This window comes from Aethina tumida, chromosome 5 (genome assembly GCF_024364675.1).
Source record: "Aethina tumida isolate Nest 87 chromosome 5, icAetTumi1.1, whole genome shotgun sequence".
Classification (NCBI taxonomy): Eukaryota; Metazoa; Arthropoda; class Insecta; order Coleoptera; family Nitidulidae; genus Aethina; species Aethina tumida.
The window spans coordinates 25,771,863-26,060,220 of NC_065439.1; the positions used below are offsets into that span (position 1 = coordinate 25,771,863).

The 288,358-nt window shown below is 28.1% G+C and overlaps 5 protein-coding genes across 6 annotated transcripts; 1 reads left to right on the forward strand and 4 right to left on the reverse strand.

Annotated features, from left to right (window-relative positions):
* Positions 1-118,733: 118,733 nt before the first annotated feature.
* Positions 118,734-121,001, reverse strand: LOC109601718 (uncharacterized). Its single transcript, XM_020017989.2, has 3 exons — positions 120,850-121,001; positions 119,705-119,889; positions 118,734-119,647 (listed from the first exon to the last, which is right to left on the reverse strand). The coding sequence occupies exons 1-3, from the start codon at positions 120,890-120,892 to the stop codon at positions 119,132-119,134; spliced, it is 744 nt and encodes a 247-aa protein (XP_019873548.2). The 5' UTR covers positions 120,893-121,001; the 3' UTR covers positions 118,734-119,131.
* Positions 121,002-121,546: 545 nt separating this feature from the next.
* Positions 121,547-125,199, reverse strand: LOC109601715 (cilia- and flagella-associated protein 206-like). The gene is made up of 10 exons (XM_049967972.1): positions 125,098-125,199; positions 124,705-125,046; positions 124,478-124,655; positions 124,174-124,414; positions 123,996-124,122; positions 123,670-123,945; positions 123,462-123,613; positions 123,311-123,409; positions 123,144-123,264; positions 121,547-121,668 (listed from the first exon to the last, which is right to left on the reverse strand). Exons 1-10 carry the CDS (start codon positions 125,197-125,199, stop codon positions 121,579-121,581), a joined length of 1,728 nt encoding a protein of 575 aa, XP_049823929.1. The 3' UTR covers positions 121,547-121,578.
* Positions 125,200-125,539: 340 nt separating this feature from the next.
* On the forward strand, positions 125,540-170,197 carry LOC109601716 (disintegrin and metalloproteinase domain-containing protein 12). The gene is made up of 14 exons (XM_049967487.1): positions 125,540-125,853; positions 158,111-158,214; positions 162,427-162,582; positions 162,643-162,915; positions 164,536-164,709; positions 164,773-164,942; positions 165,002-165,150; positions 165,287-165,612; positions 165,669-165,804; positions 165,863-166,040; positions 166,094-166,295; positions 166,353-166,548; positions 166,606-166,738; positions 167,780-170,197. Exons 1-14 carry the CDS (start codon positions 125,766-125,768, stop codon positions 169,941-169,943), a joined length of 4,449 nt encoding a protein of 1,482 aa, XP_049823444.1. The 5' UTR covers positions 125,540-125,765; the 3' UTR covers positions 169,944-170,197.
* Positions 170,198-171,626: 1,429 nt separating this feature from the next.
* Positions 171,627-240,619, reverse strand: LOC109601719 (probable G-protein coupled receptor Mth-like 1). Its single transcript, XM_020017990.2, has 6 exons — positions 239,795-240,619; positions 225,688-225,981; positions 208,971-209,049; positions 182,353-182,537; positions 173,279-173,411; positions 171,627-172,264 (listed from the first exon to the last, which is right to left on the reverse strand). The coding sequence occupies exons 1-6, from the start codon at positions 240,462-240,464 to the stop codon at positions 171,919-171,921; spliced, it is 1,707 nt and encodes a 568-aa protein (XP_019873549.2). The 5' UTR covers positions 240,465-240,619; the 3' UTR covers positions 171,627-171,918.
* Positions 240,620-248,518: 7,899 nt separating this feature from the next.
* LOC109601717 (band 4.1-like protein 4) lies at positions 248,519-268,859 on the reverse strand. 2 transcript variants are annotated; one of them, XM_049967716.1, is made up of 3 exons: positions 268,672-268,859; positions 251,924-252,891; positions 248,519-250,249 (listed from the first exon to the last, which is right to left on the reverse strand). In XM_049967716.1, the coding sequence occupies exons 2-3, from the start codon at positions 252,852-252,854 to the stop codon at positions 248,997-248,999; spliced, it is 2,184 nt and encodes a 727-aa protein (XP_049823673.1). In that variant the 5' UTR covers positions 252,855-252,891; positions 268,672-268,859; the 3' UTR covers positions 248,519-248,996. The 2 variants fall into 2 exon arrangements, with proteins under 2 accessions (XP_049823673.1, XP_019873547.2); XM_020017988.2 differs by having other exon boundaries at positions 248,519-250,258.
* Between the last annotated feature and the right edge of the window lie 19,499 nt (positions 268,860-288,358).

Genomic DNA, 288,358 nt, shown 5'->3' on the forward strand with positions numbered 1-288,358 from the left:
AGGAGAAGATGTTTGCCATGAAGGTACTTAGTGAGTGTTAAACGAATAATTCATGGAATTAAGCACTCAACAGGTGATGCGTCGGTACTTTTTCTTAAACAAATGGAAGAACTGGAATCTGTAACGTTTGCTTTAATGTGCTTATTAAGTAAGATAAAGTGTTAAATTTTATCGGGGTTTATGATGAAGGATTTCCTTATCAAAATGCCTTCGTATTGGTGTTGATGGTCCGGTAATTGTGTTATTTTAACTCACAGATGTGCCTTCATCGTCCAAAACATTTACCACAATTATATTTATTGAATGTATTATTCAAAACAAATCAATGATTCAGTTTATTGATTAGACTGACAGGCGTCCATTAAGAAAATAGAATCGTTGAACGGCTAGAAATCCGCCACTGGCTGAATCACGGAGTTTCTAATTATCTTATGAAATGGCATGCATGCCGTTTAATTTAGAATGTTATTGTGTTCAAAACATAACTCGACTTCGGTTTTTTTCGACCTTTCAGTTAGTCAACCACACATTGTGGCAACCATCATTCGTCTTCTTGCATGCATCCCGATCCGTGGTCGCCTTGAAAATCGGCCAGCCTCTCTCTTTCGTCTTTGAATCCATCTAAGCCGTTTACTCGATTTCGTAATTCATTAAATGTGTGTTTGTTTGTCGGTTTGTTTATTTGTTTCGACGATCGTAAAATTCGTAGTAGTCACCAGATGAAAAATAACACTGACACAAACCGGCGATTTCGTCAGCTGACGAATCACATCTTTTACCATCGTGGAACCTTGGCGAAGAATGGAATTTTAATTGAACGTTGCGTTTCCTTGTTCTCCGTTTTATTAGATAATGCAAATAAATTTCGCCTTAAAGACGCGATGAGGAAATTCATTGAGCACCGATTGTAAATTATGCCAATACCGTTTCGATTCGGACCTCCGGAAATTGGGCCGCGGCTCCTGCAGAAGTTGTCGCACTTGGTGCATCGATTTTTAAGTTGGCCAGCGATTGTTCCCGCTTCGGATGGCGTTCCGAGTCGACGGAGGGCAATAAATAATACAAAGTGTTACAGTTTAGCGATGCGGCCGGCTCGTTACGTTCCTCCCGGGCTGAATTATGGCAAAAAGTGTCTAGGAAAAATGTGTGCCATTAAGCAGTTTTACGGATGCGTTCGGACAGTGTCAGACATCGGGATTGGTGGGGTCGACGACCCAGAGCCCGTCGATCTAGGCAACCTGGATTAATATTCGCACGATGCTCGAATAATGCCGTCATTATGTCCTTAATTCTTTCTTAAGTTAATCCGTTTATTATATTTCGTCCCGATTGGAATTGATAAGGGAACGCTCTCCTGCGCTACTTGGCCACATCACGAGGTCACGTCGGCCATTAGACAATGCCTTTGATTCGCATTGTGTTCAGACAATAAACCAGGTGCATGTATATCACACCACGAAAAAAATTAACCATTTAGAAAAATATGCAATTAATAATACACTTGGCACAATGCAAGTCAGTTTTGTGAAACGCATTATTATTGAAAGTTAATGTAATTTACAGATTTTGCTCCAGTATCCCACTCCGAACAATATCGTGGATTAATTGTAGAAAACGATGGTTTTGTAGAACGATCCTTTAATTTGTAAATTAGTTCTAGATTTCCGTCATTTTAACAAGTTTCCGTTTATTTTTATTCCTTTGGATTGTCGTTTCCTTCCAATAATTGAAAGTTATGAATAATTTTTTAACAATTAATTAAATGGCGAGTCAATAAACAATCAATTTAAAACTGCGTATTCCCAAAAAACTCAACGCATTAAGAAGGATTTCCCTGCAGGAAAATGTAGGAACGAGTAAATTTTACAATTGTTAAAATTATTCATTGCTTCATTGCAGTACTGTTGTAAAACTATATTGTTTACTTATTGATACAGAATTATCTATGATTCGTTTTCATTTTTATTCAATAATCAATTTGGAATGTCTCCATTATCTTGTTTACTTTTATGTTTTATTAAATAATTGATGTTGTACTAGAAGCTATAAAATACCCTTTTAATAATATAATAATATAATTATATTATCAAAATAAGTATTAACAAACAATGTAATTTCTTGCACAAATATTGTATCAATAACAGAACTTCTAAACTAGTGATAAAACAAATACAGTCAAACTTCGAGTTACCAAGACTTCGAGTTATTAAATAAAATATATACATAAAAAGTTATAAATGTGTATTTAGTGAAACATCAAGATTAATTCAAAATAGAAGCTTTTTAAATTATTTTCTGGTTCTTCAAATTTTGCTGTAAATGTAAGAAGATTTTCAAAATCTGTTAGAAAAAGTTAAATTATTTTTTGGTTCTGCTAATTTTGCTGCAAATATCAGGAGAATTCTATTAAGATAAATAAAGACTTACTCACATGCATCTTAAATATTGTGCTACATCTGAAGAATAGAGAGAAACTGTTTAAAATATTTTCTGGTTCTTCAAATTTTGTTATAAATGAAGATTTTCAATAAACTGTTAGAAAAAGTTTTCAGTGGTAAAAAAATGAAATAATTATAAGCTTCTAAATTATATATTTGATTTGAAAAATAAAAAATATATGAGAAAGATTTTCTCCTGTTTAAAATTATGAACTAAATATGACATAGAATCTAAGGAACCTAGAAAGATATTAATAATGTTTATTAGAACGTTAGAAAGTAAGTAAGTATAGTTATATTTTCTTAGAAACATCATGGATAGAGGAATACAAATTATTTATTTATTTTTTGTTTCTTTAAATTTTACTGTAAATATATGGAGATTTCCAATAAATATTTACATGAAGTTTGAAGTGGTAAAAGGAATGTACCAACCATAAACAACTAAATTTTATATTGGATTTGAAGAATAAAAAAATCATGAGAAAGATTTTCTCCTGTTTAAAATTATGGCTTAAATATGACATAGAATTTAAAGGAATTAAGGAACCTAGAAAGGTATGAATAATGTTTATTGGAACGTTGGAAAGTAAGTATAGATAATACTATTTCAAAGAAGAAATAGTTATGTTTTTTTTGAAACATCAAGTTCAGAGAAAGTTTTTGAATTATATTCTGGTTCTTCAAATGCTGCTGTAAATATCTGCATATTTCTAATAAATAGTTAGATGAAGTTTGAAATGGTAAAAGAAATATATTAACCATAAGCATCTAAATCTTATTTTGGATTTGAAGCATAAAATAAATATGAGAATGATTTTCTTGCGTTTAAAATTATGTTCTAAGTAAATAAACAATAGATAAATAGAATCTAAAGAAATTAAGGAACCTAGGAAGATATGAATAATGTTTATTAGAAAGAAGAAATAGTTATATTTTTTTTGAAACATCAATACCAGAAAAATAGAAGTTTTTGAATTATAATCTGGTTTTTCAAATTTTGCTGTTAATATCTGGAGATTTCTAATAAATAGTTAGATGAAGTTTGAAGTGGTAAAAGATGAACATCTAAATTTTATATTGGATTTGAAGAATAAATAAATATGAAATCATTTGTTGGTGTTTAAAATTAAACCTCTTTTGGTAGTAAGACCAGCTTCATAAAACCTTCTTCTGGTGATAGACAGACTTACAGTGGTTCCAACGTGGCACCTCAGCTGGATGTAGGTACTGCGATTTCGTTTAGTAGAAATAGGAAGAAAACTTTCCAGTCTTCTAATCGTAGCTTGTTGTTGGCTACCACCATGTTATATATTGAAATTATGACCCAACTTACTCCATTTTGTGTGAAATTAAACATTGGGGCTACTTGTGGACTCAAAAAGCCATGTTCCAAAATTATATTTGAGGGTACTAAAGATAATTATAAAGATAAATAAGATAAATTAAGAATGAACCGAATATAATGTATTCAAATCCACAAAATATATTTTTGGAAATAAAAATTTTATAAGTACTACCATGAAATAAATAAATTTAATATCCCGACCGTCAACAGCTGCAAATATTCAAGTAATAACACTGGTCAAAATAAAACGCAGTAGCACAGTTTTAATTACTAGAGTTGGTTAGTGACAGACATTTTTAGAGATTCTATTGCCCACACCTAAGATGGCTACCCATTCATCGAAAGTTTTTGGGTAGGGATGGGTACTACCTGCTCTCCGACTGCCTAAATTTAGTAAATTGGTGGGAGGGACTAGAACGCTCCTAAATAAAAATGAGGGCAATACTAATCTATTTGACTAGACACGCAATAGAAACCATTATAATACTAGTTTTGGGCATGCGTATTTATTGCCCAAACTTGTACGTTTGATTGGGTGGAGCCCGTCAGGAATGCGTGTTGTTTTTGTCAGCGGATTTTTTTAATTGGTCCGTATTAATTTATTCACGAAGACATGCATGTTAATGTATTAATTAATATTTGTTGTTTAACTAATTATACATTCCAGGAATAACGTTTTAATAATTCATCATAAAAATTAATGCGAGTGTTTTTAATATTAACAAGTTCTTATGGAAGATTATAATCGATTTTCCCGATAATCTTGACATTTGAAAAAAATCTGAAAGTTTTACATGCATGTTTCTCAACTTGAAGAAAAACTGAATTTGCATAATTTAAAACTCGTAATTATTAATTTTTATTGGTGTACGATTATTGCATGTAATTGGTTCTTTTGCACAAACCTCCTTCATTATCTTATTATTCTATTAATGTAATGTGCATTTGGAAATTGGTGCTATTTATTCGGTTTGGAGTGTGACTAACTGAACCTTGAAATGCTGATACACGATAACCGAAACCGCAAAAATTAAAAACAACGATTTTACAAATAAATTCGTTGTTTATTTGTTTCGCAACTGAAAGTGGCGTCCTGGATACAATTTAGTTGAAAAAAATCGGGGCCAAGATAGTTTTATCGAAATAACAAGCATAGTTTGGTTATACCCAATATTCCACACTTCGTAATCGCTATCTAAATATTACTGAAATGTGGAACGAAAAATTGTGAATAAAAACGCTTTGTGTAAATATCTTTGTATTCTAAATAGCACGTCTAAAACTTGTTGTACAAATACATTAACTAATTTGAATATAATATAACAACAACAACATAGTGTACCACTGATAATTTAGTATTTAGTAATGGGAGTTGATTGAAACATGTATTATTGGACGTTGTATCGTTAGTCCCCCGTATTGATTGGCCGTAAATCGAGTTGCTGCAAGAAAGCAGGAAATGTGTTTGGGAGACCAATACCAGTTTTGGCTAACCTTGAGGCTTTAATTTATTTATAAGTTACCTAGCCCATTATTATTGTACGCTATTATGTATTCCGACAAGTGGCCTTTCCTTTGGACTAGTTCGGTTCTAATGTCGGCTTTTTCGATTGCGTAACCGCTTACTGTATTTTGTTGTTTCGTTTCCAAGGTACACGGTTACTTTTTTTTTTCATTTTGTTACTAATTTGTTCGAGTAATAATAGACGAAAGGTACCCCTCCTATTCTTACTATAATGGGAACAAACATGGTACGACAGTTAGTTAATTTTATTGTTTATGACCTCACTTGTTTTGTATATAGGTCTGCAGGATGAGGAGCAAATTGATTATTAAACACTTTAGAAATATTGTTAATAATTTTACGCTATGGTCATCCATAGCATAACTTTTTTATTGAATGGTAAACTGTTAAGATAATATTAATTTACTATTATTGTTTTATATAAAAACTATACAGGGTGTCCCTAAATTGAGTGAGGCTTTCAGAGGTTCTTTCAGTTGCTGTAACGCTCTTAGTAAGTGATCTCACAAAATCCTGAATCAATTTTGATTTTTTAATATTTGTATACAGGGTGTTTCAATTGTTTATTATTATACTAGAATTTATATATAAATTAGCCAATATATTTATTTTAAAACCTATATTTTTATTTAACAGGGTATTCCTAAATTGAGTGAACAAAAATTAACCACATATTTTTGACCTAATTCCATTTAATTTACATATATTCCAAAATGTTTCCTAAGAGAGATACCTTCAGAGGTTCTTTCAGTTGCTGTAATGCTCTTAGTAATTGATCTCACAAAATCCTGAATCAATTTTAAATTTTTAATATTTGTATACAGGGTGTTTCAATTAGACTTGCTTATTATTGTACTAGAATTTATAAGGTGAAACTTCAAAATTGATTTTTCTTGGAAACGGTGCAAGTTCAACAAGGGGACCAATTTTAGGTAAAAGTCTTTAAAATATATATTGTGAAGTCAAAGTTTAAATAAATTTATACACAAAAAGAAGCAATTTTAAGCTCACAGTCCTCCTAATTTCAGCAAGTCCCATTATTGTGTCCAATGCTTTTATCAAGTCTTTTTTAAATTCATTATGATGCCAATAAGGTAAAACTAATCGTATTTATAAATTTGCCAATATAATTATTTTAAAACCTATATTTTTATTTAACAGGGTCTTCCTAAATTGAGTGAACAAAAATTAACCACATATTTTTGACCTAATTCCATTTATTTATCTATATTCCAAAATTTTTCCTAAGAGAGATACTTTCAGAGGTTTTTTCAGTTGCTGTAATGCTCTCAGTAACTGATCTCGCAAAATTCTGAATCAATTTTGAGTTTTTAATATTTGTATACAGGGTGTTTCAATTAAACTTGTTTATGAGGTGAAACTTCAAAATTGATTTTTCTTGGAAATGGTGCATTCTATCGAAATTCAACAAGGGGACCATTTTTAGGCAAAAATCTTTAAAATGTATATTGTGAGGTCAAAATTTAAATAAATTTTTATACAAAAAAGAGGGAATTTTAAACTCACAGTCCTCCTAATTTGAGCAAGTCCCATTGTTGTGTCCAATGCTTTTATCAAGTCTTTTTTAAATTCTTTATGATGCCAACAAGGTAAATCTAATTGTATTTATACGAGTGGCTACATCTTAACATTCAACCAAACAGACTAACTTAACATATTCTTATTCCTAAACACTTCTCTTGGTTACAGTAGTTTTTATGGAATTATTTAAAAATGTAAAGGAGTAGACAATTACATTAACATAAATATTTCCTATATACGTTGGAGTGCACCTTCTCTGGCAACAAGTAAAATTGCTTTTGTCACAAATATTTTTAAGTCTAGTATTTCATTGTACCTAATTAATTAATTCTCTTTCAAGCCACTATTATTGATATCTCCAGGAACAAGTACGTCGTATAATTTCAAAAATAACCCACGACATGTTCAAAAGTAGGAAGGGTGATTTGGACATGCGGGATGGAATTAATATAGTTAGAAATGTGTGACATGTGACACGGAAATTATAAAATCCTTAGTAAACAATATCATGAATAAAATTCAATTATATTCGTAAAACGTCTCTCAAATTTAGAACCTCCGCTTAAATTTTCATTAACATTAAAGGTAAATTAACGACGCAGTTATTAATTATTATTGTAAGCAACTAAAATTATTAACATAGATTATCAATAAGGAGAAGCTTTTACTTAAGGTTAAGATGTTTATTTTAACTAACAACTAACTCACTTTCATGACGAGCAAATTGATTATTAAACATTTTAGTAGTATTGTTAATAATTTTACACACTTGGTGTAATTATTTAGGAACAAAACAAAGTAAAGTCATAAACAATAAAATTAACTATTGTTCTCTGCTTACTTCTAGCAAGAATAAAGTTTCTTACAGAATAAAGATAATTTCCATATCGTCTTAGAAACTGTTCATAATGAACAAAATTTGCAAAATTTTTAAATTATATAATTTGATTATTTTGTTTCAGATTAAAGGCGTACCCCACAATTTAATTATGACAGGTAAGTTATCATTTTATATATATATTTTAAACACAATTGTTTATTTTAAAATTCGACTAGTTTTTCCTAGTTTTGACTCATAAAGAATTTACGTTCAATATATGTTTATAAATAAGAATAGATAACAATAGAGGAAACTGAACAAATAGAGAGAGGAACTGATAAATATATAAATGGCAACATAATTCAGTAATATATTAAAATACAATAAAATGGTTTATTTATTTATACAGAATACATTTAATATAAAACAATTAATAATTAAAATCTAATTTATTAAGTTAAAAAAAAACTTTCCCTTCTAATTTTGTTTAATGATCATTAATTTTTTTATTTTAAACCAAAATTATATTTATAAAAACTATTAAATAATTACATCTAAGCGTATAAAAATAATTTTAACAATTAATTATAATAATAATACTTCAAATTTGTTTTATAATTAATTTTCTTGTCAACAAAGTGAGTTAGTTATTAGTTAAAATATACATTTTAACCTCAAGTAAAAGCTTCACCTTACTAATAACCCTTTAACCTCAGTCGCTTACAAAAATAATTAATAATTGCGTTGTTAGTTCGCCTGTAATGTTAACGTTATTAAAAATTGATACGGCAGTTCTAAATTTGACAACCGTTTTACGAATATAATTTATGTAATTTTGCTCGTGAAATTGTCAGCTAATGATCTTATAATTTCCATATCACATGTCACGCATTTCCAGCTGTATTAATTCTATCCTGCATATCCAAATCGCCCTTCCTACTTTTGAACATGTCGAAGTTGAAATGATACGATGCACTTGTTCCTGGAGACATCAATAATAGTAGTTTAGAAACTATGTTGGGGTTAAAAATATTTATGGCAAAGGTAATTTTATCCATTGTCAGACAATTAATAATAGAAAGATTGGAACACTTTTAGAATAATTGGACAAGCAAAGTTAAGGCATCTAAACCTTTAAAAGAAGTGATGCATCATCATACAATACTAACAGTTGTCCATGTACTGATAGATAGCCCAAACTATGAAACCTTAAAGTCCTTGGTGTTAATTCAAACTTCTCTCACGTGGTAACTCCCCAAAGAAACAAAGCTATACAACCTACTATAGATGTCCATATTATAAACTCTGGTAATAACCCCGAGAGGTTGAGACGAAGTCCTTAAATATACAATACATACGTCTTTTATTCCATTCAGACAAAGCTAAAGATATGCATGCACAGTTTAAATGACAATTGAAATTTATTATATTAATTAAACTTTATTTAGTTCAATGAAATTACACATACAAACGTTCCTGAGTGGTTTCGATTGGTCGAGTTTGTAATTAAATTTCGATTGGTAAAAAAGTATCACGCGAAACCATTTACTAAATCCCGTTGAATTCCTCCAGATACCCCGCCCATGTAATGTACGTTTTAATATTTAATAAAGGCAGTTTATTATTTTATGAAATTAATATTCCCCGCTTGCAAAAGCCGTTTTTAATTATATTGTAGTGTTAATTGTATCAAAGTTCATTTCGGTCTAATAATATTCGCGTTTCACAGTCTATTAATTAAAGGTGGGATAACGAGAGATGCTTATCGGACAAAATAATTAACTAAATCATTTCTTTATACTTTATTTATTCCTATTGAGTAAATTAGAGACCGTGCTTAAATGTCGCAGTTATTAATCTTGCGGTTGATCATATTAATATGACATGGTTATGCCTTTATTTATGACTCCTTTTATTACGATTTTTCCTTCGTACACCTGACTTTTATTGGTCGCATAAACGGTAACTTACAATTGTTTTGTAACAATCTTAGAAATATTCAGGAATGGGCCATAAAATTTAATGGAATTTGAACTACTAGGCAACGGTTACTCGGAAATCGAACGTTATTATATTTAATGAAATTTAAAACTTATATATACATTTACAAATGCAAACGATAAATCTAAATACACCTTGGAACACAAAACAGATAAATCCAGCCCTGTAATTTATGCCTGGCCTATCCTATCTTTGCAAATATGTGGGATCACCTTGAGATCTAGCATTTGTGTTTAGAACTGGCCAATAAAATTATTACTTTAGGCAGTTATTATTATTCACTTGCATAGAACCAGTTTTTTTTCGATCTGTCTTTGTACGGCAACACGAATTTTTCCACTTGACATAGTAATTAGCATTCCATCGCAGCAAACAAATGCTTTGTATACAGGGGGACACAGGAAGTTCAGATACATACATATGATTATTTCAATATTAATGAACCAATCTAATATTTTAAAATGTGACAAATTGATTATTTCCTTTGGTATTTTTAAGAAATTTGTTTGTTAAAAACATTTTTTCACCCACAATCTAAGCTAATTGAGTGCTTCGTTAGATTTAAGTAATTATTAATTTAAAATTACATTATCATTGGTTTAAATTTACTTCTAATCTAACAATAATGAAAATATATTGAATAAAAAACTGGATAAAGAGAAAAGATTTATATAAATACCTTTCAAAAGTGTCATCATTTTTCTCCAATTTTTTATGAATACTTCAAAGATCAGCTTCCTGAAAAATAATAAAGAAAAATTAATTACTGCATTTTGTATGGAAAAAGATATTGAGAAAGAATAATTTTATTCTTGAAATACTTAAATATTTTTTCAAATTATTAAATTTAACCACTGAATGCACTGAAAGTTTGAAAGACAAAAAATATATTTGTTGTCAAAAATATGAAAAATTTTTATTTTTAAATTTTTATTATTTCATAGTTTTGAGAATAAGTAAGTAAATTATATTATTTAATCGTGAAATAAATATAATATTTTATTTCTTTTTAATACACATTAAATATATTAATTTTAAATAAAATATTTTATTTTAGTTTAAATTCAATTAAAATATTTTAATATATTAATTTAATTTTAAATTAAATATTTTATTATATATTTTTTTTTAATTTAAATTAAATATTTTTTTCAATTTATTAAATTAAATACTTTAAATTTTACTTTTGAAATATATTAAAATTTATTCAAATTATTATATTTTACCTCTAAAAGGAAGTTTTATATATTTTTTGTAGTCAAAAAATTAGAAAATTTATTTAAAGCAATTTTATAAAAAAAATTAAGAAACAATAATTTTATTTTAGAAATAATTTAAAATTTATTTAAATTATTTTATTTAACCGATGAAATTAATAAATATATAATTTTAAATAAAATCTTTTATTTATTTGCTTTATTTAAATTAAATATTTTATTATTATTATTATAATTATTATTACTTTAAATTAAACACTTTATTTTATTTTTTTTTTTAATTTATTTTTTTATTTTATTTAAAATATTTTATTTTTTAATTTAATTAATTTTATTTTCAATTTAAATTAAATATTTCAAATTTTATTCCTAACATATTTTAAAATTTATTCAAAATATTATATTATATTTCTTATTTAAAATTAAATATATTAATTTTTAATATTCCAACTAATTTTTTTAATTTTAAATTATACATTTAATATTTTGATTTAAATTAAATATTTTATTTTTTTTATTTAATTATGTGTTAAATACACATTTTTTTTTAATTGTACACTTAACATATTTTAAAATTTATTCAAATTTAACCACTGAATGAAACTTTATATATTTATTGACATCAAAAAAATTAGAAAATTTATTTAAGGCAATTTTATGATATGAATTTTATTTTTTTTTAATTTTAATATTTTAATTTTTTTATTTAAAATTAAATATATTAATTTTATATTTCAATTAAATTTTTTATTTTTAATATAATGTAAATATTACATAATATTATTAATATTATAAATTATTTTTTTTTATTTTCAATGTAAATTAAATATTTTAAATTTTATTCTTAACGTATTTTAAAATTTATTCAAAATATTATATTATATTTTTTTATTTAAAATAATTTATAAAATTTTAAATATATTAATTTTTAATATTCCAACTACATTTTTTAATTTTAATTTATATATTTAATTTTTTTATTTAAATTAAAAATTTTATTTTTTTTATTTAATTATATGTTATATATACATTTTTTTTTAATTTTACTCTTAAAATATTTTAAAATTTATTCAAATTATTATATTTAACCACTGAAATATTTTAGAAATATTTTAATATTTATTCAAATTATTTTATTTAACCGATGAAATAAATAAATATATATTTTTTTGATTTAAATTATTTATTTTTTTTAATTTTAATATTTAATTTAAAATATTTTAATTTGTTTATTTAAAATTAAATATTTTATTTTTAAATTTAAATTGTATATTTCAATTTTTTTAATATAGATATTTTATTTTTAATTATTTTTTAATTTAAATTAAATATTTTATTTTTTTAATTTATTTTTTTTTTCAATTTAAATTAAATATTATTTTTTAAATATTTTAAAATTTATTCAAAATATTATATTTTTTATTTAAAATTAAATATAGTAATTTTTTAATATTTCAACTAAATTTTTTAATTAATATTTTGTAACTTTGAATTGTATATTTATATGATATAATATAATGTAAATATTTAATTATTAATTATTTTTTTTAAGTAAAATTAAATATATAATTTTTTTATTTAATTTTAAATATACATATATTTTATACTTTTACTCTTAAAATATTTTAAAATTTATTTTCTATGTTTTGAATTATAATTCATTGAAATCAAATTGCTAATTAGAACGTCCAGGGATGAAGGATTAAATGAATGAATAAGGTTCATGGATTTGTATTTTTTCCCTTCTCGCTCCTTTTAAACGTAGACTTACTTTATAAAAATCGTAAATTCTACATAAAAATTAAAAACTACACAATAAACTTCGTAAATGTTATGGTTATTAAATTTTATGTATTTAATACTTGGAAAGGGTTGAGTGAAAAAATTTGCAATAACGACGTGCTGTTGATGCTACACTGAATAAAGTACAGCTTAGAAATCCTTATCTGGCAATTTTCCACAATTTCCATAATTACTATTTACACCTTAATAACGATCCGGTTTTTCTTCTGGTGATAACATTATACGGGGATGCAGTTTTCAATCGGCGGCACCAGCCTAAATTATCACATCACCTGAACCGTTTTAAATTGCTTCGAAGAATAATACGAAATAATTCACGAACAAAATGATCAAGTCAATCAAAACGAAAACAAAGAAATATGAGGCGGATAATTACTCTATTAAGCAAAAGGAGTAACTGGCCGAGGAACATTTAATTGTTTGAGTGCATGACGGTGTTTGGTACACATTTATTGTTCTGGATATACCCAAGTGATCGTGTGTTTCGTACAAGCATCCAAACAGCCACCACCACTAATTACCCCATTATAATATATTAATAAATATATGTAGTGTAATTCAATTAGGTGAATGAAGAATTAGACAATCAGGATACAGGTCTGATGTGAACCTACCATTAACGTGGAAGAAAAAGTCGACGGAGACACGAATGTGTAATAAAAAAGGCGCAAAAAGCGGGTGCCTTAGACAAGTTGTGAGCGCAGGAAGGAAGTCGGTGTATATTATTTTAATTATTATTGTATATAACCGAGGCCGGTGGCGGTGGGGCGCGGTGTGCCGAAGAAGAGCGTGTAGAAAACAATTTGAGATAGGCCATCGACCATCGGGCTCGGTGGCTTTCTGCAGCCAACGAGCAGGTTTCCTTTTAATTTTATACAAGTGCAATGGAATGATCCGATCAAAATGGGCGATAAAATACGAGCACCGTCGGCCCCATTATACGGGAGTCACTCTCCTACCATCTTTCAATTTTATTAACGGATGAATAGACGAGACAAGAGATTTAAGTGCCCTCGAAATGTTACTGCCTTCATTAATCAAAACTTTTAATGTGGATTAAGTATGATTTATTTTATAATTGTTGTTATTAATTTACAATGGTGTAAGTCATTCGTACGGTTAATCGTCGTATCCTGTGCAACGCGTAATTGAAAACTTAATTTGGCAATTTTATTGATTACAATAATAGAAAATGCCAATTTAAACGTATGAACGAAAATGATTTATGAACTTGAAGATTATATCTGAAATGGGAAAATTAAAAAGTTATAAATAACTACAGCAAATGTGGCTATGAATTTGATTACCTATTATCAAAAATTTGACTATTTTATCTAAAATATAAAATACAACAATTTTATTATTACTAAATATTGTTTGAAAAGTTTTCATAATTATTCTATAAATTAATAACTACTTGACGACTATTTAAAATATAAAACTATCATAAAAAATAAAATCTCATAAAAATTTCAAAAATTAGTAACCATCTGCCAACTCTCAATAAGTTAAGTAATTTAACTAATATGTAAAATATAATAATATTCTTGACTACAAAATAGTATACAAAAAGTTGAATTGAAGATCTCATAAAAATTCTAGAAATTAGTAACCATTTCACAACCACCAAAAAGTTGAGTATTTCAACTAAAATATAACAATATCATTATTGATTGTTAAATATTATTTCAAAAATTGACTTGATCTTTTCATAAGAATTCTAAAAATTAGTAACTATTTCACGATCATCAAAATTTGAGTATTTTCCTAAAATATAATACATAGTAATATTATTATTGATTATACAATATTGTTGTAAGTTGACTAAATGTTTTCATAAGAATTCTAGAAATTAGTAACCATTTCACAACCATAAAAAAATTGAAATTTTTAACTAAAATATAAAATATATGTCAACAATAACATTATTGATTACGAAATGTTATTTAAAAAGTTGACTTAATGTTTTCATAAGAATTCTAAAAATTAGTAACCATTTCACAACGATCAAAAAGTTGAGTATTTTAACTAAAATATATATTACATGGTAATAATAACATTATTGATTACAAAATCTTATTTAAAAAGTTGGCTTAATATTTTCGTAAGAATTCTAGAAATTAGTAACAATTCCACAACCATCGAAAAAGTCGAGTATTTTAACTAAAATATAAAATATATGGTAACAATAACAATATTGATTACAAAATCTTATTTAAAAAGTTGACTTAATTTTTTCATAAGAATTCTAGAAATTAGTAACCATTTCACAACGATCAAAAAGTTGAGTATTTTAACTAAAATATATATTATATGGTAATAATAACATTATTGATTACAAAATCTTATTTAAAAAGTTGACTTAAATATTTTCATAAGAAATCTAGAAATTAGTAACCATTCCACAACCATCTAAAAAGATGAATATTTTAACTAAAATATAAAATATATGGTAACAATAGCAATTTTGATTAGAAAATCTTATTTAAAAAGTTGACTTAATATTTTCATAAGAATTCTAGAAATTAGTAACCATTCCACAACCATCTAAAAAGTTGAGTATTTTAACTAAATTATAAAATATATGGAAACAATAACATTATTGATTACAAAATCTTATTTAAAAAGTTGACTTAAATGTTTTCATAAAAATTCTAGAAATTAATAACCATTCCACAACCATCGAAAAAGTTGAGTATTTTGACTAAAATATAAAATATGTGGCAACAATAACAAATATTGATTACAAAATCTTATTTAAAAAGTTTACTTAATGTTTTCATAAGAATTCTAGAAATTAGTAACCATTTCACAACCATCAAAATATTGAATATTTAACTTAAATATAAAATATATGGCAACAATAACATTATTGATTACAAAATCTTATTTAAAAAGTTGACTTAAATATTTTCATAAGAATTCTAGAAATTAGTAACCATTCCACAACCATCAAAATATTGAATATTTAACTAAAATATAAAATATATGGCAACAATAACATCATTGATAACAAAATCTTATTTAAAAAGTTGACTTAAATGTTTTCATAAGAATTCTAGAAATTAGTAACCATTCCACAACTATCTAAAAAGATGAGTATTTTAACTAAAATATAAAATATATGGTAACAATAACAATATTGATTACAAAATCTTATTTAAAAAGTTTACTTAATGTTTTCATAAGAATTCTAGAAATTAGTAACAATTTCACAACCATCAAAAAGTTGAGTATTTTCACTAAAATATTAATTATATGGTAACAATAACATTATTGATTACAAAATCTTATTTAAAAAGTTGACTTAAATATTTTCATAAGAATTCTAGAAATTAGTAACCATTCCACAACCATCTAAAAAGATGAATATTTTAACTAAAACATAAAATATATGGTAACAATAACAATATTGATTAGAAAATCTTATTTAAAAAGTTGACTTAATATTTTCATAAGAATTCTAGAAATTAGTAACAATTCCACAACCATCCAAAAAGTTGAGTATTTTAACTAAATCATAAAATATATGGAAACAATAACATTATTGATTACATTATTAACAAAGTTAACTTAAATGTTTTCATAAGAATTCCAGAAATTAGTAACCATTTAACAACCACCAAAAGTTGAATATTTTATCTAAACTACAAAATACAGCAGTATCATTATTGGTAACAAATTATTTAGAAACTTGTCTTGTTTTCATATGAATTTTAGAAATTGGTATCCATCATGTCATTATTGATTACAGAAGTTGAAGTTTTTGTAGAAGTGATTACAGTATTATTCAAGACAATATAGTTTAAATTAGTAATTTTGTAAAAAATACAATTGCAATATTAAATCTAAAACAGAAAATAATAATTTGATCATTTTAAAATTGAAAAGTGTTTTTAGTAAACTGCACAAGGCGTGTCAAATTGTAAACGCAATTGTTCCCCTTTGGCACCCCACGCCAGCATAAAACTTCCGGCTTTGTCTTTATAGTATATTTTTTTCTAATGAGAATTTCATAAAAATGCAAACCCCGATGTGCACGGCCTTTGGTGCGATGATTCGCGAGCGTCGTTCAGAAGTCGGCGCGTATCGAGTTTGGGTGCCTTGCCCTATCCCAAGCCGTTTCTGTGTGCAGTAGGTCGTCGACCCCGTCGTCCGGAGCCCCTACATACGATCGTATGTGGATGGATACGACCAACAAACGTGCACACGCACTCTGCACGCGATGTTTCCAACTGGCGGGAAAAAATCCACGTACGTATGACCACCTTGTGGCTGGTGTGCCGACACACACACACACAAACACAACTCACCTCCCTCGGGGCCCTGCCTTTGCATTCGTTCGTATTTCTTATTTATCCGCCACGTCCGGACACATTCGTCAGGGCCCCGGGCAACCCGTACCCCGTCACTGCGAATTTCCATTAAAAAACACATTCGGGGAGATGATAATGTGCGCGGCGATATTGGCCACAAAGACAAACGACACAATTAGGTTCAATGTTCCCGACAATGGCCAAAGTAACGCGAAACCCTTTATGCTTTTAGTTTAAAGAGAACACACTTGGAAAATGAAAAACCGACTCAATCGATACGTTCTCCAAATTGCCACTGTATCCTACATAAGGAAAATGATGAAACTGAAGCCCGTATCACTGTGGGCGATAAGAAACATGAAACGTCAAGGAGTGTACGTACAAATCTTGAAATTAGTTTTTAGAAAACATTCAAATAACAGATACACTTCACAACTTTAAAGGAGCTTATCATCTCTTGTGTCGACAAACTTCATAAATACAACTGACTTGTTTGGTCAAGGACTATAAATATCTTGAAATTAGTTTTAAGAAGTCATTAAAATAACAGATTCTCCCTCGAAACACTTTGACTCTTCTTCTGTCAGATGTAATTCTGGATCGAATAGGTTTCTGCTGAAATTTTTTGAAGGGAAAAGGAAGTGAATCTTTCTACAGATGCAGATACAAATATTCGTTGAAACAAATGTTGTTTTCAGCAAATGTCAATGAACTAATACATATTTGGTTTAATTTTATTAATTTGTTTGGTCAAGAACTGTACAACTCTTGAAATTAAGTTTAAGAAGTCATTAAAATAACAGATTCCCCCTCGAAACACTTTGACTCTTCTTTTGTCAGACGTAATCCTGGATTGAGTAGGTTTCTGCTGAAATTTTTTGAAGGGGAAAGGAAGTATATCTTTCTACAGATGCAGATACAAATATTCGTTGAAACAAATGTTGTTTTCAGCAAATTTCAATGAACTAATACATATTTGGTTTAATTTTATTAATTTGTTTGGTCAAGAACTGTACAACTCTTGAAATTAGTTTTAAGAAGTCATTAAAATAACAGATTCTCCCTCGAAACACTTTGACTCTTCTTCTGTCAGATGTAATCCTGGATCGAATAGGTTTCTGCTGAAATTTTTTGAAGGGAGAAGGAAGTGAATCTTTCTACAGATGCAGATACAAATATTCGTTGAAACAAATGTTGTTTTCAGCAAATTTCAATGAACTAATACATATTTGGTTTAATTTTATTAATTTGTTTGGTCAAGAACTGTACAACTCTTGAAATTAAGTTTAAGAAGTCATTAAAATAACAGATTCCCCCTCGAAACACTTTGACTCTTCTTTTGTCAGACGTAATCCTGGATTGAATAGGTTTCTGTTGAAATTTTTTGAAGGGGAAAGGAAGTATATCTTTCTACAGATGCAGATACAAATATTCGTTGAAACAAATGTTGTTTTCAGCAAATGTCAATGAACTAATACATATTTGGTTTAATTTTATTAATTTGTTTGGTCAAGAACTGTACAACTCTTGAAATTAGGTTTAAGAAGTCACTAAAAAAACAGATGCTCCCTCGAAGTACTTTAACTCTTCTTGTGTCAGATGTAATCCTGGATTGAATAGGTTTCTGTTGAAATTTTTTGAAGGGGAAAGGAAGTATATCTTTCTACAGATGCAGATACAAATATTCGTTGAAACAAATGTTGTTTTCAGCAAATGTCGATGAACTAGGACATATTTGGTTTAGTTTTATTAATTTGTTTGGTCACGAACTGTACAACTCTTGAAATTAAGTTTAAGAAGTCATTAAAATAACAGATTCCCCCTCGAAACACTTTGACTCTTCTTCTGTCAGATGTAATCCTGGATTGAATAGGTTTATGTTGAAATTTTTTGAAGGGGAAAGGAAGTTAATCTTTCTACAGATGTTGTTTTCAGCAAATGTCGATGTACTAGGACATATTTGGTTTAGTTTTATTAATTTGTTTGGTCAAGAACTGTACAACTCTTGAAATTAATTATAAGAAATCATTAAAACAACAGATTCTCCCACAAAACACTTTGACTTTTCTTCTATCAGACTTAAACCTTGATTAAATTTGATTTATGTCTAAATTTTTTGAAGGCAAATGAAATAACTATTTGTAGAAACGCAGATACAAAGGTGTCATGAGGGATTATTCGAATATCCATTGAAACAAACGGTGTTTTCAGCAAACTATTACATCCGTGGTTTAATTTTATTAACCTGTTTGATTTATTATAGTGGCTAGGTAAATTTCCCAGCGGATTATTAAAACTTACAGTCGGTTGAGCCGCATATGGAAAAGTTTTAAATTTTCGAACGAGCACAAAGGCTTCCCCGGCATAAAGCAAAAGGAAGTTCGCATTATCTTCGAATATATCATAAAAGCAAATATTTATAAATCTAACGCAAGTATTGCGTAAAGAGCTCTCCTGGCAGTTTAATTTGCTATCCCTCCACATCCGGTTGCGCTGTTTAATTCAACATAAAGCATGTCAGTGTACATTTCAGCAATTACGACGAGCTTAGCGAAATATCAATACTTAAAAGTCTCTCAGGCTCAAAACCATCAGCGGCATTTTAAAAAGCACACACACTCGTACGTGCACACGTACGTAACAGAGGGAGACGGACGGTGTGTGTGTGTGTGTGTGGAAGAGGAGAGGCAGCGTAATGCAACGTACTCTAACGATCATCGCATTGTTCGGGCTAACTAACTCCCTGTGCGTATGATGAGTTGGTTTGGTTTTCTTTCTGCCGCCGATGTTTTGCCGAAGAGGCGAATGAGGTTCGGCCTGGCGGCCTGGCGGACTGGCGGCCGGGGGAGCGGGAGCGGCAGCGGCAGCGGTCCGTGAACCGACAAAACCCGCTGGAAAAAGACGGACTCATTTCCTATCGTGGAGACGGAACATTTCGGCGAACGCGTAGCCTCCTAGATATCGCACTTTGTACAAGGCCTGATTTTCTAACGCTTGGGCTATATCAATGTCAAAATTTATGTGTCGCTATAAAATTACATATTACACATATTAAATATATTTATGACATCTTATATACATATGTCATAAATATACAATTTATTCAATCCATAAATATTTTTAAAGGGAATATATAAAATTTTTTTCACAAACTTATGTTTAAAAGTCTAATTATGTATTTATTTATTTTAACAAAAATTATATATAAAAATTGAGAATTATAATTTATTACTCTTCTCATAAATTATAAATTTTGTACTTACATTAACTTTTATAAATTTTCACATTAAATATTAACATTAAAATTATAAGAAATTAAAATAGAATAAATTGTATTTAAAATTTTTTGCTTAGATTATTATAAACAATAAAAAACATTAATTACTACAATAATTATTGAACATTAAAATAATAATATGATATGATTTTAAGACAAAAATGATTATTTTTAATTTTTGTTGAAAAGTAATAACTATAAAAATAATAATAATAATAAATATTATAGTTACAATAATTATTGAAATTTTTGAAGTAAAATAAAAAATAATTTAAGAGAAGCAAAAAAATAATATATACATACTTTGCAACTTGTATAACAGTAAATTATTATTAATGAAATTAAGAAAAAAGTATATCAGTTATATATATTCAAATAATAAATTTAAATTAATAAAATAAAATAAATAGTAGATTATTATGTTAATAAAATATAATTTTGACTTTTTATATTTATTATATATTTATTTATTAAAATATATATTATTTATTATATATTATATTTAAACAAATCATTAATTAAATAATCACATTAATTACAGATATTTCATTATTACAAAAAATTTAATGAAAATAAATAAAAATTTATAAATTATAATTTATATGTAATATTAGACATATTTTAAAAATTTAGAAAAATGTACATTAATTATTAAAATTTGTTATTTAATATTAAAAATTTATTTTGATTTGCTTCATATTTATGAAAATAGAGAAAAATTTATATTAATTATAGAAATTTTTATCTTAGGAAAAAATAAATAATTTAATGTGAATAAAGAAAAATAATTTAAAATTTTATATATATATATACAAATTTTAAAAATGTTTCCATAAAATAAATAAAAAATAACGAATTAAAAAAAATCTAAAAAAATGACATTAATTATCAAAAATTTTTATTAACTGACGATTACTATTTTAAATTTGTACTAAATTATAATTTTTACTTTTGAATTTATTGAAATAAAGAAAATAACTAATATTCTATTTTAATAAAAATATTAATAATTGAAAAATTTCCATACTTTTAGAAATTTATTTTTATATATTATATATTTATTATATTCACTTAAAAATTTAAGTGCAGTATTATACATATTTAAATAAAACAATTGATTTATTATTAAAATTTATTAATAATTGATTGATGAAACATTTAATAATTCAATATTGTTTTATGATAAATATATAAATTTTAAAATTATAGTAAATAAAATAATTAAATAAATAAACAAAAATAAAATAAAAATACAATTAATTATTAAAATTTATTAATTAAAATTGTAATATATATATATATATATATACATATATATATATTTATATATATTATAAAAAATAATGAATTATAAAAAAATAATTAATATAAGTAAAGAAACATTTAATAATTCAATATTTTTTACGATACATATATAAATTTTAAAAATTAAATAAATAAAAAAACTAATGAAATAAATAAACAAAAACAAATTAAAATATATTTATTAAGATTATTTTTTTAAATTTAAAAATTATATTTTTCTTAATGTATTTTTGTTTATTTATTACATTATTTTTTATAAAAATTTTTGTTTTAAATTTAACAATTAATTATATTTTTCTTAATTTATTTTTGTATATATTTTTTTAACTTTTCTTTTATTTATTTCATATTTAAAATTAATATATATTTATGAAAATATTGGAAAAATTATATAAATTTTGAACATTTCTTAATTTCAATTGTACAATTTAAATAAAATTTAATGTATTCAAAGAAAATTTTAATACTTCAATTTTACATATATAAATTAACAAAAAAAAATTAAAATATATTTATTAAGATTATTTTTTTAAATTTAATAATTATATTTTTCCTAATTTATTTTTATACATTTTTTATTATTATTTTTTATTTATTTCATTTTTAAAATTAATACATATTTATGAAAATAAAGGAAAAATTATATAAATATTAAACATTTCCTAATTTAAATTGTAAAAATTAAATAAAGTTTAATGTTTTAAAAGAAAATTTAAATATTTCAATTTTACATACTTAAATTTTAAAAATAATTTAATAAGCAGAAATAAATACAAATTAAAATTTATTAATTGGTTAATATTTTGAATTCAATATTAGACTAGTCTCGTATTGGGAGAAAATAAAATAAAAATTTAATCTGACAAAAAATAAAAATTAAAAATTCAAAAATTTAATATAATACATACAAAAAGTTTAAAAATATATATAAAAAATGATAATAAAAATTAAATATACTATTTATTAATTTTTATTAATTAATTGAAGATTATTATTTAAATTTTTGTACTAAAATTTTATTTACATTTCGAAATATAATATAAATAATAATAAAAATAATGAAATTAAGAAAGATATACATTAATTATTAATATTTATCAATTAATTGAAGATAATTATTTTAAATGTAATACTAAAATTTTATTTAGTATGTCTTGTATTTATAAAAATTGAGAATAAGACATTAATTTGTATTTAATAATTTAAAAAAGGAAAAATTATATAAATATTAAACATTTCCTAATTTAAATTGTAAAAATTAAATAAAGTTTAATGTTTTAAAAGAAAATTTAAATATTTCAATTTTACATACTTAAATTTTAAAAAATAATTTAATAAGCAGCAATAAATACAAATTAAAATTTATTAATTGGTTAATATTTTGAATTCAATATTAGACTAGTCTCGTATTGGGAGAAAATAAAATAAAAATTTAATCTGACAAAAAATAAAAATTAAAAATTCAAAAATTTAATATAATACATACAAAAAGTTTAAAAATATATATAAAAAATGATAATAAAAATTAAATATACTATTTATTAATTTTTATTAATTAATTGAAGATTATTATTTAAATTTTTGTACTAAAATTTTATTTACATTTCGAAATATAATATAAATAATAATAAAAATAATGAAATTAAGAAAGATATACATTAATTATTAATATTTATCAATTAATTGAAGATAATTATTTTAAATGTAATACTAAAATTTTATATTGTATTTATAAAAATTGAGAATAAGACATTAATTTGTATTTAATTATTTAAAAAAATAAATAAAAAAATTTTTATTCAATATAAATTTTAAAATCGTTTTCATAAAACAAATAAATAAGAGAAGTAAATTAAAAAGAAAAACATATGAATTATTGAAATTTATTAATTGATTATTTTAAATTATGTAAAAAATTAGAGAAAAAATATATTACATTTTGTGTAGAAAAAATAATGTTTTTTAAATTTTGTATTACAATTATGTTAAATTTTATACAATATCTGTTACAGTTTCCAATTAAGTGAACAAACAAAGTGAAAAAGGAGGATTTGTCAACGTAAGCCCCGATCTTAAATTTAAGAAACAGGCGATAATGGCTCCCGCAGAAACACAATCGATAACGTAATATATTGTCGCATGAAATGTAACAATTGAAGCTGCACAGCGTCGATATCTGGCTGAACGTAAATGAGGAATGAAATTTATGACAGCGATTCTCACAATTTCACCGTGGATTTATGTATTTTGCATATCCAATAATATTTAGTTATCCTTTTTGTATAATAAGCAGATAGTGGTGGGCAATTTCTGAGTATCGCGCTCGTTTTGTGATTCACGACGCGCATTGTTCCTTCCTTTCATTCATAAGGTTTGACAGTGTTTTTGTATTCGATCTACGGATGCCATTATTATTTCCCTCTTTTCTCACCTAAACGCACAGTGGTCACATACTTAAGTAATTTACATATGATTTATTGCCCGCAATCAATTAGGTACCACAATAATGTCGGCCGTTGTAATTCAACGACCGCCTTAAATGGGGAAAAATTACGAGGATTGGGACCCAAAATTATTAATTACTTGTGCGTTACTTATTGGCAATTAAGATCATGTTCCGGCTGTAATAATTTATTTTTACATGTCTCGGCACACGATTAAACTAATAAAAACGTCCTACGAAAGGATTAATAATAATTACCCGGCATTCGTGTTTTGATTGTAATTAACATAAGGTTTTTTGTGTGGAGTTGTTACACCGTGCGTCGTCGCCGTTTTCCTGCCACGCTCTGCCTATCGTCGATTCCCTTTTAAGCCAAATGTGACGGTTATATCTTTGAAATTTTGTACGTTTCAACTTAAGTAAAACGCTGGCTTGGCGTTATTTAAAATGAAGCCTTTTGTTGGCCGGCGCAAATACTATTTATACACCTATTCACGTTTAAGCTCATTATGTTGAGATTAGCCAGTTTGTGTCATCGAAATGAGCAGGAAAATCGGACGATTTCGTTTCTAGCAGTATTGATTGGAAACAATATCCTTTTGAAAACACGCTGGCACAATCGAAATGTTACTTCAACGTTAGATAAAACGTTAGTAATTTAAATTGCGACGCACTTTTTTTTATTCGTTCTGCAGTACGACGTGTTTTAATCCCTTAAATGCGGCTTTTTAAAACTTCTTTTGCATAAATTGTCGGAAATGCATTATTCACATACACATTCCGGTATAAATTACAATGATAATAAATTTAATACCCCCTTGCATCCAACAATGGACAGGATATAATGCAACATTTTCGAATAACTTTTGAATTATTTCGTATTAATAACCGCTTATCTATCTAATTGGATAAATTTAGCATAAATAATAAGCGTATGATTTAGGTGTGGTTTATTCTTGACATTAAAATCCATTATAATTATATTGTTCTTGATTTTTCATACATTGTTAGTTACATACGTTCAATAGCTCGTTAAATAGCACTTACTGTTAAGTACAAGATCGAGTACAAGTTTATTTCCATCGATTCTATTGAACGGAACATGCAAATGTCGGTTTTAACATTTTATAGGACATATTTATTGTTATATTATGCGAATTTCTGACAAGTTATTTGTGATAATTTTCATCTATGTTATGAAATTATAGAAATGAAGAAAGCAATCGAAAATTAAAGGCTGAAAATAACTATTTAACTGAAAATATATCTTCTATATTAAAATATATACAAAAAATATAATTAACATTAATTAATTGATTGATTACTTTAAATATAAAAATTTTAAATTTTATTTAGATTTGTTTAATTTTATTTATGAAAATTGAGAGAAATATACAAAAATAACTTATACATTACAATAAATACAACATGAAAATTAATCTAAGCAAAAAAAAAAAAATAATTTAAAATTTTCATACAACAATTTTTAATAATGTAACAACCGAAAATAGATGTAAATTCTGTAAATTATTAAAGTTTATTAATTATTTATTATTTTTATTATTATTTATATTATTAATTTAAATTTAATACTAAAATTTTATTTTAAATTGTTTAATTTAGTATTTATTTAAATGAAAAAAAGTATATAATAGAAATTTTTTATTATTAATAATATTACACAAAATATAATAAAATAAAAAAAAAAATTAAGTTTATAATAATTTTTAAAATTCTCATAACAGACAATTTTTAAAAATATTTTAATTGTTAATGTTTATTAATTAAATGAAAATTATTATTTTAAATTTAATATTAAAATTGTATTTTAACTTAATTGTACAATAAAAAAAATTAAAATAAAATTACATTAATTATAGAAATTTTTATGAATACATTTATGTATAATTAAAAATAATTAAAAAAAAAAATTAATAATTTACCAAGTAATTTTTAAAAATGTTTTATTAAGATAATAATAAAATAAAAATCTTAAAATGAACAAAAATAATTGAATTCAAAAAAATATACATTATCTATAGAAATGTTTATCTGAAATATTATAAAAAAATAATAAAACAATTTAAGGTAAGTTTAAAAAAATAACAATTTAAAATTTTCTGAGATGACAGATAATTATTAAAAATATTCTAATAAGTTAATAAAATTAAAAATAATAAAATAAACGATAAAAATATACATTAATGTTATAATAAAAAATAAATAAGAAATTTAATGCAAATGAAGGGAAATATAACAATTTAAAATTTTCATATATAAAAAAAAACAAAGATAAATGTAATTATTCACAAAAAGTACATTAATTATTAATATTTATTGATTGATTTGAGATCATTCTTTTAAATTTAATACATAATTAAATTGTATTCAAAATTAAAATAAAACTGCATGTTGTATTTAATTGTTTCATTTATGTTGCTTTATTTATACTGCTCAGAGAAACTAATAAATAAAATTGTTTAAATATAAAAGTAAAATATACTTTTTATTATTTATTCGAATATCGTGAAAAATATAAAAAATATTTACTCAATGTAATTTTATATTTAAAAACGTTGTAATAACTATTTGAAAATTTTTAAAAATTAATATTTAATATTTCAATAAAGCAAAACTATGTTATTATTTTATTGAGAGCAATTTTAGGAAAAAATTAAAGTTAAAAATATATATTTAAATTATTTATATTATTTTTATATACTCGCAAAAATCTTGGATATTTTCTTGTAAAAAATGTAAATAATGATCAATAAAATTATTTTTTTTTAATTTCTGCACATAGTCATAAACTTTCTGCTAAAAATTTAAGTTTTTTTGTTTATTTAATATTTTTCATCAAGCCTAACCAGACAACAGAAATAATCAACAAAAAATTTAAATTTATTATTGAATATTGTGAAAATATTGTTGTGCTTTATTAACTTTTTACCATATATTCTAAACCCTTTTTACAAAAACGTCGTCCCGTAATTTTAAATTGTATTTTAAAACAGTAATTAAATTAATCTGTAATATTGCAATACAAATATTGAATTATACTGTCGTTTTAAAGCTCCAATTAAAAGCTAAAAATATCAAAATAAACTCTGGTTGTTCTATGAATATGTAATTATTCAATTAAATTAATTTCAAAAATAAACCGAAAGTTTAAATTTATTTACTAAGTTTTAAATTAGTGATGGACTAAACAAACTGAAGTTGCCAACCGCTTAATACATATAAAAAGAAGTGCACGTCTTGTCTATTTTTCTTCAATTTGATTCAACGAATACAAATACTATCAACTACTTCAACGAACTGAAACAAAACGTATAAACAAACATTTATTAAAGAGTTTCTTAAAAGCAATTTTAATTGTATGTCATTAATATTTCCTGGATATGAATTTTTGTGCTTTATACTTAATTGAAATAGCAAAATATTGCGTACATTAATTAAACAAAAAAATTGTTTATTAAAGTTTAAAACCAATAATAGACATTGTACCAACAACTGATGTAATAAGTTGTTGTTAATACGAACTTGTCAATACGAAACACCGTCTTGGGCAATTTATTGCCAGTTTGGCACGACTCCAGTTATATTTACTTAATTTTCATTAAAGCACCGAAACAAATATTATCTAATTCAGCGAACTGAATACGACGCTTAATAAATGTGTTTAAAAGTGTTTCTTAAAAGCAATTTTAACCATATGTCATTAGTGCTTCCTGAGTTTGAAAATTTCCTCAAACAGTCATTACACTTTTGATATATCGCATTTGCAATTTATATTAGTAAAAAGTCGACAATCTAAATTGAGCCGCTAAGTATGATTTATTGTTACTAAGCGTATGGTTTCTTCGGTGGCGACAAATCTCAAGATAACATGTTCGATGGGCCATTGAATTAGAGTCCTGTTATTTGTATGCGGTCGTTAATTGGCATGTCACTGAATCTCAACACACCATTAGCAAACTTTGTTAGTGAACACTGTTTACCAACCAGCCTTTAATAATATTCTCTGTGTCTCCTCTTCAACATCCACTAATTTGTATTTTTCGTGTATACATACACATATCCATTTAAAGTGGATATACATTTTTTGTTTAATTTGAACTCAAACTCTATTTTTTCCATAATCTTCATTTAAGAAGTACCTAATAAACTTTTGTGAATTTTTATTACTAAAAATGTTATAGTTAATATTAATCCGAAAATTTATAAAAAAATAAGGTACACATATAAAATTCACTATTTTTTATTTTTTGAGCTACTATATGTTAAAAATTAAATGCCCTGTACAACTAAGTGGTGTCAATATTTAATGTTTTCAGATATTCTTTATGTTTATCCAACGATTTTCTTGATCAGAAGAAATAAGAAGAATTTTATTTTTAGTTTTACTGTAGATTTTATTAATAATCAATATTTTTTGTGAAAAATGGTAAGAACTCAGTTTGATGAATATAAACTTCAGCAGTAAAGTTCATTTAAGAAGTACCTAATCAACTTTTGCCAATTTTTTACTACTAAAAATGTTATATTAAATATTAATCATATGATCTAGAAAAAAAAGGTAAACATATATAATTCACTATTTTCTAATCAATTTCTATTTTTTCTGTTGAAAATTAAGTACCCTGTTTAACTAAGTGGTGTCAATAATTTATGTTTTGAGATATTTTTTGTTTATCCAACGATTTTCTTGATCAGAAGAAACAAGAAGAATTTTATTTTTAGTTTTACTGTAAATTTTATTAATAATCAATATTTTTTGTGAAAAATGGTAAGAACTCAGTTTGATGAATATAAACTTCAGCAGTAAAGTTCATTTAAGAAGTACCTAATCAACTTTTGTCAATTTTTTACTAATAAAAATGTTATATTAAATATTAATCATATGATCTAGGAAAAAAATAAGGTAAACATATAAAATTCACTATTTTCTGATCAATTTCTATTTTTTTCTGTTGAAAATTAAGTATCCTGTTTAACTAAGTGGTGTCAATAATTTATGTTTTGGGATATTTTTTGTTTATCCAACGATTTTCTTGATCAGAAGAAACAAGAAGAATTTTATTTTTAGTTTTACTGTAGAGTTTATAAATAATCAATATTTTTTGTGAAAAATGGTAAGAACTCAGTTTGTGAATGTAAAATTCAACAGTAAAGTTCATTTAAGATGTACCTAATCAACTTTTGTCAATTTTTTACTAATAAAAATGTTATATTAAATATTAATCATATGATCTAGGAAAAAAATAAGGTAAACATATAAAATTCACTATTTTCTAATCAATTTCTATTTTTTCTGTTGAAAATTAAGTATCCTGTTTAACTAAGTGGTGTCAATAATTTATGTTTTGAGATATTTTTTGTTTATCCAACGATTTTCTTGATCAGAAGAAACAAGAAGAATTTTATTTTTAGTTTTACTGTAGAGTTTATAAATAATCAATATTTTTTGTGAAAAATGGTAAGAACTCAGTTTGATGAATGTAAACTTCAACAGTAAAGTTCATTTAAGAAGTACATAATCAACTTTTGTCAATTTTTTAGTACCAAAAATGTTATAGTGAATCTTAATCAAATGATCCAGGAAAAAAATTATGGAACACATATTTTATAAAGTTCACTATTTTCTAACTATTTTCTATTTTTTTAAGGCACAATATTGTTTCCATGTTGAAAATTAACTATCCTGTATAACTAAGTGATATCAAATTTTACGTTTTCAGATATTTTTTAAGTTTATCCAACGATTTTCTTGATCAGAAAAAAAGAAGAAAAATGTTTAGTTTTACTGATAGATTTTTTTAGTAATTAATTCAATTATTACATAAAAAAAGTTATAGTAGATCTGAGACGTTTTAGAAATAAATTGAGATATGCATTTAGAATTCATTATTTTTTGATTATTCATTAAAATTGAGTTATAATCTAAAAAGAGAATATTACTCACATATTTTAGTAAGAAAACTTTTATTAACAACACTTTCATATTTTAATAATTACGTGTTTATTATTTACTTATATATTCATCAGAACTGTAAATAAAATTTGAGGTTACCCACATATTTTAATACGTGTAAAAAATATTTTGATTAAGAAGAGAGTAATTAAGAACTTTAGTTATTGCTGTGAATACCTAATGAGCCACTTTAATCTGCAGTCTTCTTATTATGCGCCAACTTTTTCAGTCTCTTTAGCGTTTTTATCTGCAGAAAACACTCGTTACGATGTCCAAAAAACCTGAAAATTTACAGTCTTCACAAAATATGCATTGTCGCCGACAAATTACAAACACGATGCAGACTAACCCAGTTCATACAATTGTAAAGATTTTCATTGGGAACACCACAATCCACACAAGCGATGTGTGTTAATGACAAAAAAAAAAATATTTCAGTCTTCACTAATGACCATCCTTATTACGTGGAAGGTTGAACAACCGATTGTGGCTAAAATCCACCTTAATTTAGCCGGTCGTGCGCACATCGAATGCACAATTAAGCATTTAAGCTCATTACAAGTCGAGGTCCAAATTCCCGACGAGACCGAACAATAAAGAACGGGTTGACCGAGGTTATGGCCAAACAAAACGAAAACGCCGAACGGCCGCACTAAATATAGATTCGTGCGGGCACAACGAATTTCGATGCGGACGCCTGTTCGTCGGGGCCCCGGCCGTAATTGCGGGCAGATGCCGCATCGAAAATTTTGCATAATGCCCTTATAACACACAAACGCACTTATTAAATTTTAGGCTATCGACCGATCTGAATTACGTGCCACGGCATTATAAAGTGGAAGTGGGAAAAGGTGTGCCACATATGGCAGATTTTTATTATTTCCTTCTTCAGAACGCTGCCCCGTATAAATTAATCATTAATCTTACATGTTAATTGACTTATTTGACACGGCGGTGATGAATACTTTTCGCACCTACCGGCCGCGGATTATTAACACCATTTTTTTGTACTGTTATGAAAACACACGGTCCATTTGGTGCACGTTTTTATTTGTGCTCCGTAGGATTAACATTTGCCTTTTGTGCGTCCGTTGCGATGGTAAATCTTTTAGCTGTACGGACAAAAAGTTAAAGACAGGTGGGTTATTTGCAGCAACAAACTACGCCATATTGTGTTCAGTTAATAAATGTATTACAAATAATAATTTCGCGAGAACGTTTAAATTTCACCTGCCGCAGAATTAATTTGATGCTTTTTTAGATTCCTGCCAGAAATAGAAACTGTATTAATTGTTTAAAAGCGGGAAGTTTGTCACGCATTCATGAAATAAAATGTGTAAAATTTTTTGAAAATTTACTTCGTTTTAATGTAAATTAGATTAAATTAGCATTTTTATAATGTGCAATTTTGTGGTGCATCAATTTAACATTATAAACATTGGCTACGTTGTACGTAAAATTAATAAAACTTTCCTTGAATACTTCATAAATAGTTTTTTAGCTTTTTTATTTTACTTTCCAACACTAAACACACCTCACAAGTAATTTTGATGTAAAAACTAGAAACAAATTTGGAGAATTCTCATAATATTTATTTTAATTTAATACTTTTATAAATTACAACAGTCAAATATTTTAATAAAATTAAAAATTATTTCTTCTTCAGAACATTCACATTTTTGTAACCGATAAACAAAGTAAATTTATATTTTTTAAAATTTAAGAAATAGTTACAAACCATAAAACCTGTAAATAAAATAATAAAATATCTATTTTCAAAGCAAATTAAGTTTTTTAATTTTTATAATTTGCTTTTTTATGTATGACATGTATGGTATTGAAATAAGAAACTCATTATAAGTAAAATATTGTGGGAACATCATTATTATACTTTTCTTCAAATCAAATTATTTTATTATATGTAAGTTTACAAATATTTCACATAATATCTTAATTTGAATTAAATTAATTGCATTTAGACATTGAATTAATTTCCTATTATCAAATGAAGGGACAAAGTTTTAAAACAAATTACAGATATAGTTCATTATTAAATTATTTAAATGTCATTAAAAATTGTTGATTATTTACACGGTATATTATATTCAGTAAAAATATTGGAAATGAGACATCAATAATCATTTTAATAGAAATGCATCCTATTTTACATAAGAAATAAATTATAATTTAAAAAACCATTTCATTGAGAGAATTCAGGTTTAAATCTTGACCAAACAGTTTTTCTTAGATTTTAAATTTATTTCAAATACAATTACGACCTACAAAATAAATTTAAATTGATTGAATTAATTTTTAATACACTCTTAAATAATTTTTTATCTTAAATATAAATTTTACTTGAATTACTTACTATATCAGTGGCAGCCATTATAAAGTCACTGCCAACACTAAAATATTCCTCAAACGGTGAATAAATTTGTAAATCCATCAAAATCAGCTTAAAATTTAATTTAATCGTCATTGACCAATCCGAATTCAAAATACTGATTGTAGTGATTCTAAGAAACGTCACATTCGAATTTGAACTACAATAGTTAGTTCAAATTAATTTGATATATTATTAAATTAAATATTAAAGTTGGTATGCCGCCATTACAAATTCATAGCCAACTACATATACGTTTTTAAACTTATTAATTAATTAATTTATCCTTATTGTTTAATTATAATTATAATTGGATGATCGATTTAAATAATAAAAATATGACTGTGGTTTATGACAATACTAATAATATCGCCGAGTATTAAAATGAAATCAATTCATGAACCAACCTAACAAACAATCTCATTAAAACTTACCCCAAATTTCTTCAAATTTCCATTCAATCCTTTGTTCAAATTGAAACTAGTAAATCGAAGGAACAATTACAAAGTTACGGCGATAGACAAATTCGTTAAGTTTGTCGAAAAACCGAGACAAAACATCGGACGCGTCTTCCGTTAAAACTGCAGTAATCATGCTCGCGTCGAATACACCGGTTCTTGTGATTCCTGGAAATGATACACATACATTTGACCTATTTAATTTGTTTGAGTTTAAAGTATATTTATATAGTGAAACACAAAATTACATTTAACTACATGATTAGACGCTTTTAGTTTTAAACATTTCTTACTTAAATCATACTATTAAATTAAATATAATTTTGGCTTACTCGGTTGCCGCCATAACAAAGTCAAAGCCAACTACTGTTCAAATAATGAAGGTCTCAAAACTAATTTAACTCCCAAAATAATTTAATAAAGATCTCGAATTAAAATTACCTGTGTTTTTGATAAATATTATTTAACAACCCTCATTATAATCACTCAAATCATTCAGAGCAAACAACACCACACTCGACAACTACAATTACATTAAAATTAATTCCTAAATCGTCCGCCAATCACAATGCGGCCATTTATGTGATTCCTAGAAAAGCCACGCGGTGCACTTGTTGATTTTGGCACAGCCAACTATAAAAATGAGTGATTTTAGCCTGCAATTGTTTTACTTATTTGAATTCAAATTAGACATCGATATTAAGAAAATGAAATTATAGCGTAAGTGAGTAATTGTTTTTGTTGTTGTAGTAGTGCAGCAGTAATAATATCGGTGCGTTTTAAAATGAACCTAACCTTACCTAACCTAAAATTTTGACTGTAATCCTGCGTTGAAAATTACACACGTCTGCGTAAGAACCACACGACATATTAAGAAAATCAACTCAATAAATAAATTGGTATAAACTGCCTAAAAACTACATTAAACAATGGGCACTTCTTGTTCCTATTCATTAATTCACTTAATCACCACCGACCGGTAGAAATGTTATGATTCCTGAAAAGCATAGACGGGACATAACCTATTTATTTTATTTATATCATTATTTTTTAATATACTTTTGAATATGTTTTGGAACTTAAAATTACAGTACATTAACTAGTATAATGATCTTATTAATTTTTATCTAATAAAATAATTATTTGTATGTTTGTTAGTAAAATTAATACAATATTCAATTTTCTAATTAGGTTGTATCAACTTCAAAAAATTCCTGCAGTTAAGGTAAGTGAATCATATTTTGCAGAATAACGAGCCTTTGCCTTAATTTGTTAGTTAAAGGAACCTCTAATATCAAATCAAACTTTTTAGAATAATATTAAACAAAAATTAATGTGTTCTCTAATTTTGTTGTTAAAGCAACCTCCAATATTATAGTAAACCATTTGGAATAAAATTTGACAAAATTTAAACTAAAATGTAATATTTTTTGTTGAGCAACCTCTAACATTTTGATTTAATGTTTTTGAAATATCATTAGAGAAAATTTAAAATAAATGATTTAATTTCGTTGTTAAAGCTAACCTTAATTTTAAAGCAAATCAATTGGATTAACCTTTAGAATAGTATTTAGACAAAATTTAAAGGAAATATTTTAATTATTTTGTTAAAGGAACCCCTAATATTAAATTATCTTGTCTTTTGGAATAGCATTTGACAAAATTTAAGAGAAAAAGCATTAAATTCTTTATTAAAGCAATCTGAAATATTAAAGCAAACTTTTTAGAATAATATTCAGTAAACATTTAAGTAAATGCTCTTATTTCCTTGATAAAGCCACCTCTAATATTAAAGTAAACAATTTGGAATAGCATGTGACATATTTTAAACTATTTCTTATAGAAGCAAACTCTATTATTAAATCAAACCTTTTTGAATATCATTAAAGAACTTTTAAAATAAATGCTTTAAATTTATTACCAAAGTAACTTCTAATTTTAAAGTAAATCAATTGGATTAATGTTTAGAATAGTATTTAGACAAAACTTAAAGGAATTATTTTAATTATTTTGTTAAAACAACCCCTAATATTAAATTATGTCTTTTGGAATAGCATTTGACAAAATTTAAAGGAAAAACAATAAATTCTTTACTAAAGCAATCTGAAATATTAAAGCAAACTTTTTGGAATAATATTCAGTAAACATTTAAGTAAATGCTCTTATTTCCTTGATAAAGTCACCTCTAATATTAAAGTAAACAATTTGGAATAGCATGTGACATATTTTAAACTATTTCTTATAGAAGCAAAATCTATTATTAAATCAAACCTTTTTGAATATCATTAAAGAACTTTTAAAATAAATGCTTTAAATTTATTACCAAAGTAACCTCTAATTTTAAAGTAAATCAATTGGATTAATGTTTAGATTAGTATTTAGAAAAAACTTAAAGGAATTATTTTAATTATTTTGTTAAAACAACCCCTAATATTAAATTATGTCTTTTGGAATAGAATTTGACAAAATTTAAAGGAAAAAAGTATTCTGAAATATTAAAGCAAACTTTTTGGAATAACATTCAGTAAAAATTAAAGTAAATGATCTAATTTCATTGTTAAATCACCTTTAATATAAAAATAAAACTTTTTAAATATTATTAGGGAACATTTAAAATAAATTATTTAATTTGGTTATTAAAGTAACCTCTAATTTTAAATCAAATCAAATGGAACAACTTTTGGAATGGTATTAGACAAAATTTGAAGCAAATATTTTAATTTTCTTGTTAAAACAACCTCTAATATTAAATCAAACTTTTTGGAATATTATTATACAAAATTTAAACTAAATACTTAATTTCTTTCCTGAACGAACCTCTAATTTTGATACAAATATTTTGAAATAGCATTAGACAAAAATTAAAGTAAAAGCAACCTCTAATATTAATACAAACTATAGAAAACCAATCAACAAATATTTAAATTAATATTTAAAATTTAATAAACAGAAGAGGCAATGTAAGTTGCAAGATCAATTTCATTGTCAAGGCCGCAGCCGCATTTTCGTGTCGACGAGACGCCGCTGGCCGCAAAACAAACAGGACCTTCCCCAAGCCCGGGTGCATTGCCAAAACTGCTTGCACATCCTGTTTTCTGGGGCAGACACGCATAATTCGGCGCGGGCCCCCCCGGCCCCCCACCTCGGCCGGTAACCGTTCCACGCCAGATGCACATGCACCGCATACCACAATGCACTTTCGGTTTCGACCGGTTCGGCGCGCTTCAAAAATATCGGGCGGCAGACGGGCACCGCGGCCGCGGCCCCCAAAATAATCGGGCAATGAACAATCGGCGGAGCGTTGGGCAAGGTTAGGGCCGGATGCGTGTCACAGCCGAATTCACGTTTTTGGGGCGACGCTCTCGCCGAAATTGACGGCGTGGCCGTGGTCAGGGTTTTTCGCATACGTTGCACCCGTCCCGGCACTTTCGCGTGGAACCTGAAATGCACGCCGCGTCCGTGTGCACGTACGTACTTACTTGCCATTGTGTATATTTACATGTTTTGTTTGGTAAATGAAACGCAGTTCTTGCACAAAACCTACACGCATCTGCGGTGTTTTCACAATGAATGGGCGACTTTAAGATGTCTCCTTTGTGTCTGGATGTCTTGTAATCCCATTGATGGGAGATGGTGTTGGGACGTTAATAAACAAGCCTGTTATGACATGTTTTTATTAAACTAAACATATTAAATTGCTAATTAAAAAACTAAATTCGATTCACTGAAAAGTATATATTTTTTTAATTATCAAGAATAAAATATTATTTTTAATAAACTTAATAAAATTATAAAGTTAAGTTAAAAGAAATTAAATCTTGTATTAAAAAGATAATTACTACCTTTTGTTTAATATTTAGTAAAATTATTTAAAATAGAATTATTAAAATACAATTATTTTTTGAAATCCTAAATTTTTGACTATTATTTGATTTTAAAAATTATGATAAATGTTCAATAGAGATTTTATTTCATATAAACTGTGGACATATTAAATTCATTTGATTTATTAAGAATTAAAAGAATTATTTTTAATAAATTTAGTGAGGTTTTAATTAAGAAAAATAAGCAAATATACAATATAAAAAAATGTAAAATAAATTTATTTTATTATACATAATACAATTATTTTTTGAAATCCAATATTGTTTGTCTATTATTTTGTATTAATTGCCCATAGTTTCTATGAAATTAATATTTTTTAATATTAATTTCATTGAAACTATGGTCATATTAAATTTATTTGAATTATTAAGAAGGAAATTATCTCTTCTTTATTAAAAACTTAATAAAAACTTTTTTTTATACTATTAGTAAGCAAATTCTTATTCTTTCAAGAAGTCATTTGATGTATTAATAATTAAAAGAATTATTTTTAATAAACATAATGAAGTTTTAATTAAGAAAAATATTAAACAAATATACAATATATAGATGTACAATTATTTTTTTAAATCCAATATCGTTTGACTATTATTTTGTATTAAAAATTAATATTGTTCAACAGAGATTTTGTTTCATATAAACTATAGACATATCAAATAAATTTGAATTATTAAGAATTAAAAGAACTATTTTTAATAAAAATTAATGAAGTCACTTCACTAAAAATTTATTAAAATTTTTTTAAGGAAATATACTATATAAACAAATATAAAATTAATTCATTTTATTATAATACATTTATTTTTTAAAATTATATATTTTTTGACTATATTGTAAAAAAATATTGTTCGATATGACATTTTATTTCATAAATATTAAATATATTTGAATTATTATTATCAATAAAGAAATTAATGTTTTTTATTAATAAATATTTTAAAATTTTATATAAAGGAATGTGCAAATATATAATAAAACGAAATACAAAATAATTTCACTTTATTAAATAACAATTATTTTTTAAAATTAAATATTTTTGATTTTCTCTTTGAAATTTTATTTCATAAAAACCATGGGCATATTAAATTTATTTGATTTATTAAGAAAAGTATTATTTTTAAGAAAACTTAATGAACAAGAAAAAAGAATTGTCTTTTCCGTATTAAAAATTATTTAAAAACTTTTTTTTAAGTAATAAGCAGATATGTATACATACAATAAAACAAAATATAAATTAAATTCTATTTATTAGTTTTTAGTAAACTCTTGAATCAGTGGTAAATTATTCTTAAAGTTTTATTAAATTTGGAATATTATTATATGAAGTATAAAAAACATATTACATATATCAGTTAAATATGCTAAATAAATATAATTATACTGGATCAATAAAATTTATTTAAATATCATATTATTAAAAATAAATTTGTTTATAAATATTTGACGTTGCTTTTTTGAGTTCATAGCAATTTTATATAATATAAATAAAAAAATATGTATTTTTATGCAATAATATATTTCGAATGCATATTCGTTAGATTTATATGAATAATTTATATTCAAAATTGTAAAATTACTTTTTTAACTAAATATTAAATTATTAATAAAGCAGTTTGTTTTTCCAAATTGTTTTCTGTCGACATTTTATAGCGGTTTAGCATGATACAAATATTTTACATATTATATAAAAACCAATTTAGGATGATTTATTTTCGTACAAAGGAATGTATTTATTTCCAATACAAAATCATTTTTATTATCTCTTGTAATATCTGAATTTTCAAAGTATTATTTTGTCATTTGAAATAAATATTATAATAAATATATTCCATACATCTAAAAATAAAAAATCGCTACCAATTATCCTAATTGAAATATATTAGATACATAAAGGTGAATGTATATATTTTAACAAATTAAATATTTACAACATTAATAAAATTAAAAGCAAACCTTGTGCATTTATTTAAATTATGGTGGATGCGCCAGGTACTTAAATTTGAATAGCTGGTAATTAAAACTTATTCTATTAATAAAACTTAACGATATGAAGATACAAAGTCTCCCTAAAACATATTCCTTAATTAACAGCACAGGTCTTAGAAGTCAATTTAAATGTAGAACTGGTTAATAACTTCAATGGTGTCGTTGTAATTTAAATTATTCGATTCCCAACTTACCTACCGCTGATTTTAGTGTTGCGTTTCATGCGTGGCAGACATTGCAATAAATTTGTTATTTGAGATTGAGCAAAATAAACACATTGAATTTATATATGCGGTACGTACTATACATGTATTTTTAATAGTTTTCGTAGGGGATACCACTTTCTCAAACATATGTCTAATTATGTAGCAGCTACTTATATATAAATAAATGTTTTTCATTAATATAAATATTCTTTTATTTAAAATGTATAAAATCATTAGTTATCAAACATATAACATCTCTATATTTTACTGTAATTCTTTTAATATACTATTTTATTTAAAGATTTTTAATCTAATCATTTATCACATATTATATACGTTTAATAGTTTAATATCTTTGGGATATTTTAAAGGCAATTCAATTAGAAGAAAAATTTATAGATAGATAAATATCTTAACATACGTTATGACTATATATCTGGTAAATTTGGAAATAATTAATATTGTTGTCCATCTCAAAAATTATCTCTAAATTTTAAGGTTATATTTTCTTTTTGAGACAAATATTTTTAAATAAGTTATTACTATATTTTTGATTTAAAGATAATTATTTTTGGAACTTTTTATATCTTTTTGACATTTATGAATATTATTCAATTTTAGAGATAAATATGTTAACATAGTTTATATACAAATATTATCTCTAAAATTTAAGATTATTTTTCGATTTTGAGACAAATATGTTTAGATATGATATGATTATATCTCTGGTTTTAAAGATAATTAATTTAGTTGTCCATCACAAAATGTATATTTTTGTAAATTTTGATATCTTTTTGACATTTAAAAGGCAAATTCAATTAAGTTTATAATATAAATTTGTGTATATAATCTCTAAATTTTAAAGATAAATTTGTTTTAGAGATATATATCTTAACATAGGTTATGTATATATGTGGGCAAATTTTGAAATAATTAATATTGTTACCCATTACAAATATTGTCTCCAAATTATCAGGAGATATTTCCTTTTTGAGATAAACATCTTTAGATAAGATATGACTATATTTCTGGTTTTAAAGTCCACCACAAATTATATATTTTTGTAAATTTTGATATCTTTTTGACACTCAAAAGGCAAATTCAATTAGGTTTTCATTTGAAATAAAAATTTGTATATATAATCTCTATATTTTAAAGATAAATTTGTTTTAGAGATAAATATCTTAACACGGGTTATGCATATATTTGGCAAATTTTGAAATAATTAATATTGTTCTCCATCACAAATATTATCTCCAAATTTTAAGAAGAGAGATATTTCCTTTTTGAGACAAATATCTTTAGATAAGATTAGACTATATTTTTAGTTTTAAGGATAATTATTATAGTTGTCTGTTACAAATTATATATTTTTTGAAATTTTGATATATTTCGGACATTTTAAAGGCAAATTCAATTATGGTTTCCATTTTAAAATCAAAATTTTTATATATTATCTCTAAATTTTGAAAGGAAATTTATTTTACAGATAAATCTTAATATAGCGTATGATTTAGTAAATTTTGTAAATAATTAATAATGTTATCACAAATATTATCTTTAAATTGTAAAGAGGTATTTAATTCTTGAGATAAATATCTTTAGATAAGAAATGACTAACAGAATTAATATAGTTGACAAATTATATATTTTTGGCAATTTTGATATCTTTCTGACATTATACAGACAAATTAAATTATGGTTTCCATTAGAAATACAAATTTGTATATATGTTATAATCTCTAAATATTAAACAGAAGTTTGTTTTAGAGATAAATATCTTAACATAGGTTATGACTATATGTTTGAGATAATTAATATTATTGTCCATTTCAAACATTATCTCTAAATTTTAAGCACATATTTTCTTTTTGAGATAAATATTCTTAGATAAGAAATAACTATAGATTAATATTTCTGTGACATTTTGTAAACAAAATAAATTAAGGTTTCCTTTTAAAATAAAAAGTATATATTACCTCAAAATTTTCTTTTTACATAAATATCTTGAAATTAGATATTACTACTATATTTTTGGTAAATTTTGAGATAGTTAATAGATTTTTCTTTAATCTTTATGTGTGAAATGCAAAATTGGCACAAGTTATCTTTTGTTATTTTGTTTTTGAGATAAGATATAATGATATTTTTGATAAATTTTGAGATAATTAATATTATTTAAATTTACTTTGAGATAAGTAAAGTATTAAACAAAAGTTTGAACGTGAAATATTGAGAACGGTGATATTTAAACGTTATCAATTTATTTTTGGAACAATTCGAATGCCTAATCGACGTGTAACAAGTAAACGACCATCCAATTTCGTTAATGGTTACACATGGGGTCTTAACGGGGGCCCCAAGAACGCAGAGCATTACGAAATTTCGCGTGGACATTTGTAAACCCCCGAACGCTCCATAAATCCCAATTGAGTCGCGGCTCCGCACGGGGCATTAGACGCAAAGTTCATTTCCATTTTATATAATTCGACCACCTCGGCCATTAATCCAATTAAGGTTAGTGCAAGGTGGTCGGTTTCACATGCCCCCCAGTCGTTTTCAGTCGTTTTCAGTCGTTTTCAGTTCCACGGAGTCTAAAACATAAATGCAAATAAAGGTGGAAGCCGAAACGGGGCAACGAAACGAAATGAAACGAAAAGGTCGGGAAAAAAGCAATGCAGACAGAGAGTCGCGTTTTTAAAAAAATGGCGGCACGCAAGCCGCCATTACAAATATTGTCTCCAAATTATCAGGAGATATTTCCTTTTTGAGATAAACATCTTTAGATAAGATATGACTATATTTCTGGTTTTAAAGTCCACCACAAATTATATATTTTTGTAAATTTTGATATCTTTTTGACACTCAAAAGGCAAATTCAATTAGGTTTTCATTTGAAATAAAAATTTGTATATATAATCTCTATATTTTAAAGATAAATTTGTTTTAGAGATAAATATCTTAACACGGGTTATGCATATATTTGGCAAATTTTGAAATAATTAATATTGTTCTCCATCACAAATATTATCTCCAAATTTTAAGAAGAGAGATATTTCCTTTTTGAGACAAATATCTTTAGATAAGATTAGACTATATTTTTAGTTTTAAGGATAATTATTATAGTTGTCTGTTACAAATTATATATTTTTTGAAATTTTGATATATTTCGGACATTTTAAAGGCAAATTCAATTATGGTTTCCATTTTAAAATCAAAATTTTTATATATTATCTCTAAATTTTGAAAGGAAATTTATTTTACAGATAAATCTTAATATAGCGTATGATTTAGTAAATTTTGTAAATAATTAATAATGTTATCACAAATATTATCTTTAAATTGTAAAGAGGTATTTAATTCTTGAGATAAATATCTTTAGATAAGAAATGACTAACAGAATTAATATAGTTGACAAATTATATATTTTTGGCAATTTTGATATCTTTCTGACATTATACAGACAAATTAAATTATGGTTTCCATTAGAAATACAAATTTGTATATATGTTATAATCTCTAAATATTAAACAGAAGTTTGTTTTAGAGATAAATATCTTAACATAGGTTATGACTATATGTTTGAGATAATTAATATTATTGTCCATTTCAAACATTATCTCTAAATTTTAAGCACATATTTTCTTTTTGAGATAAATATTCTTAGATAAGAAATAACTATAGATTAATATTTCTGTGACATTTTGTAAACAAAATAAATTAAGGTTTCCTTTTAAAATAAAAAGTATATATTACCTCAAAATTTTCTTTTTACATAAATATCTTGAAATTAGATATTACTACTATATTTTTGGTAAATTTTGAGATAGTTAATAGATTTTTCTTTAATCTTTATGTGTGAAATGCAAAATTGGCACAAGTTATCTTTTGTTATTTTGTTTTTGAGATAAGATATAATGATATTTTTGATAAATTTTGAGATAATTAATATTATTTAAATTTACTTTGAGATAAGTAAAGTATTAAACAAAAGTTTGAACGTGAAATATTGAGAACGGTGATATTTAAACGTTATCAATTTATTTTTGGAACAATTCGAATGCCTAATCGACGTGTAACAAGTAAACGACCATCCAATTTCGTTAATGGTTACACATGGGGTCTTAACGGGGGCCCCAAGAACGCAGAGCATTACGAAATTTCGCGTGGACATTTGTAAACCCCCGAACGCTCCATAAATCCCAATTGAGTCGCGGCTCCGCACGGGGCATTAGACGCAAAGTTCATTTCCATTTTATATAATTCGACCACCTCGGCCATTAATCCAATTAAGGTTAGTGCAAGGTGGTCGGTTTCACATGCCCCCCAGTCGTTTTCAGTCGTTTTCAGTCGTTTTCAGTTCCACGGAGTCTAAAACATAAATGCAAATAAAGGTGGAAGCCGAAACGGGGCAACGAAACGAAATGAAACGAAAAGGTCGGGAAAAAAGCAATGCAGACAGAGAGTCGCGTTTTTAAAAAAATGGCGGCACGCAAGCCGGCCATTTGTTTTGCGAGGCGGTGTGTGTGTGTGTGTGTGCCACGGTTCCGCGCGCCCGACCTGCCTTAATGCCGTTTTGCGTTGCCGAAACTGCCGACGACTTCGGCCACCGCCACGGTTTCGTTCGTTCCGCGGCGGCTCGACGCGGACGCATTTGTTATTAGTTAATTTGTCGGAGGTCAGTGTCGTGCTCAATTAGCCGCCATTAAAGGTCGTTGACGCCGAATTGGTCGGCGATTTTAGGCACGAATCCTACTGTGCCATGACGCACAACAATGTAATTTTTACGGCGAGATATAAATTTATGTATATGCGGCACTGGCACAAAATTTATAATGACTAAAATACATTAATATATTTTCCATTCAAATAGATTTTTATATTATGTAACTATATATTATATTATGTAACTCTATATATAATATATATATATATATATATATATATATATATATTTTATATATATATATATATATATATATATATATATATATATATATATATATAAAATTTTCTTAGTTTTCTCAGATTCCTCAAATTTTTCTTCAGATCCTTTATATTATTCAGATTCTTCATATTCTTTAGAATCTTCGGATTTTTTAGAGTCTCCATATCTTTCATATTCTTCAGATTCTTCTTATTTTTCGGAGTCTTTAAATTATTTAATGTGTTTAGTTAGATTCTTTAAATTCTTTAATTTCTATATTGATTTTGATCATTTAAATTCTCCAGTTCTTCAGATTCTTCAGATTCTTCTGACTCTTCTGCCTCTTCAAATTTTTCGAGGTACTTCATGTTGTTTAAATTCTTCAGAATCTTATAAATTCTTCATTTTTTTCCATTTTTTTACGATTACATTTAAAATTGTACTTCAGACCCTTTAGATTATTTAAGTGTTTAATTAGATTCTTTAAATTCTTTAATTTCTGTATAGAGCCTTTTAATTTTCAATTCTTCAAAAATTAAAAATATATTTATTTTCTATAAATTTTATTAATTAGTTCTATTAATTGAATTCACAAAATAACTCTGAGTCCTTTAAATTCTTTAACATTACAGTTTCTTTAGATTTTTATTTTCTTTAACTTCCTAAGAATTCTAAATTCTTCAATTCTTCATTCCTTGTGACTCTTCGGTCTCTTCAGATTTTTTTTATTATTGGGATACTTCACGTTCAGGTTGTTTAAATTCTTCATTTTTCATTTTTTTTTATTATTATATTTATATTTTTTAAATTTTTCAGATCCTTTAGATTCTTTAAATTCTTTAACTCCTGTACAAAGTTTTCTAATTTTAATTTCTTCAAAAATTAAAAAAAATTGGATTTTCTATAAATTTTATTAATTAGTTCTATTATTTGGATTCATAAAATTCCTTTGAACTCTCTAAATTTTTAATTTACAGTTTCTTTAGATTTTTAGTTTGTTTTCTAGATTCTTCAGTTACTCATATTCAGATTCTTCTTATTCTTCTGCCTCTTCAAATTCTTTATATTATTAGTATACATCAGGTTGTTTAAATTTTTCAGAATTTTTATATTCTTCATCATTTTCCAATTTTTGTATTATTATATTTATATTTTGTAAATTTTTCAGATTTTTTAGATTATTCCAATTATTCAAATTTTTCGTATTCTTCATATTATTCAGATTCTTCACATTCTCTAAATTCTTTGATTCCTTTAGATTCTTCAGACTCTTTTGAGCTCTCATATCTTTTAAATTCTTTAGATTCTTCATATCTTTCAAATTCTTCATATTCCGTAGGTTCTTCAGATTATTCAAATTGTTCATATCCTTTAGATTCTTCAAATTAATCAGATTCTTCGTTTTCTTCAGATTTTTCAAATTCCTCAGTTTCTTTAGATTCTTTAGATTTTTCAGATTCTTCAGATTCTTAAGATTTGTAGAGCCTTTAAATTCTTTCGATTTTTTAGATCCTTTTGATTCTTTAGATTTTTTAGATTCTTTAGATTCTTTAGATTCTTTAGATTCTTTAGATTCTTTAGATTCTTTAGATTCTTTAGATTCTTTAGATTCTTTAGATTCTTTGGATTCTTTCGATTCTTTGGATTCTTTGGATTCTTTCGATTCTTTGGATTCTTTGGATTCTTTAGATTCTTTAGATTCTTTAGATTCTTTAGATTCTTTAGATTCTTTAGATTCTTTAGATTCTTTAGATTCTTTAGATTCTTTAGATTCTTTAGATTCTTTAGATTCTTTAGATTCTTTAGATTCTTTAGATTCTTTAGATTCTTTAGATTCTTTAGATTCTTTAGATTCTTTAGATTCTTTAAATTCTTTAGATTCTTTAGATTCTTTAGATTGTTTAGATTCTTTAAATTCTTTAGATTTTTTAAGTTCTTTAGTTTCTTTAAATTCTTTAGATTATTTAGTTTCTTCATGTTCTTCACATTCTTCAAATTCTTCAATTCTTCAGATTCTTCAGAATCCTCAGATTCTTCAGATTCTTCAGATTCTTCAGATTTTTCAGATTCTTCAGATCCTTTACATTCGTTAGATACTTTAGAAGAATCTGAATTTAAAGAATATGAATAACCTAAAGAATTTGAAAAAAGAATCTGAAGAATATAAAGAATGTACTTTTAGTTTTTTAAAATTCATATTCTGTAAATTCTTCAGATTTATAATATTTATTCTTCAGACTCTTTCGATTTTTCAGATTATTTATTTTCTTTCCTTCTTTCTTATATTATTAACATAATAATATTAAAAATATAAGAAATCTATTCTTCGGTTTTTTCAGATTTTACAGATTATTCATATTCTTCAGATTGTTGATATTCTAGAGATTGTAGTTTATTTAATTTATTTAGATCTCAAGTTTCTTCATATTCTTTAGATTAATTACAGTTTTCAAATTCCTCAGAATAGGATGTCTTACTTTTTTTAGATTCTTGTGTTCGTCAATTTATTCATATTCTTTTGTTTCTTAACATTCTTTAGATTCTTCAGACTTCAAATTATTGATTTAATTTTGTACATTCTCCAAATTCTTCCAATTCTTTCTAGTCTGTAGATTTATTTAATCCTTTAGATTTTAAGATATTTGACATTATTTTGATTCAACGAATTGTTTAGATATATTTCAGTTTCAAATTCTTCAGATCTTTTATAGGCAGACTGAATACTTTTAATTTATAATGTTCTTTAATCTTCTATAGATGTCAGAGTTCTTTAGATTCCTTTTTTGTATTTTTTTATATTACTATAGTTAATAGGCATAGTTTATATATAAAGTAAGAGACTTATAATCTTAAAAGTCATAAAATCTAGGCAGGTTTTCTAAAATAAATTAACTGTATGACGGAACGAATAATATTTTATCAGACATATGATCTCCTGATTACAATTTAATTCAATGGGGAGTTTACCTTACACCACTCGCTAAGGAAAATCACCTCATGTAAAGATTTTACGCTCTATTGTAACATCAACCAGTTAAGATAATTATAGTATTTAACCTGTCATCTTATAAAAGTCGGTCTTTGAACGATCTAGTTTAAACTAGATTGGCAGCGAGGAAGAGCTTTACCGTTGGCACAGACCTCGCCATCTCCGCCACCACATCTAATAAACCAAAGTATCATAAAGTTTAAGATAAGATAAGCGTCTGATTGAAAAGGTTTCATTTCCCGCAAAGCATTTTCGGCTCGTGGCGTGGATAAGTTAGTTGTTCGTAACACGGTGAGCGACCGTCGAAAGACGGATCGAAGAAAATTGAAGCAACGAAAGAAGTCGGACGGAGCCGGGCAGGTTGCGGCAGCATCGCAAGCGGATTTTTATTGTGTCTGCCAGGCCTCGGTAGCCTTCTTCTTGGCCGGTGTCTCGCTCTATCGCGAAAACCACTTGACGTTCTTAAAATTTCCGCCGCGATACGCTCCCCCTCCGCGTATCGGCTAAAAATGCGCTGCACCGCGATACGGGTTTTTTGTGCACCCAAGCAACTTAACCATTAGGCCGTTGCGACCCATACATCGTCGGTGCATTTTCTGGGATCGTTGACCCAACGTAAAAATACCAACTCTTATCCGGTCGTCGGGCGGGACGCGGGGGCACACCGCGGGGAGGGCAACGCCGAGGGGGGACCGACGCAGGGGGGCGGAAGGGGGGCGCAACATCGCAAACACTAGACACAATCAAAAGTGTGTTGTGGTAGGTTAGGGCCGGTTCGGGTTTTCATATCGGACCGGCATCGGGTTCGTGACGAAATTCACTCGTGCACGTCAACCTGGCAGTTTTTTTTTTACTCTATTTTATTTATTCATTAGTGAACATTTGGATTCGTTGCATTTAATGCTCCGTTGACACCCAAAACCACGTACACTGAAATCCAACTACAATAAAATGCATTCAGCACTTTTACTCTACTATGATTTTAGATTTTTTTTTTTGATGTTCACTTTTTTATATTAACCCCCTGAAGGAGTAGAGTAATTCAGTCTCCAAGATTCTTTAAATTTTTTAAATTTTTTAAGTTCTTGATGTTTTAAAAATTTTTTTGTGTTATTGTATTATTTAGATTCTTCATTTTTTGAATATTTTAAACCTGCAGATTCCTAAGATTCTTTTCTTACATTTTTTTAGATTTATTAGATAATTTCTTTAAAATCTTCAAATTATTTAGATTCTTTATATTCTTCACATTCTTTACATTTTTTTCCATATTTTACATTTCTTACATTTTTAAAATTCTTCATTTTTTCAATATTTAGATTATTTACATTATTTACAGTATTTACATTATTTACATTATTTACATTATTTACATTATTTACATTATTTACATTATTTACATTATTTACATTATTTACATTATTTACATTATTTACATTATTTACATTACTTACATTATTTACATTATTTACATTATTTACATTATTTACATTATTTACATTATTTACATTATTTACATTATTTACATTATTTACATTATTTACATTATTTACATTATTTACATTATTTACATTATTTACATTATTTACATTATTTACATTATTTACATTATTTACATTATTTGCATTATTCACATTATTTACATTATTCACATTATTTACATTATTCACATTATTTACATTATTCACATTATTTACATTATTTACATTATTTACATTATTTACATTATTTACATTATTTATATTATTTACATTATTTAAATTATTTACGTTATTTGCATTATTTACATTATTTAAACTACTTAAATTATTTACATTATTTAAATTATTTACAGTATTTGAATTATTTACATTATTTTTATTACATTACTTAGAATACATTCTTTAAATTCTTTAGATTTTTTCTTCAGTTTCTTTCTTTAAATTCATTCTTTACATTCTTTCTTTAGATTTTCTTTAGATTGTTTCTTTAGATTCCTTCGTTACATTCTTTCTTTAGATTCTTTACTTAGATTATTTCTTTAGATTCTTTGGATACTTTGGATTCTTTGGATACTTTGGATTCTTGGGCTTCTTTGTGAATTTGGGTTCTTTGGATTCTTTGAATTCTTTGCATTCTTTGGATACTTTGGATACTTTGGATTCTTTGGATTTTTTGGATTCTTTGGATTTTTTGGATTCTTTGGATTCTTTGGATTCTTTGAATTCTTCGGATTCTTTGGATTTTTTTTGATTCTTTGAATTCTTTGGATACTTTGGATCCTTTGAATTCTTTGGATTCTTTGGCTTATTTGTGTTTTTTTGGGCTGTTTGGTTTCTTTGGATTCTGTGGATTCTTTGGATTATTTGGATTCCTTGGATTTTTTTGATTCTTTGGATTCTTTGGCTTATTTGTGTCTTTTTGGGCTGTTTGGTTTCTTATGATTCTTCAGAATCTTTAGATTCTTTTATGATTCTTTTCTTTAGTTTGATTTTTTAGATACATTCTTTACATTCTTTACGTCCTTTACATTCTTTACATTCTTTACATTCTTTACATTCTTTACATTCTTTACATTCTTTACATTCTTTACATTCTTTACATTCTTTACATTCTTTACATTCTTTACATTCTTTACATTCTTTACATTCTTTACATTTACATTCTTTACATTCTTTACATTCTTTACATTCTTTACATTCTTTACATTCTTTACATTCTTTACATTCTTTACATTCTTTACATTCTTTACATTCTTTACATTCTTTACATTCTTTACATTCTTTGAATTAAAAATTCCAGAGAATATAGAAAATCTAAAGAATTCTAAAAATTTAGGCAATCCAAAGTATCTAAAAAGTAAAATATCTGAGGAATTTAAAACATCAATAGAGAATTTATAATGTCTAGAGTATCTAGAAATTCTAGAAAATCTCGAACATCTAAAGAAACTAAAAAATCTAAATAATTAAAAACTTCTAAAGAAGATTCTACAAATTCTAGTGAATCTATAATATCTAAAATATGAAGATTTTATAGGACATTTAATACAAAAATTAAGTCGCAACATTTTATAATGTTTGATACGAACGTCGAGTAATTAATTCGTTTTATTGCAAATGTTCCTTGTTTCACTTCGTATTCTTATTGTCGATGTTCACAAACGAAATGTGTTAATTAAGACCATTAAATTTGTGTCGCGATCATTTGTATACCCGAGCGTCGAATCCTTGAAAGGGGTGATTCGTCATGGTTTGGGTGAATTTGCGGTGATTCGTACGGTGCATGTGCGACGCTGGTCTCGCGAACGTTTTAAGGTGTTAAAAACAATATACAGGAGTCATGCCGGCGAATTTAAACGATCCCTAATGAATAAATAAATGTAAAAAAGAGGCGAACGGTCGTGGCGTGTTTGTGTGTAAATATAGGCATGAGCAATTTCGGAGCCGGCACGTCACGAATTTGATGGCGGACCGATATAACGCAGACCGGCGGAGTCTTCTAGAAAAACCGACAGGATAAACGTTCCGATGAATTAATAACGTCTTGTTCAAATAAAATTCTCTATTTGGGAGTTTCATGAGACATGACATTCGTCTTTTCTATGTCTCTTTAAATGATAAACAGTTTTCAATATACATAATTATTCAAAAATGAATCAATAAGTCACAGACATTATAGATCAAGTTTATGATGTTTTGTGATTGAATAAACTGAAGTTATTTTAATGCATTTTGTAATTGAACTATCTAAAGTTTTAAGAAGTATAAAACTGTTGACAATCTAAAAATCATATAGAATATATAGAATGCAGAGTATTTAAAGAAATAGGAAAAAAACAGAAGAGAGAGTTTTGACGAATCTGAAGAAACAGAAATATACAGAATTTAAAAGATTCTAATGAATCAAAAATTTAAAAAAGATTTGAATCTTCAAATTATCTAAATTCTTTAAATTCTTTCTTTAGATTTTTCATAATCTTCAGATTCCTTAGATTCTTCAGATTATTCAGATTTATTAGATTCTTCAGATTCTTCAGATTCTTCAGATTCTTCAGATTCTTCAGATTCTTCAGATTCTTCAGATTCTTCAGATTCTTCAGATTCTTCAGATTCTTCAGATTCTTCAGATTCTTCAGATTCTTCAGATTCTTCAGATTCTTCAGATTCTTCAGATTCTTCAGATTCTTCAGATTCTTCAGATTCTTCAGATTCTTCAGATTCTTCAGATTCTTCAGATTCTTCAGATTTGACAGATTCTTTAGATCCTTTAGATTGATTCTTCAGATTTTTCAGACTCTTCAGATTCTTTAGATTCTTCATATTCTTCAGATTCTTTAGATTCTTCAGATTCTTCATATTCTTCAGATTCCTCAGATTATTCAGATTCTTCAGATTCTTCAGATTCTTCAGATTCTTCAGATTCTTCAGATTCTTCAGATTCTTCAGATTCTTCAGATTCTTCAGATTCTTCAGATTCTTCAGATTCTTCAGATTCTTCAGATTCTTCAGATTCTTCAGATTCTTCAGATTCTTTCTTTAGATTCTTTGGAGTCTTTAGAACTCTTTAGATTCATTAGATTTTATAATATTTTAGATTTTAATTCACTAAGCTATGATGAATGCTCCTTCAAAGATTCGACCACCAACTGGAAGTGTTCACGCCGTAAAATTACAATACGTCAACGTTCTTTAAAACATCAACAATTTAACAGTCATAATTATCCCATCTCGCTTGTAAACATCAACAATAAAAGGCAAAAAGTGAAACAAGAAACGGGACACTTGCAATAAAATGAATTAATTACTCGACGTTCTTATCAACATTATGAAACGTCGCGAAATAATTTCAGAATTATCCTCGGCATTACGCAAACGGATACTTTTGCCCAACTTCGGCCATAATTTAACGAGACACTCGTCGTAAATTAAAATTATGTTTGCGGAAGGAAAAAAAAAGATGGCCAAGACATGAAATTTTCTGAAAGATGAGATTCTTGCATAAATTTATTGTTGGTAGTTATGAATTTATTGCTAATTTGTTTAAAACGTTCATGTTTTCACTCTCACATTACGCGTTTACTGTTAACAAATTGCACCACCATAACGTTCAAGGATACATATATACATTTTTTTTTAATATTGACCATTTATAAACACGACACCGTTTAATAAAATGAGCAATTTAAAAATGAGTTGATGACTTTCGTGTACGACAAACACACACATTAGTAAGTTTTAAAAAGTGTCAGTTTAATGGTACACTAATGATAAGTACTCATTATCTTCATTACCCTATAACAAATATTAAACAGTCCTGATTCTACCGCAAGGCGTACGTAATTGTGTAACTAATCCGACTGTTAAGTTTATGATACCTGAAATTAAACCATATTTATTGATGCTAAATTGAGTTTATGAATCTGTGCAATATATAAATTATTTTCTATTTTTTTTACTGTTTGTTTTTTCACAATTTTTCATTGTACTGATAATGCTCGTTAAATTAATTCGTTTGTTAATTAAAAAAGGTTTAATAGTTGCTTTTAGATAATCATTTCGAGTTGATGTTGATGTAAAATTCATTTTTTACTGCAATTTTACTCTTTAATAATACAAATTAAACACAAATTCCCTTTTATATATTTTTACATGTGATTATTAGTTAGAAATAAAACACATTTTGTATAAGTTAATATTGTATTTTATTGAAAATTGTATTTATCTTTTATCGAAGCCTCTGATTCCTTAAGATTTAAATTTTTTTTTTAAGATTTTGTGGGTTCTAAAATGAACTAGAGAATCCAGAATGTAGAAAATACACAAAAATTAAATAATCTAGAGAATCTAGATAATTTAAAGAATCTAGAGTAACTAAAATATCTAAAAATTGTAACGAATTAAGAGAGTATGGAAAATGTAGAGGATCTAGAGAATTTAGGGCATCTAGAATAAAATCCAAACTAGAACAGTGTCAAAGAAACAAAGATATCTAAACATTTCTAAAGAACCTAAAGAATCTAAAGAATCTAAAGAATCTAAAGAATCTAAAGAATCTAAAGAATCTAAAGAATCTAAAGAATCTAAAGAATCTAAAGAATCTAAAGAATCTAAAGAATCTAAAGAATCTAAAGAATCTAAAGAATCTAAAGAATCTAAAGAATCTAAAGAATCTAAAGAATCTAAAGAATCTAAAGAATCTAAAGAATCTAAAGAATCTAAAGAATCTAAAGAATCTAAAGAATCTAAAGAATCTAAAGAATCTAAAGAATCTAAAGAATCTAAAGAATCTAAAGAATCTAAAGAATCTAAAGAATCTAAAGAATCTAAAGAATCTAAAGAATCTAAAGAATCTAAAGAATCTAAAGAATCTAAAGAATCTAAAGAATCTAAAGAATCTAAAGAATCTAAAGAATCTAAAGAATCTAAAGAATCTAAAGAATCTAAAGAATCTAAAGAATCTAAAGAATCTAAAGAATCTAAAGAATCTAAAGAATCTAAAGAATCTAAAGAATCTAAAGAATCTAAAGAATCTAAAGAATCTAAAGAATCTAAAGAATCTAAAGAATCTAAAGAATCTAAAGAATCTAAAGAATCTAAAGAATCTAAAGAATCTAAAGAATCTAAAGAATCTAAAGAATCTAAAGAATCTAAAGAATCTAAAGAATCTAAAGAATCTAAAGAATCTAAAGAATCTAAAGAATCTAAAGAATCTAAAGAATCTAAAGAATCTAAAGAATCTAAAGAATCTAAAGAATCTAAAGAATCTAAAGAATCTAAAGAATCTAAAGAATCTAAAGAATCTAAAGAATCTAAAGAATCTAAAGAATCTAAAGAATCTAAAGAATCTAAAGAATCTAAAGAATCTAAAGAATCTAAAGAATCTAAAGAATCTAAAGAATCTAAAGAATCTAAAGAATCTAAAGAATCTAAAGAATCTAAAGAATCTAAAGAATCTAAAGAATCTAAAGAATCTAAAGAATCTAAAGAATCTAAAGAATCTAAAGAATCTAAAGAATCTAAAGAATCTAAAGAATCTAAAGAATCTAAAGAATCTAAAGAATCTAAAGAATCTAAAGAATCTAAAGAATCTAAAGAATCTAAAGAATCTAAAGAATCTAAAGAATCTAAAGAATCTAAAGAATCTAAAGAATCTAAAGAATCTAAAGAATCTAAAGAATCTAAAGAATCTAAAGAATCTAAAGAATCTAAAGAATCTAAAGAATCTAAAGAATCTAAAGAATCTAAAGAATCTAAAGAATCTAAAGAATCTAAAGAATCTAAAGAATCTAAAGAATCTAAAGAATCTAAAGAATCTAAAGAATCTAAAGAATCTAAAGAATCTAAAGAATCTAAAGAATCTAAAGAATCTAAAGAATCTAAAGAATCTAAAGAATCTAAAGAATCTAAAGAATCTAAAGAATCTAAAGAATCTACAGAATCTAAAGAATCTAAAGAATTTAAAATCTAAAGAACATAAGAAATCTAAAGAATTTGGAGAATCTGAAGAGTCTAAAGAATCTAAGGTATTTAAGGAATCTAAGGAATCTAAGAAATCTAAGGAATCTAAAGAATATAAAGAATCTAAGGAATCTAAAGAATCTAATGAATCTAAAGGATATAAAGAATCTGATAAGTCTAATGAATCTAAAAAATCAAAAGAATCTAGAGCATCTAATAAATCCAAAGAATTTATTAAGTTAAAGAATGTTAACAGTATGGATAATTGAGAGAATGTGGAATGTGGAGGTTTTAGATTTATCAGTTTCCTTTGATTCCTAAGATTTTTGAAATTTTTTAGATAAAAAATTGTCTTTTTAAGTAACTTTTAAATGAATGTCTTTTGTCAAATAGCCTTCCATCTTCGTATCTCACTTAATTCCAAACGACTGGCCAATGTCAAGCCGCGTGCTAATGACAAGGCCGAAAGTGTACGTGGAGCAAAAGGAGGAAACATTTGGAGGGCCGCCAAATAAGCAAAAGTGTCGATGAATTCGGTATTTTGTTCATCGTGTGGCGGTGGCAGTGCGCGACGTTGGTGAGAGAGAGGCCTTGAATCTTGTCGGGTTCAGCGGTGGGCAATTGTGTGTTGAGGACGCACGAAACGAGCCAACAACGGACGGACCGACAGAACGACGTACGAAACTAACCTATCATAATTTAAACTCGTGTAACCTCTTGCCGAATCGATCCAGGGCCGTATCGGGACCTATGCAGGCCAACGGTGCCAACAACCCGATGATCAAACCAGTTTCGGGGACCGCAACAACAGAACGAATACTGTGGTGAGCCAGTGGCTCTCGTGCGACTTTTATTTATACGGTGTTACAATTTTACGACCGCCGTAAAATTACGGTTCGACTTCAGGATGTATACCTACTTCAAAAAAAAAAAAAAAATTATGAGCCTTTCGATTTCGAATGCATATACACATTTTTCTAATTTCTGTTGACTTTCTATTATTGTTACCATGTTAATTTTAATTATTTTATTAAAAATTCAGTATTTTTTATTTTGTTCTTATTTTTTATAAATAAAAATTATTCGAAAGCGTAATAAAAAGTTATACAAAACTTATATACTTAAGAAGAATGTCAAAGATAACTTTGAATAAACTTCCAATTTGATTATATGCAGTTACATCGACATAGTAACACGATTTATATTTTACATCTTGTGTAATTTTTGTATTAAATAATTATAAATAATCTTATCTTTAGATGGTGTGAATTAAGTAAAATTTCTTTCCTTTTTCTATTAATTTAATTACTTAAATATTTTGACCTGTTGTTTGTTTAACTTCTTCAATTTTTTTAGATCCTTTAGATTCTCTAGGTTCTTCAAATACTTTACATTCTTTACATTCTTTAGATTTTTTAGATTCTTTAGGTTCTTTACATTCTTCAGATTCTTTAGGTTCTTCAGGTTCTTCAGGTTCTTCAGGTTCTTCAGGTTCTTTAGGTTCTTTAGATTTTTCAGATACTTGAGATTCTTTAGATTCTTTAGACCCTTTAGATTCTTTAGATTCTTCAGATTCTTTAGATTCTTTAGATTCTTTAGATTCTTTAGATTATTTAGATTCTTTAGATTCTTTAGATTCTTTAGATTCTTTAGATTCTTTAGATTCTTTAGATTCTTTAGATTCTTTAGATTCTTTAGATTCTTTAGATTCTTTAGATTCTTTAGATTCTTTAGATTCTTTAGATTCTTTAGATTCTTTAGATTCTTTAGATTCTTTAGATTCTTTAGATTCTTTAGATTCTTTAGATTCTTTCTATTATTGTTACCAAATTAATTTTAATTATTTTATTAAAAATTCAGTATTTATTATTTTGTTCTTATTTTTTATAAATAAAAAATATTCGAAAGCGTAATAAAAAGTTATACAAAACGGATTTACTTAAGAAGAATGCCAAGATAAATTTGAATAAACTTCCAATTTGATTATATGCAGTTACATCGACATAGTAACACGATTTATATTTTACATCTTGTGTAATTTTTGTATTAAATAATTATAAATAATCTTATCTTTAGATGGTGTGAATTAAGTAAAATTTCTTTCCTTCTTCTATTAATTTAATTACTTAAATATTTTGACCTGTTGTTTGTTTAACTTCTTCAATTTTTTTAGATCCTTTAGATTCTCTAGGTTCTTCAAATACTTTACATTCTTTACATTCTTTAGATTTTTTAGATTCTTTAGGTTCTTTAGGTTCTTTACATTCTTCAGATTCTTAGGTTCTTCAGGTTCTTCAGGTTCTTCAGGTTCTTCAGGTTCTTTAGGTTCTTTGGATTTTTCAGATACTTGAGATTCTTTAGATTCTTTAGACCCTTTAGATTCTTTAGATTCTTCAGATTCTTTAGATTCTTTAGATTCTTTAGATTCTTTAGATTCTTTAGATTCTTTAGATTCTTTAGATTCTTTAGATTCTTTAGATTCTTTAGATTCTTTAGATTCTTTAGATTCTTTAGATTCTTTAGATTCTTTAGATTCTTTAGATTCTTTAGATTCTTTAGATTCTTTAGATTCTTTAGATTCTTTAGATTCTTTAGATTCTTTAGATTCTTTAGATTCTTTAGATTCTTTAGATTCTTTGGATTCTTTAGATTCTTTAGATTCTTTAGATTCTTTAGATTCTTTAGATTCTTTAGATTCTTTAGATTCTTTAGATTCTTTAGATTCTTTAGATTCTTTAGATTCTTTAGATTCTTTAGATTCTTTAGATTCTTTAGATTCTTTAGATTCTTTAGATTCTTTAGATTCTTTAGATTCTTTAGATTCTTTAGATTCTTTAGATTCTTTAGATTCTTTAGATTCTTTAGATTCTTTAGATTCTTTAGATTCTTTAGATTCTTTAGATTCTTTAGATTCTTTAGATTCTTTAGATTCTTTAGATTCTTTAGATTCTTTAGATTCTTTAGATTCTTTAGATTCTTTAGATTCTTTAGATTCTTTAGATTCTTTAGATTCTTTAGATTCTTTAGATTCTTTAGATTCTTTAGATTCTTTAGATTCTTTAGATTCTTTAGATTCTTTAGATTCTTTAGATTCTTTAGATTCTTTAGATTCTTTAGATTCTTTAGATTCTTTAGATTCTTTAGATTATTTAGATTCTTTAGATTTCTTAGATTCCTTAAAATCTTCAGATTTCTTAGATTCCTTAGATTCTTTAGACTCTATTAATTTTTTAGCCTTTAAATTCTTTAACATTTTCTGTTATTTTAGATTTTATAAATATCTTACAATCATAAAATTTATATTTATTCAATAAATTTAAATCATTTTTAAGAATAATAATATAATTAATAATAAATAAAGAAATAAATAATATTCTCTGCTTTAAAAAATAAAGTCGGGTTAAGTCTCTACGTCTTATAATTTATTGAATAAAAAAACACCAAAAATATTGATAAAAAATACATAATAACTTCAAATAATTTAAAAAATATTCAATCTATAGTTTAACTAATATTATTACAAGTATAACTACTGTAATTAATTCCTTTTATAAATATAAAAACGGCATAGGTGAAATACAATTATTTAACTTACAACATACAAAATATTAATGTAAATAAAAAAAATGTTTAATATAAATACTAATAAAACGATATTGAAATAAATATTAATAAAATAAAAACGAAATATTCTCTTTTTAAATTAAATTTACTGACAAATACGAATCGTAATTTTCCAAATAGGAATCGAAATACATTTTTATTTAATTTATAATTATAAAATATTTCATTTTTGTTTATATGAATTAATTTAACTTTGTATTTTATGGTACATTTTATTTTTCTGTGCTAACATTGAAATATTTAAGGCAAAAATATTTTCTATTGGTTACATTTAAATTATTAATTAACTCATTCTTAATGGCGCATCCACCATTTTTGGAATTAGTCAGTTTTGCTCAAATCTATTTTAAACTAATAATTAAGGATTATTAAAAATATATAGAAAATGTAATTGTAATTATTACAATCTGCACGGGCAGTAAATTATTTTCGTATTAAACGCCTATCCACGACCTAACGACGTGCAATTTGGCGTCGTTATGCAAGAAACGAGGAACGAAGCGGAGGCAGCAAGTCGAAAACACCTCCGCCAGTTTCGGGCTCCGGATTTCAGCACCGTATCGGCGAAAAAGTGTCCTCCTCACCGTCAACCTTGGACGAGGCGTGCCCCGGCGAAAGAAGAAGCGGCGGCAGCGGGAGCGAGGCAGCAGGCAGAAGGCAGCTATAGGTGCTGCAGGAGCCCCACCGCGGGGTGGTTGACCGTCCGATGCAGTTTGCCAAACCGTCGGTCGGTCGGTCGCTCCGTCCAAACGTCCAAAAACAAAAAGGAACAGCAGTTCGCTGGCGGTGGAAAGCAATGCACTCGTTCAAGGACAACTATTCGGCGAACACACACACACACACACACACGAGTACCGTGGCGCGGCGCGGGGGGCGGCGGCGGCCGTGGTACCCGGGGGGCACGGACTGCGAGGGGGGCGAGGCGGGGACGCACAAGGGGGGCAATGCCGTGAAACAATTGAACCGAGACTGGCCGCCTGTGACTGGAATTCTGAATTGACGTTCGCTTTTTTAGGCATTAATTGAAACTGCAGTGACGGACGGCGGGATTCGAGATCCAATGCGGTGGCTGACTCCGCACTGGACGCCGAACGCTAAGAATAAATCGCGGCCGGTGCATGTGTGCCGGGGCCGAGGCTTTCAATTAAAAACGCGTTCGTTCCGATCGTACGTTCTTTTCCTCTGTTTTTGACAACAAACGCACGGGCACACGACGACTGCGACACAAACGGCCGGACCCGACGTTGTTGCTGGTCGCCAGTTGATTTTCTGTGCCCGGGGCTATTTCGATTTTATCAACGGCAAAAAGTTTTCCAAAGCAAATCGACGTTTCGCGTTGCTAAACTAAATTGATACAAAAGATAAATAAAAAATTAAATGGAAACATGTTACCATTGAAATTGTAAACTGTCAAAAGTTTATGTTTATAAAATTGCGCCAGAAATTTTATAGATACTTTTTTTTAATTTCTTATTCAATAGCTGGATAAATTAGTTTCTTATCAAAAAAGTAAATAATAATAATAATAATAATAATAATAATAATACTAGTAAACGATAATTTTATGTAAAAAAAATAATATATTACAAAAAAATGTTATAATTAATTGGCTATTTTATTTATCTATAAAAAAGTAAAATATCAACAATAAAATTAATAAATAATTAAAAAACTAACAAATCACACACAATTTGAAATATAATATATTCCAAAAAATTAAATATATATTCCAAAAAATTAAATAATTTTATTAATTGACATTTTGTATTTATAAAACATTTGAACAAAGTGCATAAAATTACATTCAATAAATTATAAAAAATAAGCATAGCATATCAAAAATTTAAATACCATTAATTTTATCTTAATGAATTATTCTTTTATTAAAAAACTGATTTTTTCAGTATTATTTAATTGTTGTTAAATAATTAACAAATTAGATACAAATTTCACTCATTTGAATTAATTAACAATTGTATTTATATAAATTATAACTGAAATTTTATAAAATTATTTTTAAATTAACAATTATTTAATTTTATTTTATAGATGTAGGGAAAATTAAACAAATTTATTATTAAAATTGATAATTAATTAACAAGTCTGTTTATATAAATTATAACTGAAACTTTATAAAATTATTTTTTAATTAACAATTTTTTAATTTTATTTTATAGCTATACAAAAAATAAACAAATTTATTATTAAAAATGATAATTAATTAACAATTCTATTTATATAAATTATAACTGAAATTTTATAAAATTATTTTTTAATTAACAATTTTTTAATTTTATTTTATAGCTAATTAAACAAATTTATTATTAAAAATGATAAATAATAAAGACAAATATAAACAATGTCAAAAATTTTAATTTATAAGATTATTCCATAAATTGTACAGAATTATGTTTTAAGTTTTTATTCAATATCTAAATTAATTATTTTATTATTAAAAAAAAAATAAAAAATGATAAAATTAATATTATATATATTATTATAAATTTTATTTAATTGGCAGTTTTATTTATATATTAAAAAAATATATTAGTAAAGCAAAAATTTAAAATATATATAAAAAACTATAACAGAAATTTTTTATTAATTTATTTTAATTAATTGATAAATTTTAAAATTAATTAAAAAAATAAGAATAATTAAAATAAAAACAATGTCAAAAATTTCATGTCTGAATAAATTATTTTTTAATAAAAAAATTAAGTCATGATAAAATAAATATTAAAAAATATATATTTCATTTAATTGACAATTTTATTTATGGATTTGAAAAAGTAACAATTAAATAAAACTAATATTTAAAATTAATTCATAATTAAAAAAATTAAATTGGAATACAAATTATATATTATATTATTATATATTATATTATTTTATATATAATAAAATAAAATAAAAATTGTATATTTAGAAGACTAGAAGAGAAATTTTATGAAATTATTTTTTATTTTTATGTTCATCGCCCTAATTACATTTTTATAAATCAATAAAATTTATATTAAAGTTATTAAGATTGAATTTATAGATTGCCAAAAACTTATTTCATTTTAAGTAAAAAATGTTAAAGTAAATGTTAAAAATCGTATATTTTATTTAATTGGCATGAAAAATTAAAATTCAATAAAACTAATATTGAAATTAATAAATAATTAAAAAATTAACAAATTAGAATACAAATTCCAAAAATTTGAATTAATTGTCAATTATATTTATATATTAATACAATATATAAATAAAGGAAAATTATATATTTATATATTTAAAAAACTAAAATAGAAATTTTTTGATTTTTTATTTTTTTATTCATCGTCCTAATTATATTTTTATAAATCAATAAAATTATTGTTAAAATTAATTGAAATTATACCTTACCAAATACATAATTTTAATTTTTTATTATTTTTTATTCAAATTAATTGACAATTTTTTAATTTTATTTTATAGATATGAAACAGAAAAATCAATAAAATTGTTATTAAAATTAATTAATGTAAATAATAATAAAATTAATATTTAACTTAATTAAAAAAAATAATAATAAATTTAACATCCTAAAATTTCAGTTAATTGACAAATTTATCTATAGATATTTATATATAAATGTATTAACTAAGATAATTATTGTTAAATTTAGAAAATAATGTGGAATAATATTTTTTTAAATATTTTATAATAAAAAAGTCAAACAAGACTTTAATAATAAAATAACAAATTGATGAGTGAATTAAATTAATATAAATTTCTAATGTCAAAAAGTATTATAATAAATATCTCAAATTTGAGGAATTCATTTTACATAATTTTTTATCACATTTTTAACTATGATTTGGTAGAAAATAATAATGCTATAATATTTAATAAATATCATTCAACTCAAATTTTTTAAATGATTTATTTCAATATTACATTTAGAGTAATTTATTTTTTTCTTATCGTTAACTCTTCAAATCACATTTATTCTTTAAACATGGGTTTAAAAAAATGTTTTTCAACCAGATTAATGTGTTTTTCAAATATAGTTTACAAATACCATACAAATAAAAAATTAAAATAATAATACAGACAGGATTTTCTGTTAATATATTATATATTTCGTAAAATATGTATTAAATTAAATAAATAAATCAAAAATAAACATTTATCCATTTAACAACTTTTATACCTACGGATGTGGTTAATTAAGATATTTATAATTCACTAATTTGTTTTTAATTTTAATATTTTATATATTAAACAATAAATGAATTGGATTCTAAAAAAGAATATGAATTTCCCACTAAATTTTGACAATAAATATTTCTAGAGAATTTCACATTTCTAATATAAATCAGTCAGAAGTAATAAGTTTATAATTAAACTTTATTAATTTTGAATGTCTGTTTATAATTAATTAGTGCAATTTTTTTACAACAAGTGACTTATATGCGTACATAATAAATCTTGTTTAATCGAAATTTAATTACAAAATGCACCTGTTCCAATTGCAAATCCCGAAGCGCTTAAAATAAACATGCCGAAGATTCACGTTCACTCTTCAAAAAAAAAAAAAAAATAATGAAAAAAATGGTCTCCTCCCCAATAATTTTTCTTCCTGTAAAAGAAAACATATGCGTTGTCTTGAAAGGGGCAAAAAAATATAAATAAATGGCCGGTTGACTCGGGGCATTTTATTTACTGCCTCCGAGCCGTTCCGAAAACACCTGCTGTCTTCATTTGTTCTTGTATCTGCCGGACTGTGGGACTGTACGACTGTACGACTGCGGGACACATGTTCCGCGATGCCACAAATTATTCAAACCGCGACCCGACCTTAATTAACGCCACGCCGTGTCAATTGGTCTGGAAACAATCGGGCATTTTGGACCCATTTAAATTGTTTTCGGTCGTAAAACGTTTTGGACGTGGAGACAATGGAAGGTGTGTGGGACGGCAGGCAGGAGAGACGTCGGCGTCGCATTCAGGCGTCGTTATGATGTTCGTGGAGTGTGAGCAGATCAAATTAAGATTACCTCGTCCTTTGTCACCTTGTTTGCAGTGACTTTCGGGCTGCAGGATCCAGTCGAGGAACAATTGAACAAAAAGTAATTGATTTCAGATATGAAGGAAGCTAAACATTACAATTATTTTGTTAAATTAATAGTAAATTAATATTTTTTAAAATAATCTTATTTCAAAATATATTTTTATTTAAATTCCTTTTAAAATATTCATTATTAAATTTTTGATTTTTTTAAAATGTCTCATAAAAAACCTGTTTTTTAATTTTTATACTGTTTAACAATTTCCAAAAAATTATATTTGAATATTCATGTGCAAATTATTTTGGTTTATTATTTTTAATTTTATTTGATTTTATTCTATTTCATTTTATACTTTTATAATTTATTTTACTCAGTTTTATAAAATAAAATAAAATTTTCCATAACATCTTATTTGAATATCTGCATTTTATATTATTCACTTTTATTATATTATTTTATTTTATTTCCTTATATGTGAATGCGTATGTGCACTTTATTCTATTTTATTCAATTATATAATATTTTTTATTTAAATATGTATGTGTAGTAATTTATTTGATTTTTATTTTATTCTATTATATTGTGTCCTTTTTAGATTATACCATTTCAACGTTACAGTTTTTATTCAAATTTTATTCAATTTTATAATATTTTATTTATTTTCTTATTTAATATATTTATTCAAATTCTATTCAATTTCGCAATATTTTATTATTATTCATTTTATTTATTTTCATTTAATTTTATATATTTTTTTTAATTTTTATTAATTAAATTTTATTTTATTTTATTCTTTTTAACTTTAATTTATTCCTTTTAATTTTATTTTATTTTATCCTTTTGAATTTTAATTTAATATATTGTAATTTATTCAATTTTATATTATTTTGCTCTTTTTAACTTCAATAATATATATTTTATTCAATTAAATTTAGTCCTATTTATTTTTTTTTTTTCATCAATTCAACCTTATATTTTCTATTAAAATTCTATTCAATTTTAAAATATTTTTTTTATTTATTTTATTTTATTTTATTTATTTTATTTATTTTATTTATTTTATTTATTTTATTTATTTTATTTATTTTATTTATTTTATTTATTTTATTTATTTTATTTATTTTATTTATTTTATTTATTTTATTTATAGTGTAGTAACTTACTTGATTTTTATTTTATTCTATTATATTGTGTCCTTTTTAGATTATATCATTTCAACATTATAGTTTTTACTCAAATTTTATTCAATTTTATAATATTTTAGTATTATTTATATTCTTATTTAATTTATTTAATCAAATTCTATTCAATTTCGTAATATTTTATTATTATTCATTTTATTTATTTTCATTTAATTTTATATATTTTTTTTAATTTTTATTAATTAAATTTTAGTTTATTTTATTCTTTTTAACTTTAATTTATTCCTTTTAAATTTATTTTATTTTTTTTTTATTTTATAGTATAGTAATTTATTTGATTTATATTTTATTCTATTATATTGTGACCTTTTTAATTTATATCATCATTTTAATATTATAGTTTTTATTCAAATTCTATTCAATTTTATAATATTTTGGTTTTATTTATTTTCTTATTTATTTTATTTATTCAAATTTTATCCAATTTTGTAATATTTTATTATTATTCATTCTATTTATTTATTTATTTTAATTTAATTTTATAGTTTTTTTTAAATTTTTATTAATTCAATTTTATTTTATTTTATTCAATTAATTAGTCCTATTTATTTTTCTCATCATTTCAACATTATATTTTTCTATTCAATTTTATAATAATTTATTTTATTTATTTTATTTATTTTATTTATTTTATTTATTTTATTTATTTTATTTATTTTATTTATTTTATTTATTTTATTTATTTTATTTAATTTATTTATATTCATTTAATAATATTTTTTTTTATATTATTATACCATATTCAATTTTATTAATACCTTATTTTATTTTTTTGACATTAATTTTTTTATTTAATTTATATTTTCCATAAAATCTTATTTAAGCATCATATGTTTTCATTTTTCATAAAAGATTTCGAATGTACATTGCTAAAATCTTATTGAATATTTATGTGCAGCTTATCCGAATTGTTAACGCCAAAATCAACACAGGTGCCGAAGTGATTACGTACACACTGCCGTTCGCGGATTTATTTATATTCCGGAATGGGCGGCATTTAAAATCCACTCGCCATAAACCGAGGTAATGTCACACAAATTGTGCACCGTACGATTTTTGTAACAGCTCCATTGTTTATTTTAAAGGCTGCGTGATTTCGTCCTGGCACACTAAATGCGGCTGGGCACTAAATTTTAATGTTAATCGATCTGTTGTAAATTCGTAAGCAAACACGCAACCACGGAGGCCCGTTGTTTGTTCGAAATTACTTTATCGTTAAATAAACAATGGTCCGATGGTCTTGGACGATCCGGAGGATCCGGTATCTTGTCAAGACAGTGCGTAAGTGCGTACGGATTAAGTTATATGCGTGTACGTGCAGAACACGCTAAAACTAAATTGTGAAATAAATAAATTAACACATATGTTATTCCATTATAATAATAAATAAAAATTATGGTTTACTAATTAATTTTTTTTTTTCAGGATTCTGGAGGTGAGTCTGATTAAAATTATAAATTTCATTAATTTTTTTTAAGTGAATTTTTATTTAATTTTAATTATGTATTTTTTAAGGTTTTTATACAAATTAATACATTAATTAAATAAAACTAATTACGGCTACAATTCAAACAATATTTGATAATTATAGTAGATAAAAATTACAAATACTAATAAAAATTTAAAACTTTTTGGTTGAATTTGTATCAAATTTTTATTATGAATATTTTAAGATTTTGATCCTAATTAATACATTAATTAAATAAAACTAATTATGGCTACAATTAAAACTATATTTCAATATTAAGTAGACATAAATTATAAACAAATGTTCTCCAGAACTTTTTGGATGAATTTTTGTTAAATTTTTATTATGAATGTTTTAAGATTTTGATCCTAATTAATACATTAATTAAATAAAACTAATTATGGCTACAATTAAAACAATATTTCACTATTATTATAGATAAAAATTATAAACAAATACTAATATGAATTTATTACATTCCAAAACTTTGTGGATGTATTTTTGTCAAATATTTAATATGAATATTTTAAGATTTTTATCCTAATTAATACATTAATTAAATAAAACTAATTATGGTTACAATTAAAACTATATTTCAATATTAAGTAGTTAAAATTATAAACAAATGTTTTCCAAATCTTTTAGATGAATTTTTTCAAAATTTTATTATGAATATTTTAAGATGTTTATACTAATTAATATATTAATTAAAAAAAACTTATTATGGCTACAATTACAACAATATGTCACTATTATTATAGATAAAAATTATAAACAAATACTAATATGAATTTATTACATTCCAAAACTTTGTGGATGTATTTTTGTCAAATTTTTAATATGAATATTTTAAGATTTTTATCCTAATTAATACATTAATTAAATAAAACTAATTATGGTTACAATTAAAACTATATTTCAATATTAAGTAGTCAAAATTATAAACAAATGTTTTCCAGAACTTTTTGGATGAATTTTTGTCAAATTTTTATTATGAATATTTTAAGATTTTGATCCTAATTAATACATTAATTAAATAAAACTAATTATGGTTACAATTAAAACTATATTTCAATATTAAGTAGTTAAAATTATAAACAAATGTTTTCCAGAACTTTTTGGATGAATTTTTATCAAATTTTTATTATGAATATTTCAAGATTTTTTACAAATTTATACATTAATTAAATAAAACTAATTATGGTTACAATTAAATATATATTTCAATATTAAGTAGATAAAAATTATAAAGAAAAGTTTTGCAGAAATTTTTGGATGAATTTTTGTCAAGTTTTTATTATGAATATTTTAATATTTGGATCCTAATTAATACATTAATTAAATCAAACTAATTATGGCTACATTTAAAAGAATATTTCATTATTATTGTAGATAAAAATTATACACAAATACTAATATAAATTTAATACATTCCAAAACTATTTGGATGATTTTTTGTCAAATTTTTATTATGAATATTATAAGATTTTTATCCTAATTAATGTATTAATTAAATAAAACTAATTACGGTTACAATTAAAACTATATTTCAATATTAAGTAGATAAAAATTATAAACAAAAGTTTTGCAAAAATTTTTGGATGAATTTTTGTCAAATTTTTATTATGAATATTTTAAGATTTTGATCCTAATTAATACATTAATCAAATCAAACTAATTATGGCTACATTTAAAAAAATATTTCAATATTAAGTAGATAAAAATTATAAACAAATAAATGTTTTCAAAAACTTTTTGGATGAATTTTTATCAATTTTTTATTATGAATATTTTAAGACTTTTATAAAAATTTATACATTAATTAAATAAAACTAATTATGGCTACAATTAAAATAATATTTCACTATTATTGTAGATAAAAATTATAAACAAATACTAATATAAATTTAATATATTCCAAATCTTTTAGATGAATTTTTTCAAATTTTTATTATGAATATTTTAAGATGTTTATCCTAATTAATATATTAACTAAATAAAACTAATTATGGTTACAATTAAAACTATATTTCAGTATTAAGTAGATAAAAATTATAAACAAATGTTTTCCAGAGCCTTTTGGATAAATCTTTATCAAATTTTTATTATGAATATTTTAAGATTTTTGTATAAATTTATACATTAATTAAATAAAACTAATTATGGCTACTATTAAAACAATATTTCACTGTAGATAAAAATAATAAACAAATACTAATATAAATTTAATATATTCCAAAACTTTTTGTATGAATTTGTATAAAATTTTTTATGAATATTTTAAGATTTTTACACAAATTAATACATTAATTAAATAAAACTAATTATGGCCACAATTACAACATAATTTCATTATTATAGTAAATAAATTTAATATATCCCAAAATTTTCTGGATGAGTTTTTATTAAATTTTATTATGAATATTTTAAGACTTTTATATAAATTAATATACTAATTAAATAAAACTAATTTCGAATTATAAAAAAATATTTCATTATTATAATAGATAAAATTATAAACAAATACTAATATAAATTTTATATTGTCCAGAACTTTTTGGATGAATTTTTAAGAAATTTTAATTTTGAGTATTTAAACTTTAATTAAAGAGGGTTACAAAAAAAAACAATATTTTATCATAAAAGTAGTTAAAAATTGTAACTAGGATAAATTTCACCCTGTCCAGATTATTTAGGTGAATTTTTATTAAAGTTAAATTAATTGGAAAAATGGTTAATTAATAGATTCTAGTCTATATTTGAATGGAACTAAAATGTAATTTTTTATTTGAAATTAGACAGCAAATTATGCAACAAAAATTTTCTTCGACACCTTTGAAAAATCAATTAACCAGTCCCACACAAGTAAACGTTCCGATCCCACCGATGAACTAATTATAAAGTTCCAACCAAAAAATTAAAAAGCAAAAAGGAAAAAAGCAGGAAAGGCGTAATCGGGCTGCAAGTGCACGGAAATAAATTGAACGAAAAGCGAGGAAAAAAAAAACAGAAGGAAACAAGGGGGAAAAGCCGGCAGAACGGCGCAGAAAAATACGGCCGGCGAGCACGAAAGTACAGAACTCCACAAAAATTATAATCATAATTCCACGCGGGAAGATACATATCAAATGTTATAAATTAACCATTTTCTTCGAGCTTGTTACGGACTTTTCCGCCTGGCGAGGTACGGCGCGGCGAAAATTTCCAGATCTGCTCTTTCTTCGGGCCGTTCGCGTGCGTCCGTTGCTTTTTTCAAACGTATTATTATTCTTTTTCCCATGGCCTTGTAATATTATTAAAACATCGCGATACGTTACGACGATAAGTTTGGTAGAATTCGAGCTCTCATCGCGAGGCGGAGGGCACACAATGGCGTACCGGTGTGTTCTTTGTTTTTGCCAGTTTTCACGTTCGAGTCCCGCCGATTTAAATGTTAAATGTTGTTGTTGCTGTTGTTTAATTTGTCGTGTCAGTTGAAAATGATTTTTATCTTTGCCGGGCATAATGATTTATCTTCGTAAGACTTCTTCTATGACCCATGTTTGGGTACACGTTTCTGTTTGAAGAAAACCGTTGATATTTATTATAATTGTTTACTAAATAATTTGTTGTATCCTGTTTACCTAATTGAATTTACGACTTATTGCAAGTACATTGAATATTTATAATTTTGTGGGCATGCAAACACTATTGTTTATAAATTAATTACTTTAAAACTTTATTTATAAACAAATATTTAATAATTTAATTTAATATTTTTCAGAACACTTTGGATGAATTTTTATCAAGTTTTTATTATGAAGATTTTTATAGAAATTAACACTATTTCGCTATTATGGTACAAAAAAATTATTAACAAATCCTAATATAAATTTAATATTTTCCAGAATTATTTGGATGAAATTTTTATTATGAATATTTTAAGATTGTTATACAAATTAAATAAAACTGTTTATGGATACAATTAAAACAATATTTCATTTTTATAGTAAATAAAAATTACTTATTAATACAGATTTAAATTTAATATATCACGAATTTTTATCAAATTTTTATTACGAGTATTTTAAGATTTTTATACAGATTAATACATTAATTAAATGAAACTAATTATGGCTACAATTAAAACATTATTTCATTTTTATAGCAAATAAAAATTATAAACAAATACTGATATAAATTTAATATATCACAAATTGTTGTGGACGAATTTTTATCAAATTGAGTATTTGAGTATGAGTAGTTTAAGATTTGTATACAAATTTATACATTAATTAAATGAAACTAATTATGCCTACAATTAAAACAATATTTCATTATTATAGCAAATAAAAATTATAAACAAATGCTGATATAAATTTAATACAGCACAAATCGTTTTGAACGAATTTGTATCAAATTTTTATTATGAGTATTTTAAGATTTTTATACAAATTAATACATTAATTAAATGAAACTAATTATGCCTACAATTAAAACAATATTTCATAATTATAGTAAATAAAAATTATAAACAAATACTGATATAAATTTAATATATCACAAATGGTTTTGGATGAATTTTTATAAAATTTTTATTATGAGTATTTTAAAATTTTTATACAAATTAATACATTAATTAAATGAAACTAATTATGCCTACAATTAAAACAATATTTCATTATTATAGCAAATAAAAATTATAAACAAATACTGTTATAAATTTAATATATCACAAATTGTTTTGGATGAATTTTTATAAAATTTTTATTATGAGTATTTTAAAATTTTTATACAAATTAATACATTAATTAAATGAAACTAATTATGCCTACAATTAAAACAATATTTCATTATTATTGCAAATAAAAATTATAAACAAATACTGATATAAATTTAATATATCACAAATCGTTTTGGATGAATTGTTATCAAATTTTTATTATGAGTATTTAAGATTATTATAGAAATTAATACATTAATTAAATAAAGCTAATTATGGTTACAATTGAAACAATATTTCGTTATTATGGTATATGAAAATTATAAACAAATCCTAATATAAATTTAATATTTTTTGATGAGTTTTTATCAATTTTTTATTATGAATATTTTAAGATTTTTATACAAATTAATACATTAATTAAATAAAACTGTTTATGGATACAAATTTTTATTATGAATATTTTAAGATTTTTATACAAATTAATACATTAATTAAATAAAACTAATTATGGTTACAATTGAAACAATATTTCGTTATTATGGTACATGAAAATTATAAACAAATCCTAATATAAATTTAATATATCCCAAAATATTTTAGATGAAATTTTATCAATTTTTTATTACGAATATTTTAAGATTTTTATACAAATTAATACATTAATTAAATAAAACTGTTTATGGATATAATTAAAACAATATTTCGTACATGAAAATTATAAACAAATCCTAATATAAATTTAATATTTTCCAGAACTTTTTAAATGAATTTTTATCAAATTTTTATTATGAATATTTCAAGATTTTTATACAAATTAACACATTAATTAAATAAAACTCTTTATATCCCCAATTAAAACAATATTTCATTATTATAGTAAATGAAAATTATAAACAAATACTAAAATAAATTTAACATATCCCAAAATTTTTTGAATTTTTATTAAATTTTCATTATGAAAATTTTAAGATTTTTATACAAATTAATACATTAATTAAATAAGGCTAGTTATGGCTACAATTGAAACAATATTTCGTTTTTGTAGTAGATGATAATTATAAACTAATTCTAATATAAATTTAATATTTTCCAGAATTTTTTGGATCAATTTTTATAAAATTTTTATTATGAATATTTTAAGATTTTTATAGAATTACAACAATGTTTCATTATTATATTAGATAAAAATGATATACAAACACAAATTACTTTAATACTTTACAAGCTAAAACAATTACATCTTCTTTAGTTCAGTAACTTCAAATTTTGTATAAATATTTCTGTTTCAGTAGTTCAGCAGCGCCATCAGCTCATAATTTTCCTGTTTTAAGCAATGTCACAATATTTAAATATGTAATTCAACAATCAGTGCCGTTATTTACCATTTAATTTATTTGCCCTTAATGATTTATTATTCTAAATAAATTTAAAAGTATTTATTTTAATTAAAACGTTGAATATTAATATATTTTTTCAAATATTTTAATTAGCACCATTGTTTCGAAATATCATTACTTTAAAATGGGTTCTATGTATTCTGTTTTTTAATAAATTCCCATCTATTCTAACAACTAGCGTATTTGCTGATTGCCAATTAACAGTTTAAATTTATTACCATTGATAATTATCGCAAGACAAATGCAAATATTGGGAAAAAATTGGACGTTATGTAGGTACCACTTTTTCTAGAGAATTTCTAAATGCATATTCTATTCGTTTATTTTTCTTTAATTGCCGTCATGAAGTTGTTCCCTTACTAAACTCACACCTGTCATAGCAAATTCTAAAAATAATTATAAACTAGAATACGTGATACTAATTGTAAATACTATTTTAAAATATTTATACGAAATTAATGGGTTGGGTTTTGTATTCGGTTTAAATTGTACAAACATTGTGATGAAATTAGTGAACAAAACGTGTAAAATACTATTGAAATAAATAAATGGTTAAAAATTGCATACAAAAATTGTAATTCAATCAAACACTTTCAGTTTATATGCCAATATGTACTTTTATTTACAATTTTACATATTAATCTACAAAAATTCAGATAATTAACTAAAACACTAATAATTACATTTTAAAGGAAAATTTCACGTGTTTTTAAGATTTAAATTTAATTAGACTTAATTTCTGATATAAATATAATTTTTAATAATTATTTTTTATTTAAATAAATGATTTTCAAATATTTAAAAAAAAAGTTAATTTTAAAAAATTATTATTTAGTATTTCATTTTTTCTGTACAGTCCATGTTTTTATTTAAATAAGGGTCTTAAAATTTAATTTAAGTTAAATTCTGAAATTAATGGAATTTTTAAATATTTTTATAAAATGTTTTATTTAAATAAAGGAGATATTTTTCTAATATTCATTTTTAACATCCCATTTCTTCTTATTTATATATACAATTTAAAATCATAAAATTAACCAAAAGGTTAATATTTATGTTTCAATAATTTTGTAAAAAATTTGAATAAATATTTTGCCTATTTCTAAGATATAAACTTAATAAAATGTACTAAATTTTTTATTTAAATAAAGGAATTTCGTTTCTGAAATTAATTGAATTTTTAAATATTTTTATAAAATGTTTTATACATATTTTTCTAATATTCCTTTTTTTCTTATGTATATACACCATTTAAAATTCAAACAATTCCATAAATTATTTGATTTATGAGATTCAAACAATCAGAAAATTAATTAAAAGGTTAATATTTATGTTTCAATAATTTAAAAAATAAATAAATAAAAATTTTACCTATTTCAAAGATACAAACTTATAATCTGAGATATTTCACATAATTAAGTTTAATAATTCAACATTATCTATTGAATTCACTTCATTTTTGCTTTTTCATATACAGTGTGGGCCATTTAAATGACACACCAATAACTACTTTGTTTATGAGATAAGAAAATCATTTTATTAAATAAAATTTTAATAATTATATTTTAATAAATTTACTTAAATTTAAATTCTGATATGTAATTTTAAGCATTTGTTTTTAATATGTTTTTTCCTTCTTTATATATAGACTGATCCATTTAAAATAGTGAAAAAAATACACTAAATTTTAAATAATAGTAATAAACTTTAATAACATTAAACACATAACAATAATATTATTAATAATATTTTATGAATTTTTACAAAATATTTAACATATTTTTTTTGTGGGATCTTTAATAATAATTAATATATTTACAACGTTTGAGTAAAATTTAATTTTTATTTTTAATAGAAAATATGTTCTCATAATATTTTTTTTACTTAATTGTATATTCCTGCTAAATGCTTTTAAAACGTTGTACATGCACAAATGCATTTAAGTTTAACAATTCCATATTTATATTTTCAGTTTGTGGCATCATTAAAAGTATTCAGCAATTCTATGTTGATAAAGAACTCATTTGTCCACGTTGAAAATATAAACAGCATAAATATAACAACAAAAATTCAACAAATTCGATAAAGACACATATTATATATATATATATATATATATATATATATATATATATATATATATATATATATATATATATATATATAAACAAGACAATGATTTTGAACGAATGAAGCTGGCACAATGGCTCGAATCTATTATTGCGCATTTATAACAAGTGGTCACATTATCGGCCTTTGAGTACGGTATATCTGCGAATAAGAACCCATTGTGGCCGTCTATTCTAAAATTAGCGGAATTATTCAAGCAGTTAATTCAAGCCGTTGATTATGAGACGTAGTGCCAGGTTTGCTTTATATTACACCATTGTCTCGTTCTTTTTGCCTCCGCCACGAGATACACTGTTGCATAATCCCGACCATTGTGTCAATTCATTTGACCACCTTTTTTTTTTTTGTTTCGAGCTGCGGTTCCATTATGTCTCCTCGCACACTGTCACCTGGGCATTTCGTTTTTGAAAAATTCAGGCAGATAGGAATGTCAGATACACGCATTTGTAATTGAACGGGGAAAAATCCAGAGGAATTTGTTCATATGTGCCGGTGTAATTGAGGTTTTTCCTTGGGTTTCCGTTTCTTTTCGGCCGCGCTTTATGAGGCGAGATATGAAAGTGGGTCGCGGGAACTGTGCCCGACGGATAATTTTAAGTTGTGGACGGTGTAAATTCGGTTCTGTTTAATTCGAAATTAATTAGACGGCCCACCAGGTAGGCCTGATATTAATTTTTGCTTTGGGGATGTGCCTGGTCCGAAGACACACACACACACACACACGTATAAAATGTTTATCTATCCACAATATTTCTCAAAGCATTGTTGGAGTTTACGTAACCTTTATAGATACGTTTATCTTTCATGTATGATATCCGGCAGATGTTTCGCTGAAGCCTACTATTACGTAAATATGCAGGCTACCTAGTAGTAAAATTATGTCGTTTATAAGAACGTTTGCTAATTTGAATATGAATTTAAAATTCATTCGAGGCCGGATTCACTTTGACAATACCAATTTGTGAAAGGAAGGCAAATTTACTTACACAACCCCTTAGGTCGTTTGTATTAACTTAATTAATGAACGATATTTTTATCTTTTTTACAATTGTTTGAAGGTTAAGGTAGGCAAACTGCTTCACCATCAAGAAGAAGAGTGGTCAGATCAATGGTTAGTCTGGAAAAAAGGGGATGTCACCTGGTAGGACTGCGAGGAAGAAGAAAATATTTATATGATGAGAAGTAGTAGGTGAAGACTTACATGGTTAAAGACCACATAGAAGATAATATCCTGCTCAATAGCCTGGAACCAAAGAGTACTGAAAAGATACAACTGTGTCTGTTAAGAAGGGGTTATTACTGAACCTCTAAACATATGATTTTTAGACATAAGAGAGGAGACATTACGATATTTTAAAGATTAAATAATAGAAAATATCTTACTCAGTGACCTGCAATCTATGAGTACTGAAAACAAAAGTAGAAGAAGATAAGAAGAGAATCCTACTGAACGTATAAACATATGATATTTGGATGTAAAGGTGGTGTAAGAAGTGTAAGAAGAGAAATGATGATTAGATGAGAAGAAATTCAAAAGAAAGGAGAATATGTTGATACTTTTTAAAGCCTAAATAAAAGAGAATATCTTACTCAGTGACCTACAATCCATGAGTACTGAAAACAAGAAGTAGAAGAAGATATGAAGAAAATCCTACTGAACCTATAAACATATGATATTTGGATGTAAAGGTGGTACAGTGTAAGAAGAGAAATGATGATTAGCTCTGAAGAGAAATTCAAAAGAAAGGAGAATATGTTGATACTTTTTAAAGCCTAAATAAAAGAGAATATCTTACTCAGTGACCTGCAATCCATGAGTACTGAAAACAAGAAGTAGAAGAAAATAAGAAGTGAATCCTACTGTACCTATAAACATATGATATTTGGATGTAAAGATGGTACAGTGTAAGAAGAGAAATGATGATAAGCTCTGAGAAGAAATTCAAAAGAAAGGAGAATATGTTGATACTTTTTAAAGCCTAAATAAAAGAGAATATCTTACTCAGTGACCTGCAATCCACGAGTACTGAAAACAAGAAGTAAAAGATGATAAGAAGTGAATCCTACTGAACCTATAAACATATGATATTTGGATGTAAAGATGGTACAGTGTAAAAAGAGAAATGATGATTAACTCTGAGGAGAAATTCAAAAGAAAGGAGAATATGTTGATACTTTTTAAAGCCTAAATAAAAGAGAATATCTTACTCAGTGACCTACAATCCATGAGTACTGAAAACAAGAAGTAGAAGAAGATATGAAGAAAATCCTACTGAACCTATAAACATATGATATTTGGATGTAAAGGTGGTACAGTGTAAGAAGAGAAATGATGATTAGCTCTGAAGAGAAATTCAAAAGAAAGGAGAATATGTTGATACTTTTTAAAGCCTAAATAAAAGAGAATATCTTACTCAGTGACCTGCAATCCATGAGTACTGAAAACAAGAAGTAGAAGAAAATAAGAAGTGAATCCTACTGAACCTATAAACATATGATATTTGGATGTAAAGATGGTACAGTGTAAGAAGAGAAATGATGATAAGCTCTGAGAAGAAATTCAAAAGAAAGGAGAATATGTTGATACTTTTTAAAGCCTAAATAAAAGAGAATATCTTACTCAGTGACCTGCAATCCACGAGTACTGAAAACAAGAAGTAAAAGATGATAAGAAGTGAATCCTACTGAACCTATAAACATATGATATTTGGATGTAAAGATGGTACAGTGTAAAAAGAGAAATGATGATTAACTCTGAGGAGAAATTCAAAAGAAAGGAGAATATGTTGATACTTTTTAAAGCCTAAATAAAAGAGAATATCTTACTCAGTGACCTGCAATCCATGAGTACTGAAAACAAGAAGTAGAAGAAAATAAGAAGTGAATCCTACTGAACCTATAAACATATGATATTTGGATGTAAAGATGGTACAGTGTAAGAAGAGAAATGATGATAAGCTCTGAGAAGAAATTCAAAAGAAAGGAGAATATGTTGATACTTTTTAAAGCCTAAATAAAAGAAAATATCTTACTCAGTGACCTGCAATCCACGAGTACTGAAAACAAGAAGTAAAAGATGATAAGAAGTGAATCCTACTGAACCTATAAACATATGATATTTGGATGTAAAGATGGTACAGTGTAAAAAGAGAAATGATGATTAACTCTGAGGAGAAATTCAAAAGAAAGGAGAATATGTTGATACTTTTTAAAGCCTAAATAAAAGAGAATATCTTACTCAGTGACCTGCAATCCATGAGTACTGAAAACAAGAAGTAGAAGAAAATAAGTAGTGAATCCTACTGAACCTATAAACATATGATATTTGGATGTAAAGATGGTACAGTGTAAGAAGAGAAATGATGATTAGCTCTGAGGAGAAATTCAAAAGAAAGGAGAATATATTGATACTTTTTAAAGCCTAAGTAAAAGAGAATATCTTACTCAGTGACCTGGAATCCATGAGTACTGAAAACAAGAAGTAAAAGAAGATAAGAAGAGAATACTACTGAACCTATAAACATGTGATATATGAATGTAAAGATGGGACAGTGTAAGAAGAGAAATGATAATTATCTCTGAGAAGAAATTCAAAAGGAAGGAGAATAGGTTGATACTTTTTAAAGCCTAAATAATAGATAATATCTTAATCAGTGACTTGCAATCCATGAGTACTGAAAACAAGAAGTAGAAGATGATAAGAAGAGAATCCTACTGAACCTATAAACATATGATATTTGGATGTAAAAATGGTACAGTGTAAGAAGAGAAATGATGATTAGCTCTGAGGAGAAATTCAAAAGGAAGGAGAATATGTTGATACATTTTAAAGCCTAAATAAAAGAGAATATCTTACTCAGTGACCTGAAATCCATGAGTACTGAAAACAAGAAGTAGAAGAAGATAAGAAGAGAATGCTACTGAACCTATAAACATATGATATTTGGATGTAAAGATGGTACAGTGTAAGAAGAGAAATGATGATTAGCTCTGAGGAGAAATTCAAAAAAAAGGAGAATATGTTGATACTTCTTCAAGCCTAAATAAAACAAAATAAATAACTTATTGACCTGTAATCGATGAGTAGTGACAACAAGACGTAAAAACTAAAAAAAGATAAAAAAATATAATGTGGAATATATAATATTTAGATGTAAGAAATGGGACAGTGCGAGAAGGGAAATGATGGTTAACTCTGAGGTGGAATTGAAAAGAGAGGAAAATATATTAATACATTTTAAAGAAAAAGTAAAAAAATATCTTACTCAGGGACCTGTAATCGATGAGTACTCAACACAAAACGTAAAAACAAGAAGATAAGAAGAGGATATTACTGAACCTATGAACACATGATATTTGAGTGGTACAGTGTGAGAAGAGAAATGATGGTTAACTATGAGGAGGAATTCAAAAGAAAGAAAAACATGTTCTGATAACAAAAGTATACTGTTGAACGATATTTGGATGTAAAAGTAGAGAACAGGATGAATACCCTGTGAGGAAGGGCTGAATAAATAAAAGTAGTTAGTTAGTTGAGTTAGGTAACATTATTTGTACATTCTTCTCTCTCTCTAAAAATATATGTATAACATATAATTTTATCATCCATATTAGTAGTACATTCTCTACTACTTTTTTACTTTATTTTAAAACACTACGTGTTTCAATCTTAGATAATTATCAAGGTCTTTACAATAATGAAAGGTTGCTAATTAATTTTGTGTCTATATTGAAGTCTGTGACATACTTCTTCAATATTATTTCAATTGTTATTCTTGAAAAATTGAATGTATATGTTTCTTTTTTATCCTTGAGTGATTTAATTAATTTTGTAACAATTTTCTTTTTTAACTCCAAATTGACTATAATATTTATTTACTGCTTACAATGTAATTGTAACTGATACAAGTAAAGAACAGTTCATCCAATTTTTATACATTTTTTTTGTTGTGTTACACGAATGGTTTTGATAATTTGTATTATTTATATACGGTTTTTTTTTGTTTACAATAATTACAGTGGGTTTTCTTTGTGTCCAATTCGTAATTCATCCACGATTACATTCTAGCAGCGTAACAAGGCGCTCAGTAAACCATGTCCGTGGATAATAAACTAACGATACTGAATTAAATCTGGTTGCAATCGTCGTCGATATCAACAAAAACACCGTATTATTTAATATTGATAACGAGAAGCGTCTGCTTAACACTTTATAAAACTAATAATATTCTAAGTAGATACTGGATATTTGTTGATTCAGGTTTGTGTGACAATAACTATAAATTTATATGGGTAATAGTATTGGAACTTGCACTGGGTTTATGGAATGAACGTACAAGAAATAGTAGTAACCCATAAAACATATCCATAAATAAGTGAAACTGCTGAAAATTTTAAATTCATATACATTATCAGCACAACCTTATCCGTCCGTTCGGCCGAACGAACGTTTCAAAGTGAATTTTTAAGCGAGATCGGGCGAAAAAAAAACGAAGTAATGGAATTCGTGCACGACACTGAACTAATCTAACCGACGCGCATGAAAATTCACCATTCCCTTGCGTATAATAATTTAATAATTTAAAAGTTTATCTACATATAAAAATAATGAAAAGTCGTAACATGCATAGCAAAAATTAATACAATCTTGATAAGAAAGTAGTCATGGAAACAAGCGACGAAATAACAATTGAATCATCCATGGGTTCCCTTGATGAGAATGCCAAGCTGCACATTGGCGTGCGTTCACTTTTTTATGTTCTTGTTGTTTATGTATTGTCTGTTTTGTATGTGTTAATTAAGGTGTTTCGTTTAGTGGTGCAATGGATTTTGGCTAGGTAATGTTTGGCCTTAATTTCGCCACCAAACTAGTCTGGCTTAACTTCAATTGTAAGGGTGGCTCCAGAAATATCTGGCCCAATAAGGAAAACACCAAGAAAATGGGATATAATATCATTATTTCTCTACTCAGTATCAGAGTTCAGCTAAATTAATACCTTTGAGACCTTATTTACCTTCTAACTCCTCATAAGGGACTGGAACCATCAGTGTCACTTCTTCATTCATGGCCACTGAGCAATGTTTTCAAGTTAATCCTAAACTGAGGGGGCTAAATCTGACAAATATATGAGGAGGTAATTCCAACATTAATTGCAGAAGGAACTGTTTGTGCCTTCTTTAAAGCTGTCCCTTGTCTCATCCAAATACTCGATAGGAATTTTCTTATGATTCTATTGGGGTACCACACATTTTGTTTTCAGTTTCTTGACTATACTAGACCAATAGCATCTTGTGGATTGCCTTTGATAGCTCAGATGGGTACTTCTGATACTATCCTCGCAGCGGAACTTTCGCTAATTAATAAGGCCTCCCAAAGCAGCCTTATATTTTTATACACTTTCTAGAAATGGTATCGCATCAAGTTGGCGACATTTTTTTGGTGCGACATCCACTCAATCGGATTGTCACGATAAAAAGCATGAACATGATAGATTCACCGGCAAATTTTTATGTTAATCAGACCTGATCCACGATTCTCGGTATCCGTAGTTTTTATTCAGTTCGCGTAATGCATTAAACTAGTCGAACAATTCGACCAATTCGTGTGTAGTGGAACAGGCAGAAAAGAGCATATAAAGCAGAAATACCGTTTAAATAATGTAATAATGTGGTCGAAAGCCGCCAACAGTAATCGACTGTTGCCTTTTTCAGAGGACAATTACAGATGCTTGTGTTTGTGTTGGCCTGTGTGCTCGGGCAAATGTGACTATTTAATTTTGACTTTGTTCGTTCCATTTTTCATGCGACGTTTAGCCTCTGTTCTAGTTTCATGGACAACAATTATTATGTGGGGATAATTATGATTTTATAGTTCGAGATTTAAATTGAAACATTGTTGTTTCTTTCTCACATTTTACTTTATTTTTGACATATAATAATAATCTATTAAATTAAATTACTTTTAAAGAATATCTTATAAATCTTAAATTTTAAAAATGCCTTAAATAGAATATCCTATATAAAATATTTTATGTAGAACCTCTTCTATAAAATTACTTATATAGAATTGTGTGTTTTATATAAAATTATATAGAGAGAATATCTTAAAATGATATACAGAATGTCATTCAGAACTTAGAACTCTATAAACTAAATTTACAGATATATTATAACAAAAATCCTACGGTTTGTTATATAGCATGTATTATATAAATTTTATACAGAATATCACAAATATCTTAAATTAAATTTTCTACATCGATTTTTTACATAAATTTCTTATATAGAATGAATTACATAAAATATTTTATACAGAATATCTTATATACAACTTCATAAATAGAACTTCTTATATAAAAATGTTATGTAGAATATCCTAAGCATTCCTTAAGTCAAATTTTTTATACAGAATGTCTTAAACGGGATATTTTTAAATGGGATTTTTTATATAGAATATTATAATGTAAAGAGAAATTCTTAAATAAAATGATATACAAAATGTCATACAGAACTTCGTAAACTAAATTTCTTTAGAATTATAGAAAGTCCTAAGAATTTCTTAAGTCAAATTTTTTTTATATAGAATGTCTTAAACAAGATTTTCTTAAGTGGGATATTATAAAATCTATTACTATTATTATTATTATTAACAAGCTGTTTATTACACTTCTATAATCATTAATTATAAAAATTTCATGTGAAAATTATTGTAAAATAAATTTCTTGTGAAAGCAAAATTGGAAGAAATTTCGAACAACAGTATATATATATAAATATAACAATGTTACGAAAATTTCATTAAAAACGTGAGAAAATACTAAAAACGTAAAGAGACCTAATTCCATACGATCAAATTCCATATGATCATTTTCCATACGATTAAAATCCGTACGATCATTTTCCATACGATGTAAATCCGTACGATCATTTTTCATACGATTAAAATCCATACGATCATTTTCCATATGATCAAAATCCATACGATCATTTTCCATACAATCAAAATCCATACGATCATTTTCCATAGGATCAAATTCCATACGATCATTTTCCATATGATCAAAATCCATACGATCGATTTCCATTCAATTAAAATGTATAGGATTAAAATCCATACGATTGAATTCATACTGATTAAATTACATAGTTTTACTTTAATAACTTTATGGATTTATATTTTTTTACTAATACTAATTTCCTGAAAAATCATTAAAAAAGTAAAAATAAATAATTCTAATTCTTAAGTCAAATTTATTTATATAGAATGTCTTAAACAAGTGGGATTTCTTATATAGAATATTATAAAATCTATTATTATTATTATTATTATTAATTATCTAATTAAATTAATTTTACCGAATATCTTATATAGAATATCGTAAATCTCATTTTTTTATATAAATTCTCTTAAATAGAAGAACATCCTATATAAAATGTTTTATGTAGAATTTTATATACCCATCAAAAAGTGTTTGACCCTACTGCATTTTGAGAAAGATATTAAGCATGACAGAGACAGTAAAAGTCTGCATGTTTGTCACGTAGTTGGAGACTTTTACTGTCTCTGTCATATAGAATGTCTCTCTCAAAATTCAGTGGAGCCAAACGTTTTTCGATAGGTTAGGTTAGTATGTCTTAAATAATAGTTCTTATAATTTGTTTCTTCTTCTATAAAATTACCTAAAAAGAATTATTATGCAAAGTATTTTATATAAAATTATCTATAGACAATTTTTTAAATAAAATAATATACAGAATGTCATACAGAACTTCATAAACGAAATTTCTTGTATACAATTTCTTTATAGACTAAATTATATATTATATTAAATATCCAATGTCTCAAATTTGTTATATAGAATGTATTATATAAATTTTATATAGAATATCATAAATATCTTAAATTAAATTTTTTTCATCGAATTTTTTTAGAGAATTTCTTATATAGAATGAATTACATCATTTTTTTATATAGAATGTGTTATACACAACTTCTTAAATAGAACTTTTTATATAAAATAAAAAGAAAATGTTATATAAAATGTCGTAAGAATATCTTAAGTCAAATTTTTTTATATAGAATGTCTTAAACAAGATTTTTTTAAGTGGGATTTCTTATATAGAATATTATAAAATCTATTATTATTATTATTATTAATTATCTAATTAAATTAATTTTACCGAATATCTTATACAGAATATCGTAAATATCATTTTTTTATATAAATTCTCTTAAATAGAAGAATATCCTATTTTTTTTATTTATATACCCATCAAAAAGTGTTACTACATTTTGAGAGAGATATTAAGCATGACAGAGACAGGAAAAGTCTGCATGTTTGCCACGTAGTTGGAGACTTTTACTGTCTTTGTCATATAGAATGTCTCTCTCAAAATTCAGTGGAGCCAAACGTTTTTCAATAGGTATGTCTTAAATAATATTTCTTATAATTGTTTTTATAATTGCTATAATTTGTATTTGACTATTTATATAATTGTTAAAATAAAAATTTTAAAATTTTTTTATTTACGTAGTCAAAATTTGAATAATTCACTTAATTCATTAAATCAATTTTGAAAAAATTATTCTGGCTGTCAGACAATTAATTTTTAAAGTCTAATGTTCTCTCATTAGAAAGAATTAATTAAATATGTTTAAACTTAAATATTCGTTTAATTTAAATGATATTTCTTTAGTTATTCAAACACCTAAGTGAAAAGAAGAAAAAACTTTATAAGCTAGACGAAAAGTTTCAAAATATTTTTGCGCCAACAATGGTTCCATTGAAATAGAAATTTTAATTAAACATTTTCATGTCCGTTGACCGCATGCATTTTCGCATTATTCCCTTTCTTGCGGCTCGAACTTCGAATTTTTATCTCGCCGCCTCCATTATGGGGGACCGATAAAACTTTTTAATTAGTTTCATATTTATTTTAGAAAGTTTTCCCCGAGAAATTGCCGCCATAAACATTTCGCCGACCCGCGATCATTTGCGAAACTCCGGGCTGATACACAATCGACACGTTTGTCAATTTGTTTTTCCCGACTGGCGGGACAACGTGGCGGAAAACAGCGTTGTAAACTAAAACCGAAGGGATACGGTCGGGGTGAGGACGGCCACGGATATTTGCCAGGCATTTTAATTTGCGGGAATTAGGGATGATTTCGTGCGACGGGACCAAAGCTGTGATCAGCAAGGTGTGCATGATCCGCAGGTCGCGGTGCCCACGTTAAAAGATGTTAATTATGTAAAGAGCCAGGCAAAGCTGGAAAGGTACAAAACAAACGAGGTCTGGAAGGGCCATAAGTAAAAAAGGCGTGTGCACACACACACTCACACACACACACACACACACACATAAAATTAAAAACCGATTTAATTTAAATTTGTTTAGTGGCGAGCTCGCATGCTTCCTGGAAAATATTCGTATTCCGAAGTAATTATTTTTGAGGTTGCGTGCGTTATAATTGTTGTGTGAATAATTAAAAGTCAGTATTTATGCATTTTTACTTTTTAAGATATGGCCGGAGTCAGCGCTAACTGAGTAAATTATGTAACTTGGCTTACTGCGTCGTAAAGCAAACTTTAATTAAATCTCTTTGCCCGCTGAATGTTCTCAATTCATAATGGCCGTTGTTCCGATATGCGGGATATTGAAAACATCAATTCGACCTATTTTAAACTGTAATCACTTAACATGTTTGTGTCTGATGGCAAAGGAAATATGTTGCCTAGGTAAATTGCTGTTTGTTTTTGAGAGCCCTTCAAACCATTACTTTCAATGAAATGGAACGTTCTTGATGATGAGATATCTTATTTGGATGGATCAAATTTAAATGTTCGTCCTTCCTTATTTTATTTCTTTTCTCCGTTTTTAAAAGCCTGTCACATATGTCAATATTTCAATAAAATCTAATTTTGGTCCTTTCACAAAAAGGATCACTCCCAATTCAAAGGAAGACTGATCCAGTTATATGTATAAATTGCAGATTTTTTTCTAAATTACTTTAATTTAAATAGAAGGGCACTCATATAAATATTTTATTAATTATTTTTAAGGCTTACATAGATTGTTTTGTAATTAATTGAAATTAGATTTCCAAAACCATTTTTTATGATGTTTTATTAGTAACGAACTAATAAAACAATTTTAAAAACAAATATTGCAAAAATTCAGATTAAAAGAGGTCAATAAAATAAATTTATCTATTAACTATTAAATTTAATTAAAATTTTGTATACTAATAAGGATATTTATTATTGTCATTGAAAATTGTGTTTTATTGTCATAATGGTTGAATAATATTACTTAATTGATATTAAAATTCAGGAATTTAACTTATTAATATTAATATATGGTATATTTAAAAAGGACAAAACACTTATGATTAATAGTATCCTTTAAAGGTGTTACCAAAAGATATTCAAAATTTTTTTAATTCTTTTTATTATAATATTTAAATTCGTCACACACTATTTATAAAATATATTAATGTTTCAAATAATAATATAACAAACTAATTAATTAAATTACAAATAGAGATATTATTAATTTTAAACATAAAGATTAAAAAAATTCAGATTAAAAGAGTTCCTAAAATCTAATTCATCTGTTAACTATTAAAACTAATTTACTTATTAATTATTAAAATCAATTATTTTTTAAAATCTGATAATCAAATTCATTATTATTAAATAATTTTATTTAATCAATTTTAAAATAAGAAACTTGATGATAATTTACTGTGATACCAAAAAATATTCATTTTTTTTTAATTTTTTATTATTTTATTTAAATTAACAGTCACTTTTAAATAGAAAAGTACTATTTATAAAATATATTAATGTCTCAATTAATCCTTTTTATGATATTATTCTAATTATAAACTAATTAATCAAATTTTAATTAGAAATATTTTTAATTTTAACATCAATAATTCAAATATTCAGATTAAAAGGGGTTCAAAAATTAATTTATCTATTCAAAATCAATTATTTTTTAACTGATAATCATATTAGTATCACAATTAATCATTTTTTGTGATATTATTTTAGTAATAAAATAATTAATTAAATTTCTATTATAGATATTGATAATTTTAAATACAAATATTTAAAAAGTTCAGCTTTTTCATATCCCAAAAACTAATTTATCTATTAAATATTGAAAACAATTAATTATATTTCAAAAATTTAGCTTATAAAGTGACCATAAATTTATTAAAATCAATTAATTTTTTAAAAACTGATAATCATATTCATTATTATTATTGCAAAATAATTCTTATTTACATTTTGCTTAAATAATTTTATTTAATCAATATTAAAATAAGAAACTAAACAGATGAATCATTAATATAAGTCTATTAAAATAATCTAAAATATTTTAAAACTTATGATTCAATATATTACCCAAAAAATTTTCATTTTTTTATTTTTTTATATTTATAATTTTTGTATATATATATAATTTAAACTTTATATATATATATATATATATATATATATATATATATATATAATTTAAATTGAATTACAATTAGAGATATTTTTAATTTTAAATACAAATATTCAAATAATTGACCTTAAAAGAGATCCCCAAAACTAATTTATCTATTAACTATTAAAATTAATTTATTTATTAAAAACTTATTAATCAAATTCATTATTATTATTACAAAATGATTCTTATTGACATTTTGATTAAATGATTTATTTAACCAATATTAGAATAAGAAACTTAATAAATAAAACATTAATATAAGTTTATTAAAAGACATTTTAAAACTTATTAACTGAATCCTTTAACTGTATCACCCAAAAATATTCATTTTAAATTTTTTTGTTATATAACAGTCACATTTATATAGCTAAGTAATATTTATAAAATATATTAGTGTCTCTATTAATAATTTATCATATTATTTTAGTTTCTAATTAATTAAATTTTAATTAAAGATATTTTTATTTTTAAATACAAATATCCAAATAATTGAGTTTAGTTTCAAACTAATTATTTAAATAACAATTAGAGATATTTTTAATTGTAAACATAAATAATCCAAAATTTCAACTTAAAAGGGGTTTCTAAAACTAATTTATCTATTCAAAATCAATTATTTTTTTAAAACTGATAATCATACTAATTATTAATGCAATATGTTTCTTATTGACATTTTGGTTAAATAATGTTACTTAATTAACATTAAAAGTCAAGGTTTTAACATATAAAATATTAATATCTAGTTATAAAAAACTTATGATCAACTGTATCCTTTAACAGTTTTATAAAAATATACTTATTAAATATTTTTAATTTCATATTACATAATTTAAATTCATAATTACTGTGACTGAATATCTAAAATAATAATTTTTTTATCTAGTATTGCATATTAACTAATACAATTTTTAACTGCTAGTGACATTCATTATTATTGTAATTATATGTTGACAATTTGGTTAGATAAAATTACTTCTGTTAATATTAAAATTCAAGAACCTAACTGATATATCACACACAAACCATTAATGGTGTTCCATTTAAGTATTTAAAATAAAACAACATGAGAAAACACTTAAAACTTATCATTTTCCAGTTAATTACCCTCATCTTGTAACAATTTTTATAGCTTTACCAAAATATATTCATTAACTGAATATTTTATAGTTTATATTACATAATTTAAATGCACATTCTCAGTCAAATGGCTGAAGTACATTTTATAAGCCAGACCATAAATTACAAAAATGACAAAACAACACACCGAAACACTCCATGTAAATTATATTAATTAGCGGTGGGTAATTTAGAAAAACGAAAGCGTGCATTTCGATTTCATAATTTAAAAGGGAATAGGAATAAAAATTTAATGGCAGTCGTGAAGTGAGCATGTTTAAATCAATTTGATGAACGGTTTTTACGACTAATGGCAAATAATTACTTTGTAATACGGTCATTATGCTTTGTTTGGTACAAATACGCCAAATGCCGCATCTAATTTATTTAGGTAAAAAAATGTTTAAATCGCTTTTGTGATAAAAGAAAATTGATTTTTTTCTTGATACGTTTGTAATCGTTTTTCGATACAGTGCACAAAGGTAATGGCTTTTTTTAGATTTCATTCATTTCATTTTACACAGGAATTTAGTGTGAACTTTGTCTATAAATAAACGGACATCACCAACATTTTTTTTAGTAATTAATTAGAATGTGTTTCCTGCACTGGTTCTTTTGATCAGGCTTTATAGAACTGAGAACACTAAATTATTAAGTGATGGTTTCCTTCAAATTATTTACTACGACAATTTCTGCATGTTCCATCCACGATCTAAGATAATCTCTTTATAGAAACATGCCGCTAAACCATTAGCCTTATTAAACGCAAATCCCAATTAAAAAATCTTATAATTTCGCAGAATTATTACTAATTTCATACCGTGTATTCGTAAGATTCAAACAAGTTGCGTGCGTTCATAATTGCAATTATTTTTCGCCATTATTTTACAAGAATATTAAATAATTACACGTTCTAGAGCAAAATACAATATACAAGAAATACGTATAAGAAGCCAGACTAAACTAAATAACTATATTTACTTCCTGCGATCCTTTAGCATATGGATAAACATGTCGGTTAATAAGTGGCTGTAAATCATTTCTCGTTTTAACTATTAGAGAATTATTGTTTGTGTACGCGATTTTACGAGATTTTCTAATTAATTTAGCCATTTAATAATCTAATTAGTGAATACTTTTAACTGGTTTCCAACTGTTTTATTAACTAATTAGAGAATATTATGGTAAATTTTGGTATCTAAATTGGATATATAAATATTTTTTTTATCAATAAGAAATAAAAAATGAAATTTTGGAATTTGAAGATTTAATCACTACAAAATTACAAGTCTCCAACTGTTTTAATTACTAATTATAGATTATTATGGGGAAGTTTTGGACCTCAAAGAATTCTACAAATATTTCTGCTGTGTTAGGAAAAAAAGAATAGTTTTAAGAAATATTTAAGTTTCTCTAAACTATTTAATTTAATTTAAATATTTCTACAATTCTACAAATATTTCTACTATGGCTGAAAAAATATAAAAAAAGAACTTTAAGATATAGTAATTTGAAAATTTGGAAACTTTTAAAAGACTAAAAACACTTAAAATGAAAGGAAATTCTTAAATCCTAATTTTCACTCTTTTATGCATTCTTTAAATTTTTTAAATTTTAAATTCTTTAATAATTTATTTAAAAAAATATTAATATAACCTCCAGAACATTACAGGTCTTCAACTATTTTAATTACTAATCATAGAATATTATGAAGATTTTTTGATCTCAAAGGATTCTACAAATATTCCTACTATAGCTGAAAAAATTTAAAAATAGCCCTTTAAAAAATGATAATTAGTGATTTAAGAATTTTTAAAATATTTAAAAATACTTAAAATGTTGAAAAATTCATAAACCCTAAATTTCACTCTTTTATACATTCTTTAAAGTTCACATGATGTTTAAATATTTTAAATTTTAAATTCTTTATTAATTTATTTAAAAAAGAAATACTAATTAATATATTAACCACCAGAACATTACGGGTCAACTATTTCAATTACTAATCATAGAATATTATGAAGAATATTTTTACCTCAAAGGATTCTACAAATATTTCAACTATGGCTGAAAAAATAAAAAAATAGGGCTTTAAAAAATGTTAATTAGGGAATTTAGAAATTTTTAAAAGATTAAAAACATTTAAGAATGTTAAGAAATTCATAAATCCTAAATTTCAGTCTCTTATACATTATTTAAAGTTCACATGATGTATAACTATTTTAAATTTAAAATTATTTATTAATTTATTAAAAAAATACTAACTAACTGTAAAAAATTACAGTTCTCCTATTATTATCATAAATTATTTTAGGGAATTTTATGATCTCAAAAGATTCTATAAATATTTGTACTATAACTGAAAAAAAAATATAAGAAATAACTTTAAGAAATAATAATTTAGGAATTTAGGAATTTTAATTTCTTCTACTATGACTGAAGAAATATAAAAAAAGAACTTAATAAGAATATTAATTTGGGAATTAGGAAATTTTTAAAAGACTAAAAATACTTAAAATGTTACATTAAATTATTTTAAAAAAATACTAATTAACATATTAACCACTTGAAAATTACAGATCTCCAACGGTTTTAATTAATAATCATAGAATATTATGGGGAATTTTAGGATCTCAAAGGATTCTACAAATATTTTTACTACGACTGGAAATGTATAAATAAAAAATAATAAATATTAATTTGGAAATCTTTAAAAGATTCATTTAAAATCTTAATCCCAAATTATTATATTACATTTTAAATTTTAATTATTAATTTATAAAAATGATTTACCTACTAATTAACATTTTGACCACTAGCAAATTAAGTATCCAACATTTTTAATTACCAATCAAAGAATATTGTGGGAAATTTTGGGATCTTCAGTTCTCATGGTGTTTAGTAATGTTAAAATTTAAATTACTAATTAATATTTTGACCACTAGAAAATTAGAAAGTCTAAATCTTAAATTCCATCGAGTTTCTGAATTATGACATACAGAAAAATTCCCTTGAAATTTATTGAAAACCACCTTATTATCCTTGACATCGCATATTCTAATGTAAATATTTTTAAACGAATAACCCACGCGTCATATCAGTTTCGAAACGAATGTTATCGCCTTTTCGTTTCCGTTTCGATCTAAATTCAAAGTTTGGTCGCCACATCGGACATTTTATTCGGGCGTAAATTTATTCATTCACAGTGCATGTCGAACGTCTTTTTGTCTATTGTGTTTTCGTTGTTTGCGCTCTGTTTTCGAAACGTTCTACGTGCTGAAAACTGATGGAGTTTCCTTTGACAATGCATTTATTTAAATTCCCACCCGACGTTTTTTGTTTTTGTTCTTATTATTCCCCCCGTTCGGTTGTTTCGCTGGACGTGTTGTCTTGCCAAGAACAAGAACAACGATACATATTGACGTTGGCAGTCCAATAAGAAAGTAATTTGTTACGTTTAGATTCGAATGAGATAATGAGGTGTTTCATTATCATATCCACTGCTGAAATGATGTAGTGTGACTAAAGGTGATGAGGTTCAATTTCAATTGTGGATAATCGAATGGCCGGAACGGATTAACTTAAGTAAATTGCGAGAAATGCATCATTTAATGTCCTCAACAAAACGTGTTCAACACATCACCGTATTCGTAATATAGATATGCTAATAAGTTAGCATGTGGAAACACACTTTTAATTGCGTAGCTGTGTCTTCTTCTAATGGCTGCGGCCAAGCAAGCAAACCTTCGAAGAAAATTACATTTTTAAAAGGTGCAGAGTGTCACAAATGATGTTGACCAAAAGGAAAATACTGATTTAAGTGGTCAGAATTAAATTTTTTTATGACATAATTAACTAATGAAGAAATATCTAAAATATATTATAGAAGAGGCACAACTGATTTAACATTTTGAAGCTTCCTGTGAGTTCCTAATGACACAATGTGATATTGCGTTGTCCTGAAGAAGCTGAACTACTTTTCTATTAGATAAAGAAGCTTTTGAGTAAATTTCTCACGAATTAGGTCAGTTTAATATCAGTAAATAGTTGTATTGATTGTTTGGCCCCTTGATAGGTAGTTAACTCTAGAATACCAATTACAGTCTATCTAACATTCATCAAAATACATACTACATTTTTAGACCATATAATATTCAAAGTTTAAAGTATTAAAAAATAAATAGCCTAAATAAAAAAGCTTACAAAACTTCTAATTCGTTAATCATTCTTTTGACAAAAATTTTTTAATATTTATTTTTATACTTTTATACTTCTGTAATTCTATACTTTTGTACTTCTGTACTTCTATACTTCTGTACTTCTATACCTCTGTACTTCTATACTTCTGTACTTCTATACTTCTGTACTTCTATACTCCTGTAATTCTATACTTCTGTACTTCTATACTTCTATACTTCTGTACTACTATACTTCTATATTTCTACACTACTATACTTCTGTACTTCTTTACTTCTATACTTCTCTACTTCTGTACTTCTATACTGCTGTATTTTTATACTTTTGTAATTCTATACTTCTGTACTTCTATACTTCTGTACTTCTATATTTCTGTACCTCTATACTTCTATACTTCTGTACTTCTATACTTCTGTACTTCTATACTTCTATACTTCTGTACTTCTATACTTCTGTACTTCTATACTCCTGTAATTCTATACTTTTGTAATTCTATACTTCTGTACTTCTATACTTCTGTCCTTCTATACTTCTGTCCTTCTATACTTCTGCACTTCTATACTTCTATACTTCTGTACTTCTTTACTTCTATACTTCTCTACTTCTGTACTTCTATACTTTTGTAATTCTATACTTCTGTAGTTCTGTACTTCTATACTTCTGTAATTCTATACTTTTGTAATTTTATACTTCTGCACTTCTATACTTCTATAATTCAGTACTTCTGTATTTCTATACTTCTGTACTTCCATACTTCTGTATTTTTATACTTTTGTAATTCTATACTTCTGTACCTGTATACTTCTGCATCTCTGTACTTCTGTACTTCTGTATTTTTATACTTCTGTAACTGTATACTTTTGTAACTCTATACTTCTATACTTCTGTACTTCTATACTTCTGTACTTCTATACTTCTGTACTTCTATACCTCTGTACTTCTATACTTCTGTACTTCTATACTTCTGTACTTCTGTACTTCTATACTTCTATAGTTCTGTACTTCTCTACTTCTGTACTTCTATACTTCTGTACTTCTATACTTCTGTATTTCTATACTTCTGTACTTCTATATTTCTGTACCTCTACTTCTGTACTTCTATACTTCTGTATTTCTATACTTCAGTACTTCTGTACTTCTATACTTCTGTACTATTATACATCTAAACTTATTTTAAAATAATTGAGCTCTTAACATCTTTGCTACTTTTTCTTCATCTGTTAACAACAGTCATCAATCAATATGAGACACCCCGTACAAAACAAAAAGTCCAAATAGAAGAATACAATGTACCAAAAAGAAGAGTTGCGTTGTGCGCAGTTGGCCGACAGAATTTGACATGTGCAAGTGGCCGGTCGGTTCGGTCGGCTCAACGAAAGTTATGTTGCCCATGGCCAGAGTGATGCGAGAGGTTGGGTACGGTTTGATGCAGGTCGGGAAATCAACGGGTGCAATCGAAATAAAAACAGTCGAACAACGCGTAATGGTCGTTTGTGGCTTAGGTCAGTGACAGAATGGCGGGCAGCCGCTCGCCCGCCGACCGTTCGCGCCCCATGGGCTCGAAAAGACCAATGGCCCAATGTTGCCGGCCGTCTAAAAACACTATACGGGGGCTGATGACGGTACGAATACGGGAAAACTGATGGAACCGCAGTTTTACTGTGTGATACTAAGATGCGGGATTTGAGTCATTTAAACTGGAAACTGGATTAAGGCCGGCCGTTTGTTTGTATTTGAGTGGATCAACAGGTTTGATTATTTCGGGTTTGTGGAATGAGAAAATGTTTGCTGGTCGTTTTAGCGGTTATACAATTTAGCGAATTTGGTTTGGTGGGATCTTTTACAGCTGTGTTAATGGACGTTCATCCAAAATTAGTCCTGAAATTACTGTTAATAATGTTTTTGATGACAATTTTATTTACACAATGTAGAAATGACATTATTATCTCACACCAATTATATTTCAAAAATTATATAACTTAATATAAAGAATAAAGACAATAATTTATGATAAATAATATTTTCCAATTAAGAAAACTTGAAAGCTTGAAAGCTTGAACACTTGAAAATTTAAAAACTTCAAACAATTGAAAACTTAAAAACTTGGAAACTTGGAAACTTGAAAACTTTAAAAGTTGAAATCTTGAAAACTTGAAAACTTGAAAACTTGAAAACTTGAAAATTTGAAAACTTGAAAACGTGAAAATTTGAAAACTTGAAAACAAGAAAACTTGAAAGCTTGAAAACTTGAATACTTGAATACTTGAAAACTTGAAAACTTAAAAACTTGAAAACTTAAAAACTTGGAAACTTGGAAACTTGGAAACTTGATAACTTGAAAATTTGGTAACTTGGAAACCTGAAAACTTGATAACTTGATAACTTGATAACCTGAAAACTTGAAAACTTGAAAACTTGAAAACTTGAAAACTTGAAAACTTGAAAACTTGAAAACTTGAAAACTTGAAAACTTGAAAACTTGAAAACTTGAAAACTTGAAAACTTGAAAACTTGAAAACTTGAAAACTTGAAAACTTGAAAACTTGAAAACTTGAAAACTTGAAAACTTGAAAACTTGAAAACTTGAAAATTTGAAAACTTGAAAACTTCAAAAATTCGAAACTTGGAAACCTGAAAACTTGAAATCTTGAAAACTTGAAAACTTGTAAACTTGTAAACTTGTAAACTTGAAAACTTGAACACTTGAAAATTTGGTAACTTGGAAACCTAAAAATTTGGAAACTTGAAAACTTAAAAGCTTGAAAACTTGAACATTTGAAAACTTGAAAACTCTAAAACTTGAAAACTTGAAAACTTGAAAACTTGAATACTGAAAACTTGAAAACTTGAAAACTTGAAAACTTGAAAATGAAAACTTGAAAACTTGAAAACTTGAGAACTTGAAGACTTGAGCTATATCCAGCTACTATTTCTACTTCGATACAACGTTTTTATTTATAAGTAGAGAATATTTTACCCTGTCATTATTTAAAAATATTTCATTATTTATTTAATCATAAGGAATATGAAGGAATTAAATCTGTAAGAAAGCATAATTAAAATTTAAGTACACAACACAATAAAATTGCCAGAGAAATAAAAATGCTCTTCAATAAACAAATTTTCCCAGCAATTTTGATTTTATTTAATTATACGGAGTAACAGTAAGTTTTAATAAGCCGATCTCAAACATACCGCAGTATATTCATTCATTTTAGGTGCAATGTTAATAAAATTACCAATCAGCCAAGTATTAAATAAAAAATTGCAATAAACCGAAACGAATCGGTGCCAAAGTGGCATGTGATCCGACGTTTGGTTCGGTGTCGTGGCGCCCTCTGTAGCCGGACCGGCAACAACAGGGTCACTAACCCAAAAGACACGAGAAACACAATAAAAATAACAAAATCCGAACCTCGGGCTCTCCGCAAGAGCAGCAGCATTCGATCACGGTCCCGGGCATCTGCCAATCGTTTTTAGGCCCGACGCAAAAATGCCGCACTCCTTTCCATGTTTCGACGAAACAATAAAAATTTTTCAGATTACCTGAAAAGTTTTAAAATATGACGAGTGCTCCGGTTCAAAATTTGGCGGATGCGCCCGCAGGAATGTTTATGAATTAATTCATGGAATTTTATTTTAAAATAATTGTTTATTTATTTAAATAGACTATTGCTTAAATTTCCTTGTAATCTTTAATCATGTAATCTTGGACTATTATATCTTGGAATTTTATACATGTCATCTTATAATTTTGTAATTTTAGTTTCTTGTAATCGTATAATATACTAACGTCATAATTATGTACCCTTCTCTTGTAATATTTTACTCTTGTAATCATATAATCTTGTTATCTCGTAATTTTGTAATCGTGTAATCTTTTTGTCTAATAATCTTGTAATTTTATAACCTCAAAATTTTGAAATCTTGAAATCTTGTAGTCTTGTCATCTTGTAGTCTTGTAATCTTGTCATCTTGTCATCTTGTAAAATTGTAATCTTGTCATCTCGTAATCTTGGAATCTTGGAATCTTGTAATCTTGAAATATTGTAATCTTGTAACCTTGTAATCTTGTAATTATGTAATCTTGTAATTTCGTAATTTTTTAATTTTGTAATCTTGAAATATTGTAATCTTAAAATCCTGAAATCTTGAAATCTTGAAATTTTGAAATCTTGAAATCTTGAAATCTTGAAATTTTGAAATCATGAAATCTTGAAATTCTGAAATTTTGAAATAATGAAATTTTGTAATCGTGTAATCTTTTAGTCTAATAATCTTGTAATTTTATAACCTTAAAATTTTGAAATCATGAAATCTTGAAATTCTGAAATTTTGTAATCGTGTAATCTTTTAGTCTAATAATCTTGTAATTTTATAAGCTTAAAATTTTGAAATCTTGAAATGTATGTCTTGTAATCCTGTAATCTTGTCATCTTGTAATCTTGTCATCTTGTCATCTTGACATCTTGACATCTTGTCATCTTGTCATCTTGTCATCTTGTCATCTTGTCATCTTGTAATCTTGTAATCTTGTAATTTTGTAATCTTATAATCTTGAAATCTTATAATATTGTAGTCTTGTAATCCTGTAATCTTGTCATCTTGTAATCTTGTCATCTTGTCATCTTGACATCGTGACATCTTGTCATCTTGTCATCTTCTCATCTTCTCATCTTGTCATCTTGTCATCTTGTCATCTTGTCATCTTGTAATATTGTAATCTTGTAATCTTGTAATATTGAAACCCTGAAATCTTGAAATCTTGAAATCTTGAAATCTTGAAATCTTGAAATCTTAAAATTTTGAAATCTTGAAATTTTGAAATCATAAAATTTTGAAATCTTGAAACCCTGAAATCTAATTTTGTACTCGTGTAATTTTATAGTCTGCTAATCTCATAATCTTGTAATCTCTTGTTCTAGTAATAATTTAATTTGAAACTCTTGAAATCTTAAAATTTTGTAATCTTGTAGTCCAATAATCTTGTATCATGTAATCTTTTAATTTTGTACTCAGGAATCTCTAAATCTTCTAATCTTGTAACCTCCTAGTCTAATAATCTTGCAAATTAGGAACTTTTGAAATCTTAAAATTTTGTAATCATGTATTCTCATCTCATAATACTGAAATCTCGAATTTTTAAAACTTTGTAATATTGTTATCATCCAATCTTGTAAATTTCAACCTTTGAAATTTTGTAATCTTGTAGTTCAATAACCTTATACTCATGTAATCTTATCACCTTGTAGTCTTGATCCTTTGAAATTTTGTAATCTTGTAATCTTATAAATTTACATTTTACATTTACATTAAAATTCTTATAATCCTGAATATCTTAATTATGGTAAACTTGTATATAAACGATATCATCATATTTAAAAGCAAATCAATATAATATATCATCACTAATATGTTAATAATACTACTAGTAATAACAATTGATCCCTTATACAATAATTTTCTAAACAACGTATACAAATACATTACGCGACATAGAACCCGCATTATGATTAAGCAGTTTAATCTGATAAGAGGATATATGAGTAATTATCAACAAATACATTGATCGCACGCCAGTAATCCTGAGGGATGATTCTGAAAACATCGATGCAGGAATGGAGTTAGGCCTGCGTCCTGCTAGCAGGCCCGGTTGCGCGTAGAAAAATAACGGCGCATTTTTATCGGGAATCGCAAAGAACCGGCCCGGCCAACCCGACCGAGAATTAGAGACACCGGCAGCGGATATCCAAAGATGAGCGTGTGTGTGTGAGTTTCGTTCGTATCGTTTTACTTTAATTTGCACCGGCCGCCGTTCCTGCGATCCTGTTAGCGGTCCGTCCGCGTCGGGCGCTTTTAGCAGGAGAAAGAAGAGAGGAAAAATCGCTCGTGGGGGGGACGCACAGCGACACGGATAATTGAGCCTGTCGGAGACAGCGACGACGTCGGACGGATGGGGGCCGCGTCTCGGAGAGACGGCGGTGCTAAATCCCGGAAATTTCCCGCACCCGATATGGAAATCCGGAATTTGTTGCGACCGCAGAATTTAATTCGGAAACGGCCGCATAACCGAAACATTTGTGTCGAAGGATAAGTAGTTGCACGTGCGGTTCCATGCGAGGCGGCAAATGTGATTTTTGCCCGATTTATGACTTCAAGATTGGTCCGCTTGGGAGTCTCTCGCACTGGATGAATTATTGTCCTTTCGGCACGTGTGCTGTGGCGAACTTGGACGTTATATTGATACTCCTTGCGACAGCTTTGAGCCATTGAATTTCTCCTCCCATGAACAGTAGTGGCCATAATTACAGCAACTTTTAATATTTTATTTAATCTTTTGATACTGTAATTTTGATATTTCGAAATTTAAAATTTTGAACTCTCGAAATTTATATAGTTAAGATTACAAAATTAAAGTATTACAAAATTACAAGATTACAAGATTACAAGATTACAAGATTACAAGATTACAAGATTACAAGATGATTATAAGATTTCAAGATATTTCAAGATTTAGAAATATTCCAAGATTTCAAGGTATATCAATATTTCAAGATATTCAAGATTTCAAGGTATTCAAGAATTCAAGAATTCAAGATTTCAACATATTTCAAGATTTCAAGATATTTCAAGATTTCAAGATATTTCAATATTTCAGGATATTTCAAAATTTCAAGATATTTCAAGATTTCAACATATTTCAAGATTTCAAGATATTTCAAGATTTCAAAATTTCAAGATTTCAAGATATTTCAGGATTTCAAGATATTTCAAAATTTAGAGATATTTCAAGATATTTCGAGATTTCATGATATTTCAATATTTCAAGATATTCAAGATTTCAGGATATTTCAAGGTTTCAAGATATTTCAAGATTTCAAGATATTTCAAGATATTTCAAGATTTCAAGATATTCAAGATTTCAGGATGTTTCAAGGTTTCAAGATATTTCAAGATTTCAAGATATTTCAATATTTCAGGATATTTCAAAATTTCAAGATATTTCAAGATTTCAAGATTTCAACATATTTCAAGATTTCAAGATATTTCAAGATTTCAAGATATTTCAAGATTTAGAGATATTTCAAAATATTTTAAAATTTCAAGATATTTCAAGATTTCAAGATACTTCAAGATTTCAAGATTTCAAGATATTTCAAAATTTAGAGATATTTCAAGATATTTCGAGATTTCATGATATTTCAATATTTCAAGATATTCAAGATTTCAGGATATTTCAAGGTTTCAAGATATTTCAAGATTTCAAGATATTTCAAGATATTTCAAGATTTCAAGATATTCAAGATTTCAGGATGTTTCAAGGTTTCAAGATATTTCAAGATTTCAAGATATTTCAATATTTCAGGATATTTCAAAATTTCAAGATATTTCAAGATTTCAAGATTTCAACATATTTCAAGATTTCAAGATATTTCAAGATTTCAAGATATTTCAAGATTTAGAGATATTTCAAAATATTTTAAAATTTCAAGATATTTCAAGATTTCAAGATACTTCAAGATTTCAAGATTTCAAGATATTTCAAAATTTAGAGATATTTCAAGATATTTCGAGATTTCATGATATTTCAATATTTCAAGATATTCAAGATTTCAGGATATTTCAAGGTTTCAAGATATTTCAAGATTTCAAGATATTTCAAGATATTTCAAGATTTCAAGATATTCAAGATTTCAGGATGTTTCAAGGTTTCAAGATATTTCAAGATTTCAAGATATTTCAATATTTCAGGATATTTCAAAATTTCAAGATATTTCAAGATTTCAAGATTTCAACATATTTCAAGATTTCAAGATATTTCAAGATTTCAAGATATTTCAAGATTTAGAGATATTTCAAAATATTTTAAAATTTCAAGATATTTCAAGATTTCAAGATACTTCAAGATTTCAAGATTTCAAGATATTTCAATATTTCAAGGTATTTCAAGATTTCAAGATATTTCAAGATATTTCAAGTTCTCAAGATATTCAAGATTTCAGGATGTTTCAAGGCTTCAAGATATTTCAAGATTTCAAGATATTTCAATGTTTCAGGATATTTCAAAATTTCGAGATATTTCAAGATTTCAAGATACTTCAAGATTTCAAAATATTTCAATATTTTAAGATATTTCAAGATTTCAAGATGATTTCAAGATGATTACAAGATGATTTCAAAATGATTTCAAGATGATTTCAAGATTATTTCAAGACAATTTCAAGATTTCAAGAAAAATTTCAAGAAAGATTTCAAGAAAGATTTCAAGAAAGATTTCAAGAAAGATTTCAAGAAAGATTTCAAGAAAGATTTCAAGAAAGATTTTAAGAAAAATTTCAAGAAAGATTTCAAGAAAGATTTCAAGAAATATTTCAAGAAATATTTCAAGAAATATTTCAAGATTTCAAGATTTCTGGATTTGAAGATTTCAAGATTTCAAGATTTGAAGATTTCAAGATTTGAAGATTTCAAGATTTCAAGAAAGATTTCAAGAAAGATTTCAAGAAAGATTTCAAGAAAGATTTCAAGAAAGATTTCAAGAAAGATTTCAAGAAAGATTTCAAGAAAGATTTTAAGAAAAATTTCAAGAAAGATTTCAAGATTTCAAGAAAGATTTCAAGATTTCAAGAAAGATTTCAAGATTTCAAAATTAAAAAATATATTATACAACAATTTGTTTCATTGAAACTCATTTATCATCCTCTTTTTTGGAAATTTGGGAGAATTTGGACCAAAATGAAATTCGAACCCAGATTTTGAGTAAAAACTGAAGATGTGAGGCTGTTATTCGTAGTAGAGATGGAAATACCCCTTATTAAGTTCAATTTTCTAGTTTTTTAACATTAACAATTTTGTTAATTTGTTTTTTTTGGAAAAACAATACTTGTTAAGATTTTTTGTAACAATTATAAATAAAAACCAATTTTGAAATAAATAATCAAAAAGTGTTTATGTTTATTTTTCCCGTTTTCAGAAGATATTAATAATAATCAATTTATTGTTGGTGTGGTACGTTAATTCAGTGTATATGTAACATTTTATGGAATAAGAACATAAAAGTTTTTATAAAACTGTATAAAACAACAATAGTAAAATAATATTACTTTAACGGTTCACATTAATAATAAAATTATGACTTATATATTTAATATTTTAAAAAGTTACTACAGTAATGACCACTACTGTATATTGAATTTCCTAGGAAAATGTTTAAACCACCGGATGGAAACAGACAAACGAAGAGTAAATGTGTGGAGAACCCTTTATAAACCAATCTGTCTCACAAAGACAAACATAAAGAGGTTGCTCTTTAAAACAAGCTTAACTGAAACCATTTGTTAGAAATTACCTTAACCTTTTCTAATGCAAACGGCATAACATAATTAAGACTGCTTTGCTTTCATAAGTGTCCAGTTTATCTGCATCTCCCGTCATCTCATCAATTAAACCACCAGCTCCACCTACCGAACCGAAATTCACAAGCCATCTCCCCGGAGCATGAAGTAAATGGGTCACCCCGACACTAACAAGATAAAAATTAATCAGGACAAACGACTGAAATGATTTTACGGCGAACGACTGTCGGAGCGTGTTCCGCCTTTGATGATGCGACGTATCGAGGCATGCGTTGGGATCCACGTCTGCCGACAATGCGAAACGAGGCATCCAGGAGGCCGCAGATACCGGGCAGATGCCGATAGACAATGGCTGAAATTAAAAATTCAACCAGTCGTCAATCAAGATCGGCTCCGGATCGAATGCAGGGGCGTGCTCGACCTTAATTTCCACCTTCGGAGTTACGTAACCGACCCGTGCAGTCCGAGCCGTCGATGTTGTCCGGGACGTTTGTTGATTTATTTCGTTGCCATTCTCACGTGCGTTGAACAAATGCGTTTTCCCCGTTTTCCCGTACGTCTTAATTGCGTTTTGTTCGCCGAATTTCTCACGATTGTGCACCAATTAAGAGAGATTTTCCACAGGTCGTTACTAATTTATGTGTGCCGAGAGTTGGCGCACGCAAACACAGGATTTTAATTTAATTTTCATATTATAATTGGAAAATTAATACATGCATCGTATTACATACGGTAGCCACATTATCTTAAGAAGAAATGTGCGTTTTTAGAAGCAGTTCTTGCATTTCCACCTTTTCCTGTTCATATAAAACTGAATAATTAGTGGGCCTTGTGGATTTTACGCTGTGATAATGTTGTTTGTAATATGAATGCTGATGTAAATAAATTTTTTTTAACTAGGCGAAATGAATAGCTGTTTCAATGTTGGTGTTGTAAAGCTCCCGTGGTTTTCGCCTTGTTGGGAACGTTATTATTGTAATGAAATTCAGAAATAAGTAAATTACTGACGCTTAAAATAGAGATTAACGAACTACGAACAAGTCATAATATGGTCGACACATTGTTGCCGTCATAGATGAAAAAATTTAACGCCAATAGAATTATCGCAGCACTGACACATTAAAAACGAAGATGATTGCAAGCAATTGTGGAAACATGAACGTCAAGAACAAGAAAACCAGCAATTAGTTAAGCCTAAGTTTTTACCCTTGAAATTTATGCAAATTAAGAAGTATAATTAAATTAAATATTAAAAAATATACATCTATTTAATTACAGGCTATTAAAAATATATTTTTTCGAATTCATTTTTATGGATAGATTAAGAAATATAAAAAAATAATTAAAATAATAAATGAAAGAATTAAATAAATTATATTCATCAATAATGAGGATTAATAATTCAATAATAAGTTTATTCTTAAAATTAAAACATAAGCAAAAAAATAAGGAAAATAAATTATTAATAATATTTTTTTCATGAAAGATTTCATGAAAGATTTCAAGAAAGATTTCAAAAAAGATTTCAAGAAAGATTTCAAGAAAGATTTCAAGAAAGATTTCAAGAAAGATTTCATGAAAAATTTTATGGAAGACTTCATGAAAGATTTCAAGAAAGATTTCAAGAAAGATTTCAAGATTTCAAGATTTAAAGAAAGATTTCAAGATTTCAAAATTACAAAATATATTAAACAACAATTTGTTTCATTGAAACTCATTTATCATCCTCTTTTTTGGAAATTTGGGAGAATTTGGACCAAAATGAAATTCGAACCCAGATTTTGAGTAAAAACTGAAGATGTGAGGCTGTTATTCGTAGTAGAGATTAAAAACGAAGATGATTGCAAGCAATTGTGGAAACATGAACGTCAAGAACAAGAAAACCAGCAATTAGTTAAGCCTAAGTTTTTACCCTTGAAATTTATGCAAATTAAGAAGTATAATTAAATTAAATATTAAAAAATATACATCTATTTAATTACAGGCTATTAAAAATATATTTTTTCGAATTCATTTTTATGGATAGATTAAGAAATATAAAAAAATAATTAAAATAATAAATGAAAGAATTAAATAAATTATATTCATCAATAATGAGGATTAATAATTCAATAATAAGTTTATTCTTAAAATTAAAACATAAGCAAAAAAATAAGGAAAATAAATTATTAATAATATTTTTTTTAAGAACACACATCTGAAACAATTGTTGAAATATCTCACTACTTAAATCTTTAAAACACAATTAAAAAAATATGAAAAAAAAATCATAAAGAATGCAAAAAAATAAAAATAATAATATTTAATAATAAGTCACACAAGATCAGGTAAACTCTTTCATTTTGTGTAAATTAAAACATATCAATAATTAATCTACATAAATAATTATTTAATTAATTGAGAAAAAGTAATAAGGAAAATAATTTTAAATTGTTAATAATATTATTAATGTTTAATACTGTTTTCAATTTAAAGCATAGCTTTATAGATTATTAAATTAATAATAAATTGCTGATAAACAATGGTTTATTAAATCCTCAATAAAATAAATTTTCTGTTTCTCTGGAAGAAATATCAAACAAAATTTCTATTTACAATAAAAAAATATTTTTATTTTCAATAAAATAAAATATTTATGAATATTTAAAAAAAATCATGACGAAAATTATAAAAAATCCAAATGAAGGATATAAATTTCTTGTTACTTTATAAAAAACATCAAACAAAAATTTCTTTTTACAATAAAAAAATATTTTTATTTTCACTAAAATAAAATATTTTATGAATATTTAAAAAAAAATCGAGAAGAAAATAAAGTAAATACATTTTGGAGAGATTAAAAAAATCAGGACGAAAATTATAAAAAATCCAAATGAAGAATGATAAGTTAACAATATTTATAAACACAATGTATTAAAAAATCAAGCAAAATCTTTCATTTTATGTATTAATTAAAAGATACCAATAAATAATATAAAATAATAAATAATGGATTACCTGATATAATAATAATAACAATAATATACAACAATAATTATTTAATTAATTAACAAAAAGATAAGGGAGATAATTTAAATTTGTAATAATATTATTATTGTTTAATGTTTCCTATTTGGAGCATAACTTTATAGGTTATTAATTTAATAATAAATTACTAATTAGCCATAGTTTATTAATTCCTCACCAAACAAAAATTTATACGTTCAATAAAACAATTATTTTTATTTTTAATAAAAAAATATTTTGTAAATACTTAAAAAAACTCGATAAAGAAAATAAATAATAATAAAATAAATATATTTTGTACAGATTAAAAAAATAAGGACGAAAATTATAATAAATCCAAATTCATCTTTATAAATGCAAAATGTGTTACAAGATTAACCAAAATCTTTCATTTTATGTGTAGTTTAAAATACTAATAAACAATATTTTATTAAATCCTCAATAATATAAATGTCCTGTTTTTAGAGCAAGCATCAAACAATTTAAAACATAGCTCTCAGATTTATTAATTATTAAATTAAAAAAATAATTATTGATAAAAAATAGTTTATTAAATACTTAATGATATAAATTTTCTGTTTCTCTAGAACAAAAATTTCTATTTACAATAAAGAAATTATTTTTAACTAAATTATTTTTTAAATATTTTATAAATATCAAGAATAAATTATTACAAAATACAATTGAAGAAGATCCACTAAATTTATAAAACGTAACATAAAAAATTCAAACAATTAATCATGAAAATGTTAATAATAAAAAAAACTTAACATTTTTCAATTATCGAACATTTATTAGGAAATATAATATTTTATAAACATTTTAAAAAATAAAGAAGAAAATAAAGTAAATATATTTTATACATTAAAAAAATCAGGAAGAAAATTATAAAAAATCCAAATGAAGAAAGATAAATTCACAATTTTAATAAACAACACTGTATTAAAATATCATTCAAAATCTTTCATTTCATGTATAAATTGATAGATATTAATAGGTAATATAAAATAATAAATAAATGATAAACTGATAAATAATATATCTCAATAATTATTTAATTAATTAAGAAAAAAAATAAGGAAAATAATTTTAAATTGTTAATAATATTATTAATGTTTAATGCTGTTTTCAAGTTGAAGCATAGGTTTATAAGTTATTAAATTACTAATAAACAATACCTTATTAACTCTTCAATAATATAAATATTCTGTTCCTTTAAAGCAAACATTAGACTATGTACAATAAAAAATTAGTTTATTTTCAAAAAACTAAAATATTTTATAATTATTTTTAAAAAAACAAGAATAAAATATTAAAAAATACAAATGAAAGAAGGGAATAGACATAGAATGACTAAATTTATAAAAATTAAGCATGGAAATATTAAATATATATATTAATATTAATAAATTAAAAATATTTCAACTATTTAACATTTGTTAAGAAAAGCCAGTAAAAAATAAAAAATTCTTTTTGTTATTTTATTATATAATTTAATCTAAAATGAGTAGTATTGATTTATAGATAATAAAAATTGAAAATAATGCAAATTATTCAATAATTTCTGTTTACAAACAAAAAAATACTTTGATTTTCCATAAACAAAATAAATTTTGCACAGATTTAAAAAATCGAGAGGAAAATTATAAAAAATCCAAATTGAGAAAGAATATAAGAATTTATTTATAAAAACTAAAACATAAATATAAGAAAAAATGTATCTGTAGAAGACAATTAAGGTAAAAATTACAGTTACTAATAAAAAATTACCAGCAAATAATATTTTATGAACTTCTCCACAATAAAAATGTCATGCTTCTTTAGAACGAACCCTAAACAAATATTTCTACCTTAAGTAAAGTTTAAAAGAGAATTATTAAAAATCCAGTTGAAGAAATCAAATGTCAGCAAACTAATTATAAAAATTTATTATAGAGATATAAAAGAAGTTAATAGAAGTAACAATTTAATAGGCATTTTATAATGTGCACCCACTGATGTCGAGTTGAACCGTTCAATTAGAGGACATTTACCCCGCCTCTTATTGCAAGTAACCTAAAACTGCTCGCCATTTTTCTGAAATTACTGTTCGACGGCAAATTACCCATTAAGATTTCTTCTCGGCTTGTACCAGTTTGTCAAAGGAAGTGAGGCGCGCAAAAAAACACGTCGGCAAACCCGTTTGATATTTTGTAAGCCATACGTGCACCATACGTATTGTGTTGAGGTAGGTTATTTTATTGTTAATCGTAACGTGAGCCTGATACATTGTGTTCCGATGATCGGTCAACGATCAAATAACAAAACAGACCTGACTTTTTTTTTGTTGTTTTGGTTTTGTTGGCTTTTACACCAGTGCCAATTTGTGCACACGTTGTGACTTGAGTTGAGCCCGGTTGGTCAGATTAAGCTCAGTAAGACCAGGACCAGGAGGTCAATCTTGAAAATAAGGAAAAAAGTTTTTTTTTAACAAACGTCAAACAAAAATTTCTATTCACAATAAAAAAATATTTTATTTTTAATAAACTAAAATATGAGCTGTCTTTCTTTCTGCTGCTTTGGTCTTATTGGTTTTTACACCAGTGCCAATTTGTGCACACGTTGTGACTTGAGTTGAGCCCGGTTGGTCAGCTTGAACTCAGTAAGGCCAGGACCAGGAGGTCATTCATGGAAATAAGGAAAAAAGTTGATGACGTCAAGGAGAAAGCCTCAAAGAAGGAGACAGGCTATGCAGTGCCAGACCTAGCGTCTCATACAATTAAGCCGATAGAAATAATACTGCTGCACACCTTCATATATCAACATAATGTATTAAAAGAAATATCTTTCATTTTATGTATTGATTAAAATATACCAATAAATAATAAAAAATAATAAATGAAGGTTCAATTGATAAATAATATACACCACTAATTATTTAATTAATTAAGAAAGCAAGGTAATTTTAATTTGTTAATAATATTATTAATGTTTAATGCTGTTTCCAATTTGGAGCATAGCTTTATAGGTTATTAAATTAATAAAAAATTACTAATTAGCCATAGTTTATTAATTTTTCAATAATATAAATTTCCTGTTATTTTTTTAACAAACGTCAAACAAAAATTTCTATTCACAATAAAAAAATATTTTATTTTTAATAAACTAAAATATGACCTGACTTTTTTTTTGTTGCTTTGATCTTATTGGTTTTTACACCAGTGCCAATTTGTGCACACGTTGTGACTGGAGTTGAGCCCGGTTGGTCAGCTTGAGCTCAGTAAAGCTAGGACCAGGAGGTCAATCAGGAAAATAAGGAAAAAAGTTGATAACGTCAAGGAGGAAGCCTCAAAGAAGGAAACAGGCCATGTAGTGCCAGATCTAGCGTCTCATACAATTAAGCCGATAGAAATAATACTGCTGCGCACCTTCATATATCAACATAACGTATTAAAAGAAATATCTTTCATTTTATGTATTGATTAAAATATACCAATATATAATAAAAAATAATAAATGAAGGTTCAATTGATAAATAATATACATCACTAATTATTTAATTAATTAAGAAAGCAAGGTAATTTTAATTTGTTAATAATATTATTAATGTTTAATGCTGTTTCCAATTTGGAGCATAGCTTTATAGGTTATTAAATTAATAAAAAATTACTAATTAGCCATAGTTTATTAATTTTTCAATAATATAAATTTCCTGTTATTTTTTTAACAAACGTCAAACAAAAATTTCTATTCACAATAAAAAAATATTTTATTTTTAATAAACTAAAATATGACCTGGGTTTTTTTTTTTTTTGTTGCTTTGGTCTTATTGGTTTTTACACAAGTGCCAATTTGTGCACACGTTGTGACTTGAGTTGAACCCGGTTGGTCAGCTTGAACTCAGTAAGACCAGGACCAGGAGGTCATTCATGAAAATAAGGAAAAAAGTTGATAACTTCAAGGAGGAAGCCTCAAAGAAGGAGACAGGCCATGCAGTGCCAGACCTAGCCTCTCATACAATTAAGCCGATAGAAATAATACTGCTGCGCACCTTCATATATCAACATAATGTGTTAAAAGAAATATCTTTCATTTTATGTATTGATTAAAATATACCAATATATAATAAAAAATAATAAATGAAGGTTCAATTGATAAATAATATACACCACTAATTATTTAATTAATTAAGAAAGAAAGGTAATTTTAATTTGTTAATAATATTATTAATGTTTAATGCTGTTTCCAATTTAGAGCATAGCTTTATAAATTATTAAATTAATAAAAAATTAGTAATTAGCCATAGTTTATTAATTTTTCAATAATATAAATTTCCTGTTATTTTTTTAACAAACGTCAAACAAAAATTTCTATTCACAATAAAAAAATATTTTATTTTTAATAAACTAAAATATGACCTGACTTTTTTTTTGTTGCTTTGATCTTATTGGTTTTTACACCAGTGCCAATTTGTGCACACGATGTGACTTGAGTTGAGCCCGGTTGGTCAGCTTGAGCTCAGTAAGGCCAGGACCAGGAAGTCATTCATGGAAATAAGGAAAAAAGTTGACAACGTCAAGGAGGAAGCCTCAAAGAAGGAGACAAGCCATGCAGTGCCAGACCTAGCGTCTCATACAATTAAGCCGATAGAAATAATACTGCTGCACACCTTCATATATCAACATGTATAAAAAGAAATATCTTTCATTTTATGTATTGATTAAAATATACCAATAAATAATAAAAAATAGTAAATGAAGGTTCAATTGATAAATAATATACATCACTAATTATTTAATTAATTAAGAAAGCAAGGTAATTTTAATTTGTTAATAATATTATTAATGTTTAATGTTGTTTCCAATTTGGAGCATAGCTTTATAGGTTATTAAATTAATAAAAAATTACTAATTAGCCATAGTTTATTAATTTTTCAATAATATAAATTTCCTGTTATTTTTTTAACAAACGTCAAACAAAAATTTCTATTCACAATAAAAAAATATTTTATTTTTAATAAACTAAAATATGACCTGGGTTTTTTTTTTGTTGCTTTGGTCTTATTGGTTTTTACACAAGTGCCAATTTGTGCACACGTTGTGACTGGAGTTGAGCCCGGTTGGTCAGCTTGAGCTCAGTAAAGCTAGGACCAGGAGGTCAATCAGGAAAATAAGGAAAAAAGTTGATAACGTCAAGGAGGAAGCCTCAAAGAAGGAAACAGGCCATGTAGTGCCAGATCTAGCGTCTCATACAATTAAGCCGATAGAAATAATACTGCTGCGCACCTTCATATATCAACATAACGTATTAAAAGAAATATCTTTCATTTTATGTATTGATTAAAATATACCAATATATAATAAAAAATAATAAATGAAGGTTCAATTGATAAATAATATACATCACTAATTATTTAATTAATTAAGAAAGCAAGGTAATTTTAATTTGTTAATAATATTATTAATGTTTAATGCTGTTTCCAATTTGGAGCATAGCTTTATAGGTTATTAAATTAATAAAAAATTACTAATTAGCCATAGTTTATTAATTTTTCAATAATATAAATTTCCTGTTATTTTTTTAACAAACGTCAAACAAAAATTTCTATTCACAATAAAAAAATATTTTATTTTTAATAAACTAAAATATGACCTGACTTTTTTTTTGTTGCTTTGATCTTATTGGTTTTTACACCAGTGCCAATTTGTGCACACGTTGTGACTGGAGTTGAGCCCGGTTGGTCAGCTTGAGCTCAGTAAAGCTAGGACCAGGAGGTCATTCATGAAAATAAGGAAAAAAGTTGATAACTTCAAGGAGGAAGCCTCAAAGAAGGAGACAGGCCATGCAGTGCCAGACCTAGCGTCTCATACAATTAAGCCGATAGAAATAATACTGGTGCGCACCTTCATATATCAACATAACCGACTCAACTTCCAGCATCTTAATTATTATTCCATGGTATACCTACAGTATAGAGTCATTACTTGTCGGATGATTTTATGGGGCTGACACGCGCCAGGCTTTATAACTCTCGCTCTTTTCAGTTGTTCACAGTCGCGCAAAAAGTGCAATTAAATAATACTTATCTGTTACGGCATCCCGTTTAATAAAATTTGTACTTGTCTATTTACGTCCGCGGCTCGTAGGCTAATTTATGGCATGCCTGCCTCCGGATCACGTGCACTCGCAGACACCGAGAGGATTTATCCACTCCTCCAGAATGGAATTATAAGGTAAATCTAGTTGTTTTTAAGAGCGATTCCATGAACTCATTAAAATTTGATGTTTTGTACGTAACGAACTTCGAGGAATATCCAGTCCTAATTAAAATTCGACCGTACACGGCCCGGTAAGGGGGAAACGGCAACGAAGATAAATTATCCTGTTCTTTTTTAAAAAGAATGATAAACAGGAATAATAAAAAGTAATGGCGTAATGTGGAGCATTTACGTAACTGAGCTTTAATCAACGTACAGTGAATTATCCCCATGTTCGATTTGGAAGTTAGTTAGGTAACTGTCATAAAAAGGGCGACTGGATCCAATTAATCCAACAATCCCATTGAAAACAATCAAATAATCAAACGATAGTCTAATGCACAAATAAATGAAAACATAAACTCGCGTATCGACAGCAATTTTCCACACATTTTTTTTGCGAAATTCATTTCCACGTGCCGATTGAATATTTTCTTAAATTAACAGCTGGCAATAACAACGAATTTATTTGATGGCAACGTTCCATTTAATAAAACGTGATTACGTGGAAACGCTGAGTAAAATGTTTACAAATGATAATTTATCACATTTTCTAAGTATCAAACGCAAAAATAACAATCGCCTGTTTAGTTTAGTTTTTAATTTTCTCGGCCAACAATCGCATGACAGATCAATTACGTGGCAAGTATCATTGTGCGCGCAATAATTGGGCTTCTGTAAACGATGTTAAGAGCAAGAAACAAGTTTAAAACAGCTGTAAAACGGGTAATGTACGTATTTACAAACGTAATGATTTATGCCTATACTTATATTTCCATTATTCTTGATTATAAACTTGCAACGCTATATTATCATACCCATTCAGTTAAAATATTACCTTTTAAGAGCAAGTGGGCGTACATATTTCTTCCTTTTCACATCTTTATGCTGCCCGGCGTTAAAAGTCCGGAATCCTTTTTATTTTTGTAATTTGATTGTCGATTTTTATGAATTTTATGATATTAGACCTTATGACATGTACAGCAAAATTAATTCAGTGTTGGTCTTGAGGTAAATACTTAGAAGAAAAATTGATAAATACCCAAACTAATCTTTATACAAACTTATTTTATGTACCCAAAAAATTGATATTTTTGATTCCCCCATATTTTATATCTTTACTTATACTGATCTGTATCTCAGATTAGAATGAATGGTTATTTTAAAAATATAACTACTTTTTGATAATACTTATTTTTTACTCATTTATAAATTACCAAATAAACATAAAATCTTCAATATGTTTTGATAAATACTGATGTATTCGGATAAATACTAAACTTTACACAGAATATTATTATCCTTGTTTTTTTTGCTGGTTTGCTGGGATTCCCCAGTTTCTTCCGTCTCTTATTGATTTGGTTTACTTTAAAATATTAATCTTTAAATACATTTTTAACATTAAAATAAGAACATGTTTATTTTCAGTATATAATTATTCTCTATCCTTATCTGACTGATTTAGAAAATACTAAATGTGTATAAAATCTTCAATATTCTTTGGTAAATACTGATGAATATTCAAGAATTTATAGGGTATATGGCTATTCATGCATTTTTTCTGGGATTCCCTTGTTTTTTCTGTCACTGATTGGTTTGTGTCTATCTCAAAATGACAATTTTTTGAGAAATTTTTTAACAAAAAAATAAGAATGGTTATTTTAAATATATAACTATTTCCTTAAAATGTTTACTCTCCACTAATTCATAAAAATAATAAATGTACATACTATCTTCAATATTCTTTGGAAAGAATTGAGTAAGTATTTCTGATAAATTCCCAAAAATTTACAGCTTATATTGTCATTCTTCAATATTTTCTGGGATTTCCCTGTTTCTTCTATCTCATATTAATCTGTGTCCATCTTAAATTACAATTATTAGAGAAATTTTTAATAGAAAAATAAGAATGGTTATTTTAAATATATAACTATTTCCTTAAAATATCTACTCTTCACTAATTCATAAAAATAATAAATGTACATACTATTTTCAACATTCTTTGGAAAGTATTGAGTAAGTATTCTGATAAATTCCCAAAAATTTACAGCTTATATTGTCATTCTTCCATATTCTCTGAGATTTCCCTGTTTCTTTTGTCTCATATTAATCTGTATCCATCTTAAAATGACAATTTTTAGGGAAATTTTTAACAGAAAAATAAGAATGGTTATTTTAAATATATAACTATTTACCTACTCTTCACTAAATCATTAAAATAATAAATGTACATACTATCTTCAACATTTTTTGGTAAATATTAACTATTTTTCTAATAAATATCCAAAAATTTACAGATTATTTTGCCATTCATGAATATTTTCTTGGATTCCTCCCTTCCTTCTTTCCCTTGTTAACTTGTGCTTAGGTCTAAGTTTCAATTTTTAGACTTTTTAACATACAAGATGGAAAATTGTTATTTTAAATTATATAAAATTAATTAATACACTGATGTAATATTAACTGAATTATATATTATAGTGTTCGAATAAATACCCAATACTTTATTTACCGGATATATTGCCAATCATTGCGATTATATGATTGTGGAGTCCTTAAATCGAATCGGAACATCCAAATTGACAATTTCCAATATAATTTCCCATTTTAAAATAAATCTTATATACGGCGGTGAGTGTTGTAAAACAAAGAAAGCATCTACATCATCAGATCCCTATATTAAATTTAATCCCGTAACCAATAAAAGTTTAATGCCCCAGCGAATTCTTGAAACATTTCAAAATTACCATCCATCCCTCCATTTCCCATCCATCCTGTCTCTGTGTATCTATATATTAAAACTCGTTAAAATCTGCCGGTTTTGTTTTAGTCGTTTTCTTCCAGCCGAAGTCCGTCCTGGAAGCAAACAGTCGGGAATATCGGCAGCGATTCCTTTAATCTGGATGATTTACGAATCGAAAAATAAAATTTAGCACGCGAAAAAAGTATTCAATATAACCGATGGAAGCCGGATACAAAGAAAAATAACGCCGCTCTCTGTGTGTGTGTGTGTGTGTCTGCGGACAAAGATTTTAATTAATTCAGGGATATTTGTTACTTATTGATTCGTTCCGTCGCTTATTATTTAATTATGTTTAAAATTGTGGTCTCCATGGCTAAAAAGGCTTTTTATCCGACATTCTTATTAAATATTAATAAGGTATTTTTGTGAATATTAATTAAAATGTGTGGTTGGGACCATTAACTTCTTCAGCAGTTCCATTTAAAATGCATGAAATAAACTAAAGTAGTTTATTATTTGTAGTTTGTTTTCATCAGATAGTTTTTACGGAGTTCCATCTCGTAATTAAAATGTAGGTGGTCGCTGTGAGTTAATGAAACGGGGGAAGTTTTAGGCGAAGTCGCGAGGATATTTATAAGGTGGTTATTGATTTTCGGACTCTTATCGTAAAAAAGCTGGGCGTTGGTTTAAGGAACGAACGGATGCAGTTCGGTGCAGTGGGAACTCGTCACCGAAGGGGTCGATATACATATGAAAATGAATGAGACATTTACACAACATGTTGTGTGAACCGAAGACATGTTTTATTTGTTATGAGCCAGTGTTTATGGAAACAGCTGTTGTCAAATTAATATAATACAGCAGTAATAACTGTTACGTCGAATACCAGCAGCTGTATTGATTCGCCGTAATTGCATTCTTTTTCGGAACATCTTACAAATTATTTAAATCCATCAAGACAATCTTGGGTACCACCTGGGTTCCGTCCAACGTTATGCCTCACCTATTTATAAGTAATCAGTAGCCTCGACCCAACACGTTGGGTGCTCCGCTTCTCCAAGGAAAAGCCAAGACACATTGTTCCCCACAATGAATGACTTCCAAATAAAATGCACAGAAATCTGGCATCAGACATCGGCCAAGAGCCCGTGACCTTGACGATGCGAGTGTGCAAGGTCAGTGCAGGCATTGGATCGTTCCCAAGAAGTTTTGGGCTTGGAAATTCGGCGTGTGCCGCGGCCGCTACGTTTTCAGGACCGCGAGTAGCGAACGCTTCGCGCTCTAAAACCGGGTCATGGTACAACGAAAACGTTTTAGTTGCACTGCAGCGAAATGCACTCGCTAAAAACTTGTCTAAAGGTAGAGGAAAGCAGGACCGGACCAGGGCAATTGACCCCTTCCGTCCTGTTTCAGTTAACGCACCGCGGATCGGAGGTCTTTCTGGTTGTTTAATTGGTCGTTCCGAAGACGTCTGCTTGTCTTCTAGCTACATGATTCGTTTATGGATGTGTAAATTTAACTAGACAGGTACATAATGGTGAGACTCGTAAGAAGTGTGGAGGACTTGGAAGCAGACTTAAGTCTTTAAAGAAGGGAATTTTGGAATTGGGACTTTGAATAAAACATGACATCGAATTGTCCATGAAGTCATAAGGCCACGAATGTTACCATTGTAATGGGATATTCTTTTTCCGGTCCTCTATATCATTATGAAACATCGACTGATATTAATAAATGCATTATTAAATAATTTCAACCATTGAACATTGTAGAAGAAGAAATTCTTGAAATGAAAAATAAATTTATTAAAAACTGTTGAATGAACATATTCCTAAATCTAAAGGAAAAAGATTTCAAAAATTTAAGAGCATACTCTCACATTATCATCATGAAAAAATATAAATTCAATTCATAGTCAAAATATAAATTCAATTCTATTTAAACAATGCACAATATAGAAACATTGAATTTTTCACTAAATCCATTCAATGCACTATACGTCAGCTGCATAGCACAGATATACTGGTATAAGCATGTCGGTGACGCAAACCCATAGGATTTTCTCCTACCAACTCGGTTAAAGAAGTTTTCACCTCAAAAAATATATTTTCAAATAATAATTGAAGAGTAAAAGTACTTTTAAAAAAAAAACTTACTTGGGTGCAAATCTAGGCTTGGCATGGTGTGTTAATATAATTATCTAAGAATAAAAGACTAGAAATTATGACTTACTTTTAATTTCTTCTACTATATCATATCATCAATTAATGAACTGTTACAATTTGGTATTGATGCTCAGACCAGAAGGAAACTAAAATATATAATAATCTCTTTAATTTTTTGTAATTCTTAAAACTTTCGTATTTACTTTATTTATTACTTGTTTCTCTACGTATATGGAAAAGAAATAAAAATGTAATCCAGTTAAATTAATAATGAAATTTTTATCATTATTCTCATTTTTCATTCTAACCGTAAACCTTAATAAACAATAACTTTTAAAATGAGATATTTTTATTTTAAACTGCATACCACAAATTGAACTTTTAAAACTATCGAAATTTTAATGTTTCTACATGTGCGACAAAAAACAAATTACATATAAAGATGGAATATTTCAAAGCCACTAGAGACATCTATGGTGAAATTTCCGAAAATAACAACTGATTTAAGCTGATCAAATTAAAAAATTTGATCTGAAACTTTAATTACCGGAAACGTAATTAGTCTGTCGTTTCGAAGTTTAAAAAATAAAATTGCTGAGGGAATTTATATCACTTTTATTAACAAGTTAAGGCAGAGACATCTGCCGGGCAAAGTGTTAATTATAAATTTGCACAAACAGATATCTACTTTAGCGACATTAATTCATTTGTTTGTTTTATGTCATACACCACTCTTTGGGTTAATTCAAAAATTAGTTTTCCTTTCATGTTTAATCTACATACATGGACAACAAAACTGGACAAACTGATAAGTATTTATTAGAATTAAAATCGAAAAAAGTCAGTTGTTGGCTAAGCAAGAAGAAAGCACAAAAAGAAAAACGTCAAATTGATGCAAAGCAAGCTTTGATTAAAATCCAAAAGAAAGCCACGAAAAAAACAAAAATGAGTAGCACATATGAAGTTCCTTCTGCGGAAAAAATGTTGCAAGAAAAAAACGAAATTGAAAAACTAAAGTCGCAGATTAGGGAAATTAATGAAATTGAAGATGTCCCACTAGATATATCATTTACTTTAAATGTAAGTCAGAATTCTAAAGACAAGCCTGTTAATCCAATGGACTGTAAACATTTAACACCACAACAGCTGACTGAATATTTCAATGAAAACAAGGAGTATTTGCTCAAGATAATTCAGGGGAAAATTTACTCGTCAAGGCATGAAAGATTCCACAATTATAATCCTGCACATCAGTTAACTTTGAAGGATTTAACATACAACACAAGTATAGTTGTCTATTCCCAAGAACAAATTGAAGTTCTCATGAATCTGCTCAGTGATGCTTTTGACGATGGTGATGGTCACATGACCCAGTACTTTTTTCAAGTTTTGTTGCCGGAAATTTGTATTAAAATATTCATGGAGGAACACACAATGGAATATATAGAAGCTTTAAGATATTTAGATACAAGACCTCTGGAATAAAATTATATGTTAGATTTAAAGTATATTTAAGATGATATATATATTTTTGTATACTTAGACTGAATTTGTAAAAATTGTATATTAATTTATTTTCTTGTTCATTTGTAAATTAATATTCTTAAGAATTTAATTTAAATAAATTTAAGTAATGTACTATGTTCAGAGTAAGGCCCTTTAAAAAGATATATTTTTGTATACTTAGACTAAATTGTAAATTAATTTATTTTCTTGTTCATTTGTAAGTTAATATTCTTAAGAATTTAATTTAAATAAATTTAAGTAATATACTATGTTCAGAACAGGGCCCTTTAAAAATTTTTATATACTTAGAGTAAATTGTAAATTAATTTATTTTCTTGTTCATTTATAAATTAATATTCTTAAGAATTTAATTTAAATAAATAATAAAAAATAAATAAAAGTAATTTACTTCATTTATTGTCACAGTCTATATAGAATATATCTTAAATAAAATGAATATTTACAATTAATAAATATAATTAAATGTGATATATAAGAAGGAAATTATAGTATTGATAATAATTGTGGTGTTTCCTCAACAAAAAATTATACTATGCTATTACTTTCATTAGTCTACATATATACTTTAAGAATAACAATTGTACAGCTTAATATATATTTTTGATAATTCTTATATACAATAATATTACTAGAAATATTTACAAAACTATCTTGGTCAGATTACACCCAAATTGACAATGTTTCTCTAAATATATCATCTATTTCAAATTTAAGTTTGAATACTAAAACAAACCTGTAAATTCAATGGATTGTAACATTTAAACCCTAAACAGCTAACAATGGAAGCAAAGAATACTTGCTCAGTATAATTCAGGAGAAAACTTATCAAGGCATTAAAGAATTCACAATTATAATCTTGCACATCAGTTAAATCTGAGGGATTTATCATACCTCACTAGTACAGTTGTCTTTTCCCAAAAACAAATTAAAGTTCCCATCTGCTAAGTGATGCCTTTGATGATGGTGTTGATCACATTATCCAGTACTTTTTCCAAGTTTTGTATTAAAATATTCATAGAACACACATTAGATTATATGGACACTCTAAGATGTTTAGATAAAGACCTCTGAATTAAAATTAGTGTTAGATCTAAAATATGTTTAGAGCAGAGTTCTTTAAAAAGATATTATTATACACAGATTGAATATGTAAAGTTCTATATTATTTAAATTTTTTATTCATTTGTAAATTAATAGCATTAAAATTTTCTAAATAAAATTTAAGTATTCATTTATTATGACATTTTGCATAGAATATGTACTACAAAAAATAAATATTTGCAAGTAATAAATGAAGAATAAGATTTATATGATAGAAATTCAATATGTCAATGTACAAATAATTGTTATAATAACTCTCAACTAAAAATATCTATATTACTATACAAATAATAGTAGACTATATAAAAAAAACTAAAACAAATAAGTATAGCTTAATATATCTTTTTGATAATTCTTATATATTTTTCATCACTAAAAGCATTTACAAATTTCGGTCAGATTTCACTTAGAAGTAATAAATAAATTAGTAAATTCAACTAATATTTTTGTTACCAAGTAAAACCTAAAGATATTAGAATAATTTTCATTACTATATTGATGTTTCTTTGGAATTATATTGTACAAGAAATTAATTTTAAATATGTAGTTGTATTTTTTCACTTTTCATTAAGTAATACTGTAACATGTTAGTCTATGGAAATACCATTTTAGAATTATCTAAAATGAAGTACCTTAATCATAAATTTCCATTTGTCGTAACCCTAATTATATATATTCCATAATATGATATTTTGATGAATAGCTTTTTTTCATAATCTTCATATAAGGTAAATAAATAACTAAATGAAAATTGATATATGTATTTAATATAATTTTCAAGCAACACTTCACATAAATGACTTTATCATGAAGGATTTTCGGAAAATACGTGTGTGAAAACCAAAACCAATATTGAAGAGATAAGAAAAAGTAGTATTTAATGCAATGAGCAACAAATACACTAGTGATAAATGAAAATTGACTCAGTGTTATCTTTTATATACTTTATTCAATTTTATACGTAAATAATGAATTACATAATTTAGACAAAACATATACAAGTGCACATGGAACACACATTAGTTACTAAATATATATCCATATAATCTTAAAAGGAATCTAAATCTATCTAATTATTAGAAATCAGTTCTCAAGACTTTTGTCAATGTCAAATTAATATAAAAATCGCAATAAAAAATAATATTCTAATTTTACAAATCATTAAATTACAATGTCAGGGCAGATCTTTAACATCAATATCTACAATATTCATCGTCCAAAATATTGACATTACAAAATTAAATTAATGCAAACCATAGTCAGAGAATTTAAGGAAAGAACACAAAATCTGCCGCCGACTACAATGATGTACAACAAAATGAAACATTTAACTGACAAAGTGATTCTTAAGATACTTCATCATGCCAAACGTTCTGAAACGCTTGATGCCAATTACTTTGAACAAAGCATCGTCGCAAATGGCAAACTGCTTATTCTTGGGGTCATACAAGTTCTTCTCCTTGATTATTGACCAGACCTTCTTAACCACCTCGTGTCTGGCCATGGTGTCTTGTCCCACAAGGGCAGCCAATTCAGGGGACAAATTAAGGGCCTTTGTGTAACCGCCTCCGCCGCGTTTACGTCCAGCACCGCCGCTCTTTCCCTTCTTTTTACCGGCAGAGTAGTCCTCATCGGAGTCGGAGTCAGAGCCCTTCTTCTTCTTGGGCGGGAGCTTGCGGGTCTTGGCCGGCTTGGCCTTCTTGGGCGAGTACTCCTCGTCGGAGTCGCCGTCGGACTGTTCGCTGGCGTCAGAGTCGTCGGCCGCCTTCTTGGCCTTCTTTGCCGCCGGCTTCTTGCCGGTGGAGCCGCGCTTCTTCTTCTTATCGTCCTCGGAGTCTTCCTCCTTTAAACAGTTAAACGTTAATTTTGTTCATTAATTGTACCACTAGTGTTGACGTACCTCCTCTTCCTCTTCCTCGTCTTCCTCCTCCTCTTCTTCGCCGGACTCCTTGGACTTCACGAATTCCATGACCATGTCATCGATTTCCTTCTTCCTTGACTGGAGGTTGGCGCCAAGTTTCTCCTCCAACTCTTGCCTGACCTTCTTGGTCGAAGTGGAACCTAAGTTGGCATCCTTAAGGATGGCTGTACAAATATAACATATTTAAATTTTTTTATAATGATTAAAAATAATTTGATTTATTCATTTTTTAAAAAAAGATTGACAAATAAACATCAAAAAAATTCAGTCAATGTCAAATTTGCCTAATTTTAAAATTGCTTTAATTATAAAACAACAATTATTAATTTGGCTTAGTCCTGGACACACATGTAAAACTTGTAACTGACATTTGCTGCCACAACAAAATAAAAAAGGCATTCCATATAAGGCGATAAGGTTTATAATAAATACATAAATGATAAATGTCAAAATTGCAACACATAACAAAGGCCCCAAGGAGCAATAATAAATAAATCGTCACTCGTGCATCGTAAAAATTAACGCATTGACCGGACTTGTGTGTTGACTTACGTCGACCCAAGCTCAAGTTTGAAGTCAAAATTTCCATGTAAAATGGAAAAAATCCGACAATGCCTCAACGTAAACGCGTCCCTTGACGAACAAACATCAAGTTTGTATTAAGAAATTTTAGCTGTCGTTGCCCCACAAAACAATAAACTCGAATAAACATAATCGTTTGCCGCATTGTGTGGTGGCTTGGTACAGTCGTCACAATCGTACATCACCCATAATTCTCCAAAAAACTTCTCTAAACGAAAAGAAATCGGGGAGATAAACTCCTACGAAAATCAGAAATAATTTCTTACATCGATTTTGTATGAAGCATTTCCGCCGTGGACGCGTAATTTCAATGAAATTCTCGATTTTAAAACCGCACCGAATGTACATTGCAAGCATAGCGTCATGCAGCCATTGTTTATACACCGTACGCCAACAGATATTCGGACAAGAGTAAAATGCTCGATTTTGCCAGACAACCCCCGTAAACCCACTAAGAAAAGTTTTACACGAAAAAATTACAAGCTTAGTTTTGCGGTTTTCGCGTGGCCCCGATGGAAATTAAGCAGAAAAACTCAACTTACCGGCAATTTCTTTACGAAGATCTTCCTTGGAGATGTCTGCCATGTTGATGGAGAGAGAACGACACGCTTAACAGAGAGGGAAGATTGAACTGAGCGATTCGGGTTGCCGCCGAATATACCAGGCACTCGTCACGTTGCCAAATTGACACAAATCATTCAGGTGTGGAAACCTAAATGAATAAATAAATAAATTTTTGACGATTGTTTTAAAAAACAACGAAATTACCGCGATTACGTACCTTTAAATATTCAATTTTTTTAATTAATGTTCATTTGTATGTTCAAAATTTAAATTATACGTAAAAATCAAAATTGCGCAAAAAATGTCAAGAACTTAAATTAATCCCCGCAATACTTGAAACGAAAATCTACCCCAAAAACGGAACAAAAAGAGGGCCGCTTAAAAAATTAATAAAAAATAATTAAAAAAACTACGAATGTAAACAAAACAAAGAAATCGCCTCGCGTAAAACTGGCAACGCCGCGCCCCTTCCCCCCGTTGACCGAAATTCAAACTGCAAGGGATACATTTATTAAATCGAACAAAAACCCACTTGTAAATATTAATTCGATAAAAAGGACAGATGCAGGTAAAATAACAGACTGTGCGGCCCGTTTAATTTTATTGCGTTTCGAAATGTGGCCGAAATCAGGTACAAAAATCGACGTTCGTTTCCCTCGTTCTAGATTTGTTGATGTTTATGCACCGTTTCGTGCCTTGCAATTTCGCTAGGATGCAGCTTCTCCCGTTTGATTGTTTTCGTCGAGCTGACGGTGTTGGGTCATCGTCGATTTGGTTGATTTGCGGCGGAGGTCGGCCTTAAAATGTAAAAAAAATGCGTTTTTTTATGAACTTGTTAAAATTTCAATGTATCACTAATAGTAATGATATAATACTATGTACAAAATATTTCAAATACAAAAGGTAACATTATTCAGTAAATTATTATTAGTAAAACAGCTTCAAATTGTTAATTACCAAATAAATTTAATTCGTTAAATTATTAATAAATGCATGAGCGTAACTTTCAATATTTGATCAGGTCTCTAAATACAATATTAAACAAAATAATGGATTTCATTAATATAATAAAACTATTAAATATATCAATATTAATGTTATTTTGCATGTGAGGTGAATTTTAAATTAATTTTATTTTCTTACTTTTTTCTGTTGAAAAAACAGAAGGTTAACGTTATTTATTAATGGAAAAGCAATACTATTACTAATAATTATTGTATGATTTTATTAAATATCTAGACACCTTAAAAACAGGTTGACAAGTATCACTGCAACAAATAAACAACAGACACGTGATGCTAAAATTAATTATTACTAATCATGCTTTCAAAATTTTTATTTAAAAAATGCTGCTGCTGTTAACAATAGTGACTTTATTTCAAAAATAATAATTAATTATGCCTTTATATTTTTATTTCAACAGATTGTTTTTTTTTTCTGTTGCTAAGATACCTAATAACTTAAATTTTCTGAGGTGACCATATAAAAATGTGAATTTCTTACAATCTAATCCAACAATACATTAAAGTTTGTTCCATTTAAAATTAGAAAATGAATGTTATTTTAAATAACCACAAACTTATTCATACTATTTAACTGAATTATTTATTATATACTGTAGTGGTCATTATTAAAGCAACATTTTAGAATATTAAATAATTTAGTCATAACTCTTATTTAATGGGAACTGCTAAATTAATATTAATTTACTATTGTTGTTTTATACAGTATTATAAAAAGTATAATTATATTTTCTTATTCTATAAAAATACACTCCTGGACAAAAGTTTGGAAACCCTAAAATTGCATTGTTTATTATTCGAATAGTTAATAAACAATGATGAAGAGAAGGTTAAAGTGGTTAAAATAAATTAAATTTGAGAGGTTTCCAAACTGAATTTTTGTATACTTCTTAAAATATCGAAAAAACTGCAGTATGCACTGTATATTATTTTTAATATTTAGAGCGTTTATTTCAATATTATTTTTTAGAATTATTGTTCATTTGCTATTTTAAATAATTATATCCTAGGGTTTCCAAACTTTTGTCCAGGAGTGTATTTTACTGAATTGATCCGGACTTAAATATAGCAATTTTAATCTTGAAAAGGATTTCTATATCCGTGGCACAATTAATTTCCTTCATGCTTCTTAAATGATTTGGTGAGTTTATTAGAATATTTAAAATTTTTATGTCGAATTTATTGATATTTCCTATCATCCTATTATCCATTAACCATCTTCTTACAGACCTACACAGCTAAATACTAACCAGTTTAAGTGCACTTCTCTTCAATTCCCAAACGTTCCAGACATAATCTTTCATAACTTCCTTGATTTCTTCCGTTTGAATCGCAACAGAATGAACAGATTGCTCCTTACTTTCCTCCGTTCTAAAAAGTCACCCTAATAAAAAGTCAACATTTTATTAAAACTTACCCCTGAGTCAGTTTTAAAGGTTCCATAAATTTCCTAGCATTGAACATCTCTATCAGTTCAATTCTTTTGGCTAGTAGAGAGCACAGATTTGAAATATTTCTAAAAGAGATGATTAATTTTAATATTACAAAAATATCATAACTAGAAGTACCCAGAAACATTTTTAAAAAATTCTCTAGCCGAGTCAGGCTCAGAAAAGATGAACTGTTGGGATTTTTGAGTTAGGGCCATCCCCATTGTAGGTATGCCTGGAAACAGACCACCGCCAGTCTGCACCAGTTTCCAGGGATCACATCGTATACACTAAAATGTTTTGTTGTTGTGTTTGTAAACGGTAATAAATGTTAGGGAACGTTTACCTCAATTTGTAAGGAGTCGATGTTTCTGTTTTTATTAATTGTGGTCATGAAAGCTTCATCAGTCTTCAGGGATAATTTCACGTCAGCAAAACGTTGCAGTCGTTGTGCGTCAGTCATCATTTCATCATCATTCAACATTTTTTTCAACGTTTTTGAAGGATAGTCTAAGAGGTTTACGTAATAATCTAGCTTTTCCAACACACAGTTTATGTGGGATAAGTAAATCGTTTCGTTTTGTATGTCCGTCCATATATCGGAGAGTTGCTCAAAAAGAGGCTAAAATTCCACAAATGAACAATAGAAAAAGCAGATTTTTTAAAGCTTACATAAATAGAAGCACAGGACACAGCTACCCTTATGCTGCAAATTTCGTGAATTCTTGATAATGTTATTTTTAACCTATTGAAGATTTTGTTGACGTTGTCCTCATCTTCTATTATTGCCATTATATCTCTAACTCAAAAAATATTATTTGTCAAAGTCAAAATGTGGCATTAATATTACCTTAAATAAATCTCATACTGTCTGTAAGCTATCAACAAACTTTTTATGTACTCCATATCATCCTCAGTTACAGATTCAGGCAGGGAGCATCTCATAATTCGATTACCATCTTCTTTTACAGTTAACTTGTAACTTTTGTCAATAACGGTTGTTAATATGTTAATTTTCTGCATCAAACGTACCAGAAGTTCACGCAAATTTTCTCTGGTAACGTCCAGTGACTTATACAACAATCCTGGTACTTAAACAACGAATATAATTACCTATTATTTCACAAAGACTTAAAGTTATTCAATTCACTTACGATCCACTATTGCGTCTCCCCCTTTTCCACAGTCTTTGTGAAATATTTTGATACCAGTTACAAGTTTCATGAAGAAGTTCAGCTGATCCAACTTTTGATGTTTGGGTAGAGTGGTAAAATCTTTTAATTCTTTCTCTGATAAAACGCTTTTTAGGGCTGATTGTGTTTCTTGATAAACCTATGATGAAAATTATGATTGTTTGTGTGATTATAAACTAACTACTTACACCTTCATTAGTAGGACTTCCAAGTCCAGATGTTAATGTTATATAAAATAATATTCTTTTAAACATCTTGTTCACATCAACCTGTTCGGAAATATTTTTCGTCTCGATAATATATTTTTTTAGCTCTGATAGTTCCTTTGCTAACTCTGCACGATTTTCCTCGTTAAGTTGATGTTTGGTTTGAAACTTTGTTTTATAATACCATTGCAATTTTAAAGTTACCACTTGGGGCTTATTCTGACATTTTAAATTGTTTGTCACCATTTCCAAAAATTGAGCATCTGGGATATTGTCTGAGTTAATAAAAGAATCAATTTCAGGATTAAGTCGCAGCAAATCTACCTAAAATTGTCAAGAGGAGTTGTTGTATTCAAGATGTTGTGAATAACTCACGTAAAATTCCAAGAAGTTTTCATCAATACTAATACTTTTTCTATAACAATGTTTTAAGATATTTGAAGCTATAGACTTTGTTTTGGAAGAATCGTTTGCCATTTTTAAAATGATTGTTTGATCAATAATCTGACGATTTATTTCAGTTATGATCATAATTATAAATTGTAAATTTAGGAGTTCAATTTTCAGCAAATAAAATAAAAATAAAACAAAAATAATAATAAAATTATTTAGTTACAATAAATATATTAATTATACATATTAAAAAGAAATAAAAGTATCTGGTAAATATTTTAATATTTTTAAAATTATTGACAACAATATACAATACGTATTTATAAATAAAAAACATTAAATTTGTTTTTTAATTTTTCAAAAAATGGTTGTAATAAAATCATTACAAATTGGTTACAGGAATCCTTCTTGAAATCATGCATTTTAATCTACCGCCCGATAGGTGTCGCCAGACGCCCGCACGAATTTTCAATAGGCAAAAAATACACGGACAACATTGTTGTGTGTTCGGAACGCAGCCAGTTGACGAAAACCGTCGCGGTAGGGTAGGTGATCGTTGTCGTTGCCTTGGGACCGAAAACAAAAATCAAAACCAGTGAGTGCATTATGATTACATCCGTTCAAGTGAATTAGATAATTTAATAAATATTATGGCGGTTTTGGTGTGTCGTTTGTATTTAGTGTTCTTGCTTTTCGTGCCCTGTGTCTATAATTTGGATACTCCATCGTCACAAAGAAGTAAGTAAGTCTTCGGTGGTGGGTCCGCGCTCGCACACACACACGCTTTCCGGGCCTCAAATTTTTGTTGATTTTATATGGGGGGTGTGAATGCCGAAATTATCGATGGGTGTAATGTGTGTGTGTTTATGCGTGAATCCTCACGCGAACTTTTGCCGCTTATTAATTTTACACATGTTGCTTTTTCATTAATTGATTTCCTATTAGATAGACCGCCGATAAGTAAGCCTAGCAGTTTATTTTTATTAGTTTATTGCTATTCTATTGACGGTTATTATTGTTGTGAGCATCAGCTGTGGAATGTTTTTAAAATAGCTTGTTGTTCATGCCGTCTGAGAGTTGGGTGTATGTAAATTGTTGGGCCATAAACAAGAAGAAATGCCGTTTTTGCATGATGTACCAACGTTTTCGACCAGCATAAAATGCCAAAGGTTGACTACAATATTCACTGGAACATTATATGAGTCATGTACCAGAAGAATAATTAACATATTGCCTTAACTTGGTATAAAATTAACACCCATGTCGGCGAAATTCAACGAAATTGTAATATTTAAGTTTGAACGAATTACACATGGTCCGTGGTTTAGTTAAATAACGTACTGTTGCCAAAGAAAACAACAATTTGTCTTTAACACTAACACATTTTTTAACGTCAACAATTACTAAGATTAATATATCCGTTAAATAAATATAATAAAAATATTAGGTCTAATGAAATAAATAAACTATTCTATTATTGTATTAATAATGTCTATTAATAAATAAATCTTTGTCCTTTCTAAAAGGATTTAATATGATAAAAAATAAGTATACAAAATCGACAGTTGCAAATTGTAAATTACAATATATTAATCAATACTTTATGAACACCTCCCATTTCAAATGTTGGAAATACAGTTGTAAAATTGAATTTGTAATAATGTTTTATGCTAAACATTCACTGCACTTACTAAAACATGGATCTCCATTTTCAACAATGATGGAGTAAAAAAAACTGATAAGGTGCCTAATATTATCAAATTTCCTAATATTCAGAAATTTCATTCTTGCATTTTTTCAAGAACTATTTATAAACGTGCATATTTACACGTAAAATCCCTGATAAAGTTTGATGATTTAATTTTAATTTTTACGTAAATAGTATATAATAAAAATATCAGCACTAATGACGAACTATTTGATAACAAATATAAATAATAAATATAAATCGATACATCATCGTAACTTGTTCATTTATAGTCCAATTTTAAGAGAGCTCAAAATATAGACGATTAAATTCTCTATTTATGCCACAAAAATTATTTTTTATGCCACTGACTGAAAATTGGAAAAAAAACGGATTAGTATATTTCTTTTATTAAAAAATAAGTGTGTCATTGAATTTCGTACCATTTAATTTTACAAAATATATTAATTAAACAAATGATAAAATTGATAAATCATAATTTTATATCCAATAATTTCTTTCTAATTAAGTATAATATCGAATAAATTTTCAAAAATCAGATATCAACTCAGACGTTAAATTCATTCATTATTTTTATATAATATTTTTTAAGAAATTTGATGAAGTACTCTGTGGAGGATTTTTCCATAAAAATACAATTCTTACATTTTTTGACTGTAAAATTTGTGAGCACCCTTTGTGAAGGATGCTAAATTCATTTGAACTGTATTTAGTTTTTAATAAAAATATATTCTTTCGATATTTTTACTGTAAAATTTATAAAATTTAAAAAATTAAACTTAAAAAATTAGAAAAAAAAACATATTACTACTAAAAATTGAAAATATTTATCTAAAAAAAATTAAAATAAACAATTAAATTTTAAAAAAATGTACTTGTTAAAATTTAAAATTAATATTATTATTAAATAATTACATTTAAAAAATAAAATTTATTTTAAATTTATTGTATTAAAAAATAATAATCAAAAGTAAATAATTAAGTTAAAAAAATAAAATTGTTAACATAAATTTTTTAAATTTAAAAAATTAAACTTAAAAAATGAAAATTAACCATTAAATTTTTAAAGAAATTTAACCAGTATTTTAAATTTATAAAATTAAAAAAATTGAAGATAATTTATTAAATTTGAATAAATAAAAACTATTAATTTAAATTTATAAAATTTAAAAAATTAAACTTAAAAAAATGAAAATTTTACGTCAAGATTAAAAAATTAAAAATAAATTAAATTTAAATAAATAAAAATAAAATTTATAAAATTTAAAATATTAAATGTTATGAATACAGTTCAATGTATTTTTTCATAAAAATACATTTTTTCCCGTTTTTTGACTGTAAAATTTATAAAATTTAAAAAATTAAGCTTAAAAAGAATGTTTTTTTTTATGTATTAATTACTACTAAAAATTGAAAATATTAATTTTAAAAAATTTAAAAAAATATACTTAATTTAAAAATTATGCTTAAAAAATTGAGGCTAACTTGTTATATTTGAATAAATAAAAATTGTTAATTAAAGTTTATAAAATTTAATACATCAAGATTAAAAAATCAAAAATAACAATAAAATTTAATATTTTAAGTTAAAAAATTAAAAATATTAACCTTACTAACCTTAAAATTAAAAATAATAAATTATATTAAAAAAGTAATATAATTTTAAATTTATAAAATTAAAAATATTAATCTTAAAAATCAAATATAATCAATTAATAAAATCGTTAATTTATATTTATAAGTTATCATTTAGACCTTAAAATTTCCTGTTAATTACAGTTTTATTAAAAATAAAGTGATACATTTTTCCTTTGTTTTAATTATATGATAATAATATATCAGAAAAAGTGTTTAGATTGTTCGGCATTTACAGAATGAAATGTCAGACTGTGAGTCACAGTCCTTACTGTTTATTGTTTATATATTGTCTCGTCTTTATTTATATGGTATTATTATTAGTGTTCGTGTATATTATTAATTGAGTAATTAATTTTTTTGAATAACGAAAGATATGAATAATTTTTTTCAATATAGTTTTGTTTTAATTCATTTCCAAGCTCTGGGAATTGAAACATATTTATATTTTTTGTATTTTTATTATTGTTCCATAAAAGTTTGTTTGTGAAACTAATATTTACTTATTCGGAAACCGGTGCTCAAGTTTGAAACCATATTAAGGTGTGTTAACAAATATTCATAAAAATAATTTATTTACCAAACACGTTTTTCAATGGAAGGCAATTACTTATTTATTAATATGTACACTAATTAGAGTCAAAGAATTGCGTGTTGGCAATATTATTTGGTATTTACAAATATTCGTCGAAAGTTAATTAGGTTATTAAAAATTAATTTCGACATCTTTAAAATAACACATTACATGTATATTATATGATTATTATAGTTTTGGGGCAAAAATTCTTTTATTTATCTTTATTTTAAACATTTTGAATGTTTATGGCCAGCCATAACAATTTTCAAAAGTTATCCACCGAAAACTTTCATCAGACTCGCAGGTCATAAATCTACTAAATCCATCCCCTACGGAATATGGGCGTTATAAAGTTTATAAACATGCCACGTGCTTTGGAAGCTCCATGAAATAAACATTTTATGGACTGCCAGGCAGATGTGTTCGGTCGAATTTTCCGCAGATGTTGCCGAAAAAATTTGATCGTTACCAAATTTTAGCCAAATATTCTATTTATAAACTTAATCGATGATGCACTTTTAAACAATTCTAAGCGGGGTGCCGCAAACTGAGTCAGAAAATAGATAAAGGTTTTTGTGTGGGAACGATGCTGCCGCAAGTTATAATTTGAAGTCTCAAATTACAATTATTTTGTTGCGTCTTTAGTACACCACTAATTGTAACGTCTCTTGTGTCTGGAAAAAAACGTTTGTGCCCAAAAAAACTCAACGAACGCACAATACATTAAAGGAAATGCTACGAATATCCGGTTTTAAGACGTCACCAGTTTACAAGAGACGTTCATCTGTGCTTTTTATTCTTGGCCCGGCACAATACGTTCCAACAGTCGCCGATGTGCTTTGAATATGGAAATGGGGCCGTTAGTGATTTTAGGAAACCTTTTACACATCTAAAAGTCGCTTAGTTGGACACCAAACGTCTTTTTAATCTATAAATATTACGACACAATATGATATTGAATAGGTAGTTAAACTTGAGCTGTACGTTTACTTAAACAATGCCAACAAATATAATAAACAAAGGAGGATCCTGTGTGTTGTGTTTGTTGCACTCGTGGAATAAATATAGTCGGTTGCACATGTTTTACAATAATACAAATAATGGAATAAACGAGTGTGACAACGAAGGACGACGACTTGTGTTCCTTTTTAACGAAGTGCGACACAATTTGTAATTTTGCCAGGAAACAAGTCATTATTGCAATAATAATTCAAAAATAAAATGTCGAAAAATGGTCACACTGCAATTTGCGCTAAAAAGGAAAAGTGGTGTTCTATTGTTTTTCGGGGAAAAAGTCGTTTCAACATTCAGTGTGGCTCATTTAAGATGAAAACTTGAATTTGTCACAAATTTTCGAAACATATTAAGTTTTTTTAATTTTTTATGGCTTATTTTAGGTCTTATTATTTATAAGCTTCTAAATTTGTTCTTCCAGTTTTTGTTTTTTAGGAAATGTTTGATCTTTTTATTTTTTTTTTTTCAATATTTTGGGATAGAATTTTATCTGTAAGTTTGAAGACTATTTTGACATATTTTATTTAAAAAAAAAAAAATATATTTAATTTTTAAATTAAAAAAATAATAAATTTAATTTAAAATTAAAAACACATAAATATTTAATTTAAATTTAATAAATATACTTAATTTAAGTTTGAAAAAATAGTTTTATTTAAGAGAAGAAGAATTAATATATTTTAAAATAAAAAATGATACAAAAAACTATGAAATAATAATTTTATTTAATTTAAAAAAAAATAAACATTAAAATATTTAATTTAAATTAAAAAAATAATAATAAAATTAATTTAAAATTAGAAACATTTAAATTAAAAAAGTATTAATATATTTAATTTAAAAATAAAAAATAATAATTTTATTTAATTTAAAATACAAAAAACAATGAATTTTGATTAAAAAGGAATATATATATCTTACTTAATTTACGTTTGAAAAAATAGTTTTATTTAATTTAGAATTAAAAATAATATATTTAATTTAAAATTAAAAAAATATGTATATATATTTAAAAAACATTAAAATATTTAATTTAAATTAAAAAATAATAAATTTAATTTAAAATTAAAAACACATAAATATTTAATTTAAATTTATGACTATTTTGACTTATTTAATTAAAATTTAAAAAAAAAAACAGTAAAATATTTAATTTAAATAAAAAAGTAATTTAAAATTTAAAAAAAATAATATAAAATACATAATAAAATATTTAATTTAGATTGATTAAAAATAAATAATTTTATTTAATTTAAATTGATTAAATTAAATATTTTCCTTTTTTTATGTTTAATGCATTTTTTTATTCTTCTGATTTGTTGTGACTAAAGAAAGTTTTTTTAATTGTTTCAGATATTATGGAGTTTTTATTTTTATATATATTTTTTAATGTTTTTACAGTGATTATAGAATCTGATTATTTTTGTCAAAACTTGTTTCAATTTTTTTAGTATTCAGAATTTTCAGCCATTTTTAAAAATATTTCATTCGTGAAATTTTAGATATTGTTGTTTTCTGTACTTATAAATGATGCTTTTATTATTATTATAGAATCTGTTTATTTCTTTCAAAACTTTTTTCAATTTTTTTTAGTATTCAGAATTTTTAGCCATTTTTAAAAATATTTCATTCGTGAAATTTTAGATATTGTTGTTTTCTGTCCTTATAAATGATGCTTTTAATAATATCATTAAATTTGGCATTTGAATTTTTTATTTAGGTTTTTTATATTTTCTGATTTCTGATTATTTGGGAAAATTTTGATATTTTAGAAGTGAATTTAAATTTTAAATTCATCATACATTATCTTTATATTATATATATTTTGATTTTTTATCCATTGTTATTCAATAAAATTGGATTATAAATAAAAAAGTCTTAGATGGACCGTAACGTTCATTGTAAACAGAAGAACATTTTTGATCCAATAATTGGTTCCGACATCATTTAGCACAATACCACATTATAAAACCATTTTTCCGTTGTCCATTTGACATAGGAAGACCGAATCAAACGGAAACGCAATGCATCGGTTCATTGTTTTGCGACAAGATACAGACGATCGTCTCGTGGGTGTCCGACCTTTTGCGAGTCCGCAGATTTATTTTGCTATCATCGTCAAGGTCTCCGTCAAAGCCGGTCTCTGACATCCAACAGTACGAGATCAGATTCACCGTTGTTTTCCTCCTTGGATGTTGCGGAGCGTTGATAAAAAAACGGTTGTGGGAACAAAGCAGTTGAAAAACACCAGCCACTGTTCATTGCACGAATACTAATGGTGGTTATTAAGTCGTTTAATCACTCCAAAGATTTATGAGTCAGTATTAATTATCGAGTCAATAAGTATTATAAGTCGGAAAGTGTATATGATTCATGCGAGCTTTTATGGCCTATCGTCATTGCGAAAATGTGCTGAATATTTTACCTTTTGTCGTTACAAATCACCATTAACGTGTACCGCTCGTAACAACAATGGAATTAATTAATAATACCGAACGAGCTCGTATCCGTTATTTATCGTCACAAAGGACGCTCCGCCGTCTGGTCTTTGTAGACGAAAAATTCAAATTCGATGAAACACGTGTATTGAAAGCTGTTATAATCAGTGGTGTACTGAAACAATTACTAAAAACAATCAGGGCTGAAAATACATCAATCATACTTGTCGATTATTGTGTGTATAAATGTGAATTTCTGATTTATTGTTGAAATGGACGTTATCCAATGAATCAACTTGTTGTATTTGAGGTCACTTCGTTGTTGTCGTATACCGTACATGATTATGGATAACCTTCCATTTTATTAGCCCATCTAAATTAACTTACATGCATGCATTAAAGATGTTACTATTTTTAAACTATAAACCACAACAATACAACTTGTACAATAAATCAAAATTCGCATGCATTAATGAAATTGAAAGAGGGGGCGTGTGTGGTAATAAAAACCCACTTGAAGAATCCATGATTAATTCCCAACACTTTATTTTTTGACATTAAATCGATAAGGTCAGTATCGAATTAATCCTGTCGTTCTCCATTCAATCGTCCATTCATCATAATTCGATTCAAATGCAGCCACCACACACGTTAATAACAAATAATTTAAATAAATTATAATTTTCAATGTGGACTTTCTATTAACAATAACCATTTGGTCGGTCGCATCGTAGAATTTTGATGACCAGAATTCATCGTAATCGTCCATAACGAATTCAAAAGAAAAACAAATGATGATGACTCAGCGTCAGCCAGTTAATGTAAAAATGTTCACAGGGATTAAAATCTGGCATCCGTGGATGTGAACCGGCACATGACATCCTCTTTAAATTATACCTGGACACGGCACACTGCACATTTTTACCACCTGCTTCGTGCGGCTTTTGTGCATGAAAATCTTCGGGGCACCTTTCTACGAAAGGTGCAGACGTTTGTGTACAAATGACTGGGAGCAGCCGTTCGAAATTGGGATGAAATGTTTTGTCCGCAAACATGGTATTTGGATAAGGCAACTCGAACGAGTCCAATGGTTTTAAACAGTTTGAATATGTTCTTACTGTTATTTTAAGTGTTAAAATTGAAATCAGACATAGTATTCTTTTAAAACATCACTTATATTTCACTGAATCTTCAAGAAAATCACTGGCTTAACACTGAAAAGCCGTCCAACTAATGATGGCTTGAGGGGAACACTAAAACCAATGGTTTTAATTTATTTAAAAATGTATTTACTGTTATTTTAAGTGTTAAAATTGAAATGAGGCACATTATTCTTTTAAAACATCATTTATATTTCACTGAATCTCCAAGGAAATCACCGGTTTTACATTGAAAATCTTTCTAACTATTGGTGGCTTGAAGAAATGAGAGAGGTACACCAAAACAAATTGTTTTAATTCATTTAAAAATGTGTTTACTGTTATTTCAATTGTTAAAATTAAAATGGAGCACAGTATTCTTTTAAAACATCACTTATATTTCACTGAATCACCAAGGAAATCACTGGTTTTACATCGAAAATCCTTCTGACTGTTGGTGGCTTGAAGAAATGAGAGAGATACACCAAAACAGATGGTTTTAATTCATTTAAAAATGTGTTTACTGTTATTTCAATTGTTAAAAATAAAATGAGAAACAGTATTCTTTTAAAGCATCATTTATATTTCACTGAATCTCCAAGGAAATCACTGATTTTATAGTGAAAATCCTTCTGACTGTTGGTGGCTTGAAGAAATGAGAGAGGTACACCAAAACAAAGGGTTTTAATTCATTTAGAAATGTGTTTACTGTTATTTCAATTGTTAAAATTAAAATGGGACACAGTATTCTTTTAAAAAATCATTTATATTTCACTGAATCTTCATGGAAATTGCTGGTTTTGCATTGAAAATCCTTCTGACTATTGGTGGCTTAAAGAAATAAGAGAAGTACACCAAAACAAATGGTTTTAATTCATTTAAAAATATGTTTACTGTTATTTCAATTGTTAAAATTAAAATGGGGCACAGTATTCTTTTAAAACATCATATATATTTCACTGAATCTCCAAGGAAATCACTGGTTTTACATTGAAAATCCTTCTGACTATTGGTGGCTTGAAGGAATGAGAGAGGTACACCAAAACAAATGGTTTTAATTCATTTAAAAATGTGTTTACTGTTATTTCAATTGTTAAAATTAAAATGGGGCACAGTATTCTCTTAAAACATCCTTTATATTTCACTAAATCTACAAGAAAATCACATATTTTACATTAAATTAGCTGTCTGACACCAAAACCAATAGTTCTAACGTGACTACTTTTATTTTAAGTGTTGAAATGAAACACAGTATTATGTTAAAATAGCATTTCTATTTCACTGAATATCCAGAAAAAAACATTGGTAGTACATTGGAAAGCTGTGAAGAAATGAGTGAGGTACACCAAAACCAATGGTTTTAAATAATTTGGAAATTTGTTTACTGTTATTTCAAGTGTTAAAATCGAAATAAGGCACAGTATTGTTTTAAAACCGCATTTGTATTTCACTGAACCACCAAAAAAAACATTGTGTGTATATTGGAAAGCTGTCAGACGTGCTTAAAAAATTGTCACTTTAAATGCATCGGGAGAAAGCTTTATCTACGTGTTTGACAATAAAATTCGGGATAATTTGTGGCAATAAACATTTAACAAAGAAAGTTTTATTAAGAAACCTAGCCACTGTTGATTGTTTTATTTTTACAACAAGTGACTCACTCACTCACATTTTTAAAAATCACCTCGTAAATCTAACAACCATATAATTTGTTCCACCACATTTTAAATTAAACGCCAAACGTATTTTACATGTTGGCAGCTATTTGGCCCGATGTGTAGAACAGAACATTCTAATCCAGGTAGGATACAGTGACCTTAAACTCGGTAGGTATTTTCGGTAGCCAGATTCATTGCCAGAATAAACTTTACTCATCAGCATTTCCTGTAAATACTGTCAGACTCTTAATGAGCAATAAATATATGGATGTGAATTTCGATGCCTCATTTTTATTGACTAGGCGCCATGCTGATGAACTGAGCCATCAAGTAAAAGCAAGGTCGCAAACTCATTCAGATCTAAGTGTAATTTAACACTTCTATTACACGGTGTTGTGTGTCACATCCTGAAAACCGTTCGGAACAGGATCTTTTGATCTACGTGGTATAATTAAGTATGTGTTAGATATAGTATTACTTTCCCTGGGAAACACTAGACGTTACCATTATTTGACCCATTTCAAGGCTCACAACTTTTTAAATAAATATTCCACCATGTCCGCAACTGAAGCATCGATTTTGGCGGAAGTGACGGTCGTGCAAAATAAAATGATGACGACGTAACGGGTTTTCTCTCCCGATTCAATTCTGGCCGATGACCAAAAACACTTTATTTTCGCAGGACCCCGCCCCACTTGAAAAATTAAACAGAAAGTGTGCCGTACAAGAACGACGCGTCGTTTTGCTTTATTTCTCGGTCTGTTGAGCCGGTTAGGCGCGCGCAGCCGGCTTAAATTGGGTCTTAAAATATGCGAATATCAAAAATACAAGACACGTCATGAAGTGGTTTTATTTGGGTGTAAGGATCAGCAATGATAATTTAAGTGGACTTCGTTGAAATTATGTTTATTTAAGGAAGACATATGGTCGACTTGTCAAACAAAGTACAAAATAATGATGATTTTAAAAGGTTTTTTCAGAAGACTAATGATGTAAACACAAAAATATATATGTTTCACTGAATCTCCAAGGAAATCACTGGTTTTACATTGAAAATTCTTCTGACTATTGGTGACTTGAAGAAATGAGAGAGGTACACCAAAACAAATGGTTTTAATTCATTTAAAAATGTGTTTACTCTTATTTCGATTGTTAAAATTAAAATGGGGCACAATATTCTTTTAAAACATCATTTATATTTTACTGAATCTCCAAGAAAATCACTGGTTTTACATTGAAAATTCTTCTGACTATTGGTGACTTGAAGAAATGAGAGAGGTACACCAAAACAAATGGTATTAATTCATTTAAAAATGTGTTTACTGTTATTTCAATTGTTAAAAATAAAATGGGGCACAGTATTCTTTTAAAACATCATTTCTATTTCACTGAATCACCAAGAAAATCACTGGTTTTACATTGAAAATCCTTCTGACTATTGGTGGCTTGAAGAAATGAGAGAGGTACACCAAAACAAATGGTTTTAATTCATTTAAAAATGTGTTTACTGTTAATTCAATTGTTGAAATTAAAATGGGGCACAGTATTCTTTTAAAACATCATTTATATTTCACTGATTCACCAAGGAAATCACTGGTTTTACATTGAAAATTCTTCTGACTATTGGTGACTTGAAGAAATGAGAGAGGTACACCAAAACAAATGGTTTTAATTCATTTAAAAATGTGTTTACTGTTATTTCGATTGTTAAAATTAAAATGGGGCACAGTATTCTTTTAAAACATCATTTCTATTTCACTGAATCACCAAGAAAATCACTGGTTTTACATCGAAAATCCTTCTGACTATTGGTGGCTTGAAGAAATGAGAGAGGTACACCAAAACAAATGATTTTAATTCATTTAAAAATGTGTTTACTGTTAATTTAATTGTTGAAATTAAAATGGGGCACAGTATTCTTTTAAAACATCATTTATATTTCACTGAATCACCAAGGAAATCACTGGTTTTACATTGAAAATTCTTCTGACTATTGGTGACTTGAAGAAATGAGAGAGGTAACCAAAACAAATGGTTTTAATTCATTTAAAAATGAGTTTACTGTTATTTCAATTGTTAAAATTAAAATGGGGCACAGTATTCTTTTAAAACATCATTTATATTTCACTGAATCTCCAAGGAAATCACTGGTTTTACATTGAACATTCTTCTGACTATTGGTGGCGTGAAGAAATGAGAGAGGAACGCCAAAACAAATGGATTTAATTCATTTAAAAATGTGTTTTCTGTTATTTCAATTGCTAAAATTAAAATGAGACACAGTATTCTTTTAAAACATCATTTATATTTCACTGAATCGCCAAGGAAATCACTGGTTTTACATTGAACATTCTTCTGACTATTGGTGACTTGAAGAAATGAGGGAGGTACACCAAAACAAATGGTTTTAATTCATTTAAAAATGTGTTTACTGTTATTTCAATTGTTAAAATTAAAATGGGGCACAGTATTCTTTTAAAACATCATTTATATTTCACTGAATCGCCAAGGAAATCACTGGTTTTACATTGAACATTCTTCTGACTATTGGTGACTTGAAGAAATGAGAGAGGTACACCAAAACAAATAGTTTTAATTCATTTAAAAAGCTTTTGTCACAAGAATTGGATTAGGAATTCCATCAGAAGATTAGACTTATCAAATTTAGTGCCAAATATTTTGTAGTAATGATCAAGACATTCGAGTTATCGTTTGTATTTAGACACTAATCAGTACAAATAATCGATACCAACTTGCTGTTGGCCAGAAATGTCTTGTGTAAATTGTAGAAAGATTTTTTTCAGAAGATTAATGCTGTAAACACAAAAAGCTATCAAAGAATGGGATTAGAAATTCCCTCTGAAGATTATACTTATCAAGTTTAGTGCCAAATGTTTTGTACGAACTATCAAGACATTCAACTTATCGTTCGACTGAATTTAGACACTAATCAGTACAAACAATCGATGCCAACTTGCTGGTGGCCAGAAATGCCTCGTGTAAACTCCAGACTATTATTTTTATCCCTCAAAGTGATAAAATTGCTTCAGATGTTCAAATAAGGAATTGAAGTAGACTTGGTGTCAAATCAACAAAAGTTCTTTGTTTTATTGGTCGGAAGAATAACGTGGCGTGTCATTGGGAAACCCTCCACTTCAATGTATCATTTAATTAAAGCATTTTCCCGCATGAGAAACCTTGCAGCAAGCCCGGTAATGAAATCGATAAAATGACCAGGCCCAACAATAACAAAAGTCAAGTTACCACTTGATTGACGAGGGTGGGGAAAATAAAGCGGGGACCGTTTAATGAAGGGCCTTTAGGGCGTAGTCCTCAACAATGGACGCTGTGTCAACCAGATTAAAGTGTGTCGAACAGGCGATACAATAGATATTTAATTTGTAAAGCACATTTGTTTAAATTATTTCTTGATGTGTTTAACACGTTTTCCTGGAGGTCGACCGCTTATTTATTGTGAAAATGTGGTGATGGGAATGAAAGCAGTAAGATAAAAAAGTAATTAACTCCATTGTAGGGTTTTTTATGACGGCAGTCTAAACGAAAAAATTTATTTATAAACTTAATAAGTGTTCTAAGAAAATATTTATGTTTGGACTGTAACCCACAATTTTGTTTAAGAAACATAAACGTTACCTTCAATAAAAGTTAATTAACTTAGAAAAAAATTCAATTTCCAAACCAAGCAATAATTCAATGGAAAAACTTTCGACGTTAATCATTGAGAGACTCTCGGGGATCGAATAACTGGGTCAACAAAAGTCGCCGAGTCGACGGACTCCGGAGAGAGGAAAAACGAATCGGAAATTTTCCTCCAAAACCATAAAATCTCGTTGTTTGTTTTCCTTAGTTTCCTGCCGTCCCGGCTGACACGAAGGGTAAACAATACAATTTGCTTTCAATCAATTCGAAGCGGGGAATCTAACGAAAAGGGATTTACAGTCGGTCCTTTTCCTCATCGGACACATGTGATGCACAACGCTCGAAACGTTTTTATTTGTTCAAAGTTTGTCACAACAATTCTCCAGGAACTCGTAGATAATCTACATGTGTGCAGTCTATTACCCACTTTATATTCAATTGTCTGCTTCCAGACTGTTCATATTTTCTAAGAGATTTCCAAATCTTTCAAACTGTGGAACAACTTTATTTTAATAAACTCTCACAGTTAGTAGGATTTAAAGGGAATTTCTTTTGTTAATTTAATAATATTAGTTGCCAATTATCATATATTAATAAAATATTCTTTCTTTTCCAGGTGAGTCCCAGAAGTAACCTTACCTAAGAAGTACTTAAGTATGGTGAACAATACTGTCAATTAACAACTCATAATTCGTTCGTCAAAAACATCACAAGATCAGATCCAAATAAGCATAACCAGATCTAAGATAAATAACTGCCCAAAAACAAGATATTATCACAAATCCGGCGGTGCCGTTATGAAAATAGAATTCGTGACGGTCGCGGCCGTTTGCGATGCATTTCTCAATCTCTCGTGGCTTTTAATTCGTCTGCCGTGGGGTCAGAGTGGCTGGCGTCTGAGTGGCCCGCGTGGGCGAGCTCAACAGCTGCCGCTGGATGGGTAAACCTTGCCCTGCCCTCTTCACAGTGCTTCCCTCCGATCAACGTGTGCATCTGCACTCACCTTAACACAGTCTCGACCCTCGAGTGAACTGTGTAACTGGAGACTCACGTTTCGAATGCTCAGACAAACGGCGGCGTTATTAAATTGGAATTTTCACAGTTTGGGTTTTGTCAAGTGGCGTATTCCGGACGGGAGTTCATATTTTGATGGGAGTGGAATGTGACGTTCCATAAGCGAGTTTATTGGACGTTTATTTTTATGTCACTCTTTCGGGCGACTTGGGCATTTTTGTTTTGGGAGAATAAATTCGTTTTTGCAACGATTTTTATTTCGTTTATTTCAAACTTACAAATAAATAACAAAAAAACAATTATTTTATTCATTTTATAAAAAATCTTAAAATTAAATATCTCAAAATTTGTGTTCCAATAATTTTTTTATCCTTTTAGACCTTTCAGGAAATTTTAACTTTGTTGTTTCCACAAAACTTCTAATGAAGTTTCCCTGTTATTTTTGAAATAATTGGAGTAAACAGATTTGCCAAAGAATATTTGCAAGACTTTTTTTTGGATTAAAAATACTAGTTATAAGATTCTATTTGAATCTTTGAAAATTTCTCTATAAATTATTTCAGAAAAAACAGAATAATCAGACTTGAGACATTAATAATTTTAACTTTAAACAACAATTAAACAATTTGTATGTATTTATATAATCAAATTAAGAAATTAAATGAAAACCTTATGATTTTTTTAACCATTTCAACCACAGAAAAATGAATCATTTCAGAAAATTTTAAGTTTGCTGTCCCCCAAATATTTCCAATGGACTTTGACTGTGGCTTTGGAATAAATGGAGTAAATCGATGAACCAAAGAATGATTTCAAGACCGATAAATTATTTTTTGATCTAAAAAATACTATTTACAAGATTCCAAATAAATTTTTTAAAATTTCTCAACGAATTATTTCAGAAGGAACAGATTAAGTTAGACATATTTGAGACATTAATAACTTACTTTAAACAACAATTTATCAACCTGTATACATTTATATAATCAAATTAAGAAATTAAAAGAAAACCTTATGATTTTTTTAACCATTTCAACCACAGAAAAATTAATCATTTCAGAAAATTTCAAGTTTGCTGTCCCCCAAATATTTCTAATGGACTTTGACTGTGGCTTTGGAATAAATGGAATAAATCGATGTGCCAAAGAATGATTTCAAGGCTCATAAATTATTTTTTGGTCTAAAAAGACTATTTACAAGATTCTAAGTGAATTTTTTAAAATTTCTCAACGAATTATTTCAGAAGGAACAGATTAAATTAGACAAATTTGAGACATTAATAACTTACTTTAAACAACAATTTAACAGCCTGTATATATTTATATTATCAAATTAAGAAATTAAAAGAAAACCTTATGATTTTTTTAACCATTTCAACCACAGAAAAATGAATCATTTCAGAAAATCTTAAGTTTGCAGTCCCCCAAATATTTCTAATGGACTTTGACTGTGGCTTTGGAATAAATGGAATAAATCGATGTGCCAAAGAATGATTTCAAGGCTTATAAATTATTTTTTGGTCTAAAAAGACTATTTACAAGATTCTAAGTGAATTTTTTAAAATTTCTCAACGAATTATTTCAGAAGGAACAGATTAAATTAGACAAATTTGAGACATTAATAACTTACTTTAAACAACAATTTTACAACCTGTATATATTTATATAATCAAATTAAGAAATTAAAAGAAAACCTTATGATTTTTTTAACCATTTCAACCACAGAAAAATGAATCATTTCAGAAAATTTTAAGTTTGCAGTCTCCCAAATATTCCTAATGGACTTTGACTGTGGCTTTGGAATAAATGGAATAAATCGATGTGCCAAAGAATGATTTCAAGACCCATAAATTATTTTTTGATCTAAAAAATACCATTTACAAGATTCCAAATGAATTTTTTAAAATTTCTCAACGAATTATTTCAGAAGGAACAGATTAAATTAGACATATTTGAGACATTAATAATTTACTTTAAACAACAATTTATCAACCTGTATATATTTATATAATGAAATTAAGAAATTAAAAGAAAACCTTATGATTTTTGTAACCATTTCAATCACAGAAAAATGAATCATTTCAAAAAATTTTAAGTTTGCAGTCTCCCAAATATTTATAATGGACTTTGACTGTGGCTTTGGAATAAATGGAATAAATCGATGAACCAAAGGATGATTTCAAGACCCATAAATTATTTTTTGATTTAAAAAATACTATTTACAAGATTCCATGAATTTTTTAAAATTTATCAACAAATTATTTCAGAAAGAACAGGACAGTCACATCAAACTATAAACAAATTTGTCAATGCTACTTTTGACACATCATCAAACAAGTCCGGCATTTAATTCCCCGAAACAAGTTTAATTAGCATCGTTACTCATTGAATGCATAATTGCACACAAATTAAAACGTAAATAATAATAATATTTATGAGCAACATTACACGTGCTGACTGCACATTACGTGGTTCTTAGAAATTCAATTACTAATTTTATCAACAATTGTTTATCAAAACGTAAATTAATTATTTTTTATATTGATTCACAATTGAAACTCTCCCGGATAAAAACACAAGGACGCTTTGTTCCAATACGGTAACAGAGTGTAGGAAAAACCTCGTCAGAACGACACAAAACACTTTTCAGCGTTGCAGACGCAAATTACAAATAACGCCAGCCTTTTTCCACCGTCTACGTACGCGAAACAAGGCTGTCGGTTGTTTACAAGTGCAGAACAGCACTTAAAGACAGATAACAGCCGCCTTAACGGGAGCGTTCGCAACGTCGGAGGGTCAACGGATCCACCAGACCGCGGACGTCCGATGATTGAAACGCGAAAACGCATTTGGAAACGAAAAAACGACAGATATCCCCTGCGGAGCGGCTAAAATTAAAACCGGTCTGCATTTTCCCGGCTCCTCCAGCCTCCGTAATAATACCTTTTGTGCCCGTTTTTATTTGGAACGCGTCCAAAAACCGACGGCAAATCGGATTACTCGGCAGTAATTATTGTCGGCGGCGGTATTGCATGGCGTGAAATTCGTTTGAATAAACTTAAGTGGGTTTCTCGCGTTTCCAACGATTGCAGAAATGTCATCGGTTATTACGGAGTGCACTCGAGATTTCGATGCTAATTTATTACATGTAATCTCTTCAATCAGACCTTGCTCAACTAATTAGTAAGTTGGTAATTATGGAACCTTGCGCATCTTCTGTAAATGAGTCTTCATTCATTTGTGAACGTACTACGAGATATGTTTGTTTATAAATATTCATTATAATGATGAAATTCATACATACATAAATAGTAACAGGCAAATTCTAATGACTGAGTTGTAGGTGTGACTGATATAATAGCTAAGGAGCGTTCATCAGACATCTACACATAACACTCAGTTTCCATAAAAACAAAAGAAACTTTCTACTTTAAAGATCACATCAGAAACTTAAGAAGGAGGAAACTCTGGTTAAATGGACTTTTTTTGCACCATAAGTACAGTAATTAACTATGGTTATATTCATCAAATTTAGATATGTAAAATATGATCTTCTTCCCTACAGTTGCACTGTACTACTGATTCGTTTAATTCCTCTAGTTTATTCACTTTTCTGAGTTGAGTAGTCTTATCAAACAAAATTTCCTTATAAAAGTTTGTCTCAGACTCAAGTTTTAGTCAGTTGTTGTTTCTTTATAGAAGTTTGGCTCAAGCTTTTTGCCGGTTGAGATTGGTACTATTAATGTAAAAAAAAGTATCAACATATTAAATTAATGTAGCCAGTAATCTGAGGACTACAAACTACTAATATCGATTTATGGCATAGACCAAGATCAATTATAGCATCTTTAAATTTACTTTATCCAAATTATTTAATGTTGCAGAAGATCAGATGATATTGTCAATAAAAAAATGAACTAAGAAAACAAAACCTAACAAAAATAGATAAATTTAGTTAATGACATATTTTTTCACCATAAATATAGTAATTATTGGGGTTTGCTAATTATATTCACCAAATTTAGATATGTGGAACAAGATCTTCCATACAGTTGCAGTGAACTTCTGATTCGTTTAATTCCTCTAGTTTATCCACTTTTCTGAGTTGAGTAGTCTTATCAAACAAAATTTTCTTATAAAAGTTTGTCTCAGATTCAAGTTTTAGCCAGTTGTTGTTTCTTTATAGAAGTTTGGCTCAGGCTTTTGCCGGTTGAGATTGGTACTATCAATGGAAAAAAAAGTATCAACATATTAAACTAATGTAGCCAGTAATTTGAGAACTACAAACTAATAATATCGATTTATGGCATCGACCAAGATCAATTATAGCATCGTTAAATTTTCTTTATCTAAATTATTTAATGTTGCAGAAGATCAGATGACATTGTTAATAAAAAAATGAACTAAGAAAACAAAACCTAACAAAAATAGATAAATTTAGTTAATGACATATTTTTTCACCATAAATATAGTAATTATTGGGGTTTGCTAATTATATTCACCAAATTTAGATATGTGGAACAAGATCTTCTTCCATACAGTTGCAGTGAACTTCTGATTCGTTTAATTCCTCTAGTTTATCCACTTTTCTGAGTTGAGTAGTCTTATCAAACAAAATTTTCTTATAAAAGTTTGTCTCAGATTCAAGTTTTAGCCAGTTGTTGTTTCTTTATAGAAGTTTGGCTCAGGCTTTTGCCGGTTGAGATTGGTACTATCAATGGAAAAAAAAGTATCAACATATTAAACTAATGTAGCCAGTAATTTGAGAACTACAAACTAGTAATATCGATTTATGGCATCGACCAAGATCAATTATAGCATCTTTAAATTTACTTTATCCAAATTATTTAATGTTGCAGAAAATCAGATGATATTGTCAATAAAAAAATGAACTAAGAAAACAAAACCTAACAAAAATAGATAAATTTAGTTAATGACATATTTTTGCACCATAAATATAGTAATTATTGGAGTTTGCTAATTATAATCATCAAATTTAGATATGTGGAACAAAATCTTCTTCTATACAGTTGCAGTGTACTTCTGATTCGTTTAATTCCTTTAGTTTATCCACGTTTCTGAGTTTAATAGTCTTATCAAACAAAATTTCCTTATAAAAGTTTGCCTCAGACTTAAGTTTTTACCAGTTGTTGTTTCTTTAAAGAAGTTTGGCTCAGGCTTTTGCCGGTTGAGATTGGTACTACCAATGTAAAAAAAGTATCAACATATTAAACTAAAGTAGACCAGTAATCTGAGCACTACAAACTACTAATATCGATTTATGGTATCGATCAAGATCAATTATAACTTCTTTAAATATATTTTATGTAAATTATTTAATGTTGCAGAAGATCAGATGACATTGTTAATAAAAAAGTGAACTAAGAAAACAAAACCTAACAAAATTAGATAAATTTAGTTAATGACAATATTTTTGCACCATAAATATAGTAATTATTGGGGTTTGCTTATTATATTCATCAAATTTAAATATGTGGAACAAGAAGTTCTTCCGTACAGTTGCAGGGTACTTCTGATTCGTTTAATTCCTCTAGTTTATCCACTTTTCTGAGTTGAGTAGTCTTATCAAACAAAATTTTCTTATAAAAGTTTGTCTCAGACTTAAGTTTTAGCCAGTTGTTGTTTCTTTATAGAAGTTTGGCTCAGGCTTTTGCCGGTTGAGATTGGTACTATCAATGTAAAAAAAGTATCAACATATTAAACTAAAGTAGACCAGTAATCTGAGCACTACAAACTACTAATATCGATTTATGGTATCGATCAAGATCAATTATAACTTCTTTAAATATATTTTATGTAAATTATTTAATGTTGCAGAAGATCAGATGACATTGTTAATAAAAAAGTGAACTAAGAAAACAAAACCTAACAAAATTAGATAAATTTAGTTAATGACAATATTTTTGCACCATAAATATAGTAATTATTGGGGTTTGCTAATTATATTCATCAAATTTAGATATGTGGAACAAGATCTTCTTCCGTACAGTTGCAGGGTACTTCTGATTCGTTTAATTCTTCTAGTTTACCCACTTTTCTGAGTTGAGTGGTCTTATCAAATAAAAGTTTGTCTCAGGCTCCAGTTTTTGCCTAGTATCAATTTTAGATAGGTACAATTGTGTTGTACTACTGATTTGTTTAATTCCTCTTGTTAAAATATTAAACTGAGACTAGTTATCAGAACTACAAACTACTAATATTGATTTTTTGTCCCCACCAAGCATGGAACATTTCAAATATAATTCTCCTGTACAAGTTTAGTTATTCCCAGTAGAGGATGGTAGTACCAACGGAAAAAAATTATCAAAATATTTAGTTGACAGAGACGTTATCTTAAGATTACATGTCACCAGCAATGATTTATGATATCGACCAAGACCAATCGATAATAAATTCATCTTGTTTTATACTATTTCTTGTACTTTCAAATTACTTAAATGGATTAAATTGATAGTATCTAATCTAGTTAACTTTTAATGAACCCATCTCACTTACGGACTGAGCTACCCATAACGATTTTATTAGTAGCGGAACTGAAAGCCACAAATTTAAGAAGATGATAAACTGTTTATAGTAAATTAATCGCTTCATCTGTACGCCGGCAAAATTATAGTAAGCATAGTCGTAACGTATATAGGTCGATTTGGAAATCCATCGACTACTGTTTATGTTTACGTTGGCGGTAAAACAAAAACCATCATCAGGTTATGAAACAATTATGACATGGAACACGCTTACTGGCAAAACAAAGCCGGTTTATATTTGGATACACAAGCTGAGGATTTACGACCGGACTTAGGAACGGCGGTGCAGGTGCACCCCTTTAGGGGCAGGTTGTTTGTTGAGGTAATTTACATGTACAGCCACGCATAAAAAGTCCCAAATCTAATGAAAGATTAATCAGAGTTACGTTGCGAACGAAGATGCCCCACTTTGCCTCTTCGTCAATGTCGCTTTTACATCTCCATAAAACTGTAAAGTTTACCCGGCCCGATAAGGCGCCGTAACTTTCTTATCCGGCGTAACAGTTTGTAAAATGGAACTTTTATGTAGTGAAGGAACAGAGTGCCCATCGATTTTCAATTTGCCCCCTTTGTGTGTGCAGTTTTTGGTGAATGTCCAACAACTTTTATTCCGTCTCCTCCGTGCCGAAACCCTAACGTCGACTGTTGCCAAGCTCACGCTTTTTACTTTGCTTTTATTTTCCTATTTTTTTTTTTCTCTCATTCCCGTTCAAGGACTTCGGTTCGATTATCAATTACGATCCAGGTAGTTTCGCTTTGAATTTTTCATGGCCTTTGAAACGAGGATATGTCGCCGTAAAATGTCGTTTATAAATTGCACTTTCTGCATTTATTATGTTTAAATTAATTTGTAAATACGTGTTCTTCATTGTGTTTGTTTATTTTTCGTTATGAACACAAGGAAGTCTGATTAGGTCACAATTGCAATAACGAGATAAATAGTATCGTAATGTTCTTAGAAGTGTGTGATAAGAGTAGAAATTTATCACCTTCATCACTATCTGTTTTGCTACCAATCAATGTTTCTTTCAGTTGTTGTATTGTTCAATAGGAAGAGTTGACACTGATTATATTCTCTTTTATGATAAAATAATCAGGCATAAGACCATAATCCTTCCATTAAGTATGGAATAAATAAAAAATATCAAAGGTTTTTTGAAGATTATACGTCAAAGAACGAATGTCTTAAAAAAACAGAGAATTTTATTATAAGAATTACATATTTTGTAGATTCCCATAAGGAAATCCCAAATGTCTGACCAAAAATGTCATAATATGTAGAGATTATGGCATATTTAGATGATCCTTAAATTTTTAAAAAATCTAAGGAAAAAGTTTTTTTCAAAAATCTTCCACAATATACAGCGGATCTATTAAAAATTAGGGGTGAAATTATAATCAATAACTATGTACATGATGTAAGCATAATTGAATCAAGAGTAATGTAATTATTTAGGGATGGGCGATGCGAACATAAATTTATTCCTCACATCATTAATTAATGCAATAATTTTTTACGGCAGCATAAATTAACATTAACACCATATTTGATCATTAATAATTCTGACTTTATACGCGGTAAATTTGCATATTGCTCCGATAATAATAATAATGTAAGACCGTGCTCCAGATTCGTTATGAAATGGACAGTTGTAGTAAAAGTGTGCAACGACGGAATTTCTTGATATCTGGAATGGTTAACGGGATGCAATTCCACCTTGTGGATGTAGATTGTGCAATGGACCTTCACGCAGGTTCAATCATTGGGTAATCTCAGTTGAAAAGTACTTATTTTGTGGCCTCGTTAAATAAATAAATGTTTAAATCAAATTTGAATAGTGCTAATTTACGTAAATTAATATAAATGATTAATTTAGTTATAAACCACAGTCTAAACAAAATTCCCAAACACAAAACCAGTCAGGATATATATTTAGACAGATATCGTGGTAAAATTATTAATCACAGCATAACTCGACGATTATTGAGTGGTCTAAATAAATAAATAAACATAAAATTAAAAGTATTGTTCAAATCACAATCTAGACAAATTTTTTAGTCGGTTAAAATAATGAGGAAAATTAATCTTATCAACCACATTTGTCCTTATTAATTTTATCAGTTCCATTTGTCCTTATTAATCTTCATAAAATGATTGATGCAATACTTTTTACTTCAGTATGAACTAAAATTAATCACAGCTAGTTTTATCTTTACACATTGTGCATTATTCCCCAAAACTGATATGACATTAAAATAAAATGTAGTGATGTCCAGAACTGTACGTCATTTGAAAACAAATAATTAGTGGGATGCAAATCCACTTTCTACGACAGTGAATTGTGCAATGGCCTTCAAATTCGTTGAAATATTGAACAATCCAATGACATTGTCAAATTCATTTTTTGTGACCTTGTCAAACAAACAAATACCAAATTGAATGGGTTTAATGGTTGTTAAATGTGGTGCTTAGACAGTTTTAAAATTAATAATAACGATAAACTAATTTACTTACCAAAACTATGCTGACAAAATTCATTAATTTTAGACAATATTATAATTATCTTTTGAAAATGATTTATAGTAATGTAAATTAATTTATAAAACATTCCTAATATTTATCCCATTTTGCAGTAAAAAAGTGAAAAAGCAATTTAATATCAATTAGTTTAATAACAGTACTTGATTGTTTCGTCATTGTTGTATAAATTTTATAACTGAAAGTACTTTAATTACTGTTTAGATTTCACCAATCCAGAACGTAATAATATAACAGAGATAAACTAGTTAATACAACTATATCAACAAAGAAAACGTGTAATGATATATTACAAATGTTGCTTCATACTTCCTAATAAAAATTAGTATCATACATATTATGACATTTTTGGACAAAATCTACAAAATACGTAATTCTTATAATAAAATCCTCTGTTTTTTAAGATATTTTTGTTTAGACCTTTTTTCTTTGATTTGTAAATCTTCAAAAAACCCTTTAAATATCCCCTAAAATCTTAAGGAAGGTGTGGCAGGTTACATACTCCTGTTGAAATAAATTCTATTTAGTCATCATAGTCAAGAAAATTTTAAAAAATAGGATATAATCATAGAAATTAATATTCAATGAATGTTGTGTTGAAAATTGATAAATATTTTAATAAAATCTATGTTAAACCCCTTTTGGATCACTCATAATAAAATAAACAATGGAGGTGTTGAAGTACAATGAAAAATCCTGTTATTAAGTTAAAAAAATATGCACCGATTTATTTTTAGAATTCACGACTTCGAACCTGTGCTTTGAAAGTTTATTTTCGAATTTTGCTGCAGTTCAGATAACGAAACGGCCCATAAAAACAATTATAAATACAACACTGCGTTTGTTGTGTGTTTGAACAAGGGCATATGCCAAAGTGTTTGTTTTGGTTTATTGACCCCGCCCATTTCCATAAATATATTTATATCCTTGTAATATTCGACGTGCGAAGGAAGTTTACGTTCCGACCGTACGACCAGATGAGTAATCCACCGTATGACCCGAACTTATCCAGAAGTATTAAATGGAGGTGTAATTACTGGTTTCTTTTAATTAAGAGAGTCAGTTAGAGTTTATTAGTCAGGCTGAGTAATCTTAATTATTAGAATTAGTTTCGACCAATGTGTGCATTTAGAAAACCTTGGTGTGACTTTCCTAAGTGTGTCGTGGTTTTCATTCGTACAATTTTCATTGCAATTCCATTCCCATTGTTAAACAAATTAGGAATTAGCGACAGGAAAGTATGTCACACAACGTTGGAAAACATTGGTAGTAGACTAATGGGGAACGGTTCATGGTATTATATGTTGCTGTTTCCTGGTACTAGGGAGTGATTCATGCGCGGGTCGATTGGCCCGTGATTTAAAGTTCAAGTGATGTAATGGAACTGGGTTAGTTGATAATTAGCACCACGAAAAGCCGATAAACTAAACGTCCGAAGCCGAATTTTACAACACCAATGCGTCGGTTCCATTAGCCATTACCTACAAACCTAAAGTTAACGTGCCACTTACGCGTAACACCTAAAGCTGCTTTAGACACTTCGACGCGGTTGACTGTAAATCAAGTGAGGTTAATTGGACGAAGCGCCGTAAGGGTGAACGCACTTTCAACAATTAGGGCAGGTCAAAAAGTAACGAGAGAGAGTTTTCGCTAATTCAGACACTGGAAGCGTTTACGCTAATGCTCTTGAAAGTCGCAACGAGAAAAGGTCTTTGCCGTTCTTCATTGAATTATGCAATGATGGGACAATGGTTGCATGATGAACGAACTTATTGAGCCACGTTATCCAACTATTAAATTAAAAGTGAACGTGGAACGACTTTTTGCACAACACAAAATGATAATAAAAGTCGCATCGTTTCAAATGGAATAGACATAGAGAGTGTTTTTAAAGAATTTGTTTGATTGAAATTGTATAACTATTGAATTTTAAATAGTTTTTCCTATAACTATTTCTATCAAGCCAAAATTAAATGAACCAACAATATTTTGTTTTCTATTCATATTATGACTTTTTGTAGTACTTTTCTCTTTGTTCATCACTCTAGCTTTTAGATTTTTTGGAGATAAAATCATATAACTGAAGACTTGTTGGATGGATGTTCTTCCAAAGGGAACAAGCTGTTGATGGTCCCTTAAGCATCGATATTTTCTTTCTATTCCACTCACAACTTAGTAGTACCTTTGTACTTGTTTATTACTCTGTTTCTAGATTTTCTGAAGATAAAGCCATATAACTGAAGAGAAAATGCTTCTTAATTGTCATATTTGAATTTGGAATCAAGAAGAAAATGTGTCTTAAACTTACGCCTTTTGTTGGTTGGATTTTCTTCCATAAGGAACCAGCAGTTGATGGTCCTTGAAGCATTGATATTTCCTTTATATTCCATCCATGAATTAGTAGTACCTTTCTCCTTGTTCATCATTTTACTTCTAGACTTTCTGGAGATAAAACCATATAACTGAAGAGAAAATGCATCTTAATTGTTATATATAAATTTGGAATCAAAAAGAAAATATGTCTTAAAGTTACGCCTTTTGTTGATTGGATCTTCTTCCATAAGAAACCAGAACTTGATGGTCCTTGAATCATTGATATTTCCTTTCTTTTCCACTCATGACTTAGTAGTACCTTTCTTCTTGTTCATCACTTTGCTTCTAGACATTCTGGAGATAAAACTATATAACTGAAGAGAAAATGCATCTTAATTGTCATATGTAAATTTGAATCAAAAAGAAAATACAATATGTCTTAAAGTTAGACCTTTTGTTGATTGGATCTTCTTCCCTAAGGAACCAGCACTTGATAGTCCTTGAATCATTGATATTTCCTTCCTTTTCCACTCAAGACTTAGTAGTACCTTTCTTTTTGTTCATCACTTTGCTTCTAGACTTTCTGAAGATAAATCATATAACTGAAGAGAAAATGCATCTTAATTGTCATATGTAAATTTGGAATCAAAAAGAAAATGTCTTAAAGTTACTCCTTTTGTTGATTGGATCTTCTTCCATAAGGAACCAACAATTGATGGTCCTTGAAGCATTGATATTTCCTTCTATTCCACTTATGACTTAGTAGTACCTTACTCCTTGTTCATCACTTTGCTTTTAGATTTTCTGAAGATAAAACCATATAACTGAAGAGAAAGTGCGTCTTAATTGTCATATTTGAATTTGGAATCAAGAAGAAAAAATGTCTTAAACTATTGCTTTTTTTTTTTGGTTTTATCTTTTTCCATAAGAAATCAGCAACTGATGGACCTTGAAGTATCGATATTTCCTTTCTTTTCCACTCTTGAGTTAGTAGTACCTTTCTCATTGTTCATCACTCTGCTTCTAGATTTTTTGGAGATAAAACCATATAACTGAAGAGAATGCATCTTAATTGTCATATTTGATGTGGAATCAAGAAGAAAATATGTCTTAAACTTACGCTTTTGTTGTTTGGATCTTCTTCTATAAGGAACCAGCAATTGATGGTCCTTGAAACATTGACATTTTCTTGCTATTCCACTTATGACTTAGTAGTACCCTGAAAAAAAAGTGCATCTTAATTGTTATATTTGATGGTGCTTGAAGCATCGATATTTTTTTTTTTCTTCCACTCATGATAGTAGTACTTCTTGATCATCAACTAATGGATCTTTACGACTCGATAAATGAAGAACTTTTTGAAAGAATTAATTTATAATTTTACTTCTTAAAAATTTATTTTTCTGGAAGTATACTATTTAAACCCCACAGTACTAAAAGTAGAAAGAATTTTAATTCTCCATTTCCATATGTTTACACAATTAGCTTGCTTAGATTGTCTGCTAGTTTCTTTCTTTCATAACATTTGAGTTTTTTATCTAATCTTTGCCTGATAGTGATTGAATTATTTGTAATTCAGTAAACTATCAATTAAAAATATAAAAGTTGGAATACAGAATGTATTTGTTATTGAACAACAATCCTTCAGGTGTAATTTAGCTATTGTTCATCTGATTGAAACAAATTGAGTATCATTCGACATATCATTTAGTGACCTTTCTAATGAAATGTAATTTTATCTCAGTGGCAATTACCGTTCATTTTGAATACTAATTTAAGTAAAAGCACGAATCCAGGAGCATCTGGCGAAGAGCACAAATGAAAAAACAATGAATACAAAAATGTAAAAGAAAACTAGTGTAATCCTTAACGACGCACAAATCCATTTCCGATATCGGAAACGTGTCAAATGACGCCAATAAAACGTGCCGTTAAACCCCAATCGTCGAACGCTGCGACAGTATTAAGGCGTCTCGTTGCCGACCACATTAAAATATTGAATATTTCTGAGCAGGAATTCCGACTGGTGCCCGCAGTGAAATCCCGAAAATCCTTTGGATAAGGACGGAAGAAATGCCGGGCACGTATTCAATGTCGGGACGCTTCCACGGCGCCACCCTGAGCTCGGCGGCTCCGCTTTAATGGACGGGAGATGGAGGAGAGTGAGCTACGGATAACGAGCGAACGGAGACGCGACTCCCCCGGAACGCACCGCGTCGTAAATGGAGGAAATTAATTTCCCCGTAATGGATTTGGTGATAATGTTCCGATGCAAATCCTCAGGATTTGCTTATTAACGGATTAGCCGAAACGAATGGCACTGAAAGGGTTTTGGTGGCGGGATTTCGTGTGAAATTTTGCTGGTTGATGCACATTTTTCAAATCCCCCGAGGTGACAAAGACACCTCAACCAATGTTATCCCGGCCATAAGTGGATTTGAAGGCATCAATTTGTTCTATATCATGTTTATGGGCCATTCAAGTTTTTCCACCGGATCCGTGTACACGGGATATCCAAAAATATTGATCTACAACACAAAAACAACTCTCCTCGTACGTACATTTCCGTAAATTTAATGCTTGTTTATCTGGTGTGTCAAACTCGGAGTTGTGAACGAGGGCAGTTCGAAGCGGAGAGAGAGGAATTGAGCCACGTGCATGGTACATTTATAGAACTAAAACATTGTTGTGTTACCCGAGACGTCTACGAAACAACGGCGTACGCGTTTGTCTGGTCTTGCGGGGTTTTGTTGTGGTGAGAACAAAAGCAAAAGTTTTGCTTCAGTAATGACGTCTTTTGAAAGGGAAAACAAACTGGTCATGTTAAAAACAAAAACATTTTTAGCAACTAAAACATTTGAGTTTCTAAAACATATTTAAACAAAAGAGTAAATATAATTTCCTTGGTGTTTTATTGAATAAGAATTTATGTTACAACTCTGTTTTAATTAATTCTAAACTATGAATTTAATTTATGTATTAATAAAGAGTAAATTAAATTTAAAAAATATTAAGGAAGCAATTAGTGAGACAAAATTAAATATTGATATTCCAATTTTCAGGAAAAGTCACTTGATTTTTTTAAGCTGTTGGAAACATTTTAAACAGAAAATAAAAATTAATTTCCTTGGTATTTGTAGGATAAAAATTCATATTACAACTCAGTTTTAATTAATTTTAGACCATTAATTAATTTATTAATTTACTAATAAAGAGTAAATTAAATTTAAAAAATATTGAGGAAATAATTAGTTAGATAAAATTACATATTAATATTCTAATTTTCAGGAACAAAATCACTTAATTTTCTAAATCTGTTGAAAACATATTTTAAACAAAAAATCAAAATTAATTTCTTTGGTAACTGCAGGATAAAAATGTATGTTACAACTCCGTTTTAATTAACTTTAAACTATGAATTTAACTTAATAATTTATCAATAGAAAGAAAATTAATTTAAAAAATATTGGAACTAAACTGTTCAAAATTCTCTCCTTTTTTACTCTATTCTTAATAATTGGACAAATTTTTGTCTCAGAAAATTAATTAATGAAAATTTTCAGTTTAAAGTCTTGATAAGGTGGAATTTTTGAGAACTTCAATAAAATTCTCAAAATACAACTTTTGAGATTCTCTTTCTTCTCATACATTAAAGTGGAACTAAACTATTCAAAATTCTGTCCTCTTTTACTCTATACTTAATATATTGGATAATTTTTTTGTCTCAGAAAATTAATTAATGAAGACATTCAGTTTAAAAGTCTTGATAAGGTGAAATTTTTGAGAACTTCAATATAATTCTCAAAATACAACTTTTAATATTCCCTCTTTTCTTTTACATTAAAGTGGAACTAAACTGTTCAAAATTCTCTCCTTTTTTACTCTATGCTTAATAATTGGACAAATTTTTGTCTCAGAAAATTAATTAATGAAAATATTCATTTTAATGTCTTGATAAGGTGAAATTTTTGAGAACTTCAATAAAATTCTCAAAATACAACTTTTGAGATTCTCTTTCTTCTCATACATTAAAGTGGTTCAAAATTTTCTCCTTTTTTACTCTATGCTTAATATATTGGATAATTTTTTTGTCTCAGAATATTAATTAATGTAAACATTCAGTTTAAAATCTTGATAAGGTGAAATTTTTGAGAACTTCTCAGATTACAAATTTTGACATTCTCATTTTTTCTCATCAATAAACTGTTCAAAATTGTCTCCTTTAATCCGTGTTTAATATGTTGTATAAATATATAGTCTCAGTAAATTAATTAATGAGGATATACAGATTAAAGTCACGATAATGATGATGTTACTTAACTCTTAGTATCTTGCCTAACAGAATAATCATTAGCTCTTTAAAAATCTAATGTAAACCAACTCTGATAAGAAGTTTCATGTATGTCAAACTTCTAAAACATGTTAAACGCGTCTGGCATTTAATAATTAAAGGAAAATTAGTTTAGTTACGAACGAGACAGTCTAGACGATAAAACGTAATAGAAACTCAAATAAAACGTCATTTATATTACATAAATGTATTTCCCCAATTAAAACTAAAACAACGGAGCGTTAAAAACATGTCCGTTAGAAATATCCATCACGAAATTTCACTAGTCAGAATAAAAATGACAAACGATCATGCCGTGGTAATTTTTTTTAATAAAAAAGGTCAAACCTGTAATTTCATTAGCATTTCGCGGAAACACCAACTTTTGTAGTGTGGCTCATTTGCCAATGTCTGCCATATTGTCCGGTGTTTTAATGAAATGCGTTAATTTTAGTCAAAAGCACTTTAATTTTTTTTTTTACATTATTTGGCGTGCTTGGAACGAATTTGTCGCGTTACGTAGACTGTGCTGTGTGTTTGCAATGTTTCATTAGCTAAAAACTTTTCGTAATTAAAGTGCGAAAGTAAATCAGTTTTGGGGAGAAGTTTTATTGCGGCGTCTTGATGGACTGTTTTTGTAATTATAATTACGGTTTCCGGAGTTGCTGTTTTGTAAATTTGTATATGCAAAAGTTTTGGAGAAACTTCTCAATAAATTACTTTAATCAGTTATTATTAAGAATAGTTAATTAGTTTATATTTTGTGAGTGAGCTTGTTGCTAAAACTTTGTATATTAATATATCAAACCAAAAATTTATTTAAATTTAAATAAACTAGAATTAATTAAAACACAGTTGTAACATTAATTTTTATCCTGTAAATAAACGGAAATTAATTTTTATTTTTTGTTTAAAATATGTTTCCAACAGCTTTAGAAAATTAAGTGATTTTGTTCCTGAAAATTGGAATATTAATATTTAATTTTATCTAACTAATTATTTCCTCAATATTTTTTAAATTTACTCTTTATTAGTAAATTAATAATTTAATTTCATAGTCTAAAATTAATTAAAACTGAGTTGTAACACGAATTTCACCTTATTAAGATTTTAAACTTAATGTCTTCATTAATAAGATAAAAAAATTATCCAATATATTGAACATAGAGTAAAAGAGGAGAGAATTTTGAACAGTTTAGATCCACTTTAATGTATGAGAAAAGTTGGAATCTCAAAGGTTATATTTTGAGAATTTTATTGAAATTCTCAAAAATTTCACCTTATTAAGACTTTAACTGAATGTTTTATTAATTAATTTTCTGAGATAAATAATTTATCCAATATATTAAACATAGAGTAAAAGAGGAAAGAATTTTGAACAATTTAGTTCCATTTTAATGTATGAGAAAAATGGGAATCTCAAAAGTTGTATTTTGAGAATTTTATTGAAGTACCCAAAAATTTCACCTTATCAAGACCTTAATCTGAATGTCTTCATTAATTAATTTTCTGAGATAAAAAATTTATTCAGTATATTAAACATAGAGTAAAAGAGGAGAAAATTTTGAACAATTTAGTTCCATTTAAATGTATGAGAAAAATGGGAATCTCAAAAGTTGTATTTTGAGAATTTTATTGAAGTTCTCAAAAATTTAACCTTATCAAGACTTTAAACTGGATGTCCTCATTAATTAATTTTCTGATATAAAAATTTCATACAATATATTAAACATGGGTTAAAGGAGAAGAAAATTTTGAACAGTTTATTTCCACTTAAATATATGAGAATAAATTTCACCTTATCAAGTCTTTAAACTTAATGTCTCCATCAATTAACTTTTTGAGATAAAAGTTTCATACAGTATATTAAGCATAGATTAAACGAGGAAAGAGTTTTGATAAAAGATGTACAATATATAAACGTATATTAAAGAAGGGGGGAATTTTGAAGAGTTTAGTTTCACTTTAATGTATGAGAAAAATTGGAATGTCAAAAGTTGTATTTTGAGAATTATATTGAAATTTTCCAATAAATAATTTTCTGAGACAAAAGCTTTGTACACTTACAATAAAGGAAATGATTCTGAGCAGTCCAACTTTAATTAAAAGTATATACCTGATAAAAAATGAGAATGTTAAGGTTGTGAAATCATAACAGTCACTAGAATTAATTTCATTTAATTGCAACAAAAATATTCTAGCATTTAAACAATTAATATTTTTTACCAGGTTACAGACTTTATTTAATTTAACGAGTTTTGAAATACGCAAACGTTTCTTAACTAGACCTTGATACGGTACAAGCAAAAAACTTTCACCAACAATTTTAAACATTTAAATTTATCGAAACGATAACGATTAAAAAAAAAAAAACTGCGTAAATTTCCTCGAGATCGCAATTGACGTCTTTTTTTTCTACGTTCCAGCTGAACCACATCCTGCCACTTCGGATTTCAGCCGTCATACACTTGTGAAACCGAGAATATATCATGGGAGAGAAAAAAGACAGATATCATCGACCAAAGAAGAGGTGAGCAATCGTTTATTTTTATGCGGCAGACATTTGGTCTTTGGGACTTGAATGTCTCGATTATAAAAATCCATCATACACCGTTCAGTCAATTTTGTTTCCCTTATCAATGCAGCTGACTGAAGGCATCGGCAATTAATGATGATGTTTAGATTTTGATCTTCTAATCACCGAGCTGATATATAATTTATAAATTGTTACGCTCACGTAATATAAACAATTTTTTTATCGTTCCCACATTAAGACGTCTGGGGAACTTTCTATTACGCGATGATTAAATAACAAGGCAATTATTAACGATTTTCCACTTGCATTTTTATTTTTTCAAACCCAAACAGCGACCTTATTGTTCGAGCTTTCCCACAACGCCAATCAGACATAATGCAGAGCTGATTAGAGTGTTCACGACCAAAATAATTGAGCACATCGTTCGCAGCTTGAATAGAGCAATTAAAAACCCGAAACTCAATGGCACAAATTGTGATTGATGCGCACAACACAACGGTTTGTGTGACTTTTAACAAATTAAAAATGATTTATACCGATTAAAAAAGCGTGGCACGATTTTCTCACAAAATTTCACCACAATGAGACGCAGACTGTTAAACTAGTTTTCCGTAATGACGCCCGTTTAATTGCTTCCAACCGGGCGTTAGCCATCGTAGAAATTGACTTTCAGTTAATATTCGCGGGTTTTAACGGGTTTTAACTGTAATTTTAGCAAACGGTTACGGACCGCATTTACGACACCGCACTTTTACTTTATGCCGGTTTTATTGTAACCTATTCGAGATCCGAGTTTTAGTGGTCACGGATTTAACGGGACGTTAGTTATCTCTTTTGATGCAGTCTATTTCTAAAAGTAAACTTATTGCGTGGTGTTTCCGGTACATCAGACAATATTTCACTATTGGGGAACAGAGTTAAATAATCAAGAGCTCAATTGTGTTTGGGATTCGAGTTTTTAATTAGTTTCTATTATTAGTCTTTTTGTATTAAATATGTTGTTTGCCATTTTTATTCTGATTATTGATATTTCTAACGAATGTTTTTAAACTCGTTAGTTTAACATAGTTTTAATTGGACTTACGTAATGTTAATGACGTTTTATTTAAGAAATAGAAATTAAATTTTCTTTAATTATTAATTGCCAGATGACTTTAACACTCTTAACAGTTTTAAAACATTACATCAAAGTATGTTTGCATTCGACATCTTGTGGTTTAATTGTTTAATAAACTGTGGCTTCTGAATCTTTTATATAACACCTCTGAGACAAAATACAATACTTGATGCAATATATTACACATGGCTCAAAGAAGAAGAGAACTTTCAGTACCTCCACCTATATGTATGAGAAAATTGAAAACATACAAGTTTGTAAAAATTTTACTTTATCAAATATTTAATTTGAAAATCCTCATTGAAAAATTGTCTAAGTTAAAATACTTTATACAAGCTATTAAATAGGTGGTTATTATTATGGGAACTTTTAAAAATGTTAATAATTCTTTTATTTATTATGAACTGTTAAAATAATATTAACATTCAACCAATTTAACTAAAACAATTTAATATATTTCAATAAAGTAGCTATAATTATGACCACTAGTGTATATTAGAGGTAGAAAGATTTTTGAAAATTTTAGTTTAATTTAAATATATGGGAAAAAAATGAGACTAAAACTAAATTTTTGAATCTTTTATTGAAATTTCAAGACTTTAATCAAAATATTAATTAGCATTAATTAACTTTCTGAGGCAAAATCTTCATACAACATATTCTACATATTAAAAGAGGATGAAAATATAATTATTAATTAATTATTTTGAGAATTTTATTGAAAAACATTCAAAAATTTCATCTTAAGTAGACTTTACAGTGGATATCTTTGTTAAATAATTTTCTGAAACAAAAGCTTCATACAATATATTAAATATAGATTAAAGTACAAGAGAACTTTGAACAGTTTCTGACATAAAAGTTTCATAGAACATATTAAACAGAGATTAAAACAGTTTAGTTCCACTAAAAGTTCACCTTGAATATCTACATTAATTAATTTTTTGAGCTTACAATCTATTAAACTTAAAATAAAGGAAATAATTCAGAGCAGTTTAGTTCTACTTTAATTAAAAGTATGTACATAATAAAAAATGAGGAGATTAAGATTGTGTAATTATAACAGTCACTAAAATTAATTTCATTTAATTGCAACAGAAATAATCTAGCCTTTGAATAATTAATATTTTTTACAAAGTTACAGAGTATTTAATTTAAAGACGGGTTTTGAAATACGGAACTAAAAAGGTACATGTTTTTTTTAAGAATAAATTTATATTAACCAGTTGCATAATAGACACACCATTAACAGAAAAAACAATAAACATTCTTCCAATCCAAGTAATTCAACTGATACTTGTAATATATTTTAAATTAAAGTTGCTATAATTATGGCCACTAGTGTATATCAGAGGTAAACGTTTTTTAAAAAATTTAGTTTAATTATAATATATGAGAAAAATGTGAATGTTAAAAACTAAAATTTTGTGTCCTTTAGTGAAATTTCGAAATTTTTAGAAGAATATTAATTAGAATTAATTAATTTTAATGTTTGAAAAAAAAAAAATATTTTTGAGAAATTTATTAAACTTCAAAAGCTTCATCTTATATAAACTTTACAGGGAATATTCTTGAAAATTAATTTTCTGAGACAACGTATTAAACATATTTGAACAGTTTAAAAGTTCCATATAATATATTAAACACAGATAAAAAGAGGAAAGAATTTTGAACAACTTAGTTCCACTTAAATGTATGAGAAAAAATGAGAATATTAAATAAAAAGGAACAGAAAAGTCCCATTTTCTGAGACAAAAACTTCATACAACGTAATAAACTTAAAGTGGAAGAGAATTTTAAACAATTTCGTCCCATTTAATCGTCCATTCTATAATCTAACTTATTGCTTATAGTTTTCTCATACTTAAATAATCAAATCTTAAGAGGCAAATTGTGTTAGCGATTTTAATTAATTTCTTTAATTATTTGTATTAAATATGTCATCGAATCAAAAGGATTTATGTGTTGTTTGTCAAGCCAAGGCCACTAAGATACAGATAAAGAATCTGGTTCAGTTTAATTATTAATGCGATTGTTTAAAATGTAATCAGCAAAATTGTAAAAACTGTTTTACTAAAGCATCATCTCAAATTTTTATTTCCTTAGCGTAATCTCTTAATATTTTAAGATTAATAAGACAAACAAGTTTATAAACTTAACTACTAAATTCAATGTATTTCTAAAAACAGCTCCATTTCTATAATTAAATTAAATGTGTCGAAAAAAAGTGATTTCGCCCACTTTGTTAAGCTACAAACGACAGTTGATGTGGTATAATAATGGTACAATGACTCTAAGTGCACAATTTGATAAGGACTTGTTTGTTATCTGCCGGCGTTGCTACTTCCGCTTTTATGTGGAAATATTGGTCAGTCATGAGCGTTTTGGTTTGACGTTAATAAAAATACCAATTAAAAAGTACATATTTGTTTATAAACTTTTTTATTTATCTCCAGTGGAGGGATCAAAGATCAATGGAGGCTATGGATATGGATCTGATCAATTACTCCATTACCTAACGGATATCGCAAAACACATTACAATATACAACAATATCCTGTATAGATGTTTTAGATAATATAGGATCCTTAAGTAATTAATATTCATGTTATTGCATAACATTGAATATTCATGCTGAGTCAAATGATTGTACGTTCCCAATAAAGTTGACCACATAAATTATAAATTTATGGTAACAGATGTGTTTGGCTGCATAATAATTAATAGCGAATGTTCAGTTCAATGGATAATTCGCACAAATTATGCGGCGGTGTATCGAAATTTATAATAGTTCGGCGAAGTTAAATTACTTGTTTAATTTCCTTGCATGGTAAAACTGACAACAGTTAATTGTGCAACAGTACCTTTAAATTTGTTTACCGTAATCACGGTTGGGAAATAATGGTCGAATGAGGACACAGTCTATTTATTGAGCCGGTGCTTCACGCCTCTGTAAATTAAGATTTGGGAATCATATTGTCCCACATTGGATTCAATCAACGGTAATTGGCTGGACGTGAACTTTTTTGGCACTTGAACCATGTTTCCTCTGTCGGTGCGGCACTAACACCGCTTCAATTTTATTTTAGGGCAGTGAACACATTAACCACTTAATGATCAAGTTAGACGTAGACGACGAAGAATTTATTTTAGATCTAACACTCAACAAACAACTGATCCCCAAGGGATTCTTCCATCGGTATCAGGAGAACGGGACGCACAAAGTGCACAGGCCGTCCAAAGAGGTAGGTAGTCATCAGTATCCTTAGCTCCAGAATTGCCTTTACTTTTCGTTCTTGTTTCAGGAAATAGACTTGTGCCACTATAATGGAAAGGTGCGGGACAAGCCCGATTCGTGGGTGGCTCTGTCGACTTGCGACGGACTCTCGGGTGTCATATTCGACGGCGAGACGATGCACTACATCGAAAAGGACTCGAGGATCGTGGACGGGACGCTGGAGGACCAGCACTATTTGTACAAGGACTCGGACTTGGTGGACAACAACAAGACTTGCGGATATGCCGGAATCCCCGGAACCGAACACAAGCACGAGAACCAGTTTAACAGAATATTGAGGGTGAGGGATTTGGATGATGACCACTATGGGTGTCCATTTCAAATCGATCGAATGAGCAAAATAAATTGTTCCGTTAGCAATTTGGTCCAAATTCGTTCGTTTTTAATTTCAGCTCCATCAAAATGTAAAATCCTGCTCAGGGTGATTTGAATAGTTTGAAATTGAATAAACCTTTGACATTCAATTCTCAATCCCATCCTACTCTATAAATTTATTTTAAAAAACACAGAATTAATTAAGCTTCTGAAAAGCAAATAAAGATAAATCATGTTATACAAGTAATAACGGCTTTTTCCATTTCAAATCCATTGTATTATTTTCTGGTGCTGAGTTTACAATTTTATGAAAGAGGAATTTATTTTGCTCTGAGCAATTTCATTACAGATAAAATTAATTTAATTAATTTGGAATGGAATACATAACCTAACCTGACTTTTAACCTCCAATACTGAAAAAAGTAAAGAGTTAATTAATCTGATGAAAAGACAAAAAACGACAAATCGTGGAAACAAAATAATAAAAAACAAAAGGTATTCATTTTAGACATTTTTCATCTCAAATCCATCGGATTATTTCATGGTGGTGATTTTATAATTTGATGGAAAAGAAATTTATTATTTCTTGAGCAATTTACTTAGACAGTTTGGTCCAAATTCATTTATTGTTAATTTGAAGACTATTAAAATATAGAAGCTTAGTCAAAATAATTTAATTAGTTCAGAATAGAATACCTAACCTAATTTTTGACTTCCAATACTTATTCCTATTCAATACAATATTATTGAAAAAAAAATTAAGAATTAATCAAAGTGTTGAAAGGCTAAAAAAAGATAAATCATGGAAATAAAATAATAAAAAAAAGTGTTCATTTTAAGCCTTTTTCATCTCAAATCCGTCGGATTATTTTCTGGTGGTGATTTTATAATTTGATGGAAGAGAAATTTATTATTCCTTGAGCAATTTCCTTAGACAGTTTGGTCCCAATTCATTCATTCTCAATTTTAGGTTTATCAAAATATAGAATCTTAGTCAAAATAATTTAATTAGTTCAGAATAGAATACCTAATCTAACCTAATTTTTGACTTCCAATACTTATTCCTACTCAATATAATTTTATTGAAAAAATAAAGAGTTAATTAAAGTGCTGAAAGGCAAAAAAAATATTAATCGTGGAAACAAAATAATAAAGTCTCATCTCAAGTCCATCGGATTATTTCCTGGTGGTGATTTTATAAATTGATGGAAGAGAAATTTATTGAGCAACTTCCAATACCTACTTCAAAAATGTGTCAATTTTTAATTTCAGTTTTATTAAAACGTAAAAACCTCATTTGATTAGCTTTAACTGGAAATAAACCAAAGATTTCCAAGTAATATTTATTCCTGGAATAGAAATACAATGGAAAAACTACAAATTATTAAACTGCTGAAAAACAAATAAAGATAAATCATGTTATCCAACAAATAAAGAACACAAATCGTAGATTACAGTTTAATCCGGTGTTGTACCTCAATCCAGTTACTTTTGATTCGGGCACGCACCTTGTTTAAATCCGGCCTTTATCCGTACCGGACGTGTCGCCCGAAACTAATTATTTCGACGTTTTCTTTTATTGCAGTACAAAAGAGCCGCCGAACAAAACCAATTGGTCCGCGGTCCGTACAACGCCAACAAAGACTCGAAGTTCGTGGAGCTCGTGCTGGTCGTGGATAACAGGGAATTCAGGGAGTTCGCCGACAGCAGAAGGAACGTGCAAAACCACTGCAAAACCATCGCCAACATTATCAACGGAGTATGTTCATTGTTTGATTTAAATTTCCGGTCGAACTGGGAACTAAACGGAGATGTGTTTTAGCTGTATTCCCCGCTCAATATTTTCATAGCCCTGGTAGGAGTAGTCATATGGAACGAACACGATGAAATCGTTTTCTCGGCGAACGGAGATCAAACGCTCACCAATTTCCTATATTATCGCAGGAAAAAGCTCACCAAAGAACATCCGAACGACAACGCTCAACTGATTACGTAAGCTTTACTGGCGCAACTGTTTTTTTCGTCTACATACACGTTCAATTTTATTATAGGAAATTTAATTTCGAAAATGGCGTGGTCGGAAAAGCCCTGAAGGGACCTATTTGCACGTATCAGCTGTCTGGGGGCGTCAACACGGATCATTCGCCTGTTGTGGGATTAGTGGCGGCAACCATAGCCCACGAAATGGGTCACAATTTCGGTAACCGACTTATTTATTTACTTATCACGACATTCACACAAGGACGCCGAACAAACAAAGCAATTCGCACAAAACACCTTTAAAAATAGCACCTCATAAAACTCAAGCAACAATTTACGAACTCAATTAATTACAGGAATGGAACACGACACAAACGAGTGCGAGTGCCCGGACGAAAAGTGCATAATGTCGCCCAGCAGCGGCAGTACGGTACCCACACATTGGTCGTCGTGCAGTAAGAACTGTCTGCTGCAGGCCTTCGCCCACGGTATGGACTACTGTTTGAAGAACAAGCCCGAGGCGTTGTTCGAGAGTCCCGTTTGCGGCAACGGATTCGTCGAACCGGGCGAGCAGTGCGACTGCGGACTACCCGAGCATTGCGATAATAATTGCTGTAACGCGACCACGTGCATGCTTTACAGCAACGCGAGCTGCGCCACCGGAGAATGTTGCGATTTAAAGGTACCACAGTTTATCCAATAATCGGAGTCTTTACCTAAAACATTTTGTATCAACAGACGTGCATGCCAAAGACTGCAGGAACGTTGTGCAGGTCCGCAGATTATGAATGCGACTTACCTGAGTACTGTACCGGTCAATCTGAGTATTGTCCGGCCAATATATTCAAACTGGACACCGAAGAATGTGATGGAGGTAAATCAAACAGATCAAAGTATAAGAATTAATTGTCTAACACTTAATTACTTCATAGGAAGAGCATATTGTTATCACGGATTCTGTAGAACAAGATCGGATCAATGTAAATTGCTTTGGGGGGAGACGGGAACATCCAGCGACAACGCTTGTTACCAAATGAACTTAAAAGGGACCAATCACGGAAATTGTGGTTATAATCCCATCAATGAGACTTACACCCATTGTGAAAAAGAGTAAGATTACTTCTCAAGTAGTTTAATCCAGTTTTACATTAAAATCATTTCAGAAACGTATTATGCGGGATGTTGCATTGCAAGCACTTGAATGAACGACTAGAGTTTGGAATAGAAGCCGTCGCCACGTTATCTCACAGCTTCATTAACAAGGAGGGATCAATTATACCCTGCAGAACTGTGGTGGTGGACTTAGGAGTTGGACAGATCGATCCTGGATTAGCTCCGGATGGAGCAAAATGTGGGCAAGATAAGGTAAATTCAGCTTTTAAGTTGCCCCATCAAAATTAATTAATTGTGGTTTTGCTTCAGATGTGCGTGAATCAGAAATGTATGTCGGTGAGTAGTTTAAGAGTGGCCGGCCCTAAGTGCCCTGAAGACTGCAATGGCAATGGGTGGTGCAACAGTCTGGGACACTGCCACTGCAAAGACGGATTCGGTCCTCCGAACTGCAAATATCCTGGCCCTGGTGGCTCAGAAGACAGTGGACCTGCAACTGATCCTAACGGTAAGATTTACTGAATGAAACAAGTTTTGAGTTAACGAATGTTGTGTTTTGTTATAGCCCATCAAGCGTTCGCCAATGCCATGTTCATCATTTTCCTGGGCATCATACCGTTCATGGCAATTGTGGCGTTGCTGTACTACTACATGAAGCACAACCTGCGTTTCGGACGCAGCAAGTCTTCTACCCCTACGTATGTAACGCAGTACTTGCGCAACCTAGTTGGTGCATGTAAAGGTGTTGGTCGTAAACCCTCCATTAACATCCCCACCATATCCGATAGAGTAACTGAATCTCAACCACAAATTCGTAAACTAGAAATAACGCCAACAGTGCTCGTGTCAACGACTAACTCAGTCGGGATTACAAGAAGTAACACTATCGGAAAAAATGACAAAAACGACGAACCTATCTATTCCAATTTATCCAATGCTAAGCCAGAAAGCTCGTTTGTTTCGGGTGTAAGAAGGATGTCTTTTAAGAACTTCAGGAATCTGAAACTTAATACTGGCTTGGGATTTAGAAATAGGAGCGACAGCTCTTGTAGCAGTCCTCAAACTGCCGAGACTGTTGTGGCTACGCCGGACACCCAAAATTTGTCTGTTAAGGATATGGCAAAAAAGTTCGGGAACGTTAATCTTTCATTTAATCGAACGTAAGAATAACTTTAGTTCCACTGGCATATAGCTAAATCTTCTTATTCAATTACTTATCTATTGTAATCGTTTATTTTATCTGAATCTAGTTATGCTTAAATCAAATTTCTTTATTAAGTACTTCGTTAAAGTTGTGATAATTTATCTGTGGTAAATATTTTAAAAATCTATATTTTTATCATATGAATAAATCGATAAGCCACGAGGCGAACAATAACTCGTAAATTGCCATTTAACCCCTACATAAAACATAGCATGTAACTTATTTTAGTACATTTCATGTGTGGTCTTGTGCATTGTAATACTATTAATAGTGGTTTTTGATTTGTGTAATGTGTAATTATGTATGTAACCTTTCTAATAATATACACTTATGATTTTATAAAAGCCTGTCTGTATACTGTCCTGCTGTTTCTTGCATGGTACTATTTTCACCATACTTTCTGTTGCTGTATTGTGTAAGTATTGTTTGGTTGTTTTATGCTTTGACTAGAGTTAATTTATCAGTTTGCATTATTTAACCAAAAACATACTTTAAAACTTCAAACAACTTGATTAACAATTTTTATATCACACAGGACCAAGTCTCCATCAAAATCGAGGAACACGTCTTTCCCCTCCGAAATAAGGAAGCGTACGGAAGACAATCACTCGCTACTCCACGAAGACTCCCCCATTTCCAACGATTTCTTCGGAAATTTCAAGGGCTTCTCCATTCAGAAAATCAAAAAGTCGCCGGAAAAGGAAGTAGAACCGGTGCGATCGGCACCCCCTCCGCCAGTAAGGCCGGTTTCTCCAAACTACACCAAACCTCCGCCTCCGGTTCCCGCCGTGACAGTGAAGACACCGGTGGTCACCAGGTCGAACACGGTAGCCGCCAAAGCCAGTTTCTTCAACAAGCCCGTCCAAAAGCAGACGTCCTTCAAAGCTCCGACGATCGGAAACGGAATTGTGACCACGAATAATATTTCAGCGGCACCAGCTTTGCCCCCACCAAATCCGGGAAGTCACGCCAGGCCAATTATATCATCTCCCGTGTTGGAGAATTCAACGTGCACTGCCAAAGAGTTGATCTCACCCCTTAGAAACGCCCCCAAAGTTCCCTTTAGGTCTGCGCCAGAAGTACCAATTAAAGAAAACCAACAAAGACCTTTAAGTTCGGTTGATGTGGTCCCACAAGTTGTTATTGAAGAGAAGAATAAAATAGGAAGCGGTGCCCTCAATAGAATCGCCTCGTTTTTGAAGCCGGCCGATAAAAAACCTGTGGTCAACACGAATTCCTTACCCAGATCTCAGAAGTCGAAGGTGAAGAGCACAATCGATAAGGAGACCTTGAAAACTCTGGAAATATCCAATCCAATTCCCCAAACTCACATAGAAATTTCAATAAGCGCCCTCCCAGTTAGTACTGCCGAAGCTAGTTCCACGGACAACAAAGCTACCGTTACCAGGGCTCAAAGTATGAGGAGCCCAAATCAACCAAAGCCTAACATCCAAACTTTTGGCTCCATGAGGCAGCCAAACGGATCGAAAAGGCCTTTGAGCATTCCGAATAACGTCAGACCAAAAATTCCTCCGCCACCATTACCTCCAGCGAGTGTGTCCAATAAGATATCTAAAGAAAAACCCGACGACAAGCCTTCTCAGAATCAATACGATGATTGCCTGAACAAGGCTGCTCCATTGGCAAATGTCAATGAAATTAATAGTCCTTCCAGTGGGGACAATATTTATGCGGTAATTGAGGACAACAGTCCGCCGACATCTAGTCCTGAGAAGTCCCAAGTAACCAGCAGTTCTGGTTCTACCGAAAACATGGGACTGTTAGGAGAGATAGTTTCCGAAATACAAAATCGGAATTTCGACTCGATTTATTCGACTTCGACCCTAGCTAGGAAGAAAAAAGAAGAAGAGAAACAAAAACAACAAACTCTTTCCCCAGATAGTTCAGAAACGTACGTTAATACGGCTTCTATTTATAAATCACCGGAGAGTGAGTACAGTAACATGGGCAACCTAAAGTCCAGTGCCAGTTCTACTTCAAGTGGATACATTCACCCTTCTGCAGTGAATGTGCCGGTAAAGGAAGAAAAGCCCGAAATCAAATCATATACATCACCATTTAGCAGACAGCCGGGACCCTTGGCTTCAACATTCAAACCAACAAGTCCCTCATCCACAAAAAAGACAGAAAGTGATAAGAATACTAACAAAAGTGCCTCAGTTTTAAACAAAACACCCCCATCACCCACCAACAAAACCCCAAAAGTCGCCAACTCGAACCTGAGTCGGCAGACGACTCCTCCGAACTTGCGGACGAGGAAGCCGTCACCTACAAGAACCAATTCGGCAGTAAATCGTAGGTCGATAACCAACTCGCCAGACTTAGTCACCAGTTGCACGGCAAACGGCAGCTCAAAGTCTCCGGACGTCCTGAGCGGAGGCGCCGCCGCCAAGAAACCCGCCATAGCGAGCACGAAACCAACAGTTACTAAACCACAAACCAACAAAACTAATCCAAAGTCGGTGAGTTTCAAGTCACCACAGTCCAAAACAGGGGAAGTGAAGCCTCCAATTGCCGCAAAAATCACGAAGGCCAATTCGGATGCCAGTGCGTTGAAGCCTACGAACGTGGGACTTAAGAATGCGGCCAAACAGACGTCGAACGTCTCCAGTCTGCAGCAGAAGTTCGAGAAGAACGCAACAGCAAGTGCTAAAGTTACGCCCAAAGTGAAAACCTAGTTCATCAAAATCGTTTAGTGTACATAATATACTTTTTATTTAATTTGACTGTAAAGACTCGATTAATTTATGAACTATTTATGTAATTTTAGCCGTCGACTAAATTATTAAAATATTGTTTTTGAGAGACAATCAAATTCATGTGGTATTCTAATGTTAAGTATTTAAGTAGTTATACTTTTTGTACATACCAAAGATTTATTATACTTTTACTATGAAAATTATTATTATAATATAAATTACTTTACAAATTACCTGTTAATTTTATTTACATTAAATAAATGTCATTTTACAAACAAAGAAAAAGATACATTATAGTTAACTGTTCTTCAAACAGTAAATTTTATTAATATCAACTTTCTTTAATATTTCTCATATATCTATCTATATATGATATATTATTATATATAAGATATTTTATTAAATTATTTCCAGTAATTCAAATAAAGTCAAAATATTTACTTTTATCGTTTTATTTGTATATTTAAAACATATACAATATTTACGATGACTAGTTTTAAAATACAAGTGACTTACTTTAACCTATTCATTAGATACTTATGGAGAACGGAAAAAGTTATTAATTAAATTTTTATAGCAATTATGACTCGACTTGAACTACTTTTATAATTTATTTTGGTTTAAATTTATTTCCTTTTTTCGAAATAATATCAACTTTGTTATTTTCAATGGGACACCCTGTATATTTTTGATTTTAAATTCTATATTTAATTGAAATAAAATAGCTATTGAGCTATTGAGAGTTTTTGAGTTATTAATTTGTTTCTAAAAATTTTCACAGATTAATGATGTAACAAAAATGTATGTAAAGACACCAATTTTGATGGTGGAATATTCATTTTTGGCATACATGTTGACCAAGTATAGTCTTATGAAGAGCTATTATTAATAATCCGAAATTTTATGCATGGTGTTTGTTATTTACCTTAATTATCAATAATTTGGTTGTTTTCAATGGAACTTCATGTATATTTTAGCATAATTAAAATGAATATTAAAACATTCGATTGGTGTAAGCATTAGAAAGGTTCAAGTTAAGTAATAAATTCCATAAAATTTACTAATCAATTCCATTTCCGTTCTCCATAAACTTCTAATGAAAAAGTTAGGTGAATCACCATATATGTTTAGGTGGGTGACAATAATTAAAATCTCATTATATTTTATAATTTATATTTTTGTTTAATATAATACAAAATACTGACAATACAACGTTTAGACAGCAAAAAGTTAACAGTACTTCAAAAAATCACAATTTTTCCTTATTAATAAATTTATATACACAATAAAATAAATATTAACTGTACAATTCTCATCAAATTAAATTAAAAATGAATAGCATAAATTAAAACATTTAATTAATGTTAAACACTTACTAAAAAGTACTGTTAATTTAAATGAACTTAAGAAATAATACTGGGTTCAATAAAAATCAGTGCTAAAATTAACAACAAAGAAATTATTTACAAAAAACACTACAAAATATTTCATTTTACTGTTGAAATAGTTTGTAGATGGTAACATGTACTAGTCTAACACCTAAATCACTAATGAATATGAAATGATACGAACGAATGGAAATAGGGCAGCGATTACATCAAAAATGCATTTTTACAATACAATATTTTGCGTGACTAGTCATAAATGCTTATCAATCTAAGGTTCATATAAAAATAGAGTTTTGATTTATTGTCGATTATTGCATACATTAAGTCTTAATGTACCAGTCATGTTTGATTGCTTCAAGTTACAAAGACACACCTTAAGTTTAAGTCTATTAAGTATAGAGGTATAAAAACTTCTAAATGCAGTAAAATAATTTAGTATAAAAATAGGGTGCCTCAAGATTGTTTGGATCAGAAGCTCGTCACTTCCGAAGCAGCTAGCTACACATCAATAATCTAAGTACAGTTCCATGTTCCATATGAAAGTCTTCATAAATACAAAAGACCCCTTAGCAGCTCGTCTCCAGCGGAACGGACTTGGTCAGATTGTTCACGCTCTGCGAGATGCTGTCACCCATGGACTGCGGTCCCTGCGAGCTGGTCGAATGGTGGTTGCGCCTGTCTTCGAGCCCGTTCTGTCGGTGCTTCCTCATGCACCACAGCCGCTTCACGGCAGCGAAGACCTGGGGCTGAAGTCCGACGACGATGAAGATGAACACGCCCTGAAGACAGTTTATGATGTCGGTCGCGTACCAGATCTCCTGCGGACCGCCGACGGCCCACGAGATCACGTCCGCTATCCACGTCACTCCCATCACGACCACCAGCTTCATGCAAACTCTTCCGAGGGCCGCCCTGAAATAAAACAACCACAATGAATCATTTGATCAACTTTTATTGGGTACCGATTGGAAAAAATGTCATAAAAACTAATGAAACGGTCGTAAAATCTTATCTGCTAATAATTTTTTTTCGAGACGATTCTATCAACGTTTCAATTAAAACTTTTAATTAGATAGGATATTGCGAATATGGCCGCTAAAGCTATTAATTGCTCGTCGTCGATAATTAACTCTGCTTAAATTCTTGAGGAAATTGTGAAATCAAAGATTCGTACATAAAACGTACGACTGACATGTTTATTACTGCAGTTTGCCATTTTTTTGTTTAAGTTGACGGTGGTGGTTGGTCAAACGGTACGCTTGGAATTTATTGTAACAGGATAGCCTTGAAGGTTGTTGGTACAGATACACTTGAACGAACGGTTGACAAGAGTTTTTCACTGCTACCACAAAGTCTACCGACAACTGCATTCTGCTAAATTGCTCTTTGTTGGTGGTGGGCGTTAATTTTTTACTTTTTAGCCACCTTTTTTATTTGCCAACATTAATTAACCCACCAGACGAAGCATATGTGATTCCCCGAAACAAAACGCAGCTCGGGGCCCTATTAGTTACAATGTTGACTTTAAGATCAGTTTTTTGCGACGCCTAACGATAATCGTTTCGAGATTCGCATTCCCGACATACGAAGACCGGTAGTTTTATTAATTAAAACGTCGTTCCCGGCAACACATGCCCACTTAACCGCTGACAACAGTTCGGCCAGTCCGCTTTTTTCGCACCAATTAATGTGTTTCAATTTATTTTTCGAGTAAAGTGCAGCGCAAAAACCCTGCGACGGAATGTGTACCAGTTATCCTGAGTACTAATGTCATTTCGGTCGTCCTTGGACGTTCGGTACTGAGACGCCAATGGCAGCTTAGTAACTCGTTCCTCAGTTGTATAAATTAAGCCGGCAAAAATTTGCCCAGGGGAACAGTCTTATAATTCTACCTATCAATTTTATATAACTATAAAAAATACCAACCTTTCTGTAGTGGATTTGACTAATTCTCTTTTCCACAGCCCACATGTTAACTCTCTGGCAGTTAAAGTAAACAGGGCCAAATTGATCACCAACAACGTTCCAACTGGTCCGTAGAAAAATGTGAATATCTCAGCTGTAACAGACAACAAAACGTATAAATAAGTTGAAATAAAATAATTTCAGCTACTATTAATCATTGCCAACTTGTTTGCTAGCCATATTCCACGGTGTTTTAGAAAAATATTATAAGTTATAGGTGTACGGACTGGTTTTTAAAAATAGACAGCTTACAAGATGTATTTGATCATTTACGGGTGCTAATTGAAGTGTTATTAACCATTTTATGAGGCAGTTATTTAAGTAATTGAAATAGGCACATTCTTGTTAATTAACATATTAATGTAGAAAGAGATTTTATAATTTTGCTTATTAAATAGAGAAGAAATTTATATTAATTATTAAATTAAAGGTAACACCAGAGAGACCTGAAGTAAGTATGTACTTGAATGAAACTTAATATAAAGAAATAATAATTTATATATTTTTAAAGAAAAACCACCTGGTTTTCAAGAAATAAAAGTTATTAACAGAAATGTTTGTTCAAGAGCATTTTCTTAGAATAAATCTTGATTGTCTCATAACAATTGATTTAATAGAAATTTGTGCATGTTTTCAAAATGTTTATATATAAACGTTTCATAAACATTTATCTAACCTTCATCATCACCAATATATTAGAAATAAACTAATTTCAGCTACGATGAATCATTACCAACTCTTATTATTTCCAGGTAAAATTAGAAAAAAATATAAGTTGTAATAATATTAAAAATAATTCTATAGAAATAAAAGATATGTATAAGTTTTTAGTTGATGTTCTTAAAATTAATTTTAATGGAACAATTTATTTAATATTAATTGGAATTACATGTTTTCAAGATTTTTATACTTAAACATTTCATAAACATTCATTCAACTGTCACCTTCACGAATAACTTAGAAATAAACTGATTTTAATTAAGATTAATTATTGTTCAACTTGTTTACTAGTCATATTTCAGGTATTTTTCGAAAAAATATGTTATATTTATACGAACTGGTTTTTAAATATAGGCAATTTGTAAGCTGCATTTGATCATTTATGAGTGTTAATTCAGATGTTATTAACAATTTTATGAGCTAGTTATTGGAGTAATTGAAATAGTCTGTAGTTAAAGGAATATTTTCCTCTTAATTAACATATTAATTTAGAAAGAGCTTTTATAAAATAGCTTATTAATTTCGATTATTAAATTTTTAATTAAAAGTAACACAAGAGACCAACTACTCCATGTATTTTTGTAATAATAGTTTCTTAGGAATTAAGACCTAGTTATAAATAAATAAAAATTATTAACAGAATGGTTTGTTTGAAAGCTTTTTAGTTAATATACTTAGAAGCAATTTCGATGGAATCAGGACAATTTATTTAATGTGAAGTACATATATTTTCAAGATTTTTATAGTTAAACGTTTCATAAACACTCATTCATCTCTCACCTTTACCAATAACATTTTCGTGTTAATTAACATATTAATTTAGAAATAGGCTTTTATAAAATGGCTAATTAATTTCAATTATTAAATTTTTAATTAAAGGTAACACAAGACACCAAATAATCCATATATTTTTATAATAGTTTCTTAGGAATGAAAACCTAGTTGTAAATAAATAAAAATTATTAACAAAATGGTCTGTTTGAAAGCTTTTTAGTTGATATTCTTAGAAGCAATATTGATGGAATCAGGACAATTTATTTAATGCGAAGTACTATATTTTCAAGATTTTTATACTTAAACGTTTCATAAACATTCTTTCAACTCTCACATTTACCAATAACATTTTCCTGTTAATTAACATATTAATTTAGAAAAAGCTTTTATAAAATGGCTTATTAATTTCAATTATTAAATTTTTAATTAAAGGTAACACAAGACACCAAATACTCCATGTATTTTTATAATAGTTTCTTAGGAATGAAAAAATAGTTGTAAATAAATAAAAATTATTAACAGAATGATTTGATTGAAAGCTTTTTAGTTGATATTCTAAGAAGCAGTTTTGATGGAATCAGGACAATTTATTTAATGTGAGGTACATATGTTTTCAAGATTTTTATACTTAAACGTTTCATAAACATTCATTTAACTTTCACCATCACCAATAACTTAGAGATAAACTAATTTCAACTACGATTAATTATTGCCAACACGTTTGCTAGTCAATTTCAAGTAGTTTTAGAAAAGTATTATAAGTTATGTTTAAACGAGCTAGTTTAAAATACAGGCAATTTACAAGCATGTATTTGATCATTTACGAATGTTAATTGAGGTAACTGGAACTTTCTTGTTAATTTAGAAAGAACTTTTGAAATATTACTTGTTAAATGAAGAAGAAAATTAGTTCAAATAATAAATTAAAGGTAACCCAAAATAAATATAACAAAGAGGCTCGTAATAGAATTAGTAATAAAAAAGGTTCCATGTATCTTTGTAATACTTTCTGAGAAACAAAGAGCTGGTATTAAAGTAAAGTAATAAAAGCTATTAAGGGAATGGTTTATTAGAAAGCTTTTTATTTAACCTTCTTAGAACCAATTCACATGGAATTTACTATATATTTCATACTTTTCCTCACTTTTTATTCTAAAACGTTTAATAAACGTTCACCATATTTTGATTCCCGTTTGGTACCAAAAAATGACTAGTAACTCTTGGGGAACCAAAGTGCATCCACAGAACATAACGAGATAATAATGAATACCAATTTAAAACGAATTGGAACCAGTTGCATACTGTTATTACAGAGCACCGAGTCCGGTTGTTTTCAGAAACGTTCATACTTTTTCATAAATTACCATCACGCACATCACCCAGAGTAAAACCTAACAATTTGATTGTTTCCACAGAAACGCTTTCGTTTTCTCCGTACGTCGGAGTTGGTGTGTGGGCGCAATCGAGTTCTGAAACGATTTTCTCGTATTGTATGTAATTGCCGTGGTCGGTACGGTGGGCTTTTGAAATTGTTTCGAAAAACCTCCCGCTCCGATTCGTATGCAAAGCGATCTGGAAATTACGACCTTAATGATGCTGCGCCATAACCTACGCAACTCTTCAGACGCACACCACTTATGTTGTGTGTGAGTCACGGTGTGGCCAAACGAAAAAATCGTACGTGAAGTTCAGTTGGAAACAATATGCTGTAAACTTTTTAATAGGCAATAAAACCCCACCTATGAGTATAGGTCGTAATGACAACCGTTAAATGGTGCTCTTATTACGGAGGCATTTAATATTTAAATCAGTTGCGCCGCCGCCAATATCTGCAATTCATCGACGAAAACAATGAACGCAATTTTTTGCGTGATTGATACTATTAATTGCGTTCGGACGGGTCGACAAATTGACCTCGATATAAATGAGCGTGTTGTATTTATATTTAACTGGCACTGTGACATTACCCAGTAATTATTTGCAAGCTTCTCGACGTTTAGTGGCGTAGAGAGTGTCTCTAGTATGCGTAACACGACAATATTTCATACATGAATAACACGATTGTCAACGCTTTATGTGTCTTAATTCGATGTACTTAAGTAAAATGCACATATAGTTGGAAGTCGCTTTATGGCGGAGTGTTTGCACAGTCGGAGAGCCGTGTTACGAAGTGAGAATATGGCTCAGGAGCTTTGTGTCACTAACGTTTATTCCAGATGATAACGGATTATGTAAAGATCAGTGTGAAAGCGACTGAATTGAATGTACCACTTATACCAACCAACCAGGAATACTTCTTTTATTATGAGTCGTATAGTTTGGTTGTTAAAAGCAGAAATAACTATGTTAAAACTGTTCATCATGGACAGATTTTTATATTTTTGCTGATAAATAAAATAAATGTTTCTCTTATACCTTAAAGCTCTTTAATTTGAGCAAAATAATGGTATTGAATTTACAAAAATCAATAATTAACAAGATAGAAATCAGTATTTGATAATTAACCAGTATTTATCATAATTATTGGATTTTTTAGAACCTTGTATAAATTACTAATCTTTTCTGTTTCAGTACCAGAATATAAAAATAGACTGATTATAACTTGTAATAAAGAAAATTGAAGAATCATTTGAGTTAATTTTATTTAACACCTCCAAGATCTTTAATTTGTATAAAATAATGTTATCGAATTTACAAAAATCATTTATTATCTAGATATAAATTAGTTTTTGATAGTTATCCAATATTTATCTTAACTATTGGACTTTTTGGAACTCTGTATAAATCATTAATCTTTTAAGTTCCAATATCAGAATACAAAAATAGACTGATTATAACTTGTAATAAAGAAAATTGAAGAATCATTTGAGTTAATTTTATTTAACAACTTCAAGATCTTCAATTTGAACAAAATAATGTTATCGAATTTACAAAAATCATTTATTATCTAGATATAAATTAGTTTTTGAGTTATCCAATATTTATCTTAACTATTGGACTTTTTGAAACTCTGTACGAATCAGTAATCTTCTAAGTTCCAATATCAGAATACAAAAATAGACTGATTATAACTTGTAATAAAGAAAATTGAAGAACCATTTGAGTTAATTTTTATTTTACACCGTCAAGATCTTTAATTTGAACAAAATAATATTATTGAATTTAAAAAAATCGTTAATTATCTCGATATAAATTAGTTTTTGATAGTTATCCAATATTTATCTTAACTATTGGATTTTTTAAAACTCTGTACAAATCATTAATCTTCTAAGTTCCAATATCAGAATACAAAAATAGACTGATTATAACTTGTAATAAAGAAAATTGAAGAACCATTTGAGTTATTATTTATTTTACACCTTCAAGATCATTAATTTGAACAAAATAATCTTATTGAATTTACAAAAATCGTTAATTATCTCGATATAAATTAGTTTTTGATAGTTATCCAATATTTATCTTAACTATTGAATTTTTTGGAACTCAGTACAAATCATTAATCTTCTAAGTTACAATATCAGAAATTCAAAAATAGACTGATTATAACTTGTAATAAAAAAAATTGAAGAACCATTTGAGTTAATATTTATTTTTTCAAGATCTTTAATTTGAACAAAATAATATTATTGAATTTACAAAAATCGTTAATTATCTCGATATAAATTAGTTTTTGATAGTTATCCAATATTTATCTTAACTATTAGATTTTTTGGAACTCTGTACAAATCATTAATCTTCTAAATTACAATATCAGAAATTCAAAAATAGACTGATTATAACTTGTAATAAAGAAAATTGAAGAACCATTTGAGTTAATATTTATTTTACACCTTCAAGATCTTTAATTTGAACAAAATAATATTATTGAATTTACAAAAATCGTTAATTATCTCGATATAAATTGGTTTTTGACAGTTATCCAATATTTATTTTAACTATTGGATTTTTTGGAACTCTGTACAAATCATTAATCTTCTAAATTTCAATATCAGAATACAAAAATAGACTGATTATAACTTGTAATAAAGAAAATTGAAGAACCATTTGAGTTAATATTTATTTTACACCTTCAAGATCTTTAATTTGAACAAAATAATATTATTGAATTTACAAAAATCGTTAATTATCTCGATATAAATTGGTTTTTGACAGTTATCCAATATTTATTTTAACTATTGGATTTTTTGGAACTCTGTACAAATCATTAATCTTCTAAATTTCAATATCAGAATACAAAAATAGACTGATTATAACATGTAATAAAGAAAATTGAAGAACCATTTGAGTTATTATTTATTTTACACCTTCAAGATCATTAATTTGAACAAAATAATATTATTGAATTTACAAAAATCGTTAATTATCTCGATATAAATTAGTTTTTGACAGTTATCCAATATTTATTTTAACTATTGAATTTTTTGAAACTGTGTACAAATCATTAATCTTCTAAGTTCCAATATCAGAATACAAAAATAGACTGATTATAACATGTAATAAAGAAAATTAAAGAACCATTTGAGTTATTATTTATTTTACACCTTCAAGATCTTTAATTTGAACAAAATAATATTATTGAATTTACAAAAGTCGTTAATTATCTCGATATAAATTAGTTTTTGATAGTTATCCAATATTTATCTTAACTATTGGATTTTTTGGAACTCTGTACAAATCATTAATCTTCTAAATTACAATATCAGAAATTCAAAAATAGACTGATTATAACTTGTAATAAAGAAAATTGAAGAACCATTTGAGTTAATATTTATTTTACACCTTCAAGATCTTTAATTTGAACAAAATAATATTATTGAATTTACAAAAATCGTTAATTATCTCGATATAAATTGGTTTTTGACAGTTATCCAATATTTATTTTAACTATTGGATTTTTTGGAACTCTGTACAAATCATTAATCTTCTAAATTTCAATATCAGAATACAAAAATAGACTGATTATAACTTGTAATAAAGAAAATTGAAGAAGCATTTGAGTTAATATTTATTTTACACCTACCAACAAAATAATATTATTGAATTTACAAAAATCATTAATTATCTCGATATAAATTAGTTTTTGATAGTTATCCAATATTTATTTTAATTTTTGAATTTTTTGGAACAAATCAAATTCAGTTCTAATATTATAATATAAAAATTGACTAATTATAACTTGTAATAAAGAAAATTTAAGTATTATTTAAGTTATTTTTTATCTTCTGCCTTCATGGTCTTTAAACGAAAAACACTGTACAAATCACTAATCTTCTATGTCAATATTTTCCATATGACTTTAAATTGAACAAGATAATAATATTGAAGTAACAAGTATAGATAATTATCTATCTTGCACCACAATCTTCCATGCTCCAATACCACAATACAAAGATGACACTTTTAAACGATTTTCCTTCAAAAAAAATTTAACCCAGATGTTAAACTACGAACAATTTAAATATCCAGACATGAAGCAACTTAATGGCATTCAACAAATTCCGTTTTTGCCCACTTTTTACATGAATGCCGCCATTCTACGACCCATACCACTTAACTTTCGTCTCGACTAATACCGCTGACCCAAATCGTACCACAATTGAAAAAATATCTCGGTAAGTAATTAAGCGCGTAATTACCGATGTGACTTTTACGAGTGGTACGTGTCCGAATCGGCCGCAAGAACAATCACTTTCCGCAACAACGCACGGCGGTCACTTAAAATATAACGAATAGATCTTTGTTTTTGGTCGCAAACGGAGTTATGGTCATTCCGCCGGGCAGTACCTTGTATAGAAAACTTAATGGCCGTGAACGCCGTGTCGGTGCGGTCCAGCTGGTCTTCGCATCCTTCGCCGAGTATTTATTTCATCCCCCGTGGTCCGATTACCATTGTGCGTGGACGTGCATTGTTCAACGTCCGCCTCGTCGGCGCAACATTACAAAGTCACAGGGTCGTGTTACCACTCTTTGTTATAGTACCAGGTAGAGGGGTGTCTTTGTAAGACCGTAATTTGTCCAGGAACTGTAGAATTACGTCTGATTTGAGGCGAACTGAACGGTTTAATGATAGACCAACGCATGATCGGAGATCCTCGTCCATTTCCTCATGGAACACGGAAACGAGTCGGGGGAATTTCTGGCTCCGGTCGCAGAATCACGATCTGGGAAATTGCCGACGATCGTCTTCCGTGAAGGGAACATCTGATGCGCGACCAAAGAAAAACGATTCGGAACCGTTGCTTTACGCACGACCGTCCCCCGATGCCATTGTCTTTCGACGTACCATCAAGGATGTGCACCTTCCATTGTCGTATCACCTTGACAACGAAACACGTTCGTAACGGTTCGGAGGACGTTGTAAAAAATGGATTTATCGGTGAGTTGATGCACATGAATCAGCTAGTGCAAACATCATAGTTTTATTGGTAACTGGTTAGGAATTTGTGCCCTGTAAACAATTTGGAATGTTGTTGGGATTACGAAAATCATCGAGGCAGCGTGGAGGTCCAAATTCACGTCCATAAAGTACCGAGGAGCTTTTTCTGAATTCTAATTGCAGCGAACGAGATAAATTAACATTGGAGATACGCCAGGTAATAAGGCAAGGAAACATTATTGTGGCACAAAACAAAAACGCATAATTATTACATCTGCCGGTACTACTTGCAACACGACATGTGCTAAAACTGTAATAGACCAAGTACAATGATATTAAAACGAATATTTCTCACATCATTTGAAGCAATTAATTATAAAAACCTCCACAGCTAAGGACTTGTCTGCCTACATAAACACGTACAAGATCATTGCACTTTCTGTAGATGGAACGATTCACAGTGGTTTAACATAAACATCAGGATGACGAACCGTTTAGGGATTTCGCGATAAAATTGTAAAACGGGTTCGACAACAACTATCCACCAACTCACATAAAATTTTGCTAACCCACGAAATGGCCGAAGACAAAGTTGCTCACTCAAATGCGTCAAAAACGTTTTTATTGCTCACTAAACCCATCAAGTTTAATTTGGACGGATAAACTTTTATTACCGATGCTGAAAGATGCTTTTATGAAGGACATGTCACTGATTTATTGGGGCAACTTGAATAAATTTCGGTTTGTTTATGAGAGGGAACACAGACTGGCGTTCCTGTTCCAAAATACAATGAAGGCGGACTCGTTTAATAGTTTTTGAACAGTGAGCCAAGAGAAAAGTGTTTGTCGGGAAAATTTATGTAGCAACCGTTGTCTTAAACATTTAGGTGTAGCTGGAACTATAAAAGCGTTCACTCGATAGGTTCTAAGAAATCAAAACACCTTGATGATTACTCATGCTTACATAATGATATAATGCTGCACTTCCCCGGTTATAAACGTCTTCTACTGTTTCTCCGACTATTTACAAACAACTCAACAACTCTGGGATCATCACCGTCCTGGGAATATTCGTCGAACGTAATGTTTTATTATTCAACTTCAGCTCAGCACCATTCCAGCGCAAAACAAGTCAGACACGGCAATTAAAAACTCAGTTACTCACCACCAAACCAGCACGTCGTCTGTCCAAAATTGGGCCTGATGAAGGTGCTGTCTTCGTCCCGCGGAACCAAATCCAGCACCACCGCCGTAAACGTAATCACGAACGGCACGCCCCAGGCGTAGAGATGATAGAGCCTCAGCCGCAGACGCTCCTGGCTCTTCTCCGTGCTTTGCGGTCTCAAGTCCCTGCGAAAGAAAATAGCGGATTGTTATTTATAGAAATAAAAGTCGAAGTCATCAACGTGCACCCATAAAGTAGTAACGAAGCAAATCTTTATAATGATGCGGCCGTTGCGGAGCAAAAGGATGCATAAAACGTTTAATTTCCACGTAAATATAGCCATAATTTGGCACGGGAATAGGAAATCCGCGTTCCCGGCCTGGAAGTTAACGACCCCGCTGCCGTGTGCATTCCGTCTGCGAAAACGGACCGATTGTGCTTTATTGGTGGCGACTTGGCAGCCGTTCAAAGTCACGCCCGAAGGATGGTGTCGCAATCGGTAACCCGGAAGAATTGCCGAAAAACGGTGCAGCGTGGGGCCGTAAACTTTGAAACGGATTGAGACGTAAAGCCGAAGAGACGTTGGTATTTTTGTGGCGTCCAATATATTACGGTCGGTTTATTTTTAAAGGTTTGATGGTCACTTAAAGACGTACATAAATCATAAAGCTGGAGTTGGCCTCACTATTTTTTGTGTCGCATCCAATGTAACAGTAAAACCCGTTAATTATCCCGGATGCAATATAGCCGAGGAGGGCCGTAAACCCCAGAAAAAGGATATCGAATCGACGCACCAGGCTCGGTAAAATTTAATGACTACATCCCATATTAAGACAGACCGGTCCCTTCATGGAAATTCCACAGCATCTCAAGCCCAGATGCACCGTACTTCCCCTGCATTGAGCGTGAAGTCGGGGTTATTATTGAATGCCACGAAATTCTTTCATCTGGCCTCGATCAACAACCAGTGGGTATATTGTACCTCATTTTTCTCATTATTATTGGCTCGTTGACAGAGGGAGGCTGTGTGCTGAACATAAATAATGAGTTGGTCGACTGCTCCCTTGTTTGATGTTGTTTTACTCGTGGTAAGCTACGTGATGAATGCTGCATAAAGACTTGTTCTTAATTGTTTTATAATACGAAAATAATAAACGATTTTATCGGCTATCTAATTGAACCGATAAATTAACAATGCTGTTATAATACGTCGGTCTTAGTACTTCGCAAATATTTGTAATTTGAATATGAAACTGTTTGTTTATTATTGCATCAAGTCGTAACAATATTATTAGAAAGTAACGGTACAATCGATATTAATCTTGTGACTAATAGTAAAAATTTATTTTGCCCAATATTTGTTCATTGTTGACTTAATTATTACACACATATAAATTACTATATTTTTAGTTTTTGTAATACGAATTTTCGTTTGTTTAATTGAATTATTCGAATATCCATTTATATCCAAATATTTCAATGAATTTAAAGTTTATCTTAACTTAATTCGTTTAAATAAATGTATATTCAAATATTTAAATATATGTTAAAGATACTAAATCATTTTACATGTTCCACCTAATTTAATCGAAAGGTTTTTTAATATTCAATTTAATTATGCTAAAATGTAGATGGTGTTTTGAATAAAATAACATTTGTTATAATTTTACTAATACTAATAATGGGTACTAATAATGGCTCCTTATGGGATCATCCTTGGTTACTGTGTATGCCAAAAATTTCAGCATCAAAATTGGTGGCTTTACAGACATTTTAATTAGTTACTTTGTCATTTTTGGATAAAAATTAATAACTAAAAAACTATTTATATATCAATCATATCAATTATCTTAATATTTAGAAAATATTTGAATAATCTCAAAAAATTCTTACTTGGTAAAGTTGGTATACTCAAATTTTGGCAGAAGAAATTTTGAAGTTGTGTCTTTCATATTTTGTGGAATCTGTACATTTTTTTCATTTACACTTTAATTGTTTAATTCTAATTCTTTTGGAATTTCAATTCATAAAAAAGAATAATTTTTTAATATATATTATTTACTGTATCAAGTATCTTAGTATTTTGACATAAAAAATTGTTAAAACAAATATTTGAATAAATGATGAAGAAACTCAAAAATTTTTACTTTATCACCTTAAATCTAGAAGATTACCAATCAGTTCTTGGCAGAAGAATTTTTGGAACAGTGTCTTTCATATTTTGTGGAATCTGTAAATTTTTTTCATTGTCAATTTAATTGTTTAATTATGATTCTTTTGGAATTTCAATTCATAGAAAAGAATAATTTTTAAATATATTAATTACTGTATCAATTATCTTAGTATTTTGACATAAAAAAATTGTTAAAAAAAATATTTGAATAAATGATGAAGAAACTCAAAAAATTTTTACTTTATCACCTTAAATCTAGAAGATTACCAATCAGTTCTTGGCAGAAGAATTTTTCAAACAGTGTCTTTCATATTTTGTGGAATCTGTACATTTTTTTCATTTTCAATTTAATTATTTAATTATGATTCTTTTGGAATTTCAATTCATAGAAAAGAATAATTTTTAAATATATTAATTACTGTATCAATTATCTTAGTATTTTGACATAAAAAAATTGTTAAAAAAAATATTTGAATAAATGATGAAGAAACTCAAAAAATTTTTACTTTATCACCTTAAATCTAGAAAATTACCACCAATCAGTTTTTGGCAGAAGAATTTTTGAAATAGTGCCTTTCATATTTCACATAATGTACAGATTATTTTCATTTACAATTTAATTGTTTAATTATAATTCTTTTGGAATTTCAATTTATAAAAAAAAAATAATTTTTAAATATATTAATTACTGTATCAAGTATCTTTGACAATAAAAAATTATTAAAACAAATATTTGAATAAATATTGAAGAAACAGAAAATTTTTACTTTTTCAACTTAAATCTTTAAATGATTAATTTAAAATTATTAAAAGGTTCCAAAATAAAATCTTACTTATTGAGTAATTTGATTATTAACAAATTTTTTAATATCAGAATAAGTATTATAAATGACAATGTAGTTAAGAAAAAGTACTCAAGAAATTATTTTTTGTATTCATTTGGCCTGGCGAAGTACTTTTAAGTAGAAGTTATATATATTATAATTAATAGCCATTAATAAGTGGCTGGACCTTTTTATTTGATACATTATAACAGCAAGTACATTATAAGTGAGATTTACTGTTTCTCGTTTCCTCCAGAAGCCTTTTGAAACCATTCAGCAGTTAATTCTTTCGCACCTCTTCAGGCGAACAAAACATTTCATAAAACCCATGCGGTTTCCGTTTGATCATCGAACCCCGTCCAGATTCCACAATCTTCAATCGTGTCGTCGGCCGTGTCACACAACAAACCCGCGTCCGCTTTGATGCTTTCGGCGTTTCGCCTCCGTATCGCGACATTGTATCGCCGCTTACCCCGTGTGCCTGAAAGGGGCCCTTTTCAGCGGCGAGCCTTCAAATGAATGCGCCCAGACTTGCCACCAGCTACTGTTCGAGCACGTCTAATCTGATTAATGCACTCGCGTTCGGTGCCTTCAGATGTGCACCACTGATTGTTTCAGTCGTTTGTTAGGTTGAAAAGGTCGCACAGGAATGTTTAGACACGGTTTCAGGATTTATGCGCAGCCATTCAGCCGACTGTCGCTCGCTGCAAGCCAAAAGAATGACTGTGAACCATTAATATTACTATATTACGTGCCCCTTTTGTCTTTATTGTCGAGGCACGCACTCATCTGGCGTGAGACGGTTCAGAAGTGGCTCCTTAAGATTCTACATCCTCCTTGTTGTTTATAAACCCCCCTAGTAAAACATTTAATCCTTTAAGCACCGTCAGTGAAATAAGGCTTCGCAGAAAAAATATAAACTTGATACTCGCTAATTGGCATATTAAAATGCAATACCTCGTCGACGAACTAGACGTCTTGCATGCTGATACGTGCACTTCCAGCAATCTCAGGTCCATCTCGGCGAGATTTAATTAACCGTGTATAAATGTTAAGAAGGTGAGTCACAGCTAATTAATAAAGTAATAAGTCGTTAACCTTAATTTTAACGAGTTGAATGCACATCAATTGTGAATTAGGTCATTTTCAAACAAATACTACGTGATTGATTTACTACATTGGTGTACAGAATCTAAAGAATCTAAAGAATCTAAGGAATCTAAGGAATCTAAGGAATCTAAGGAATTTGAGGAATCTAAAGAAACTAAAAAACTAAAGAATCTAAAGAATCTAAAGAATCTAAAGAATCTAAAGAATCTAAAGAATCTAAAGAATCTAAAGAATCTAATGAATCTAAAGAATCTAAAGAATCTAAAGAATCTAAAGAATCTAAAGAATCTAAAGAATCTAAAGAATCTAAAGAATCTAAAGAATCTAAAGAATCTAAAGAATCTAAAGAATCTAAAGAATCTAAAGAATCTAAATAATCTAAAGAATCTAAAGAATCTAAAGAATCTAATGTATCTAAAAAATCTGAAGAATCTAAAGAATCTAATGAATCTAAAGAATCTAAAGGATCTAAGGAATCTAAAGAATCTAAAAAATCTAAAAAATCTAAAGAATCTAAAGAATCTAAAGAATCTAAAGAATCTAAAGAATCTAAAGAATCTAAAGAATCTAAAGAATCTAAAGAACCTAAAGAATCTAAAAAATCTAAAGAATCTAAAGAATCTAAAGAATCTAAAGAATCTAAAGAATCTAAAGAATCTAAAAAATCTAAAGAATCTCAATAATATAAAAAATCTGATGAATCTAAAGAATCTAAACTGTCTATAGAATCTAAAGAATCTAAAAAATCTAAAGAACCTAAAGAATCTAAAGAATCTAAAGAATCTAAAGAATCTAAAGAATCTAAAGAATCTAAAGAATCTAAAGAATCTAAAGAATCTAAAGAATCTAAAGAATCTAAAGAATATAAAGAATCTAAAGAATCTAAAGAATCTAAAGAATCTAAAGAATCTAAAGAATCTAAAGAATCTAAAGAATCTAAAGAATCTAAAGAATCTAAAGAATCTAAAGAATCTAAAGAATCTAAAGAATCTAAAGAATCTAAAGAATCTAAAGAATCTAATGAATCTAAAGAATCTAAAGAATCTAAAGAATCTAAAGAATCTAAAGAATCTAAAGAATCTAAAGAATCTAAATAATCTAAAGAATCTAAAGAATCTAAAGAATCTAAAGAATCTAAAAAATCTGAAGAATCTAAAGAATCTGAATAATATAAAAAATTTAAAAAATTTGATGAATCTAAAGAATCTAAACTGTCTATAGAATCTAAAGAATCTAAAAAATCTAAAGAATCTAATGATTCTAAATAACCTAAATAATTTAAAGAATCTGAAGAATGTAAATTATCTAAAGAATCTAAATATCTAAAGAGTCTAAAGAATTTAAAGAATTTAAAAAATCTGAAGCATCTAAAGAATCAGTAATATTTTGCAACATCAGTACGAATGAATAGATAGATAAAGCGGAGGTTACTAACCCCTAACCCCCCAACGTTATGAGACACTGATCTATTTAGTTTCTTTCATCAGTCCCACCCCTAGCTTTGATGTTCAACTCGATGGGGGTGTGATTCAGTTTTTTATATACGACAAAGTGAATGGTTGATTTACACTTAAGCTCAATTTGGGGGTTCCCGTTCCCCAAATTGATAGATTACAGGCCAGCAATTCCCATTATGAGCAGGGGGAAGACACAAACGTTCAAAAGCAGGAAAACGCCGTGATTTACTGGATAAACGAGGCTTGTACATAAATGCGACATAAATAAGTTTACACGGCATTCCAAGCCGTAGCACCGTGGTGCTAGTGAAGAAGAAGTGTTTGTGTTGTCGATGTAGTTGAAGGATTTTAAAATCAAACTATTGTGATTTATTGTATTCGTTGATGGACAAAAATTAGTGTAAGCTAGAGTCAAATTTCGTCGGCTTGTACCACGATTTGTCGACGACTTTGACCCATTTAAGTCGGAGATTAATGGCAAAAGATTCGTATCGTATTTATAGAATGTTCTTTTTAAACTGAAACGATATAAATGTATCAACATCGTCCAGTGATAAAACGGGCGTTTGTTGAAAACCGCCTCGACTGTCCAAATGGTAAACAGCCACACTCTTACTGGTACAAGGTTTATAATAAGCAATTATGTTATTAATATGTCGTTTTATTTGCTGCACATATAAAACAGCCCGGAGTTGTAAGTCGCTGTTTGTGCTGAAGTTGTTGATCCTAGCTTTGGCCAACGTCTAACGCCCCAAAGCGTACATCATAACAGCATTAAAACATAATTACAACGCAGCATCAACACAAAAGCGGCACCACAATACACCATTTTCACCGTGATCACAGAAAATCCCCGTCTCTTCGGGCGCAGCAACGATTATGCATGCGGCCAATCATCATTAGAACGCATAACACTCGTGTAAACTTCTGCATACATTACGTCGTCGAGCGTGCGGCATCTTTTAATAAATATTACCCAACGCAGAACCACCTGAGTGACTATTTTTAACGTAATTACACCGGTAGAATGTGTCTGGTCGGCGTTTCCAAGATGCGTATCTCTCCGGCGACCTTGGACGAGATGGAACATTCGGGCTTCACTTTCTCTGGACGCGGATGCGGCACGCTCATTTCGGCTTATTTATTTACGGGTCCGGGTTGCACAATGCACGACGCTTTCTTGCCACGGAATCCGTGTCCGTGTCGGAGGCGAGGCGTTTTTTTACACGCATCCACGCTCACCAACTTTTCGGTTTCGAAAGTGCATTTTGTGGAGGCAGTCAAATTTATAAAAAATGATAACTTCAATATTCAGATATTCGAACAATAATATTCATTCATTAATATTAATATTCGAATAATTTAGATAGATTTAGAATTTAAAACGAATAAATACTCCAATCCTTCATTTTATGTATAAAAAACTGTAATTGTAAATTATAAATTGTTCCATATTTTATAACAAAAAAAAAAATAATTGTTTAAATGTATTCATTCATTTAAATTTAATAATGGAATAATAATATCCAATTTAATGAACAAATAAATGTTTTAAATAAACAAAAAATAACAATTTAAAATTAATAATAATATTCATTCATTAATATTAACATTCGAAATATTCGGTATTCAATTAAATGAACGAATAAATATTCCAACCCTTCGTCTTATATATAAATATTGTAATTGTAAAATAAATACTGATGTTTATTGTTATTTTTTTAAACAAAATAATAATAAGTGACGATAATTCTATAAATATCGTTTAAATATATATTCAAAGTTCAAGTTAATAAATGAATAAATATTTTAAGTTTTTTATTAATTTAAACAATTATTTAATATATTTAAATATTTTTCAAAAAATCAGGATAATTAAATATATATTAATTGAGTTTCAATTAATTAAATAGAGTATTTAAATACTTTGAAATATGTGAATATTTGCCATTTAAATATATATTGAAATAATAAGTATAATTAAATGAAAGAATAAATATTTTATCTGTTTGATTATTAAAAACTAAATTTCACAATTTTAAAAATAGAGATGTATTTATATTTTTTAAAATAAATAATTTAATTAATAAAGAAAACATTAATTAATTTAAATAAATATTCAAATTATATCCAATTTAAGGTATTTTTTATTAAATTTAGAATAAATAAATATTTATATTAATTTAATTTCAAATAAAATAAATTAAGTTCAGTAATTTCTTAATACTAAATAATAATTTAAGATAAGCATTTAAATTTTTTGAAATATGTGAATATTTGTCATTTAAATAGATATTCTAAAGTAAAATTAATTGAAAGAAAAATTTGAAGAATGTCTGAATATACGAATAATTGAATAAATAACATACTTTGTTTTGAATGTTTATAATCATTCAAGATTTATGTAAAGAATGTTTTAATATTTTTAATAATCATTAAAATATTTAAATTTTCGTTCATTTAAATTAATTTTCATTTAAATTAAATAAATATTTATTAATTTAATTTTAAATAAATTAAATTAAATAACAGTTTATAACTGTAATTTTTAATACTATATATAATTTAAGATAAACATACATGTTTTGAAATATTTTAGTTTTTGTCATTTACATAAATATTAGAATATTCTAAATTAGTATTCAAAGAATGAAAGAATAAATGAGTTTTAAAATGTATAGAAATAATTATTCTAAAATTAAAACATAAATACCAATAAACAAATAATTTATTTTAATGTAATAATAAAAATAAACTAGATCTATTTATAATTAGGCATTATAAAAAAAGTTAAAATTTGTAGAAATAAAATTAAAACATATTCACTAATTCACTAACACCAATAATAATTATTATTTTGAAATTAAAAATTACTATTTTGAATCTAAAATTCTTTAATATTCAAATTTTTACTTGAAATTTATAAACAACAACAGAAACAATAAATTAATACATTTTTTTTTAATAGAAGAATTTTTTGTTCGTAAACTACAGAAAAAAAGTTTTAATGTTTATTTTCAAAAAAATATTTTTAAAATAAAATATAAATTTAAATAAAAATAACAAATGTTAATTAAAAATTTATTGTAATAGGAAAGTAAAATTTAAATAGATTTATTTAACTGTTTTAGTGATTTATTTGTCATCATGTCCTTAATTTTTAAAATTAAGTTGTATTTGTTGTAATTTTTAAAATAAACAATTAAATATTTATAACAAAGAAATACAGATTTTTATAACCATTGTTTATAATTATATTCTAGAATCAGAAAAAAGCTAAAATGTTTGGACATGAAAATAAAACGCTTTTATTATTATTACAAAAATTATTTTTGGTATTTTTTAAGACGAATCAGGAAAAGGGTGTAAAAATTGTTTAAATATCTTAGTTGGAAACTTTGCTTACACTTTTTCTACGTACTATCTGGAAACTTCTGTTTTCGTTTTATCTACGTTAAATCAAGATGTTGAAATAGTAAGTAGCATTAAGTTAAAAATTTATCACAACTAACAAAACTAAGAAAAGTATGTTCAAGATAAAACCTGAGGTAGCCTACATTGAATCACTTATCTAAATTGGAAGGCGCTTAGTACACACATACACACACAAGGCTAATGACTTCCCTAAAAGATTACTCTTTATCATTTTTACTATTTCTTTCTCTTTAAAAAACGAATCTGTGTCAATTTATGTTGATATAACCGCATGACTAACCGGTCACCCGGTACTTTGACGCCTTTTGATCAGATGAATGGTTCAACGAATTAAAACTCACCTCTTTATCAATTTTTTAACATTTATTGTTTAAAAAACGAATCTGTGTCAATTTATGTTGACATAACCCACGACAAACTGGTCATCCGATAGTTTGACGCCTTTTTTGATTTGCGGACAATGAATTAAAACTTGCTCATTACCATGTGACTATAAATATTCTCCCTGCTCTTCCCCGTCCGTCGTACGTGACACGAGCGAGGAGAACTTTTTGCGGCCGATTTCCAACAACAAATAACACCATTCAGGGGCTACGCCAAGCGTGATATTTTAATCCGATGCCACCACACACGTGTGTGGTGTGCGCATTTTTGCCCGGGAAAGTGTCCTAATCGTCCGTCACTATTAAAACGCTTAATTCCTGCCAGGCGACATTCTCGCATTCGCCGACCGGCTCCCTCATCAATTATTTATAATCCCGCTTCTGTCGTGTCGACGGTGTCTTCCCGGTCGTCGATAATTGTGATTATTTTTTTTTCGAGGAACGGTCTCATCGGGCAACACTAATTTTATTGTGCTTGACCGTAATGAAAGTCGTAACTAGTTTTTTTTCCCCCCGTGGTTGTTGTCAGAAGTACCATTGTCCGATTGCGGCATCTTGCGCCGTACAAATCTCATTTCATGCCTCTCAAAAAAGATAATGGCCTGGGGGTAATCAGCGTTGCGTGCCATACCGAAACGCCGCAATTTTTTATGCCCGGCTTTACAATTTAATGCCTGTCGGCCGAGTGAATCGTAATAAAAGAGATGAGTGCGATGTATATTGTTATTGTGAAGTTAATTTGACAATAAACGTTATGCTATAGTGATTCATTTTTTCGAGTTTCTTAGAAACGTACGCCGTTTTTATTGGTACTTAAATGGATGAATTGGACGTTTGATTACCTTAAATTTACAACCGCAGAGAAATGGTTACGGGTCTGGCCAGATCATTTTTTTTATTATAGACGTTGTTTGGATAATTAAAAATTCCTGTTTACATCTGGGTCTTAAAATAGATGGGGGGATAAATATTTAGCAGAAAAAAACAGGATAATTAATAAGTATATTAAACAATTTTAGCCCAAACAGTAACTTCCTTAAATAATAACACTCGTAAATTGAGAACTGGTCCAGGATGTGCAAACATCTTAAAATTATGGACTTGTAAATAACAGAGTTTTAAAAAACCCAATAAATATTGGATAATTAACGAAATTTGATAATCAGCTATGAAAAATTGGTAATCCTACCTAGTTTAAAAAATTATCCATAAGAAAAAACAAGGAAAAGAGTTTCTATTTTATTAAAAAAGGATAACATCATCAGTAATGATTAACCTTTCCCAATTCTAATCAAATTTTAAACCAAATATATGGGATAATTTTTCTTTCAGTAGAAAAGATATGTCTGGAGAATCTGGATCTATCTACCTTCATCTAATTATCAATTAATAATAATCAAGGCATAAATATCACCATAATTATTAAGACAATTATCAATATTAATTCAGTATACAGAAATATTTGGTATTTTAATTTTTGTTTACTTCATATACTGTTTTAATGACTAATATGTTTTAAGTGATTTCAGTTTTTGGCGAAAAAGCTATGTCTGGAGGTTTTTCAGATAAATTTTCGAAGAATATTAATATTCTTAATCTATCTTCATCAACTATAAATTAATAATGATCAAGGCATAAATATCACTTAATTATTAAGACAATTACTAATAATAATTACACAAATTAACTTCGAGCTTTCAGAGTGATTAAAATTGTGGCCCAAAATATGTGGGATATAATTAATTTTGAAAATAATTCACAGTGAGATTCAGTAAACCAAAATATTTGTCTTTTTATTTTTGTTTACTTTATATACTTTTTTAATGATTAATATGTTTTAATTGATTTTAATTTTGGCGAAAAAAGCTATGCTTGAAGGTTTTTCATACGAATTTTCAAAGAATATTAATATTCTTAATCTATCTTGATCTAAATATAATTTAATAATAATTAAGGCATAAATATCACCATATATATAAAGACAATTACCAATAATAATTACACAAACCAATTTCGAGCTTTCCCAATGAATAAAATTGTGGCCCAAAATATGTGGGATAAAATTAATTTTGGAAATAATTGACAGTGTAATTCAGTATACAAAAATATTTGGAACAGTCTTTTAATTTTTGTTTCCTTTATATACTTTTTTTTATGACTAATATGTTTTAATTGATTTTAATTTTTGGGAAAAAGGTTTTCCGACGAATTTTCGATAATATTCTTGAGCTATCTTCATCTAACTATAAATTAATAATGTTCAAGGGATAAATATCACAATAATTATAAATTAATAATGTTCAAGACATAAATATCACAATAATTAGAAAGATAATTACCAATAATAATTACACAAACCAACTTCAAGCTTTCCCAATAATTAAAAGTACGGCCCAAAATATGTGGGATAAAATTAATTTTGAAAATAATTGACAATGTGATTCAGTATTGAATATGAAATGACCATAATTTTATAGATAAATATCAATAATAATTACACAAACCAACTTCGAACTTTCTCAATGATTAAAATTGTAGTCCGAAATATATGGGATAAAATTAATTTTGAAAATAATTAACGGTGTAATTTAGTATACAAAAATATTGGGTGCATTTTAATTAATTTAATTTTTTTTGTAGAAAAAATGTCTGGAGGTGCTTCAGACGAATTTTAGAGAAATATTAACTTTTGATTTATGCTGTTATAAGTCTCAATTGATAATCAACAAAACATAAGTATCACGATAATTACCAACATAATTACCAATAATAATTACACGAATCTCGATAAATGATAAAATAAATCTTATCTTGCTCCTTCTTCACCGTTATCTTCGACGGTTCCACGAACTTTAATGCCAATTATATGTGTGGGATTTTCACATATTTGTCAAGTGTCGTTTCACGCCGTAATTTTCTTTACCGTTCTGTCGTCCCTTGTGTCGTAAAATTTAACCGTCACATCCAGTTTTGAGTGATTTTACTAGCGGTTTATATTTAATAACACCGACACATCTGCAGTCTAAGTCTAACGGTAAGAACTTTAAGTCAGGTAAATAAACCATTCATGTTAGATGTATAATGTGTTTCCAAAAATCAGGTCCAAAGAATGAGTTGGTTGGATAGTTCTGAGAACTTAAGAAACGTACTTTAACGTCGTTTAATGATCCAGAATTGAATGGTTTATTTAACAATGAACCTTCATACAACTTCCGGTGAAACTGGAATCTATTAAAGAGCAGAGTGAAAATTGTCCCTTTTTTGATAAAACTTAATGATGACAAAAAAGCAGATGGATAAATAAAACGAAAGTCAGAAACCACAAAACAAAACGCAGAGAAAACTAAACGAAAGTCGCGGTGAACACGGAGCATTTACAACCAGCCAAACCAAACAACGTTTTTATGCACTTCCAGATCGTTAAAGTGGAACAAGTAAAAAACAAAACTTCGTGGCGTCGCCACCGATTTAACGTCAATTCCCATGAAACCATCAAAGAACGTTCCCGGCACCATAATCGTTGAAATCTCCGATTTTACGATAACCGTCGACATTTTCGGCTGGCCATGCCCGTCTCCGAGTGCAGTTGGTGGTCGAGTCATTAACTTTTATGCTAATGATCGTTATTTATATCGGAAATTATAGATATCCTGGCCGCGAGATCCCCCAATAAATAATGCTAATTGCCAAGCGAGTCACTCTAAGTATCGGCCGATTATTTATGGCAGGTGCACATCGATTTACCACAATTACCGCTTGTAACCTTAACGTTCAGATCTCCAGATAAATAAATCTCGCAGCGTCGCTCTACCTGTTACTGGCATCATTAGAGAAAAACTCACGCTCATGATAAACAAGCCGTATAATCGATCCGACGGTGCGAATCCGTTCCGAATTGGAAATCGTCCAAAAATTGCCCCGCAACAGCAGCACTGACCCAATTAAGGCGTCCGAAAAGTGGTCGCCCATATAAAGACAAAATGTACAGTCATAAGCAGAATGGCATTACCACTTTCCAAACAAAATCGCTTGCGACCCGCTCTCGCTAAGCCCCGCCCAGAACCCCAAAAAAAACCCAGGTAGACGTAACAAAGGGTCAATGGTACCATGTCAAAATATTTACTTCTGTCGATTATATAATAAGTATTTCATATTTTTAGAAATATTTCTTTAATCTTGAAAAAACTTAGTTTTTGCAAATTATTATCTCAGGTAGGCATAAATTAAATAAAATAGCCCTATTTATAAAAACTAATAAAAATGTATAAAATTATTTCGCTTTTTTGAGAATTCAAATACTATTGTTTTTTAGTATTTATTATAAATATTTTAAAATATATTCATACTTTTTAGTTGTAAGCAATTGGGATAATAAATTATTATGCGGTCATTGGTCATGATTTCACTCTATTCAGGGAATTGAATAAAACGACTCCTTCTAATTATATAGCGGCTACTTTTTTACGCTTTACGTTATATTAGCAACCACTACTGCCATTCGTAATTGAGTATCTGAATAGTAGGAACATAACTCAGACTGACCGATTCCGAAAATGAATTATGATAAGAATTTTTCGCAAAAATTTTTGAACGCAATACTCAGAATTGACATCAAACTAACTATAAAACGATGGCGACAGGTATTAAAATTTAATCCAATATGTATAAATACCTAAACCATCTACAAAAATATATCATAGTTCAGAGTTTTCTTTAACACGAGCTTCACCACAAATCCTAAAATGCAAAGAAATATAGATGATGAGACACGTATGAGAATTATATTCCTCAGTGATGAAGGATATAATATATCTCAAATAGCTCGAGAACTTAGTATTTCGGTAAGTAAAATATATACAAAACTTTATTAAGAGAATAGGAATATAACATGTATAATGATCATCAGATACTTCCAATTATATCGTTTCATATTTAAAATATATATAACTCAACAATTTTTAGAGAATCACTGTTAGACGGTGGATCCGAAATTATTCAACAGAAAATCGTATAACCCATGCAGGTCCAGGCAGAACTGATTGTTCTGCCATCCAGAGCAAATTCTGGTCATTATTTGGACGTTCTTAATAACGTTATGTTGCCGTCCGTTCGTACACTTTACCCGGCCGATGATATGGAGGTAATTAATTTTGTTGACGACAATTGCCCCATTCATCGAGCTCGTATTGTGAGAGAGTGGTTTGCGGCCCACAGAGAGATAAACAGAATACCATGGCCTCCTAGGTCACCGGATCTTAACCCAATCGAAAACCTTTGGGGGCTCATGATGCAGATGTGGGAGAACCACAACGAACGAACGCCTGGAGACCTGTATCAGCATTGCCTCCACATATGGGAAGGTTTGCGAAGACGGAACTATTGTCACAATATTGTTAATTCAATGAGGGATCGTTTTGAAGCCGTAATAGCCGCTGATGGCGGCTACACACGTTTTTAATTTTATTTATATTATTAATATATTTATTTAATAAAACTATATAATAAATAACTATATATTTTGCTTTATATTTAGTTATTTTATTTCATCTATTAATATCAGAAATAAATGCACAAAATATATTGTAAATCATACGATGTAAATTTATAAATAATAAATTTATAATAATATAATTATACATCTACTCCAAAAACTTTAAATTTACAGAAGTATTCTACAATTATTGCGTTAAGATGGTCACACAAAATGTTACTTACCTACTAAAATACAAATAAATGTAAATTTTGGGATAATTTATGCGAGCCCGCTTGTTCAGGTCGCAAACGAAACTCGACCTTAGGGTGGTAATGCCATTCTGCTGATGACTGTACATGTACACCAACCTTGTGACCCAGATGGGCAGCGATTTAATCATTTTCGATGGCTCGAATCGAGACCGTCGATCATTATCAATCATACGGCGGCGGCCCGAATGTGCCATATTTAACGACCAGTCTAGACTACGGGCTCCCATATGGAATTGCATCTGGAACCGGTACGGCTTCGATGGATTTTATCGCATACGCCAATAAGGCGGCTAATGGGAACGATTTCGAAATCCGATACTTGATTAGCGAAGTAATTAATGCCAAGCGAATGCTGCGGATTTTGTTTTTTTTTTTTAAGTTTTGTGTTAATTCCGTCTCGAAATGTCTGCCCTTTTCATCCGGCCGTCGATTTTATTTTCGACCGGTGCCGCCGTCGATCCATCGTGGCCTGGCAGGTTACCAAACGGTTGGTTGTCCACTGAATCCGACGCGGTCCGGACTTAAGTCCTCTCGCATCACCTGCAGCATCCGTAAATCACTTATCTTGCTTTAATTATTCCCCGGCTGGACTACCATTACGCTGCACAAATTCATAATCGCTTCGTAATTAACGGGCGGGGTTTTTTTATTGTCGAAGATCTGGACCTGTTGTTACTGAAAAAAGATGGAGCGGCTGGAGTCGACGGGAACTCGGTCGATTGCACGCTGCGAACTGTAATTACTGGGAATAATGATGTGTTTGGAGAAACAATTTCACTTTCTTCGTTTCGATTACTCTGTAGCTTAAAAAAGAATGTAAATGTGTAATTGATACGTACCATGTTTTGTCTTGAAAGTAGAATAACATTATACTTTGAATTTTCAATACCAATAACTGTTTAATAATAAGCAAATGTTTCGAATAATTCGAAACCAAAAAGAAAAATGAATCAAATCAAATATATATTCGAGTATTCGAAGTGAGATACTTAAATTTTAAAATAATTAATTTAATATTCGAATATTGTGAATAAAAAATAGTCAAATATTTCATATATATATATACTCAAATATTTCAAGTTTTTGTTAATTTAAATGAATATACGAATATTCAATTAATTAAATTATATTCGAATAACAATATAATAAAAATATAATATTTGAATTAATTAATGTAATATTCAAATATTCAATTATTCATTTATATGAATGAATACTCAAATATATCAATAGGCTTTTATATAAATTATTTTAGTCAAAAAAATATTTAATATTCCTATATTTATTAATTTAAATGAATAATTAGAACCTCAAAATAAAATTATTTTCGAAAACTTGAATTATTCTTTTTATAAAATTCGAAAGGAATTCTAATTGGAATTCTGAAAATGGAGGTTTGATACTTAATTTTAAATTAATCAATTTAATATTCAAATATTTTGATATTCATTTAAATGGGTGAATAATACTAAAATATTATTTAATATTTCAATATTCATTAATTTAAATGAATATATGAATATTCGAATTAATTAATGTAATATTCGAATATTTAGATTTTCATTTAAATGAATGAATACTCAAATATATCAATAGACTTATATATAAATTATTTTAGTCAAAAAAATATTTAATATTTGAATATTTATTAATTTAAATGAATATGTGAATATTTGAATAATTAGAACATCAAAATAAAATTATTTTCGAAAATTTGAATTGTTCTTTTTATAAAATTTTAAAGTAATTCTAATTGGAATTCTGAAAATGGAGACTTGATACTTAAATTTTAAATTAATCAATTTAACATTCAAATATTCTGATATTCATTTAAATTGATGAATAATACTAAAATATTTCAATATGTTTTTTTAAATTACTTTAGTTAAAATAATATTTAATATTCCAATATTCATTAATTTAAATGAATATATGAATATTCGAATTAATTAATGTAATATTCGAATATTCAGATTTTCATTTAAATGAATGAATACTCAAATATATCAATAGGCATATATATAAATTATTTTAGTCAAAAAAAATATTTAATATTTGAATATTTATTAATTTAAATGAATATGTGAATATTTGAATAATTAGGACATCAAAATAAAATTATTTTCGAAAATTTGAATTGTTCTTTTTATAAAATTCGAAAGGAATTCTAATTGGAATTGTGAAAATAGAGGTTTGATATTTAATTTTAAATTAATCAATTTAACGTTCAAATATTCTGATATTCATTTAAATGGATGAATAATACTAAAATATTTCAATATGCTTTTTTAAATTACTTTAGTTAAAATAATATTTAATATTCCAATATTCATTAATTTAAATGAATATATGAATATTCGAATTAATTAATGTAATATTCGAATATTCAGATTTTCATTTAAATGAATGAATACTCAAATATATCAATAGGTTTATATATAAATTATTTTAGTCAAAAAATATTTAATAATCGTTTATTTATTAATTTAAATGAATATATGAATATTTGAATAATTAGAACCTCACAATAAAATTATTTTCGAAAATTTGAATTGTTCTTTTTATAAAATTCGAAAGGAATTCTAATTGGAATTGTGAAAATGGAGGTTTGATATTTAATTTTAAATTAATCAATTTAACGTTCATATATTCTGATATTCATTTAAATGGATGAATAATACTAAAATATTTCAATATGCTTTTTTAAATTACTTTAGTTAAAATAATATTTAATATTCCAATATTCATTAATTTAAATGAATATATGAATATTCGAATTAATTAATGTAATATTCGAATATTCAGATTTTCATTTAAATGAATGAATACTCAAATATATCAATAGGCTTATATATAAATTATTTTAGTCAAAAAATATTTAATAATCGTTTATTTATTAATTTAAATGAATATATGAATATTTGAATAATTAGAACCTCACAATAAAATTAATTTCGAAAATTTGAATTGTTCTTTTTATAAAATTCGAAAGAAATTCTAATTGGAATTGTGAAAATGGAGGTTTGATATTTAATTTTAAATTAATCAATTTAATATTCCAATATTCTGATATTCATTTAAATGGATGAATAATACTAAAGTATTTCAATATGCTTTATAAATTACTTTAAAATAATATTTAATATTCCAATATTCATTAATTTAAATGAATATTTGAAAATTCGAATTAATTAATCTAATATTCGAATATTAGTTAAAATAATCCATTTATTTAAAACAATACTGAAAATATTCGAATTTTTTCAACTTGAATTTTAATATTGTATATATTTATTCATTCATTTAAATTGAATAGATGAATTATTCAAATATTCAGATGTTTATTTAAATAAACTGAACTGAAATATTACGAGAAGCTTTTATAAACTATTAGAGTTAAAATAATTTAATATTTTAATATTTATTAATTTGAATGAATAATTAAATATTCGAATATTTTTTTCATTTAATAATTTTGAAGTGGATTTTAAAAATACAAGATTTATTGGATTTTTGAATATTCGAATGTATTAATATACTTTGATGAATTATTTATATTAGAGTTAAAATAGTTGTAATATTTGAATATTCATTCGCTTAAATCAATCCTTCAAATCCTTTTTATATTTAATTTTAAATTTAAACAGAAGACCCTTTAATATATCTAACTGGTAAAATAATTTAATATATTTGCAATACATTTTTTTAATCAGAGAAAATTGTAATTAAATATTTTGTAATAAATAACATTCAATTACATGAGGAATTTTTGCTTCCTAACATTATTTTAGTATTTTACCGATTTAGTAATAGTCAGCCATAAAAATGTAATAAGTTTCAACCATACTTGGTACACATCAGCATCAGTAAAATTTCCATATAAAATTGTTATGCACGTTCGGCGTAATTGAAAGTAAACCGTATCGAAAATAAGTAATAAAATTTGCAACATCTGCACACCAAAATCAAACAAACATCTGAAAACAAATCGGACCTATGAACTTTTCAATTAACAATCGCTAATTGAAAATAGCACAGCGATCGCGGTCGCACAAAGACGCCGGCGAAACAGTAAAAGATGATTTGTTGCGAAAATATCGACGGATGCCGTTTTTATCGGTTTTCGCACTACTTAGCGAAATTAATTTGCCGCCGATAAAATTATTTTCTTCGGCGTTTCTCAAAGGCCCGAGGAACATCTGTACATAGATAAACAATTATTGTTAATAAACAGCTTTACTGCATTGCAAAATATGTGTGTTACGGCTCCTTTATCTCGTGGGGGGAAAAAAACCTGCGTTTTACATGTAAAGATCATTACTATCGACAATTTGTAACTTCACGTTAGATAACCGATAAATCTAGCGAGGCAGACACTTACGTCTGACAGATCCCCGTCGTGTAGGAATGAGGAAAAACCGTAAAACGGAATTTCCTCCGATAAATTAAGACGTGTCACTGTCGGCAGCTGTTTTATGTCTGAATTAGCCTCCGTTTCAAAAGCGCGAACTCAATAATAAACCCATATTGATACCCAAATGTTTTTATTGACCTTTAAAGCGGGGCAACACTTGTCAATTAACCAAACGCTGTTCAACATCACACGACCAACGCGGCGATCTGGCTGCAAACAAGTGCAAAAAACGCCTCAGCCGTTTGGCAATGTGCTTGTGACAAACAGATATCAGAAAGTCGATAGTGCGCAATTAATCTGTGTCTGTTAATTGATTCTGTTCGAGGCTCGTGTAAAATTTCCGTCCGTCCGTAAACAATTCTGTTTGTTTGTCCTGTTTTACATTTCGTACGATTCGCCGTTTCTATTTTAATTTAATGTCTTCCGATTCGAACCGGATTCCATAAACACACGCGCGTGTTTATGAAGACGTCCATCAATGTTCGTGATGTGTGTGTTTGACTGGTGCGAAACGCACTAATCGAATCGTTTCACGGACAAAAGGCTTAATATTCGAGTCATTCGAGGAAATGCTAATGAGCGTGCATCTATTTTCAGTGCAGAAAATAAATGGTTTCAGCGTACGTGTCAATGTGGAAGAGTCGACGGGACGTTCGCGTTGTTTTACACCTAAATTTACAAACGGCACAACTTTATCTCATATGGAGGTTAAATTAGTAAAATTACAAGTTTTGTTCTTTCTTGAACTATCACATTTCGGTCATAAAGTTAATAATTGTTGTTATATTTATGGCTTGATGGTTATTAAATAATAATTATGTCAAGGTTGATCAATAATTTCTTAAAAGTCGTCTAAGAAATCGTTAAATGTATTAAATGTTAATTGTTTAAAAAATTAATAATAATTTAGGTTGTCTCTTATAATCTTTTAATCACTTATATAAATCAAAATTTTTTGAAATATTTGAAATAAACGACAGAAGAGACCAAATAGGTATGTATCAAATTTGAAATTGAAATGAAATGATGTTTTTTGATAATTTTGGGAGTAATTAGGTTTAAATATTTTTTATTATTTATATAATTTTAGGTTGGTTTCTTATATTTTTATGTAACCTTTTATAATAATTAACATGATACAAAAATCTTTTAAATAAATATGTTAATAGCCTAAATATGTCAAAAATCTAGATAATTATTAATTTTTGGTATTATACCAGTAATTATTTTTAAGTTATAATTATATGTAACCATGTATATTAATCAAAATAATGAAAAATTCTGTAAAATAAACAGGATAATATTCTGAATATGTCAAAACTTGATATTCATCTAGATAATTAATAATTTTTTGATAATTATAAGAGTAATTAGGTTGTTATATTTCTTATTAACAATATATCTCTAGATTTGTTTGTTATAATGTTGTATAATCATTTATATTAATCAAAATGGTGAAATATTCTTCAAAATAAACTGGATAATATACTGAATATGTCAAAACTTGATATTCATGTAGATAATTAATAATTTTTTGATAATTATAAGAGTAATTAGGCTGTTATATTTCTTATTAACAATATTTTTCTATATTTGTTTGTTATAATGTTGTATAATCATTTATATTAATCAAAATGATGAAATATTCTTCAAAATAAACTGGATAATATTTTGAATATGTCAAAACTTGATATTCATCTAGATAATTAATAATTTTTTGATAATTATAAGAGTAATTAGGCTGTTATATTTCTTATTAACAATATTTTTCTAGATTTGTTTGTTATAATGTTGTATAATCATTTATATTAATCAAAATGATGAAATATTCTTCAAAATAAACTGGATAATATTCTGAATATGTCAAAACTTGATATTCATCTAGATAATTAATAATTTTTTGATAATTATAAGAATAATTAGGCTGTTATATTTCTTATTAACAATATTTTTCTAGATTTGTTTGTTATAATGTTGTATAATCATTTATATTAATCAAAATGATGAAATATTCTTCAAAATAAACAGAATAATAGTCTGAATATGTCAAAACTTAATATTCATGTAAATAATTAATAATTTTTGATAAGATTACTAGTAATTAGGCTATTATTCTTATTAACAATATATTTTAAGATCTGTTTGTTATAATGTTGTATAACCATTTATATTACTTAAAATGAAGAAATACTCTTTAAAATAAACAGGATAACAGTCTGAATATGTTAAAATTTGATAATCATCTAGAAAATTATTAATTTTTATTAATAAAATATTTATAGGTTTGCTTTTTATAATTTTGTATAACCATTTATATAAATTAAAAGTCGAAAAAACTGTTTAAAATAAACAAAATAATAGTGAGCATGTATAAAAAAATGATAAGTATCTTGATAATTATTAATTTCTGATAATTATACGAGTGACTAGGTTTCTATATTTTTTGTTAATTTCTAAGTTTCTTTAATATAATATTGCAACCATTTATAGTAATTAAAATAATGTAAAACTTTTTAAAATAAACAAAATAATAGATCTGAATATACTAAAAATTGATTTAGATATCATGTAGATAATGATAATTACACGTATAATTAGTCTTCAATATTTCTTATTAGCAATCTATTTCTAAGTTTATCTGATGATTATAAGATGCTAATTTTTTTTTTTTAAACCACGTCATAATCATCATGTCCATTATCTCATATTGTGACTTAATAAACGCGGTAAGTTTTATAACGTTGTTTATTTAACTAAAAAACCGTTTGTACGTTAGTTAATAGTCCAGGATGCAAATGTGTATAAAATATGCACATGCGTCTCATAAATTGGTTTATCAAACGAAAACCTCGTGGAAAACACCACAAATTATCGACATCCACGATGGACCCGTTGAAAATAGAGACCTTGCCACATGCTTTATATTTTTGGATACGACTAATAAATATCATAAATATCTGAAAATTATTTCGACGTTCGATTTGTTTTTATTAAACAAATCGGCAGAAATAGTTAAATCGACGCCATCTGCTACGTTTTACGTTATACGAGTAAATCTTATTTTTTTTTTTTTTTTCGAGTGGTGTATTATTTACTATTCGTCCTGTTTATTTATAAAGCTTGTGTCAAACACGGAATACACAACTAACAGTTATTATTAGTTCCATTCACACATGCAACAAATATTAACTATTAATAGAGTTCGACACGACGACGTCGGACAGCGAATAAACAAATAACCAACATGAGATTCAGATTGGGGACGTGAATTGTGGAATTATTCGCGGGGATACCGAAGGATCGGTCGTGGCCGCGGAAGCCTGACTGTTGGCGGAAGACCACCGCCGGTCGGTGGCCACAGGACCGAACGACGAACACTTCCAATAATTCAATTGCGTTTTAGAGATTAATCTTAATAATTGCGGACATAAATTAGAAACTCTCACGGCGACTTACGAGCCGGGCTTAATCTCGGTAGCGTGATCATTTGCTATGGACCACGGCTTAGAGCCATTTGCCAACCGACTAATTAATAAACATGTATCGATGTGTATGTGGTGAACATATTACGGAACATGGCAAAAATTGCGAGATGTCTATCGGAAATGAATGGGGAAGATAACAGCTATAGAAGTCAAAAATGAATGAAAATGGGCACAAATATTGAGCACTAGAAAAAGTAATTTACGTTTTGGGTTGACGATTCATTTGAATCATTTTTTATATATATTTTAACGTATTGTATTAAATTGTATATTAAAATAATTTAATTTATTATTAATTTATTATTTGTGTAATTAATTAGGCTTCTAGATTTCTACTAATATAGTAGAATATTTCTAGGTTTGTTTGTCTTAATGTTGTAACTAATTATATTAATCAGAAATTTTATTTCAAATATACAAAATAATTGTTTTGGATGTATCAAATATTAATAGTCAATTGGATATCTCTTAATTTTTGATAATTATCTGGATAATTAGGCTTCTATATTTTAATAAGAAATTTATTTCGAAATTTGTTATAATCATTTATATAAATCAAAATAATATAAAATATCTTAAAAATAAACAAAATAATGGTTGTAAATGTATTAAAATTTGATGATCATTAAAATAATTATTCATTTTTATTCATTATTCGTACGATGAAGCGTCTACATTTCTTATAATATTCACAGAATATTTCTAGGTTTGTTTGTCTTAATATTGTAACTAATTATATTAATCAAAATAATACAAAAACTCTTCCAAATAAACAAAATAATAGTTCTGGATTTATCAAATGTTAATAGTCATCTGAATATCTCTTAATTTTTGATAATTTTGTGGATAATTAGGCTTCTATATTTTTGATAAATTTATTTCGAAATTTATCTGTTATAATCATTTATATAAATCAAAATGATATAAAATATCTTAAAAATAAACAAAATAATGATTGTAAATATATTAAAATTTGATGATCATTAAAATAATTATTAATTTTTATTCAATATTCGTACGATGAAACTTCTACATTTTTTATGATATTCACAGAATACTTCTAGGTTAGTGTGTCTTAATATTGTAACTAATTATATTAATCAAATAATACAAAAACTCTTTCAAATAAACAAAATAATATTTTTGGATTTATCAAATATTTTTTTGATAATTATGTGGATAATTAGACTTCTATATTTTGATAAAAAATTTATTTCGAAATTTATCTATTATAATCATTTATATAAATCAAAATGATACAAAATATCTTAAAAATAAACAAAATAATGGTTGTAAATATATTAAAATTTGATGATCATTAAAATAATTATTCATTTTTATTCATTATTCGTACGATGAAGCTTTCTTACGATATTCACAGAATATTTCTAGGTTTGTTTGTCTTAATATTGTAACTAATTATACTAGTCAAAATAATACAAAAACCCTTCCTAATAAACAAAACAATTGTTCTGGATTTATAAAATGTTAATAGTTATCTGAATATCTCTTAATTTTTGATAATTATGTGGATAATTAGGCTTCTATATTTTTGATAAGAAATTTATTTCGAAATTTATCTGTTAATCATTTATATAAATCAAAATGATAGAAAATATCTTAAAAAGAAATAAAATAATGATTGTAAATATATTAAAAATTGATAATCATTAAAATAATTATTCATTTTTGTTAATTATTCATGTAATTTGGCTTCCAGATTCCTTACCATGTTAATAAAAAATTTATAGGTTTAATTATCATAATGTTTTAACCAATTATATTAATTAAAAAAATGTAAAAACTCTTTAAAATAAATAAAATAATAGTTTTGAATTTATCAAATATTAATAGTCATCTGGATATCTCTTAAATTTTGATAATTATCTAGATAATTAGGCTTATATATTTCTAAGAATTTATTTCGAAATTTATCTGTCATAATCATTTATATAAATTAAAGTTATACAAAATGTCTCTAAAATAAACAAAATAAAGTATGCAACACAAATATTGGAGACTGGAAAAAATAATTTTACGATTTATTTATTTTTATATTGTATTCCGCCATCATTAAAAGTATTTTTTGACTGATTCAAAATTATGAGCTTTATGAGCTCAAAAATCATTTGGTTTTAAAAGTGGCAAATGGAGATTATTCCTGTAACATGTGCCAGTGAAGAAACCTTACTTCATCCACCACATAGTCCAGATATTTCTCTAGTTGACGAATATTTATTTTTCTCATTGCCCAATTTTTTTACATAATAAACGGTTTAATAAAAAGGAGGTGAAAACTGAGGTTAATCTTCAGTACTGAGAACCCAGATTTTTTTCCTCACGCCATGAATTTGTTTGTAGAACGTAGGAAAAAATTTAAAATTAAACGTTAAAAACGTAAATTACTTTTTCCGGTAGCTAATATATTCAAAATTATGGGAAAAAGGAACAATAAAAAAATATATTAAGTTGCAACAGTTAATCGAAAATGAAGGAAGCCGACGATCGTTTATTTATATCTAAAAACCCAGAACCGTTACAAACAATAATTTAAACCGAAGAAAAAATGTGAGAGAGAATAGATAGAGTTGTACGGATAATTGTAAATGATAGATGAAACGGTTAATAAACTTTAATCTGATCACTTACAATAAAATTAGTTCAAGCAATGATGAATTTAAAGATTAGCCAGACGTCGATTGTCTATAAAAATTAGTAATCAGGGGACAAACATGCATGAGTAACATTCTATTATTAACTGGAAGATATTATGTTAAATTGTGTATGTATAATAATGCATTTACTACGAATTATTATTTATTTATGACAACAGTAAATTTGCCTAAGACAGGAAACCGCGATGGTCAACCGACTCATTGTCCGTCAAAATTATTCAGATTCGTCCTTTGGTCAACGAAGCTAAAATTCAAGAAATTAAATCAAACCAGTTTGTGACTGAGCAAAACAAACACGGTCATCTAGTTTCGTCGAAATCGAAAGTCGTGAATCACACGAGATTAATATTCGGAGATTTAATGCGATTACGAAACCCACACGCGTTAATCGCAGCCACAGTTAATCCGTAACTTTCATTAATTTCGATCCGTAACTGGGGCACGAAGTTTGTTTGTGGCAATTAGACTGATTGCCGACTACATTATTAGCCAAGTGAAAGATCTGGTGCGATTAACACGTGAATATTCGGCACAAGGATCGCGATATGTTCGAAAATATTTGGCAATTAACGTGTCGTCGCCACTTCGTAAGCCGTTCAGCCGTTCACGGTGCACCGTACGAAGTGCAGATTTGCAATTACGAGAGAATAGGCCATAAAAATGAATGGCACTGCAGTCGTCCATGAAACAACAAAATGTTCTTTCTTTAGAATGGAAGATATAAAAAGTTATTCTGCCTTGACTTAATGTTTTTATAATCGTCCTGACGTCGCGACTTCAATTAACCATAAAAACACTCGAGCTTCGGACGTATGGAAGCATAATTTATAGTTGCAGTGCCGCTTCGCTTCAAATAAACGGTGACAAAACGGATTTTCTGCGAACGCAACAATAATAAAAAAGAGTGCAAAACTCACCTAAAGGTCCACCAGATGTTGAAGCACATGGTGTTCAGCCAGAAAAACGCGGCCAAGAACAGGAAGTGCATTGCGGCAGCTGGAACAAAGTACAAAATAAATTCGCCTGTTCGTCAAACCACCCGCAGTTTATTTAATTAGTTAGTAATTTTTGCTTTGGGCGATAATTTTACAGACATAAACGCCGTGTTAATAATTTATGCTTCGCTTTTTCTTTTTAATTCATTTAAATTTAAGCAGGAAAAGGATAATGCGCTGCGAAGGTTACACTGTTACAAGTTTAACACAATATATTTGTCGGTAACAACATTTGCATTGCAAAATTAAAATCTTATCAGCATCTATTAATTATCTATTATTAAAAAGTTCAAAAATTATCTCTATATATATTTTTAAACTTTTAATATTTTAAAAAAGCAAATAAAAAATCTTCAAATGACTTTTAATTCAAATAATATCAAATATTTATATTTGTATATACATATTATTTTTGTTATTTTTATATTTATGTGATATTTATTTTTTGTATATTTTTGCATTTTTAAAACTTTTTTTATAATTTTTATATATTTATTAACTTTTTTAACTAAATTGAAAACATTTTTTTATTAAATGAATTATTTATGTGATTTTTATATTTTTATATTTTTTATGTATTTTCATGTATTTTTTTATATTTTTTACCTATTTTTATATTTTTTATATATATTTTTTTTACACTTTATAATGACATATAAGACATTTTTGTATTTTATTAAATTATTTATGTGATTTTTTTATTTATATTTTTTATGTATTTTTGTCTACTTTTTACATATTTTTTAAACAATTTTTGATATATTTTTATGTATTTTTAAAACATTTTATTCATATTTACGTATTTTAATGTATTCTTATATATTTTTTATCTACTTTTTATATTTTTCATACATTTTATACTTTAAAATGACATTTAAGATATATTTATATTTTATTAAATAAATTATTTTTGTTATTTTTATATTTATGTGATATTACAACAACACAATATATTTTTAAATATTTTTTATAATTATATATTTTATTAAATCAATTATTTTTGTGATTTTTATATTTATACATTATTATATATATTTTGTGCATTTTTAAATATATTTTTTATGCATTTTATAATTTATATTAACATTTAATACATTTTTGTGTTTTATTAATTTTATTTTTGTATTTGTAGTTTTATATTTATATTTTTTATATATTTTTATCTACTTTTATATATTTTTTATACATTTTTTGACTTAAATTGACATTTAAAACATCTTTGTATTTTATTAACTGAATTATTTATGTTATTTTTATATTTATATGTTTTTAACTACTTTCATGTATTTTTTGTATATTTTTATCTACATTTTACATATTTTTTATATATATTTTTATGTATTTTTAAAACATTTTTATATTATTTATTTATATAATTTTTTTATTTTTTTTTTGTGTGTTTTTTTCTATTTTTATACATTTTATATATATTTTAGGTATTTTTTATGATTTTTATATATTTTATAATTTAAATTGACATTTAAAACCATTTTGTATTTTATTAAATTTTTTTATTTATATATTTTTTACGTTTTTGTATCTACTTTTTATATATTTTTTATGAATTTTTAAATCATTTTTATAATTTTTAAACATTTTATATTTTAAATTGATATTTAAAACATTTTTGTATTTTATTCAACGAATTATTTTTGTGATTTTTATATTTATGTATTTTTTATTATATATTATTTTTATAAATTTTATGGATATTAAAATGTTTTTTGCATAATTTTTATACATTTTATAATTTAAACTGGCTATTAAAATATTTTTGTATTTTATTACACAAATTATTTTTGTGACTTTCATATTTATATTTTTATATATATATATATATATATATATATATATATATATATATATATATATATATATGTTTGAAACATTCTTCAATTTTTATAAAATAATAATATTATTTTTATATATTTTTTTTTAGTTTTTATAATATATAATAATATCTAAAACATTTAATTTGATTTTGATTAAATGAATTATTTATGATTATTATATTTTTTATATTTTTTTCTATATTTTATATTTCATAATTTTTTAATTTCGTATTTTTATGAATTTTTTATTTATTTTTAATTTTTTACGTATTTTTTATACCTTATACTAAAATTAATAACTATAATTTTGTATTTGATTAAATGAATTATTTATGTAATATTTGAATTTTTATCTATTTTATATTTTATATTAACATCTAAAACATTTTCAGATTTGATTAGATGAATTATTTATATGACTTAAATTAATTTATATGTTTTGCATTTAAATTATTATTTAAATAATTATTGACTTCAATATTGTGTTTACAAATCTAATGGATCCGTGTTTAAAAATGCTAATGTTGTTGCAAATAGAAAAAAACCCGTATTCCAAACCTCCAATTTTAAAATCATTAGAAGGGAATTTCAAATATTTATTTAAATATCAACGTGAACGTTTAAAATAACGTACGCAATATGTTTTGTTCGTTTTTAAATGCCATGCTTCCAACACACTTAAATAATTTTGCACGGAGATTGTTATTAATGATATTCCATTGTTTATAGTTGTAAGTGTAAAAATTCTAGGAGAAATTTTAACATTTTTCAGTAATTAAAGAAAGTTCTTATCGTAATTATTCGGACCGCCCACGAAGTAAAAGTAATTAGAGGCGATAAAAGTTTATCGCACATAACAAATCACCAAACGAAATTTGGTATTAATTATAAATTGTTTATGGACCTGAATAATCTATGCGGTCAGCTTTAATACTTTTGTAGATGAATACTAATTAAGCAAAGAGGAAGCACTAAATGAGTATTTTATATAATAGACAGGATTTGGACTAAATAGTACTAACTTCCCGATTAATATTCTGAAAGTTTCTTTAACCATTTTAATTGTAAATATAAAGTGTGTCCGTCGCATTCATTAGTGTTATTTTTAAACAACATTAACATGGTTATGATTAATCAGCATATTAGTGTTTTAAGGTCCTCATTAACGTTAACTGGATTTATTTATGTAGGAAATGATTTATATTCAACGACGATTGCTACATCCAAAACATCATCAATTCAAGATGGTTTTAACCCCGTTTCTGTCAATTAACCCATCACTCCGACAAATTTTAGAACTGCAGCCTCACACACAGTGTGACATTTACGTCCTAATGTTAATGGAACGACACCGTTACAGCACATAGTTGTCTCCCTTCGGAGACGTCAATCGAATATCAGTTTCTGCGGTGGCAAAAACCGACGACGTCCACTTTTCTTCCTCGCCATGGGGAAGACGATGCATCAAAACCGGTGGGCAAGTGCGTCCGGCCGAATGAGTTCATTAAGATTATTTATGCGGACGATATTTCAGTGGTCCGGCCGTTGCGGACGTCGACGGGTAAACGGGGTTTGTAAATATTATCGTTGGGCCCGCTGAGATCGGAAATCGGACTCGCGATAATTGCATCTGTAAATATTGACCTAATGGACTTTTTACGCAGTCGGACCGTTCGACGCAACCGTCTCAAGTGCGGCTAATAAAAATCGTAATTTTAGTTACAGAAAGGAATCTCAATGGCAGTGAGATAAAACAGTGCAGGGATAAGGAACCAACAAATTTTCTGTGAAGAAGTCAAATAATAAAAACATGGACAGATACAGAATATAGAATACAACATATAGAATACAGAATATACAAAATTCAGAATATAGAATATATAGAGGAGAGATAAAATAGGATATAGAATGTACAATAGAGAATGTAAGGTATACAAATATAAGTATAAAAAATATAAAAAAATACATAATTCTGAATACATGTAAATTTATAAAAAAGTAGAAAAAATAGAATATAGAATACAGAAAGAAGTCTGAATAAAGAGGAGAGAATAGAGAAAAGAAAAGAGAATACAGAACATATAGAATACAGAATATATAAGAAAGAACAAGATTTGAAATGAAAAAATAAAATAAAGAATACAAAGAAGGGACTATATAAAAGAGAAGATTACAGAAAATATTACACATATAAACATATGTAAGATAGAATATAGGATGATATAGATTGTAAATTGGCAAATTTGAAGACAAAAAATAAAATAAAGAATACAAAATTTTGAATACAGAGAAGAGAATATATAAAGAAAAGATTGAATACATACAGAGAATACAGAATATATAAGAGAGAATATAGGATATAGAATATAAAAAATATAGAATGTAAATTGACAAAGATTTGAAATGAAAAAATAAAATAAAGAATACAAACAAGAGAATATATAAAAGAAAAGATTACAGAAAATATTGAATACATACATAGAACACAGAATATGTAAGATAGAATATAGGATGATATAGAATATAAAAAATATAGATTGTAAATTGACAAATTTGAAAACGAAAAATAAAATAAAGAATACAAAATTTTGAATACAGAAAAGAGAATATATAAAGAAAAGATTGAATACATACAGAGGATACAGAATATATAAGAGAGAATATAGGATATAGAATATAAAAAATATAGAATGTAAATTGAAAAAGATTTGAAATGAAAAAATAAAATAAAGAATACAAACAAGAGAATATATAAAAGAAAAGATTACAAAAAATATTGAATATATACATAGAACACAGAATATATAAGATAGAATATAGAATGATATAGACTATAAAAAATATAGATTGTAAATTGGCAAATTTGAAAACAAAAAATAAAATAAAGAATACAAAATTTTGAATACAGAAAAGAGAATATATAAAGAAAAGATTGAATACATACAGAGAATACAGAATATATAAGAGAGAATATAGGATATAGAATATAAAAAATATAGAATGTAAATTGACAAAGATTTGAAATGAACAAATAAAATAAAGAATACAAACAAGAGAATATATAAAAGAAAAGATTACAGAAAATATTGAATATATACATAGAACACAGAATATATAAGATAGAATATAGGATGATATAGAATATAAAAAATATAGATTGTAAATTGGCAAATTTGAAAACAAAAAATAAAATAAAGAATACAAAATTTTGAATACAGAAAAGAGAATATATAAAGAAAAGATTGAATACATACAGAGAATACAGAATATATAAGAGAGAATATAGGATATAGAATATAAAAAATATAGAATGTAAATTGACAAAGATTTGAAATGAACAAATAAAATAAAGAATACAAACAAGAGATTATATAAAAGAAAATATTACAGAAAATATTGAATATATACATAGAATACACAATATATGAGATAGAATATAGGATGATATAGAATATAAAAAATATAGATTGTAAATTGGCAAATTTGAAGAGAAAAAATAAAATAAAGAATATAAAATTATAAATAAAAACAAAACAAGAGAATATATAAAAAGAAAAGATTACAGAAAATATTGAATAAATACAGAAAATATAGAATATATAAGAGAGAATATAAGATATAGAATATAAAAATATAGAATGTGATTTGGCAAAATTTGAAGAGAAAAAATAAAATAAAGAATACAAAATAAAATGGGAATGGGGAATAAAGAATATAGATTAGAAAAGAAAAAATAAGAGAACAGAAAATAGAGAATACAGAATATATAACAAAAAATATAAATTAAAAAAATAATAAAGTAGAAGAAAAAATTGATAAAATATAAGAAAAAAAAAATGATAAAATAGAAGAAAAGATTAATAAAATAGAAGAAAAAATAGAATATAGATAACAGAATACTAAATACAGAAGAGGTAATGGAGAAAAGAAAAAAGTCTAGAAAATACAGAATACAGAATGTATATTATAGAAACAAAATTTAGAACCTGTAAAAATAGAATATATAATATTGAATACAGAAAAGAGAATAGACAAAAAAAGGAATACAGGACACCTAATATAGAAAATAGAATCTAGAATAAAAATGAAATAATAAGAGAATATAATATAGAATATAATATAGAATATAATATATAGAATTTTGCTTTCAGAACTGAGTATAAAGAAAGAAAAAACAATGAAATCGAAAATAGAGAATACAGGAAATAAAATATAGAACAAATAAGCTTTTTAATATACCATAGAATATAGAGTATAAATTGATAAAATAAAAGTAGAAAATATGACAGAATATTCAATATAGTATCTAGAATACATAATAGAATTAATGTTATTAAATTATATATAAAATATATTTAGTAGGCAAAATAAAATTGCTCCAGTCACAGACCTCTTATAATTTAATTCTTCTCACACAATAAACCTTAAGAGGCCAACCGCGTGTAACAAACGGGAATTAATAAGATGCCGACACGGAACTGCGCCATGTACATCGAGACCAATTATAAAATCCCTGAAACCCCGATGCCGAACCAATTAAGTTCCCCATTTAAAAATAAATCCGTACGAAAATCCACCACGGATTAATCACCGATTAACCTTGACTCCAACATTGAACGTACGAAAAAATACCTAATTAAAATATGGAAGGTGTTAGGGAACATTTCGGTCGTGTCCCGCGTTAAAATAGACTTAAGTGTTTATTTCGTTAGGTGCCCACATGGTCTTTTGTTCGCCGCCGATCGATTTATTTTAACCGCAAATTGATCAGGTACGGGCGTGAAAATCGTTCAAACAATCAACATGTAAATGATGAGTCAAGTGTTGAAATGTAGTAAAAAAACGTGACTTTGATCACGTTTGGAACAATGATAATTATATGAATAATTGTAATTTAATCATCGGACAATGGTAACTAATCTGGAACGGTACATTCTGCGAAGACAGGCTTCTCCAATTCATTAGATAAAAAACAACATTGTGTGCTTCTTATCATTTCTATGAGTCTTTAGAATATCATAGGTTTGGTGAAGATTATATTTGAGTTTATGGTGACAATAAATGACACTAAAATCAAAATATGAATGAAGCATCAAAAAATATGTAGAATTTGAAGTACCTAAAATATTTAAAATATCTAAAGAATCTAAAGAATCCAGAGAATCTAAAGAATATAAAGAATCTAAAGATTTAAAGAATCTAAAGAATCTAAAGAATCTAAATAATCTAAAGAATCTAAAGAACCTAAAGAACCTAAAGAATCTAAAGAATCTAAAGAATCTAAAGAATCTAAAGAATCTAAAGAATCTAAAGAATCTAAAGAATCTAAAGAATCTAAAGAATCTAAAGAATCTAAAGAATCTAAAGAATCTAAAGAATCTAAAGAATCTAAAGAATCTAAAGAATCTAAAGAATCTAAAGAATCTAAAGAATCTAAAGAATCTAAAGAATCTAAAGAATCTAAAGAATCTAAAGAATCTAAAGAATCTAAAGAATCTAAAGAATCTAAAGAATCTAAAGAATCTAAAGAATCTAAAGAATCTAAAGAATCTAAAGAATCTAAAGAATCTAAAGAATCTAAAGAATCTAAAGAATCTAAAGAATCTAAAGAATCTAAAGGATCTAAAAAATCTAAAGAATCTACAGAATCCACAGAACCTAATTATTAATATACATTTTGGGAAGAGATTTATCAGATGGGAATACAACTTTCTGTGCTCCCGATCATAATTCTGTCTCCACAAATATCACAGGTATGAATATACAAATACCAATGGCAATCATGGGCGAGGCAGTGTTTTTACAAACTTTAATTGGCGGCGTGTTAGCGGAAAGGTCGCATTTGAAATTCTTATTATACCAATTTCAAAACGAACGATCAACACGCATACAGAAGGTTAAGTTGGCGTGATTCAGCTCAATAGTGGTGAGAACTGTTATGAATTTAATCTCTTACTTTGCATTTCATCAAGTTATCTGTTCAAAATGGGGCTTTCTGACACAATGTCAATGTACGGCTTCATTATTTAACGATCAATCTATTTATCTCGTCTCCAAGAGTAGTAAATTGATTTAAAAAATCATTAGTACGACTTGGGATGTCTTTGTTGCGTTATAATTTTATGGCAGTAATTCATGAGTTCAAGAAATCCATTCACTGACGTCTATAATTAGCTCCAATCTCAACATGTGTCCGTTTCGGAATAATTGAATATGGCCCAGCTCCGAATGATGACTTCTAATCCTTGAACGTGACCTACACCAGCAACAAAACATTAACTGTTCAAGTTGTAATAGTAACCATAATCAAACGAATGTGTTAGTTCTTTTGTTCAAGACCAAACAAAACAGATGCCTTAACTATTCGGTTACAATTAGCATTTTTTTATTTCATTGGGAAACATCTTCAACCAATTTGGAACCCGATTGTAAACAAATAGCATCCTGTAAAAGGTTTGAAGCAGACACAATAAAAATTGTTTACGAGCCACCCCGTCCCGATTTATCAGTCTGGGGATTTATTTTAAGGTCATATTTCCATCAACACCGTCTTCCCTAATTGACAGTATCAACAGATATCGGCACCGTTAAGACCCCAAACGAAAATAAACCGACAGTGTGACGATCTCAACATATTTTTTCCCTCATCTGATTCGTAATTATGCGATTAAATGTGGGTTTCAGAAGAACCGGAAAGTTCTGCTTCGTCGATTTCGATAATTATAAAGGTCCACCATCGAGGTCCGATTAATGGGAACGACACAACTGGAAAATTTACTCGCTAATTACTGAACTTATTGTTCATTGAGGTGCACCAGTGTGCCGTACCTTTCACATCCCTTATTTGGTCGCGATAACAAATATTATATTAAAGACAATGGTCGTGCAATTGGGTCACTTGTTTTACTATAAACTTCATACTGTGAGGCACGTTTTACTCCACGAACAAAACTATTTGGAGTGCAACGAAACGCCGGTCTTGTAATTAGAAAGTACACGCCGACTAAACAGTTGATTTGCGATGGGTTGACATTCAAAATCAACGGGCTGATGTAAAAATCACGGTTTTCACGTGCATTTTTGTCTAGGCCGGTTTAATTGAAATTCGTGCTGGCGACAAATTGAAAGAAAGTTTATTAGAAAGTAATGTTGAAACGTTTAAACTATCTATCACTTGAAACCATTAATATAGACATAATAAAACCAACTCTTGCACTTTCCTATTGCAACGCTAAATCCGCAATTAACATTTAATTCATTCGTCGACTGTATGACTGGATAACTGTTTTTCTGGTCAGGTTTAATTGCTTAACTGTTGTTATTGTAGAAGCAAAAATGGTTGTTGCGAAAGAATAACTACAAGTTAGCGTAAGGATCGTCCCATCTTTTGTCGTTTGATGCTTCTGACACAATCGACAAGGCAAGTTTAAATGAATATTCATAAATCATAGTGTGTAGCTTCTTTGTGCTAATACAGAAAATAGAATATAATAAATTGGTATAAATGAAGAATGTATAATACAAAACGTAGAACATAGAATGAAGAAAGAATATTGTAGGCAGAATATACGGAATATACAGAATATACAAAATATACAGAATTTACAGAATATACAGAATATACAGAATATACAGAATATACAGAATATACAGAATATACAGAATATACAGAATATACAGAATATACAGAATATACAGAATATACAGAATATACAGAATATACAGAATATACAGAATATACAGAATATACAGAATATACAGAATATACAGAATATACAGAATATACAGAATATACAGAATATACAGAATATACAAAATATACAGAATATACAGAATATACAGAATATACAGAATATACAGAATGTACAGAATATACAGAAAATACAGAATATACAGAAAATACAGAATATAAAGAATATTCAGAATATACAGAATATAAAGAATACACACAATATACAGATATATAATATACAGAATATATAAAATATATAATATGGAATATATGGAATGTATAGAATACATAGAATGTATAGAATATACAGAATGTGTAGAATATATAAAATGTATATAATATATAGAATATACAGAATATATAAAATAAATATATAAAATATATGGAATGTATGGAATATATGGATTACATGGAATGTATAGAATACTTAGAATGTATAGAATATCCAGAATGTGTAGAATATATAAAATAAATAAATAAAATATATAAATAATATGGAATATATGGAATATATGAAACATATGGAATATATGGAGTATATGGAATGTATGGAATATATGCAATATATGGAATATATGGAATATATGGAATATATCGAATATATGGAATATATGGAATATATGGAATATATCGAATATATGGAATATATGGAATGTATGGAATGTATGAAATGTATGAAATGTATGAAATGTATGAAATGTATGAAATGTATGAAATGTATGAAATGTATGGAATGTATGGAATATATGAAATATACAGAATATACAGAATATGCAGAATATAAAGAATACACACATTATATTGATATATAATATATAGAATATACAGAATACATAGAATATATAAAATAAATATATTAAATATATAAATAATATGGAATATATGGAATGTATAGAATACGTAGAATGTATAGAATATACAGAATATGTAGAATATATAAAATGTATATAATATATAGAATATACAGAATATATAAAATAAATATATAAAATGTATAAATAATATGGAATATATGGAATATATGAAACATATGGAATATGTGGAATATATGGAGTATATGGAATGTATGGAAAATATAGAATATATAGAATGTATGAGATATATGGAATATATGGAATATACAGAATATAGAGAATATACAGAACATACAGAATATACAAAATATACAAAATATACAGAATATATAAAATATACAGAATATACAGATTCTACAGAACATATAAAATGTTCAAAATGTATAGAATATATAACATATATAAAATATACAGAATACATGAATGTATAGAATATATGAAATATAAAAAAATAACAGGAAGTAACCGTAGGGCTTACTTATATTCTGATGTTTAATGCCCCTCTGACAATCAACACTTTAAAAACCGTTTCCTGATTTACAGAAAATTATGTAGCATTATCACCAAAACAAATTGGTCCTATAATAACAAAAAACTCACTAACAATAAGTTTAAATATTCATAAATCATAGTGAGTAGCTTCTACTGCTCCACCATAATCAAACACGGGCTGATTAGGATGTCTGTATAATTTTCTCAACAAACATCACAGTTAGCTCGACTGAAGCGATAAATTCGAAATGCAAACACAGGGAAGGAGTGTGTATTTGTTTTGGTACCTAGACTCTCTTCAGTTATGTTTTCATTAGCAACACCACGATGGAAATTCAAGTGTGGGGGCTCAAGAAATCGATAACCTGGTGCGTTAATTGATCGGATATTTAACCGAAAACTTTCTCTAACCTAACATCACGTTACACAATGTTGCATTCTTGTGATTCATAAAAAAATATCTAAGTCGTGGTCGATGAACTTGGGCGGCGAACAGGTACACACTGTTGGGAAGCAGGTTAACTTTCACTTGAGTCTCTCAAGAGAGGCAAGCCGTTTCGAGAAAAATGAATCGAGACCACCGAATATTACGAAGGTCGTACAAACCACTTAATCGCATTGTCTTCGGGGGCAAGGCAAGTACGACGATTGTTGTGGCTGATTTTTATTCAAAATAAAATATATCGTTCAAGGTGCCGAAATTATTTATAAGGAAATTTACCCTTCGGAACGTTGGTTGGTGATAACACCGAGTTTTCCAAAACGTTGACCACATCCAATGCGTTTTTGTCACAGACAAAAATGGTACGGCTGAACAAAGTGCATATTAATCAATTAGGCAGCATAGACCCCGCTTTGTTGCGATAAGACGTCGAGGCGCCAGACCTTCAGATAAGCTTTGCTCAAATAATGGAAGCCTTTGTGCCATCGTCTATTCCAATTCCGATTTAAATATGACCATCATTAAGTCCAGCATTTAAATTAATTGTAAACTCGATTGATTCAACGTCATTAGAACTTATCTGTCTCAGCGTTGGGAAAAAAAGATGTGCCACTTTCGTCCCATCGAACTGAACGTTTTGCTGAACCGTATCGCGTTGCCGTTTGTGTGACTCACCGCTTTGCATGCGAACATTTATTTATCCGTACGTCGCGAATTTGTTTTAGAAGTGGAAAAAATGTTAAGAGCTGCACTCTAGGTTTTTTTAATTTTTAATTGAGTTTTGGCGCCTAAGACAACTTGAAATTTATTGGCGGCACATTATTCATGTCGCGACGGCGAAAATAAATCCCATACGTTTTTCGAGCTGCGTCTGGTGTTTTATATAAAGCAGTCCCTGATAAACGACGTATTTTAATGTTACAACAAAGTTCTTGATCCGGCGTTGATGGCCGATCACTCAAGCCGCAGTGATCGATGACGTTGCAAATTGAAATTCATTAAACGCACATTTACATATAGATTAATACCGCAAGATGTTATTACGTAATCGGTCTTCAATCCGGCGATTTTACAACAAACGTCGATTTTCTCTAAATTATGCACCACCGCAGCATCATTAATAATTCATAAGCGAAACGATATCCAATGATCGTCGTAATGGTGCAATGGTTTTTTTCACATAATTAATATAACGTATTATTATACGGTAGCGAGGAGGAAATCCAAACAAGGCTTTAAATCTCTAAACGGGGGCCCCGGTTATATTAGAAATTCCAACGTGGTTCGCAGCACATTCCAACGGTAAACACATATACGACCGACGACGATTCGATTGGTGATTCATTGGGATAATTCGATGTGACCTTATCGGAAACGGATCGCATCTTTTAAGTGACGGTTGCCAAATTACAAAACGGCTTAAATTGCCGCTACACAGAAAGTCTGGGCCCTCGTGGGCTGGGACATGTCAAATTTTAATTATTGCCTTGGACGTGATTGAAAAAAGGCATGTTTGATTGTATCTCGGATATTAATACACAAATCTGTCTCAGGTCATTTGAAAGCTCATTGTACGTTGTCCTGTTCGTGTAGCTAATTAATTGAGGCATTTGGTTATCGACCATTCTTCGCTAACACTAATAAATAATTAATAGTCCATAACCGTTCTTTTATGTCTTATAATAAAATTTCAAAAATTACTAAAGCTGTTCTAAAATACTTAAATAAATGTAACTGGAAATACTATCACCGGAAATTCGCCAGTAAAAGGACAACAGCACATTTCCAGTTTATCTTTAAAACCGTTAAGTAAAATATATCTTCTAATTGAAATCCAAAGATGTTATAAAATCTTCTGACGTTGATTGATACAAAAAAATTAATGATAAATTCAATTAGCTATATTTCCTGTAAATCTAACGAAGCAATTAATGGCAACACAATAAATATTGTTACATTATTAGAAATAGTAAATTTATTTTATTATTATTTTATATATATATATATATATATATATATATATATATATATATAATATAATTTCAAATAACATGTTTTTATTAAGAACTTTTTAAAATTTAAATTGAGTCAATTTAATTTTAATTACTAAATAATTTCTGTTAATTTAAATTTAATTTACTTTTATATAAAAAATAATATATTTTTATATTAATTTTAATTTAAATTCCACTGACACATAATTATAAATATTATTATTTCAATTATTATCATTTTTAATTAATTAATTATAACAATTAGTAATATTGATTAAATTTTATGAAATTTTCGATTAATTAATAAAATTGGTTTAATAATTTTAATAATTTGATAATTTTAAATAACAATAATTCTATTAACATTAATTTAATAAATTAAATTTTATTACATTTACGTTTAGTTTTAATAATTTCAATAATTCATTTTTTCGTTTATTGAAATTTTATTTATAAATACATAATTATAAATAATATATTAATATAGGTTTAAATAAGTATATATAAATAAACATAAATATATATTTACTTTGATCTGAGTAATTTCAATCTAAATTTTAAATTTTAATTTAATAATTAATATCTTTATTAATTTAAATTTTATTTCTCATATATAATTATAAATAATATTAATAATAATTTTATTAATAATGGTTTTAATGATTTTAATTTAAATATTTTTATGTTAATTTAAATTTTATTTATCTAAAAAATTATAAATAATTATTATTATTTATAATTTAATAATAATAATTTTATTAATATCCATTTTAATAATTTAATAATTAATTTTTTTGTTAGTTTAAATTTTATTTTACATATATAATTATAAATAATAAATAATAATAATTTTATTAATATTGGTTTTAATAATTTTAATTTCAATATATTTTTGTTAATTCAAATTTTATTTTTCTAATCTATCTAATTATTATCTATTTTAATAATTTACTAATTAATTTATTTATTAATTTAAATTTTATTTCCCATATATAATTATAAATTATATTAATAATAATTTTATTAATAATGGTTTTAAATATTTTAATTTCAATATATTTTTGTTAATTCAAATTTTATTTATCTAATCTATCTAATTATTATCTATTTTAATAATTTACTAATTAATTTCTTTATTAATTTAAATTTTATTTCCCATATATAATTATAAATAATATTAATAATAATTTTATTAATAAGGGTTTTAATGATATTAATTTAAATATTTTTATATTAATTTAATTTTTATTTATCTAAAAATTATAAATAACGATTATTATTAATAATTTAATAATTACTTTCTTAGTTAATTTAAATTTTAATTCCCATATATAATTATAAATAATATTAATAATAATTGTATTAATATTGGTTTTAATAATTTAATTTTAATATTTTTTTGTTAATTTAAATTTTATTTATCTAAAAAATTGTAAATAATAATAATTATTAATAATTTAATTATTAATTTCTTTGTTAATTTAAATTTTATTTAATAATATAATTTAAATTAATTAATTTTAATAATTTAATAATTTTATTTGCCTACTTGATTTTCCTTCTTTTTGTATACTTTTATTATTATTTAAATATTTTATTATTTACATAATTCAATTAATACTCAAATAGGTTTCAGTACACTAATTGAAATTCCTTGAAGTTACTAATGATCTGTTGGTATTAATTGAATATTTAATAGTATAATAAGTAATGAGTCTTGTTACTATAATGTTGAAATGCTTATTTTATATTACTATTTTCTTAAAAAACAAGAAACTACTGAATAAATAATTAGAATCAGGGAACTGATTAATATCATGGAAAATCTTTAGTTTTTTGTAATATATATTTAGATGCTCAACATATATATCTTTCTAATTGGGAAAAATGTAATAAATATTGGTATACTTCTAGAAATTGAAGAAATTACCTAATTAACTATTATTCTTAATTAATAAAGAAATAGACTGCTCAAACTGAAATTTCCTTTTCTATCTAAGTTACCAATAATCAGTAAAAAAAATTTTTCTGTGTTACTCAAAAACCACTCTTAACTAAAGGTCTTCTAGTCATTATTATATATATTCCAATTAATTTTATAAATTTGTGTACATGTTACTTTAATAAAATATTGATTAATATCTAGAATAAATTGTAGAACTATAATTGGAATCTGAAGAAGTTATTATTACCATGAAACTCTTTATTTTCTTCTTCCACATACGTGTTGGGTTTTTTTGAATGTCCATCTCTTATAATAAATATTTTGACATAATTAGAAACCGTGAAAATCTTTTAATCTTCTCAATTTACTCACTGGGTTATCCCAAATTTTGTGTAAATATCTCTTCGGCACGAATTGCTTTATATAACAATTAGCTTTTGCACTCTAATAGGAATTCCGAGACTAATGATCCAACATTAATTACCAATTTAACAGCCACATGCAATCTGTTAAATTTCTCACTTAAAACCGTGAAAATCGTCAAAACCTCTTCAACCCACTTGTTGCTTTCTATTTATGGCCAACCATCGCACCTTAGGAAAACAATTACCAAGTCGTTAATTTATTTCACGGACCGTGTTCCACTTACGTCAGTTTTGGATAATAGCGCAGTCTGAGCGACCCTGAGCCTACCATAAATAATGATCGACCCGAGTGTTTTCTAGTTTGGCGCTCGACGAAGAAAAGCACCGCGGTATTGATCATAATAAATCACGTCGGACGATATCTGATACGAAATGGTTTACGATCACGTTTCTGCGGCCTTTCTAAGTTCACTCGAGAGTGAAATTTGTAGAAAGGCTGCAAAAACCAACAACGCAGATCTGGACTGGCGTTTTTCACGTCTGAACGGCTGTTGTCGAAAGGAAAATGCGTTTGGTTTTGTAGGTAAGTGGTATAAAACACCAGTTTGAATAACATGCGAACCGACCAAACAATGGCCATTACGTTTCGGCAGAATAGCAAAACATGCACGACACATGTGAACAGGATCAGTGGATCAACGAATTATGTCAGTGTTCCGTACAACCACCCAATTGCCTAAAACATGCAAATCTTGATCAGCATGTAACGTGCGAACCCGTAAAATTACTTTGCCTTTGTGCAGCAGATGCATCGGAGTTAATTAACCGACAGGCTACATCTGCACGACGCATTAAAGTAGGCTACGTTTACAGAATTGTAACGGTACGTCTTCGCTGATAGTACTAAGTGACTGAATTTATGCGGCAAACGTTACCGGCAACGGCTTCGCGTGATTTTTAATAAGCACCAGGACGCAACTTACCGATCATGAAGCACGGGGCGTTGAGCATGGAGTTGCCGCTCAGCTGGGTGATGCACAGGAGAACATCGCCGAGGAACAGACAGGCGACATGATTGGTCTGGCATCTCCAGTGGAGGACGTGGTGATTGGCAGGTAGCAGTGAGCCGGCGACCAAAGTGGCGGCCAGGAAAATTGCGCTGAGTGCCAGTCCTATGGGGTACACGGTGAAGCGCAGATCATCCGACGCCGGCTCCTTTATCACGCTGCTGGACGGCGGTAAATAATGTTTGCAGGTTAATATGCTGGGAGTGCGACCTGGAACAACGAGAAAAATTGCTGTATTATACGGGTACTAATTAGAAAATGGTTGGAGGACATCACCGCCAGTTTCAGAGAACAAAAAGGTAGTTCGGTACTCTACATTGACTGATATCATATTAAAACCAATTTAAGAGAAAGAAAATATGATTTGATAGTTAATCAAAAAACATTCTATAGAATTTGGGATATGACCAATTTGTCTAGTACTATATTTAAAGAAGGGCAATTCACTTAAATTGGAAAAATAATTGTTGAAAGGTCTAAAAACTTCAATAAAAACTGATATTTTATTTGGTACTACTTAGAAAATGGTAGGAGGTTATTGAAACCAATTTAAGGGAAAGAAAATATGGTTTGATACTGAATCATAAGACGTTCTATAAAATTCTAGCTTCAATTAATGTAAGCAAATATTTGAAATATGACCAACTTCACTGGTACCATATTTGAATAAGGACAATTCCTTTAAATTGGAAAAATAATTGTTAAACTACTCATAGAATGGTAGGAAGTTATTGACATCAATTTAAGAGAAAAAAAATATGGTTTGATACTCAATCATAAGATATTATACAGAATTTTGGTTTCAATTAATGTAAGGAAATATTTGGGATATGGCCATTTTGACTAGTACCATATTTAAAGAAGAATAATACCTTAAAAATGGAAAAATAATTAATAAAACATCTAAAAGTTCAAAAAAGTGGTAAGAAATAATTGAACCCAATTTATGAGGAAGAAAATATGGTTTAATAGTAAAATATTTAATAAAAATTGTAATTTTATTTGGTACTACTTAGAAGATGGTAGGAGGTTATTGAAACTAATTTAAGAGAAAAATAAATACTTAAACATAAGACATTCTACAGAATTTTGGCCTCAATTAATGTAATGAAATATTCTGGATACGGCCATTTTGACTAGTACCTTATTTGAAATAGGTTAATTCCCTAAAATTGGAAAAATAATTATTAAAACAACTAAAAACCTCAATAAAAATTGATGTTTTATTTGGTACTACTAAAAAAATGGTAGGAAATAATTGAAACTAATTTAACAGGAAGAAAATATAGTTTGATGGTTAATCAAAAGACATTCTATAGAATTTCAGCTTCAATTAATGTAAGGAAATATTTGGGACACGGCCATTTTGACTAGTACCATATTTGAAGAAGGATAATTCCTTTAAATTGGAAAAATAATTGTTAAAACATCTAAAATATTTAATAAAAATTGATATTGTATTTAGTACTACTTATTGAAACAAATTTAATAGAAAAAAATATGGTTTGAAGCTCAATCATAAGACATTTTACAGAATTTTGGCTTCAATTAATGTAAGAAAATATTCAGAATATAGTCATTTTGACTAGTACCATATTTGAAGAAGGATAATTCCATAAAATTGGAAAATTAATTATTCAAACGTCTAAAAACCTCAATAAAAATTAATATTTTATTTGGTACTACTCAAAAAATGGTAAGAAATAATTGAAACCAATTTAAGAGGAAGAAAATATGGTTTGATGGTTAATCAAAAGACATTCTATAGAATTTTAGCTTCAATTAATGTAAGGAAATATTTAGGATATGATCACTTTGACTAGTACCATGTTTGAAGAAGGGCAATTCCTTTAAATTGAAAAAATATTTGTTAAAACGTCTTAAAACTTCAATAAAAACTGATATTTTATTTGGTACTACTTAGAAATTGGTGAGAAGTTATTGAAATCAATTTAAGAGAAAGAAAATATGGTTTGATACTTAATCGTAAGATATTCTATAGAATTTTGGCTTCAATTAATCTAAGGAAATATTCTGTATATGACCATTTTGACCAGTACCATATTTGAAGAAGGATAATATTTTATTTGGTACTACTCAAAAAATGGTATACGACCACTTTGACTAGTCCCATATTTGAAGAAAGGCAATTCCTTTAAATTGAAAGATAATTGCTAAAACCTCTAAAACTTATATAATATAATATTTTATTCGGTACTACTTAGAAAATGGTGGAAGGTTATTGAAACCAATTTAAGAGAAAGAAAATATGGTTTTAAACATTCTATAGAATTTTAGCTTCAATTAATGTAAGGAAATATTTGAGTTATGACCATTTTGACTAGTACCATATGTGAAGAAAGATAATTCCTTTAAATTGGAAAATATTTATTAAAATGTCTAAAAACCTCAATAAAAATTATTTAGTACTGGTCAGAAAATGGTAGAAAGTAATTGAAATTAAGAGAAAGAAATTATGGTTTGATACTTAATCAAAAGACATTCTTACAGAATTTTTACTTCAGTCAGGTGTATTTGTAATATGTCCTTTTTTATTAGAATCATATTTGAAGAATAGTAATTTCTTTAAATTGGAAAAATAATTGCTAAAACGTCTGAAAACTTCAATAAAATTTGGTATTTTATGCCAATATATATGGTACTACTTAGAAAGTCATTAAAACCTATTTAAGAGAACGAAACATGCCTTGATACTTAATCGAAAGACATTCTTACAGAATTTTAACCTCGACTAATGTCAGGAAATATCTGGGGAATGATAATTTGCTTTACTTGGGAAAAAACTGCTAAAACGTTTAAAATTCTTCTCAATTATTTCAGATATTTGTCATAAATACGTAATGGCAACTCCAGTTTTATCGCATAATTTACATAAAACGCAAATTCACCGTGATAAAATTACACAAGTTTCGGAGCTTCTTCCACTTCGGCCGTTATTTACACAAACAGCGACGAAGGTGCAATTTATTTTTGGTAACTATTTTTTGATCTGGCGGTTAAATAAACAGCCCAAAATTAAATTAAATAAATAGCTGTATCAAAAAAAAATGGCACGATATAATGTAAACAGCAGATCTCCTAATTAAATAATCAGCAGCACACTGTCCAAATAACTTAAATTCATAATGGCAATTAACAAATTGCATAATCTTTTCTCATAACAAACATGTGAGGCTAAAAATAACTCAAATCCGTTTTTTTAAAAGTCTATTAATAGTAATAATAATCATTTTATCACACATTACGCCACATTAACCATAAATATAAATTTTACACTACATGTTTTCATTCGGGTGACAACGAAATGGATTAATTAATGTGGTCGTCCTTGTATGTTAAAATATCTATATTTTTTTGTTATCAACTTACTTATTAATTTAGTGCAGCTCACAAAGAAGCCGCACAAATTTGAAAAACGATGGTTATTACCAAGTTGGGAATTTATTGGCGGTTATTTATATGATGCAATAAAGTATCAATTAACAGGAAACGTTTATGATGCTTTCAGAACTGGCGTATTATAATTCCAAGTGGAGCTTTATTTAAGAACATAAAATAAACTAATTACACATACATGCCGTTCCTAATCTTCGAAACTAATATTATTATTAGGTACAGACTGATGATTACATTGCAATATAATGCATGTGATTGCTGATAACTGAACATTATATGTAATTAAATTTTATGCCTGCTTCCAACCGATGCGGTGTAGTTAAAGCTCTATAAATTTTCACTTTTTATCGGTGCATTTCAATAAAGTATATGACAGGACTAAGTAAAACAAGGAATGATAAATAGTCGAGGCCATTAAAGGATGAGAGGAAGTATGTATTTAATGTGGATGGTGATTTGTTGGATGTTTTACCTTTTAGAGTAATGGGAAAGATGGTCTTTAAGATAACACATTCAACAAAAGGTCATAATTTCATTCATTGTCTCTTGAATCTTCTACCCCATTATTGTTTTTTAATCCTCATTGGCCAAATTTGCTTCAGTCTTTCTGGCTTACACACTGCCCATTATCTGACCATCTAAAGTGCCTCCTCGAGGTACACAACGTGTTAGCATCAACACCTTCGGAATTGCCCAAGCAAACAAATTATCATCTGCAGTCCCGCATGTTTAACAATCTTCGACACCATGTAGTAATTTAATTTGTATCTCGATCTCGTTTGCATACGTACTGCTTATTTTCCGGGCAAGCTTCAATGTAAACTGAACGTGTTTGAAAAGTAATTTCTAAATAAACTATCACTCCATCGATTGGCAAATCTGATTTTATGTGAGAAACACGTGTCGCAAAGCTTCCCGATTCTTTATTAATAAATCAAGATACGTGTAAACCTTGGATTTTTAATATACTTCATCCAGACGATTATAGCCCAATACAGATAGGAGATTTATTGGAAATCGAGAGAAAACACAGCTGTGAGGCCGGCCATGAATCCTTGAAACGTTCAACTACTAAAACAAAAGCTTTGATAAATGGCCCGAGATTGTTGGTAAATTGTTTACACCGCCGGGAAAAAAATGAATGGTAACGGTATTCTTTGTACACGATTAAGCGTACACCAACAAATCCGAATTACAGTCACCTCGACAGGTTAAACGCCCATTAAAGCCTGGTTCGTGGATGAACTTCTCCTCGGGCACCTGTTGAATGTGCATTTTAGCCTCAATAAAGCTGCACGACGATTCTGTGTGATGTTCTGTTCGGTTTTCCGTTAGGGACAAAGAATTTCCGTGTACGTTGTATTCCAGAGACAATGGTGGACGTGCTGTCACACTTCGTCTTGCTCATGGCTCATGGTGGGCCTTAATATAACTGCGAATTTGTCCATAAGCTTCATACGATTTATTAACAACTCATCTAATAAAATTGTCCAAGACGCAGTAACAAACTGGAACATTGAGCTGAGTCTTGGCCAATGTGGGTGTTTATTAATTTTCGTCCAATTTAATATCAGTGTAATAAATAAATTAACTCTATTAATAAAATTAGGAGGCAGAAATTAAATTAATCACTCAACTAATATTTATTGAACCCATTAATTTTTTTTTATACTGGAAACAACATACAAGAATAGGAATTCTAAAATAGCGTGTGTTTATTAATTTTAATAACTTCCTTTGATTCATGCCAGCTGTATTTGAGACGTATCAATTTTGTCGCGAACTCCTGCTATTAATGTCAACCTTGGAGCTAATTGGTAGAATTATTGGATTGTAATTTTGAAATTTCGCCGTTGACACAATCCAATTTGTACGCTTTCTCAAAAACGCCGCTTTGAAGTCGAAAAATTTATTTAGAATAACAAACAAGTTCGGCGACAAAAACTGCACCTACTTAACTAACGTTCCATGTTTCCCAACAATGTTGCTCGTGATTGAAATATGCTAGTTTCTTGTCTACTTAAACCAGTTACGAACGTAATTATATATGGTGGGTTTAACAAACACAATTTACAGTAATTACTTGTTAAAAAGTCAGCTTCTTCCTGACAACCAACGCACTTTACTACAACTTAAACTATAACGATCTCCTTCCTGACCGACCATTCCTGCTGGCTAGATTAAACGTGGGCGAGCCGTCCCGATGAATTATGCCAGTCAAAAAAATGTCTTCGGTTGCACAATTCAACGACACCAGTCAGACAAAACAACGTAAAAACACCGCGTCGTCCAATACAAGATGCCACCGCATTTAGAGCAGGAAATCGTCTGACAACATATTAAGAGTGGACTTAATAAATTAGATTCCGAGAGATGCAGTTAAGTGGTCTAGAAATTAATAATGCAAGATTTTGTAATAAAGTTAATGAGCCCGAGTAAAATCGCGTTGGTTTTTTTATTGATACGAAGCAGACGATGCGTTCGGAGTTAATTTATTAATTGAAATGGATGCGGACTATTTCATAATTGTTGTTGTTAATGAGATTATTACTGGGAAATCGTTTTACACGTAAGGTAAATGAAGAATCGCTGACTTGGTGCTTGCATTGCTTCCAATTTTGCCAGGAATATTTCCAGATGATTCAAGAGCTTTTTTTGCTGATGTAAAAGATGATTTTGTTATTTTTGTTCGTAATAATTCTCGTTAAGTTAAGGAATTTAACCTTCGCAACAATCAATTGTTCAAATAACAATTTAGAACATTAAAATGAAATTTAAAGAAATGTGACAATAGAATGAAGTAAAATCAAGTAAAATAAAAGGTGAAATCTACTCAATAAACTCAAATAGAAACTTGAGGGGTCAAATTTTAATAAGAAACAATAGGATTTATTAAATACCAACTTGAAACATTAAACTAAAGTTCAAAGGCATAAAAAGTTGGTTACCAATTAAAGTGAAAGGGGAAACTTATAAATATATTTTTAGAAAGATTTTTATTTATGTAAAAACAACAATTCTCGGAGTTACCATAGAAATTCAATAGTTTTCAGACAAAAAGAAAAAAGTTTTCTTGAGACTCAAATTGAATTTTGAGGCGTCAAATCTTAACAAGAAACAACAAGATTTATTAAATAACAACTTGAAACGTTAAAATAAACTTTAAAGCAACGTATCAAAAACATGGAAAGTTGGTACCAAGTAAAGTGAAAGGTGAAATCTACAAATATATTTCTAAGACGATCTTCTTTTAAGTAAAAATAAAAATTCTGAAAGTTACCATAAAAAATTTCAATACTTTCCAGACAAACAGAAAAAAATTAAATTTTCTAGACTCAAAATTTATCTTGAAGCGTCAAATCTTAATAAGAAACAACAAGATTTATCAAATAACAATTTGAAACATTAAAATAAACTTTAAAGCAACGTATCAAAAACATGAAAAGTTGGTACCAAGTGAAGTGAAAGGTGAAATCTACAAATATATTTTTAAGACGATTTTCTTTTGTGTAAAAACAATAATTCTGGAAGTTACCATAAAAAATATCAATACTTTCCAGACAAATAGAAAAAAGTTAAGTTTTCTAGAGACTCAAATTGAATCTTGAGGCATCAAATCTTAACAAGAAACAACAAGATTTATCAAATAACAACTTGAAACGTTAAAATAAAATTTAAAACAACGTATCAAAAACATGAAAAGTTGGTACCAAGTAAAGTGAAAGGTGAAATCTACAAATATATTTTTAAGACGATTTTCTTTTGTGTAAAAACAATAATTCTAGAAGTTACTATAAAAAATTTCAATACTTTCCAGACAAATATAAAAAAGTTAAGTTTTCTAGAGACTCAAATTGAATCTTGAGGCGTCAAATCTTAACAAGAAACAACAAGATTTATTAAATAACAACTTGAAACGTTAAAATAAACTTTAAAGCAACGTATCAAAAACATGAAAAGTTGGTACCAAGTGAAGTGAAAGGTGAAATCTACAAATATATTTTTAAGACGATTTTCTTTTGTGTAAAAACAATAATTCTAGAAGTTACTATAAAAAATATCAATACTTTCCAGACAAATAGAAAAAAGTTAAGTTTTCTAGAGACTCAAATTGAATCTTGAGGCGTCAAATCTTAACAAGAAACAACAAGATTTATTAAATAACAACTTGAAACGTTAAAATAAACTTTAAAGCAACGTATCAAAAACATGAAAAGTTGGTACCAAGTAAAGTGAAAGGTGAAATCTACAAATATATTTTTAAGACGATTTTCTTTTGTGTAAAAACAATAATTCTAGAAGTTACTATAAAAAATTTCAATACTTTCCAGACAAATAGAAAAAAGTTAAGTTTTCTAGAGACTCAAATTGAATCTTGAGGCGTCAAATCTTAACAAGAAACAACAAGATTTATTAAATAACAACTTGAAACGTTAAAATAAACTTTAAAGCAACGTATCAAAAACATGAAAAGTTGGTACTAAGTAAAGAGAAAGGTGAAATCTACAAATATATTTTTAAGACGATTTTCTTTTGTGTAAAAACAATAATTCTAGAAGTTACTATAAAAAATATCAATACTTTCCAGACAAATAGAAAAAAGTTAAGTTTTCTAGAGACTCAAATTGAATCTTGAGGCGTCAAATCTTAACAAGAAACAACAAGATTTATTAAATAACAACTTGAAACGTTAAAATAAACTTTAAAGCAACGTATCAAAAACATGAAAAGTTGGTACTAAGTAAAGAGAAAGGTGAAATCTACAAATATATTTTTAAGACGATTTTCTTTTGTGTAAAAACAATAATTCTAGAAGTTACTATAAAAAATATCAATACTTTCCAGACAAATAGAAAAAAGTTAAGTTTTCTAGAGACTCAAATTGAATCTTGAGGCGTCAAATCTTAACAAGAAACAACAAGATTTATTAAATAACAACTTGAAACGTTAAAATAAACTTTAAAGCAACGTATCAAAAACATGAAAAGTTGGTACCAAATGAAGTGAAAGGTGAAATCTACAAATATATTTTTAAGACGATTTTCTTTTGTGTAAAAACACTAATTCTGGAAGTTATCATAAAAAATTTCAATACTTTCCAGACAAATAGAAAGAAATTAAGTTTTCTAGAGACTCAAATTGAATCTTGAGGCGTCAAATCTTAACAAGAAACAACAAGATTTATCAAATAACAACTTGAAACGTTAAAATAAACTTTAAAGCAACGTATCAAAAACATGAAAAGTTGGTACCAAGTAAAATGAAAGGTGAAATCTACAAATATATTTTGAAGACGAATTTCTTTTGAGTAAAAACAATAATTCTGGAAGTTACCATCAAAAATTTCAATACTTTCCAGACAAACAGAAAAAAGTTAAATTTTCTAGAGACTCAAATAGAAGCTTCCTTCACAAGAACCATTAACAATGTGGAACGTTAAACTAAAATTAAAGCAAAGAATACCAGTGCAGTTTTTTAAGAAGCAATACCAATTTACTTTATGTACTGTTGAACGTTTCTTCGGAACGGGTACAAAAAAAAGGCAGTAAACATCGATGATCAACCGTTACTGGAAACGAACAACTTAATTGTACGGCCCCTCGTACATTTCAATCACGTAAAGAGACCAGGTAGAACACAACCGGAGCCAACGTAATCCGACTCGACAATTATGTTGTGCCTTTTAAATTATTCAGTTTCGTTGGGGACAGATAACATTCTTTTGAAACAAAACCGTCGTCGTCGAATTCCGAAACGTTGCGCACGGACTTATTCATGAGTCCCGGACTACGTGGTGTACACGGAACCATTAGAAAACAGACGGACGCGGACGAAAGACAAGACGTGGAAATACCGGACTGTTTAAAAAAAAAACAACAACAAAAATAAAAGTAACGACCGCCTCATTAATCAGCCCGTAATGAGCTCAAAAGGGTTTCGGACGCGATGAAAGGCGTGTTTCGAATGTTTTCGTGGATTACGGATTACTGGGAGACAATCTGGTTGTGAGGAGTTCTTCACGAGAAAATTGATAAGTCGGTTCGTCGGTTTGTTTATTTGCTCTGGTCGCTGATAAAGAAAACCCCGAAAAATAAAGTTAGGAGCAAGTTCAAGAACCTCCGATTATTATCCGTTCAATTCAAAAATCTGTGTGCATTCACGCCGATAAATCACTTGATTTCGGAATTTTAAGAAAGCCGAGTGACACTCGGAGCGTGTTTGTTCGGCGTTATCAATTATTACCGTATTTGCTGCGAGGAAATCGACCAACAATAAATTAATCTTAATGGTATTCGCGAGGCATATAAAATTAATTAAAGGATTATTGAATAATAAGTCCATAACCGTGATGGGTTTCCTATTCATTATTTATAGACCAAGTCAAAGAGCATGTCTTGTTAGTTAAGTGAATGTAACATTATAATGATGTGAAAAGATACATAATCCACAATACTGATTTATTATTTATTTATTTATATCTCGAAACGCAGTTATGTATAATTAAAAACGCACATTTAAGAAAAATATAGAAGAAATATGGAAGATTCAACACAAATAAACCATGAGATGTGAATAACCTAACCTGGAATGAGCCGAAGACTTTTCAGAACGGAAATACATTCAATATTCAAGTTTCTATTGATATTTTCTTGGAAATTTCACAAATGAAACGGACAAGGCGACCACAAAATCCGTACCTAAGCACTCAGTACAGACAAAATGGTACTTGAAACACAATAATCTAGGTAAAATGATAATCTGGACACTTGTGTTTACAACTGCTATTAACGTTATTAATATTCATTAGATTCACATTCCTTTGTAGTTTGTTATTTGTATTATTAAGAAAATTATACATTTTATTATGGAAAAATCTTAATAAGTAGTACAAGATGAAAGATATTACACAAATTTTGTATGGAAATAATGCGTTTTATGTTTGTTATTGGAAATTATATATAAATGAGACATAATTACTGATCTAAAACGGAAAACTTGATATATAAATTACATACATTTATGAAGTTTATTTTATTTTTTATACTTGGGTATAATAGAGTCATTTTATTTTATGTCTTTATTCTGAATATGAGTTTTAATTTGAATATAGTATGATTTTCACATTATATATAAATGTGAAATAAGATTAGTACTTATAGATTAATTAGACTTATTATAACATTTTTAGAATCATTTGAATTTATCATAAATGTGAAAGTAAGAATTAAGACCAATAAACTCAATAACTATCTCGAAAATCCCCGTAATTTGGTTCAAAGATGCTGGCCAAATGTCAAATTAGGAATTTCCTACTAATATTAAAAATGGTTCTTATTGCGGAAGAAAATAATTGACCCCAAATTTCCTAATTCCGTATCGTCCGTTTTACTTTAAAAATGGTTGAAATTAACATAAACTCGGATAGAAACTCTTTGTTTTTTAAATGTGTCATGTCCTTATCGTCAGTATATTCATTATTTAAATTACCGGGTATTTTCATAAATATACTAGACATTAACAACTTTACGGACGTTCCGAAACGAAAAAAAAACCTACATGAATTTAAAACGTTCGTAATTAGCATTCTTACAATGTGTTTATGAAGCTGTGGGTGAAGCAATTGCAAGATATCCTTTATTGGAGTTTTTAAATTTGCATACACAGTTATGTGGGTACATTATTATTTCGAAGACGTAAAGAAGAGGGAATCTTCGGAATTAATAATAATAAAATGTGCTAGTGGTCAGATTAGGCTCAAAAAAGGATTAAAACAAGGAGACTTTAACTGGGGAAAACCTTTGAATCGACGACCGAAACTGGGCTTGGGACAGAATTTATTCTACCTGGCTTAGCTGTTAAAAATGTAAAAAAAGGTTTAATCTTTCGTCTCACTATTAAAACTAGGATTTATTGTTATAAGAAAAAGGTGGAAATAATATTTTTACCTTTTTTATACGTTTAAAATATTAAAAATAACGTTTTTTACTGTTATTAAATATCTGAAATTTTATAAACGTTAAAAGATGTGTTAAAAAATAAAACATAATAATAATTATGTATGAGAAAGGTAATGTTTATATTAATATTTAATATTGTAATTATTTTTTTTATTTTTTATGACACAAATTTTTAAAATGTGAAGGTGAATAACTGATTTTTTTCCTTTTATGTACATTATTATTATTATTAATATTTTTTCTGATTTATGTGACATATTTTTATTATGTGAAGGTGAATAACCGAATCTTTCGATTTTCATGGGAAATCTTATTTTTCTCCACGAATTTTTTGTCGTTATATATTTTTTACTTTAAGTAAATATTAATTAATAAATTTCTTCTTTATTAAAACAATACACTACTTTTCAAATATCTACAAATAATATAAATCATTGTAGTTTTCTCTCTGTTTTATGTGACATATTTATAAAATGAATAACTGAAATTTATTTCCATCAATTTTTCATGAGAAATTCTTTTCTTATCCAGGGAAATTTTAGAAGTAAATAAGAAAAATGATAATAATACTATTTATTAATAATTATAATTAATAATATTTTTTCTTCTTTATTTCTACTCTACAAATATCTACATATAATATATATAATTGTGATCATTTTTTCATCTGCTTTATTGACATATTTTTAAATTTTGAAGGTGAATAACAGAAAATCAACTTTTCCTGAGAAAATCTTTTTCTATTCAGGAAAATTTTAGTAGAATATAACAAATTTTATTGTTTTACTTAAGTAGATAAGAAAAATAATAATTATACTATTAATATTTATAATTAATAGTGTTTTTTCATTAAAATATTAATCTACTCTACAAATACCTACATATAATATATAATATTGTATTTACTTTGCTCTGTGCTTTATGTGACATTTATAAAATGTCAAGGTAAATAACTGAAATTTCTTTCCTTCAATTTGTCATGAGAAATTCATTTCTTCCTCAGCCAATTTTGGTTATACATAATAAATTATATTTTTACTTTAGTAAATATAAAAAAAATGTTATAAATATTACTATAATAATTATAATTAATGATTTACTTTCTTCTTTACTAAAATCTTTACTATTTTATCTATATTTATTTTGTGTAACATATTTATAAAATGTGAAGGTGAATAAATGAAATTTATTTTTTCAATTTTTCATGAAAAATTCTTTTCTTATCCAGGGAAATTTTAGTACTATATAATAATTTTTTTTTGTTTTACTTTAGTAAAAAAGAAAAATGGTAATAATTACTACTAATAATTATAAATATAATCATTTTTTTCTTTTTTATTAAAATATTATTCTACTCTGCAAATATCTACAAACAATATACATTTCTGTAATTATTTTTATCTCCGCTTTATGTGACATATTTGTAAAATGTGAAGATAAATAATTGAAATTTATTTCTTCAATTTTTCTTAAGAAATTCTTTTCTTATCCAGTGAAATTTTTGTAGTATATAATTTTTTTTAATTTTTATTGTTTTACTGTAGTAACTAAGAAAAATGGTATCAATACTATAAATAATTGTAATTAATATTTTTTTCATATTTATTAGAATATTATACTACTCTACAAATAGCTACATATGTTATAATATACAATATTGTAATTTTTTCTCCCTGTTTTATGTGACATATTTATAAAATGTGAAGGTGAATAACTGAAATTTATTTTTTCAATTTTTCATGAAAAATTCTTTTCTTATCCAGGGAAATTTTAGTAGTACATAATAATTTTTTTTGTTTTATTTTAATAAATAAGAAAAATGATAATAATACAACTAATAATTATAATTAATCATTTTTTCTTCTTTATTATAATATTATACTACTTTACAAATATCTACAAATAATATATATTACTGTAATTATTTTTCTCTCCACTTTATGTGACATTTGAAGATAAATAACTGAAATTTATTTCTTCAATTTTTCTTAAGAAATTCTTACTTCTACAAATACTCTACAAATACCTACATATGTTATAATATACAATATTGTAATTTTTTTCACTCTGTTTTATGTTACATATTTATAAAGTGTAAAGGTGAATAATTTTTAATTTTTTATGAGAAATTTATTTTTCTTTTTCAGGCAATTTTAGTCGTATATACTATATATTTACTTTAGTAAATATTAAAAATGGTAATACTATTACTAATAATTTTAATTAATTATATGCTTTCTTATTATTCTTCTTCCAACTTTATGGGACATATTTATAAAATGTGAAGGTGTACAATTTTTTTTCCTTTCACGTTTCAAAATAAAATATTTTCTTCTCTAAGAAATTTTATATAATAAATTTTGTTTTATTTACTTTAGTAAATATAAAAGGTGATAATAATTCAACTAATAATCATAATTAAAACTTTTCTTACTTCTTCAAGTATATATTATAATTGTCAAATGGTATTTTTTAATATTCTGCCACTATAATTATTTTGTTATACATTTTATTTATGTATTTATAAGAATAAGGCTTAAATAATATACTTTTGACAATTATCATAAAATATCTTCTTTTCTTCTGTATTTACTTGATTAAAAAATTTAATAACAAACATAGAATTTTTGATTTCTAAAAAGACTTACCGGCACTTTCAAGAATGTGTTCCAAACAATATTTGCCAGCCTCCAGCAGCACTTTGCTGTCCTTCAAATACAAACTGCCATTCGGTTGGATGTCGTTCAAATCCAATTTCCCTGTGGCCACCAAATCATGCTCGCACTTCGGAAAACCGGACAACAGACTCTTCTCCGGCCCAACATCCACACTATACGCGTTGTCTTTGATCGAAAGGCACGTGGAATTCGTCTCGGAAAATATCGCGTTCGAGCCGCAACACTTTTTAACAATCGCCTTCTTAATTTCGCTCGGCTCCAAACAGAAAATAGCCGCACCGTAATCGATGCACAGGTTCTCCGGCTGTATCACCCTGTCCAACTCCAACGAGTACACCGAACCGTTGTTGGCGAACGGCACGAAATTGTTAATAGCACTTTCCGTCAGTATGAACTTTTCGCAGTTCGGCTGCGTGTTCTCGCGCAGCTTCCAGTTACGCGGCAGCTGGTTCTTGAGGAACTCGCCCTTGGCCGGCTGCAGGATCCTGATCGTCCACGAGTTGTTCTTGGCGGGCACGCAGGTCCTGTTCACCGTCAGGTACTCGTCGATCTTGCAGCACTTCGACACGGTGACGGTACGCAGGGCGTCGCAACCGACCACCGCCGCCGCCAACACCGCCAGCACCGCCGTCAGATCCATCGCTTCGTTTTCGTTGAGTCAGTTCAAGGCGCGCATCAGAGAACTGTCAAAAAATCGTCGTTGGACGGGAGCGCGTGTGTTTACAAAACACGGCGCACGTTCGTAGCCTGTCTCAAGACGCGTCTCGCACGAACTGGCTCGCCACCACAACTGCAAGTCTGCAACTGCTCGCCTCGGCTTTCGCTTCTTCCGATTGGAGTGGTTCAACAGTTGCGGCGGACCCGGACCCGCCGGTTCTCTCTCGAACGGACTCCCCACTTCATTGTTGTAAAACGGCCGGCCCGGCCGATGTCTTACCTTTCGGGTCGCACCGTCGCGACGTAGTCATGCCCTGTGTCTTTTATTTTTATCCGAATTATTTTCATTTTCTTTCTTAGTTTTATCAATATAGTTGTTACTAATGTGAATGTCGAATATTTATTACAGTATTAGTGGAAACCAACAAATTCCAATAATTTATTGTCGTTTTTATCATTAGTATCATATTCATAAATTTTTTATAAATGTTTTGTATTTTTTTAGAATTGGATTATTTAATAAATTCTTAAAATGAATTATTTATTTACATTCTATTTTATTATGGAAAATATGACTTTTTTTAAAATTATTGCTGTATTTAAAATATTTTTTTATTTAAAAATTTAGTACTTTACAATTAAAAAAATCTATTATTTTTAAACTATATTTAATTTTTTTATAAATTTTCTGCATATTATATTTGAAACAACTATTTTGCAAAGTTATTGTTATACTGTATTATAATTATATGTTTATAATAATTATGTATTTAAAAATTTAGTGTTTCTGTTAAAAAATATAAAATAAAATAAATAAACAATAAAATTTAAATTAAAAATATTTCTTATTAATTATTTCTGATTAAAATAATTAGTAAGAAATATTACATATTTAATTATTTAATATTTTCTCTGTAATTTAATAAAAATAATATGTGGAACAACTATTTTTACACAATTATTAAAAATTGGACGTTTTGAATAAAATATACAATTATTTATTTATTTTTTATGTTAAAGTGAAAATAATATTATTTCTTAATATTTTTTCTTTTTCTTTTATTAATTTATTTATAATATTTTTTATTATTATTATAATTTATTTTAATTTATTATAAATTTATTTATTTATTTTATTATTTTATAAATTCTCTGTATTTCATTAAAGATGGAACAACTTTTTTTAATAAATTATTATTAGTTATTGAAAAAAGTAATTATTGATTCATAAAAACCAAATATTATAATTATTGTATTCATTTTTTTATATTGATTGATGAGTTGATAAAACACTTTGTTACTAATTATTTCTTATCTCAACAATAAATTTAAAAATTTAAAATTAATTCATTTTTTTTTAAATTCTTTATATTTTGAAACTCCGTAGGAATGAGAATTTTTAAATTTATTAATTTTTTTATAAATTCTGCATAGTTAAGAAACTAAAATTATTAAAAACTGGGTTTATAATAATTTTTTATTTAAAAATAAGGTATTTTATGTAAAAAACATATTTATTAATATTTTTTATTTTTGTATTAAAGAAATATTAATTTTTTTTTTAAACGTTTCTTAATGACATATTTAACAAACTTTTTAAAATATTTAAAACAGTCTATATCATCAACTAAAAAACATAATTATCTTATTCATTTTTTATAATAAATAGTTAATAAAATACTTTCTTATTAATTATTTCTTATTGTATTTAAAGTTTTTAAATTCATTTACTTTTTTAAAAATTCTCTATATTTATTGAAGTAAATAAATAGTATAAAAAATTTTAAATTTACTATTTTTTTTATAAATTCTGTATATTTTATTAGAAGAAAAATATGAAAAGGAAATATTTTATTTTAAAATAGGCTATTTTAAGTAAAAAACATAATTATTTATTTTATTATTTGTAATAAGAAGATATAAAAATTATTTCTAATTTAATAACATATCCACTAAAAGTTTTTAAAATTCATTTAAACTTAAAAATTAATAAGTGGAATAACAATTTTTAAATTTACTAATTTTTTTATAAATTGTAAAAGAAATATTAAACATTTTAATTTTTTTATATTATTTCTCTTTGAATATCATAATTAATAATATTTTTAAAATATTTAAAGAGTTAATAAAATATTTTTTTACTAATTATTTCTTATTTTGATAATATATTTAATAATTTAATAAAAGATTTTAAAATTAATTTAATTTTTTTTAATATCTATTTATTAATGTCAATATGTAGAATAAACAAATTTAATTTTACTAATTTTTTTATAATCTCTGTATATTTTTAATAAAATAAAAATGAGGAAAAGTATAGAGAAAATTAAAAACTGGTTTTATAATAATTTTTTATTTAAAAAATTAAATAAAAAATATATTAATTTATTTTATTTTTTGTATTAAAGTATAAAAAATTTATTATTTTTAAAATTATTTCTTATTTAATAACATATTTAACAAATTTTTTAAAATGTATTTAATTTTTTATAATATAAATATAGAGAAAGGAATTTTAACATAATTTTTATCAATTCTCAAGGCCAAATATAAAAAGAATCCAAACAAACAATAATATATATATATATATATATATATATATATATATATATATAGATCGTAAAGAATCGTTTATAAATAATCACTGTCGATTATGAAATTGTAAAATTCCAAATACCCAATTAATCTGATCGTCCCATAAATTCCTAAAAACCATAATTCAAGAATTTTGTTTATTTTTTGTATGGCAAAGTTTACATTGAAAACAGTGTATTATTTTGATAATAAGAATTCAATTAAATTTCCAGTTGAAATGCATAAATGTTTTTATCAATATTCATTTTAAACTGTCATAGCTGATAAATGCAAAATATTTACAAATTTTAATAGCATTGTATTAATATTACTCACTGAAATATTAACTAAATATTTAAATGATGATAGTTACTTTAGTATGAGTTTCATTTAAATGTTGTGTGACAAAGTTTTTATCTTTGAACGACACAAATATGTTAGGAATTGTGTAAGTATTTCAAAAATTCCTCTCCTCTAATAATTCGAATATTTTCAAAACTGAAAAATATTTTTTTAATTTTATCTTGATTATTCAAGTAGATAGCTGTGTCAAACAACTTGAATGTATGATATTTAAAATTAGAATCAAAACATGAATGAATGTTGTACATGAAAAATATTTTACATTTGAGAAAATAAACTCTTCAACATTTTGATTTTATACAAATTTATTTATCTAAAGCTGCGACGTGACGAGCGACGTGTCTGCTAAACCTTCACCGTGTCACATCTGTATTTTAGTAGACACAAGACAAATTGTTTCATAAAATAATAAAATATTCAGGTCTAGAAAATCTATTTAATTAATTTAATGTATTTTTAAAACAATAAACAAACAAAATTTGTATCAAAATAAATACATAGTTTTTTTTAAAATAAACAGGGACTCAAGAATAAATTTTCTTAGAAATAAGTTTACAACAGTTAAAATTATAAGTTAATATAAAACAGGTGGACACTTGAAAGATGTACCAATATAAACTTTCCACCAAAGAATTCTGTATCGAATTAGATGGTCAGATAAAATGTAATAAAGAATTTATTTACCTTGAATACAATTAACTAAGCAAGTAGGTACTAGAGTTTTATGGAATGCACAGTTCCTTGAATATTTACGACACCGTAAAAGATACTTCAGTTTTATAATGTCGGGAAAATAGGTAAAAATTATTATTGCTTATCGTAAATTACAACTAGGGTTTTTTGAAAATTAAAACGTCGAATTTATTATGTGGCAAATCTTTTATTATTCATTTCTGGCAAATATTTTAGTTGTTATATTAAAATCTATTTATAAATAAATACTTGAAGTGAAACAGGAAGATCAGAAGATGAGATTTCCACACATATAATAATGATTATTAAATATAAATAATAAACATTATTTATTACTAAATGTTATATGTTCCTTATAATTATAGAAGCAATAATTTAAATCACAAAACCATTTTAATTCCAATGAACTTTATATATCCATTTAATGTCCAATATGTAATCCTTAAAATAACGATTATCTTATAATTATAATGCTTTAAAATAATGACTTCAATAATTTACATTTTTCATTTACCTACAGGAAATTATTTACATGTATTCATAATGATTCATCTTGTTAATTACTATCCTTTATAAGAGTTGTAAACAACATTTGCACAACAAAACGATCATATTATAAAAGTAAACATATATTGACTTTATAATTTATTTGTGCCAGGCGAATTATAACAGTTATTCTTCAAGTTAACACTCGATCCTTTCATTCCGTCTGATCAGTAGGACTATTCCTCAATTACAACAAAAGGAACATGCACACATCTATTTACACAAGCTTTCTCCACTGCGACCCATCAATTGTACCATTGTGTCTTCAATGCGAATACTTTGTTATTTTATTATCGAATTAAATTGTGTACTCTTGTTGCTATTATTAAATAATGGTTCAGATCTATTCAATTTTGCACAATCGACAGGAAGTCGATGGAACAAGACGTTTTTCATATTCAAATCCTTAATCAATTGGAAGGAAGCTGTATTAGATTATGAATTAAATCCAAAATAGGGATTTGAAATGTAAATTTGAAGGGGGAAATTATTTTGTAGAAATGCCATTTCCTCCGGACAACGTAACCAAATTGGAATCGAGCACGTTCAATTTGTCAGTTTATAATTGCATGTGTCATGTATGACGCCCCATAGAGTCGATTAGCCGGAAAATTGCCATTTAAGTGATATTGGTAATTATATTTGCTTGCAATAAATTTCGCACTTCCGTTGGTTCACGTTAAAATTTCAAGATGTAGCTAAAATAGAAGGCATAAGCGTAGAATGGTTTTCACTGTGGATTGTCTCATAGGATACACAGGATTGAAATACTTAAGTTACTTTAATAGATGTGACAAAGTCTTGTGTTGGGTATCATAAAATAAATTCCATTGTTACAGAAATAACTGACTCAAGATTAACTTTTAGCTGCTAAAACCTTAACGTACCAGTAAATACACTTCCCATAATCTACTTTTGGTTTCCCACACATCCCCTGTTCTTAAACCAACATTACAGTTCGTCCATCCATAAACCCCTACAAAACATAAATTTGATTACTGTCCACAACTATCAGCAATTCTTTGCAATACCCAAGAGGATATTTTTACAGTTTTCTATATAAATTTAATACGAATCCACTGACTCAACAAATATTTATACTGATCCCACCTCATAGATTTGCACCCCAACAGTAGCAGCACAACTTCCATCATCGTCCTAAATCCCAGTTTAAATTAATAATCCGTTGATGGGTCCTCGGAGCTAACTAAGGTGGGCGTGCCAGCCGAAAAGACGGGGGACCCTACGATAATCTGAAACGGGGGATTTCGATCACACGCAGCCCATTCGTAATGGGGCACTTTATGCCGCGGGGCCAGAATTATAAATGGTAAAACGGGGTTGATGAAACGATCTCCAGATAACAGGAACTAAAGAGAGACTCGAAACAGATTTATAAACAGGGATTGTTTTGTTAATTACTGTCGAGACTGCACATTTGGGGGTGACGGAGACAATAGGTGCGAAATTAAAGGGAAACGCAGGGGCTCAGTATCTGTCAGTTATTTACAAAGTATCTAATTCAACATGGAATCGCTTTAAAGCTGTTAAATTATGTAATTATGATGGTTCTTACAGTTAGCTTTGAATTGTTCAAAGATAAATGATTAATTGAAAACACGCTAAATTCTTTCATAAATGCACTTCAAGTAGGTATTTTTGCATTGCCCACTGCTCAAGTATCAAAAGTGTAGAATAACTAACGGTTAAATTACGCCATCAAAGAATTGTGCAACCCAAACAAAACAAACAAAACCACGAACGGAATGCAAAACTAAGCAATTTATTCATATATGTGATTTTTCCGGAGCGGTCACGAATCTGACCATGAAAATGATACGCTTCCAATAAAGGATTGTGGTTTTTAATCCAATAAAATGATAGTTTGCATATTATTACCAGAACATTGTGCGGTTTTGGCAGTTGCTACCGGTTCTTGATGGAGCTGGTTGAAATAAACCTGACTGATTGCATTAAGTTTCAGCTTAGTTTAAATTACAAATGGATTTCAACACGTCACATTTGTTTCGTCGCTCTTTTCACCCTGAGTAAATTGAGTTGTATACTTCTGTTTCACGCCAGATTTATCATATTCATCTTATCCGCTGAGTCAGCCTCGTTTCGCATGTGATGAATATCTTCCCACTGAAATTTCGATAATTTCCAATCTGGTAAGCAATATTGTGTTGGGGGAGGTCCCCGACGACTGTTTGTCGCCCTCAGTGTCTATAAATCAGTTGTTAGCATATTCAAACAGACAGTGAAAAATAAAACTGTCAATGGAAATTTGAGACAGTATAAATACTGCTGAAACGGGGGTGAAAACGCGGCAGATCACACGGTGGGGTGCTAGATTTTTATTAGATATTTGTATAGAAATTCGAAACGTTGTGGTCGCATCGCAGTAACCATTAAATTTAAGTGTTGCCATCATAATAAGTAATTCAAGAATCCAGTCTGAACCCTTAGAGATGGTATTGGAAACGAAAAATGATGATCGTATCATCCATGGAATTACAGCCATGGTTACCACGGTATCAATAATTTACAACTAATACTTGTCATAAGTCAAATTAAAATCATCTCTCAGAGAGTGACAATCTCGCACACATTTCATTTCCTGAGTTTCGAGTAGAGTTCCAGACATATTGACTAGTTTCTGAAACCTGTCAACTGTCATCAGCATAAATGAACAGCTTCAACTCAGATCAAAATTCCAACTGTAACGGAGACGGCTACAGGAACCCAATGCTCTGCCTCAACGGTCGCAAGCGTCGCGGCAACCTCCCCAAGCAGTCCATCAAGCATCTGAAGCGTTGGCTCTTCGAACACCGCTACAACCCATATCCGAGCGACGCCGAAAAGTTGGCGCTTTCATTAGAGTCAAATCTGTCAGTTTTGCAGGTTTGCAACTGGTTTATCAACGCTCGCAGGCGCATCCTTCCGGAGATGGTGCGCCAACATCCGATCGCCAACGGTGGTCTGGACGACGGGATACCGGCGCAGATCAGGGCACCGGCTGGACGCGGTAAGAGGAAGCGCATACATTACGAACAACCAATCGAAACTAGGTTTCCGACCATCGACAACGAATTCAATCCGACCGACGCTGCCATGCTTCAGCAGGCCGAAATGGTGGAATGCGCTACGCTGGTGCTGGCCGAAGGTTCGGAGGTGATGGTCGAACAAAATCAGGAGGAGAACTCTCTTATTCCTTACATCACCACCACCGATGGAGAGGGACGGGAGGAGAAGATATACATTCTCATGGAGGCTGTTGCAGTTCATCAGAATGAAGATGAAATTACTAATGACCAAGTTTAGTTAACAATTGCCAAAAGTAACACAATGGAAAGGTGTTCTGCACCCAGTATTTGTGTTCTTTACTATTCTTGAAAGTTTATCATGTATTTCATTTTATGGTCTGGTCAATATAATTTGAAATGAAATAACTGTTTTTTCTTAGATATACACATACTCATGTTAACAAAATTTCATATGTTCAATAAATAATTTATAATAATAAAATGTTTTATAATATTAGAATGACTGTAAGCTTTGCTGAATGTAATAAATACCACTACATTAAAATATGGATGCTAAGGGTATGCAACCAACACTACAAGAAAAGTCAGAAAAAGTTTCTGATATTAATAATTAAAGGTAAAGAAAAACAATTGTATTATATACAAATTTTGTTCCTCAAAGTCAATTAATTAGTTATGAAGTACTTTCTGTTGTCTTCATAAGTTTTATACTTAGGACTTGAGAAATTATTGAATCCATTTAAATTAATGAATAATGTAGAATTATAATTACCTTATCTAATTGAGGATTCGTTTTATGATTAAAACAATTAAGATTGATTGCATTAACTTTACTACTAATAGACATATATGCACCATTACAAAAGAGTATAAAATTTTTTGTAAATAAAATCCATATAATACAAGTATATACACAAACTTAGTACACATTCGGATGATACAATCTTTATAATACAATAAAAACGCTTAAATAAACTCTTTAATTCATAGTACGATTTGTGATACATTAGGTAACATATATTTCAAAGTCAATTACATAAATTCTACGTTTAAAATGGTATACACTACATTCAATATCACAAATGAAATATACATACGTTATGTTTGCATATCTCATTTGTAATTCTCTTTATTTTATTGCAATATCATTTAATTACCACCTTTGGTGTTCCACATTTAAATATTAAATACACTACATAATATCACAAATATGGAAATGTTACAGTGCTTTAAAAGTTACAGGTTACTAATGAAAAATATAACTAAATATTTTCCTTAATAACGACATCAATTTAAATTATTTTTTGCATCCCTTTCTTGAGATCCAACTCTTGCTCTATTCCTAGCCCAGAATCGGAATGCTCATGATGGTTCCGATGATACCCGATGTTATCATGTATCGAGTTATTGTAAACCCCATTAATATTTCCGTTGTAGTAACTGGAGGGCTGAAGTGGATCAGGGAGTCCTATAAGGGAGTTACTATTGGTATCTTCCGGATAAGAAAAGTTAGTTAAAGCTTCGTTCAAATAGCTATGATGCTGATTGTATAGAGGATTTTTATCCAAATACTGATTCAAATACGGTGAGTGATTGTTGCTCCTCATCTTTTCATCCATTTTATTTATGTTGCCCGGTTTTAACTTGACGTGCTTGGAGAAATTACTTTGGACCGTTGTGTAGGGAATCTCCCTCAACTGGAGATCACTCATGCCGTTCGTTTCGACGAGATCAAACTCCAAATGCTTCTTAAGCTCATCCGTCATCCACGTTTTGTTCGAATCGCCCGGCGATCTCGACCTGGATCGGTGCTTCCTGTGCTTGTGCTGCCGATTGTTGTACGTGTCCGTCGAGTTGGACCGTCTGTCGTGCGACTTGCTGCTCCTCACGACGTTGGCTTGTTGTATGCCGCTGTGCTCGCTGTTCTTCTGGATCTCCTGCCACTGGTTCTGCGAGTCGACCAGTTCGTAGTAGTTGTTCGATTTGGATCGGCTGCTGCGTCTTTCGTGCGACCTGCTGCTCTCGTACTCGGAGCCGGAGTCGCGCTTGCTCTTCGACCGTCTCCTGCGGTGCTTCCTTCGTGACCGCGACGAACCCTTGGACAGCTCGCTCTCGTTGTCCGACGTCCTGCTTCTGTGCCGGCGTTTCTTGCACGATCTGGAATCGTTGGAGCTTTGGCTGTCGACGCTGCTCGATCTGAATCGGCCAGATCGCACCGATCGCGGACTAGGAGGTACTGACGAACTATTATATAAACCTTTGGAATGTGGCTGGGACCAGGGGGCACTCCTCGTGCTCCTCGGCGAGTCGAACTTTTTGGCATTGGACGAGCTGTAACCGACGTTCTCGAAGTTCTCCACGGGCAGGGGTAGGGAGATGTGTTTGACTTCCTGCGGGTGGAACTGCGATGATATGGTGCTTTCGACGGGCTGCGGCGGTTCGTTGTTGGAGCCGCCGGGTCGTCGCTGGAACTTCCTGGACGGGGTCCTGGAGAAGGTCGGCGGGGAACGCATCTTCATCTGGGCGTCGCGCACGGCTTGTTTCTCTGTTCGACCTAAAACAGGCCAGGTGTTATTACCATTCACATTAAAATATTGTTTGTTATTATTAAAATAACTAGCAGGAAGATTACAATGTCTGGCTGTGCATTTATCTTTGAAAATGAAATGTGAAATGGCATCGTATAAAAATGCTAGTTTAAAAATAATAAAATCCTACCCTTATTAACTACATCTCTCTACATAGGAATAAAAGAAAATCGTAAAAAGAATATAACTTCAGACTGGTTTCGCGATGCTCTTATAGTATTCGCTCGGGCTTAATTTATAGACCTGGCAGTAAAACACAACCATAAACGTTTTCCTTTTACATATGGCGTACTGTATGAAAGAAACTTAAATGTTATTACTGCAGAACAGTATTATGAACATCAAAACACTTAGAACTTTTATTCTCATTTTAGCTTTATTAATTTGTATTCATGTGGCTTTACTGTTTGTGCCAACAATAGGAATAAAATTGTCCTTTTACTAGCCTTTTCTCCTTTGTGTCTGCTCAAATTTAATTGTGCTGTTTTATTACATTTCCACACACAATTCGTTTATTATGTTTTGGTAAATTAAGACATGGACTTATAATCCCATAACTATAACTGGACGGTGTCGAATTTTGTTCTATTTACTAGACCGTTAACTGTTGAAACAAATCTCATGTGCGACTTTAAGATAACTTGTTAAAAACAACACGTGGCCATGAAAAATCTCATAAACCATTTTTTATTGCATACACGTATACTGTACCTAATTGAATGCTGTAATGTTCTTGTAATAAAAACGAAAAAAAAATGTGATTAAAGTTCTTGCATCAAATTGATTTTGTGCAGCATCCACGATAGATCCACGATACAGATGTTTGATTATTTGGTTGCACAAAGGCCACAATGTTTATTAACTGTATTGGGATGCTTTCACATATACAGCATAACTGAATTCGATAGAAACAAAACCAATATTTGATTGTTGTTACGTAAAATAACTGATCGAAATTGATGTTTGGCCATTAACAAACTTTTTTGTGGTTACACTATATCCAATTCTTGTAATTGATCGATGGAAATGGTAGTGGATTTTTTTTGCACATTCAGTTAAACGATGATTTCATTTTGCCCACGTTGGTCTGTATTTTTAGAATAATGGATTACTGACAGATGTAGTAATTTGTTCAACTTTTACTTGCACCATTAGACATACATATTCCCATATCGTGACCATCGACCAGTTTTTGACTGGTTAGTAATTAATTATTGTGACATACCTTGTGACATATGTGATCATGCAAAAACGATTTAAACCTACTAACAATTAGGTACAAATTTATCTTGGGGCTATCGATAACGATTAATTTAAAAATGTCCTAGATACAACGGATTTACTAGGAAAGTGTTACTTTTGTAATTGAGTGTTACATTATCGTAAGAAATGTTTTTTAAATTCAAATCATTATCATAGATACAGAATATAATAATAGCTCACAACGACACAGTTGTATGACCTTCTTAGCCATTGTACAACTGTTAGTTTGAAGCGGCACGTAATTGTCTTCTGTTTAACACTTTCAGCACATTTTTTTCACTTTCACATACAGTTTTCTTACTAAACATAAACATTAAACAGCAAAGCCAGCTTAAAAAGCAATAAAGCCACATGACAAATGATCTTACCGCTGTATCTAAACCGAGATCCCAGGGCGAAGATGTCGGGCGACGCGGGGGTAACTTGCACTAGCCTAAAGAACGCGTGGTGTTCCACACAGCACTTCCACAGATGCTTACAAGCGGACTTGGAGGGCGTTTCGAACCCGTACGTGCACTCGTCGTTGTTCTTGTCAGTCACTCGCAACATAAAGTACCGGCCCTTGAAGTAGATCTTCGTTATCCTGGGCCAGTAGTAGTTGCCCACCGTGTTCTTGTTCCTGAGCACTATGATGCCGCTCGGCGTCAGCCCCAGGAAGTACTCGACGTGGTCCTCGCCCAACACCGGATGCAGGTCCACGCCGTAGTTCTCCAGCCACTTCACCTTGTCGAGATAGTTCAGTTCGGCGGACGAGGGAAGCTGGCCCACCAGCGTCTGGTGCAGCTCCGCTATCCGCATCTCCAGCTCCACGCTTTGGTTGGGCAGGAAACGGAACTCGGACACGTAGCCGGGACTGTGCCGCCGGGGATCGTAGTCGCCCAGCTCCGACTGGAGGATGTACGCCCCCAGTTCGGCCGCCAGCTCGAACGGCACCAGCAGCCTGCCCTGCAGTATGTCCTGTTTGATCTGCAGAAAGAACTGGTACCTGGTGATCTCCTCGAGCAGTTTGCATGGGTCGGCCGCGTAGAACTTGACGCCGAAGTACAGGGTGTAGGGGTCGGGGCCTTTGATTTGCTTGTTTAATTTTTTGGTCGGGTCCAGCCAGTGGGTTTGGCCGTTCAGGTCCAGGTATCTCAGGCCGAAGTAGGCGGTTTCGAGGAGGTTCAAATGTCGGAACACGATGTCCAGCAGGGCCTGACCGGGGGAGTTGTTCTGCAGCTCGTGCACCAGCTCCGTTTCGTCCAGGAATACGATCTTGCAGTGAACCGAGATGGGTTTGGAGCAGAAGCAGTCCATCATCGTTCGACCAGTTTCGGTGACTTTCAGTTAAAGGAATCTGGAAAGAATGTTTCGACGTTAGTGATCTGACAATGGGTAATGTTAAAATTCGTTTGTTGGCCATGTGGTGGCTTACGTAAATGGACGGTCGTAAACAAACAATAAACCGAAACTAATGCACTAGCTTTGTGCCAATAGACTATTTGTTTTGTTACATAACCTCGTCCGTGCGGCCTATCAGTGCCATAAAATATTTTAACAACAAACTATGACACAATACGGCTCCAATATCCGATCGTACGGTAGCTTGTTCGAGAGCCTTTGTCTTCGAGACCGTTCGAAGAAAACGGTTTCTATTGTTCGTGGTTCTATGTGTATATTAATCCGTATCATGACATGTGCTGCCTTCACGTCCGATTATTGTGGATATGTTGAATTACGCTTCTACCACAACAAAGTACGGATGTATTTATGAAGAAGACCAGCAAATTATCTTCTGAAGACTATATTGACATTTTGTAACTGTCAACGAAATGACAAAACTTTCATGTGGTACACTTAACTGACGTTTTCTACCAATGATTTACAGTTGAGGTCAATGTTGCTACAGGAAATTAGATAAACTTTATAATTAGAAAGTATGAAAAAGTGTTAATGAGTTTCTAGTCTAATCCATAAGGAAACCATATATTTTTCTATTTGATTAATCAAGAGATAAAACCATAAATAGCTAATTAGTGGGTTTTTTATACCCCATAAGCTCATAACACGTTACTGCTTCAACAATACACCTTTCAAGAAGTTTATGACTAAATCCAAACAACTCACCACATAAAAAAATGAAAAACTATTCTCGAATTTTTTCCATTCAATTATTTTATTAATATGACATGTTAATTTTTATCGACTGGAACAATAAAATTGCTTCAACGCCGTAATCTGCAAATTCACATTATTGTGTGCGTACATTGGCTTTCGTGATTAGACAATAACCTATATTAATTACCGGAAATTTTATTACTTTAATTAACTTGTACGGCGGAGTCTTGAATTTCTTTATGGAAAACTAATGTAATAATAAACATAACGTTACTATAATTTTAAAGCCAATCTACCTGTAATTCCACATTTTTGTTTAGAATGCATCGACACCTTCGCTTAACGATCGTACAGTATAAAGTACGTGTCTTGTCTTCATCCGTTGAATATCAAAAGTAAATTGTTAATACATACAACAAACAATGTAATAATAACGAATTTACTTGCGATGAATTTTTATAAGGGTCTTGCTCATACATACAATGAACTTGTTTGAATAAAATATTTTGGTGGCACTACAAACAATTTTTATTTTTATATGACGAAGAAAACAAGTGCTGTTTGTTAATGTTGATGATGAGTTATTTGTGGGACACTTTTATCCATTATTGTGTCACCAATATATATTTTATGTACGTAAAAATTGTTGTTAAATGTTAACAGACAGTAAAGTTTCACTTGATGTAAAATTATTGTTTTTACATTATAAAATGCATTAAAAATTATATTTTCTAGGTTGCATTCTCCTGGAAACTATAAAGTTTGGAAGTGAAACTCTATATATACAAGTCTATTTATAATATATATATAAATGTCACTATTTTAATGATAAAATAAGATTTTATGTTTAATAAATTAAATTATAAAATTTTTTATTATATTTTGTAATTCAAAAATGATTGGAATTCTTATGAACAAACATAAATATTGTAAAATAAATATTTTTGATGAAGTAATTTGATTCCTTTTATTTATTAAAATTCATTTGAGAATCATTGTAGTAATACATTTTATTTTTAATATACCATTAAATTAGGTTGAAACATATATAGTGTTCCATTAAAAATGGCAAAGTTATTGATGTTTTAAGAAGTACACAATTCCTGTTTAACAGCTACAAAATTGGTGACTTGACAGACATTTCAGGTTGAAATTGTGAACTGAAAATGAGAACTTCTCTATTCTCTTAACAATATAAATCATCTGTCTAATGGAAAATAAGGTACAGTATAATTAATTCACAAAATATTTTTATTAACATATTTGTTGGAATAATTTATTTCTATTTTTTTATTAAAATTAATTATGAGAATCATTGCAGCAATACACTTTAATTCCATATATTATTTTACATATTTCAACATTAATTATTATACTGGCTGATTCACCTAATATATTCATTAAAAGATTGATCTTCTAAGAAGGACACAATTCTTGTTTAACAGCTTCAAAATTGGTGATTTCAGACATTTTAGATTGAAATTGTGAACTGAAAATGAAAACTTCACTATTTTCTTAACAGAACAATTCATCTGTCTAATGGAAAATAAGGTACTGTATAATTAATTCATAAAATATTTTTATTAATATATTTGTTGGAATAATTTGTTTCCATATTTTTATTAAAATTAAATATGATGTTATTGTAGCAATACACTTTAATTCAATATATCATTTTACATATTTCAACATTAATTACTATACTGAGAGATTCACCTAATATATTCATTAAAAGTTTGATCTTTTAAGAAGCACTCAATTTTTGTTTCACAGCTATAAAATTAGTGACTTAACATTTCAGGTTGAAATTGTGAACTATAAATGAGAAGTTTTTATTATTAAGAAGCTGTGACTAAATTTTGAAATTAAGGATTTTAATTTAAATTTGACTTTCAGCTCTTTTATTAAAAATAAATAATAATGAGAACCCGCCGTTTTCTCTTGTTTATATAATATACTAAATGGTATAATTGCCATTATTAAAATGAAAAATCCGTAAAAAGTAATAATATAAAATCTTGATAACCCAAGTTTCCCTAAAATTACTAAATACTTTCTCCATTGACCAATGTTAGTAATGCCCAACCGTTTATAATTATCTCCATCTTAACAGGTTTTACTTTCTAATTCGCAATTATTTTTTTCTATTACAGACGTTTTAAAAATTTCACGGTCTTGAATCCTAAAAGAAATCAAATTCAGCCGGATAATAAATCCGTGTACGATCTAATTGTACCAAAGACAGCCGGAGCGACCATTCTAAATGGCAACAAAAAACCCGCTTGTAAATTACGTAAATTGCATTTATTAGCAACAATTACGGGCGCGAATAATCAATGCCGGACAAATGTTTACACAGACTGTCCGCCGAGTTGATCTTGAAACTGTAGCGCCTCTGGGGCATGGATTTCTCTGATTCATTCGATGCAAATGCGGTTTGGCAATGTTCTTCTGCGCCAAGACCTTTGCTAAAGTCTCACCTACACGTGATCCACGGATACGGACCGTTCGGGTTTTACTCGGAATCTTCGGGGTGTGGGAGTTGAGTTTGTGTCGTTGTTTATTTTGGACGTTGTTCCTCTTACGGTCGATAATTGAGCAAGGGTCCGTGTGCGTCGAGCTTAATTCAGCAAATTTTCGATTAACAGATAGCCTTAAACGATAAGTGGGTCCGTTTGCTCCGCGGTGCACCGTGTGGTTTATCATTACTCGTCGATTTGATTATTGTTCTCGTGTTTTTTCATTTCGACAATTCATACATATAGCCAAGCCGGCCGGCGTGCAACGGTCTGTTTATGGTATGCGACCATAAATTTTATCTTTACGGCTTAATACGTGTGTTTTACGAAACTTGACGCTTTCAAAACCATATTTTACCGGGCTTATTGCATCCAGCGACATGTATGGATGTGGTACACGTGCAAAATATCATTTTAACCTTTTGATATGCGTATGTCGGAGCGGCCTGTGTGACCCCGATGGACACTTTTCGATAAATCGCTAAGTACAAGGCTGTTCTTTGCTTAATTTGAATTCAATTATATGGGTTGCAGCTTGTAACTATATGTATTTACAACTTCGAGATGATGAAATCTTTGCTCAAATAGAAAGGTTTCTATTTCTGGGCTTGACTATCTACGTCTTGTATTATCTGAATGCAAATATGGTTATTATTTTTAATTTAAACATTTATAGTAAAGAACACTTCGTAATTTATCTAAAAATGTTGAATTATTTTGAATAATTTTTGGCTTTTTTATTTAGAATTGAAGGAACTTTGTTGAAGAAATTACTGATAAAAGCTTTCGTCATAAATATTATAATATATGAAAAACAAAGGCATTAATTACTTCAAACAACTTTAATTACCTTATTTTATAACAAGTTTAATGTATCCACTACTGGAAGAAGAAGAAATCTTTGTTTAAATGGAAAGGCTTCTACTTCTAGCTTTGGCTATCTACATCTTGTCTTATTTCAATACAAATTTGATTGATATTTTAAATTTAAACATTCATAGTAAAGAACTTTTCATGATTTGCCCAAAAATATTGAATTACTTTGAATAATTTTTGGATTCTTTATCTAGAATTGAAAGGACTTTGTCCCTTTTAAAATGAAGAATTTCTCAAGAAATGTCTTATTACTGATAAAAGCTTTCGTCATAAATATTATAATATATGAAAAACAAAGAGATTAGTTACTTCCAACAACTTTAACTACCTTATTTTATAATAAGTTTAATGTATGCACTACTGGAAGATGATGAAATCTTTGTTTATATAGAAAGGCTTTTACTTCTAGCTTTGGCTATCTACGTCTTGTCTTATTTGAATAAAATTTGATTGATATTTTAAATTTAAACATTAATACTAAAGAACTCTTGATGATTTGCACAAAAATATTGAATTATTTTGAATAATTTTTGGTTTCTTTATCTAGAATTGAAAGGACTTTGTCCCTTTTAAAATGAAGAATTTCTCAAGAAATGTCTTATTACTGATAAAAGCTTTCGTCATAAATATTATAATATATGAAAAACAAAGACATTAGTTACTTCAAACAACTTTAACTACCTTATTTTATAACAAGTTTAATGTATGCAGTACTGAAAGATGATGAAATCTTTGTTTATATAGAAAGGCTTTTACTTCTAGCTTTAGCTATTTATGTCTTGTCTTATTTGAATATAAATTTGATTGATATTTTAAATTTAAACATTCATAATAAAGAACACTTCATGATTTGCCCAAAAATATTGAATTATTTTGAATAATTTTTGGTTTCTTTCTCTAGAATTGAAAGAACTTTGTCCCTTTTAAAATGAAGAATTTCTCAAGAAATGTCTTATTACTGATAAAAGCTTTCGTCATAAATATTATAATATATGAAAAACAAAGACATTAATTACTTCAAACAACTTTAACTACCTTATTTGATAACAAGTTTAATGTATCCACTACTGGAAGACGATGAAATCTTTGTTTATATAGAAATGCTTTTACTTCTAGCTTTGGCTATCTACGCCTTGTCTTATTTGAATAAAATTTGATTGATATTTTAAATTTAAATGTTAATATTATAGAACTCTTGATGATTTGCCCAAAAATATTGTATTATTTTGAATAATTTTTGGTTTCTTTATCTAGAATTGAAAGGACTTTGTCCCTTTTAAAATGAAGAATTTCTCAAGAAATGTCTTATTACTGTTAAAAGCTTTCGTCATAAATATTATAATATATAAAAAACAAAGGCATTAGTTACTTCAAACAACTTTAACTACCTTATTTGATAACAAGTTTAATGTATCCACTACTGGAAGACGATGAAATCTTTGTTTATATAGAAAGGCTTTTACTTCTAGCTTTGGCTATCTACGCCTTGTCTTATTTGAATAAAATTCAATAAATATTTTATATTTAAACATTCATAATAAAGAACTCTTCAGCATTTGCCCAAAAATATTGAATTATTTTGAATAATTTTTGGTTTCTTTATCTAGAATTGAAAAGACTTTGTTGCTTTTAAAATGAAGAACTACTCAAGAAATGTCTTATTATTGATAAAAGCTTTCATCATAAATATTATAATATATGAAAAACAAAGAAATTAGTTACTTCAAACAACTTTAACTACCTTATTTTATAATAAATTTAATGTACCCACTACTGGAAGACGATGAAATCTTTGTTTAAATAGAAAGACTTCTACTTCTAGCTTTGGCTATCTACGTCATGTCTTATTTGAATACAAATGTGGTTGAAATTTAAATTTAAACGTTCATAGTAAAGAACTCTTCATAATTTGCCCAAAAATGTTGAATTATTTTGAATAATTATTTAATTTTTAACCTAAAATTGAAAGGACTTGTTCATTTTTATATAAAGAACTTCTCAAGATATGTCTTATTACAAAAAAAAAAAACATCAAATCTTTGTTTAAATGAAAAACCCTCTATTTCTATATTATAACTATCTTCATCCTGTCTTAGCTAAATAAAAATATGGTTGTTATTTCAAATTTAAACATTCTTAACAAAGAATTCTTCATTAATAGTCCAATAAGAACTCTTCGAGCCTGTCTCCAAAATATTGACATTTTAATAAATTTGGATTTGCTTATCCAGCAGGAAATGGACTTTGTGCCTATTAAAATGAAGAGTTTTTAGTATGCAACACTTCAAGAAATGTCTTATTATATACCTTCATCATAATCTACACAAAAAACAAAAGTATTCGTTACTTCAAACACTCTAACTACCTTACTGTACAATTAGTTTAATGAGCACCAATTTAGATTGGTTCTACAGACATAAACACGACTCTTGTAAGTAAATTCATATTACATAATATTTTTTATGACGAAATTATAAATGAAATTATGTAGTTGTCATTGAACATTATTTCACACATGAAATGATTTATAATCTTATTACTGTGGGGAAAACGTTGACAGGTAATTCTTTCAAATCGCATCGGCTTAACTACCAGCTTCTAACGATGGACACGTAGCGGTGACGTAGGTGCAAAATGTTAAGAACAATAGCCATAAAATTGGAAGACCCCTACGTGGTGCGTCAAAGGATTGAACCGGGACTCCGCATTTGGGTTTAATTCCCGTAAATGCCCTCCGCCATCTAGACCATTGCGTTCTCAGCGAGCCACAGAAACGCGAAACAACACATCCCCGGTTCCAATTTAAAGGCAGATGAGCCAAACCAACAGCCACTTTGTTCCGTCTTTTGTGACGTTGTTTCTCGGTATCTCGGGAGAGTTCATTCGTACACAATATCTCCGCCATCTGTCGCATGTCGTTGTATCTCGGCCATGGAATTTATATCTGGGCCTATTCATGCGGATGCCGAGATAAAGTCCGAAAGAAACGTTTTTAATTACGAGATATGATGGAGATGTTAATTAATTCGTGCGAGACGCGTACGGCACATGCCCCCGAGGATAAATGGAGTGCACTCGACGAGATTAATTGGAATTCACGTGTGGATTGTTAATGAGGAATTTAGAGAAAACAATTTTTTTTTCGTCTCCCTAGAAAATCCACGACGCGAGAGTGGGCACCGCGACGTTCGAAAAATGCTGGAAGTGGTGCACCGTAATCTAAAGCTGAGGAAAAAATGAAAGCTGTGTTTGTTAACAAGTCCATTCATGCAACGAAATGCCAAAAGTGAACGTTTTGATGGCAACAATTATTTGCATCTGATATTAGGTAATAAGTAGCTGTATTATTTAATGGATTTTGAATAGGTTTCACTTCCAATTCAATGATTAATGAATGTTTGAATAGAAATGGAACGACTACAACTTGGTCACCTGGTAACGGTAAAAAATGTGGTTCCTGATTCAAGTTATGTGTATTAAAGTACAGTTTACAATTTTTATTATAATTTTATTTTTACCTTTCCACACTCCTAACCAATGAGTTCATGTACAGCTTTTAAACCTGACAAAAATCATTTGCATAATTATCAACAAGTCGTTAATTACTGCATTACCAAGTTTATTTAGAAATGTTTTATTATCTTTTGATGTAGATTATAAAAATATACTTTTGTTTATTAAGGCAACATATTTAATACCCATCAGAATTTAAGAGGAAGTAAAAAAATCTTTACAGAAGAGAAAGAATCAATCTTTTATGTGGTGTTAATTAAAAAAATACTTTATTAATTATAGTCTAAAAAATGTGGTTCCTGATTCAAGTTATGTGTATTAAAGTACAGTTTACAATTTTTATTATAATTTTATTTTTACCTTTCCTGACTCATAACCAATGAGTTCATGTACAGCTTTTAAATCTGTCAAAAATCATTTGCATAATTACCAACAAATCGTTAATTACTGCATTACCAAGTTTATATAGATATGTTTTATTACCTTTTGATGTAAATTATAAAAATATACCTTTGTTTATTAAGGCAACATATTCAATACCCATTAGGATTTAAGAGGAAGTAAAAAACTCCTTACAGAAGAGAAAGGATCAATCTTTTGTGTGGTGTTAATTAAAAAAATACTTTATTAATTATAGTCTAAAAAATGTGGTTCCTGATTCAAGTTATGTGTATTAAAGTACAGTTTACAATTTTTATTATAATTTTATTTTTACCTTTCCTAACTCCAACCAATGAGTTCATGTACAGCTTTTAAAACTGTCAAAAATCATTTGCATAATTACCAACAAATCGTTAATTACTGCATTACCAAGTTTATTTAGATATGTTTTATTACCTTTTGATGTAAATTATAAAAATATACCTTTGTTTATTAAGGCAACATATTCAATACCCATTAGGATTTAAGAGGAAGTAAAAAAGTCTTTACAGAAGAGAAAGCATCAATCCTTTGTGTGGTGTTAATTAAAAAATACTTTATTAGTTCATTATTAATTATAGTCTAAAAAAAATGTGGTTCCTGATTCAAGTTATGTGTATTAAAGTACAATTTATAATTTTTATTATAATTTTATTTTTACCTTTCCTAACTCCAACCAATGAGTTCATGTACAGCTTTTAAACCTGACAAAAATCATTTGCATAATTATCAACAAGTCGTTAATTACTGCATTACCAAGTTTATTTAGAAATGTTTTATTATCTTTTGATGTAGATTATAAAAATATACTTTTGTTTATTAAGGCAACATATTTAATACCCATCAGAATTTAAGAGGAAGTAAAAAAATCTTTACAGAAGAGAAAGAATCAATCTTTTATGTGGTGTTAATTAAAAAAATACTTTATTAATTATAGTCTAAAAAATGTGGTTCCTGATTCAAGTTATGTGTATTAAAGTACAGTTTACAATTTTTATTATAATTTTATTTTTACCTTTCCTGACTCATAACCAATGAGTTCATGTACAGCTTTTAAATCTGTCAAAAATCATTTGCATAATTACCAACAAATCGTTAATTACTGCATTACCAAGTTTATATAGATATGTTTTATTACCTTTTGATGTAAATTATAAAAATATACCTTTGTTTATTAAGGCAACATATTCAATACCCATTAGGATTTAAGAGGAAGTAAAAAACTCCTTACAGAAGAGAAAGGATCAATCTTTTGTGTGGTGTTAATTAAAAAAATACTTTATTAATTATAGTCTAAAAAATGTGGTTCCTGATTCAAGTTATGTGTATTAAAGTACAGTTTACAATTTTTATTATAATTTTATTTTTACCTTTCCTAACTCCAACCAATGAGTTCATGTACAGCTTTTAAAACTGTCAAAAATCATTTGCATAATTACCAACAAATCGTTAATTACTGCATTACCAAGTTTATTTAGATATGTTTTATTACCTTTTGATGTAAATTATAAAAATATACCTTTGTTTATTAAGGCAACATATTCAATACCCATTAGGATTTAAGAGGAAGTAAAAAAGTCTTTACAGAAGAGAAAGCATCAATCCTTTGTGTGGTGTTAATTAAAAAATACTTTATTAGTTCATTATTAATTATAGTCTAAAAAAAATGTGGTTCCTGATTCAAGTTATGTGTATTAAAGTACAATTTATAATTTTTATTATAATTTTATTTTTACCTTTCCTAACTCCAACCAATGAGTTCATGTACAGCTTTTAAACCTGACAAAAATCATTTGCATAATTATCAACAAGTCGTTAATTACTGCATTACCAAGTTTATTTAGAAATGTTTTATTATCTTTTGATGTAAATTATAAAAATATACCTTTGTTTATTAAAGCAACATATTTAATACCCATTAGGATTTAAGAGGAAGTAAAAAACTCTTTACAGAAGGAAAAGAATCAATCTTTTGTGTGGTGTTAATTAAAAAAATACTTTATTAGTTCATTATTACTTAAAGTCTAAAAATCGTGGTTCCTGATTCAAGTTATGTGTATTAAAGTACAGTTTACAATTTTTATTGTAATTTTATTTTTACCTTTCCAGACACCTAACCAATGAGTTAATGTATAGCTTTTAAACCTGACAAAAATTATTTATATAATTATTAACAGGTCGTTAATTACTGCATTGCCAAATTTATTTGGATGTGTGTTATTACCTTTTGATGTAGATTATAAAAATATACCTTTGTATATTAAGGCAACATATTTAATATCCATTAGGATTTAAGAGGAAGTAAAAATGTCTTTACAGAAGAGAAAGCATCAATCCTTTGTGTGGTGTTAATTAAAAAATACTTTATTAGTTCATTATTAATTATAGTCTAAAAAAAATGTGGTTCCTGATTCAAGTTATGTGTATTAAAGTACAATTTACAATTTTTATTATAATTTTATTTTTACTTTTCCTGACTTCAACCAATGAGTTCATGTACAGCTTTTAAAGCTGACAAAAATCATTTGCATAATTATGAAACAAGTCGTTATTTACTGCATTACCAAGTTTATATAGATATGTTTTATTACCTTTTGATGTAAATTATAAAAATATACCTTTGTTTATTAAGGCAACATATTTAATACCCATTAGGATTTAAGAGGAAGTAAAAAACTCTTTACAGAAGAGAAAGAATCAATCTTTTGTGTGGTGTTAATTAAAAAAATACTTTATTAGCTCATTATTAATTATAGTCTAAAAAAATGTGGTTCGTGATTCAAGTTGTGTGTATTAAAGTACAATTTACAATTTTTATTATAATTTTATTTTTACCTTTTCTGACTCCAACCAATGAGTTCATGTACAGCTTTTAAAGCTGACAAAAATCATTTGCATAATTGTGAAACAAGTCGTTATTTACTCCATTACCAAGTTTATTTAGATATAAATGTAAATTATAAAAATATACCTTTGTTTTTAAGGCAATATATTTAATACCCATTAGGATTTAAGAGGAAGTAAAAAACTCTTTACAGAAGGAAAAGAATCAATCTTTTGTGTGGTGTTAATTAAATTTACTTTCTTAGATCATTATATAGACTATAAAAAAATAAGCAAAGAACAATTTTGTAATTTGCAAACAAAGATTTACTCCAACTGGAATGATTCCCTACAATTACTGCGGTGTTATTAAGCAAAAAACTAGATTCTCTTCATTAGACGATTATCCTCTTAAGAGCTTGCGTTACACCATCCATCTATTTATAGTCGTTCCCTTATGAATTCATAATAATCTTTTAATTTAATTCACGTTTATACGATGCTCTGTTCTATACACTTAATAAACGTGGAATAGAGTATCTAATTATAATTGATTGAGGCAGTCGAACAGCACTCATTATAGGGGGAACAGGCAAAAAACAAGAAGTATCCGGTCATTATACCATTTTCAGACGAAATAACACTAGAATAACGATAGTATCGCCATCGGTCTTTCGGTTTTTCATGCTTTTATTACTTCCTTGTCTCATGGAGTCATTTAAATATAGACAGTTATGTTAAAAGGGAAGGCTTAAGATAATACCAGGATAATATATTTTATCAAGAGCCATTGAGGAAGGCGTTTATCATGTGTCCAAAGAATTACTTTATCTAAGTTGTCGTTGGATGTTCATAAATCTGGAAGTGTTGGTATTAACCTTTACCGGCCAATATTATTGTTGTTGTCCATTAAATATCAACTACAAGACTTATGGTGTCGAAATGAAATCACATAATTTATTCGACCAGTTAAAACGACATGCATGGCTAATGTAACTACAAATATCAGTGAATTTGCATTAATTTACAAAATTTAACATATTTTAAATTAATCATTTCCGTGTGATTAGTGACGGGATTCGAATTCATTCGAACTGGAAGTCGCTCCAACGGATATCGGGGGACCGATTCCTCGAGCTCGTTCCCAACAAAACCATTGTACCACTAAAAATTTCAACACACCGAGTCAGCCGGAAATAAATATTATATCTGTGTTCAACATGCGAGCGTCTTGTTTCGAGAAATGGAAATTTTCTGGGTTAGATGATGCCAATTAGAACCGATACCGGCGTTTATAAGATCACTTTGAACGAGAGCAACTCCGACCAGTGGCAATTTAGTTGGCGTTTATTTTATTTTATCGTACACAGAACTAGATTCGTTTCCTTAATGCCGCATTTTAATCGTATTTTCTTGTCGACCGGTCGGATTATTTTCCTACGAGGTGATACAATTTATAATTTGTTGGCTTAAAAAATGAGGTGTGCTTCATTTTTTAAAAGGTAGGTTTTGTATTTCGGCGTGGGACGGACACAAGAGGCCCCGGGGCGGTGTTTTGATTAATTGTTGTGCGAGTTCTTAAACGGTAATTAATGGTATTTGATTATTTGATCGGAGCACTCCTTTAAGCACCGATTGTTTTGTTTAATTAGATTTTACTTAACGTGAGTAAGTGCCGGTGCTTGTTGAATTAAATGGAAGGCTTCATGTTGCCAATTAATGATTGTAAACATTGGAGTCGAACTAACTGGAAACAGTGATTTTTTCATTTTGGCCCACTGATCAACCACTACTAAACTACTAATCTTTTACGAGTTTATGTTAAATTAATGAATTACATTATAGGTTTCCCTTAGGCTGAATGGTAATTATTATGGAGAACAAAGTTGAAGGTTGTTGTTGATTTCTGTGCTCCTCATCATGTTCAACCTTTATTATTGTTGAACAATACTTTATAAATTAATGGTGTACAGTTTATGGAACATAATCGGTTTAATCTGTCTGCATTTTTAACATAATGAAGCTGTCAGTCAATGTATCCATGTTAGAGAATTTTAATAAATGATCATTTTAGAAATTACATGAATTTAATTTGAAATTTAAAGGTTTTACTTCCAGTAAAATTCCTTTTATGATAGTCATTTGATAAAATTCTAACGGTATTATACCAGTTTTATAAATTTTTAGTTTATTTTACACCTTAAGTATTCAATCAGTATTGGCCAACCTACCCTAACCTATATTTTTCTTTTAATGGAAATACATAAAATTATTTGAATGTGCACTCATGTGTGTGAAAAAAGTTATATACCAAGTTCTCAAATTTTCATTGTTTAGCTCCATTCCATAAAGTTTATGGTCTCAATTTTATTTCAATCCTTTCACTCCGAATAACTTCTAAAAAGTAAAAACAATTATCCAAAGTAATGGTTTATGTTTTGTTGTTATTTGATTTTTTACTGTCTCGCCCATCGATAATTTTAATTATGGTGTGGAGTTCACAATTATTCTTAAACAATACTTCAAAAATTAAAAGTCTACAGTTTATGGAACATAAACGGATTAATCATCTAAATTTTTAACATAATGAAGCTGTTAGTCAAAGTTTCCATGTTATAGGACTTTTATAAATGACCGTTCTAAAAATTACATGGGTTTAACTTTAGATTTAAAGGTTTTACTTCCAATGAAACTGTTTTTTTGACATTTGATAATTTGAAAATTCTAACTCTATTATGAAAGTTGAAATAAATTTTTAATTTATGTCAGTTCTTAAAGTATTCAATTGACATTGACTAACTTTTCCTAACCTATATTTTTTTTCTTTTAATGAAAATGTAATAAAATTATTTGAATGTAGAAAAAGTTATAGCCAAGTTCTCAAATTTACATTTTTTGCTCCAATTTATAAAATTTGAAGAGTTTACAGTGTTAACTTTATTTCAACCCTTTCATTGTGGATAACTTCTAGAAAGAAAAGCATTTGTCCAAAGTAATTTTTTAACTTTATCATTAATGATTTGTTGTTATTTGATTTTTTATTGCCACGCCTATCTATAATTTCAATGTCGAAAATGATGTGGTATGGAGTTCAACTTTTCTTATTGTTACTACATACTTTAGAAATTAAAAGTCTACAGTTTATGGAACGTAAAGGGATTAATCCATTTACATTTTTAACATGATGAAGCTATTAGTGAATGTTTCCATATTTTAAGACTTCTATAAATGATTGTTCTAAAAATTACATGAGTTACTTTAGATTTAAAGGTTTTATCTCCAATGAAATTGTTGTTTTGACGTTTGATAAGAGCTTCAAAAAAATTTTAACTCTATTATGAAAGTTGAAATAAATTTTTAATCTATTTCAGTTCTTAAAGTATTCAATTGGCATTAACTTACCTTTCCTAACCTATATCCTATTACATTTTTTGCTCCAATTTATAAAATTTCAAGACGTCATTTAAATCATAGATTTAAATGTTTTACCTCCAGTGAAACTGTTATTTTGACGTTTGATAATAGCTTCAAGAAAATTTTAACTCTATTATGAAAGTTGAATAAATTTTTAACCTGTTTCAGTTCTTAAAGTATTCAATTGGCATTAACTAACCTTTCCTAACCTATATTTTTATCTTTTAATGGGAATATAATAAGAGTATTCGAATGTGCACTTATATGTGTAAAAAAAGATTATGTCATGTTCTCAAATTTACATTTTTTGCTCCAATTTATAAAAAACTTTATTTCAACCCTTTCATTCTGGGTAAGTTCTAAAAAGAAAACTAACTGCCCAAAGTAATAATTTAACTTTATGAATGTCGAAAATGAAGTGGGTATTTGTGGTTTGGAATTCAATCTTTCTTAATGTTAAACAATACGTTAGAAATTAAAAGTCTGCAGTTTATGGAACATAACATGAAATGAAGCTGTTAGTCAATGTGTCCATGTTATAGGACTTTTATAAATGACCGTCCTAGAAATTACATGGGTTTAACTTTAGGTTTAAAGGTTTTACTTTCAGTGATATTGTTCTCCTGACATTTGGTAATAGCTTTAAAAATCATCAACATATCCAGGATTTAAATTAATGATCATTTTAGAAATTACATGGAAAATTTAAGTTTTACTTCCAATGAAATTGTTCTTTTGACAAAGTACCACAAATTTTTAATTTATTTTAGTTCTTGGGGTGGCTCAACATACCTTAACCATACGTTTTTTAATGGAAATACAATAAAATTATTTGAATTATTAAAAAATAATTATTGCCAGGTCTTAAATTTTCAATTTTTGGCCTCAATCTATAAAATTTGAACACTTCATGGCCTCAACTTGATTTCGGTCTTCCATTCTTGAAGAATTCTAGAAATAATAATAACAAATGCCCTTTGTAATGGATTAACTTTATCAATAACGATTTGTTATCACTTGAATTTTTACTGTCTCGCCTGTCAAAACTGTAGTGGGTATTTATGGTACGGTACTACGATTTGACTGATCACCGATACATTGCTTGCGAGTAGGAGGGTCGTAAAGAAGATCCTTGAGGTGCATTCGTACAACGATAAATACGGTTGTCAATTGATCCTTCGCATACAATCACATATTCGTATTTGGACATACTCACACCTCGAATGAGATCACTGCCTATCTTAAATGTTACAAATTAATATTCATACGTTTTTTTCAATCTCCCGTTTCGTATCGGCCTCTCATTGTCGGCCGGATCGGAAACGAATATCGCGGGCCCACACTGGCATTTGTTTGGCCGGCGTGCCGGCGTTCTTTTGTTTCACGGCCAAACGGAGCGGACCGACAAAAATCCACATGTCCGCCGCCGTCGCCCGTATTCCGGCGTGTCTTACCTGTGGAAGAAACGTTCAAGTTCATGTTGGGAGGCTCGGGGCCCCGGGTACAACAACACAGAACCGCACACTGGGCCAGGGCATTCAACTCTTTCGCGCGGCGGCGACTCACCGGCGGAGCGTTCGTTCACTGGGTATGTTCACTGCACGGCACACCGACGCTGAATCAGCGGTTGGATAATACAAGAGCGGCCCTCACCGTCGGATACTTGGAGGCCCTCTACCTGTCGCCGGCCGCGGACACGGGCCGGGGGCCCGCTCCGGTACCGCGGCGAGTGCGCATGAGCGGTGGTAGGACGGTCACCTGGTGCACCGCAACGTGCACAGGTTGCCGGAGATGGTATCGGACGCGCTCGTTTCCTGGTGCTGCTTCGCGGGAACGGACGTCCGACTGTTTCTTTCGCATCGGACGGTGATTGGACGGCTCTAATTATATACGAGACGGTTCCAACTGTAAATTTGCTTCCTACTCGTACGAAAAGTAAAACTACGATGTACAGTAATCTTGTTATTGGTTTAATCAGATTTATTGTTGAGGTGCTTTCTTTAAATTACGGAAACAACTTTAACGTAAAAGTTTCGAATCAATATTTACGAATTTACATTTTATCTCTTAATCCAATATTTATGTTTGTTTGTATAATTAAATATGCAAATGGTCTTCATCGTAATTTGAAGCTAATATTAATAGATTTTATCTCTCTCCCGTTTTTTCTCACGATGATTTTTTTACGTCAAATTATAAATATTATCATAATAAAAAAAGCTACGTTCCTCAATCTCCCATGAATACATATTAATTTAGAATATTTTGAAAAAGCATCAACAAAATAAATATTAATAGTATTAAATTGCTAATCAAAGTGTCTAGAGAACACCTAAATATTTTTAAATTATTGCAATAAAACAAAAAAAAAAACTGAAAATATAATGAATCAATAAAAACAAGTGTTAAACAAGTTAAATTATTATTTAATTTAATTAAATTTGATTTTTCTGTGTTCCCTAGACATTTTGACTGTGTATATTTTTCTAGTAACTCCTGATAATAGTAATATATTAAGTTGATTTATTTATACAGTACGAAACACATTTAACCCGTTTGAAGATGATGCCCAATAGAGACAATAGATGTCTCCCACTACGAGACTAACTTGAGACTTCTACTGTCTTTGTCGTACATGATGTCTCTCTCAAAATTCAGTCGGATCAAACTCTTTTTCGTTATGTATATTAATTTTATATTTAAATAGTTAAATTAATAAAAATTTATTTGGAATTTGGGTTTGGAGAATAATTAATTGTATAAGCATAATTAAGAAAACTTTAATTAATTTATTTTAATTTTTAAGTTATACTAAAAATTTAATCTTATATACCATATTTTAAAAAAATACAAATATATAATATGAAAATTAAAAAAATATTTAAAAAGAAAACATTAAAATTACAAAACTAACAAATATTAAAAATATATCATTTTTTTTCAATATAACACTAATATGTAATTCTAAAATTGTTTACACGTGCCAATTTATTGTTTGACTTTGAGACCTTCAATAACTTATTGCTATGTGTAAAATTAAACACAATAAATAATTTGTTGTCAAATTTTTAATTAAACAAAAAATTGCTAAAAGATAAAAGTTGTGTGTCTAATATATTAAATTGATATTGTATTTATCATATTTAATTTTGTATGGAAGTAGTAAAATTATTTTTTAGGATTAACAAACAAATTAAATGTTATAATAATAATTTATTTATAAATTAATAATAAATTAAACAATAATGCATAATTAAAAAATTTGAAAATGGGAACATTAACAATATTATAAATTTAATATTACAATATTTATTCAAAATATTTTTTAAAAACACGGATTATAATTGGAAAAGAAATGAATATTAAAAATATAAAAATAAAATTATCATTTTGTATTAATATTAAAGTTCTGAAATTAATATGTAAATGTATAAACTATTAAGAATTGTGATTTAGCTGTTTTATGCTAATTTATTGTCCAATTTGAGGCCTTAAATTTATTGCTACGTGTAATACAGAAATTAGCCAATTTATTGACAAATTTTTAATTGGACCATAAATTTCTGAAAGATGAAACAAGTTCAATTTTTCTAAAATCTTTTCAGTGACTTTTAATAACATCAACATATTAAATTTCAGGTTACTAAAAAATAATAAATAAGGTTACTAGAAAAATGGTAAAAAACAGATTTTTGTATCTTCCAGCAGATCCAACTAAAAATTGGATAAATAATAATGCTACATGAACAAATGCGACTAATTTTTTCACTTCGTTTTTTTTTTGTTGGATCCTGATACATTCGTGACATTTTGAATTTGACTGTACATATTGAACAGATGTTGAAAACTGAAATTAATCTGATATCTTAATTGATTCAGTTTATTAACAAAAAAAAAAAAAATAATAATATAAAAAATAACATTTGTGAATTGTAATTGTGAATTCTTTTGCATTTGAATTTTAGTTTAATTACAGATTTGAAATTTATCAAAATAAAAACAGTATTACATTAGTAAATATACAATTTATTGGTTAATTTATTATCCTATTTAGTAGCAACAATTTGTACATTACAGATACTCATCTTTCATCAGTGTGGTCAACATTTTTATTTTAGTACACATAACTTATGTATTTATAATTGAACTTTGTTTATCAGTTGGCAATACCGAAAGTTACAGAGGGACCAAGCGAATAGGGACGGAGGGATTAGAGCTGATCATCGTCAGAATTCGGCATCGTCGAAAAAGCACGATCTTTAAATCTCGAGATACAGTCTGATGAGAAATGGAGAATTGGGGTTTTGTAATGTTTAGATTTTATAAATTGGTAATAGAAATTCACCAAAATTTCCAAGGTGACTAGAAAATATTTAGTGTTTTTAGTTATAGAAAATAATTTATTAGATTTCGGAATAGCGAGTCAATTTAGTAGTTTTTGGGTTAGAGAAGAAAGAAGGCGGTCGGGAGATGTTATTGCTTTATGAAAGTGTATTTCTGGTAAGTCTTTTTACATAACCAATTTACATCATTTAATTGTTTGTGTTTATCATTTTATAAACCTTAATGTATAGGTTAAGGCTTTCGTGACTATTGTTTCCGTTTTGTTTCCATACTGTCTCCTATTACTGACTTTAATCTTATCAAAATATAAATTCTTTACTTTAACGTTTAGTTTTTTGAAGTAAAAACTTCTTTAGCCTCGTCATACAAAAGAAAAAAGTTGATTTGGCTGGTAACCTCAGTTATTTATTAAGCAAAACATGCTCATGACAGGCGCACGCGCAGTGTGCCTTAAACCCTTTTTGGAGGGGTGAAACCTCGTGCGTTCGCGTCACCGACATGCTTATTCCAGTATATCTGTAGCTACACAGTTGACGTATGGTATTGTGTACATTTTATAAGTGAAATTGAATGGACTTAAAGAAAAAATTATTTAAATATGTCCAATGGTTGAAAACTCATTACTACAAAATAAAAAACGACAATCGATGCCGCTTTTACGCGATACTTAGATAAATTTGAATCAAACATTTTCATTTTTTACTTTAGTTTCCATAAGCCTATTGTATCTTTTTCAGAAAAACAGTTTTTATTTCTATCGACAGTCTCTATAACTGCCAATTTTATTTTTTTTTATTTTATGTTAAAAAATTATTAAATAGTAAAAATTCACAAAAAAAAACTTAATAAAATAATTTTTGACAGAACAACTTCATATATTATAAAGGCTTATTCTGTTGATGCTACAATAATTACTGCTGTTCTGTTTTTGCCTCATCCCACTGATTATCAGTGACCATAAATCTTCATCCATTATAATTTATATTTGAGTTTATGTATGTTATAATTTTCCTTTTTAGGATGTAGTGCATTTTCCTGTTATTCCTACATACATTTGTATTTAGGTTATGCACAATAATAATTGATGTTTTCCATATAAATAAAATGAATATGCCATTGAATTATTTATTACCTATGCATTTCCGATTTTGTACACTAACTGTCTTTAAACCTATTAATTTAAGGCTTAAAATGTTTATTAAAGTGGTTATTGGCGATTATCTACATAAATAAATAAAAGATCCAACATTTTCTCATCGTTCTGCGACTCTAACTACTGACAGGCATTTTGAAAACCGTGGATTTGTTATGGAGAAAATGATGTAAATTAAACCGAAGACGCCATAAACGTATAATTCATTGTGCCCAACCACCGCAATGACTATATTTTCATTTCTTATCACACGATCGAAAATGCGGGACCGGTAATTGTTCGGTATCACCCAAATACCCACAATTGATCACATGAAGATCAGAGAGCAAGTCCTACTTAAAATTCTTTCGTCAGTCGTGCCCGTTTCGAAGTCTCCGTTAAAAATACCCATAAGGGATACGGTCGATAGTCAATTGTCTGCACGGCATACCTAATTACATATTAAAACTTCAAAAAGGAACAACAATTCAGCGAGACGGTACCATGCCATCAAGACTTCATGTTGATTTCACTTTTTCATAAATTTCAGACGGTCGGCAGCCTTCTGACATAATTACCGTACGCGGTGGTACAATTTCCAGAACTGGATATTAAAATTTATGCTCCTTTCAAGTGATTTTTCTCCAACGCCGATCACGCATCGAGAAGAATTCCCAGGTATGATTGTTACATATGAACGGATTCCGCAAACAAAAAACTGGTTACCTTCGAATCTACATATGCAACCACTCATTTCTGTACTACTTTTTTTGTGGGGGCATTTTTTTCTTAAAAGTGGGTTTAGAAAATTGGCCACCAAATTAATCTGTCGTGTACAATTAATGTGATGGCTAATTAATTCGTGTTTGAACAGAAACATTAGCAGCTATGTTTTATGCAAACGTGAAATTCAAATGCAAATTTATAGAAACTATAAATATTATTTAATCATTTCCATAAGTGACAGAGAAGTGCTAAATTTCTAAAATAATAAATGTTTTTACAAAGGTGTCCTTTCTGTTTGTATGCTTATTTGAATTGTAAGGAAACACTTTTATGGAACCAATAAAAGTGTAAATATTAATTAACTGTAAGATAAGTTTGTGTTCCGTATATAACAGGTTTTGCTGGATATTTTCTCGATTTTCATGTAGCTAATTAGAACAACAGTTATTTATGAATTACATAGCGAAATTACTTTAAATAGTTCAAGATTCAAAGACTTTTTTACTCTGGTTTAAATTACTATGTAAAACTGCAATTAAAGGAGTATGTAACAGATGCTAGTTTATTAATGGTTTGTGAGGAAAAAGTACAAAATGATTTAAAACGGGAAGAATATACTTTATTAATCACGGTTTAATAATATTCACAAAACAGTTCTGTAAAGTATAATTAATTTTATTATTTTCTCAATTAAAAATTAAATAATGATATCTTTATTTGATATTTACAAAATTGTTCTATTTATTTTACAATTATTAAACCTAATAAATATAAAAAATGAAATTAATATAAAATTTCGACAAATTTAAATTTTAAAATTTAAATTTTGAAATTTTTATTTTTAAATTTGTATTGTTAAATTTTTAATTTTTTATTATTTTATTTAATAAATTTTAATCATAAAATTATTAAATAATATAAGATTAAAATTAAAATTTTAATTAATTAAATTTTTAATCTTTAAAATTTTAAATTTATGTTTATTAAATTTTAAATTTTGAAACTTTAAATTTTAAAATTTATATTTAATAAATTTTAATTTTTAAAATTGAAATTTATTAATTTTAAAATTTATATTTATTAAATTTTAAAATTAGAAATTTTAAATTTTAATTTTTAATATTTAAATTTATTAATTTTAAATTTTAAAATTTAAATATATTAATTTTAAATTTTAAATTTTGAAATTTTAAATTTATTAATTTTAAAACTTAATTATATATTTTAAAATTTATATTTATTATATTTTAAATTTTGAAATTTTAAATTTATTAAATTTTAAATTTTAATCTTTAAAATTTTAAATTTATGTTTATTAAATTTTAAATTTTGAAACTTTAAATTTTAAAATTTAAATTTAATAAATTTTAATTTTTAAAATTGAAATTTATTAATTTTAAAATTTAAATATATTAATTTTAAATTTTAAAATTTATATTTATTATATTTTAAATTTTGAAATTTTATATTTTAAAATTTAGATTAATGAAATTTTATATTTTAAAATTTAAATTAATGAAATTTTATATTTTAAAATTTAAATTAATGAAATTTAAAATTTTGAAATTTTAAATTTAATAAATTTTAATTTCTAAAATTTAAATTTATTTATTTTAAAATTTAATTATATATTTTTAAATTTTGATATTTATTATTATTATTATATTATTATATTATTATATTTTAAATTTATTAAATTTTAAGATTTATTAAATTTTACATTTTGAGAGATTTTAAATTTAATAAATTTAAATTAATAAAATTTTAAATTTTTAAATTTATATTTACTAAACTTTAAATTTTGAAATTTTAAAATTTAAATTTAATAAATTTTATTCTTTAAAATTTATATTTATTAAAATTTTAATTTTTAAAATTTTTTAACTTTTGAAATTTTAAAATTTAAAATGTATGTAATCTTAAAAATTTATATTTATTAAAATTTTTTAATTTTTGAAATTTTAAAATTTAAAATGTAAATTAATGAAATTTTAAATTTTAAATTTTAAAATTTATATTTAATAAATTTTAAATTTTGAAATTTTATTTTTAAAATTTAAATGAGTAAAAGTTTAAATTTTAATTTTACTCGTAAGTTTATTAATTTTTTAAATAAATTATGGTTATAAAACATATTATAAATGTGAATACTAAGAAATATTTTTGTTTATAAACAAATATCGGCGACATATTGAAATAACATAACCTATAAATAAACATGTTGCCCACACTGGAGAACAACTGATGCGTGTAAAACACAAATTGCTGCAAATAATTGGTGTGTACAGTTATTATATATAACAAGTAAGTTTTAATTTAAACAACTATTATTTTGATGAAATTAAAATCTGTAATTAAAATAAAAATTCAGAGACAAACAAAAACAATAATAATTAAACAAATGTTCCTTAAGACTTTGTAACATATACCATCTGTTAAGTTAATAATCTGGATTAATTAAAATATCAGATTACCCTACATTTACGTTTAAGATTCCAACATCTGTTCAAAATGTTTAACCATGAAGTAAAAGCAAAATTTAAAATAAGAAGTAATTATAATTTTATAATTCCAGCCACCAAAAAAAAATCAAATAGAACGAGAATTATTTAATAACACTCACGTGGAAAAATTAAAAAATTAAAATCAAAAGAGAACAATAGAACGCATAATTATTTTGGGGGAACCATTCTCATTAATTCGTGTGGTAATATTTTAATTGCGGCATAATTTTACAACTTTATGCGCCATAAAGCTGTCGCCTCAATCACCGACCGACCACCGAAATAGAACAACTGGAAGCTGGAATTGTTGAAATACTAGTTTGTAAAACCGTTCACTTAATTAAAGACACCGATGCATTAATTTATTGTCTCTTAATTAGTTTTATTGCCTTGTAAAATCGATTATGGTTCAGGAAGTTTATGCAAGAAAATCGTCTCTGAGCTGGAGTGTTTTCTTGTGCCTTTTTCTACTCGACTTGTAACTAATAATAATGAATCGTGCCCGCCCATTTATTTACCGGTCGTTTCTACATGGGCATTCCGAAAAATTATTAATGGGATTCGTAGTTTTTGGTGGCCGTGCCCTATACTTAAGTTAACAGTTCTGAATGATGGGTCTTCGTCGGAAAACAAAAGTGGACGCAGACGTTTTTGGACCAGTCACGAGAAATTATATCTTAAAATCTAATATGCGATGTGATGGGTTCAATTTCATCTGGTATGGAAATTACGGCATTCGAAACTAGCATTAAATTAGTTATTATGAGTTATTCTCGACGTATAAAATAACAAAAACTGGAAAAGTTACGTGTGCATTCGGTTGAATTAAAATTGTATATTTTATGTAAAAATAAACAGCTTCCAAACAAACTTTTCATTCATTCCAATGTTATGCCTGCCGGGGGTTAATTTTTCGGAGTTCTTAGAACGCTTAAAAAAATGAAGAAATTCTAAACAAAATTTTGTTCTCACGAAGACAATACAGCCCCTCAAAAAAATATTAGAAAATTGGTAATAAATAATCAGTTAATTATTACGCAAATTTTTAACCAAAGTTTCTGGGAAACTGATGAAAAATTGAATTAGGTCATAAATAAAAAGATTTTTAATCAAATTTCTACAAATTTTTAGTATTTTTATGTTTAATATCATAAAAAACCACAATCCAGTAGTACCAACTTACAAACAAAATTTATTCACAAACATATCAAGATGTTTTTAAAATTGGAGCTTAAAATTTGGGAGTACTTAGAATACTTCAAAAAATGAAGATATTCTAAACAAAATTTTCTTCTCACGAAGACAATACAGCCCCTCAAAAAAATATTAGAAAATTGGTGAGTAAATAATCAGTTAATTATTACGCAAATTTTTAACCAAAGTTTCTGGGAAACTGATGAAAAATTGAATTAGGTCATAAATAAAAAGATTTTTAATCAAATTTCTACAAATTTTTAGTATTTTTATAATTAATACCATAAAAAAACACAATCCAGTAGTACCAACTTACAAACAAAATTTATTCACAAACATATACAAAATGTTTTTAAAATTAGAGGTTAAAATTTGGGAGTACTTAAAATACTTCAAAAAATGAAGAAATTCTAAACAAAATTTTGTTCTCACGAAGACAATGCAGCCCCTCAAAAAATATTAGAAAATTGGTGAATAAACAATCAGTTAATTATTACGCAAATTTTTAACTAAAGTTTCTGGGAAACTGATGAAAAATTGAATTAGGTCATAAATAAAAAGATTTTTAATCAAATTTCTACAAATTTTTAGTATTTTTATGTTTAATACCATAAAACACCACAATCCAGTACTACCAACGTACAAACAAAATTTATTCACAAACATATACAAGATGTTTTTAAAATTGGAGGTTAAAATTTGGGAGTACTTAGAAGACATCAAAAAATGAAGAAATTCTAAACAAAATTTTGTTCTCACGAAGACAATGCAGCCCCTCAAAAAATATTAGAAAATTGGTGAATAAACAATCAGTTAATTATTACGCAAATTTTTAACTAAACTTTCTGGGAAACTGATGAAAAATTGAATTAGGTCATAAATAAAAATATTTTTAATCAAATTTCTACAAATTTTTAGTATTTTTATGTTTAATACCATAAAAAACCACAATCCAGTAGTACCAACTTACAAACAAAATTTATTCACAAACATATACAAGATGTTTTTAAAATTGGAGGTTAAAATTTGGGAGTACTTAGAACACTTCAAAAAATGAAGAAATTCTAAACATAATTTTGTTCTCATGAAGACAATACAGCCCCTCAAAAAATACGGCATTCGAAACTAGCATTAAATTAGTTATTATGAGTTATTCTCGACGTATAAAATAACAAAAACTGGACAAGTTACGTGTGCATTCGGTTGAATTAAAATTGTATATTTTATGTAAAAGTAAACAGCTTTCATACAAACTTTTCATTCATTCCAATGTTATGCCTGCACGTCATCAACAGTAAAAAAACTGGTCCGGCTAATGATACATAAAATAAATCAGACTTATTAGTTTTAATAATACCATTTTGAGCGTAGTCCGAAGAATAAATTAATTAATATTAGAATTACCGGTTGTTCCATTGTCACGTTTAAAAAGCGGGGAACTAGTCTGAAACGGCGAACAATGTGGAAAGTGCACAAGTTCATATAATGTAGGCGCGCTGATAAAACTATAATAGAGAAAATATGGGAAAGGACGCAGATGAAAAAAATTGAAACGGGTCTAGTGGGTTAACTGTTTATTTTTAATTAAACGAACGTTCATTAATATAATTGGCTTTAAACAAGAATCGAATCGTACGAGGTGATTTGATGACCGACGAAACGTCAAGAGGTTAAATGTTGTATGTTGATGACTTCGTTACTCATTCCTGAGAATGTTGTCGATGAGGATGTTGCTGTGGACTATCGAATTGTTTTTAAAAAAATTAAACGTTTTAAACAATTAAATTCTCAAGCATTCCCAAAATATTAACGATAAGCCTCATAAAGATATAACAGTTTTACATAAATCAACTTATTGGCAAAAATTTGAGAATTGATGTTGTAGGAATAACTGTGGTTTGCTGAATTGTTTAAATAGAAATTCTCAAGTATTCCTAAAATTTTAATGCTAATCTTCATAAATATATGACAATTAGTTTTACACACTTTAATTTATTTCACATATCAAATTTTCATCAGTGCAGTCAACATTTTTATTTTTAGGTTAGGTTAGTGTAATCTGTATATGTTACTAAAAGTTATAAGAAAATTGGTGCAAAATTCATTAGTTAATTAAATAGCTATTTATTATGTAAATTTTTAACCAAAATTCTTGAAAAACATATGAAAAATTGAATTAGGTCATAAATAAATGGATTTTTAATCAAATTTCTAGTAATTTTTAGTATTTTTTTTTTAATACCATAGAAAAGCATAATACAGTACTACCAACTTACAAACAAAATTTATTCTAAAATTGGAGGTCAAAATTTGGAAATACTCAAAACACTTCAAAAAATTAAGAAAATCTAAACAAAATTTTGTTCTCACGAAGACAATAAAGCCCTTCAAAAAATTACTATAAAATTTGTGAAAAAAAATCAATTAATTAATAGCTATTTATTACTCAAATTTTTAACAAAAATTTCTGGAAAACTGAAAAAAAATTGAAGTAGGTCATAAATAAATGGATTTTTAATCAAATTTCTAGTAATTTCTTTAGTATTTTTTTATATAATACCATAGAAAACCATAATCCAGTACTACCAACTTACAAACAAAATTTATCCTCAAACATATACAAGGTGTTTTTAAAATTGGAGGTCAAAATTTGGGAGAAAATACAGCCCCCTCAAAAAGTTACTAGAAAATTGATCAAAAAATTCATCATTTAATTAAATAGCTAATTATTATGCAAAGTTTTAACCAAAACTCCTGAAAAACTGATGAAAAATTGAATTTGAAATCTTGTTGAAGTTGTAACATGTTATTATATGAATTTTTGACAGAAATTTGTGTAACATTAATATAAAAATTTAATTCGATTTAAACTGCAATAAATATTATACAATTTTAAAAATTGCTCATAATGAAAATGGGCATAAATTCCTCGATGTCTTTTCGTATGTTTGAAAATTGTGCACAGAGACATTAAGGTGTTACCGTGTGAAATAAATCATTTGGACATTATAGCCATTCGTATGTGTACAAAACACCATTAGTCATTTTTTTCGTTTTCCGTAAGACAATCCGCATGGATTGGAGCGTGTGGTGTCAGACCTCAAGATAGTTGCCCAACGATATTCGGTCGATTAATCAACACTCACCGGGACACATAATATAATAGTTTCGGTAAGACTATCGTCTGCGATTTCCGCGGCGATAACCATCTAGAGTTTCACAATCCGTGTTCTACAAAACCAGACAAAATTGCCCGGGCATCCGCCTCTCGCGCCTCACGTTAAATTTATGCAACGGCGAAGGAAATGGAATAACGTTATGAAGTTATCAAATGACATCCTCCGTGCCGGACGCATTTCTGTTTTGCCTTTTGCATTTGTGCTCAATAAGACTAACTGGTTGGAAAAATTGAACGACGGCACCAGTCCTCATTTATGTGCAGCACGCTAAACTTGTTGACATGTCTTTTTCCTGTTTACTTGTCGTCGTTTTTGCATGGCCTGGTCAACACTTACCGTGCACAACTTTGCGCAGGTATTAGTCAGTGGCTGATTTATGGTTTTGGAACTAATAAGGAAGTGCAAATAAAACAAGTCATATTTCAACGATGCGCCGCCGACAGAAAAACTGACACCACTCCGGGACTTATCGTTCTTGAAACGGTGCAAGGATAATTTAACATTTTCCATGTGCTTCTTGTTTAAAAGCAGCAACACATCAAGTGGAACTGTTTTCAGCAACGGAACATTTCAGTAAACCACTCAATTACACTTAAACCAACGATAATTTACGAACGATTGCCATTACCAACATCGAAGTGGCCGATTATCGACTCGGACAAAAACAAAATTGGATCATTTTATGGTCTAGTTGATACGCGGTGGAAGTAAAGTTATTGTTTACAATTTTTTTCGCTTCGAAATCACCGCCCGCATCAAGTTTTTTCGTGAAAACCGAGTGTGAGATCATTTTTAGTCCGGAGATCAATGCTGCAATCAGGAAGTCGGCCATTAGCACCGGATAATTTTATTGTCGATACGTCTATAAATTAAATACTGTGAACAGTTTCTTTACAAACTACATTTTTTTCAAAGGTTTCGCTTTGTAGTTTTACAAAGAAAGTCTATTCATTGAGTAAGATTATAATTTTTTCTGTTTATTTATCTTACCTTACATAATATTTTATACAAAAAATCCTTCCGTCAAATTATTGGCTATTTAAAAACTAGATAAAATTATAATTTTATTTAAATTTTTTTTGTTTGAGAGAACACTTTTTTAGATTTTCTTCTTCGAAGTATCACTCCCAAATTTTGTTCTCCAATTTTAGAAACACCCTGTATATGTTTGTGAATAAATTTTGTTTGTAAGTTGGTAGTACTGAATTATGGTTTTCTGTGGTATTAAATAAAAAAATACTTAAAAATTACTAGAAATTTGATTAAAAATCCATCTATTAATTAATTTTTGGAATGGAATTCTTCGAATCACTATGAATATTTTAATCTAAAATCCATATAATTCACGTGTTACATCTGATTTGTATATGTGTGTGAACTGTTTCTCCACAAGCCAGCTTCCTTCCTTAAGATTTTTACATTGTAGAAAAGAAACAGAAAAACATTCATTGAACATTAAAATAATTAAATTTACAAATTTCAGATTCTTAATATAACAAGGAAAGATACATTTCTAACTTATATATTTAGATATGGGGCAAAATAATAAATTTGTATTTTTACCATAAACTATATATTGAAAGAAAAACTTTCTTTGAACATTAAAATAACTAAGTTTAAAAATTTCTGATTCTTGATATAACAAAGGAAACTACATTTCTCTCTTATCCATTTAGATATATAATGAATTTGTATTTTTAATATATTACTAACTATATTTTAAAATTACCTAAGTTGATGATGGAATTTTATGAATTCCTATGAATGTTCTCGTTTAAAATCCATATAATGCACATGCTACAACTGAACAGTTTCTTTACAAGCCAGCTTCTTTCTTCAAAGGTTTTACATTGTAATTTTACAAATTTATTGAAATATTGTAGTATAAAAAAGATAAATTTCAAAAATATAAGTTTCTCATTATAGATCAAGGAAGATAACTACATTTTTAACTTATCGGTGTAGGCATAGAACTGCATTTTTACAATAAATTGTAAGAGGGTTATAATAAATGTTACTTGTTAGTTATAGTGTTATTTATAACATTTATTCTGTGATTATAATGTGAACATGTGTTTATGACTAGTTTCTTTGAACTAATATGAGCATTCCCGTGTAAAAACCACGTAATTAACATGTTACAACTGATTTGTGTGAGTGTGAAAAAAATGTTAATTGTTTCAACGAATTGAGGCATATCGCGCTCACGTTATCTCCATCGGCCACCGTCGATGGTTCCGAGAAAAAAAATATCCTCGCTGGCGAAGCCGTGCGCAATTAAACAATTCGCCCTGAACCACGAACGTTTTTAAACGAAAGAAAACGTAAACTCCTCCAAAAATTTAATAACGGACAAACTGACCTTGTTTCGGACTGATTATTATATGTATAAATCGCCGGTCGACCGGAGCACACGGCTAATTTATAATGGAGTCACGGCCCGTCGTGAGGATGACCGCGGGCCCCTTTCAGTCGGGGGCGGAGGCGAACGAAATCCAAACTGAAATTTGTGTTCGGTGCTCGCCCTCTCCATTACACAAGCGATAATTACGCTCGGGCTCGTTATTAATGCCCGAAGACCGCTTTTGAAACAATAGACGGTTCTTTGTCATTGCACTCTTCGCGAGCGCCATGATCAAAAGGAAGTTTCCAGGTTGTTTCGGTGTTGATCCCCGACAGTGTCGTTACGACAACGGGAATTTGGAACTCGTCCTGTTATAATTAATGTGTAGCCCGTTCGTCGTTACTTTTGAGAGAGATAAATTTACTATTAATTAGGAAAAATTGGATAGCTTTGATGTCCTCTCATAACGCGTATACTGTGTACTGTAAAGTGTGTTCAACAAAGGATTGTTTTAAAGTGGAAGCCCTCTCAAACGATGTCACGTTATTCTAAAAACTAACTCGATAATCCACGCCAATTTAACTCAAAGCAGGATTGACCCAAAAGCTTTTAAGTTTCTATCATAATGTAAATAATTATGAACAACAACTTTTTGCCAACGTTCTACAAGTAAATTCACTATGAGAAGAAATATCTTCTGGGATCTAAGAAATCTTCTTCCTCTTCATAATTCAGTAATCTAAAAAGTTGAAAATTGTACAGTGTATTCACATTGGACTCTTTGGAAGGTGAGGTGTCCATTTAACATTTTGAAAATTTCCTTAAGTTGAGTTGTAATGCAAACATGTCCCACAGTGGAACATGGTGGGCTATTCAATTAAGTTATTGAGTTGCTTCAATTTTTCTGGTGTAGGTTCCCTCCTCACTGCATTTCAAGAAACTTGAAGAAATATGGAGTTGTCATATATTTGGAAAATGGTCAAATCTATGCCGCGAAGATGGACCAAAATTATAAAATTTTAACACTGAACCACAGCTAAAGCTAATTTATAAAAATTAGAACTACACAAGAAGTTGGTTATACATTGTAGCTATTCAATTAAGCTGTTGGGATGCTTCAATTTTTCTGGTGTAGGTTCCCTCAGCACTGCATTTCAAGAAACTTGTAGAAGTATAGAATGGTCGTATATTTAGAAAATGGTCAAATCTATACCTCAAAGATGGACCAAAATTATATAATTTTGACACTGGACCACAGCTAAAACTAATTTATAAAATTTGATGGTACTACTTATGTTCAATAGAACTACTCAAAAAGTTGGTTATACCCACAGTGGTACATTGTGGCTATTCAATTAAGCTGTTGGGATCCTTCAATTTTTCTAGTGTAGGTTTCCTCATCACTGCATTTCAAGAAACTTGAAGAAATATGGAGTTGTCGTATATTTGGAAAATGGTCAAATCTATGCCACGAAGATGGACCAAAATTATATAATTTTGACACTGGACCACAGCTAAAACTAATTTATAAAAATTGATGGTACTACTTATGTTCAATAGAACTACTCAAAAAGTTGGTTATACCCACAGTGGAACATTCTGGCTATTCACTTAAGCTATCGGAATGCTTCAATTTTTCTGGTGTAGGTTCCCTCATCACTGCATTTCAAGAAACTTGAAGAAATATGGAGTTGTCGTATATTTGGAAAATGGTCAAATCTATGCCACGAAGATGGACCAAAATTATATAATTTTGACACTGGACCACAGCTAAAACTAATTTATAAAATTTGATGGTACTACTTATGTTCAATAGAACTACTCAAAAAGTTGGTTATACCCACAGTGGTACATTGTGGCTATTCAATTAAGCTGTTGGGATCCTTCAATTTTTCTAGTGTAGGTTTCCTCATCACTGCATTTCAAGAAACTTGAAGAAATATGGAGTTGTCGTATATTTGGAAAATGGTCAAATCTATGCCACGAAGATGGACCAAAATTATATAATTTTGACACTGGACCACAGCTAAAACTAATTTATAAAAATTGATGGTACTACTTATGTTCAATAGAACTACTCAAAAAGTTGGTTATACCCACAGTGGAACATTCTGGCTATTCACTTAAGCTATCGGAATGCTTCAATTTTTCTGGTGTAGGTTCCCTCATCACTGCATTTCAAGAAACTTGAAGAAATATGGAGTTGTCGTATATTTGGAAAATGGTCAAATCTATGCCACGAAGATGGACCAAAATTATATAATTTTGACACTGGACCACAGCTAAAACTAATTTATAAAAATTGATGGTACTACTTATGTTCAATAGAATTACACAAAAAGTTGGTTATACCCACAGTGGAACATTGTGGCTATTCAATTAAGCTATTGGGATGTTTCAATTTTTCTGGTGTAAGCTCCCTCATCACTGCATTTCAAGAAACTTGAAGAAATATATAGTTGTGGTATATTTAGAAAATGGTCAAATTTATGCCACGAAGATTGGCCAAAATTATAAAATATTGACACTGGAACTCAGCTGAAGCTAATTTATAAAAAATGATGGTACCACTTATGTTAAATAGAACTACACAAAAAGTTGGTTATACCTACAGTGGAACATGGTGGCTATTCAATTAAGTTATTGGAATTCTTCAATTTTTCTGGAGTAGGCTCCCTCATCACTGCATTTCAAGAAACTTGAAGAAATATATAGTTGTATATTTGGAAAATGGTCAAATCTATACCACAAAGATGGACCAAAATTATAAAAAATTATATTACACAAAATGCTCATGTAAAATTTAAAAATTAAATTTGCTACATTTATGTCCAGCTCAATTCAGAATAATTTTTGTAACATAAATATTCACTGTAGATTTTGATGGAAGAAACTTTTGTCCAACTTTTATATTTGAAACATTGTTAAATGCAAATCATTTAATTGTACATGAACGAATGACTTTTGCATCGTGCCTACAGTTTTAAAATGTGCACATAATTAACATTACGATGAGAGATCCCATATAAAAAAACAACAGAATTAATGTATTCATTAATCGAACTAAATAAACATGTATTCGTTTCAGATGAGATTTATTGCAATTTACAATGTTGTGAAGAGCTTTCATGTGCACTGTATACACACAATTTACATAAATGTTTACTGATGAGATGTCAAAAACAGTATTCCCATCTAAATTTAAAAATATTCGTTTCGATATTGTTTGCCGTTGTTTCGTGCCGTCACATTTTCCCCGAATACACATTTCCTTTTTATTCCATTATGTTTTATATTAAAATCTAAACCGCGCATTTACCTCGAACACAGGCGATTTATAATTATAGTAATGCACCCTCGCAACACCACCATGATCAAAAGGACCTTTCATCCAAACATTTGAAGTTGATTCTAATTTAAAATTTCGTTCTCGTCATATTAATTTAAAAATTTGTTCTAATAAAATTAATGGGCGGGTTTACAATTATTTTTTTTTTTTTTTGTAAAAACTTTTGCTATCAATTAAGAAAAATCGGAATTGCTTTGATGTCGGTGGTTTCCCCCATGTGCGGCAAAAGTAATAATTATTATGACTTGTGCCTGGCTGTACGGCTACAACGGATGAAATATGTAATTTGATTTCGCATCGACCTGCATGTGTGCTTTCAGCAGAAATTATCTATGCGGATTAAAATATTTCATAAATCAAACTGGAACTCATTACTTCAATGTGGTGCAACACATTTGGTTGCACTTCCACCCAATGGAGGGACAATACAAATTAATTTTCATTTAATCATACATATTTTAATAAATCGATGCTGAAATGAAAATTCCATTACCATAAATGAGATGAATTAGAAGGGGAAAGTAATTAAACTTGAAAATTAGACTTTTTCATTAGAAGATTATGTTTACAGTTATAGTTTTATTTAGTATTAAACGTAAGAAGGATGTTAAACATTAAGAGGAAACAAACTAATAAACGTAATCTTGTTTAAGAATAAATTCCATAATGATTTAATGGCAACAACTCATCCGCAGACTGTAACAATAAAAGTGACAGCCAAGTTCCCTGGTTTTTATCACAAACCCAGCATGAAAACAACATTACAGAAACGAGAGTTCTTCGGTGAGATGATGAATGTTCAAAAATGTTATAGTTTAGTCTGAAGACTTATTGCCGAATCGCGTGTTAAAAGTACTTTGGTGTTAAATGATCAGCCAGTGAAGTCAATTACTTTGGGGAACCAGTGCCGTGGCAATAACAATTGTCGGTTGTTTTTTGGGTTAATTGCCTGTAATCGACGTACAAAGTGTTTACAATGTTAAATCCTTAATGCCATTCATCAGCAAAAGAATAAAACAACCACATCCTTCAGACCAGTCATGAAAATCTGAATATCGAAGTATTTTATTAAAACTGATTGCGCAGAAACATGCGACATCAATCAAAACGGATGTTAAAGTTGACACTTAACCGAAACGTAAATCATTAGATACAAGATTCTGTATAAGGAAAACGAACTCGATAATTTATTATATCGATCGTTTGCGATTTGTTTTTGCCGACCGGCATGGGCATAATGGGTAAACCATTTGTTGCTTTTGTAGTGGTTCGCCTATGGCTTCGGTAACACCCCATCATCTCCTACGAGCGGGATACATATCATGTCTACCTGCTGCTGCGAGATCGGTTCACGTTCTGGTGCCGGAAGCGTTTTCCTTCCACCGCCGCCGTAAACATTCTTCACTAATATCTTTTAAATCGTTCTGCCCTTGGCTCCACACCGCACTTCTTCCACCCGATACAAATATAACGTACTGGCACTGGGAGGCTGCACGAACATCACTTGGTGTTTAAATATTGGATGGGGTGGTGAGGATATTACTAATTTGTGTGAAAAACTGAAGTAATGAAGTTTGAATGAGGCTTCACACAATGAACTTCCTCAAATAGTTGGACAAATAGATTACCCATATTTAAATTAGGTGTTTGACAATTCTCTCTCTCTCCTTGCATGCAATTCAAATGAGTCTTATTTATTGTATTGTTACACGCATTTTTGTGACATGTCTAAGGCGCACACCACTTTGCGCGTGCGCCAATCATAAGTATGTCGGTGACACGAACCCATAATATTTCACCCTACCAAAAAGTGCCCAACGCGACTAAAGAAGCTTTCACTTCAAAAAGTATAAATATTACTCATGGAAAATTTAATTCAATTTTATGTTTATTTAGTTATTAATTAAAATATCAAATTCGAATAATAGATTAATAAATAGATTATTTTAGCCTCGTTAACCACCAGGCTGCAGCAATAACATTTGTTCCCTGATATTTTATTTATACTTTAATAAATTATACATATTATAATGAGTGAGTATTAAAATTTGCATAAATGAATAAAATAACTTGACATTTCAATTAACAATACGCTTAACAATACGTACATTATAAACACAAAAATATTTACATAATAAGTGATTTTTTAAACTAACAATACTAGAAATGAATTTATTACTAGTAACATAACAATTTAACATATTGTTTTTAATATTCTTGCAAGCAATAGTATTACATACTAATAATTATATTTCACTACTTATTTTAAATATTACATTCAATAAATAATTATTTATTCTGCAAATTAAGTTACTGTAACAGAGACTCAAAAATAGAGAACCACGTTATTTACTTTTGTACAATTTTTT

Bases quoted from the DNA above. Each gene is read 5' to 3' on its own strand.
- LOC109601719 (XM_020017990.2), bottom strand. From the start codon at position 240,464: ATGGATCTGACGGCGGTGCTGGCGGTGTTGGCGGCGGCGGTGGTCGGT. The intron at 225,982-239,794 runs GTAAGTCTTTTT...TCGTTGTTCCAG, and splicing joins ACACATTCTTGAAAGTGCCG to GTCGCACTCCCAGCATATTA. The intron at 182,538-208,970 runs GTGAGTTTTGCA...TTTCTTTCGCAG, and splicing joins AACATCTGGTGGACCTTTAG to GGACTTGAGACCGCAAAGCA.
- LOC109601718 (XM_020017989.2), bottom strand. From the start codon at position 120,892: ATGGCAGACATCTCCAAGGAAGATCTTCGTAAAGAAATTGCCG. The intron at 119,890-120,849 runs GTAAGTTGAGTT...ATATTTGTACAG, and splicing joins TCTTCGTAAAGAAATTGCCG to CCATCCTTAAGGATGCCAAC. The intron at 119,648-119,704 runs GTACGTCAACAC...AACTGTTTAAAG, and splicing joins ACGAGGAAGAGGAAGAGGAG to GAGGAAGACTCCGAGGACGA.
- LOC109601717 (XM_020017988.2), bottom strand. From the start codon at position 252,854: ATGATGGACTGCTTCTGCTCCAAACCCATCTCGGTTCACTGCAAGATC. The intron at 250,259-251,923 runs GTAAGATCATTT...GGCCTGTTTTAG, and splicing joins ATCTCGGTTTAGATACAGCG to GTCGAACAGAGAAACAAGCC.
- LOC109601715 (XM_049967972.1), bottom strand. From the start codon at position 125,199: ATGGCAAACGATTCTTCCAAAACAAAGTCTATAGCTTCAAATATCTTA. The intron at 125,047-125,097 runs GTGAGTTATTCA...TGACAATTTTAG, and splicing joins AAAACTTCTTGGAATTTTAC to GTAGATTTGCTGCGACTTAA. The intron at 123,265-123,310 runs GTAAGTTTTAAT...GTGACTTTTTAG, and splicing joins CCTTTAAAACTGACTCAGGG to AACGGAGGAAAGTAAGGAGC.
- LOC109601716 (XM_049967487.1), top strand. From the start codon at position 125,766: ATGGCGGTTTTGGTGTGTCGTTTGTATTTAGTGTTCTTGCTTTTCGTG. The intron at 165,151-165,286 runs GTAACCGACTTA...AATTAATTACAG, and splicing joins CGAAATGGGTCACAATTTCG to GAATGGAACACGACACAAAC. The intron at 166,549-166,605 runs GTAAGATTTACT...GTTTTGTTATAG, and splicing joins ACCTGCAACTGATCCTAACG to CCCATCAAGCGTTCGCCAAT.